General features: G+C 39.4%; 13 protein-coding genes, 1 long non-coding RNA gene, 1 other non-coding gene and 1 pseudogene across 27 annotated transcripts; 6 read left to right on the top strand and 10 right to left on the bottom strand.

Annotated features, from left to right (window-relative positions):
• Positions 1-30,785: 30,785 nt before the first annotated feature.
• LOC135627985 (transcription factor GTE4-like) lies at positions 30,786-45,781 on the bottom strand. 4 transcript variants are annotated; one of them, XM_065134474.1, is made up of 5 exons: positions 43,942-45,781; positions 43,805-43,850; positions 43,608-43,727; positions 43,408-43,484; positions 30,786-31,239 (listed from the first exon to the last, which is right to left on the bottom strand). In XM_065134474.1, the coding sequence occupies exons 1-4, from the start codon at positions 45,562-45,564 to the stop codon at positions 43,423-43,425; spliced, it is 1,851 nt and encodes a 616-aa protein (XP_064990546.1). In that variant the 5' UTR covers positions 45,565-45,781; the 3' UTR covers positions 30,786-31,239; positions 43,408-43,422. The 4 variants fall into 4 exon arrangements, with proteins under 4 accessions (XP_064990546.1, XP_064990547.1, XP_064990549.1 ...); XM_065134475.1 differs by having other exon boundaries at positions 30,786-31,208; positions 43,608-43,706; XM_065134477.1 differs by having other exon boundaries at positions 30,786-31,208; positions 43,608-43,691.
• A 4,770-nt stretch (positions 45,782-50,551) lies between these two features.
• Positions 50,552-54,688, top strand: LOC135627983 (magnesium-chelatase subunit ChlI, chloroplastic-like). Of its 2 annotated transcripts, none has more exons than XM_065134472.1 (4): positions 50,552-50,706; positions 50,825-50,946; positions 51,028-52,096; positions 54,416-54,688. In XM_065134472.1, exons 1-3 carry the CDS (start codon positions 50,658-50,660, stop codon positions 52,078-52,080), a joined length of 1,224 nt encoding a protein of 407 aa, XP_064990544.1. In that variant the 5' UTR covers positions 50,552-50,657; the 3' UTR covers positions 52,081-52,096; positions 54,416-54,688. The 2 variants fall into 2 exon arrangements, with proteins under 2 accessions (XP_064990544.1, XP_064990543.1); XM_065134471.1 differs by having other exon boundaries at positions 50,593-50,757.
• Positions 54,689-57,004: 2,316 nt separating this feature from the next.
• TRNAI-UAU (transfer RNA isoleucine (anticodon UAU)) lies at positions 57,005-57,078 on the bottom strand. Its single transcript has one exon. It is a non-coding gene; the product is annotated as a tRNA-Ile (tRNA).
• Positions 57,079-59,959: 2,881 nt separating this feature from the next.
• LOC135626402 (probable E3 ubiquitin-protein ligase ATL45) lies at positions 59,960-60,400 on the top strand. Its single transcript, XM_065131651.1, has one exon. The coding sequence runs from the start codon at positions 59,960-59,962 to the stop codon at positions 60,398-60,400; it is 441 nt and encodes a 146-aa protein (XP_064987723.1).
• Positions 60,401-62,556: 2,156 nt separating this feature from the next.
• Positions 62,557-98,203, top strand: LOC135627982 (probable pre-mRNA-splicing factor ATP-dependent RNA helicase DEAH9). 5 transcript variants are annotated; one of them, XM_065134466.1, is made up of 23 exons: positions 62,557-62,743; positions 62,865-63,009; positions 64,802-64,876; positions 65,955-66,044; positions 66,167-66,246; positions 66,479-66,548; positions 66,645-66,730; positions 67,117-67,186; positions 67,321-67,416; positions 72,892-72,997; positions 73,117-73,163; positions 73,281-73,364; positions 73,435-73,488; positions 78,390-78,490; positions 79,565-79,655; positions 82,715-82,879; positions 86,764-86,853; positions 86,925-86,996; positions 92,545-92,643; positions 92,769-92,855; positions 94,818-94,871; positions 96,646-96,725; positions 97,742-98,203. In XM_065134466.1, exons 1-23 carry the CDS (start codon positions 62,634-62,636, stop codon positions 97,887-97,889), a joined length of 2,100 nt encoding a protein of 699 aa, XP_064990538.1. In that variant the 5' UTR covers positions 62,557-62,633; the 3' UTR covers positions 97,890-98,203. The 5 variants fall into 5 exon arrangements, with proteins under 5 accessions (XP_064990538.1, XP_064990539.1, XP_064990540.1 ...); XM_065134470.1 differs by lacking the exon at positions 62,557-62,743 and adding an exon at positions 65,629-65,859 and having other exon boundaries at positions 62,869-63,009; positions 64,812-64,876; XM_065134467.1 differs by lacking the exon at positions 67,321-67,416.
• Positions 98,204-101,589: 3,386 nt separating this feature from the next.
• LOC135627981 (uncharacterized) lies at positions 101,590-104,195 on the bottom strand. Its single transcript, XM_065134465.1, has one exon. It carries the CDS (start codon positions 104,100-104,102, stop codon positions 101,790-101,792), a length of 2,313 nt encoding a protein of 770 aa, XP_064990537.1. The 5' UTR covers positions 104,103-104,195; the 3' UTR covers positions 101,590-101,789.
• A 996-nt stretch (positions 104,196-105,191) lies between these two features.
• LOC135627978 (sodium/calcium exchanger NCL1-like) lies at positions 105,192-131,425 on the bottom strand (annotated as a pseudogene).
• A 589-nt stretch (positions 131,426-132,014) lies between these two features.
• LOC135627979 (clavaminate synthase-like protein At3g21360) lies at positions 132,015-135,445 on the bottom strand. The gene is made up of 3 exons (XM_065134463.1): positions 134,972-135,445; positions 134,614-134,867; positions 132,015-132,622 (listed from the first exon to the last, which is right to left on the bottom strand). Exons 1-3 carry the CDS (start codon positions 135,335-135,337, stop codon positions 132,262-132,264), a joined length of 981 nt encoding a protein of 326 aa, XP_064990535.1. The 5' UTR covers positions 135,338-135,445; the 3' UTR covers positions 132,015-132,261.
• Positions 135,446-141,442: 5,997 nt separating this feature from the next.
• On the top strand, positions 141,443-144,364 carry LOC135627410 (pseudo histidine-containing phosphotransfer protein 2-like). Its single transcript, XM_065133504.1, has 6 exons — positions 141,443-142,329; positions 143,124-143,254; positions 143,329-143,397; positions 143,790-143,861; positions 143,946-144,018; positions 144,105-144,364. Exons 1-6 carry the CDS (start codon positions 142,183-142,185, stop codon positions 144,153-144,155), a joined length of 543 nt encoding a protein of 180 aa, XP_064989576.1. The 5' UTR covers positions 141,443-142,182; the 3' UTR covers positions 144,156-144,364.
• A 5,521-nt stretch (positions 144,365-149,885) lies between these two features.
• On the top strand, positions 149,886-157,563 carry LOC135627976 (ABC transporter G family member 42-like). Its single transcript, XM_065134461.1, has 23 exons — positions 149,886-150,381; positions 151,014-151,223; positions 151,298-151,382; positions 151,458-151,617; positions 151,707-151,783; positions 151,866-151,919; positions 152,362-152,452; positions 152,602-152,903; positions 152,988-153,269; positions 153,361-153,677; positions 153,753-153,913; positions 153,987-154,096; positions 154,180-154,330; positions 154,425-154,580; positions 154,672-154,841; positions 154,938-155,270; positions 155,350-155,640; positions 155,738-155,821; positions 155,918-156,051; positions 156,140-156,367; positions 156,453-156,624; positions 156,699-156,953; positions 157,024-157,563. The coding sequence occupies exons 1-23, from the start codon at positions 149,996-149,998 to the stop codon at positions 157,291-157,293; spliced, it is 4,479 nt and encodes a 1,492-aa protein (XP_064990533.1). The 5' UTR covers positions 149,886-149,995; the 3' UTR covers positions 157,294-157,563.
• Positions 157,564-165,933: 8,370 nt separating this feature from the next.
• LOC135626319 (nuclear cap-binding protein subunit 2-like) lies at positions 165,934-172,270 on the bottom strand. Its single transcript, XM_065131543.1, has 9 exons — positions 172,141-172,270; positions 171,964-172,041; positions 171,638-171,861; positions 169,814-169,952; positions 169,688-169,721; positions 167,675-167,779; positions 166,508-166,561; positions 166,224-166,327; positions 165,934-166,129 (listed from the first exon to the last, which is right to left on the bottom strand). The coding sequence occupies exons 2-9, from the start codon at positions 171,979-171,981 to the stop codon at positions 166,055-166,057; spliced, it is 753 nt and encodes a 250-aa protein (XP_064987615.1). The 5' UTR covers positions 171,982-172,041; positions 172,141-172,270; the 3' UTR covers positions 165,934-166,054.
• Positions 172,271-174,776: 2,506 nt separating this feature from the next.
• Positions 174,777-177,669, bottom strand: LOC135627975 (uncharacterized). 2 transcript variants are annotated; one of them, XR_010492744.1, is made up of 4 exons: positions 177,566-177,669; positions 177,377-177,472; positions 175,342-175,472; positions 174,777-175,253 (listed from the first exon to the last, which is right to left on the bottom strand). It is a non-coding gene; the product is annotated as an uncharacterized LOC135627975 (long non-coding RNA). The 2 variants fall into 2 exon arrangements; XR_010492743.1 differs by having other exon boundaries at positions 177,377-177,640.
• A 277-nt stretch (positions 177,670-177,946) lies between these two features.
• Positions 177,947-181,156, top strand: LOC135627974 (uncharacterized). Of its 3 annotated transcripts, none has more exons than XR_010492741.1 (4): positions 177,947-178,337; positions 178,413-178,834; positions 180,286-180,781; positions 180,887-181,156. XR_010492741.1 is itself a non-coding variant. In XM_065134460.1 (3 exons), exons 1-3 carry the CDS (start codon positions 178,173-178,175, stop codon positions 180,722-180,724), a joined length of 1,026 nt encoding a protein of 341 aa, XP_064990532.1. In that variant the 5' UTR covers positions 177,948-178,172; the 3' UTR covers positions 180,725-181,156. The 3 variants fall into 3 exon arrangements, 1 of the variants encoding a protein (XP_064990532.1); XR_010492742.1 differs by having other exon boundaries at positions 180,882-181,156; XM_065134460.1 differs by having other exon boundaries at positions 177,948-178,337; positions 180,286-181,156.
• Positions 181,157-182,648: 1,492 nt separating this feature from the next.
• Positions 182,649-192,389, bottom strand: LOC103971225 (mitogen-activated protein kinase 10). Of its 2 annotated transcripts, XM_065134459.1 has the most exons (11): positions 191,756-192,389; positions 191,296-191,346; positions 189,787-190,195; positions 188,390-188,517; positions 188,190-188,249; positions 187,474-187,623; positions 187,216-187,371; positions 186,844-187,055; positions 186,664-186,765; positions 183,465-183,628; positions 182,649-183,363 (listed from the first exon to the last, which is right to left on the bottom strand). In XM_065134459.1, exons 3-11 carry the CDS (start codon positions 190,181-190,183, stop codon positions 182,951-182,953), a joined length of 1,782 nt encoding a protein of 593 aa, XP_064990531.1. In that variant the 5' UTR covers positions 190,184-190,195; positions 191,296-191,346; positions 191,756-192,389; the 3' UTR covers positions 182,649-182,950. The 2 variants fall into 2 exon arrangements, with proteins under 2 accessions (XP_064990531.1, XP_009383467.2); XM_009385192.3 differs by lacking the exon at positions 191,296-191,346 and having other exon boundaries at positions 191,756-192,388.
• Positions 192,390-196,449: 4,060 nt separating this feature from the next.
• On the bottom strand, positions 196,450-197,641 carry LOC135627443 (uncharacterized). The gene is made up of 2 exons (XM_065133547.1): positions 196,730-197,641; positions 196,450-196,654 (listed from the first exon to the last, which is right to left on the bottom strand). Exons 1-2 carry the CDS (start codon positions 197,057-197,059, stop codon positions 196,607-196,609), a joined length of 378 nt encoding a protein of 125 aa, XP_064989619.1. The 5' UTR covers positions 197,060-197,641; the 3' UTR covers positions 196,450-196,606.
• Positions 197,642-197,681: 40 nt separating this feature from the next.
• Positions 197,682-199,313, bottom strand: LOC135627442 (mitogen-activated protein kinase kinase kinase 17-like). Its single transcript, XM_065133546.1, has one exon. It carries the CDS (start codon positions 199,146-199,148, stop codon positions 197,697-197,699), a length of 1,452 nt encoding a protein of 483 aa, XP_064989618.1. The 5' UTR covers positions 199,149-199,313; the 3' UTR covers positions 197,682-197,696.
• Between the last annotated feature and the right edge of the window lie 71,238 nt (positions 199,314-270,551).

The raw sequence follows: 270,551 nt of genomic DNA, 5'->3' as shown, positions 1-270,551 counted from the left end.
TTAAAATATAAATTTCTAAATTTTATGTTGATATTTTTTTAAACTATTTATATAATTTTATGATAATTTATATGAAAATATGAAATTTATATCCTGGGTTTATTTTTTTAATACTTTTTAAAAGAAATATATGTTTGAACATGGTTTAATTTGCATAAACTGATTTGAAAGTTTATTGGAACAAATTTAAATTGAATGATTCTAATCCAAGAAAAAGACCAAAAACAGATCCCTCACCTTTTCTTATGTATAATATTAAAAAGTCAAAAAAAAAACACTGCAAATATATATTAATCTTTGATGATTTTGAATTGTATCATCTTTTCTAACTATAATATCTATAGATAATAAATATATAATTAAAGTAGATTGCTTGACTTAAGGCGTAATTTAGTGTCTATTAATTAGATGGTTAAGTTCAAACATAATTGCCTTCGATCCACCGCCCACTTTTTTTTTGTATGCCGCATCCAACGGTGGAAAAGCTCCCTCGCCGCTTCGAATCCCGCCTACTCCCGTCGGTCCTCCGAAGAGTTCGACCACGTCGTCTCTCCTCCCTCGAGAACTCATATAAGGAGTCGTCGCGGCGTCTTGCCGCATCCCTACGCCCGCTTCGCCGACCGGAGAGGATGGCCTAGGTCGTGTGGCGGAGGATCCGGAGCTTGGAGAGAGTTCTTGGATTGCATGGTGTTCCCCGAGGGCCCGGAACCGACTCGGTCGATGGATCGGCTCGGCTCGGCGATCCCCACGAACGATACAAAGTGTGCGATTCCTCGTCTCCAGATCGATGCCCTAGATGATTATATGGTGAAAGAGGGAAACTTGTTTTGATCTTAGAAGTGCCTTATCAGAATCTAATCAATTTAATATTGTTGCAGATCCTAGTAGATTTCTTGTCTTTCTCTCTTTATTGATTTATTTTGTCCTATAATTCGTTGAACCTCTGTAAGGTAAGGCAAAGAACATCCAGAGCAAGAGTATGTAAATCTCGCCATGAGAGGTCTACTATTTTTAGGTTTCTTGATGATTGTGGCTTGTTCCCATTCATCTTCCTGCTTGTCAATCTTTCTGTTTCAGTTGCAATACCCATTGTCAAACCCGAAGAAGATTGTCGGTTCAACTTCAGCTACCAGTCTGTTACACTTCATCCCCATTGCTGAAATATAACCAATGGCTGAAGTCCAAATCAAGCTCTGTGTTTTTCCGTTCTGTTTCTTTCTTTCTTAGTCCTGATGATGGATATCGCTAGACAGCTAAAAGACTGACTTGCGTGCATGTATAGGCGCCTTAGCAGTGAGACCAACACTAATGGGCTAATTTGATAGTCCTAGTTGTATCATAATTGGTTGTTTATACAAATAAGTATTTGGTCAGAATATGTCCCCCTGATGAAGCAAGGTGGACCTTGTGGCTTTTTGAATAGCTAGACGTGGCTTAGTTTCAACCATATCTGTAGAACCTCACTGATGAGCTAGAGACAGCTCATGGTTGAAATATCAGCTGTGTGCCTGTGTTATCATTTTTTTTTTTTTTTTTTTTTTTTTTTGCAAAATTGCATTGCTTGATAAACTTTCAGTCAAATTCAAAATACAGTCTTTATCTCTCTGTAATCATAAAATCAATAGGTTCTTCATTTTTCTTTAGTTCTTTTTTTTTATTTTTGTAAAATTACATTGCTTGATAAACTTTCAATCAAATTCAAAATACAGTCTTTGTCTCTCTGTAATCATAAAATCAGTAGGTACTTCATTTTTCTTTAGTTCTTTTTTTTATTTTTGTAAAATTGTATTGCTTGATAAACTTTCAGTCAAATTCAAAATACAGTCTTTGTCTCTCTGTAATCATAAAATCAGCAGGTACTTCATTTTTCTTTAGTTCTTTTTTTTTTTTTTGCAAAATTGCATTGCTTGATAAACTTTCAGTAAATACAGTCTTTGTCTCACTTACAGTGTCGCTTATACGCTCTCTATGACAGATGTGGTACTGTGAATCTATATACTTTACCGTTTGAAGTGTGCTCTTTTTTTGTGATCGTATAGATGTCTTAAGTTGTTATTGGTGGGCCTTTTGAATCACAAATCAAGCATATTTATTCAGCATAAAGCATCCTTAATGAGGTCCATAATGATATCATGTGTGGTCCTGGCATTTGAATGACATTTAAATGATTGAAAATGAATTATTTGATGAAGTAATTTATTTTTATTGATCCTTGCTCCTTAAAAGGTGCTAAAGTTTTCCTTGAGTTGCTCAAATATTAGTTAATTTGAACATTGTCTTATTCCTTCTGCAGTTTATCACATGACCTAATGTGAAACTCCAGTTGCTTGGTGTCCATCAGCTTCAAGACAGCATTATGTCTTCGTATTCAAGGTGATATCTTCTTTTTTATTTTGTGTGAATATTCAACTGAGGAGAGAACGAACGTAGAACCTTTACATCCAAGATTCTTCTTTGAGCTACAATAGTTCTGTGAATGATGATTTTAAGCTGGTGTTTTCATAAGTAGGTCTCGGTATAAGCCTGTGATAGATGAAGATGATTCCCTTTTACAAGAGGACATGCTTTGAAGGCATATGCTCTTTCTTAAAGATTTTCCACATGTAAATAATCTTTATGATACTCTCAAAGATAATAGTCTTAGTTTCTAGTGATCATTTGGCAAATTAGAGATGCATGTGCTTTGTTGGCTTTTCTTAATGGAGATCATCAAGCTAAGTGCTCTCCATGTGATTTGATGCAAAATTTTAGTTAGTCTTATTCTTTTGGGTAATTTACCAGAAAGAATTTACCGATTGACACCTCTCTATTTGAATGAACAATTATGCTACTCATTTTGATAAATGATTTGGTTTTCATTGCAGAATACATAATCCAATTCTTTTTCTTAAATAGGCTCGGTCTAAGTCAACAAAACCACTCTTCCTCCTCCTCCTCCTCTACCTTTCCCTTCTCCTCTCTCCTCTTCCCCCTCTTTATCCCTCTCTCCCTCCGCAATACAATCTTCTTCTTATCCTCCTTGTATTGCTAGCTTTTTCTCATTATTTACAAGTCGAAGAACTCGAATAAGATGATCCATTACTTTTGATACATAGACCATATGATTCCAAATGATGGTATCAAGATAATATCACTTGCTCTCTTGCCTTTCATCTCTTTTGTCGATTTACTTGTCACATATTTTTTAGAGACAAACACATTTCTAAGATTGTGTTTTTGTCTATCAATACTTTGTAATAACAAAAATTAAGTGGTAAATCGTTGACACCATATCTCATCAATTTTTTGTTTCTTATAAATTCTCTTTATCATGTTAACAGTTTCAGAATGATTATATATAAATCCAATAACAAAGATCATCTTTTCTAAGGTATTCTGTCTCCAATCTTTTCAATATCCTCGTTACAATGTGTAATGAATGAAGTCTAATACAAGTGTAACCTTTTTACTCAGAGTAATTACCTAAAAAAATAAAAAAAAAAATTGATAAGTGTTTAAAAATATAAAATAATATAATTAAAATTTCAAATGGAAAAATTAAACAACCTATTATTTGAACCATATTTTGCTTTCCAATTTCATCAACCAAGTAATTCAAGTATTTTTTTTCTCTAGGCTTCATAAGAAGGGATACATTAATTAACTTAGCAAACATAGATCCACAATTAACCAAAAATATAGTTATACTTATTTGTCTTCTATCGGTTCATGCATATGATATAATAGAACAATCATATTTTACCATGTATCCTTATGATCCTTCATCAAATTATTTATATAATCTAACTCATTTGTCAAATATGGAAGTATGCAAGTTAGTAATTTTTACTTTTCTTGATATGTGCAAGCTAGTAATTTTTACTTTTCTTAAGATGTGTAAGCTAGCAATTCTTTTTCTCCCTTTGTCACCGTAAAAAGAAGAGAAGGATATAATTGTGCGATTCTTTTCCCTTTACATCAATATTTCATTCATCATATGAAAGATATCAAAGATAAGTTTGATTTGATGATGGGTTATATATGTTATAAACACAAAGGAGTTATATGAAATAAATAAATTTTAAATTGTGAATACCGAAAATCAAGAGAAAAATTATGATTCATTTGGATAAATCTCTTCTATAGTAAATAGCAAAAGGAGTCATAGGAGATCAAATAATAAATCTCAAATATCATAATTCATATGGATAAATATTCTCATTAATAAAAAAAATCATATGAGAATAAATAGTAAAAGTTCTCGATTCATACATTTGAATAAATATTATTTAATGAAGAGCGAGTTTGAACATGTTTTGATATATCTTAAATGATTAGCTCCTTATAATGTGCATCTACATGCTTTCATTTCTTGGATAAGGATTCTTTGGAAGTAGATATATCCAAGTTACTTTGAAGAGAAGAAATCAAATTATAAAATTTAAAATTATTTTCTTAGTTCAAGAGATTCAAAAATAGATTCATCAATAACTAAGGGTCTCTTATTGAAAAACTTGATAAGCTTGCACATCATTTAAAACTCGAGAAAAATGCATTCCTCTTTTAGTTTCAATTTATATGATTAATTTCATACAAGCATGCCCTGGCCTTTTATATCAAAGTCATGCATCATCGTTTAAAATCGAAAAATAAGTTTTATCATAAAAATCATCAAGATCAATAGTATAATCATTAATAAACCATCTTCAATCAAAAGATTTGTTATCAATAATTCTAATTCTAATCATCTTTCTTTTATTATTATTGTTTTAGCTAGTGAGCTTTGTGAAGTGTTTTAGATCTCCGGTCATATGCTTTAAGCATTTACTATCAAGATTTTATCTTTTGCTCCTTACTTTCGATTATAGACATATTTACAAGAAATATGGGTTTGCTTTAGGTACATATTTAACTTTTGGTCCCTCATGGTCAGATATATCTATCTTATCTTTTGGCATTAAGTCATTTATAGTTCATTTAGGAACCCAAACTAATTTAAGTAATCTATAATTTTTAAATAAATATTTATAAGTATAATGACCATATCTACCATAAAAATTATATTTAACTTTAGGGGAAACATATAATGTAGCTCCTTTAATAAAAGCAGTTGACTTTTGTTGAGTGTTACTTATAAAGCTGACTCCTTCCTTTCTACATACATGACCTCAATTAGCAAGAATCATATTTAATGATTTGTTATCAATTTTAAATTTTTTAATATTTGTTATAATAATAAAAAAATTATATGAATCTAATTCTCCACATTTAGTGCAAGGAGTTAACATGCAATTATCATATTCATTTTTTAATTAATCAAATTTACTAAAGAGAGAAACATATTTATTTTTTAGCAATTTATATTTCTTATGAAGTAATTTAAGTTCGTCATACAAATCATGAAATGTATCAAGTGATTCATTATAAAGTAAAGAAGTTTCAATTGAGTCACATACCTCATTGCTGAAAGCCGTAGTTTGCCACTTTGTTTTTAATAGTTTGCTCTTCATCTTCTAATGCACTTGATTCATCCCAAATTGCCTTGAATGTTTTTTCTTCTTTTGCGTTGGCAGCTTCTTCTTCAGTTGTGGGCACTCATTTTTAAAGTATCCCAGATTCTTATATTCATGACAAATAATTATGTCCTTTTTAAGTTTATTTTTAGATTCTTGCTTTGTAGAATTAGTTTTGTTCTTTTTCATGAACTTTTTAATTTTTCTTGTCAAAAGTTTTATGTCATCATCATCACTTGAGCTTTCGCTCGAGTAGTCTTCTTTGGTTCTAAGTACAATATCTTTCCTATTCTTTCGAGGTTGTTCTCATATTTGTCATGTATCTTACAAGTCATTTCAAATATCATTAATGATCCTATAGTTCTTCAAGAGGAAAATTGTTCAAGTCCTTAGCTTCTTAAACTATAATTACTTTGGATCCCAACTTTTTGAAAGGGGTCTTAGAATTTTGTTAACAAGTTCAAGATTAGTAAAACATTTATCAAGAACTTTTAAACTATTGATAACATCCGTAAAACGGGTGCACATATCACCAATAGTTTCACTTGGCTTCATTCAAAATAATTCAAAACTATATACCAAAAGATTAGTCTTATTTTCTTTAACTCTACTTGTGCCTTCATGAGTAACTTAAGTATGTGCCAAATATCATGTGTAGTTTTACAAATCGAAATACGATTAAACTTATTTTTGCCCAAAGCATAAAATAAAGCATTCATAGCTTTAGTATTTAACGAAAATATTTTCTTTTTAAAATCATTCTATTCATTCATTGATTTCGAAGGTTTTTAAAAGTCAAATTAAATGACATTCCATAAATTAAAATCCATAGAAAGCAAGAAAATTTTTATTCGTATTTTTCAATTATATAGTCCATCCCATTGAACATAGGAGGATGAATGATAGAGTGACCCTCTTGATTGTCGAAAAATATCATTTAATCTCTCTTGGGTGTTAAACTAATTGAGAGAACTTGAATTTAACATCAATTGTTTGGACTATAAAGGCACTAAGAGGGGGTTAAATTAATGCTTTCAAAAAATTATGATTTGAAAACTTTCGTTCGATCAAACCCGTATCGAAAATGCATTTGACTTGGAATATGAGTAAAAGTAGTGAGTAACTAAATTAGTTAGTAATTATAAGAAAAAGCATAAACAGAAATGCAAACCAGATTTATAGTGGTTCGGTCGTCCTAACCTTTGTCCACTCCTGATTCCTCTTCTCTCGAGATCACCGGCTTTCACTATCGGTCTTCTTTTCAACAGACGAAGATCAACTATCCTTGCTATAACCCTTTCTCCTTTTTATAGGCTCAATAGAAAACCTTTATAACCATTTTTTTATAAAGAGACTTCACTCTTCCCATAGAAAGACTTCTAAACCCTAGGAGGAAAAGACTCAATACTTTAATAGAGATTATACACTTTTTTTCTCGAGAATTTTTTCCCCTTTTTACTCGTTTTCTTATTATCCCGAGCAAGAATGAGTGAGATATTTATAGGCCTCAAATGGCTTCAAAAATAGAGACAAAAATTTAAATCCTCGGATTTTCGGGGTACCGACGGTACCACCGCTTGCCACCTTGTGCACTAGCGGTACCACCGCCTAGTCTGGGTGGTACCACCGATAACCTTGGCAGTACCGCCGCCAAGTTTTTCGAAAATATATATTTCATACTTTCTAGCTCACCGGCGGTTCCACCACTTAGCCTAGCGGTGCCACCGCTTGGCCCAACTTTAAGTCACTGAATTAGCCTTCCAATAGGCTCAATTCAACCCTGATTCAGGCTCAATGGGCCCCTAATCAAGTTGTCATAGTTACACCTAAAACTAACTCAATTAAGGCTTAGACTACTTTGATGAAGACATAAACGATTACAAACATGAAGCCTATGTTGTTTGGTACTTCGTTTGAACCTTCAGTGCATCATCCTCTCTTTCGATGTATTACTCGATCCATCGGTATGTTGACCTCCTGCAATATCTGATCTTCTTGGCTCAATGTCCGATCCTTTTGGCCAAATACTCTAACTCATTGCACGAAGTCTATCTTTCGGTACATCGACTAATCCTCCGACATGATCCATTCGAGTCCAACGTATGATTCTTCTGATTCAATCGATTTATTTTTTCATGATTGAAGTTAGTCCTACGTCATTCATTCAAATGATTATTAAATCATAGCTTTATTAATTAATTTTATCATGGGATATAACGCAATGATGTTATGATCCTTTGGGTCCTTTAAATAATTGTACTTGTAAGTGTTGAATCTCGGATTTTGATGATAAAATCAATTGATGGGTTAATTGATCTAATCCATATTATTGAGTTAAGTATGCAGGATTAACTACGATAACTAGAAAACATAAAGCAAGAATACCGGAGTCAAGTTCGATGGACGTTTAAGAGTCCAAAGAATCGTCGGAGATGCTGCTGGAACCAACCGAGAAGAAATCGGGAACTTGTCAGAATTTTCGGAAGTTCGTCGAAGAGATCATTGGAGGTTCGCGGAGATCACCGAGAAGGCTCGGCTACCCATTGAAGTAGTCACAAGATCAAGAGCCTGCTGGGAGTCCGTCAGAAGAAATCTGAGGGCATATCGGAAGTCCGCCGGAAGTTCGTCGGAAAGCTCGCCGGAACAAGACTCGACGTTCGCGGTTGAAAACTTACTTGGGATGTTTTTAATTACGTAGTTCACATGTAATTAGTATTATGATTAAAAGATAATCTTATACCCTGCTTAGGGGCGAATTGGGCCCAGAATTAGACTTGGTTTGGGCTAGACTTAAAGCCCAACCAGTAAACCGAAGTGTCTGGCGGTGGCACCGACAGACTGGGCGGTGGCACCGCCCAGCACCCAAGAGCCAAGCGGTGGCACCGCCAGTACACTGTCAGTGTCAGACACTGATAGGCGGTGGTACCGCCACTAACAGGCGATGTCACCGCCAGCATCGGGAACCAAAGAGAATTCAAATTTTAGGAGCTCAAATTTGAATCCTCTTGAGGCCTATAAATACCCCTCAATTCTCAACTGAGATTACAACTTTTTGAGAAGCAATAAATTGAGAAAAAGGTCTTAGAAAAGTCTTAGCAAGTCTTGTTTTCAATTTGTTAGAGTGTTCACCTCCTTTTTTCTTGCTGAAAATTTGTAAGAGTATGAACCGCTTGTAAAAGGTTGTAAGAGGGGTATTTGTCCTTCCCCTTCAAGAGATTTGCTAGTGGAAGGTGGGATCCTCATCGACGAGGGGCCTCGCAAGTGGATGTAGGTCATTTGACCAAGCCACTTTAAAATTGGCATGATCTCTGGTTTGTATTTTCTTATTGCTATTTACATTACTGCAAACCTTCTTACGTGCTTTATTTCCTCATTACTTTTGCTGCACACCTTTACGAACACGCGTTCAAGTTAAGCTTTTCAAGTTCGATTTTTATCATATGAAAGATTTGTCGAAATCAACATTTTAATCCGCTATACTAATTCACCCCCCCCCCCCTCTAAGTGTCGCTCCGATCCTAACAATTGGTATCAGAGCAAGGCTCACTCTCATATTTGGTTTGATACCCAAGAGAGATGGCTTACTCCAGCATACATGAGGGTCATTCTATCACACATCCACCCATGTTTAATGGGTCGGATTATATTTATTGGAAGACTCGTATGAGGATCTTCCTTATTTTCATGGATTTCGAGCTTTGGACTATTGTCGAAAACAAATTTCAAAAATCTTCTCTTCCGATGAGTGAATGGAATGAATTGGAGAAGAAGGTTTTTGCTTTAAACGCAAAGGCTATGAATGCCTTGTTTTGTGCACTAGACAAAAATGAATTTAATCATGTTTCAATTTGTGATTCGGCTTTTGATATTTGGAGAACTTTTGATATTTAATCATGAAGGCACTAGCCGAGTGAAAGAGTCCAAAATCAACATCCTTGTGCACTCTTACAAACTTTTCCGAATGAAACCGAGTCCATCGGAGACATGTACACCCGTTTCACGGATGTCATCAATGGACTCAAAGCTCTTGGTAAAGATTTTACTAACTTTGAACTAGTAACTAAAATCTTAAGATCCCTCCCTAAAAGTTGGGATCCAAAAGTTACGGTCATTCAAGAGGCCAAATACCTTAAAACATTCCTTCTTGAAGAACTTATTGGGTCTCTAATGACCTACGAAATGACATGTCAAGCTCATGACGAGCTTGGGAACCCCCTTCCAAAGAACAGGAAGGATATGACACTCACATCATAAGAAGATCACTTGAAAGGAACATCAAGTGATGAGGACAGTGACAATGACATTGCACTTTTGACTCAAAAATTTAAAAAAATTTTAAGAAAGAATAAATTTAAAAATAATACAAAAAATAAATTTGAACACAAGAAGGACCAAGTTATCTGCTATGAGTGCAAAAAACCAGGACACTACAAGAACGATTGTCCCCAAGCCAAAAATAGAACATCAAAGAAGAAGACGCTCAAGGCAACGTGGGATGATTCAAGCGCGTCCGAAGAAGAGGATTCCAACACCGAGCAAGTTGCTCATTACGCCCTAATGGCCATTGGAGAAGAGGTAACGGATTTAATTGATGCAGATTTACCATATCATGAATTATTAAATGCCTTCTATGAGTTATTTGATGAATGTAAGACAATTAGTAGAAAATACAAATTGCTAAAAAAGGAGCATGGTAGTCTCACTTGTAATTTTGATAAATTAAAGACTGAATATCATGATAGTTTAGCTCCATGTATAAAATGTCATGATCGAGAAACTCTCCAAAAGGAGAACTTGCTACTTAAGGACACCTTGAAGAAATTCGAGGTTGGTAGCAAGTCTTTGAACATGATCCTTACAAATAAGGGTCACGTTCCTAAAAAAAGTGGAATCGGATTTGTAAGATGTCCTCGCCAAAATCCAACCATCTTCATTAAACGCCTTGTCTTACATGTTCGGCACCAAAGCAATTGCAACTTTTGTTGCAAATATGGACATAAAACTTATAAATGTCCATTCAAGAAAATTAGTCCGAACAAACTAATTTGGGTTCCTAAAGGAATTATGATCAATTCTATGCAATATGATGAACAAGTCATATCAGTTTTTAAGGCACCCAAAAGAAAATGGGTACCTAAAAATAATCCCTTCTTGTAGAAACAAACACCATCACAAGCTAGGAGCAAGAGATTGTATCTCGATAGTGGATGCTCAAGACATATGATTGGAGATCCATCTCATTTCTCTATGCTCACTAGCAAAGAAGAAGGGTATGTCACCTTCGGAGACAACAACCAAGGCAAAATCATTGGCAAGGGAACAAATTAAAATTTTCTATTGATGATGTCTTACTAGTTGATGGATTGAAACATAATCTCTTGAGTGTTAGTCAATTATACGATAAAGGTTATATCGTTAGATTTGAATCAAATGTGTGTATTATTAAAAAACCAAACCATAACATAACTATGATTGCATTAAAACAAAATAATGTCTACACCATTAACCTTGATGAACTAAGTAATTAAATGTGCTTCTCCGCTTTAAATGATGATGCCTGGCTTTGGCATAGGAGACTAGGCCATGCAAGCATGAAACTAATATCTAAGATCTCATCTAGAGAATTAGTACGAGGAATTCCAAATATGAAGTTTATTAAGGACAAAGTATGCGATGCATGTCAACTAGGTAAACAAATAAAAACTAGTTTCAAACTAAAATTTCAAATTAGCACCACTAGACCATTACAATTGATTCATTTGGACTTATTTGGACCAATTGACACGATAAGTCTAGGAGGAAGCAAATATGCGTTTGTAATTGTGGATGACTATACTAGATACACTTGGACCTATTTCTTAGCTAACAAAAGTGATTATTTCAAGTGGTTCTCTAAATTTTGTAAACTCACTCAAAACGAAAAAGACTTCATGATTTCATCAATTCGGAGTGATCACGGTGGCAAATTTCAAAACTGTGACTTTTAAATTTTTTGTGAAGTTAATGGATACAATCACAACTTCTCCACTCCAAGAAATCCTCAACAAAATGGAGTAGTTGAAAGAAAAAATAGAAACCTACAAGAAATGGCAAGAACGATGTTAAATGAACATAGTCTACCCAAGTATTTTTGGGCCGAAGCCGTGAATACGGCTTGCTACATCATGATTAAAGTTCTAATAAGATCGTCCCTATCAAAAACTCCCTATGAATTATGGAATAACAAAAAACCAAATGTTTCCTATTTTAAAGTTTTCGATTGTAAATGCTTTATTTTGATTGAAAGGAATGCCTTAGGAAAATTTGATGCTAAATCCGATGAAAGAATCTTACTTGGTTACTCTTCCGTCTCTAAGGCTTTTCGGGTTTTTAACAAAAGAACCTTAGTAATAGAAGAGTCTATTCATGTAGTTTTTAATGAAATTTCTGATTTAAAGAAAAATGATGTTGATGATGATCTTGGTTTTGATAATTTGAATTTAAATGAACCCCCTCCTCAAAATAACAACTTGGATGCACCTTCTTCCGAAATTTCCTTACCCAAGGAATGGAAGTATATAGATGCTCATCCAAAGAAGCTAATTATAGAAGATACATCAAAAGAGATTCAAACTCGTTCCTCTTTCAAGAATTTTTGTACTAACACCGCCTTCCTTTCTCAAATCAAACCTAAATGCATTGACGAGGCCTTAAAAGATGATTTTTGGGTTATTGCAATGCAAGAGGAATTGAATCAATTTGAGAGGAATAAGGTATGGAAGCTTGTTCCTAGACCTAGTGACCATTTAGTCATTGGTACTAAATGGGTCTTTAGAAACAAGCAAGACGAAAATGGTATCGTGGTTAGAAACAAGGCTAGATTGGTGGCCAAAGGTTTCAACCAAGAAGAAGGTATCGACTACGAAGAAACCTTCGCTCCTGTGGTAAGATTAGAAGCCATTAGGATGCTCCTTACCTATGCTAGTAGTAATAATTTTAAACTGTTTCAAATGGATGTCAAAAGTGCCTTCTTGAATGGTTGTATTTCCGAAAAAGTATATGTCGAACAACCTCCTGGATTTGAAAATTCTCTTCTTCCTAATCATGTATTCAAATTGACTAAGGCTCTCTAAGGCTTGAAACAAGCTCCTAGAGCTTGGTATTAAAGGTTTAGTTCCTTTCTTATTTTAAATAATTTTACCAAAGGCAAGGTTGATACTACATTGTTTATCAAATATTTTGAAAATAATTTTCTTATTGTGTAAATTTATGTTGACGATATTATTTTTGGCTCTTCGGATGAATCACTATGTGAATCATTTGCTAAATGTATGAGTCATGAATTTGAAATGAGTTTAATGGGTGAATTAACTTTCTTTTTAAGATTACAAATCAAACAACTTAGTGATGGTATATTTCTTAACCAATCTAAATATACATTAGAATTGTTAAAACGATTTAACATGGATAATTCAAAAGCAATAAACACCCCTATGAGTACTTCGACTAAGTTAGATATGGATGAAAATAGTGAAAATTTCGATCAAAAAATATATAGGGGAATGATAGGTAGTCTACTCTACCTCACCGCGACTAGACCGAATATTATGTTTAGTGTAGGACTTTGCGCTAGGTTTCAATCTAATCCTAAATTATCTCATCTTAAGAGTGTTAAAAGAATATTTATGTATCTTAAAGGAACTCCAAATTTAGGATTGTGGTATCCAAAATCTAAAAAATTCGATTTAATAGCTTATGCAGATGCCGATTTTGGCAGATGCAGGATAGATAGAAAAAGTACATCCGGAACATGCCAATTTTTAGGACATGCACTTGTTTCTTGGACTTCCAAGAAACAAAATTCAGTTGCACTATCTACGGCGGAAGCCGAATACATTGCTGCAAGTGCATGCTGTGCACAAGTTGTTTGGATGAAAAATACATTAGAAGACTATGAAATTCACTTGAAAAACATTCCTACAAAATGTGATAATACAAATGCCATATGTCTTACTAAAAATCCAATTCAGCACTCTAGAACTAAGCACATCGACGTTAGGCATCATTTCATACGCGATCATGTCCTTGACAATAATGTTGTTCTAGAATTCATTGACACAAAGCATCAATTAGCAGATATATTTACAAAAGCTTTGAATGAAGACCAATTTGAATTCATTAGAAGGGAATTAGGTATGTTAAATTGTCCCTAAGAATAAACTTGTTTGAATGAATTTTCCGGAAAGTTTTTCATCCTCTCTCCGTTCCTCGGTGGATTTGATCCTTCTCTTTCGATTCTAAATGACATGTTAAATTACCTTATCCTATCTTGAGTCAAACACCGCTCCCATCTGATCAAGATTAATGATTTTATGATATTTTTTGAATCTCGAAATTGATTTTGATGGCTTGATTATGAGTTTCAAGTTAACGATTTGATTTGAATGAATTTTATCTAAATCATACTCTTATTGTTAGGATCGAGAGCACTAAGAGGGGGGGGGGGTGAATTAGTGCAGCGGAAATCTTTCGGCGATTAAAACCGAAAGCTGCGTTCGTTTGATAAAAACTATTTTGATGCAAAAGCCGATTCTAAGAATACTTATGATTAAGTGCAGTTTATGTCTAAACACAGTTTGCGTCTAAGTGCAGTTTGCGTCTAAATGCAGTTTGCGTCTAAATGCATATTGCGTCTAAGCGCAGTTTGCGTCTAAGATCAGATTGCGTCTAAGCGCAGTGCAGTTTGCGTCTAAACACAGTTTTACGTCTAAACACAGTTTTACGTCTAAACGTAGTTTTACGTCTAAACGCAGTTTGCGTCTAAACGCAGTTTTACGTCTAAACGTAGTTTTACATCTAAACGCAGTTTGCGTCTAAACGCAGTTTTACGTCTAAACGTAGTTTTACGTTTAAAAGTAGTTTACGTCTAAAACACAGTTTTAAAGGGATCTGAACTTAGAAACTTCGTTCGTAAAAGCGCAGAAGACAGTTTTGCAGAATCAAAACGTAAACGTAAACTGTAATGTATGAAAACACCGATTTACGTCTGAATGCAGATTCGGAAAGATCAGCACTTAGAAACTTGTTCGTAAAGGCGCAGAGAGCAGTAGCTATGTAGGAGGTTTGCAGTAATGATAAAGTGCTCAAAATAAACGCAAACCAGAGATTTAGAGTGGTTCGGTCAGTCTTGACCTACTCCACTTTTGGCTTCCTCCACCGACGAGGTCACCGACGTCAACTAGAAGCCTTCCTTCAATAGGCGAAGGCCAACTACCCTCTTACAGATTCACTCCTTTTGACGGGCTTAGGAGACAACCCTTACAGAAGTTTTCTCTCCTCTCTTTACAACTCAAACTTGAAGAATAGAAATAGGAGAACTAGCAGTTTTGAGCTCTAAGAAACACAGAAAGATAGCAAGATTTCGAGTGTGTGTTCTGTGCTTTCAGTGCTGAATGGGTGGGGTATTTATAGGCCCCAACCCAGTTCAAATTTGGAGCTCAAAACGATCAAATCCCGGAATTCCGGGATCAGGCAGTTGCACCTCCTGATTGGAGAGGTTGCACCACCTGGCAGAGCTCGAGGACTGAGCCCAGGCGGTGCCACCTCTTGACTGAGGCGGTTGCACCTCTCTGCCAGAGCTCGAAGACCGAGCTCAGGCGGTGCCACCTCTCTGTCAGGGAGGTTGCACCGCCCAGTCTAGCTCGAAGACTGAGCTCAGGCGGTGCCACCTCTTGACTGAGGCGGTTGCACCTCTCTGCCAGAGCTCGAAGACCGAGCTCAAGCGGTGCCACCTCTCTGTCAGGGAGGTTGCATCGCCCAGTCTAGCTCGAAGACTGAGCTCAGGCGGTGCCACCTCCTGGCTGGGGAGGTTGCACCGCCCAGTCTCGCTGGGAGGCTTAGCCCAGGCGGTGCCACCTCCTGGCCTAGGCGGTTGCACCTCCTGGTGCAATCAGGGTCCGAATGGTTAGCTCCATTCGGCCCAATTTCAGTCTTTCAGGGGCCCAATTGCCCCAAGATTAAGCTAATGGGATCACCTCCCATTTTCCAACTTAATCAATGTGCTAACTACGATTAGATCTAAGACAATTTTTGCAGCTTTGCTTCGGTGCGTCAATCGCTTCTTCCGGCGAGTTTCCGGCGAACTTCCGTCGATCATCCGATGAACCCTCGGTGATGCTTCTGCGGACTTCCGGCAAACTCCTGGACTTTGCGACGATCCACTTGGCGAGTTCTGACGAGCTTCGCTTGGCAAGCTTCTGGACTTCTCAGATCTGTTCTCGCAGAACCTCCGACGACCGTCCGAACTTCCGTCGAACTCTCGAACTCCCAACGTGATCATGATCTTGACTCCGGCGCAACTCCTGCTGCTTGTCTAACTTTCATCGTAGTTAATCCTGCACACTTAAAACAAAAACTTCGATCGAGACAATTAATCCTAAGCAATTAACCAAGTTGTCCGGCATGTCATTGGTCCCTCGACGCTTCGTCCGATTCTTCGGTGCATCGTCCTTTCCTTCAGCCTATTGCCCAATCGGCCAGTTGACTCTGCAACTCCGATATCCTTGGCACAATACCCGCTCTTCTTGGCCCGATGCCCGAGTCCACGGCCCGAAGCCTTCTGTCGATACGTCGACCGATCCACCGGCCCGACGTCCAATCTTCTGACATGTTCCTCCAGCACAACATGATTTTTCTGCTTTAATTGTCTCATCCTGATCGAAGCACCCTGCGTCACTCAAAACGCAGATTAAATCATAAACATATATCAAGTATTTTCATCATCAAAATACGAGATTCAACAATCTCCCCCTTTTTGATGATGACAACTACTTGATGACGGAGTTAAACTTAACTCCCGGAGTTTAAACAAACTCCCCCTATCAATATGTCATATTGATAAAACCTTGAATTCAAACTGAATTCAAGTCATTGCAATATTCATCATGAATACTTGCAACACGTTATCATGAACTTATGCATAAACTTATGCATGTCATGTCATCAAATACTTATGCATGTCATGTCATCAAATACTTCTCCCCCTTTGTCATCAACAAAAAGGAGAAGTACCACAATCAAGTGTTTGTGATATTGGTTCAACTCATTGCATGAAAAACATAATATCAAGTTTTATCATCATGCAGTTTTGAAGCCGGAAAATTTAACAAATGTTACATCATGCTTAGAACATTCAAGCTATCAAGTTTTAGATATGCAAGTTTTACAGCATACAAGATAGTACTTTTATAACATGCAAGCTAGCAATGTTACAACATTTTAGAACTTGCAAGCTAGCAATTTAGAGATGTTCAAGAAGGCAACTCTTGCTTCTTGAAATATGCAAGTTGCAAGCTAGCAAATTTTTACGATATGCAAGTTTTGCTTCTTGAGATAGGCAAGATAGCACTTTTGCAATTTTTGTTTGGCAAGCTTGTGATGTTCAAGATAACAAGCTCTTTCTTCTCTTTTGAGAAGTGTCATTTTTGCTTTTTTCTTGAATTGTGCTAGCAATCTATCTCCCCCTTTGTCATTGTCAAAAAGAAGGGAAAAACTCTTTACATCAATTTCTAAATCACGACAAAGGTAAGTAATCATTCTTATTTGTGCATCATTATAGTTTCAATGCACAAATTCATTAACATTACATTTCATTTTTTTTTTTTATGCACGATACCGAAAAATCAATCATCATCATGAGCATATCAAACATGATATTCAAGCATTCATTATATATCGTTTTGGCAACATGATCATAGATATTCAAACGATGGTATCTAAATGTCAGAATTCATTACATCCTATTATGCATGATCATTGACTCCTCATTTGTATTTCATGCATTATTTCATTTCATCTCATAAGGAATATCAAGAAGAGTTATTGGATGATGAGATAAATATTTTATGAATACACGGAATATCATAAGTGTTTCATGTATTCATATTATCACCTGAAGCATATTATCATTTTTAAGATTCATAACATGAATAACGTTATTACTATCAAAATCAATTTCGAGATTCACACAATATCATTAATCTCGATAAGATGGGAAAAGCATTTTCTTTTTAAGTGATTCTTTTAACACATCATAAAAAACTCATTCATAATTCAAGTGATTTACAAGATATCATAAATGAATTTATCACTTGTATTTCATCAAAATCGAGAACTCTAGAGATAGAAAATGATTGAAGCATTTAACATGATTGAAGCATGATTCATATTTAAAGTGTATCTTATGTCGTAAATACGAATCAAGCATTTGTCAAATCTGAAATCATCCTCAAAATTACATTCAATGAATTCATGTATGACAAGCATAGATTTATTGAAAAATCAATAAGATAGAGGATTACATTTCAAGTGTTCATCAATTGTAGCATTTCATCATATGGTAAGATATCAATGCGTAAAACTGTGAAGCAAGATTTTGTTTGATATCTTGATACAGGGCATGATGTACACATTTCGAATATTTTAGCAAGTATAGCATTGCATCACATGGTAAGATATCAGCTCGTATGATGCAAATTTTTGTTTGATATCTTGGTACAGGGCATATAGCAATGATAGCAATCATATATTTCTTGGTGATGCAAGTATAGCCTTATCATAGCATCAGTGATAGCAATCAGTGATAGCAACCATATCATCGTTAGTAAACATTTCAGCATCAACCATATCAACATTAGTGATAGTAAACATATCAATTCATATATTTCTCCCCCTTTTTTTTTTAAGTGTTTCATCTTAAGTGATCGATTTCATGTTAGCATCCCTTTTCATTTAAGTCAAATGAAAACATGCATCAACGTTTAGGATCATAAAACCATCAATCACAAAAATCATCATGTATAACTTTAAAATCTCATGCATAAAATCATCAAATCATAGTATCAAAACTTTAATATTTTCATTGCAACATTAAGCAAGGTTTCATTGAACATCATTTTGAATGATTCTTATAAATGCCTAAAACTTCTTTAGTTTTAATTTATATGATTGACTTTATAATAGCATGCTCAAATCTTTATTCTTATGTCAAAATCATACATCATATTTAACAAACAAAGACAATGAAAAATATCAAGCCTTCCAGACAAAAGCCATGTATCGTCACTGAAAAACAATATGAAAATCATCAAAATATACATTCTTGCTTCTCAAGCACATAAATAAGATTTAATCTCACTAGGTGTACAATCATTAGATTTCTATCTTGCATTAACATAAGACATGCAATTTTCATTTTCATTTTCAAAATTACAAGCATGATCATATTTTTGCATTATTAAATTGTTAAAAATATAATTTTCAAGAAAATTTAAAGAAAAAGAAAAATGCATCATGAAAAACATCATGTAATTTCAAAGTAAATTAAAGGCATTTTGATTACCTCAGCGTCGAAAGGCGTAAAGGCGTAGTTTGCCACCTCGCCTTTGTTAATTTTCTCCTCGTCTTCAGAGGAGCTCGATTCATCCCAATTTTTGTTCTTCTTCTTGCGTTCAAAGCGAGTAGTTCCGTTCTTTTTACTTTTTAATTTTTGTTTCATTTGTTGTTTAAGTTCACCATCACTTGAGCTTATGCTCGAGTGGTCTTCAAATGTTCTATGTCCCAAATCCTTCCTGTTCTTTGGAAGGTGGTTCTCAAGTTCTTCACGTGCATTGCACGTCATTTCATATGTGATCAATGAACCAATTAGCTCTTCAAGTGGAAATTGGTTCAAGTTTTTCGACTCTTGAATAGCAGTTACTTTTGAATCCCAACTTTTAGAAAGTGAGCGCAAAACTTTGTTAACGAGTTCAAAATCTGAAAAGCTTTTACCAAGTGATTTTAAACCATTGACGACATCCGTAAAACGGGTGTACATGTCAACAACGGTTTCGCTTGGTTTCATATGAAAAAGCTCGAAATCATGCAGTAAAATATTAACTTTCGAGTCTTTGACTCTACTAGTTCCCTCGTGTGCGATTTCAAGAGTGCGCCAAATATCGAAAGCCGTTTCGCATAAAGAAACCCGATTGAACTCATTTTTGTCCAAAGCGCAAAATAAGGCATTCATAGCCTTTGCGTTTAAAGAAAAATACTTCTTTTCTAAATCCGATCATTCGTTCATCGGTTTAGAGGGAAGTTGAAAACCGTTTTCAACGATATTCCATAAATCCAGATTTAGAGAAATCAAGAAAACTCTCATTCGAGTTTTCCAATAAGTGTAGTCCAATCCGTTAAAGAACGGTGGACGAAAGACCGAAAAGCCCTCTTGAAGAGCCATTTCTCTCGGGTGTAAATCCGAAATGAGAAATACCCCGCTCTGATACCAATTGTTAGGATCGAGAGCACTAAGAGGGGGGGGGGGTGAATTAGTGCAGCGGAAATCTTTCAGCGATTAAAAACGAAAGTTGCGTTCATTTGATAAAAACTATTTTGATGCAAAAGCCGATTCTAAGAATACTTATGATTAAGTGTAGTTTATGTCTAAACACAGTTTGCGTCTAAGTGCAGTTTGCGTCTAAATGCAGTTTGCGTCTAAATGCAGATTGCGTCTAAGCGCAGTTTGCGTCTAAGATCAGATAGCGTCTAAGCGCAGTGTAGTTTGCGTCTAAATGTAGTTTTACGTCTAAACACAGTTTTACGTCTAAACGTAGTTTTACGTCTAAACACAGTTTGCGTCTAAACGCAGTTTTACGTCTAAACGTAGTTTTACGTCTAAACGCAGTTTGCGTCTAAACGCAGTTTTACGTCTAAACGTAGTTTTACGTTTAAAAGTAGTTTACGTCTAAAACACAGTTTTAAAGGGATCTGAACTTAGAAACTTCGTTCGTAAAAGCGCAGAAGACAGTTTTGCAGAATCAAAACGTAAACGTAAACTGTAATGTATGAAAACACCGATTTACGTCTGAATGCAGATTCGGAAAGATCAGCACTTAGAAACTTGTTCGTAAAGGCGCAGAGAGCAGTAGCTATGTAGGAGGTTTGCAGTAATGATAAAGTGCTCAAAATAAACGCAAACCAGAGATTTAGAGTGGTTCGGTCAGTCTTAACCTACTCCACTTTTGGCTTCCTCCACCGACGAGGTCACCGACGTCAATTAGAAGCCTTCCTTCAATAGGCGAAGGCCAACTACCCTCTTACAGATTCACTCCTTTTGACGGGCTTAGGAGACAACCCTTACAGAAGTTTTCTCTCCTCTCTTTACAACTCAAACTTGAAGAATAGAAAGAGGAGAACTAGCAGTTTTGAGCTCTAAGAAACACAGAAAGATAGCAAGATTTCGAGTGTGTGTTCTGTGCTTTCAGTGCTGAATGGGTGGGGTATTTATAGGCCCCAACCCAGTTCAAATTTGGAGCTCAAAACGATCAAATCCCGGAATTCCGGTATCAGGCGGTTGCACCTCCTGACTGGAGAGGTTGCACCGCCTGGCAGAGCTCGAGGACTGAGCCCAGGCGGTGCCACCTCTTGACTGAGGCGGTTGCACCTCTCTGCCAGAGCTCGAAGACCGAGCTCAGGCGGTGCCACCTCTTGACTGAGGCGGTTGCACCTCTCTACCAGAGCTCGAAGACCGAGCTCAAGCGGTGCCACCTCTTTGTCAGGGAGGTTGCACCGCCCAGTCTAGCTCGAAGACTGAGCTCAGGCGGTGCCACCTCCTGGCTGGGGAGGTTGCACCGCCCAGTCTCGCTGGGAGGCTTAGCCCAGGCGGTGCCACCTCCTGGCCTAGGCGATTGCACCTCCTGGTGCAATCAGGGTCCGAATGGCATTCGGCCCAATTTCAGTCTTTCAGGGGCCCAATTGCCCCAAGATTAAGCTAATGGGATCACCTCCCATTTTCCAACTTAATCAATGTGCTAACTACGATTAGATCTAAGACAATTTTTGCAGCTTTGCTTCGGTGCGTCAATCGCTTCTTCCGGCGAGTTTCCGGCGAACTTCCGTCGATCATCCGATGAACCCTCGGTGATGCTTCTGCGGACTTCCGGCAAACTCCTGGACTTTGCGACGATCCACTTGGCGAGTTCCGACGAGCTTCGCTTGGCAAGCTTCTGGACTTCTCGGATCTGTTCTCGTAGAACCTCCGACGATCGTCCGAACTTCCGTCGAACTCTCAAACTCCCAACGTGATCATGATCTTGACTCCGGCGCAACTCCTGCTGCTTGTCTAACTTTCATCGTAGTTAATCCTGCACACTTAAAACAAAAACTTCGATCGAGACAATTAATCCTAAGCAATTAACCAAGTTGTCCGGCATATCATTGGTCCCTCGACGCTTCGTCCGATTCTTCGGCGCATCGTCCTTTCCTGCAGCCTATTGCCCAATCGGCCAGTTGACTCTGCAACTCCGATATCCTTGGCTCAATACCCGCTCTTCTTGGCCCGATGCCCGAGTCCACGGCCCGAAGCCTTCTATCGATACGTCGACCGATCCACCGGCCCGACGTCTAATCTTCTGACATGTTCCTCCAGCACAACATGATTTTTCTGCTTTAATTGTCTCATCCTGATCGAAGCACCCTGCGTCACTCAAAACGCAGATTAAATCATAAACATATATCAAGTATTTTCATCATCAAAATACGAGATTCAACACTTATCTTACAAACCTGGAATCACAAATAATATCTTTTGGTATTCATGAATTGATTCTCACAATATGAAAGGATTGGTATTCATGATTTGAATTTGATTGAAATATTGCATGCTTAAATTAATCATTCTTCTATGTTTTAAAAAAAATCTCTTTCACTACCTTATGTGATGACCGAAAATTATTTTGATTTATGATAAATCTATGTATACCATTTTGAATCTCTCGAAAGTAATGCTAAGATTTTGATGAATTTGACGATTTGAATTTGAATGAGTTTGTATTTGAATTATGATCTTGACTTATTGGAGTTACTACTTGAAATTTTTTTTTAATCACAATCTCTTCTTTGTACACCTACAATTTTTGTTATTTATAAAAAGAAGAGATTTGATAAAATGGATGAATGCTGAATTTTCCTTTAAGATGAACTCTGCGTAAATATTTTATCATACTTAATTTTGAATGATAAATTTTGTATGATCAATGCTGAATTCCTGATGTTATAATCACAAATTGTGTGCTTCAAGTCTCATTCCCTTTTTGTTGATGGCAACGGGGGAGAAGTGATGACTAAGTGATGACTTATACCATTTCGATAGCATGACTTAATGAAAATATCTTATGTGCATCGAAAACATGACTTATATAAATTACAAGAGCTTGTATAATACAAATATCTTATATGCCTTGCAAAATCCTTGAGTATATCGCATGTTTTTAGATTGGTTGATCATATGAAATCATGCCTTACATTTATATCATGAAATTCATGTTGAAAATCTTTATCTCCTATCGTAGTAAAAATTGTCTCTTATCATTCGACTTGAAAATGATTTTCATAAATAGAAATACGAAGTTTCGTATTTATTTATGCTTGAATTCAATGGGATGGAATTCAAGTATTTTTATCTTCTCATAATATGGCATATAGATAGGGGGAGTTATGTTTAACTCCGTCATCAATTGATTGTCATCATCAAAAAGGGGGAGATTGTTGAATCTCGGATTTTGATGATAAAATCAATTGATGGGTTAATTGATCTAATTCATATTATTGAGTTAAGTGTGCAGGATTAACTACGATAACCAGAAAACATAAAGCAAGAATACCGGAGTCAAGTTCGATGGACGTTTAAGAGTCCAAAGAATCGTCGGAGATGCTGCCAGAACCAACCGAGAAGAAATCGGGAACTTGTCGGAATTTTTGGAAGTTCACCGAAGAGATCGTCGGAGGTTCGCGGAGATCACCGAGAAGGCTCGACTACTTGTTGAAGTAGTCACAAGATCGGGAGCATGTTGGGAGTCCGTCGAAAGAAATCCGAGGGCATATCGGAAGTCCGCCGGAAGTTCGTCAGAAAGCTCGCCGGAATAAGACTCGACGTTCGCGGTTGAAAACTTGCTTGGGATATTTTTAATTACGTAGTTCACATGTAATTCGGATTAGGATTAAAAGATAATCCCATATCCTGGTTAGGGGCCAATTGGGCCCAAAATTAGACTTGGTTTAGGATGAGATTACAACTTTTTTAGAAGCAATAGATTGAGAAAAAGGTCTTAGAAAAGTCTTAGCAAGTCTTGTTTTCAATTTGAGTCACATACCTTATTGCTGAAAGCCGAAGTTTGCCACTTTGTTTTTAATAGTTTGCTCTTCATCTTCTAATGCACTTGATTCGTCCCAAGTTGCCTTGAATGTTTTTTCTTCTTTTGCATTGGCAGCTTCTTCGGTTGTGGGCACTCATTTTTAAAGTATCCCAGATTCTTATATTCATGGCAAATAATTATGTCCTTTTTAAGTTTATTTTTAGATTCTTGCTTTGTAGAATTAGTTTTGTTCTTTTTCATGAACTTTTTAATTTTTCTTGTCAAAAGTTTTATGTCATCGTCGTTACTTGAGCTTTCGCTCGAGTAGTCTTCTTTGGTTCTAAGTACAATATCTTTCCTATTCTTTGGAGGTTGTTCTCATATTTGTCATGTATCTTACAAGTCATTTAAAATATCATTAATGATCCTATAGTTCTTCAAGAGGAAAATTGTTTAAGTCCTTAGCTTCTTAAACTATAATTACTTTGGATCCCAACTTTTTGAAAGGGGTCTTAGAATTTTGTTAACAAGTTCAAGATTAGTAAAACATTTATCAAGAGCTTTTAAACTATTGATAACATCCGTAAAACGGGTGTACATATCACCAATAGTTTCACTTGGCTTCATTCGAAATAATTCAAAACTATATACGAAAAGATTAGCCTTAGATTCTTTAACTCTACTTGTGCCTTCATGAGTAACTTAAGTATGCGTCAAATATCATGTGTAGTTTTACAAATCGAAATACGATTAAACTTATTTTTGCCCAAAGCATAAAATAAAGCATTCATAGCTTTAGTATTTAACGAAAATATTTTCTTTTTAAAATCATTCTATTCATTCATTGATTTCGAAGGTTTTTAAAAGTCAAATTAAACGACATTCCATAAATTAAAATCTATACAAAGCAAGAAAATTTTTATTCGTATTTTTAAATGTATATAGTCCATCCCATTGAACATAGGAGGATGAATGATAGAGTGACCCTCTTGATTGTCGAAAAATATCATTTAATCTCTCTTGGGTGTTAAAATAATTGAGAGAACTTGAATTTAACATCAATTGTTTAGACTGTAAAGGCACTAAGAGAGGGGGTTAAATTAATGCTTTCAAAAAATTATGATTTGAAAACTTTCGTCCGATCAAACCCGTATCAAAAATGCATTTGACTTGGAAGATGAGTAAAAGTAGTGAGTAACTAAATTAGTTAGTAATTATAAGAAAAATCATAAACAGAAATGCAAACCAGATTTATAGTGGTTCGGTCGTCCTAACCTATGTCCACTCCTGATTCCTCTTCTCTCGAGATCACCGGCTTTCACTATCGATCTTCTTTTCAACGGACGAAGATAACTATCCTTGCTATAACCCTTTCTCCTTTTTATAGGCTCAATAGAAAACCTTTATAACCTTTTTTTTTATAAAGAGACTTCACTCTTCCCATAGAAAGACTTCTAAACCCTAGGAGGAAGAGACTCAATACTTTAATAGAGATTATACACTTTTTTTCTCGAGAATTTTTTCCCCTTTTTACTCGTTTTCTTATTATCCCGAGCAAGAATGAGTGAGATATTTATAGGCCTCAAATGGCTTCAAAAATGAAGACAAAAATTTAAATCCTCGGATTTTCGGGGTACCGACGGTACCACCGCTTGCCACCTTGTGCACTAGCGGTACCACCGCCTAGTCTGGGTGGTTCCATCGATAACCTTGGCAGTACCGCCGCCAAGTTTTTCGAAAATATATATTTCATACTTTCTAGCTCACCGGCGGTTCCACCACTTAGCCTAGCGGTGCCACCGCTTGGCCCAACTTTAAGTCACTGAATTAGCCTTCCAATAGGCTCAATTCAACCCTGATTCAGGCTCAATGGGCCCCTAATCAAGTTGTCATAGTTACACCTAAAACTAACTCAATTAAGGCTTAGACTACTTTGATGAAGACATAAACGATTACAAACATGAAGCCTATGTTGTTTGGTACTTCGTTTGAACCTTCAGTGCATCATCCTCTCTTTCGATGTATTACTCGATCCATCGGTATGTTGACCTCCTGCAATATCTGATCTTCTTGGCTCAATGTCCGATCCTTTTGGCCAAATACTCTAACTCATTGCACGAAGTCTATCTTTCGGTACATCGACTAATCCTCCGACATGATCCATTCGAGTCCAACGTATGATTCTTCTGATTCAATCGATTTATTTTTTCATGATTGAAGTTAGTCCTACGTCATTCATTCAAATGATTATTAAATCATAGTTTTATTAATTAATTTTATCATGGGATATAACGCAATGATGTTATGATCCTTTGGGTCCTTTAAATAATTGTACTTGTAAGGACGTCTTTTTGAGTTTGTAAGTGATGATTCATCTGAGCTCCTCTCATCCTCCTAACCAAAAGCAATCCACAGCCACCGAGAGCCACCGACTCGACAACAACCCCCCTCACTCGTACCCAACAAGCTCCTCTTATCCTCCTCCTCTTGCTATGTTAATTTTAGTATTAATATATCATATGAATTTTGTAAATGATTGAATTTTTCATTGGCTCATCGCTACTTTCTAGTGTTTTGGATTGTCCCTAAGATCTTGAATCATAGCTACAATACTTTAGATGAATTATAAGTAATAAACTCAAAAAGATTCGTGTAAAGTATAATTATTTAGTTTGGATCCTAATGTCACATATGTTTGCGAAAAGACACTGAAATATGCAATAATTCGATCAAAATAATATCAAGTTATAAATTTTAAAAAAAAATGCATCGAATGTAAAAAAAAAAATCCTGCAAAGTTCAAAGTTGAGTTAGAGGTATACATGAATAATAGAAAGACCAAAAGATTGTATTATACTATTATTACCTACCTAAGCATGATGATGAGATCAAGTTTAAGAATTTGATAGTGTGGAAAAGTTAAATGCCAGTGATAAGAGAGCATCAGATAATAGAAGAGGAATGAGAGTTGTTAAGAAGCCAAAATTTTCAACAACAAAAAAAAGGACCAATGAATTTGTATATGTTTCAATAATCAAATAAATTAATGTAAAATTACAAGTATAAATAATGCTTGTAATAAGAAAGCAAGAGTTAGAACAAATCAATAAACTGTTCACTTTTTTTATCAAACAAATTAATGCAAAATATCTGATGCCAGATATTTGACAAGCATACTTTCTTATGGCACACCTCTTGTGATATCCGATGTAAGACCTAACTTAAAAATTGTTACTGATGATATCAAATGCTCCCATGTAGCTGCTACCAGTGATATTGAAGAGCAGCTCTTCTATCTTCAGGCCAGAGCAAGAGATACGCTCTGATCTTCTCCTTCCGAGCGGAGGTGATAACCATCGTGCGTTCTCCATTTCAACCCATCAAGAAGAGTGTCAACAGTCAGCCGAAGAGCGGAGGTGATATATGACACTATGGTTGTCTCATGCTTATGCTGTCAGGAACGAGGGGACCAGTGACCAACGGGCAGTCCCAATCTTGCAAGGAGGCTGACTGTGAAGCTTAAATTGGTTACGGAATGCTCCCATTTCCTACTGTTTAAGATGCCTGATTCGTGGCACTGTTAGGAACAAATCAGTACTAAGAGGGGGGGGGGGGGGGGGGGTGAATTAGTGCAGCGGTAAATTACGTCGGTTTCATAAAACTCTTTCGTACGTTAGAAATCGAACTCGGAAAGATAGCTTGAATTCTCGTTCGTATATGAAGTGAATGTAGTAGACAAGTAAAGATTCAGTTTGCAGTAATGTAAATTGTTTAAATATAGAAATGCAAACCAGAGAAGAACACACCAATTTTATAATGGTTCGATCGTCGTGACCTATATCCACTCCTCCGATTCCTCTTCCGTCGAGGCCATCGATATTCACCATCGATCTTCCTTTAATAGGCAAAGATCAACCTCCTTTTTACACCCCTCTTCTCCTTTAAAAGACTGACTGTGAAGTTTAAAATGGTTAAGGAATGCTCCCATTTCCTACTATTTAAGATGACTGATTCATGGCACCACTTACAAATCATACGGGAGGTAAAGAATACTGATCTAGTCGTTCAAAAATTTAATCTCCTTCTACTAATTTGAAAGAATTGACTAGAATGAGAATGGTTTTGTATAACCCAGGAACAACTTTAAAAGACCCAGAGTTAACATCTTTTTGTGTATAATGTGGAGTGAATTTGTTGAGGTGAAGTGAGGGCAAAGTAGATTTTTCTTTTCAGTATCTAATAAAACCAGTTAATGAAGACATGCCTGCAGAACCTAAAAGATGGAACATATTCTACCTCTCTTACGGTGCATCGTCAGCTTTTATTTGTTTTCTTGCTAGTTAAAATATGCTCACTCTTCTTCGACTCCTTAAACCTTTTTGTTTTCAGTTTGGTTTCTATCAAATCCTGCTTGGTCTTATCCAGTCACTGATCCATATTGACCCATTTATGCCATTACCTATAGCGACGATCTTCATGTTAGATGCTACAACAGGTCATTAAATTTAAGGTTCAGAAGGTTGGAATGATACCATCTTTTTCTCTATGCTGCACCACTTGGAAACATCGAATGCTAATTCACTGCTTTAGTTTTCTATAGCTTGACATATAAATTGTTGATTGAGAAATGCTTGCAGATATCTTGGCTCGAGCAGGACTCTTACGAAGTTCTTGTCCTAAAGCAGTATCACTTTTCGTTTCTCGACTAACGGAAGCAAATCAGTGGTCTTCTTAACTGGCAAAAGATAAGTATCAAATGATTGTGGGTAAATGTGTCATGAAAAAGTGACCAAGCAGGAAAAAAGATAGCAGTGGGGAGGACGGTCCTCCGACAACTTTCGACTGTGTGGTGCTCTGCACATGATTTAGAAAGAGAGGGATTGCTATCAAACAGTAAAAGGTATGTTTTGCCATCGATACAATGGCCACCAGCTCAGAGGAGATTTTGTGCAGTAGGAACATATAGTTAATTTGCAGTTTGAAGCCACCACCACCTTTTCGCTTAACCCTACTCTGACACACGCATGCCACTAATTGCTCATCGTTAAACCAGCCCTTGCAGTCCAACAACCATTACAGAAGATTGTGGAGCTGAAGCTTGGGTGCCAGGGAGACATGGGCAACTGCATGGAGAGATGTGCTACGAAGCAGCTGGAAGAAGATATGAAGCCAGCTGGAGGAGGAGATGGACGAGCCATCGAGGAAGGAAGTTGCAAGGTCAAGATCTTGTTGACGAGGAAGGAGCTGGAATGGCTGGTGCTTCATCTGAAGGAGAAAGGGGAACAGAGGCTGGAAGATGTGTTGTCGGAGATGCACCGAGAGATGGAGAAAGAGAGAGGAAAAGCTAAAGTGTGGAAACCTACGCTGGAGAGCATAGAGGAGAGCCCAGTCGTACAGAACGTTCGTGTGGTTGTGTGAATCTTCTTCTGCTTCCAACAGGATCCTCCTCCTCCTCCTCCTCCTGTGTTAGGGTTATGGTGTGTCTCTCTCGTTGACCCCATGCAAATAATTTGGAGGGTAAGTACAAAATAGAAACTTGTATGGGGTGAAGAGACTAATCTTCTCATTTTAATGTCCCTAATTAAGTACCACCTGTAAATCCTGAATCCTCCTACTGTACTTTCTGAAATGTTGACTATATATCGTTATGAACCGTAATATTCCTCTGAACACTACCAAGATTAAAACAGTATGTATTGCCACTGTTCCTCATTAGCAAATCAGAAAGAGGCAGATAATGTTCCTAAATATTTTTCATGTGGTTCCGTGATGCATGATACCAAACTTAACAGCCATTAAACTTAATCTTTTTTGTTTCTTTAAAGTCATCACTGTGTTCTCTCCTACGTAGAGGTTCTTTGTTTGGCTACTTGTTAAAACATCTCTTTCGCATTTTGCTCTACTGTTTTAACTGGATCTCTTTCGGAACTGATTCAAGAAGCTACTTGAGATTGAAACATGATAGATAGTAGGATCTCTTACTGTTTACCCTCGACCTTTGGCATAATTCGATCTCAAAATCCTACTATCAATAATTAGGGTGATTCATTATATTAATTATTTGATTCTACACCCTTTTTTTTATTGAGCTTTTCAACCCCCCCCCCCTGTCGTATACGTCAATTTTTTGCGCCATTCACGTCTGTTCATCCACCAAATATTCTTCTCGCTCGTGTGTTCCCCATAACTATGACTTTTAAGTTAGATTATTATATGATTTTAAAAAAAAAAAAAAGTAGATGACGATCTCATGCCTACACTATTTATTATAAACCAACACGATTCAATGATTCATGTGTGGATATGGATCCACGGCGGGGGAACTTTTTGGGTGCTTTATTAGTGTGTGTGTGCCCCCCATGTCACTACGCTTTAGTTGGGAGTGGTCGTGTGTCGTTCCGATTGCACTTTTTCTTTTGGAATGAAGCTTAACGATGATGGGAGAATAAGAAACCCCCATGCGTTGAAGCGTCAGGTTCATGAAATCGACTCGGTCCCAATTGAATTGAAGGTCTACGTCCAGGATGAGGAGTCGTAATTCTAGATTCAGGCAAGAGATTATTAATAATCATGCTCACCGAATTAATGTCCCAATTATCATATCGAATCAAGCAAGTCGGGATGAATAATATCGATTGTAATTGGCATGAGGAACGAACGAAGTAGAAAGAGATTATTCATTAATCCACCGAAAAAATTTGCTTTGGATTTTTCATGTCACCTTTATTTATTCTGCAATCAAAATTTTGAATTGAATTGATATATAGGGTTGCATGATGAACGACTGTTAATTTTAATTTAAGTAATGTAAACAGTGTAATTTTAGGTCGGATCATAGCAACCAAACATTTATTGTTCCTCTACCAAATTTCAAATTCAAAAAAGAAAAGGGCAATTTCATCACTGATAAAAAAAAAAAAAAAAAAAAAACTCACCAAATCCGAAAAAGAAAAAACAAAAAAAAGATGGTCTTTTCCATGGATTCTTGCAAGATTATTATTCCCCGCCGGGCTCATCAAAACAAATGAGATGAACGGTAGTCATTGTATCACAAAAATGTACATCACGGCACAAAGGTTCCAACACGACAATTACGACGCCACCGTCCAACAAGATATAATGGTAAGTTTCATGGACTTCGACCAAGTGATCCAAATGTACATTTCTTATTACCAAAGCTTACAGAACAGTTAATACACTTCCCAGTGCACTGTGGCTTTCGCCACATTAGGTAGGTTTACCGGTTGATGGGGATGACTAGGGAATCATCTACATATACATTAGCAACAGTCACACTAAATTATTTGTACCAATGAATTGCTGCACCCCTACAACGAACATCTGCATGAACAAAAACAACCACTAACACCACCAAATACATAATTCTCTACTCCTACTGCCCTTCTAACCCCAACCTACAGCTAGAAACCTGCAATTGCTTCAAACATGTAACAAAGATTGTTTTAAGGTGGGAAGTTGGATGTCCCCTAGCTTGGCACACCGGTGTTTTTAGTGCATTACCATCCCGAAGATGATCCAGCCACCATCCAGTTTGATAAGTACATGGCATCTGTCATCACACAGGAAATATTGTAGTCAACCTGAAAATATGGAGAGTTCAAAAAAAAGGATTACCATGATAGCAGTTTAATTGAGTTGTCGCATGTACATGACATGGGAAATACGTAGGTTGAATCTAGGTGATCCAACGCAGCATGCACGTGTAAGACTGCTGGAAAAGGAAAAGCTATCCTCGAGGCGGATATATACAGATCATTTGCGCAAGTTCTCATTTGAAAGTTGATAACAAAGACATGCTACTTGAGATGGGCAAGGGATGCTATCACAACAAAAGGGTTGCTACTTGAGATGCTACTTGAGATGGAGGCATGATATCCACGGTTGCTATGGTTATTATGAAGTTTTATCCAAGGTGTAAAAACTTGGCCAGTGCAGATATCAGTCAGTGGCCGGACCATCATGATTCTGGAACAAATCCGACGTATCAGTACTATTATGGGGTGATACTGTCTGAACTAAAAAGAGAGAGAAAAGAGGGAAGGAGGAGGAGAGAAAGAAGGAAGAGAACAGGTGAAAGAGGAGGAAAAGAAGGGGAAAGATGAGGAGGAAGATGAGATGAAGGGAGAGGCATACAGGAATCCCTTAAGAGGAGACAGTGGCCATGGAGGCAACATGACAGGGTGGAGGAAGAGGTGAAAATGGCTTAGGAGGGAGGAAGATGAAGAGAGAGAGAGAGAGAGACGAACAGCTGCCAAAAGCTATCAAAAAGTAAGACAAAAAGGATAGCTATTGGACAGTAGATCTACCATCCAGTGCATACGATTCCGACTAGGAAAATTGGACACCAGGCTTGGTATGATATTCTTACAGGGTGGTGAACCTAGTGTGAACCAGTACTGGATGAAAACTGTGGTCTGCATATTGATTAATAAATTCCAGCCCAAGTCCCAATCGGCTTGATTAGTTAAAAGGTTGGATACCACAGCAACCCAAAATATCATCCACAAACTGGAAAAGAGAGAACCAAATAGCATGTAACCAAGCTCGTTGACCTTTTATTACCCAAGGTGCTGTAACTATTCATTTCATCATGCCTCGTCATGAAACAATCTGCTGCATGGCATGATGTAACAAAAGCACAATGCCATGTAAGCCATTCTACTCCTAAGCACGACCTTTAACTCCAAGCATTACTCACAATACATGGAACAGTACCAGTTATGTCAAGTAATGTTATTTCCACAAAAGCGATTATCAATCTCATGAAACATCAAGAGCATAGAAAAGTTGCACAAAATTGCGCATAGATTAGTTAGGCAGATCATGGAATTGAATTTTGAGTGCCAGACCCATACCAGCATGTGTCCGGCACTTAACAGCATACTGGCACGTGGTATGTCCATATGTACCATGGTATCAAAAAAGCCCAAAAATTCAGGAAAAATAAAAACCCTTAATTTAGTGTTCTTTCTCACCTATTATTAACAAATATAATCAATATTGGTAACAATAAGGTGATTCTAATATAAAAACATATAAAATACCCAATTGAAACATATATTGGATAAGGCTCAAATGCATTATCCAAAGAATACATGTACATAAAGAGTTCTAAGTAACATATAATTATAATAAATTAGATGCAAAAGTAAAATATATACTGTTCCTACAACCAAAATGATCAACATGAATCAACAATTGGTAAATCAGGACACTCGACATTGATCAAACTATACATCAATAGGGTGTGACTGCAAGCCTCATGAATAAAACTGCCCTCAGGTAAACAATGTGACACTAATGCAATAACATGACAGCAATCTCACCACATAATCATGAACAACCCGTGTTGTCACAGACTGATTGTGCAGGTCCACAACATGTAAAACCTTGTACACAGCCATCCGTTTGCCTTTTAAGTATGTTCAAACCTTGTGGCGATTTCCTCGAACGTAGATTGAGGACATAAATACAAACGCAAGAGCAGAACCATGTCGTTACTTAGTTTTTTTCATATTGATCGATCAAGACTCATCTCACATGGTGTCAAGGTCGAAGGGAGCTTCAAGTCAGACACATTATATCTTAGTGGTGCAATTGACAGGGAAACAAGGAAGGGAGACTCAACTCAACTTGTAGCAATGAAGTTGGAACTAGAGAACCTTAGCACACGACGAGAGGCCGCAAAGGCAAGCACTCTTGAAGAAAATGCTCAAGTGCTAAAGTTGTCATAGGAGAATGCACTAAGATGCTATCACAACGAAATTGTGCTGGGGCAGAGGCACATGATCTAGACATTTACATAACCTTCAACAAAGTCGATGAAACTTCAAGAGCTATTGGGAGACGAATTAGCCCAAAGCTAAGCATCATTCATGGGTGGCTCGATGCTGTGGGAATGGATGAACATCGATGGGCAAAGGTCCTACAACGGGAAGGTTGCAGATCGCGTTTCCAATAAAAGATAAAAGGATTGCTGGGATGTCACCAAGCGATGACTCAAAGCAGAGGCCCGTTCAGGGCAAGGTGATACCCTACGTAGGAAGTCCTATGAGGGATTTAATCATCCGAGGGATGGTTGGTTGGAGATGTTAGGAGCTTCATTTCAGTGGGCAACACGACGAGAAAAGGCTATGGATGCAACAAGTGAATTTCATGGTATCATAGAGATGATCTTTCGTGTGTGAACCAAATTGACATCAAATGAAGTTGCAGACATCTACAAATGAATGGCAGTACCATAGAGGTGGATCTTTCTAGTACATGCCATGAAGTCCAATGAGGGATTTGATCATACAAAGGTATGATCAAAGATTATAAATGAACTTCTCTAGAGCTTACATTCGCTCGAGGGAGCCCAACACAGTCAGTGGACAAGTTTGAACAAACAAACATTGCTACCAGTGATGCCACAAAGAATAAAGGCATGCAAGTTAGCGTGAACCCTATAACAAGAAAACAAAGGCCGCGTAAAGGAGTTATAGTATGTGTTTTTATTGACCGGAGAGGAGATACTTAACAAACACAAAGGTGTTAACACAAATAGTCAAAAAGGTGTGAGGAAACAATGATAAGTACAAAGGGACTTGGCTACCCAAGATCAAGCGAAGAGATGAATGGGAGTGACATGATGTTGTAGTGGTGGATTCTACCAATTGCGAAGAAAAGGGATGCGGATGCAAAATGATGGATAGTAGGGTCGTGGACACGAGAGAGCTTCTTGATACCACAGAAATGGGACTTTCGAACTATTATGGATACTTTTCTCTCATCAAAAAGAGCATTATGGTTGAGAAAGGGGACCAATGCAGTAAATAATGCAATGATAACCTCCAAGAACAAAAGACAAGGTAGGACAATTGCTAGAGGGCTTTGCTAGGCCTTTGTCAAAAAGCTTTTTATCAAGTTAGCTGAAACTAGGGGACTTCAGATTAATGTGATGGTTTTCAACTAAAGGAGGAGTAGGTGGCACGCGATGTTGTATCCTTTACTGCTCAATGGAGTAGGCGACAGATGAAGTCAATACACCCCCAAAGGACGACTAGGTTTATCAAAGACTTGTTCCAATCTTGGTGAAATTTTGCTCTTTTTAAGGAAACACTTATTGCATTTCAAAAGTAAGAGGCAAAACGGAAGCAAAGTCAAATAGCCAATTTATGTAATAAGTGTATCTCGAGGAGGCAAGCCAAGTCAAGTAGCCAACTTATGCAAGAATTGTATCACGAGGAGGCAAGCCAAGTCAGATAACCTTGGTATCCTCAACTTTTAAAAGAATAACCAGAACCAAGTACCTCGTTATCCACCCAATAAAATGACATCAAAATGCATAGTTAATGTGAATCTACCTAGAGGCAAGGGCTAAGCAAAAGAGTGAATCGATGAGTAAAAATTTACAAAGAAGGACTCAAAATTCTTTGAGGTGATGCTCAGTAAGCTTCAATAAGCATCAATCCAGTTCAATTGGTGCAAGATATTCATGGGACTGTCATGCAAAAAGAAAAAGATCATTTTCCTTCCTCAAAAGGATCTATAGGTACCAACAAAAATTATCATAAATCCACCAACCCCATACTATAGTCAGAGTCAATGGTGAGTTCAGGCAATGTTGGCAAATCAAAGTTCAACTACTAGTAGTAGTATCAAGAGACCAACGGGGAGCTTCACAACCAAAGGAGATTTAAAGATGTAACTAGGAGGTGCAACATTCGCAAAGACTTCAACAAGAACGTTGAAGCAATAAGCACAATAGAATACAACGTACTTTCTCCCATGAACTGTTCGCACAAGCTTGTAAAGTGTGAAATCGTGTCTATGCAGTCGACTATCTTTTCGATATATTCATGCCTTAAACAACACATAAGGGGTTTATATCAGGATTGGCAACCCAATTTTAATTGGATCGTATAGCCTTTTTGGCATGTAGGTGGAATTCACGAGAGATCATCACTCTTGAACAAAACCTCCCAAAACAAGGCCTCAAGCTTGCAGTAGCGTCTAAGGTGGTAGGGCTCCAGGCTAATGTCTAGGGTTATGTTATCACTCGATCCTGCAACCAATGTCGCATAATCACTTTTGCACGAGGACTTTGCGGACAAGGGACTAGCCTTGGACCCTTTGTTGCACAATCATCCCCTACAAGCAAAGTGTGACCATTTCAGTTGTCAAATAAAATGTTTTGCTGAGCTATGCTTATATGAACTCGAGCTACGCTTCAACAGTATAATGGCGGTAGTTTGCTCCATGCTTTCCCATTTTAACTAACCTGGTAGCTTTTTTTTTTAACATGTCCTTAGTAGACCTTGTGAGGTTTTGGAGAGGTTAACCTTTTTACGAACGGGTATCACAAGGGTGTCACAGAGCTTAGGCAAAATAAGCTATGTTCATGATAGTGTGGTAGGAAGAACTTGGGGCAAGTACAATCATGCCAAGGATTTATTGGATAAAGTGTATTAAATTAAGAAAATCTAAGGTACGAAATCACAATGTCACATTAACAAAAAATTTCAAAATTCAAAACAATAAAATTTTACATCAAGGTCATTCATCATAATCAATATTATCGTCATTTTCACACAAATCATCTTCATTGAATTCATCATCTTCCTCTTGTCCTTCCTCTTCATCAAAACATGTTTCATTCTCTATGTCTTTAACAATAGCAGAAGTCGAGTTTGATGCTTTTGCACTCATTTTTCTCTTTGTCATCTGTCTTGTATATGTTTATAATTCTCCAGCACCTGAAGCTCTTGCCACATCTCCCCATGTCAATCTATCATCTTCAAATACAAGCTCGTCTTCGGCATCTTGCAAGTTAGCACCTATTTCTCCCACCAACAACTCATTTGAATCATCAATATCTTACAATGATATTGGATCGATTCTATTTTGCAAATCATGACGAGCCTTCAAAGCTTGATTATACTTTATGTAAACAAGATCGTGTAATCGTTGATGTCCAACCGATTTCTTCTTTTTGAGTGAATCTGTCATATCATATAATTTAAAAATATATTAATACATCTATCTAAATTAATTAATTAATTAAAACAAAATTATTTAGTGATCCTTACATGCTCAAAGACACTCCAGTTTCGCTCACAACCCGAAGCACTACATGTCAAACTAAGTATTTTGATAGCAAATTGCTGTAAGTTCGGGGTGGAATTTCCAAATAAACTCCACCATTCAGTTGTAAAATTTATGTTATTATTACAAATGAACTTTATATAAAAATGTCGAATGTCTTTTTAGAATTCCAATGGTCGTTCGATCCAAGACAACTACGTCACAAATAATCTTATCTTGCACCTCAAAACTTAGAACTAATCTTGCAACACACTGATATAATCCATCCAAAACTTCTGCATCAAACCCAACAGATTTAATCTTATAAAAGAATTCAGGGTTCAAATAATATCTTGCAGCATGTAAGGGACGATGAAATTGACAATTCCATCTTTCGTCAATGATTGTAAAAATTTTCTCATATTTTTCTTTATTTTCATTAAAAGACATTTTAATCGTCTTCTTTGCTATATCCATAGCCTCATAAATATATCTCGTTGCGGGTTTATTTTCATTATCCACCAACCGAAGAACTCGAACAAGAGAGCCCATTACCTTTAATATATAGACTACATGATTCCAAAAGGATGGCATTAAGATGATATCAGTAGCCCTCTTGTCTTTTGCTTTTTTCGCTCATTTGCTTGTCACCCGTTTCTTAGAGGTAAACATGTTTCTCAGATTATGTTTTTAACAATGCACGCTCTGTAATGTCAAGAATGAAGTAGCAAATTGGGTGACACCATATCTCACTAATTCTTTATTCCCTGTGAATTCTCTCATCATATTCAAAGCCTCAATATGATTATAAAGAAATCCAACAACACAAATTGCCCTTTCTAAGGTTTTCTTGATGTCTAAGATCTTTCCAATATCCTCCAACATTAAATCAATACAATGTGTCGGACATTGAGTCCAACATAAGTTTTGTATTTTTGTTCCAAGCAATTTACATGAGATAAAGGATAACAAAAATGATAAGACTTAACAGTTTAACACATTTAATTGAAGATAAAATAATTAAAAAATTCAAAAGATGAATATTACCAGCTAATACATAGTTGCTTCCATTGTCGATTATGATTTAAACAACATTTTGTTCTCCAATTTCTTCCATGAACTTGTCAAGTAAATCATATATCTTGTCTCCAGATTTTACAAAAGAAGCATCTAGTGACTTCACAAACATAGTCCATAAAGAACAGTTAACCATAAAATTAATTATACTCCTGCGCCTCCTGTCAGTCAAAACATCTGACATAATAGAACAACCATGTGTTGCCCATAATTCTTTATGACCCTTTAGTAAGTCATTTGTATAATTCAATTCTTTTTGCAACAATGGAACTCGCATCTCATAATAACTTGGTGATTTAATCCCGCACCATATCTTCCAATAGCTTCAATCATTTCCTTAAAACTGTCTAAACGAGTTGTATTAAGAGGAAGATCAGCCTGATAGAAGAAGCGAATAATGTGTTGAATTGTCTCTTATTTCTTTTTCACAAGCATCACTTATATTTGTTTGTCTAAATTTTGAGTCTTCTGCTTGCCCTTGTTGCTTCTGTGATCCTTGAAACATATATAGATCTATCGATCCTTTTTTACCCTTCTTAGTACTCATAACTTCTTTTCCTTTTTTGTCCTATACTTTTTTCCCACTTGGGTTAATACTCATAGAATAATCTTTTTCTTCATCCCTGAGATGTTCAACATTGTCTTCTGGTAAATTCCCGTAAGATTCATTCTTTTGCATCTAGTTTTCATTCATATAACTCGGCAACTCTTCTTTTACCTCAAGTGGACACTTTTTGCAAGCTGCTGCATTCTTGAAATTTCCTACTATATGTTGTTTTGCACGAAAAATACCACCTCTAGTAGTCTTATCGCAGAACATGCAAGTCACTGCATTAGGATCTTTCGGATCCTTTAGATAATAATACTTCCATACAGGATCTTTTTTTTATGCCATTGGAGACTCTATTGAGTTGCTCTATACACTTGTCATTTATCCTGAAACCTAACAATAATTTCAAATAAATAAAAATTAACAGTATTAAAATCAAAATAATATATTATTAATCTAATAAATATAAATATTATTACTAGTATACAGTTAACCGTATACTGTATACCGTTAACAGTATACTATCGAAAGAGAAGAGAAGAGTGTAAGGGAAGACCGAGGTGCTGACTAAGAAAAGCGGGAGCGGGAGCGACGACAGTGGCAGCGACAGTTGTAGCCGCGAGCAACAGCAGCGACAGTGGTAGCGGCAGCAACAAGCAGTCGAAGCGGGAGCGGCGAGTGGAGACAGTGGCAACGGTAGCAAGGAGCAGCGACCAGCGGCAGCGGGAGCGGCAGCAACGAGCAGCAGGAGCGGGAGCGGCGAGCGGAGACGGTGGCAACGGTAGCGGCGAGCAGCGGCATCGCCGAGCAACGATAGTGGCAGCGGCAGCGGTAGCAGCGAGCAACAAGAGCGACGATAGTGGCAGCGACAGCAGCGAGCAGCGGGAGAGGGAGCGGGAGCGGCAGCAACGAGCAACGATAGCGTGAACGGCAAGCAGGGTTAGGGTTGGGGAAGTCACGTTGATATCGGTGATTTAGTTAGTTCGCTTGAACCAACTAAAGCACCGAAGACCAAACCAGACCTAAAACGCTGGTTCGGTCGCCTGGTTTAACCCAGGCGCTCGCCCGAAGCGCCCGGCGCCTGGGCTAGGGCGAGCGCCCAGGCGACGCCTCTTTGAAGCGCGCCGCCTGGAAATAAAGCGAGGCACTTGGGCCTCGCCTCGCCTCGCCCGAGCACCTATTGAAATCACTGATCAAACCACTGATGCCCTTTATCAAGTCAATACAATAAGGCTACACATGGCGCCCAAAATAAATATTTCTAAACTCCATCAGGTTGGTCTTCTCAAAATTTGCCTCATTTTCTATCACCACCTACACAACATACTCTAATGTAATCTCCTTACTTTCTATGTTCATTGAACCTCTATATGGTTAGCATCATGAATCATTTTAAAAGCAACAACAAATAACTACCCTTTTGTTGCAATAAACAAGTTAATGGTGCTTATTTTGTTGTGGGTCCGAACCAAGTGCGTACATTATTGCAACACCATAGAGGTCCCACTCCTTTGAATGATTTAATCGTCTCTAATCTCTTGTACCTTCTTATTTAGATAGGTATTGTATCTCTCTTTTAGGGCGGATTGGCCTCCTAGATTGAGGATATCATACTATGATAGTAAGGGACTCATACACGTGTTGAAACTCTAACAAAGCATGAATGTCAGTTAGTTATAAAGTTAAGGTCACCTTCAACATCATTGTCACGACTCCCATACTAATCATAGGCATGAGGCTTTGTAGTATGCATGTCATATACTCGATCTTTTTCTCAATCGTAATATTTTTCGAGCGTCAAGTCTCCTCTAAAGGTCTTTCTCATCTCTTGAGGCAACTTCTTGCATTTTGCTACATCGAAAAATCTACCAACCACATACTCCATCATTCGGATTATTCCTTCACACCGACTGATATGGTCCTAATGTAAATACCATCAATAATGGTGCTACTCCAACCCTAATGCCGAACCGAAACATTTCTACTCTAGGACCATTTTCCATAATAAAAGTTCTGAACATATAAGATCCACAAATTCATACTCATACAAAAATTAGTGCCAGATTTGTAATGAGCTACACTTTTTGTATATCTATGCTAGATCCATGCAAATCTAGGCTAATCTGGATGCATGTAGCCTAAATTAGTGTAGATCCTCATGGAACTATCCTTAATGATTCACATGGATATGGCTTAAATCTACAATAATCTAGGGTTAATTTTTCTATATCTATCGGTAAATTGGCAAAGATCTAGGCTTAAGATATAACAATAATTATAAACCCAAACCTAATTGCATAAAGTTGACCTAGAGATTAGATTCAAATTTACATTGATTTGAAAGGAAATCAGATCGGATCTAGGGATTGAACCTTCTTCTTAAAGTAAAAAGCTCTCACAAATGTTCTTCAATCATTTTAAAAGGAAGTTAAGAAAAATTTTAGAGATATTTGTGAGTTTTCAAGATAATAGAGTGAATGGAAGTGTAAAAGTGTAAAGAGAAAATTATAGGAAAGAGATGCCTAGTTTAAAAGGTGCAAAATCCATATTTGGGCTAATCCATTGGTAAATACCTCCCAAACCAATTTGAGTAAATATCATTCAGACTATACCACTAGGATGTACCACCATATTTGATTCATTAAAGCAGATAATCTTCAATCATAAAGAATGGCACATCCACTGAAAATATATTATGGTAAATCCATCAATTGTGTGCCACAAGTTGCAATGATGCAAGCACTCGACCCTGTGTTGGTTGATCACACCATCCAAATCCCTTACATGGATAGCCCATCAAATTTGCTTGTCGTGATTTTGCAAGCATGTGGTAACATCAACTAAAGTCCATATTCATAGCTACACCAATGACCAATTACTATGTTATCCAATGGCATTACCAAGCAAGCTATGCAAGTCCATCCAATGGTATTCCTTCTGCTGAAAACATAGCCAACTGCTCAATTTGGGAAATCACCTCAGCAGCACATCTGGCTTGCTCCTAAGGAGATTTTGATTTTTTTTTTTCCAATGTTCAACCAAGGCAATCCTGCCAACTGGAATTTCCAAATAGAACAACATTTTTTTGTCTGCATAGCTGCCTCAAAGGATTCATAGTTTCCCTCATGCTTTCCCACCTTGACAATGCCACTTCACAGTGGTATAAGTGATAAGCCCATGCATATCGACAATCCAGCTAGGAGAAATCTTCATATGTGCTGACAACTAGACTCAGTCCATCTCACCTGATTAAATTCATGATTGCACAGTTATGTGGGTTCCTAACAAGAGACATTCAAATCTATCGTAAAGGCCCCACCATATGTCACACTCTCTTTTTACATCCCGTGACTTCTTGACTCAACATGAATGAATCTTGCCCTGTACAGATTTTTTGGTAAATAAGATCAGTTTTACAACAAATATATGCTGAAAAGGGACGCATTCAGGTTCTGTAACAGAAAAGGAGAAAGTATATGGACCAAGATAAATAAATGATGAACTGGTGCAAAAGATGACTCCAAAGAGCAGATGGAATACTGCAGCTCGAATCACATTTAAAAAATGAACACAAAATGGGAGAAGAGGAAAAAATAGGTCAAGAAACAGAAACAAGCAGAAAATGAGAGAGAGATCGACCAACAGACAGAAAAGGGCACAGATTTTTTTTCCTGAAATAGCTTGCAAACTGATTTAGACTCCAACTGTATAATCAATATAGCTTTGCTGTGAGTGACAAATGTCAGTATCTGATAGGGACACAAGCATTTTTACATGTCTATCCTTCATAGATGCTAGAGCACTTGATCACAATTATCAACAAGCCTGCTAAGCAGGCATTCCATCTATTCCAACTTATGAACTAATAATGTAAAAGACACCCTATGGGATCCATGATTTAAATTAGTTTTATATCATTATCAACTACTGATGGTGCAAAGATTAAATGCTAACTAAAACAAGAGAATGCCACCGCAAACTAGAGATATTGATCCACAAATTAATTTTTATTTCAAACAGGACCAGCTAAGGTCTGCCTAAAAATTGCCACTTCCCTCCACCCAAATAGACTCCCGACCTACATGATAAGTGCCAACTAACTACTAAAGTGAAATTGAGCTGTTGATATTGCCTCATGCATCTAACTATTTTTTTAAGCAAATGTAACTACCTTATAATATACAAGATTTGAACTAATGGCTAGAAAAAACTAAGCACCAAAAATATCATTCCTTCTTTAATAAATTAAATAAGATTCAACTATCAAATGGATTGTGGACTGGAAGCCAGATACATGCATGATTTTGAAATGGAAATGGTGTGGAAAATGTTCAACAACAAACATTTCTATATTAGCTCTCATGTAAAAATTTGGATGCATATCACTTGCATACAGGAATGACACTTAGCAGACTCCATTATATTATTCCAGTATCCAACATGACAATCAAGGTTTTAAATGGTCACCAGGCTGAAATGTACACCTGTATGTACCAGTCCAATCAAGTACTAGAATTGAATCATAAAACCAGTCCCAATTCATATGCAGTCATTTTTAACTTGTATTTAATCATTCAATAATATCAGACAGTACAGGTCCATATAGCATCTAAGACATTCAGTATATACTAACCCGATAGGTTATTGAAACTGGTAGCGACTGTCACTAAATCCAATGACAGAATAAGCTTTTTTTTTATGATTCTCAGGCTTCTTATGCACTTAAACTTCAATATTGTATATTTTCTTAACATTAGAATACAAGTACTTTTTTGTATTTTAATTATTATTCTTGTACATGTCCTTGTATCCAATTTGTCTCCTCGGCGAATCAGACACTTGGATATATGTATATATGAAATTCTCATGAACATGTACACGCATATGGTTAAGAGCAACATATAAAGTAACGACTACAATCTGGTTGTTGTATCTTAGGCAAAACTACAAATAATGCACAGTAAGAGGCATTTGACAGAGAGATACAACAACCTAGTCATATGTAGTCAACAGAAAACAATTATGATAGTTGAATTCAGAAATAATCAATCCCTACCTTTCCTAAATCAGTTCATGTTCTAGGCGAACGTGCAGCATCAGAACCATATGCAGAGGAGCTTTCACTATCTGAATCTGCACAAAAGTAAGTGCTTCATCTAACTCACTCCAGTCAGAAATAGTTGCTACATATTAATATTCTCAGAATGTAATAAGCTGTGAATGTCATTGAAAACAAAAGACAATGGAGCCCAGTACCACTTGATGATGATCCTGAATCACTACTAGAGCTGCTTGAACTACTAGATCTACTTGCATTTTCTCCCTTTTTTGCACCTTCAACTGGTGATGAAGAAGCTGCAAATTTCTCATTAACCGCTACATTTTCAAATAAGCTAATAAGCATCTGATGACGTATTGCAACCAAAAGAAACCTGGAGACACCTGTAGTTTACCTGTCTTGCTCTTCTCAAGTACTTCAGCAACAACTGCCTCTTGAATCTAGGACAAGGCCGATTGAGCTAAGAGTAAATGTATAGTTCCGAATGAAGATACTGACAAAAAACAAAAGCTACGATATGCCAAGTAATACCATTCCCTGCGCCATTTCCTGTGTGTTAAGTTCGGCCTCCTGCCTAGCTAGAATTGCAAGTTCAGCCTTCCTCTTGTTCTTACTCAAACTCTTTTTGTAATTCGTGACAAATCTATCCAGCTCCCACAGTGTCTCCACGTCGACACTATCTATATCCACTTCAATCTCATCATCATGCTGGTTAAGCGATGAATTCCTCTTCTTAATAATCTGCACAATGCTCTCCAGCTTCTCTGGAGGCAGCTTCTGCAGGTTATTACTCAGTTTTTGCTTCTCTTCGAAAGTCATATCCCTCTTATTCATATCCTTGGCTTTTGGCTTCTTCAAAGCAGGTGCGCGGCCTACGTGAGTCGGCTGGTTCACTGGCTTTGTCTTTGGCTCAACCACCACAGGATGCACGGTGGAGTCTGATCTCTCCAGCATTCTCATGTCAAGAGGTGGGGGCTTCTTGGGGGCTGGTGGATGGGAAAAAAAGGCGAACTCGGCCTCAATGGCAGGCCAATGCTCCTCAAATACCTGCAGAAGTTGCTCAGCCATGACATGGACATCCTGCCCCTTGGGGTTGTAAGTCATGGCATTGCAAAAGGTTAGCCTTACATCCTCGGCGAAATCTTGTGGGGACTTGTACCAGTTCTTGGCAAGCCGGGACTTCACAGTGCCAATATCCATTGGGTGCTTGATGATGTTATAGTAGTCATGCAGGCCAAGGGCCTTTGCGTCGACCGGCTTATTGAACACCCAGCCATACTTGTGCTTCATCAGCTTCGAGAGCAGCACAACACAACTCTTGAAGGCCTGCACATAGAGTTTCTTCTCAGCTGGATGGGCGCCACTGTAATCTGACAACTCCGAGGACTGCTTCTTTCCCCCAATGGCCTTTGATTTCTTATTTCCATGCGGGTCAGGTGGTGGGAACTTCTCCTTCCCAAGAACAAAATCGGAATTTTGATAGTATTGGTTGGCCTTGGGAGTCCGCTTCTCCTTCTCTACACCCTCGCTTAGGTTGTTCTCCATGGCAGAGACCGAGACACTCAGCTGGCGAGAGAACGGGCCAGCAGCGGCGGTCGTAGGGGTGGCCAGCTCCGGCGCCCTCTTGGCAGCTACTGGCGTGTTAGGATCAGTGGCAGAGAGCTGCGAATGAGTGTACCCAGCAGCAGGGGCGACAGCCGCCGAGGCGAGCTGGAGCTCATGGGCCTCAAGCCGCCGGGAGAGAGCGCGCACCTGCTCAAGCTCTGTGGCGAGCTTCCTGCGGAGCTCCTGCATCTCCTGGCGCGATCTGGACGCCAGGCTAATGGTGACGCTGCGGCCATGACCATTGGCAGCGAAAGCAGGGTCGGCCGGGGGACGATTCAAGCTGGAGGAGGCATCGTCCGAGGCAGCCGGGGGCGCCGGCGCCGGCTGGGAGTGCTGGCGGCGGGCGGAGTCGAGGTCGTTGTTTTCGGCCGCGGAAGGTGCAGGGGGCTGGGGATTAGAGGAGGGCTTGGGGGTCTTGTTAGAGGACTTGCGAGTGTACACCTTGCTGCTCTCCGCCCACCGGTGCTTCTCGCGGGAACCGTCGCCACCGGCGCCGCCGCCTACCAGAGGCCCCGACGCCATGAAAGCCCTCTCAGATGGCGAAGCCATCAGAGGGCCTATTGAATTCCTCCATGGGGGGATCGATCACCGCTGCGATCGGGGGGGAGTCGTTAGGGTTTGGGGCGGCGGAACCCTAGATTACAAGAATTCTCCACCGGATCCGTCAATTTCCCCGGAGTCAAACGGATCGAAGGAAAGAAATTGAGAGGATTTTGGGGTCCTCGTCATCGTTCGGGAAATGGGAAGAGAGAAGAATCGCGAAGGGGGAAGTGCGAACAAAAGGAGTGGTGGTGGTGACGCTCGGGGAGGAGACGACGACAACGAAATGGACACGCGGCGCGTCCTGGTTCGTCCTTGGACAAAGGATGGCTTTTGATCTCCGCCTGTCCTTAAAGATACGTCACTCGCCTCTATTTCCTCGCCACTGGTGATCCATGGGGCCCGCAATGCCTCCCTCAATGTCTCCAATAAAAAAGCAGGTAAATTACGGGGTGAGAAATGCACGAAACAGCACACGTGCTCATACCTTTCAAGGTTTTATTTTGACCTATTTTCCTGAAAAAGTTTTTTTTTTTTTAGTTTTTCCTCTATAGGTATCCCTTTTAACTTATTTAATTTTTTTAATATCCTAAATACTAACGAACACAATCAATTATTTTCATTTCATCGTAATCGCTTTTGTCTTAAAATTCTTATACTTATAAAAATGAAATTAGCTACTCCCTATATTTTTAAGGTTATATTGAAATCTCTATACTCATAAAAATAAAATATTTATCACTAAGCACGTGTGGTATTTTTGCCAGCAGAATCGATGACATGAAGAGAAATAAGATTAAATATTTTATTTTAGTAAATATAAGATTTTTAATGTAACTTTTAAAAAGACAGAGACCAAAATATTAAAGAGTGATACGTAATAAGTGAGGATAAAATTTTTTTGCTAATCAGAATCAATAAGATTATAAATAATTATCATTAGATTTATTAGAGTATCAACTTTTGGCACAAAAAATAATGAGTTTTGGATCGTATCTCACCGGTAGAGATATCAAAGAGCAACATTGAGTTGAGCATCCAATCATTTATGATTTCTTCTCCTACAAAAGGCTATGTTTGCTTCTTATTTAGATCTGTATCTATTTCTTTCTGATAAGTTAGGGTGAGCAGCACCACCCAACGCAGTGCAGGCTCGCATCATCCATTGCCTGCCAAACAGTGGCTTCGTCGTCCACTGTTGCACGGAGATCACGAGATGAAACAAACATAGAAGAAGAAGAAGGAGGACTAAGCTTGTGCTTTCATGGGGGCGCTCCGTACGACGAAACACAGAATGAAGTATCATTCCATCATCTGTAGCCAGCATGCATGTCTGAGGAACTGCTACCCTCTTCTCATCCTCTCCCTCCGTGAATACACAGTAGTACACTCTTGATGGACGTCGATCACCGACTTCTGTAGAGCTTAGCATGCCCGAGGAACCGGTCCTCGTCGTGTCCCAGAAGAAGGAGATCTATGTATAGCAGCGTCTTCTTCCATGGTGGGAGCTCGATGCAGTGCTATAACACGATAACGAAGACAACAAAATATAATTTATGTTACAGTTTTATCTAACCACAATAATAATTAAACAATTGCCATAATTTTGGTAATTATCATTTAATTTTAACCTTTAATTATGATTTTTAAAAACGTCTTACGGACAATAATTAATAAAAAAAATCATTAAAAAAAAACTAAACATGGGATCTATTGTCATGGTTCCTAATTTCGAACCTACAGAGACATATAGATATGAGTCATAGGTAAAATTATATTTTGTTACGATAACTTAAGTATCAGATAGACGTTATCGAAAGGTGCACTGATCTTGTCGTAAAAGAAGGGACGTGAAAGCTCGATTGAAGATTTGTACCGAGGAGCGTCACCAACCATTTCGAGAAGGATTCTTACGTTACATGAAAGCTTGGAAAACGAATTAGGATGAACGGGTTGACCTTCCACTTCGGCGTAGGCCGCCGACAACAAAAGCTAATAATAATACAATAATATACTTCAAACTCGCCGAAGTACTTGCATCATCCATTCTTCCTCGTCTTTCGAGTTGGAAAGACGAGACCCTTATTGTCACAGAAACAGTGCAACAGCAGACCGAAGATGAAGTCCGGAACAGGATGAAGGAGAGTTGCTATGGAGCTGGCGGCGAGAGGATGTGGTGCAGACGGTCAGGGCCTCCGGGCACGTCTCTCTCTGGACCTGTCTTCATTCTTCGCCAGCCACTCCTCTCGTGTGCCCAAGGCGTGGAGCTCCCACCGTGGACGACGACGCTGTTATGCGCTCCTCCTACAAGAAGAACACCAGGAAGATGCTGCATTCTAGCTTCACTCCTGGCGTTGCAGCAGACCAAGAACATGACGACGAGCACCACGAGTTCCTTAGACATGCTAAGAAGCCCTATGGAAGTGATCTCTATGCCAATACGGATGTCCATCAGGAGACTATGTGTGCATGCTTATATAGAGAGGATACCACACTAAACAGGGCAACCCAGCGATGATTAATAATAGACTAAAAATCTCGTTTTTTTAGTTCAGTTTGATTCGTGGTCTGCCAATTCCACGTAGAAGTCGCTAAGTTTATGTTACCAGAAAGAACTTTTAGGTCTTCTTTTCTCGCCTACGGTTGTTGGAAAAGTGTGTTCCACAAAAACTCATTCTTACTATACGTATCCCTTTATATCCTAGTGCTGTAGTAGTTGCCAATCTAGTCACTGAGATTTTGTCTGCCTGGACCCCACAAGCCACCTACACTAAAAATCTTTAAATTTTTTTTACGTGATCCCATTTAATTAAATAAGATATATTATTTAATATAAGTATCAATAAATAAAAAATAAATTATATTTCTTAAGAGATGATCTTAATAGTAAATTTTCTTACGTGGATATACGATACATATGATTATAGATCTTCTCTCGGCTCCTCTTAATTATATGTAAAGTTGAATATCATAGATAGATCGATCAGCTGTAGATACAATATGTATCGAGCTATACCAACACATGATACATTAAGATATATCGATGTACCCCCGTGTCGATCCTTTGGTGGATCAATATGAACCGCTCATATCAAGTAAGTGGTACGGTATAATATTTTTATATCCAAGATTTATCTTTGTATATCATACGATCGACGATGTATTTATAGATTAAAAAAAATTTCTGATTAGCATCTAAAAGGTACGTATCGTAAATTAAAATATATTATTATTTAATTTTGTATTTTAAGATTTTTTTTTTTTTATCAAATAATAATATATTATGATTGTTATGTTGACACTTTTTTTGTCCTGAGAATTGAACCGCTCAGCGATATCATATCGTCGGTGATGATATCGCTCCGGCAGGGTGGGGTTTCTGCATTGTAATCTGCATTCTCTTCTAAGAAGAAAGACATCAACACAGTGATATTACATCTAAAATATCCCTTGCAAAAGGGACCATATAACACTAAACAATCTCATCTTATTTCGGCGTAGATGGCGAACACGTTATGCCCATCCACCACTAAAGAATACATGGAGGAGGTTAAGCACCAACGTAAGTTGCATGCGTAAACTAATGTTAGAACTATTGAGTGACCACTTTCACCGAGGATGGGGTTCTGCATGTTCGATAACACCCCCCGAACCCTGTGGTGTTCTCATCAGCCCTTTGCTAATGCCATGAGGACATATGAGACCTTTGCTTTAGGGTTGAATCTGCCCTTCGACGTTTATATACAGCCAAGCAATCATTAATATCGTGCGTGCGATCACATACACACACACTGCCACCTCGTTCTGTCTTCCTGATGATGCACTACTACTACTACTACTCCACTATCATGCCTTTATAGGAATGCTACCAATATTTGTTGGAATATCATAGGCTTTTTTCCCCTTAAACAAATAAATATAGCAGTCGATCATGCACATACAGCCATCTCTGTCTGGCAACTTGAACAAAAACTATGGTTTGATGAGAAATCCAGCATTCCAAATCCTATTACGATGATTAGATTTGGATGCTATCCGAGGTAGATCTTGAGCCAAGAACAGGCCATTGAAAGCCCCCATAATAATGGTGGACGAACTGCACTTCCATCCATGGTTTTCTTAGTACAACATTATGCCCATAATATCCTTCGTGTATATTATACGAGATGAATACCATCTAATGGAGCATCAGCGTGCTTCTCTACAGTTCAGCGGAAGGAACGATGGAGAAAGTATCAGATGCATCCCCTAAAGGATCATCGTGACTCGAGGCATCGGTCTCGTCCTCGGCAATGGCTCATTGCCTCCTTTTTCCTGATTGCTTCGGTTTCGACGAGGTAGGCATTGAGTTTGATGCACACTAGTATGGTGTGCACGAGCGGCCTTCCAAGTTTCCGACGATGATCTTTCCTTTTCTCGTTCGTGTATCTCCACCACGGCAACGAGTCCATATTCCACCAAAGATGATGATGAATGTCTAGCAAACTTGCGCCAACTCTCTCAAACAAATTGTGAGAACTCCCATCTTACCACGCTCTCATCCGAGTCTCTGTATCTTGTTGATTCGTTCGAGGATGAAGTGGTGAAGGGAAAGAATGGTCACTCTTCTTAACGGTGATTGATGGACTTATATTTTTCATATTTAAATCAGCTTATAATTATTTTCACCTTTCAACATTGGATATTATCTTATTATTGATATATATATATATATATATATATATAGAGTACTATTTTGTTTGATAATTTCAATTGGCTTAATTATTAGCGAATCATATGAAATCCATTCGGCCTTAGAATAATAATCATGGAAAGTGATTTTAACATCTTAGATATATTTATTGTATGGAGTGAATAATTAAAAGAAAAAGAAAAAGATCGGAGCGGTGCACAAATGGACCGAAGCCTAACACAGTATGTAATGGGCCGAAAGACTGGGCTCGATCTCAAAGGGCGGCCCAACTCCACATAGGCAACGACGAAATCTATTCCGCGCAATCCCTCCGCTTCCCTCTCTATCTTCTTATCCGACCATACGACTCCGCCCATCGTTACTCGCCTCCAAACAAGCATAGCGCCGCAGAGCTCGACTTCATCCTCCCATGGCGGGTCTCCTCTCATCCTCCTTCACCGCCCTCTCCGCTCCCACAGGTCGAACTCTATCCTATTGCCCCGCTCCTCTCCCTCCAACCTCATTTCCTGGTAAGCCCACTTCGCATTCCAACCTCGAGTCGTGAATCACGGCCTTCTTACTTGCTTTCCCTCGCAGCCCGGGTTGTCCACCGGAGAAACCTCAGCAGTGGTGCCAGAATTAGTATCAGGCACCGGCCGCGCCACCTCCTGGTCTCCGGTGCCGCTCCCGCCACCACCGAGCTCTCCTCCGCCGATGAGGTAGGTGCTTCTCGCTTCCCCCATGGTGTTAATCCCAAATGCTGGAAAGGTGTTTGCGTATTTGTTGTTGAGATTTGATAGGGAAAGAAGTTGATGAGCAGCGAGAGCCAGCGGCCGGTCTTCCCGTTCTCGGCCATCGTGGGGCAGGACGAGATGAAGCTGTGCCTTCTGCTGAATGTCATCGACCCCAAGATCGGCGGCGTCATGATCATGGGCGACCGGGGCACCGGCAAGTCTACCGTCGTCCGCTCCCTCGTCGACCTCCTTCCCGAGATCAAGGTGGTCGTGGGCGACCCTTTTAACTCCGACCCCGAGGACCCCGAGTCGATGAGCATGGACGTCCGCGACCGCGCCGCCCGTGGCGAGCCCCTTCCGGTGGCCGCCACCAGGATCACCATGGTCGATCTGCCGCTCGGCGCCACCGAGGACCGGGTCTGCGGCACAATCGACATTGAGAAGGCACTCACCGAGGGCGTCAAGGCCTTCGAGCCCGGCCTGCTTGCCAAGGCCAACAGGGGCATTCTCTACGTCGACGAGGTCAATCTCTTGGACGACCACCTGGTGGACGTGCTCCTGGACTCCGCTGCCTCCGGGTGGAACACCGTGGAGAGAGAGGGCATTTCCATTTCCCACCCCGCTCGGTTCATCCTTATCGGTTCCGGGAACCCCGAGGAAGGTGAGCTCCGGCCACAGCTCCTGGACAGGTTCGGAATGCACGCTCAGGTGGGGACGGTGAGGGATGCCGAGCTGCGGGTCAAGATTGTGGAGGAGAGAGCTGGGTTTGATCAAGACCCCAAGGGGTTCAGGGAAACTTACCGAGCAGAGCAGGAGAAGCTCCAGCAACAGATTGCATCGGCACGGAGCTCGCTTGCATCGGTTCAGATCGATCACGACCTTCGTGTGAAGATCTCTAAAGTTTGTGCAGAGCTGAATGTGGATGGGCTGAGAGGGGATATTGTCTCCAATAGGGCTGCCAAGGCCTTGGCTGCATTGAAAGGGAGGGACAAAGTGACTGCAGAAGACATAGCCACTGTCATTCCGAACTGTTTGAGACACCGGCTCAGGAAGGATCCTTTGGAGTCGATAGACTCTGGTTTGCTCGTCATTGAGAAGTTCTACGAGGTCTTTAGCTGAGCATTCACTCTAAGAGGTAAATTGCAAGGTCCCAGGAAATTATATGGCTGTTCTTTTGGATCATTCTGGCATAACCTTTTATAGACCTTATTTTGTCCTCAATGCTCTAATTTTTATATGCAATTATATGTTATTCAGAATGCCATGGCTTTGAAAGTACACATGAATTCAGTCTGTAGGATTTTCTTACTTTTCATTAGTGATTTTGAATGATCAACAAGAGACAACTATGCCATAGTGCAACTTTGGCATTTTAGTTTTGCTATTATCGGAAGAGACGCTAGGATGTAGTGATGTCTGTTGGTTATAGGTTTGTTTGTAACTTAAAAATGACTGCTAGATGTACTGTATGAGTATCAGTAGTGGTAAATTGATAATAGGAATATTTAAGGCTTCCTACATGTAGAGGGCAAGTATTTGAAGAGGTAGAATCCAAATAATTATCAACAACTTTGATTGGTGCCAGAAAAGGAAGAAAAAAAAAACAAATGAACATTGATTAATAATTTTCTCACCCAATTTCAGCGAAAGAGGGTGACTTTTGGCACCACGGTAAAATTGAACATGGTGTCATGTGTCAGCCATTTAGTTTGACCCCAGTTTACCCACTTGAAAGTGGTACAGAGCCCAGAAGTTATATACACAACTGTAACATATGAACAGGATGACTTTGGACAAATTGATAAGCATTTATTTGCAATGAGAAAAAGTATCTGCTTCACAACCCTATGTCAAAATGACAAGTATGAACATGCATTAGACATATATTAGAGATATCTAGATTATTCTTGCATTCTGATTCAGCTATAGCACAGTGACTCTTTAGGGCTGAAACACTGAAAGGGAGATGAGTTTGAGTAATGCGATAATTTGAGAAGATTATATCTCTAGTCTATTGTACAAATTGATACACATTTGTTTGTAATAAGAAAAAGTATCTAATTCACAATCCTATGTCAAAATGACAAGTATGAACAAGCATTAGACAACTATTTGAGATATCTAGATTTCTCTTACATTCTGATTCAGCTAGAGCACAGTGATTCTTTAGTGGTGAAACACTGAGAATCACTCGAGTATCGTGATAATTTGAGAGGCTTATATCTTGAGTCTCTTCTAATCTCAATACATTCATGTGAAAGATATTTTAGTGTCTAAGATTTTGTTTTGATCTTTTCCTTCTGGAGCTATCAATATAAATAGACTTTAAGTGATTGATGATGCAGAAATCCTCAAGGACTTGAACGTAATTGTGGGAATCGAGATAATTGATTGGCAGCGGGGCCTGTTCTAACTAGCTGGAAGCAACAATCTTTATCGTAGGTTTTAAGTGGATTCTTTTCTTCAAGAAAATTGTATCAAGGTGTCAAGGTCTAATAAATAGATACTATGACTAGGAGGACACTACAGACAGTTGCCATCGTGACATGCAATTTCCTCTTTTATTTGATGTTAACATAACTTGGTAGATTCATACTCCATATGCAAGTCCTTTTGACATGAGAGGGTGCAAGTTGGGGCTCAACTTCACTTAGATCAGTCCAGCTCATAGTAATGCATTGAGTGCTGGGTCTGACAAAAATATGGCTTAGATTAGTTCAACAACTATTTTTCTTTGTAGAACTCGCGGTGAAGATGGACTTGTAAAATGATTTGCAGCTTAGTTTCTAATTCCAAGGGAATGTTCTAGATTAGTCTGCTTCTACTATTTTGCAATCCCTGATAATAAAGTCAAATTCTAACAGTGTGAAGAAAAAGATCATGATTGCATGGTTATCAATTTTGCTCCATCATTGTAGACTAGAGATTTAGGTCACCATTCCTTATCAGACTGAGAAGTTTCAAGTCAACGGTAAGTGTTGTCAGAGAGTTGGGGAGATTTTATATTTTTTGCACTTTCATGGAGAAGGAAAAGTCAAAAGACATATTGATATGAAACCCAAGACTAGACATCAATGTTTATCACATTTGGAGAAAGATATTACCATATCATATACTTTTGTAGGCCTGGAGAAGTGTACTTCTAAGCTCTGTTGATCTGATTGCAACACATGATCTGTTAAAGAACTGTTTGGGAAGTTGGTGTTCAGAAAATTATAAAATGTTCATCATCGATCAATGTTTTCTCTTCCATTCTCACATGTACTAAATCTTGAGAATTATGTCATATCCTCAATGTACATATATGGTCTTAATATTGAGTGGTCTAGTCCTATCTGAATTCTTTCTAAATAAAAATTCCTAATTACCTAAAGAAAGTTCATAAGTAAATCCTTGCTATGATTCTTAAACTAATTCCTTCCTAAAGTTCAATTTAATATACTTTATGTTGCAGGTTATCTTGCAGAGCATCAAGATTCACAAAGATAAAAGGAAATGTGTAACCCTTAAAATGCTGGTATTACACATGTATATCCCTTGCAGTTTTGTATTTGTTCTTGTGTCAGTCACAATGTCTTCTATGCATCTATTCCCATCCATGTTGTTTTTATGAAGAGTTGTCAATTTACAACACTTAAATTGTATGTTTGACATGAGTTTTAGATATGGCTGAGGATATCATATATATATATATATATATATAATTGAACTTTTATGTTAGAGTGAATATATTGAGAGTCAAATATGTGGTTTTTCTTTTCTTAATGGTTTTTAAGACATTTCATGGTGAGATGGAGTGTTGGACACAAGCCTAGACACCCCATATATCCATCTTGACATCATCTTGACATTATCTTGACATTATAGATCAAGATGTGTCAGGACACCTGTGTGAGGTTGAGTTCATATATTCAGATCCTTGCCTGTATCAGTTTATCCCTTTGTCTCAAAAGAAGCTAATCATCATTTTTCACAAACTTACCATGATAAGATTAAGAGTATAAAAATGCTAGGATACCATGATAAGATAATAATTAGGCAGTCACTAGTCCCAAAACTTTAGCTATTAGGAAGGATCTTAATACATTTTTAGAACTCCCAACATACACAATGTGATTTTTCATATGTCGGATCGGACAACAACGAGAAAGCGACTTATGATATTGATGTGTGGCTTTGGACTTACGACCAAAACATGACATGATTTATCATAAGTTTTTCTAATCGATCATATCATGTTACTATGTATGTTTGCATGTCCACATATCAAAACAAAATTTAATTTGGTTAGACATAATAACAAAAATTGCAAAAAGAAAAACAAAAAATTATAACTAAATACGAGATGTTAAATGGGTCAGGAAATAACAATGTTGGATGGTAAAGAAAAGGAGTTTAAATCCTTAACTTTATTGAGACACTTTCATACTGTCAAATCAGAAACAAGGAACTATTTTAGGTACTTTTGTCATTCATATTTTCTGATACTGTAGAAGTACTATAGACTTAGTTCAGCAGGCCTTGTGACATTCTATATCTAAAGAGCAAATTTTTTTCCCCCTTATAATGGAACATCGTTTTCTGCTCTAATAGAAATTCTTATATTTAGCAGTAGACCTAATAGATTATGCTCGTGTACTATTATATCTAGCAGCTTATAGGTACATAACACCATTAATTTAAACTGCAACACTTTGAAAAAATGACAATTGAAGCACTAAACATTTATAAAATATTAAAAATATACACAAAATTACAACTAAAAACTGAAATTTATTGTCTTCAATTCAAAACGAATTAAAAAAGGTAAGGAGTAATTAAGAAGGTCTCAAATGACAATTATCCAATAATTGATAATCAAAATAAATTAATACACACACAAAATTATGCCGCAAAAGATAAAAAATTTATTATCCAAGAGACAGGTGATACCTTAAATTCTTGCATAGTTTGTAGAGTAGTAAGCATTCCTTGATTTATAATTAATGTTTATGTCATAAGACAAGTTTATTATCTGTACAACTTTTATCGAAGAAAAGAGTATGACAGAAATATTTTGAGTATCAGAGACATCATTTGATGAGTATAACTAGTTTTGAAGTTTCCTAATTTCTCAAGCTGAAGAAGAAATTATAATTTGGAATTGTATGAAAATATTTGTATTCATTTTAATAAGAAGTTTCTAAAGGACTTGGAACTATAGGACTATGACCCAATTGATTATAAGGTTTTATAAAATCAATAGAGCCTAGTTATTCCTATAACTATGAATTCACCACAATCTATATGTATATTATCGCTAGACGAGTTTCATTAAAATATAAGGGAAAAAATGTGTATTTCAAAATTATTATCAGTCTAACAAAAACTTATGATCTTTATGGGGAAAAACACGTGTATAACAAAATTATTATCAATCTAACCGTAATTATTATCGTAAAAAATAATATTTGAGTAGGAATGCATCTTTAAAAATAATATTTGAGTAGGAATGCATCTTTCTAAAAACACTATAACACATGTTCCTAATCATCATAATATATTTTACAAAAGATAAAGATCACATTAAACGATGTATTACATATATAAAATATTAAAATAGAACTAAATTTGATGAGGCAATGTAAAGTTGTAATAATCAGATCACACAGAAGATAGAATTAAAATTACAAAAATTTGGTGGTCAAATGATTACATATATTCCTAATCGCCATACTATGATTTTACAAAAGAAAAAGATCACATTAAACAATGTAAAATGTATATAAAATATGCTAATAAAACTAAATTTGATTAGGCATGTAACGTAAAGTTGCAATAATCAGAGAATACACAGGATATAATTAAAATTACATAAATTTGGTGCTCAATTGAATCATAGCTCTTATTTCAACTTTCTTTTTAAATCTTTAATAGAAACTGATAAGAAGTATTAACTAACCTGAGTATATTTTGACCATTTATATTTGCCTAAAATGTGCTAATACAATAAACCTTGTCACAAAATACATGCAACATAACAAAATTAACTTTAAAAACATTATGGTCCCGGCGGGGCTCGAACCCGCGACCTTCGGCTCATAAGACCAACGCTCTAACCAACTGAGCTACGGGACCATATGTTTATGTTTGTTAAGAAATCTTAATGAACAAATATTTACTTATGGTAATAATTTTAAAGCCAATTTAATATTTCACATTAATAAAATCCGGTATCCAATATTTTGATTCTCTAGAATACATAAAATTGTCAAACCTATATTGACTTGTGTGATAATTTCTTGAGTAGAAAATTTTAAAACATTAAACGTCTAACATGAAAACTAATTGATAAATATCCTCTTGCTTATTCAAATAATGCATGATGTAAAAATATCTAATGAATCCTGTTTTGATTCTTTCTAATAAGACCATCAGGGCATCGCATGTAGGAATGAGACAGACAATAACCTACTAAAAATGTTGCATAAATATTCATTTTTCAACTCATACATTGTGAAACTTTTTTACCATCATTCCATGAAGGATATAATTAATTGAAGAAGAAAATATATTTACATCGAGTACATATATAAATTTATTTATGGACTAATTTTATATCCATTAATGGACATAATATATCTTGTCTAATCATCGAGAACTAACATGGGATACCAATCAACTATTGACTAGCAATTCTCGTATTGGACGTTAACTAGATTGATAACATGCTTTATAAGAGGGAACATTCCGAGAGTATCTTTTCCTAAGCAAAAGGCAGGTGTATCTAGAATTTCAAGTAAGGAGATAAAGAAAAGGATGAGTTGCTTTTTTTTTTCTTTTGTAACTTTACATATACTTGTATTTAATTATTAAAAAACAACAATCTAGACATAAGGAATAACAAAAATATATTGATAAGTTTACTAATCAGGTTGATCTATCTTGCTTTTATCCAGCAACTAGTAAATGTTATAGTCAAGAAGATATTTAAAGAACCTTCAGATCTAAATGGAAGACTTTCAATTAAAACTGAAACATATCAGATGTAAAAAATCATTAGGTAAACTTTTTGATGTCCTACTAAAGGAATTAAGAGTTTGATAAGGAAATATAATTAATAAATTGTACTCTTGATAATTCAGATAAAGCATGCTGTAAAAATATCTAATAGATTCTATTTTAATTCTTAAATAATAAAACCCATGGTAGTGAGGTAGAAAATGTCATATTCAAATAAAGCATGCTGTAAAAATATCTAATATATTCTATTTTAATTTTCAACTAATAAAATGCATGGTAGTGTCAGCTAGGAGTGAGATGGACCATTTTCCTAATTATATAAAAATGACAAGATAGTGTCAGATAAATATCTTATTTTCTTTGTAACAAATAGATGAATAGTGAAAATTTTAATTATTATTTCCATGAAGGACATAATATCTATTCATATCATTTACATTAAGTTCGATATACAATTTTGTTTATGAAATAATGGTATAACCTATTTAGTTATCCGAAACTATCATGGAGCAACTATTCAACTACTGACTAGCAATTCTTGTCTCAGGAAGTTAACAAGATTAATAAGATGCTCCGTAGGAGGGGCATTTCATGAGTATCTTATCCTCCAAAAACAGGAAAAATGTATTTAAAATTACAATTAAGGAGCTCAAAAGATAAAGAGTTGCTAAATAACTTGTTTTTTTTTTTTTGGTTGCAGCTTTGCATATTAGACGTATTTGACTAATAAAACAACAACAAACAAGATATAAGGAAAACACCCATATGTTGGTTAGTTTACTTATTAGATTTGCCTATTCATATTATTTACATTAAGTTCGATATACAAATTTATCTATGAACTCATTTATATCCATTAATCAGACCAACCAAAGGACCAATTTAACTACTGATTAGCAATCCTTATCTTAAGGAGTTAACATGATTAATAGCATGCTTTGTAGGAGGGACACTACAGGAGTACCTTACCCTAAAAAAAGGACAAATGTATTTAAAATTCCAATTAAGGAGATCAAAAGATAAAGAGTTGCTAAAGATCTTGATTTTTATTGGCAACTTTACACATTTGTTGTATTTGATTATTAAAAACCAACAAACTATAGACATAAGGAAACCAACCATAGATTGATTAGTTTCCTTAAGCTATTAAACATCTTGATATATTTTTCTTTTCTTGCAACTTTAGAAATTATCTGTGCTTAATTATTAAATAAAACAACAAAGTAGATACAAGGAACACAACCATAGATTGATGAGTTTACTTATCAGCAACCAGTAAATGTTCGAGAATAATGTTCGAACGAAACAAAACCTATAGAATCGTAGCAGAGCCCATTAGATTCCAAACTAGGAAGTATCACAAAATGAAGAAACAGAAAGGAACCGGACCTTGACGCGGAGCTTTATTTTAGGGCTTCGATGACGGTGCTACTACTCCCGACCGCCTCATCGGTCTTCCACCCTCCCCTAAGTTGCTAGTTCCTCTCTTTCGATCGACGGGTGGACGATGACGCCGAGGGCTGGCGGCGATGGATAGGCAGCGGCGGACCGGGGATTAGGAGGAGGAGGAGAGTGAGGGAGAAAGGGAGGGAAGGGAAGAGGCAATTGGAATGGATGGACGAGGGAACGTGTGACGTGGGTTGGTCGTGTCTCTTTATATCTATCGAGGATTAGGTTATAGAACTCTACTCTATACGTATTACGTATTTATACATTAAATATACGTATCTATACTCTTTTTTTGTGTATACCTATTTATACTCTCTAAATCGTGTCTATTTATATTTATACGGATACATTATACATATTTATACTGTTTGTGACATCATTTTTTTATCTCAAAAGAAAATTTAGGATTCGAAATTCCATCTTTTATATATATATGTATATATATACATATATGTATACATATACATATATGTATACATATATATATATATACATATATATATACATAGTGCAACCCTCGACAAGCGCTTCGAACCAATCATCCAACATGGGCGTCGGAGCTGCTGTCCTTATCGCCGTGGCCGCTTGCGTCCTCCTCGTCATCGGGGCCCTGTACGTCCGTTGCGTCAGCCGCCGCTTCAACGCGACCGTCGCCCGCAACTCGCCGCCCAAGATCACCGGACTCGGGTCACCCTCCATAGCCGCCCTGCCCACGGTCGCCTACCAGAGGCCCCGCGAGGACCGCGGCGCGTCACGGACGCTGTGCAGCGTCTGCCTCGGCGCCATGAGCGAAGGCGAGTTGGTGCGGGTGCTGCCAGCCTGCGCTCACGTCTTCCATGTCGACTGCATCGACGCCTGGTTGCGCGCCCGCGCGACGTGCCCCGTGTGCCGCTCCGATCTCAAGCTCTCCCACCTGGTGGACACCGAAGAGTCGGAGATTCCTCCTCCTCCTCCTTCGCCTCCTCTTTCTTCCACCAGTGTAGTTTGAATTCAGCTCGAAGTTGTTGCAAGGTCACAGTAGCGTAATCGAGAGGTAAACTTGTCGTCTCCAAAGGGCATGTATAAAGAGTGAGATGGGCATATAATTTCCTCCCTTTAGCTTTCAACATTTCCTTATTGCTATCGTAGCACATATTTTGTTGATCGAGCGAACAACCTGTTATCTCGTAATTATATGGCGCATAAGATGAAGCAAGGAAATCTTCTCCTGTGAATTCAACTCGATGATCTCTTTGTTTTTCGTTTATTGACTCTGCATGGATCATCTTCCAAATTTCATATTTCAAATTAGAAATGACTAATTAACATTTGGTCACATCAACAACGTAATTAAGCGTGGTTTGGGCGGCCATACTAAATGGTTTAACTTGATTTGATTACATCGAATTTGTGTCATTTATAATTATATGTATATATATTTTTTGTTGGTCCATATGTTAATTTGTTTAATATATATTACTTCCGTTGTAAGACTTGACTTCGCTTCTCATTAAAAGTAAATAAATAAATAAATGGCATGACTTGTGTCCGATTCCCATTAAAAAAAACAATGTGAGAAAGAAGAGCACAGAGACGACGCCTGGATCTTTCGTTTATTATTACGACAAGGGACTATAGAGATAAATATCTAATTCTACATACATGTTCGATAAATTTGTTATTTCATAATCTTTTAATGAATTCCTGCAACAAAAAAAATCATTTTGGATTTTTTTCCACAAACAATACCCATTTTAATCTTTTTTCTTTATTTAATGTTATAAATTAACGCTCCTTTATTTGTCCACTTCCTCTCTGTTTAGTTTGGTTTTTTGTCCAAATCAATGCATTAAGAACCTTTTTTTAAGTATATGATCCGAACAAAACATAAAAGTTGAGGTTTTTCTCATGAAATCAGCCAAAAGTAGATTCTCAAATCGACTTCAGGTATGTGAATAGTCAGTTGGATTTGGATTTGGATTTGAAATTGAGGACTCATACAACACCTTTCTCTTTTTCTTTTTCTTTTTTTCTCTCCCCCTCTTAGTAGTCAGAAATGATCGGAGAAGACATGATTATGGTTACGACATCAATGCTTGCAAAGATAAGATAAAATAAATTATATAAATTAATAATAATTGAGAGGTTGTATTTAGTAAAATTATATTTTATTATTTTAAGTGGTTGTATGGACCAATAGCAATCTCCATTAACAAATATATTCATTGTCATTTATAAAAATAGTTTAAAAGAAAGAGCAAAATTAAAAAAAAAAATTCCAAAGCTTTCATTTTTTCAGTGTCTCCTATTTTCTAAAAGATGAGATTATTCCTTTGCCCAGTCATTATGTCGGAGCCACTTTCAGCTACGTCACCATCCTGAAGATCCACTTAACTTTATTCTTTATTAACGTTAATAAAATTTCATAATACTATAACATCCCTCTCATTGACCCGTTACCCGATAACATTGGATTTGGTAGTGCCATGATCGTCTTTACTCATCATATGACTGATCGTATTCACCTTCGTGCTGCTAATGTGAACTAGGTGACAGGGATGCTGAGAAACTTCTTATTCTTGGATTCCGTCGTCGCTCACTTGCTTCATTATCGTTCACTCGCTTTTAATTTTAGTACGTTTAACCACAAATGCTATAGATAAGTAGAAGTTAGTTGATGCTAGTTTTATTAGAGAAATTAATGACAAATCCAAAGAAGTATCGAATGAACAAGCGAGAGTATAGAGATTGATTGAGAATCTATGGGGGAAGGGGTCGACAAAAGGAGTGTCATAAGACAATAAAGAGTAAGGCTAATCAATCCTCGTGGGTCTTTTTTTTTGATGAGACAGTCGGTAACTAATAAGCCCGGAAGGTCACAAGTGAAACCATCGATAGACCTCCCCTCCATGCTTAATGACAATACGAAGATTATGGATAATTTTTTATTACAAATTCAGTTGAAATAAAACAAAAAAGATACTAAAAAAATAAATTTTTTGGGCCCTACGAGAAATTGATTAATTGAAGTTAAAATTGATATAGGTATAAAATTATGTAATTATAATTAGATTTATGATAGTTTAGATTGTAAATATTTGATTAGATTTGAAAATGAATAGAATAAAAATTCACCAAAATGACCAGTTTATTAGCCGGCAATCGGGCACGGTCGGTGTCGGCGCGCCCTAAAATTTTGAGTTTGTCCGCGGCTTCGCAGCGTTCTCGCCTACGGTGAACATATGGCTCAGTTCTGGCGACCGGGCTCGGAGCGACCCCGAGCGACGCTAGTTGACGATGAAGAGGGCGGCGTCCTTTTCGTCTCCGCGCCTCCTCCCTCCTCATCCTCCGGGTAATCTCCCTTCTTCCGTCTCTCCCCCTCACTTTTGGTTGATTCTTTGCCACGCCCGGTAGACGGATTCTTATGCTTTCCATGTAAACCCTAATGTTCTGGGTATTGTTGGATCGAATAGGTTCGGACACTCGAGCTTGGAGAGGCAGCGGCAGAGGCTGCCGGTGTTCAAGTACCGGGATGCCATCCTTTACCTGGTGGAGAATCACGCTACTACGATTATCGTTGGTGAGACCGGCAGCGGGAAGACCACCCAGATACCCCAGGTTGACTTTTGCATTCAATGTCATGGCCTTCTGAAGAACTGGAATTATTGGAAGTTTTTAGGATAATTTGTTGGAGCTGAATTATTTGGTCTTAGTCATTTTGACGCTTCTGCTGAACCTGTATGGACCCATTTCTTGGTTATGTGCCATGCTATTTAAAGAATTGGATGTATTAGCTCTTGGTGTCGGTGGCCAATGCCGAGGTGGAAGGTCAGAGTGACTCGGTTCACGATTCGAGTCTTGATACACATGAAAATCTTTCTCGAGTTGGTCGACAATGCTTGATGATGAGGATTCCAGATGTCCATTCTCCTGCAACAAGACCTATGTTGAGTGCTCCTCTCGACCATGTCTCTCCGATGCCAAGTTAGAAAATAGCGAGATGGATATATGTGCATTATAGAGAGAGTCTAGTCTGGTGCAATGCATTGACAAGCACCTTTTATATTCGGGGCGTGCAATATTTTTCATTTTGATTCTAGTTGGTGTGGCAGATTTGCTTTGTTGCATTTTGTCCTGGCCTCTTTAGCTGGCAGCTACATGTTAAATCCTAGCCGTGGGTGAATATTTCCCCTTCCAGGATAATTTTCCAATTTGGAAAAAGTTCTGCAAAATATTTATATTCACACATACATTAGTCCATGTGAGCTGGGAAACTTGCATTTTACCTGCAAGTCCCGGGGCCTTCTCACCCTGGTTAGTATATGGTCTATCTAATCTTTTCCTCATCAATGATCATGACTTGGCTTGATGAGAGTGTTGACCAATGACTTGAAGGTCTAAAAACATGTGATCCATAACGTTTGCGTAAGTTTATGGACCTGATGGTACCAGGTCCATCTAGTCCTGTATACTATTTCATCCTTCTTGTTCTCCCACTCATAGTCTAGGTGTCCTCGTCAACGCTTAGCCATGTGATTCCAAATGTTTGTGCTTAAGTTTATGATATTAGGTCCATCTAGTCCTATATACTATTGCTTTCATCCTTCTTGTTTGTCCACTCAAAAGTTTGGCGTCCTTGTCAACGCATAGTCTGGAATCATGCTTAGCAGACATTGTGATATTACTATACTTGCTCTGATGTGAGTTCCCATGAATATCTTGAAGGTCTCAAATCATGTGATCCCAAAATATGTCAGTCCAAGTTGATGATAGTAGGCTCATCTAACTTATATAAAATCATATTCATTCTCTTACAGTTTGAGTGGGACTATTTAAGGTGTCACGTCAACTCTTTTGACAAGATTTAGTTATTCCTCAACAGAAGCTTGAGAGAGCAGTTGAGCATGATATCTTCATCCTAACAAATTCTTGAATTATATTTCTTCTTCATTATCCTAACTAGTCTTATCCATCCATATTACAAGAGAAATTCTATTGCAAGATCATCTAGCTTTTAGCACTTGATGGAAGTAAACACTGTTACCATCTTCTAATTGAAGCCATTTCATTGTTGCCTTCTGTTGTGTGTGTATACATGGAACATCTGTAGTAATCTTGATCATGTGTAAATTTATTATTATTTTCATATTAATATTATCAATATGTTCATGTTAATATATCATTGATCATATAACCACTTCTGCTTACTTCCATGTCATTTGAACAGCTTAGGACTTTTGTATTTATTAGTAGTTTAGATACAACAACAACATTGTCCAAACTATTTGGGGTCGGCTATATGGATCTTTTTCTGCCATTGAAATCTATATATAATTTATCAATAGTTTAGATAACATCTCTAATATTTTTATAGTATACTGTTAGTTGAATGATCTGTTTTCTTTGCAAGTATCTTAAAGAGGCAGGTTGGGCTGAAGGTGGTCGTGTTGTAGCTTGCACACAACCTAGGCGATTGGCTGTTCAGGTGATTACTGTTGCATAGTTTTGATCTATTACTGTGTGTATTATGCTTCCAATTCTACCAACCAGTAATTATTTTCTTCTCTTTCAAATTGTCTAACTAGTTTAGTTATAGTTTTTGTGCCTAAAAAGAATTTTTTGCTGATAAATGTGCATTGGCTTGGTCTATGCTAACACTACCATTAGGGTTTGTGCAAATGGGCTTGCTCAATTGGTAATTTGAACAAAATATGTCCATTTGGCTCAGTTTGGTTCACAGTTTACTATATATCAATGTTGGGATGTTAAAAGACCACTGAGCATTATGAAATAATATGTTATAGATGAACAAATATATAAATAAAATATTCTTATTGTGTATACTATCGTCTGGTAATGTTTAATTTATGTAAAATAATGATATACTTTGTGCTAGTGATGTTGTGATGCAAACTAAAACTACGACTTCAGATAACACATTGTCTTTAAAATAAATCATTTCTGGAAGCTGAACAAAACATTGTTGGTCACGTGTAAGTACGGTTAGTTAAGGCAATATCTAGTCATGTTGGCTGTTCTACCAAGTGGTTTACAATTTGTGTAGGATTTTATATTTGCTGGCCATCTCGTAGCTTCATTTATTCACCGTTTTATCCCCTTTTGTTTCCTCTGTCCCCTCTATTGCTCTTGTTCTTTTGCAGTTTGCACTGCTGCTACATTTCTTCTCCCTTTCCTCCTTTGTTTATTTGTTCTTATCTAAGATTTGCTTGTTTTCAGCTGTGTCTGCTGGAAGCTGGCCACTTATGTGGCCATCATACTCTTATATCTACGCTACCCCAGCTGCTGAAGACAACTTCCACTTTTTAGAACATTTATTTACATTTGCAAAATAAGACATCTGGGCACTCAAGCAACAAAAGAAATCATCAGATTTAGTTCGACTCATTGATCTTCAGATTCTTTGCCAGTAGAAACATAATTAATGCTTCATTCTTGACATGTTAAAAGGTAGGTAAAAAATGTAATCACTTGGAATTTGCTTACCCTTTGGTGGTTCATTAACAATGTAATTATACTTTTTTTTTTGTATTGCACTCATATAGTCAGTCGCATCACGGGTAGCTGAGGAGATGGGTGTCAAAATTGGAGAAGAAGTTGGTTATACTATACGATTTGAAGATCAGACAAATCCGGTAATAACTTTCATGATTGTTGACATTTCTGTCTGAAGTGTCGGGATGTGAAGCATCTTTCTATCTTGAACATTGGATATCACCTAATAAGTTTTGGTTATGGATCTGCGTATTTGGTGTAGAGTGTAACTGTGATAAAATTTCTCACTGATGGGGTGCTGATCAGAGAAATGATGGATGATCCTCTTTTAACCAAGTATAGGTACTGCTCATGATTTATATGTGGTTGCTTTCTTACATCTTCATATATGTTTATGAAGATAAAATTATTCTTATCGAGTAATTCATGTGATTTCTACTCCAACATGAATTGTTTGCATTTATGTTTTACTTTCTCCCTCTTTTTCTTTTTTGATTTTCATTTGATAGCGATAGAGTGTCTTACAATAGTATCCTTGAATGACTCTTTTATCTGTTTGTCTTGCCTTGCCTAGTGTCATAATGGTGGACGAGGCTCATGAAAGATCCATGTCAACGGACATGTTATTAGGCCTCTTGAAGAAGGTGAACTTTTTAATGAACCTATCTAGCTTTTATCTCATTAAAAGTGCTACTCTCTCTTTTATATTTTTAAGCTAATGTTGTGTATTAATATTCCAGATCCAACGCCGGAGGCCTGAGTTGCGTATAATCATATCATCTGCAACAATTGAGGCAAAGTCCATGTCAACTTTTTTCAAAGCTAGGTCATGTCCTTAATTAGTTTAGTTTATCATTTTTGACTTATGCTTTATATAATCATCTTGCTTTATTCAGTCCCAATGAACCTTTTTCTGGACTCCTTTGAAAGTGAACTATAATTATTTTATTTTGCCAAATCCAAGCATTATTTGGTATTACCTTGTTCTCTCTCCTCTTTCCTTACCTCCATCCTGAAATTCTCTTCTGGGGCATCTCCTTGTCTTCTCCATGATTTTTTCCTTATAAATTTAATTTCAGCTACTACGCGTGGTTGATTATCTTTGGTACCATGTTTTACAAATAGTACATAATCAACCTTTATAATTATATTTATATATTTTAGAGCATCTTTATTTGCTACAACTTTTTGATTGTCATTTATTGCATTCAGAAAGAAGGATTTACGACATGCAGCTGAAGACTCTGTGCCAAGTCATCTGCCTGCCGTCCTTTCTGTTGAAGTATGCTCTGATAATGTTTATGTGTTTCAATATTTTGTCTCGATGTACTTATTGCTTACTGTTAGAACTGTTACAGAGTGATCTTTATATTGTAAATGAACTGTACCATTAGCTGACTAACTTTAGTGTGTTAGGGTAAAGGTTATACTGTGGAAATTCATTATGTTGAAGAGCCAGTGCCTGATTATTTGCAAGCTGCTGTTGGTACTGTTCTATCAATCAATGATAAGGTAGATTTCTGCTTGGCTAAAGTAATGGTGGTTTACTTGAAAAATCATTTTGCTGGTTCGTGATGTTCTTAATCTGTCATTTGCAAAATCTAAGTTAAAATTGCAGTGCACACCATTCCTGCAACTTAGTTAAAAGCATTTGCATTCCCTAAGTTGATATGGTACTTGCTGCATGCCACCCTGACACGGACTTAGCTGGTTTTGCCTAAGTCGTGCGGCACCCTTGCGCGTCCGTCCGCAAAGGTCAGCCTCCCCGAAGCCTCCCATTGTCCCTTAGGACCAACAAAAGAGAGAACGGGTTAAAGAGAACGCCTCAAACGGGATCCACAAGCAAACATGTCCGAAAAACACTTCATAGACAAAGCAAATTACAAACAGACTTTACAAGCTCTGAACAGTGGCACAACAAAGGGTAAAATGGTCCATTACAGACCGAAAAGCTCTCGAGCGTGTCCACATGACACAACCTTTATTTACAAGCCTAAAGAGGCCACCAACCCAACTAAAATGAGACTATTAAGCCTTCGGCCACCCCTCTACATTCTGTACAAGGCAAGAACATACCGAACGACACGGACATACATAAGCATTACATCAAACACCTTGTTTAGAAGTTTGTCCGTGACATTCTCCCCCACTTATCCCTTCGACGTCCTCGTCGAAGCCTTTGTGAACACTGCAACTCTTCGCCTTTGCTGAGTCTTCAATCTTTTGCTCCAGCTGCAATGCGCCTCCTGGCTCCCAGCTGCTCTCCGCTGCTGTTTCTGAGTAGTCGAACCTTTGATCCGCCATGCTGCTTCAACTCGCCAATGACTCTGACTCTGGTGTGGGGTTGGCTGAGTTGTGTTGATCCTCGTTGATTCCTGCGGATCCACCAAATGAAGGAAAAGACCATCCTTACTGCGCCAGTCTCTCAAAATTTCCACATGCTGCTTGAACTGGGTGGATGCTTGTTGGAGCTTTAACGAGCATCGTCTCGCAAACTTCTGAAGTTTTGGGTCCTTCCTCCACAAAATCTGCTCATTGACTCTTCTTTCAGTTAGTTGTCACATCAAAGTAGGTTCGCATCACTTCCGCTTTCGATTGGCATTTCGTTGGGAAATGAGGCGGACAATCTACTCTCAGTAGCACTGATCACCGTTGGTGAGGATTTGACAGCTATTGTCTTCCATTATCTTCGAAGGGTCTTTGAACTTGTGCAGAGCTCCTCTGCTGGATAGATAAGAGAATTGGGGTACTCGGTTTCGCCCATCCTCTTAAGAGTTGAGAAGGCAAAGGTTACTTGACTTCGCCCGCCTCCTCGAGGTTGTACTTCATGCATCGAGCTGGTTACTAGCCTTCGCCTGCTCTTTGCTCACACTTCTGAAGCACTTGAAGTGTTTGCACTCCTTGCGTTGAGTTAGCTACTGTGATTCACCTTCTCAATGCCATTGAACTTCTGGAATGCAGGAAGTTTTCACCCCAACTTGGAGTAATTCTCTGATAGATGAGGTCGCCTCTGGGATTGTACCGTCTTCTCCATCAACCCTGCCGCCTACTCCACTGAGTAGCAAAGGTACAGCACCGCGTACTGTAGCACTGATCACCGTTGGTGAGGATTTGACAGCTATTGTCTTCCATTATCTTCGAAGGGTCTTTGAACTTGTGCAGAGCTCCTCTGCTGGATAGATAAGAGAATTGGGGTACTCGGTTTCGCCCATCCTCTTAAGAGTTGAGAAGGCAAAGGTTACTTGACTTCGCCCGCCTCCTCGAGGTTGTACTTCATGCATCGAGCTGGTTACTAGCCTTCGCCTGCTCTTTGCTCACACTTCTGAAGCACTTGAAGTGTTTGCACTCCTTGCGTTGAGTTAGCTACTGTGATTCACCTTCTCAATGCCATTGAACTTCTGGAATGCAGGAAGTTTTCACCCCAACTTGGAGTAATTCTCTGATAGATGAGGTCGCCTCTGGGATTGTACCGTCTTCTCCATCAACCCTGCCGCCTACTCCACTGAGTAGCAAAGGTACAGCACCGCGTACTGCTTGCTTCGTTCCTTGGTCGTGCACTCTTGCATGACCCGAAGTCCTTCACTTACGGCTATCTTGATGAGAAACTTGTTGACACCGGTCTTACGAAGTTTCTTGGCCTCTGCCCTTCAGCCTTGTCTCGGTACTTGGAGATTGCCTCTGTATGCTCCACCTCCTCGGCCCCTTTCACGACCAAGCGCTCTCCCTCCGTGAGAGCAAGGGATCAATGACTTTAACGGAAGTCCCGCCTCTGCGGTACCATGGCGCTGCCATGCCCATGGCACTACTATCCGTCGCCTCGCATCTACATCCCTTTTCTTCACAATCAGTAGATATGCCTTCGTGACACTCCTCTGAGTCCACCTCCATTCTCACTGATTGCTTGATTTTGGGTAGCTAAGTCCCTCTGGACTTGTCGTCGCTTCCTCGCCCTTTTCGACCCCCCTGCTTCAACACCTCTGTGTTCTCCAAGCAGTCTGTTTTGTCGATGGAAAGACAGACTACAACTCCCATGCATGGCCTCTGCCATCACGTTGTAGAGTTTGCACCGATTCTGTTCTCCTTAGCTTCCTTGGTAGCAACGTTCGCTTACTCGGCCTTGTCCTCTGACTTGCCGGGCTCCCTTAAGCGAATATGAACTCTGGAGCAGTCCAACTCTCCAGCTGCTTCGATCATACCTCTGCATGATCAAGTCCCTCCCATGGAACTCACTGGTACTTGCATTCGAACTTTTCCCTTAGTGGAACACAGCCCCCATATGCTGATGACCAAGGTTTCCATCCGATGCAAAATTCGATGCACGCCCGGAAGACCCGCCTCTGCGGTACCATGGCCTTCAGTCCTTGAATCCATAGCCCTTCTTGCCGTCGTGTTGTTCACCGAAGTGGAGCTTCCAGTAGCTCCCGATCATACCTCCATATGATCTAGTCCCTCCCGGGACTCACTGTGTGTATCGCATTGCCACGAACTATTCCACCACGATCCGCTGCACCATGTCGCCTCCTGGTGACATCTCCATTGCATTCTGATCCTTGTAGAATAAACTCGAATTGTGAACCCTCCATGTGTGGCCTCTGCCAATACATCGCAGGGTCTCCTCCACCTTCGATTTTGTTCGCTCCTTTGGCAATCGACCTTCATCCACCCACTCCTGGGTCACACCTAGATGAAGCACCGCTCTAGGACAGTCCGTCGCCTATTAGCTCCCGAAGTCCCCCGACTTCACTGTAATTTGTGCACCATTGTCTGGATCTTGGGCTTCTGCCCCTACCAGCACAATCTCCGCTGCGCACCGCTTCCCTCATGGCAACTTGAATGACAACACTGTGGCATATTCTTCAAGAGTACCCGCCTCCGCGTCCTCTTGCCCCGTGCTAAGGCCTTCTGAACCCAACTTCACCTCCGCAAATTGAGTCGCCTTAGTTCCTCCATCAAATGCTCCTCCGAGATAAGGTGCATGTGCCCCGAAGCTCCCTTCGTCTTTGGCACCATGCAAGATGAGTCCGCTCCGTCAGAATGAAGGACCCATGGAACAACATGATTATACTCCTGCCTCTGTAAGAGTTCATGTCCTTGACCTCTGTCTAGGGAAAGCACTGTGCCTCTGCTCCATGTTCCAACTTCTATGCTGGCTCCCTTCAAGCGGCTTGAGTACTTCGCCAAGTTACACCCAAGTTGCTCCGCTCCTCGTGTTTGCATTGAGTCGATGGTGGCCCTTGCGTCCACCATTCCACGGGTCAGCCCTTCCTTGAGTCCGATCTCCATATCGACTCCAAGTGTGTCTCCATTTGAGTTGCTTTGGGTCGCTCCCCCACTTGATCTCGCAATGCATCCACCAATGCATTCTCTCAAGCGAGATCATGCGACGACTCCTCGCCGCTTGCTCGGTCCATTGAGCTTCGTGGAGTTGTTGTTTGTTGAGGTACTCCTCCTCGACTTGTGCAGTCCGTCGCACATGATTCTCCCTCTGGAGAGCCGGGACTTATCCCTCCTGGATAACTGTCCCATTGGAGCAACATCTCTCTTCGTTTCGGAGACCACCATCCCCTTGGACTACTCCGATCTGCTGAACAAACTGTGCATTGTTCTGCCTCCTGCAAATGCACTTGCTAGATTGCGCCTCCACGTCAATACAGCCACCACTGCACTCCTCAAGGCCTAGCAACATGCTGAACTCGTTGCACACTTCAGCCTCCTCCGGACGTATCCTTCGCATGCCGAAGAGAAAGTTTCAATGCTCCATGGCGCCGAGTCTCGACCGCCTTGGGATGGCCACGAACAATCCATCGTCCGCATACAAGCCCATGCATGAGTACCGAATTCTTCGAGTTAGCAATTCCCCTCACCTCTGTGAGCTTTGCACAACTCTTTCGGTCGCTGAGCAACTCATTCCACTTTGCATGGTCTCGTCCTTTTGCCAAGCGCCTCGCTTGCCTTGAGCACCATCAAGTAAAGTTGTCAACGTTGAGCCGAAGCTCAAACTCAGCCATCCCAACCTTTGTGCGCTCCACATTCTTCCAAGCTTGCCTGTTCTCGTGGTGCCTCTTGCGCGAAGGGTTGGCCATTCCTCTGAATGCCAATGTTAGATGCCCGCTCCTCTGAGCGACTCTTTTCCCTACATCTCCATGCCCGTTTTCCCTCAAACGGTCGCGCGTTGCTGACTGCCCTCAACGCAGCCCCGCTAGGTCCCCCACGTTTGCATGTCAAGTGTTTCTATGAGTGCTTGTCCCGCTCTGATACCATATGACACGGACTTAGCTGGTTTTGCCTAAGTCGTGCGGCACCCTTGCGCGTCCGTCCGCAAAGGTCAGCCTCCCCGAAGCCTCCCATTGTCCCCTAGGACCAACAAAAGAGAGAACGGGTTAAAGAGAACGCCTCAAACGGGATCCACAAGCAAACATGTCCGAAAAACACTTCATAGACAAAGCAAATTACAAACAGACTTTACAAGCTCTGAACAGTGGCACAACAAAGGGTAAAATGGTCCATTACAGACCGAAAAGCTCTCGAGCGTGTCCACATGACACAACCTTTATTTACAAGCCTAAAGAGGCCACCAACCCAACTAAAATGAGACTATTAAGCCTTCGGCCACCCCTCTACATTCTGTACAAGGCAAGAACATGCCGAACGACACGGACATACATAAACATTACATCAAACACCTTGTTTAGAAGTTTGTCCGTGACAACCCGTCGGTCACAGGCCCGTGCATTAGTCCAGTTTGTGCATAGGTTACTATAGGTACATCTTTTTCTTATGCTGTTGCTATTCTGGGAAAGGTGGCACATAATGACAGGGGTATTTGTTGCTGAATAATCTCTGCATGTTGATTAACAATATAAAATTCCATTGACATGCAAGTCTTGATAACTTAGAAGTTATTATTCGGAGCTGTTATGTCATTTATTATGGTTGGACTCCGGGCATTTGAATGTGGTGTTTGATTTTCATTTTAATATGGTGCAGGAGCCAGCTGGTGATATTCTGGTGTTCCTTACGGGTCAAGATGATATTGATGCTGCTGTAAAGTTATTGAGGGAGGATACTCAAGATGATCGAAGACGCACATCAGGTAGATTTGTGTCTTCTTTGAATCATATATTTACTTTCATTTTGTTTAAAAAAAAATGAAAAGGGTTCTGGCAAAAAGCATCTTGAAGGTAGTAAATGACAGTGTAGCCTTGCTACTAGGGTTGTTGGTTTTGCCATTATACTCTGGACTTTCACGTGTTGATCAGGTACATGTTGGATAACAATTACTTTGAGCTAGCTAGTCTATATCAATTAAGTAAATCCATCAGTATGGGAGTTGTTTGATCAGTTAGATGCATCCACATGAAAATTGTTGTCTTTAGGATCTGGTATTTGCTCCTACTCCCAAGGGAAAGAGGAAAGTTGTGATATCAACCAATATTGCAGAGACATCATTGACTTTAGAGGTATCAACTATTCTGTCTTTACTCAAAGCAATTTCAATGGCTTAATTTTGTCCCTTCCTGATTTATGCAGGGTGTTGTCTACGTTGTGGATAGTGGATTCTCAAAGCAGAGGTTTTACAATCCGGTATATTGTATAATTAGTCATGCATAATTTTGATGATGTTTTCCTTTGTTAAGACATGAAATATAATGTTACTAGTTCCATGAAGCATCATGGGAGAATATGAATCTATATGGGCAACAATAATTGACATAAAACAATAGTATAATGTACTTAGGCCACCCTCTTTAGTTGCCCACAATCTTTTATTTCTCTAAATTCTTTTAGTTTTTAGATTAAAGAATTATCTGTGTGTATGTCTTTTTGTAGGAATAATGGGATAGGTGGGAGAAATACAAGGAGGCAGGTCTATGTTTGGAGAGCTCATATTTGTATCCACTTCTAGCTACGTTTTTAATTTCGAATGATACTGCCTGTATCGGGCGGTACGTACTGGTCTGGCTGTAGATCAGTACGTGGACAACCCGCTACCGAGCGGTACTGTCGATTGGGGCTGTTTCTGCCCTGTTACCACGTGAAATCGATCAGTGACGGTCGATTTCAATCGTCGTTGCTCGCTACGAGACGGTATTAGCCGAGGGAGAAGGAAGAAGAGGGAGAACTTGGAGATCCGACGTTGCTCTTCCTCGACGATCTCGATCTGTCGCCGCCCTCCCTCGTTGGACGCCGCAGATGAGATGTCGTCTCCTCCTCGTCTGAGGCGATGAGGCCTTGGTGTCGTCGACGACTTCTACTCATCCGCGCGAGGAGAAGAAGCTTCGCGAGGTTTCTTCACCCCACGCGGGGAGAAGAAACGAGGCGATGTCGCCCTTTTTTAAAATTTTTTAAACTTTTTTTATTTTATATATATATATATATATATATATATATATATATATATATCGAGCGTTACGCCAAATCGTACCGCTCGATACTTCGGTACGATACGAAATTGCGAACCTTGACTTTTAATCAGAAATTATGGATTTATATAGGGAGATTAGGCATATATAAAATTATGTAGTTCCAAACATTCAATACATATATGGATATAAGTCAGATGTATACAACAACAACAAAGCTATAAGTCCTAACTATTTGGGGTTGGCTACATGGATCTTTTGTTGCCATTGAGATTTGTAAAAAGCTATATGTTTAATTAAGTTTAGAGTACTTAAATCTTTGTTTATAGTTTCTATTAGGGTCTTCTTAGATCTTCCTCTATCTCTTCTTGTACCATTAACATTAATCGTTTCACCTCTTCTAACTATTGTATCCATAGGTCTCCTAGGCACATATTCATACAATCTTAAACAATTCTCTCTCATCTTTTCCTCTGTCGAAGCGATATAGTTGTTCACGAATAAATATATTTTTCTTATCGTTCCTATTAACTCCACACGTTCATCTTAGTATTCTATGAAACAAATATATGGCTAATATAAATTTGGCCAAGTCTAAATTAACTATAGAGGTGAAAACTATATATATTGATATATAGCTAGCAAAAATTGTGACACTAGGTCAAAATTATCAGCCTTAGTTGTTATAATAGAAAACTTTAATTAAATTAACATCTGTCTATCTGTATATAAGAAAAAAAAGAAGAAAAAGTGTATGTATATAGAAAAATCATTAAATAACATTTGTCTTTATATAATTAAATTTAACACTTTGAGATACATATAGATTTCAGATTTTTGGGTACAAATAGAATAAATTCATATCTAAGGGCAAAAAGTTGGATATAGATATGGATATGTGACAAGTCAAACATTTAGGTAACCATATCTGACTCAATTTAAATACAAAATCAGATTTAGATAGATATTATCTTACCCCACTTCTAACCTTAGGTTCAAGCTAATATACAATTTGCTTTATTGGGAAGAACGTTTGGTTTTTTAGCTGTGGATTAGAAAAAAAGGTAGACAAAGGACAATTAATTATGGTAGAGCTAGGTTAAATGAAGTAGGTGTTTGTTATTTAAGAAAGGGAAGGATGGAAGGACAATTGAGATTATTTATGAGAACTCAAATAGCATTGGCTTATACGAGTCAATTAAGAAGGGGGGAGAAATACTTAAAAACTCAAAAGGAGGATGTGAGGGTCTTTAATTTTCTTCTGATGGTACGTGGTGATACTTATCTGACAACTTATTGTTCACTGGCTCATAATATTTGGCTTTGTAATCTTTATGTTGTGGTGATATAGTTGAAACTTGAAACAAAGATTTTTTACATCATTACTAGTACCCGTAATAGTATTTTACCAGATTAGTATTCACTGACTAGTATAGTCTGAGTCACAGTACTCCGTTCCAGGAAACACAGTTTTGGGTACTAGATTAGTATTAATCTTAGGTTGAACATGTATGTATTGTCCTATCACGTACTTAGCTGGTTTTATTTAAGTTGTGCAGCACCTTTGCTTATTTGTTTGCAAATGGTCGGCTTCCCTAAAACCTTTTATGGTCCCTTAAGGATATGCAAAATAGAAGACGTGTCAGATGAAGCGTTTAACTCGAGATCTCATTGGAGCAACTTTCCTCTTTGCATCCTTCCCCCTGAAAGTTTCGGAGACCACCATCCCCTTGGACTACTCCGCATTGTTGAACAAACTATGCATTGTTCCGTAATCGCTAACACACTTGCTAGAATGTGACTCTTTGCTAATATAGCCTCCGTTGTGCGCCTCAAGGCCTAGCAACATGCTAAATCTACTGCACACTTTAGCTTCTTATAGAGGTATCCTTCCCATGTTGAAGAGAAAGTTTTTATACTCCATACTGTCGAGTTTCAGTTGCCTTGGGATGGCTATAGACAATCCATCGTCTGCATACAAGCCCTTGCATGAGTACTGAATTCTTCGAGTTAGCAATTCCCCTCACCTCTGTGAGTTTTGCACAACTCTTTCAGTTATCGAGCAACTCATCCCTCCTTGCACGGTCTTTGCCAAGCGCCCCTACTTGCCTTGAACATCGTCAAATTTGGTTGCCAACGTTGAGTCGAGCCATAGCTCGAACTTAGCCATCCCAACCTTTGTGTGTTATACATTCTTCCCAGCTTGCTTATCCTCGTGGTGCCTCTTGCACGAAGGGTTAACCATTCTTTTGAATGTTAATCTCGAATTCTTGCTTCTTCGAGTGACTCCTTTCTTTACGTCTCTACGCTCGTGTCCCTTAAACGGTCACGCGTGCTGGTTGCCATCAATGCAGTCCCGTTAGGTCCCCTACGTTTGCTTGTCAAGTGTTTCTAAGTATATGCTTGTCCCGCTCTAATACCATATGTCACAGATTTAGCTAGTTTTACCTAAGTCGTGCGTTACTTTTGTGTGTCTGTCTGCAAAGGGTTAATCTCTTTAAAACCTCTTATGATCCCTTAAGGACTTGCAAAAGAGAAGACGAGTTAGAGGAAGTGTTTAGTTTGGGATCCCACAAGCAGACATTTCAGCAAACACTTGATATACAATACAAATTAGAAACATGGACTTTGCAAGCTCTGAACGGTTGCGTGACAAAGGGTCCAAGGTGGTCTGCCGTGGTCAAAAATCCCCACAAGTGCTCACATGACATTGTTGCGGAACAAGGCAGCGAACCAACCTTAGACAATACCCCAAAGGCCCATCTAGCCATGTGTCATCTGGGTAGCTCCAGGGTGTTGTATTGGCTGATACTCCACACTACTCTGTGGAGCTAAAAAACTCTCAAAATCGCTATTTGGATGACTTATTTTTGGGCAGTTTTGTCTCTGCGTGACGACTGCACACAATCTGTGCTTACAGGACTAAAACAACCATGAAAACCAATTAAAATGGGACTGTCAAGCCTACTGCAAGCCCTATATATGTTGTGCAAAGCATGAACAAAACCAAAAGATAGAGACATACAAACATTACATCGAACACATCGTGTACAGATTTGTCTGTGACAGGTCGGTCCTAGTGTGTCAACACATGGTATATTGGTATGTATCGATGATTCAAAGAGGATGAAGAAGAAGAGGAATAGATGGCTATAGAGGAAGATGGCTATGGAGGAAGAGGAGGAAGAGGAGGAAGAAGAAGGCTCAGGAAGGAAGAGGAGGAGGAAGAGAAAGAGGAGGAAGAGTAGAAGAGGAGGAAGCATACCTGCAGTCAACAACACGCAGTGGGTGACAGGGAGGTAGGTGGCAGCAATTATGCACTTCTTGCTTATGGAGAAGAGGGCTTGACTCGCATTTGTGAGGCCTAATTGAATGTTTAACTTTCAAGTTTTTTTTTAATGGGTTCGACCTGACTGCTCAAAACAAGGGTAGTCTGCGTATCGGTTCATGCCCAGACCGATATGTATCGCCCATTTCATACCGGTCTAAATGAAACATCATTCCATGCTTCATACTATTAGTTATTTAATACATTAAAACAACAGTATATCATTATAGTATAGGACTAGTATCATACTGTCAGTACCACCAGTATACTGCAATATTTGAATTTATATAACTTGGAGAGTGAGCCAACCAACAATTGTGGATATTTTGCTTTTTTGCTTATGCTATGTTTCTACTTCTATTTCCACCGCCATCATCTCATTAATTTTTTTGCTGATTACTGAAGATAAATTTTGAGCTATTGTGCAAAAAAATTAAATACTTGATTTTGTGGTCTTTGTTGATGGGACATTCCTATGGTTAGTCCATTGTTACATAAGTGATAGGTTTTGGTTTCACGCATCTTGTACGCTATTCAAAGTAATAGAATTTTTTTCCTTTTCTTTAAAAATACTTGATTTAGTGCTGTCTTTCCATTGTCTTTCAAAGGTTCATTTTATGACATAGGTTTCACTTATTTCGTCAATTCCAATTTAGCAGTAATTTCTTTAGAGAAGCAATATAACATATAGATGGCATATTTTATGTTTAATTATGAACTGTCATGTTGTGACAATTAGCTATTTTGTTGTGTATATTTTTGTTATAAGCTGTTGCTAACATGCTTGTTATTAGATTTCTGACATTGAGAGCTTGGTGGTGACACCAATATCTAAGGCTTCTGCAAGACAAAGGGCAGGGCGAGCTGGAAGAATACAACCAGGGAAGTGCTTTAGGTAATACCGAATGACCTCTTTTGGAGTTCCTATAATTTACTACTGAATTTCTGTCTGAGATGCAGTTAACATAATATAGTATAATGTGTTTGTTATCTTTTTTATTTTTAGTGTTTAATGTGTCATAGAGGTTAGTATGTCTGCAAGGTGAAAACTTGCACCTCTCTGTCTTTAAGGATGGGATGGTGTTGGGGATCTTTGCATAGAGCTTCTTTCATATGACTTGTTTATGTTACTCACCATGGTCTTTTATGTCTCCATTTATCCACCCTATAATTGCCAATAATCTGATATAAATAGTAGCCATTACATTGAGAGCCATTAATAAACTATCATGAAGTGATATAAAAAATTTTCTCCTATGGAATTGAGCTGCATCAGCATGGAAAATTGTTTGCTGCTTCAAGCTTAATTGTGCCATGTTACTTAGTATTGCACATGTAATTTCATTTGCAAATTTTTTTTCTGTATCGGACCTTTAGGAGCAAATGATTTTAAGTTCTATGCTTCTTGTGCATCTATTGATGGTGAATTTGCTTTGCTGTTGCAAAGAATGATCTTGTTCAAATTTGTCATATGTAAAAATAAATGGATGTTCTTTGCACATGATGCCGTAATGTAGTTGTAGTTGTGCCTACACTAAAGATAAAAATTTCTTATGAGTGCTTGTGCAACAGACATGATGATTAATCATCCCTCCCCCTTCCAGCAAGCCGAAAAGGAAAGAAAGTCGTACATCCTTTTGCGCTGGACTGCCGGTGGAGTGTGCATTCTTTTCACCTGTGGCTAGATTATCTTTTTCGTATCTTCTCTCCAGTTGTGCCTCTCTAGAAAGCAGTCTTAATTTCACAGCAGTGTAGTGGCTAGGGAAATACCTTTGGCATTCGAAGCCAAAAAAAGAGAAAAAGATGGGGTTAAATTTGTATGTGTAATACCTACCAAGCTATCTTCTGCTTTGATTGGTTGCTTTGTATTTTTGATACTAATCTCACACTATCGCCCTAAATATGTGGTGGCAGCCATCAAAACTCTAGCCTTTCACTGTTTGTTGACTTTGTTCTCATCATTTCACAGGTTATATACAGAAGAGTACTTTTTGAAGGAAATGCCCACAGAAGGAATTCCAGAAATGCAACGATCAAACCTTGTCTCGTGTGTGATACAAGTATGTAAGTCATTGGGATTTCTAATTCTTTTATTTCTTTTGGTTTTCCTTATTTATTTTGTATAATATTGCCTGTTAGCCCCTGTTATCTTTAGGGTTTTTGTATTAGTGCTACTTATTTTACTTGTCCATGCTTCTGTGGTATGATCGAGTACTCATGTCAACCATTTAGAGAAAGAATTTACACACCCTTGGACTATGTAACAGGAGTCTTTTTTAATGTTATTCTTTTATTGTCATTCTATATTTGTGTATGGTCTTTATTTTGTAAATACAAAGTTGCAGGAAAGAGCTGGTATCTCTTATAATAATAGAAAGGTTGCATAACTCATTAAAGACTGTATTATCGCCCATGGTTCTGTGATTTAGCCAATCTTTCATGGCTTGGGAGATTGGTTTGCTTATTCATAAAGAAACAAATAAAAACAGAAAAAAGGATGACTCTGAATTCTATTCGATGATGAATTAAATGAAAAAGAAAAGAGTTTGTTCGACTACCCCCCAGCAAGATCTACATTTTAAATTGCATACATGTGATCTATAATTAGGATGCAAATGATCATCAATTTACCATAAGACCTTCGTTTTAATGGAATTGTAACGCAAATATAAATAACAAATATAAAATACACATATGCCAAATTGTAATCTATGTCAGTAAAATTAATTTGAATCATATAAATTTAGAACTACATAAGTCTTAAAATATAAAAGACGTCTATCCGAAACCTTGAAATAAAAACGTAATTGTAGAGAAATTTTGTACTATTAAAGGTTTAATCATCATTATATGAACATTTTGGATTATTGCTAATATTTATGGTTAAATATAATCAGGAATATGTATTGTGGTTTGGGGTCCTGGGGATTGAAATGCAACATTGAAGGGTCTGAGCAATTAAATATTTAGATATAGTAGATTTTAGGGACTAAAATGGACAACCTAGTGTGAGTTTCTCGTCAATGTAGAATGAACTCTAGGAGGGTCGTTATGCACATTTTTACCTTGATAAGCAGAGAGACTTTTGAAATATCTCCCTCGGGATTCTAAAGTGTGATGTAGAATAAAATAGGAAAGTAGAGAGAAAGAGAGAGGAAGAGAAAGAAAGAGAAGTGTGGGATAAGAGAGGAGAGTAAGAGACGAGAAGATGCAATTCTTTTTATTCAAATATGAAATAATTTATCAATTGACAAGCTCAACTATTTATAGGGGTTTAGAAGCCTTAGGATAATTAATAAAAGCATTGATTCCTAGGAGTAATCTCTTAGGGAGTTAGTATGCCTTTTAGAAATCCAAAATATGACTTCTAGGATACCTAAATAGTAAATGAGCTCACTTAATACAAAAAGAGTCCCTTGATGGTGTTTAAGACTACATTGGATATGTTGCCAATATTTGGTAGTGGATCCTATCAGTTTCATTTTTGCAAATCGTACACGTTAGACATCAATCATTCCATACCACTTAAAGTGGTCTTCCATGCTATCTAACCAGTCAACAAACATATTTGGGTCAAACCTACCATCAAAGTTCGACACATCCACTTTGACTCTTCTAGCCATTTCCCTCATATTGTCAGCAAACCAAACTCGTTTGCCATTACTTGATTTTGTGAATTACTAGTAGGTTCTAGGAATTCATTATTAAGGTCAAAGGCTTGGTCATTAGGAATTGTTGGTGCATGATTACGAACAAGTGCCCTATAGGTAGACCTAGGATTTGTTTGAATTGGGGCTTAGGTAGTAGGTAAAATTATTTGATTTGAAGCTATGAATTGTGAAGAATGGACATGTTGCCTAACCGACTCATCAATCTCCTCATTCATGGGTCGTTTTTTAAGGTGTTGGAGAGTTCTTAGGACTTGGGTCATTTTGTCACATAACTGGTTCAACATCGTGTCATGATTTGCTAGCTTAGTCCTACGGGTGTCTAGCTCATTCTGTTGGTTTAGGGATTCATCAGGATTGGTTTGGTTTTCACCTCGTCGAGTCATGATCTAATGCTATCGACAAATTATCTTTTTGTAATGAGGTTGTTAATTGTTGCAATGCACAAGGTGGAAATGCAATGTTTCAATGATACTCATTTTTTTTTCTTACATTTTGTTTTGGTTTTTTCTAGACAACTTTCAAGGGTTCAAATTTTAGTGGTACTGTAGTTGTAGCTAAATGGGAGAGAGAGGGTGATAAATAGAAAAACAAAAGGAGAAAACGGGAGGAGAAGTGATGAAAATCATGATCTAATAAAATATATGATTTTTCTTTCTGATAGAAAAAATATTAGTAAAGTTCTCAAAATTTTACTCGCACTGAGAGCTATGTGGTCCACTAATTCCGTAGGGACAGTTACCCCAAAGTCTAACTCCATACGCAAGGGGTTGACGTTGGAGGTGTAAGGATCTGTAAGTGACGTCACTATTGGTTGAAGGTGCTAGTTGGGTTCCAATGAGGTACAGGGCACGTTTCTTGATGAGCTTTGAAACCAAATTGATGTAGAACAAAGTAGGAAAGTAGAGAGAAAGAGAGAGGAAGAGACAGAAAGAGAAGTGTGAGATAAGAGAGGAGATTAAGAGACTAGAAAAGATGTAATTCTTTTCATTCAAATATGAAGTAAGTTATCAATTGACAAGCTCCATTATTTATAGGGGTTATGAGCCTTAGTGTAATCAATGAAGGCAATGATTCCCGAGAGTAGTCTCCTAGGGAATTAGTATGTCTCTTGGAAATCCAAAATATGATTTCTAGGATATCTAAATAGTAAATGAGTGCACTTAATATAAAAGGAGTCTCTAGAAATACCAAAAAACTTCCTCAATTTTCAACACAAATATTAGAATTTCTAGGTGAACTAATTGATAACTTTTTGTTGATTTCTTTACCTAGAATAAACTTTTTTGAAATCCTTTGTATAGCTAGATGATTCTCCATTAAAATGATACCTAATAATTGATAATTATGATATTATTTGTCTTCATTGTTGTTTTTTTATATTGCACAGTGTTTCAGCCTATCTTCAAGATTCAAGGGCAATACCTAATATTAATAATTTCAATTTGCAGTTAAAGGCATTGGGTATAGATAATATATTGGGCTTTGATTGGCTAGCTTCTCCACCACCAGAGGCAATGGTGCGAGCTCTTGAAGTTCTATACTCTCTTGGAATTCTTGATGAAGATGCCAAACTCACGTCACCTATTGGTTATCAGGTGGCTGAGATTCCACTGGTATTGGCTTTAACTTCAATTGTTAATAACACAACTTTACAGATGCATTTTTTTTAGTTAATACTTTTTTCCTTAGTTATTTGTTGGATAAATGGGATTTTTAAGAAAGATTGTGTAACGTCATATCCATTTAGTGACAAACATGTCTTATGGTTTATTTGTAGTGGGCAATGGTTTGTAAGTGAAATAAAACTAGCACCACCAAGCTGGGACTTAGTGTGGTTTGTGATCAGTCTAGCAAGGAATTGAATCTTGGGTACCAATGTCGCACCGGCCCGTGTAGACCACTTTGGCATACTTAGGTATGAGTAGCAAAAAACGGAACTAGTTAAAGTGCCATTAGTGACAAACATGTCTTATGGTTTAGTTGTAGTGGGCAATTGATTGTAAATGAAATAAAACTAACACCACCAAGCTTTGTGGTCATGCTAGGAAGGAATTGAATCCTGGGTATCAACCTCACACCGGCACTGTGGAAACCAGTGTTGCATACTTGGGTATTAGTAGGAAAAAAAGGAACTAGTTAAAGTGCCATTAGACTTATATACAGAAATATGTTTTGATCATCCATAAGTGGTCGAACTGATATGGTTGGTATGCCCATCAACATGAATGGGTGCATGTTAGTTCTTGTTTTTGGTGCAAGTTTGTACTCAAGGTTCTCCTTTCAATTAATTTGTGAAAGCTTTGAGGAGTCAAAAGCTGTAGCCCTATGTCAACTAAATCGATTGGTAGTTAGATTATCAATTTGCTCTTTGAGCAATAATAGATAATAAAGGACCTTCAATCTCATTACATTGAGAGCATAAGTTTATGGAAGTTCTCCGCTGTAGGGAAATGAATGATTGCATGGCGTGGTGCAAGGTGGTTGGATGCAGAAGAGCATCATGATAATGAATTGGATCAGATCTGTCACCGTAACCAAAGCAAATCGTATTTGTCGGAGATGGTTACAATAGTTGGCAATGAGAAAATGACAAAAGCCATGATGCAGCCGAATCACATCCCACTTCCATTCTGTGACCGAATTAGACCATAAAGCATCTCATATCGATAACGTGGACCATGATACCTGTGAGCTATGTTTTCAGGTCAAAAGACTGACTCCCACTTGTACCTGACACCACTTTTGTGACAAAGGTGGTCCTGAACCAGGTTGGCTCTGTAACACCTTTTAACGAGGTAGACACTGGAATTGGACATTAGCAAGATGATAGTTTCTCCAATACTTTGAGGTCTTCTAGTTTTCTATCTGTATCTTTAAACCTTTGCCACAAATAATATTCCAAGTTACCAAACACCAGTCCCATTAATGCTATTTATGTGCTATTGAAGTTACAGTAAGAAGGTTTAGAATTGGACTTTTTTAGTTGACCAGTTAGGGAGGAGGAAGATAGACGTAATAGAGAGGTATAAATTAACCAGGTTAACCTGTCACTTAAAGAGAGGAGATTTTTTTCAACTTGTTAATGTTTTGTCAAAGTGATGATATGGTACTTATGGAAAAACAGCTGAAGCATAGTGGTGTTAGGTGGCAGATCTCTAACTTATGGAGTTGTTGTTTCTATTACACCTCGATTATCCCATGCTGATAGTGAGAGGATGTTTGTGACAGGATAGAGGGCTACATGGGTCTACTTACATTAGCTTAGGTCTAAGCATTTTGGGTTTTATGATTTTTTGGTTCATCAAGTCAGTGAGTTAGTTTCTTGTCATGCTAGATTGTGATAATTGTTATCAAATGGCATGATGAGGGAGCCTAAGTAGCAAAAGGCTACTTATGTATGAAGCTGGAAGCACTTTATGGCACAAAATCACCATGCGACTCGGTCCTACATATTGCCTAATAGAAATAATTTTGGACATTTTGGATACTGATGAGGATGTCAAGCCTCTCGAGTGGTGGAGATTGCTACACCCTTGACTAAGATGTTTATGAAGACAGAGACTAGATCGACCTACTACCAATAACTCAACCTTAAGCATTTTAGATCACATAATTCTAGATTGTGACAGTTTTGAGTAAGTTGGTTGACCTACATATTTCATAAAGCAGGATAGGAGAGTCAAAGTGATGAACCTATGATTACTAGCACATAGAACAGCAGTCATCCAGACAAAAATGCAAGATGAATTTTACATCGATATTTTTCAGCATAATCCCATTTACAAACCCTTTCAAAAATGACATCTATTGATGGACTGAGAGGATGAGAAAAGGAATCCCTTTGTCTTACCCCTCCTTTAGGTTTGAACCAATTTCTAGGTTCTTCTTTGAAAATATATTGCAGCATTAGTGGAGGAGATGCATATCTTGATTCAATTAATCCACTTTTGTTTGAATCCTCTTAATTTAGGATAGATCTCAACTGAATTTGTGAAATCCTTTGTAAGCAGAAGCCTGAACATCATCCTTCACCATGTAGTCATGATATTTTTCGGCAGTTCTTTTAATTTTTTTTTTCTATCATCTATTACAACATGAGGTTCTTTTTATTAGGAAAAGGTCCTAAGGCTTACAGGACAAAACAAGGACCGTATATCAAATCTTGGCTGCTAGACCTTTTTCTTCCTCCATCATTCTTTAATTGTCAAATATAGTACCATTAACTTATATCTTTTATTGTTCTTTGGAAAATGATTTATCATAGTGTTGAACTTTTTTTCCTTTGTTCTTTAAACACCTTGTTTTGTGCTGTTTTAGTATCTCATCGTTAAAATCCAACTTAGATGCTGAACTTGAGATACTGGCAAACAATGGTAAACAAATCTCTCGTCTTTTGACTCAGAAATGTGTAGCTTCTAAATTGCTGGATGACGATAATGATAGTTGTAGACAATGAAGTGCCCTAGCAACAAACGTCTTGATGCATTTATTGTTGTGGCACTTTTTACATTGTAGCATGCCATTTTACTCTTGTTGTAACTTAGAATAAGGATCGCCTTTTCGGGTGTCGAACTTGTTTCTGTGATCTAGTCGGACTGGTACATAATGGTCAATACTAATGTTTAGCACTAGTGTTTTGAAGGGGAATAAAAAGAGGGAGAAGAGAAAAGTGTGGTGGAGGAACAAGAGGAAGAAGAAAGAGGAAGAGGAAGGAAGAAGGGGAGGCAGCACAGGAACAAGAGGAGAAGGAAGGAGGGGAAGTAACGGAGGAGGAAGAAGACAGAGCTGTGGAGGAGGAGGAAGAAGAAGGAAGAAGACGGAGTGGTGGAGGAGGAGAAGGAAGAAGGGGAAGCAGTGGAGGAAGGAGCGATGAGGAGGAAGATTATGGAGCAGTGGAGGAAAAAGAGGAAGAGGAAGGAAGAAGACAGACCGATGGAGGAGGAGAAGGAAGATGAGGAGGAGAATAGGAGGCATGTGCCGGAGAGATAAACAACAACAGGTGGGCAACGTCTGATGGCAGCGGCATGGGGAGAAATGGGTCGCAAGCTCTAATCTAGGGGCAGTGTCGCATGTATCTTTAGGTCTTTTTATATATGATTTGGACTAGACCGCCCGAAATGGGAGTGGTCAGTGCACCGGTCCACGCCCGAAGCAGTACATACCACTCGTTTCATACCATTTCGGGTGGTATGGCGGTCTTTGACTTAGAAGGCACATCTCACATTTGAAGCAGCATATTGGAACTTTTTTTAGCACATGGCAAACTTGTACTAGTGGACTAAGGTTGAAAGAGGTATATCAGATTGTATATGTTGAAAACAATGGCTTCTTTATCTTCTGCTATGAACAAAATTTTCTTTTACGTGTTTATCCTGATCTGCAAGCTCTATTGGTCCATTATTTCATGCTTCTGTGGAATTTTATCTTCAAATTTTCCTTCAATATTTGTGCATTTTTATTTTATTCTAACATTATAGGTTTCAACGAAAAATTGCAGGACCCTATGATCTCTAAAATGATCTTGTCAGCATGTAACTTTGGTTGTTCTGAGGAGATAATCACTATAGCAGCAGTTCTATCTGTTCAGGTGATTTTCTGCAGCTTCAAGGTTAAATTATTGCCCTGTGAAAGGTGCTTGATGTTTATGGATGCCTGCAGTCTATTTGGGTTTCTATGTGGGGAGCACAGAAGGAATTTGATGAAGTGAAGTTACGTTTTGCTGCTGCAGAGGTACCCTAATCAACTTCTAGTATGTGGAGTTTCAGTAGCTAATAGTTTGGTCTTGATATTATTGTTACATCATTTTTGCTGTATTAACTATGAATATTACTTTTCTAGTGATCCTTACATGGTACCACTTGCAATGGAGTACTTCATGCAAATTGTTGTTGGGGACCTGTTGGGGGATTAATGATTCTTTTACCATTCATTATAAATAGTTTTAAACTTATTATCTATTGTGGAAGCAAGTGTTATGAACAAAAAAAACCATAATTGATTTCTTGTACATATTAAGAGGAATGGTTTGTCTAGGAATCAAGAGGATTAGTATAACTCATTTTTGGCTCTATTGAAAACCAAGCTACTCTAGAATCAACTAACTTATATTTGCACAAAAATAATCAGTTTTGTTATGTATAATATCAAGGCAAGGAATCTGTTACCTATTATGTAGGTATTGAGAATAATGCTGTGAAAAACAATAAAAAAGGGAGGAGGCAAGGATTCAGTAAAACAAACTTGATTAACATAAAAATCAATTTTAAATAATGGAAGCGTGAGTAGTGGATATTTAAACACCCTAGTATTAAGGCGAATGAAAGTTTTTTATGTTCCCCTTTTGGAATAGCTTTTATGTTGAACCATATGTTTCCGACTTCGTCAAAGGGGTAGGATAATCAAAGGAGAGAAGAGAGAAAAGATGAGTAATAACTAAATTTCTTGGACTCGCTCTATAAGTCCTTCGAACTCATTTTGGGAGGAAGATCGTGACCTCACACTATTTACATATATTGTGAGAAAACAAAATTGTTTCATTTATTAATATCTCAATTACAAACCCATTTTTCCTTTGTATAGACAGAAAAATCATAGACGAAAACTATAAAATTAAGATCATAGGTGAGAAGCTTACGTTGATGTAAATCATGATATTTTTTTCTTTGGATTTGATGAATTTTTAGATTTTCTTTATCAAATATTTTTTTTTGTTGATCAGATATTTGATTGTGAGAACGAACTTTAGTATTAAGGTTGCTCCTCTACAACATAGGAGACTAGTGTTCAAGTCATGAAACCACCTCTCTAAATATAGAGGTAAAAGTGTGTACATTGGTCCTCAGATCCTGTATTTGTAGGAACCTTATATGTTGTGTTTGTCTTTTTCTTCTATAATTGTATTTGATTGGTAGAATTTATTCTTTGTAGATTCTTCAATCATGATAATTTTCTTGTATGTACAATTTTTAGTTAAGCCTTATAATCTTAAATCCAAGTTTTAAAATACCAATCATATTAGTTGGTACAGATCAGTTGGTTAGTATTAGTCTGATTGTGAACTGGTTCATGAACCACTGAGTTTCATTTCGTTTAAGATTACCCCACATGGTCTTACTAGTTAAGAACCAGGAGTATCATCGTATCATCTTTTTAATTTTTTATAGCTATCGACAATTGTTAGTTTTTCTTCTTTCTTTTTCCCCACTCTCATCCTCTTTTTTCCGCTTTTTCTTTCTCTATTTCATGTAGCACTCTCTCTCTATCCGTGGCTCTGCCTCTTCACCTCCTTGTTGTCTCGCTGCCACGAGCTCCTCCTTGTTGTGTCATCATCTCCTCGCCATAAGCTCCATCGCGTCTTCATATGTCCCCTCCACCACCTCCATTGCTTCATCTCCCCTTCTTCCCTTGCACCGGTCTTCTTCCTCTTTCGTTTTCTTGGCGGTACTGACCTATACTGAGTGTTTTTATGTTGACACTTATGGAAACTATACCAATTCAATCATGTACCATGGATCTATCACATTTATTCGCTTGACAAAGTTGTGGGCATTGCAGGGATGTTGAAAGTTGCAACTATCCGTAACATTCTCTCACACTTAATCCGTTGACGCCCTCATTAACGTATGCTGGTACTGCAAAGGCCGTCCTCCAATTCCCAACTTGCTTCTTGCGAGCATTATACCACTTCACCAAGTACTGTGTTTGTTCTATTCCATTAGGTAGTTTACACTTGCGATCTGCCAAGATATCTTTAACTTATTAGTTGTAGGACATCTTTGTGGGTGGTAGACTAGTTGGATGTTTCTTGAAGGATCCTGTGGATTAGAATGATAAGCCTTCAAGTTGCTCATATGGAATAGATTGTGGACTATGAATCATGTTTCGCGCTGAACTCTATGTTTGTGCACTAGTCCTTTGTTCACTTGTTGCCATAAGAATTGGAAGATGCTGGTTGCATCTTGACCAACATCATATCATCAACTTTAATCTCTTAGGTCACCCTCCCTAGTCTACCCACTTTATCTTCTTTGCAGCCCTCTCCAACCTTCTCTAAGTAGGCCAGTGCTATCTTTGTCTTTCTATGCCATTCCTTCCTAAAATGATAGGTAAATGAAATTCTTGTTGTTCATGGGTGTTCTCTTTACATGTAGAGATCGGATGAACATCACAATTCTTAGTCCGCTATAATTTCATTTAGGTGCTTCAGGACTCGGATATTAGCCTTTTTACTTAGAGCTTAAGTTGGTTTATTTGATCACCATCTCTTCTCGTGTGGGCTCTATCCCCATAATTTGCTTTCTGTTTTTTTAGAGTTTCATGGAGCTTGCATGAAGTGTATTCCTCTTGACCGTTGACGTGGATGCCATGCTTTTCTTGAGCGGCTTCTCTAGGTTTGTCATGAGTCCTCACTCGTCCTTCCACAATGAATGACTAGAGCTGCTCTTGTTGAGAAACCTGGGGCAGCATCATATGCGTAGCGAAAGAACAAAAAACAAAAATCCTAGATTTCTCGCAGAAAATAATTTCTCGTTGTTGTTTGAAGATTGGTGCGTGAAAAAATGCAAAACCAAAAAACTACATGTATATGAAAGATATGTTACTTAAGGAGATTGCATATCCTTGAAAACCTACAGGTCTGTGGAAGAGGATGAAGGAGGTCAACTCTCCTCTTTAGCGGTGATCCATACGGCAAGCGCTGTGAAGACGCTCCTTAAATCATTATACAATTCTTCTTTCCACGCGTATCACACGATCAAGAAGGGGCCAACCCTTCTTGCTGTCCACACTCCCTAAACTGGGGCTGTTGGCTGAGAAGGAGAGGGAGAGAGAAGTATAAGAGGTGACAACCAAAAAGGGTCTAGCCCATGCCCCCTTTGGTTCCCTCCTACTTATAGAGTCTCCTGTTAACTTAACCCTAATGGATCCTGTCCTATTGGGTACTGAATCTCCATCCAACTACCCAAGCCTCTTAAATTAGTGGACCTCCATCCAATAATTTGTCATTGGCTCTTGTTGGATTCTATTTATAAGATCTAATAATTCAGGGGCTTACTGGATATCCAATAAGTTATGGGCTCCAACGGATATCTCGTATCCGAACCTCTACTCGTCGCAACACCTACCATATGTGTGTGACCCTCTAGGCCCAATATCGAGCTGGCCGTGAGTCATACCTGGTAGAACTCTTTTTGTCTCAGTAAATTATCATATCTATAATAATTCACTCGACTCATCGACTACGGACGCACTAAGCTACTGCGCTGTAGTCCCCAAACGATACAGGGGAATCCAATCCATTGGATCTGTCTGTCCTCAGTTACTGTGTATCTATAGTTCCTCATCCATCTAATATCCTAGAGACTGTATACTAGGCATGATGTTGTCAAGCTCATACGGTTTCTACTCAAGTATTGTTATAATCGAATTCTCCTGGAGAACTTTTTTTCTCTCAATCCAAATGACCATGACCAAGGATTTGTTTGAGCAAGAACACATAGGATATTCCTCTCATGACATTGAGAACAGATGATCTTCTATTGACATTTAATTGTCTCGAAAGGTTGACTGTCACTCTCGATAACCGACTGTGCTAGATCTAGAACTTTCAGGCGTATAAGTCTGGTATCAATGAGTGGAGTACTTATATAAGACATCCTTGGTGTCTCAAGTCTAAGGACCATATACATAATTGGGACGACAAAATCACTATCTGACAATGAGGTAACATCAACCATTCAACATTCCGTGAGCGGATCAATCAATGAACTCATTCTCCAATGAGCACTTGCACTGTATCCTTGTTGTCCCCACATGAGCAACTATGAAACTAGTCGCCTCCATTATATGGACGGGTATACAACAAACAAGTATGTTCAGTTATCTCGATGTCCCTCTCGAGTAACCTACGATCGGGATCATTTAGGGTCTGTGCTTATAGACGAATTAGTCTCATTATCGCGATCTCATCAAGATCCGATTCTCATTACACAGATCGATAGACATCACAATATATGCAATACACAAGATAAAATGAGAAAATACCAATAAATAATAAGAAGCAAAAAGAGTGATGTGCTATCGCTCATGTGATTGGCTTACAGGACACCTATAGCTAGCAGCTCCTATGCGGTCCGCTAGCCTCACCTCAGTGATGTGTCATACAGTTCTTTCATAAAGCTTGTATTTGATTTCTTGGCCATTGAGTGTGACGGATTCAACTCGAATTTCTTAAGCCATCCTGCACTTTAATATCAGCCTAGTTGCAAACTCCTTTCAGGACATGAGGATCACAACGACAGGCAAAATGTCGCCATTGCTCTGCTATAGGGACCATACAAGCATAGGGTAAGTGAAGAACTTTGTTGGGCACGAAAAAGGACGCTCATAAGTTTCAGTTGAGAGAGCAGACTGGGGCCTAATGAACATTTATCCAATTCACTTGAATTGTTTTAAACAAGTGGAGCCACTAAAAACCATTAGTCACTCCTAGACAATAAGGGATCCCCCATCTAGCTATGTGCCACTCAAGGGGTTCTAGGTGTTGAAATGGCTGGTGTTTCATACCACAGTCTAGGTCTTGGCTCATGACTATATCTTGGATGATATAAACTCTAAAGTGCAGAAAGGTGTATAATCTTCATAACATGCAGCATGAATTTAGAGATTCTACTCTGATCGTGCACCTGTTTGCTCACTTTTCTTGAGTTATACTGAACTAGGTAGATCCTACTGTGATCTTATTGATATTTTTAGGTCGGCTTAGTGATGCTTTGTATATCCTTCAAGGAATATTTACCTTAAAGGAAAATCTTTGCGCTTTGTATATCCCTCATGGAATATTTGCCTTAAAGGAAAATCTTTGCCTGTTGAACTTTTCCTGCTGTATCTATGTTTCTTTTTTTATTTGAAATAAACTCTTTATTTTGGTGTTGACTGTGAAATTAGACCATTAAATGTTTTGTCCTTAAGCTCCTTTAAGATTAAATTCTTCCATCACAGAAAATTGATTGATTCTTATAGAACTGTTTTGTCTTTTATCATAATATATCCTGTCCAAGATTAGTCTATTGATCAAATGCATGGAGATCATATTTCATATCTTAATGACCATGAAGGATTCCTTTTAACTCTGCAAAATCTTCTTCACAATACCCTGTTCAAGATAGTCTATTGGTTTTACTCAAGAAGATCATGTTATATATCTTAATGTCTATGAAGTATTACCTAACCCTCCAAAATGTTTACAATATCCTGTTGAAACTCTGTTGGTCATATGCAGGGAGATCATGTTACATATCTTAATGTCTATAAAGGGTTTCTTAACTCTGGAAAATCTTCACAATGGTGTTACAAAAATTATCTCAACTATCAAGCTATGGTGAGTCTCCTTGTTTTGCAGAATACTGGTGCTTGCTATACTCTTTAACACTATATTGTGGGTATACATGTCATTGTTTTGATTGCTATTATCTTTTTCATTTTTTCATGCAAATATTTGTGCAGAAGAAGGTTGTGGATGTCAGAGAACAACTCAGCCGGTTATTGAGGCGACTTGGTTTAGCCCTCAAGTCTTGTGAAAAAGACACACAGGCATTTATCCTATTGTTCACTTGTCCACTTTTCACTGTTTATATTCTTGTGTTAACTATTTGCTTTTGTATGGGACTGGCGTAGCATAAATTTCATTTCTTTCCTCTTTTCAAACATTTAGTTGTTCCTGCCAATATCCATGGCTTAAACTATAATTGACATGCCTGGTTCGTGTTGCATTTGTGTTTAACCACAACAATCTTGCTACTCCCTGTTGAAATAACAAAGAGAAACTAAGTCCCCAAAGATGTTGAAGCAGCAATTTTTTGGCTCACTAGGTTTTCTTCTCTGTATGGTGCTGGATAAAAGCATCAATTAGAGCATGATTTTCAAAATTTATCCATCTACAGCAATACATGGGAACATGCTTTGATATCATCATGACCGATGCCTGTAAAGTCCCATCCCATAGTTTCTATTGATCAGAAACATAGAATCTTGAGCTTTTTCCCTTAAAAGCCACACCACAGGCATAAAGCTTGACATTCTTTAATATGAGACCAGCTTGCTTTAATAAACTGCAAAACAGTCCATGTGCTGCAATAAATGGGCTTTACTATGCTACATCTGTACTCTGGCCTAGTTGGTACCGTCTAGCTATTTTTGAGATTTAGATGATAGACTCTGTGATATGTCATACTTGTTGAAGTTCTTCAACCTAGTTCATTTCTGGAAGATGGCTCCGGCACAAACAAAGATCCTTTCTCAGGGCCTGAAGCATGCAGAGATTTTAAGGATGTTTTTCTCAATGATTGAAATTGATAACCCTTCATTATGGGTTTATCCTCAGCATAGCTGAGTTCAAAGAGTCGATTAATCATGTTCAATTTTTCGAATCCGGATCTGAGGCAAGCTGATAAATTCTTTTGTGGCCTTGATTCAGTTTGGACTAACTGGCTATGACATATCCATGATCATCCAAAATTACTGCAAACCTATCTTGCATCATATGTGCCTTAGCTGAGGCATTCTGCACTTTTCTGCTTTTCGGGTGAAAGAGCAGAATAACTAGCATGGTACCATGGTTTAAAAGGAATGGGCTTTGGGGTTTGGAGTGTGAGTTTGTATCATACTAAACTTATTGATGTGTTGCCTGGATAAATGATGGTACCCCGAATTATGCATTTCAATATCAGATTAATTTGATCAATTGGATACAAGTTAAAATACATTGGACGGAAGTCTGCCATTTTTACTTGATCATGTTCTTAAGGTTTCGGTTTCACTCATGGTATTGAGGCATCTCTTAAAGAGGTTTTCTTTTTGGTGTAGATCACATTGGATTTTCAGAGTGCCCATTGTTCTTGAGTTTTGTACTATATTATACTTCTCGGCCTGTATAGTTAAACTGAAGTCTATGTGGTACTTCTGACATTATCATAAGCCTTATGAAGTTAATACATATGTAGAAGGCGTCAAGTTCACTACATGATTTTGCTTTATGGTTGGTTCATCAACCAACATCATCCTGACCGTGCGAGCTTTTCAAAACCCTATGGGGATGCTCCAGCTAGTAAATAAGAGTTTCTTGATTCCTAGCTAAGGTAATCAGGGGTACTTGGGGGCTGGGGCAGTCCTTGAGCAAAATCTACCTCAGCAGTTAAAATCTATGTCATGCATGGCAATTGCAGAATTGTGTCATTTCGTGCTGTCAAGCCGAAACGACCTTTAAGAAAGCAGTAAATTTGAACTGAAAGAATGTGAGATTAGGTTTTTTCACTTGATCAAACTTAAACCATCTGAAGCCTTGGTTGTTCCAGTTTTTTGGTAAGCAATATGCTCCATAGTTTTTTAGAATGCTCCAATTATATGCTTCATTGTAACTTAAGCTCCTCTTTTTAACTTCAAGGTTGTTCATCTTTTTATAATTCAAATGGATAGATTTAAATTTTAAATTAAGTTGTAAGGGTAATTAAGTTTTATTTGCATTTTGGTGATTAAATCGGCTTATGTTGTTTGCAGATTCTAAGGAAGGCCATAATTGCTGGATTTTTTGCAAATTCATGCCACTTGGAGGTCTGTTATCATATGACATTATTGTGTTATGGAATACCTATCCTTTAAGACATTTTTATACCATGATTCCAAAATTATATTCCAAGGGAGATGTTTTGATGGCTCACTTTAATTGGACAAAATTCACACAATATGTGGTTGTTGCCATACATTTAACATTATAAGCATCTTTATAAATATTGTGTGAAGTTTGCCTTAAGAAGAGCTATGTAGTAAAGTCTAAATTTAGGCTTAAGGATTCAAATCATTGTCATTATAACCTGTAAATAGCTACGACCAGCAATATATTTGGACAAAAAAACTAGGCCATAGAATGATGAATAATTAAAACCAATGTCAAAAGAACCAGTCGGACAATAAACCACAAATGGAGAGGTTCAGATTATTTTTGAAGGCCAAACACTATTAATTGACATAAGAGATGACCCATGGTAAATCACATTCATAATATTAGTTTTCTTACAGGACATTTGTGGGCTGGGTAAAGCCCAAACTAGAGGTAAAACGTCAACTATTGATTAAAAAAAATTATACTTAATAATTAATATATAAAAACAAAGGCAAGGGCACTGACATGTGCCTAGGCTCTTGGGTGAGACGACTAGTAACCCATTGGAAGGGGAAAGATAAGATGAAGATGAGAATAAAAAAGAGAAAGTATAAGTTGGTGATTATCCAGTAAATTCATAATTTACTTCTTTTTATGTATATGATAAATTTGTTGAAAATCCATTGAACTTTTCTTTAAAAATCTAGAAACATTTTTTCTGTATTTTCTTGAAATCAGTAATTTCTGCTGACTTAATGTACTTTCATGTGCCATTTAATACTAATGTACTTTCTTTTTTCAGTAAGAAATTAGTTCTTATATAACTCCCAACAGGATCTGAAGCAAAATAAATGTGTTGCATTGAGTCAAATAAAAGTCATGCTCAGTACCATTTGCCCCTATGGAACTTAAATTTTCAAAGTCACACTGAAAATTTTACTGTAAGGTATGCCATGCTAGATTAAAGTTTCTTGGTTTCTGTGAAAATTTTATGTTTGTGTCGTTTGTCAAACATCATGCTTTCCCTGTTGAGTTGTTGGACTATAAGTTCGTCATCTTTTTATCTCACGTATGGTTTTGTTTTGTTTAAAAGTGCCTTTAGTCCTTTGCCCCTCCTAAGTCTAGTTATGGAGCTATTTTGTGTCTCTCCAAATTATGAAAATGCCTAATCTACCCATTTGAGAAGTGATGTGGTGTCTCTAAAACACAAACAATTGTAAGTACCACTTTAGAGGATATACATGGAAAAATCTCGCAGACCCTTCTTCATGTAAGCTGCTAAAAGGTTTTTACAATAGCTTTTCGTGTCTTGTAGAGGGATTTTATGTATGCTTTCACCTTTGAGTAGGTAAGTCGAAATTACAATATTTTATGAGAGAGGTGTATGAGACTTTGCTTAAGATTAATTAATGTCTTTTCAGTGCATCTTTGTGCCACTTAGAATAAAATTCCTTGCTTCACACCTATTAAGGGTAGGCCACATTGAATCTTTCCTGGTAAGAAAAGTATCACTAGTTCATTCAATGGAAATTTGCTCGTTTTATAAAGATATTCCTCATTTCCTTGGTCTTCCTCTTTCTTTTTTAACATCAGTATTCATTATTAACTTTTGTTACCTCAGGACCACCAAAATAGTTGTTTTTCTATCGTAGAATATTTTTGTACAACATGATATTGGTATTTGAGGCCATAAGCATGACTAAATTACTTTTCTTTTCCCTGTAGGAATATAGTTACAATGGATTGTACAAGACAGTCAGGAGTTCTGAAGAAGTATACATTCATCCTTCTTCTGTACTCTTCAGGTTAGCGGAGCAAATTATTGTGGAATTGCTAATTTGTCCACATTTTTTTTCTCATGATAGTTAACTAAATGAGATGCTTACTTCTATTTAATCAATCAAATTGTTTTCAAGTATTGTTAATAATGAATATTCCAATTCCTATCCCCTCCTTTCAGAAAAAAAAAAGAAAAAAAGAAAAAAGAATGAATGAGTGAAAGAAAAAGAATAATCTGTTTCCATATTTTTGTATTATCACATTGTGGCATTTATGCTGAAATCTTCTTGGTCTGAGGAAAAATAAGTTGAGCAAAAAGATTGAAGTCATCTCTTTCAGCATGTTCTAGTGTCGTTAAACCATGTTATGACATAGTTTTGAAAGTTCCCTCGCATCAAGAGGTAAAACATGATGAATATAAAGGATATCAAGACATTAGCGTAAAACAATTGAGACATGCTACTTGAGCCATTTTCCACAAATTTGAAATTTCAATATGATATATTGTGTTCCATGTAACATCCTGTTGGCACACAATTCATGCCAACCGTCAGATAGTCCATACCCTTGTCACATTCAGCTACTTCCAGCGTGGTATTGTGCCAGCATAGAATATCAGCGTAGGGGCATGCACTCAAAAAACAAAAGCAAAAAGAAAAAAAAAAGAACAGAACAGAAAACCTTTGTTTAATACTCTCTGGATCGAAAAACATAGAACATTATGAAGATTAGCAAAGTCTGATGCCATGCTTGTTGTTACCAGTATATTATAAATATGTACACAATCATAGTTATAATGTGATTCGTCAGTTCTTGCACTAGTACAGGAGATAAATAAAACTTGTAGTTTTAGGATGGTACAAACAATTTTATGCTCAGTTTAGTCCACTCAGCTTTCGCGCCATCCTTTGCAAATCTAACAATGAATAAATCTTTTGTTCATTATTTATATTTTGTACTTTTTTTTTTTGCATGGGAAAAAGAAATGTGTTGGACTTTCACTAAACTTTCTTTGCTCCTGACATGTGTTTGCTGTCAACAGGGTTAACCCAAAGTGGGTGGTGTATCATTCCCTCGTGTCCACTAACAAGCATTATATGCGCAATGTAATTGCTATAGATCCATCCTGGCTTATCGAAGCTGCACCACATTTCTATCAGGTTCGGACACCTAATCTTGCCCCTTGCTGACAGTAATTACTGTAGAAACCTTTTTGTTCTCTGCAGTTGAGGATATCAAGTTGACACAGCGCTTAATTGTCCATTTATTTAGCAACTATCAGTTGGACGCTACTAGTAGTCTTTGTATTTATCCAGCGGATTGTTCATCCGTGTCTATTTGGTTTCAACTGTCATCTACCATTATTTTTCTGCGTTGTTGTTTTTCCTTTCTGTATTTATCTTTTCTTGCTAGCTACTATTTACGTTTCCTCCCAAACGGTGCCTCTTGTCTGGTTAACTGGGTCAGTAAATTGGTATATTTTGTGGGTTTTGCGTCGCTTCTATTTTCTGCGTTGAGCGGTATTTGCGCTTTTTTTTTCTATTCTTTTGTGGGTAAATTTTTTGCAAGTCTCGCTATTCCAACACTAGATTTGGGCGGCTTGTAACAGTAAGTGTGGTGAAAGCCTCACAAAGTGAAGCAGCTACTTTGGAAGTTTATCATAAGATCCGAGTTTGAATCCTGTTTTAGTTACTTACATTTTATCCACCAAAAAAAAACGAAAAATCTCTGCTCTACTCACCAAAAGCCTATCACCGGGCAACAAAGAGAGTGCAAGTCACCAAATCAACATGAAACCACATGCTATTTAGCTCAAAACATCAATTTTTGAGTCATGCATTCCGTGTTCTTTGTCGTAAGATGATCAACAACAACAACAACACTTCATCTTGATGACGAAGCATGCACATCATATATCTCGCACCTGACTTTAACACGAGACTACATTCCATTTGAAATAGACTGTTACATTCCAGAGAAAAAAGAAGACAACAGTCTGCAGCAAAATTTGAAGACTCCCAGTTGAATCAGCAGGTGCAGTATTGTCAGTCGACAAGCAACAATCAATCATGAAGTGAAAACTCATTAGCATTTGTTAGCTTTGTGGCTCGTTACAAAATTAGTGAAAACTCATTAGCTTTGTGGCTCGTTACAAAATTAGAATGGTGGCACCCTTTTTCCTCTTCCTCCTCCTGCAAGCAAAACTAGTTGTGGATGTACCTTCTTCACATCTCTTTGTTTCATGTGTTACCCATTTTCGTAAACAACAGGGCAAGATAACTAGTTTGCGTTAAAAAAAAAAAAAAGAAGTAAAAAACAAAGAACCACTCTTCAATTTTCTCCATTTGCTATTCTTCCCACTTCCCACTTCCCACTTCCCACTTCCCACCTCAGGAGGTCTCTAACAATTAATTCCTGCACAAGAAAAAAAAAAAAATTGCTAGAAGCTGCAAAAGAGACAAATCAGTAATTTTCCTGTCACCATACCATACCATACATACCATACATGGTTCTGATACATTCTCCATCATGGTTATATTTCTAGCCTGCTTGATAAATCCAATATCTAATTCCGACTTTATTATTCCAAGAAACGATGACCAGATAGATACCTACGATAGCATTATTGCACACGATACGCTTATGGGGTGCTACAAGTATCCTTCTTTGGTTAGCAATTTTTTATGCGATAGACAAAGAACTTTGTGTGTGGTATTTGGAAAAGGCTCCCTCTTATGGTGCCATTGTCATTACGATTAGGAAAAAAATTGCGATTTCTAGGATTTGATCTTGAGGTGACGAGTATTATTAGCCTACTTTAGTAGGATCGAGCTAGCTAAGATCCACGTGTTAGGCCATGATTGGTGTGAAATATTCACGGTATCATATCCCCCAAACATTTGCATTTCGAGATGCAAAACTTGCCATGTCAAATGCAATCTTTCGATCATCCTATTGTGGCCTACTTGTGAGAGCTTAGGTACATGTCACTTGCACTTGGCCAAAATTGGGTGTGGCTTAGTTACGAGAAAATATGCTTAGTAGGAAGACGAGGGTAGTGTAAGGGATTCTTCAATAAGAAATGACTATTGAGATATTGACAATGGATTCTTGTAAGTATTCTACGAGACTCTTTCATGTCATCCATCATATTCAACTAGAAAGTGTACCTGACATTGGATTGATTCTTCAATGCTCATAGTTGATCGATCTTGTAAGTATTCTACGAGATTCTTTCATGTCTTCCATCAATATCAACTAGAAAGTGTACCTAACATTGGATTGATTCTTCAATGCTCATAGTTGATCGATCTTATAAGTATTCTACGAGACTCTTTCATGTCATTCATCATATTCAACTACAAAGTGTACCAACCCATTACAAATCACACAAGCCCCGTTGCTCCTCTTGTACAACAACAAGTTGATGTTTCCTTGACATGCTCTGATACAATGTCCTTAGTATGTATGCCGGAAAAAAAAAAAGAAGACAACTTTGCACCATAGGAAATGCCCTATTTTGGTAGGGATCTAGCTGGACTAGAAACCATGTGTCAGGACACAAATAGTGTGTATTCACCATATCAAAAATCAAAAGGGCAAAAATAAAAGGATGACAATTCAAAGCAAGCATAAAAAATTCTCTTGTCCATCAAGGTCTCATTATCTATCATTTGTTAATACCTTCTCATGTTATGGATACTGCTGCAATAAATACCACCACATGTGACTATAGAATTAGAGAATCATTGTACCAAAGTACATGTTTCATCATTTAGGGTACTATATTAGTGTGTGCTTTGGGAATTATGATTACAACTACAGATATATAAGACAGACAAAAAAAAAGTTAAAAAGGACATGTTTTTAACTAAGAACCAAAATGTTTAAAGGCAAGAATTGAACACTAACCGTCAATGATTATAATTCTGATTATAATAAGTTGAGCCCAATTATCAAAAAAGCCTCCTTTCTTGATGACCAATGATTGATTATAATTCTTCTGATGGGAGGAACACAAACCACCTCACCCCAACAAACCATTAGATAAACAAACAAATAAATAAATAACAAGAAAAACACATACTTCAGTGAAATAATATCAAAAGGATGTCTACGAATAACGGGTCATGCTTAATATATGCTAAACTTTGCTTCTTTTTCGTATGACTTTAAGCAAAGAAAATTCTCTAGAAAATTGATGCAACATCTGTAGTGATGCGGCTAGATAATTAAGGCAAGCCTAGATCAGAGCAATTTAGGAATGATTAGATGAAAATTAAAGGGCGACAAAGAATAATCTTAGCCACCTCAACTAGAAGTTAGTTCTGTTGTAGAGCTAATGGAAGATTCAAAGTAAAGCAGATCATATGTTGTAAAAGTAAGAACTAACTAACTCCGTAGTTAAAATACATAAACTAGTGCAACCAAAGTATGGATGAAAAATATGAATAAGAAATTCTATGTAGTCATAGTTATCAGCATAGACGAAAAAAAAAAAAATCAACCAGAAACAAGGACGTAAATACTACAGGCATGAGTTCCACATATAAAGCTCGTAAGAACTTGAACATATGAAAGATCTCGAAAATTGACAACAGTTACAACCTTAAGTTATAATTCTATCGAAAGACGATTTGAATACTTGGCTAATGCTAATACGAAGGCCTGCCAGTTTATCAACAAAAATCTGAGGACACACATTGAACATGGTAACAAGATTCAAAAGCATCGGAAAGTTAAAAGATTGTAGGTTGTGTGCACAAATGAGAAATAGGTATTCTTAATGTTTTATCGAAGAGACAGAACCACGTTCAGATAGCAACAAGTTAGTAAAACTATACAATGCAATGCTGAGCATGAGAATAGCAATGCTACTTGCGAAACACATTAATAAAGAGCAATGATCTTCTCAATTCATGCATATGATTGTCAGATTAACTTAGAATCAGCTAACTAAAAGTTAAATGATGCAGAGCTATTGGATATGCTCCAAAGTACTAAAAGCACATAATTTGCCATATTAAGTAGACTAATGCCACAAAAAAGGATCGAAAAGTAATTGATGATTGACATGCATCTTCGAGCATCTAAGCATCCGATGTCACAGATTTCGCCAACCTTCCCTTTAGAAGTTCCATCTTTTCTTTGAGTTCCACCATCCTCCCAAACAGAATGACAACCGATGAATCATACTGTTCAAGCTTAAGCATCCATTCCTTTTCAAAACCATTAATCATCTCCATTGCAGTGCGTCGAATTTCCTCCTCTTTCTCAAAACGTTGCCTTTCCAACTCCTTGGCAGAAAGAACCAAACCACCAGAGCCAACGACAACATGATAAAGAGGCTCATCACCCCGTGGGTACTTTTTTCTGTACTCGGCAAAAGCTCCGCGTATTTCCCTCAATGCCTTCTTATAACCAATGACCAAGTTGGCCATGACATTGATCTCATGCTCGTAACGGCAAGCTTCCAGATGCCACTTCTGTTGCTCTTCTTCCCTTGTCTTCTCTAAGGACTGGATGACCCTGTCCTTTTGCTGGAGCATCTCATTCATGCACTGCAACTGCAGTTGCGCATTCATGCGTGCTTGCTCTTTTTCTGCATATACCATCCTAGCTTTTCCCACATCAAGTTCGACTTGCTCTAGGATGGCATCAAGTTCTGATGATGTACTCTCCCAAATTCCACCACTCCTGAACCTTTTTTGCTGATTGTTCTGTGAGAACCGCTGGGGGTCATCATCATTATCATCTTCATCATCGACCTCACTGATTTGTCGTTTGCCATTGTTGCCAACGAAGTAAGGTCTACCATGACTAGGGTCTAGATGAATGTTCTTATGTGCATCAGTACTCATTGTCAAGAATTCACCAGAAGAGAGAAGGGGATTCATAGGCTGACCGTAAGAGATATTGACATTGTCCATTACCTGGAGAAGGTCTGTGGATGTTAACCTATCGAATGAAGTCAACCCATCCAATGAAGCATATCTTGCTGAGAGGTCATCAATATACCCTTCTTCTCCCCTTCCTTCCCCGTCTTCTTTACATAAATTCTCAAACTCCATACTTCTCACACCGGCTGAATTGCATCGCCTCAAGCACTGCTCTGTACCTCCATTATCTTCCTCTCGCAGCCACTGCTCCTCTCCCTCCTTGAACTGTTCAAAGTCATTCGTCATATCCAGATCCCCACCCAAGCCCAAAGTTAACCCTGGTTCATGTTTTTCTCCAGCGACATCCACAACATCATCTGAACTTCTAATCCTTGCAGCATCGTCCTCTGTAACATCTTCAGCGTCATCTTCCTCCTCTGCGATCGCAGCATCCTCCAAGTTCTCAGCCTCAGGCACAGGTTCAGGGACTGGCTCAAGCTTACATTCAGCTTCCTGGAACAACCTCGGCTGTTGGTGTTTCATTAGACACTGCAAGTGCGAGGCATAATGGCAAACGGCAGACTTGGGCGCCTCCAGCAGCTCCTTCTCCACCAGCATCCACATCAACCCCGCCCAATCTACCTTGTGTGGCTGGCCTTCCTTCACCAATAGGTGCGCGGCCATGACTTCTGCGGGTAGTATGCAGGCATCATCCTGGAACGGGAAAAGCATGAAGCCTGACATAAAGCCCAAGACGGCGGCAGCTGACTCCTCCCTGGAGTACATCTCGGGGTTGGAATCAGCAGCGCCAGACTCCGAGAAGCCAGTCTTGTCCTTCTTGACCGGGAGCATAAGGGCGCGGGCAAGATCAGCGCGGCTGACGGTGATTCGGAGGTCCTGAACGAAGCTGCGGCGATTGGGGGGGTCGTAGTTGGCGATGAGGGGGATGAGGAGGTCAGTGCGGACGTCGCGGTCGAGCGGGAGGTGGGCGAAGTCCCAAAGGGCGAGGGCGCGGAAGAGGGGCTCGTGGACCGCGAGATCGACGTCGGCCCCGGCGTGATCGGAGGGGAAAGGGACAGGCCGGAAGCCGGCGGTCAGGAGGGCGAGCTTCTGCTTGGCAGCGGCGCGCTGCTTACTCGACAGGGCTTTCTTGCGCTTGGCCGGGGGTTTCCGAGGGAGAGGCGAGGGGCGGGGCGGCGCTGCCGGGAGATCGACCGCGGCGACGTCGGTAGGTGGGGCGGCGGCCGGAGACATAGTAAGTTGGGGCTCGTCTTCTTCCGTATCGGCGGCAGCCGGGTCTTCTGATACTTCCTCTCCCTTGTCAGACTTGGTCGCCGGTGATTGCGATTGGGGGTTTTCTTGCGGCGACGAGGGATGGGGGAGGAGGGTTTCCGGGGGATCGATGGGGGATTGGAGGCCGGACATGGGAGGAGGGGAGGCGGGGAAGGAATTAGGGCGGGGTTGGGTGGAATTCTTCTTGGTCTTCGTCTTCTTCTTCTTCTTCTTCTTCTTGGGCGGAGGCATGGAGAGGAGTGGGGAACGCCAAAGGGATCCAATAATTTATTGCGGGTTTGCTCGGTTCACTGAACTCGCGGCTCGTCTTCGTCTTTATTTTCCTTTTTATTTTTTATTTTTTATTTTTTTTATTTTTTGGAGTAGGAACCAAAGGGGGACGCTTTGAGCCTTAAGGCGTGTGAAGAAAGCGAGGACGGGTTGGAAATTGTTGTGCACTCAAAACGTGTCAATGAAACGGGGCGTCCGAATCGCGTTTCCTTTTCGGATGCTCGGATCACCGCTGTTCGAAAAGTAATTGTTGGGTGTTGGGTCATCTGAACCCGTCTCACTCCATAACTATTTTTCATTAGAAATTTACAATTTGTGTTTTTTATTTCGATAAAACGAGTGATTTTTTTGCTTAAAAGATCTATTCAAGATATATATATATATATATATATATATATATATATATATATATGAAATCATCGATCATAATGGAGCAAAAGCGATTACTGTAAGATGAAAACAACAGACAAAGATGTCATAATGAAAACGATATGCCAATAATGCTAATTTGAAAGAGGAATGACGACGATAAGAACACCACCGTCATGACAAAGCAAGAAAGAGACATTAGGGATGGTGAGGGAGCATTTAAAATATCAGAAAAAAAATGAGGATGTGTACATTCGAGAAAGTTAAAGAAATTTATTTAAAAAAAAATTCATCATTTTCTGGATAACACAGAACAAACATGTTGAGCTTTGCATCATATAATCAAAATAAACATTCTTAGAGATTTAAATTATCTTATATTTATAGAGAAGGCAACTGTTGTGTCAATTTGTTGACAAATTCTGCTAAGCTATCTATGCTCATGTTTTTTTTTATGAAAAGACAATTGGCCTAAAGGCCTGTCTTCTTCTTCTTGTGTGATGCATTCAATTTCTCAAGTAATATAGCTTATCTGTTTTCTGGCAAAGAGGGAGAAAGAAAGAAAACCAGCCTTTCCATGTCTTCCACTCTTACATACTTCACAATTCCAAGAGCAACACACAAGTGTAATTAGATTTAGAGAAGTAAAGAGCATGGAATACTTCAGCAGCACTCACCAAATTAAATAGCAGAAAAGTGTGATGCGTTCAGCTTATGAAGTAATATGATTTCATCTGTTTTCTGACAAAGAGGAAGAAAACAACACCCTTTCCATGTCTTCGACTCTTACAAACTTCACAATTCCAAAAGCAACACTCGAGTGTAATTAGCTTCAGAGAACTCAAGACCATGGGAAGAACAACTGGAACAGACTACTTACTGATTGAGGACTTGAACGGCACAAAATGGTGAGACAAAATATTGCATAAGCTTTAAAGGTCCAGAATTCATCAACAAAGTGACTGCTTGATTCGCATGGCCAACTTTTGCTCTACGACCACCCGAAGATGAAGTCGAGAACGTAGACGAGCGCCAGCGAGAGTGGGTAGAGCAAGTATGCGAAGAAGCAAGTCCACAGTGGGAAGGTCGTGCGGAAGCTGGTGAAGAGGCCCATCACCACACAGACGATGAAGATGATGAGAACTTCGGCTGAGAAGTCCCAAGCTAATTGTCTCACGTAAACAAGGGCCTAGAAAACAGCCAAGCAAAGCGTGTTGTTCATCGTCACCGCTCCGTATATCTGCACAAGCAAATTTTTAGGTAGGGAAGAACTCCTCCTCAGTATCACCAACGGTTCTGGTTTTCTTGGTTCCACTATTGAATGCAGAAACTGTGATGTGATGGCTAAATAAATTTCTGACAGAGTTATCCAATAAATGCAGAAATTATATCAGACGAAGAGAATTCTGACTTTATAGTAAGAGCAATTTGAATATAATGAGATTCACTAGCCTGAAGTTTCTAGCTTAGGATACTTACTGATGGTACAACCTGCAGCTGCACGAGAGACAATGTGTGAGATAGCATTACCAAATATGGGATAGGTGATGTATACATTTTTCTGTAGCACAATGTACATGATAACTACAAGAATTAGTTAAAACAATGGTGTTTGAGAAGGGCCAACATTGTGCTTGTCTATTTAAACATCAAAACTAAATTCAATGGATTTTTAATGTTGTTGTACGCCCAAGAAATCTGAAACAACTAAGGGACAGAATCAGGAAAAAAATTGGGTAATCCCCAGCCAAATGTGATATTAACTCAATTTGATCTTCCTATGCGGACAGAACATTGCAACTTACATTGGGAAAATGATAATGAATTAAGTCTAAATTATAAAAAAAAAACACTTAAACTATTACACAGGTTTTATATGCCAAATTTCTATTAAGTGGGAGAGAAATGTAATCACCGATAATTTTTTCCTTAACATAAATTAATTACTATAAATGATATATTACTTTATTATTAACTTCTATATTTGTGTATTATAGTTAAGGAAATGATTAGATTTGATTTCCTTAATCATATGGATAAGTTAGGAATTCTACTAATCAATTAAATTATTAATTGATTTATTTCCTAATGAGTGATTTGATATTTAAGAAGTAAATAGTTTACATTCCATTTTTGTGTGTGAACTATAAGAAATAAATATTATATTACTTTTTTTTGTGTGTGAAAGCAAATATAAAATAAATTAAAAATAAAAATTAAATTATTATTTACCTTTCGGGGAGATCTCATCTTCTCCTATATAAAAGGACTATTCATCTCTCATTCTCTACTAGGCCTAACAATAGGAGGATTGAGGAGATGACTTTTTAGGGAGATGATATCAAGGAAGGGATAATCGAAGAGAGGTAGGATCCTTTCTTTTTAATTAGTTTTGATTTATGTTTTGAAATCTTGACATTGAGATTGTTACAATTTTATAATGAATAATGATGTTTTAATTTCGAAATTTCATGATTTTTAAATAATAATAATTGATTTGTGATGTTAGACTGATTATTTGATTTGTATTGATCTTTTAAGCTTAAGTAAATTTTAATATTGATTTAATTATTAAAATTATTATTTAGTATAATAATTCTAATTTATTTAATTAGTTATATCTATATTTCAAGAATTATGTGTGATTTTTTGTAATGTAATTAGTTTTAAATTTTAGATCATGAATCTAAAGATTTAATTAATGTATTTGAATAATTCTTTAATAATTTTAAATATTAAAATCTAATTTGATAAGAGGAGTCTAATTGGGGTGTCAAGTTGATCGATCAGATCGAATCGACTCAGACCATGTGATCATGTACAACCTAGCTTATGTGACTAAGCACAACCTAGCCCATGTGGTCAGGCATGACCGAACCCATGTGGCTAGGTACGATCTAATCCATATGGCCATGTATGACCCAGCCCATGCGGTAAGGTACGACCCAACCATGTGGTTAGGCATGAACCAGCTCATGTGGCTAGATACAATCCAGTCCATGTGGCCATGTATAACCCAACTCATATGGTAAGGTACGACCCAACCATATGGCTAAGCATGGGCCAGCTTATGTGGCTAGGTACAACTCAATCTAAGTGGTCAGATACGACCCCAACTCATGTGTCTATGATCAATTTGTGAGCCAAGCATGGCTTAGTTCAATGGTAAGGCCCAGCCCAACTTATAAGTGAGGCTTAGCCTAGTCCATGAAGTTAAGTCTGCCCAGCTACGCGATTGATATTAGACATATCATCGCTCCTTTTATATAGCCCGTCGTACCTCAACTCAACCTAGTATTTGGAACAGGTATATGCAATGTATATGACCCGCCCAAGACTCAGGTGGGTTGGTTCGGTTTGGGTTAGTACTATACGACATAGTCCAATCTCCTTCTCTATTGGTTTGAGCTCATTAATTGACGAAATCAAACAGGTTTGATCAGTTAAAACTGATTTAGGGTGATTCCAAACTAACTTAACTAGTTCAAACCTATTTGACCTAATCGAGATCAATCAAATCTAAATTAGACCGGTTTAGGGTGATTCCAGACTGATACCATAAGGATTTAGTATTGGTTCCGTTAGATCATAATCGAATTGAGTTTGGTTTAAGTCAATTGAGCTATTCCAATTAGGGTTTTGATTGATTGAGGACTACTGAGATATTGATATTTAATGCTTTTATGATACGATGAATTTAAAGGTTTTATCTGAAGATGTCATTTGAAAATGATTATTGGTTTTCTATGTTTATGATATTGATATGATAAGTATCATGTAGTAGATGTGACTAGACTAGTAGTTCACATTGGGAGTGCAACCTGTGAAAGGAGCTACGGGCCCATCATAGTGCGGAGCCATAAATGAACATAGTCTAGTAGATTTACATCAAGTATAGTCTCTCATAATATTTAATCATATTGATTTCTTGATGTATGCATGAGTGATTGAATGAGTGTAAATGAATGATCATGGATGTTTATGTATCCCTGCCGAGGGCAGGTATGGCGATTCCCTTCGGGGATTAGCGGGCCGTCAGACGTGATGGTTAGACGGTTCCTCCATCCGCTGTTGGGAGGAACGTGTCCCCACTTGGGCGGGTGAGGGATACCACTCCATCCGTTGTTGGGAGTGCGATATGGATTATCTCCATCTGCTGTTGGGAGGAATCCATCCCGTGGAATATGCCTCTCCATCCGTTGTTGGGAGAGCGCACCATTGGGTGATGTACGCCTTTGTTATTATGTATGTGTTGCATATGACTGATGCATGATTTTGTTTATTATGCAAGAAATTATCATCATTTTTCTGATGCATAAGTTTTATGATGAATAGATATATTTTCATATTGAATTATTGATATTTGTTTATATTTCATGAATATTGAAGATTATTTTTATAATTTTTCTGAGGTTTCTACCAGCATGTGTGATTGCTGATGTATTTTTATTTTATATTTATTTTCAGAGTAATCTACTATTGTGTAATAGATCTGAAGCTTGGGTGGAAGAGACTTGTGACCCTGTGAAGAAGATGTCAATTTTCTAACTAATAGAATATCTACTACTGTAAAGACAATGATTTGAATTCAAAGACGAATGAAAAGAAAATGAGAGAGTTTATTATGTAAATTATGGATAATAAATTTCTGATTTATTATTCTTTTTATAAATTCGGGATGTGACAAATTTAATGGTATCGGAGCAATGATTTTGAGGACCTGTTGGAATATGGGATTCTAGGACTAGAATATTAGATGACCCAATTAGTGTTTGAGATTTTGATTTTGAGAATTAGATTAAATACAACAAATATTTAAGATATTATGATCATTTTTAGTCAAATATAATTTTTTTATAAAAATAGTTGATTAAAGATGTTACTTGAATTTCGTTAAATGATTTGAAATAGGATTATAGAAGGTCAAAATTTTAATTTTTCTCTAAATTAAAATAAGTGTCATATTAGTTTATCTTATAAACTCTCATAAGATTTTATATTTTGAATGTGATTTTTCCTTTATCCTCTTTGTCCCCTTTTTGAAAAGTAGATTAGGGATGTTAATTTAATTATATAATATTTTATTTTTGAGATAAATATGACTTAGTTATTCATTAAGATTATAGTAAGTTTCAGTTATTCTCTTAATTTAAAAGTTTTGATATTTTTAAGTGTAAAAATTTTATAGGAACTTTATAAATATAAATATAAAGTATTTATATTTATAATTTTTGTTACCATATATTATTCTTAAAATTGAGATTAAATTTGATATGTAGGATGGTTTGTAGAAGTTATTGTTGGCACTGATAAAATATATGACTTTAAAGTTAGAATATATTTGATTGTGCATTGATATTTAAACTTAATTGTATGAGTAATTAATTTAAATATAGTTTGATTTAATGTAAAATTATCAGATATTATTTGTTTAATGAAGTGATGAGTCTAATGAGAATTAGATATAATGCTATTTCTTTGACACATATAAAATGTAAATTATTCGAAATTATAAAAGAATATATGTTGAATAGTTGGATAAATTTTCATCATTTCAATTGCTTTTGTTGAGTTGTACCTCAACTTATATTTTATGTCAACAATTAATTAATTTTTAAAACTTAAAAATTTTATTGATTTATTAGATATAGAATTTGATATACTTGGGTAATCTAAAACCAAATTTATTCAATAAGTTTCATTAATCTGTCATATATTTTATGTTAAAAATATATATATTTTTGACTAAAAAGTTTTCGAGTGGTACATTTAATTAAAATATTTTTCAAGCTAATTTAGTTTTGTCCGATTTAGTATTTCAAAAGTTAACTATATTGATTAATGTTATTCTTAATCAAATTTGGGGGCCAAATTTCTATTAAGTGGGGGAGAAATGTAATCACCGATAATTTTTCCCTTAACATAAATTAATTACTATAAATGATATATTATTTTATTATTAACTTTTATATTTGTGTATTATAGTTAAGGAAATGATTAGATTTGGTTTTCTTAATCATATGGATAAGTTAGGAATTCTACTAATCAATTAAATTATTAATTAATTTATTTCCTAATGAGTGATTTGATATTTAGGAAGTAAATAGTTTATATTCCATTTTTGTGTGTGAACTATAAGAAATAAATATTATATTACTTTTTTTGTATATGAAAGTAAATGTAAAATAAATTAAAAATAAAAATTAAATTATTATTTACCTTTCGGGGAGATCTCATCTTCTCCTGTATAAAGGGACTATTCATCCCTCATTCTCTACTAGGCCTAACAATAGGAGGATTGAGGAGATGACTTTCTAGGGAGATGATATCAAGGAAGGGATAATCGAAGAGAGGTAGGATCTTTTCTTTTTAATTAGCTTTGATTTATGTTTTGAAATCTTGACATTGAGATTGTTACAATTTTATAATGAATAACGATGTTTTAATTTCGAAATTTCATGATTTTTAAAAAATAATAATTGATTTGTGATGTTAGATTGATTATTTGATTTGTATTGATCTTTTAAGCTTAAGTAAATTTTAATATTGATTTAATTATTAAAATTCTTATTTAGTATAATAGTTCTAATTTATTTAATTAGTTATATCTATATTTCAAGAATTATGTGTGAATTTTTGTAATGTAATTAGTTTTAAATTTTAGTTCATGAATTTAAAGATTTAATTAATGTATTTGAATAATTCTTTAATAATTTTAAATATTAAAATCTAATTTGATAAGAGGAGTCTAATTGGGGTGTCAAGTTGATCGATCAGATCGAATCGACTCAGACCATGTGATCATGTACAACCTAGCTTATGTGACTAAGCACAACCTAGCCCATGTGGTCAGGTATGACACAACCCATGTGGCTAGGTACGATCTAATCCATATGGCCATGTATGACCCAGCCCATGCGGTAAGGTACGACCCAACCATGTGGTTAGGCATGAACCAGCTCATGTGGCTAGATACAATCCAGTCCATGTGGCCATGTATAACCCAACTCATATGGTAAGGTACGACCCAACCATGTGGCTAAGCATTGGCCAACTTATGTGGCTAGGTACAACTCAGTCTAGGTGGTCAAATACGACCCCAACTCATGTGTCTATGATCAATTTATGAGCCAAGCATGACTTAGTTCAATGGTAAGGCCCAGCCCAACTTATAAGTGAGGCTTAGCTTAGTCCATGAAGTTAAGCCTGCCCAGCTACGCGATTGATATTAGACATATCATCGCTCCTTTTATATAGCCCGTCGTACCTCAACTCAACCTAGTATTTGGAACAGGTAAATGCAATGTGTATGACCCGCCCAAGACTCAGGTGGGTTGGTTCGGTTTGGGTTAGTACTATACTGTTAGGATCGAGAGCACTAAGAGGGGGGGGTGAATTAGTGCAGCGGTAAACTTTTTGCGATTAAAACCGAAAGCTGCGTTCGAATGATAAAAACGATTTCTGTGTAAAATCCGATTCTAAGCAAGATGATATTAAAGTTAATCTAGGCAGTTTGCAGCTATGATGAAAACCAGAATATAGGCGCAAACTGAAATCCGACGTTCGTACGAAGAAACTGATTTATGTCTAAATGTTGATTCGTAAATCACTTGATTAGGCAAGATGCAGTTTAAGCAAGAGTATGAAGGCAGTTTGTAGTTATGGTAAAGCTCAAAACATAAACGCAATCTGAAATATGATGATCGTACGAAAAAGGCAGATTTACGTCTAAACGCTGATTCGGAAAGTAAAAGGCTTGAAACCCGATCGTAAAAGCGCAGAAGGCAGTAAGCTTCAGAGGAGGTTTGCAGTAAAGATAATATGCTCAAAATAAATGCAAACCGAGATTTAGAGTGGTTCGGTCAATCTTGAACTACTCCACTTTTGGCTTCCTCCACCGACGAGGTCACCGACGTCAACTAGAGGCCTTCCTTCAATAGGCGAAGGCCAACCACCCTTTTACAGTTTCACTCCTTTTGACGGGCTTAGGAGACAACCCTTACAGAATTTTCTCTCCTCTCTTTACAACTCAGAACTTGGAAGAAAAGAGGGAGAAGAACTTTTGGCCTCTACAACAATTTTGAGCTCTAAGAATCACAGAAAAAGATCAAGATTTCGGTGTATGTCTGTGCTCTTTCAGTGCTGAATGGGTGGGGTATTTATAGGCCCCAACCCAGTTCAAATTTGGAGCTCAAAACTGTCAATTCCTGGAATTCCGGGATCAGGCGGTTGCACCTCCTGACTGGAGCGGTTGCACCGCCTGGCAGAGCTCGAAGACTGAGCCTCTAGGCGGTGCCACCTCCTGTCAGGGGCGGTTGCACCTCCTGCCAGAGCTCGAAGACTGAGCTCAAGCGGTGCCACCTCTTGTCAGGGGCGGTTGCATCGCCCAGTCTCGCTCGGAGACTGAGCCCAGGCGGTGCTACCTCCTGGCTGGGGCGGTTGCACCGCCCAGTCTCGCTCGTAGACTGCCTCCTGGGCGGTGCTACCTCCTACCCTGGCGGTGCTACCTCCTAGCACTATTTCAGGTCCGAATGGGTTGATTCATTCGGCCCAATTTGGGTCTTTCAAGGGCCCGATTGCCCCAAGATTAAGTTAATGGGATCACCTCCCATTTCTAACTTAATCATTGTGCTAACTACGATTATTTCCTAAGACATTTACTGCAACTTGCTCCGGTACGTCAATCGCTTCTTCCGGCGAGCTTCCGGCGAACTTCCGTCGATCATCCGATGAACCCTCGGTGATGCTCCTGCGGACTTCCGGCAAACTCCTGGACTTGCGACGATCCACTTGGCGAGTTCCGACGAGCTTCTTTGGCAAGCTCCTGGACTTCTCGGATTTGTTCCCGTAGAACCTCCGACGACCGTCCGAACTTCCGTAGAACTCTCGAACTCCCAACGTGATCATTGTCTTGACTCTGGCGCAACTCCTGCTGCATGTCTTTCTTCCATCGTAGTTAATCCTGCACACTCAAAACAAAAACTTCGATCGAGACAATTAATCCTAAGCAATTAACCAAGTTGTCCGGCATGTCATTGGTCCCTCGACGCTTCGTCCGATTCTTCGGCGCATCGTCCTTTCCTGCAGCCTATTGCCCAATCGGCCAGTTGGCTCCGCAACTCCGATATCCTTGGCACAATACCCGCTTTTCTTGGCCCGATGCCCGAGTCCACGGCCCGAAGCCTTCTGTCGATACGTCGACCGATCCACCGGCCCAACGTCCAATCTTCTGACATGTTCCTCCGGCACAACATTATTTTCCTGCTTTAATTGTCTCATCCTGATCGAGGCATCCTGCGTCACTCAAAACGTAGATTAAATCATAAACATATATCAAGTAGTTTCATCATCAAAATACGAGATTCAACAATCTCCCCATTTTTGATGATGACAACCACTTGATGACGGAGTTAAACTTAACTCCCGGAGTTTAAACAAACTCCCCCTATCAATATGCCATATTGATAGAATCTTGAATTCAAACTGAATTCAAGTCATTGCAATATTCATCATGAATACTTGCAACACGTCATTATGAACTTATGCATAAACTTATGCATAAACTTATGCATAACATGTCATGTCATCAACATACTTCTCCCCCTTTGTCATCAACAAAAAGGAGAAGTACCACAATCAAGTGTTTGTGATATTGGTTCAACTCATTGCATGAAAAAACATAATATCAAGTTTTATCATCATGCAGTTTTGAAGCCAGAAAATTTAGCAAATGTTACATCATGCTTAGATATGCAAGTTTTACAGCATACAAGATAGCACTTTTATAACATGCAAGCTAGCAATGTTGCAACATTTTAGAACTTGCAAGCTAGCAATTTAGAGATGTTCAAGAAGGCAACTCTTGCTTCTTGAAATATGCAAGTTGCAAGCTAGCAAATTTTTACGATATGCAAGTTTTGCTTCTTGAGATAGGCAAGATAACACTTTTGCAATTTTTGTTTGGCAAGCTTGTGATGTTCAAGATAACAAGCTCTTTCTTCTCTTTTGAGAAGTGTCATTTTTGCTTTCTTTGCAAAGTGCAAGCTAGCAAAATGCCAAACTAGCAAGAGATAATGTTTTACATGAGGCAAGAAAACAATTTAACAAGTGTTACATTTGCATCTTCTCTTTAGATGTGCAAGAAAATAAACAAGTTTTTGCATTTTCTTGACATTTCAAGCTAACAATTATCGGTGATGTTCAAGATAGCAATTTCTTCTCTTTTGTAATTTTTGCCTTTTTCTTGAATTGTGCTAGCAATCTATCTCCCCCTTTGTCATTGTCAAAAAGAAGGGAAAAACCCTTTACATCAATTTCTAAATCATGACAAAGGTAAGTAATCATTCTTATTTGTGCATCATTATAGTTTCAATGCACAAATTCATTAATATTACATTTCATTTTTTTATGCACGATACCGAAAAATCAATCATCATCATGAGCATATCAAACATAATATTCAAGCATTCATGATATATCATTTTGGCAACATGATCATAGATATTCAAACGATGGTATCTAAATGTCAAAATTCATTACATCCTATTATGCATGATCATTAACTCCTCATTTGTATTTCATGCATTATTTCATTTCATCTCATAAGGAATATCAAGAAGAGTTATTGGATGATGAGATAAATATTTTATGAATACACGGAATTGTATAAAAATCATATCATAAGTGTTTCATGTATTCATATTATCACATGAAGCATATTATCATTTTTAAGATTCATAACATGAATAACGTTATTACTATTTCATCAAAATCAATTTCGAGATTCACACAATATCATGAAATCATTAATCTCGATAAGATGGGAAAAGCTTTTTCTTTTTAAGTGATTCTTTTAACATATCATAAAAAACTCATTCATAATTCAAGTGATTTACAAGATATCATAAATGAATTTATCACTTGTATTTCATCAAAATCGAGAACTCTAGAGATAGAAAATGATTGAAGCATTTAACATGATTGAAGCATGATTCATATTTAAAGTGTATCTTATGTCGTAAATACGAATCAAGCATTTGTCAAATCTGAAATCATCCTCAAAATTACATTCAATAAATTCATATATGACAAGCATAGATTTATTGAAAAATCAATAAGATAGAGGATTACATTTCAAGTGTTCATCAATTGTAGCATTTCATCACATTGACACGGACTTAGCTGGTTTTGCCTAAGTCGTGCGGCACCCTTGCGTGTCCGTCCGCAAAGGTCAGCCTCCCCGAAGCCTCCCATTGTCCCTTAGGACCAACAAAAGAGAGAACGGGATAGAGAAAACGCCTCAATCGGGATCCACAAGCAAACATCTCCGAAAAACACTTCATAGACAATGCAAATTACAAACAGACTTTACAAGCTCTGAACAGTGGCACAACAAAGGGTAAAATGGTCCATTACAGACCGAAAAGCTCTCGCACGTGTCCACATGACACAACCTTTATTTACAAGCATAAAGAGGCCACCAACCCAACTAAAATGGGACTATTGAGCCTTCGGCCGCCCCTTTACATGCTGTACAAGGCATGAACATGCCAAAAGACACGGACACACATAAGCATTACATCGAACATCTTGTTTAGAAGTTTGTCCGTGACATTCTCCCCCACTTATCCCTTCGACGTCCTCGTCGAAGCCTTTGTGAACACTGCAACTCTTCGCCTTTGCTGAGTCTTCAATCTTCTGCTCCAGCTGCAATGCGCCTCCTGGCTCCCAGTTGCTCTCCACTGCTGTTTTTGATTAGTCGAACCTTTGATCCGCCATGCTGCTTCAACTCGCCAATGACTCTGACTTTGGTGTGGGGTTGGCTGAGTTGTGTTGATCCTCGTTGATTCCTGCGGATCCACCAAAATGAAGGAAGAGACCATCCTTACTGCGCCAGTCTCTCAAAAATTCCACATGCTGCTTGAACTGGGTGGATGCTTGTTGGAGCTTTAACGAGCATCGCCTCGCAAACTTCTGAAGTTTTGGGTCCTTCCTCCACAACATCTGCTCATTGACTCTTCTTTCAGTTAGTTGTCACATCAAAGTAGGTTCGCATCACTTCCGCTTTCGATTGGCATTTCGTTGGGAAATGAAGCGGACAATCTACTCTCAGTAGCACTGATCACCGTTGGTGAGGATTTGACAACTATTGTCTTCCATTCTCTTCGAAGGGTCTTTGAACTTGTGCAGAGCTCCTCTGCTGGATAGATAAGAGAATTGGAGTACTCGGTTTCGCCCATTCTCTTAAGAGTTGAGAAGGCAACGGTTACTTGACTTCGCCCGCCTCCTCGAGGTTGTACTTCATGCATCGAGCTGGTTACTGGCCTTCGCCTGCTCTTTGCTCACACTTCTGAAGCACTTGAAGTGTTTGCACTCCTTGCGTTGAGTTAGCTACTGTGATTCACCTTCTCAATGCCGTTGAACTTCTGGAATGCAGGAAGTTTTCACCCCAACTTGGAGTAATTCTCTGATAGATGAGGTCGCCTCTAGGATTGTACCGTCTTCTCCATCAACCCTGCCGCCTACTCCACTGAGTAGCAAAGGTACAGCACCGCGTACTGCTTGCTTCGTTCCTTGGTCGTGCACTCTTGCATGACCCGAAGTCCTTCACTTACGGCTATCTTGATGAGAAACTTGTTGACACCGGTCTTACGAAGTTCCTCGGCCTCTGCCCTTCAGCCTTGTCTCGGTACTTGGAGATTGCCTCTGCATGCTCCACCTCCTCGGGCCCTTTCACGACCAAACACTCTCCCTCCATGAGAGTAAGGGATCAATGACCTTCACGGAAGTCCCGCCTCTGCGGTACCATGGCGCTGCCATGCCCATGACACTACTATCCGTCGCCTCGCATCTCCATCCCTTTTCTTCACAATCAGTAGATATGCCTCCGTGACACTCCTCCGAGTCCACCTCCATTCTAACTGATTGCTTGATTTTGGGTAGCTAAGTCCCTCTGGACTCGTCGTCGCTTCCTCGCCCCTTTCGACCCCCTGCTTCAACACCTCTGTGTTCTCTAAGCAGTCTGTTTGATCGATGGAGAGACAGACTGCAACTCCCATGCATGGCCTCTACCATCACGTTGTAGGGTTTGCACCAATTCTGTTCTCCTTAGCTTCCTTGGTAGCAACGTTCGCTTACTCGGCCTTGTCCTCTGACTTGCCGGGCTCCCTTAAGCGAATATGAGCTCTGGACCAGTCCAAATCTCCAGCTACTTCGATCATACCTCTGCATGATCAAGTCCCTCCCATGGAACTCACTGGTACTTGCATTCGAACTTTTCCCTTAGTGGAACACAGCCCCCATATGCTGATGACCAAGGTTTTCATCCGATGCAAAATTCGATGCACGCCCGGAAGACCCGCCTTTGCGGTACCATGGCCTTCACTCCTTGAATCCATAGGCCTTCTTGCCGTCGTGTTATTCACCGAAGTGGAGCTCCCAGTAGCTCCCGATCATACCTCCATATGATCTAGTCCCTCCCGGGACTATGTCGTGTGTGTCGCATTGCCACGAACTGTTCCACCACGATCCGCTGCACCATGTCGCCTCCTGGTGACATCTCCATTGCATTCTGATCCTTATGGAATAAGCTCGAATTGTGAACCCTCCATGTGTGGCCTCTGCCAATACATCGCAGGGTCTCCTCCACCTTCGATTCTGTTCACTCCTTTGGCAATCGACCTTCATCCACCCACTCTTGGGTCACACCTAGATGAAGCACCGCTCTAGGACAGTCCGTAGCCTAGTAGCTCCCGAAGTCCACCGACTTCGCTGTAAATTGTGCACTATTGCCTGGATCCTGGGCCTCTGCCCCTACCAGCACAATCCCCGCTGCGCACCGCTTCCATCATAGCAACTCGAATGGCAACACTGTGGTATATTCTTCAAGAGTACCCGCCTCTGCGTCCTCTTGCCCCGTGCTAAGGCCTTTTGTACCCAACTTCGCCTCCGCAAATTGAGTCGCCTTAGTTCCTCCATCAAATGCTTCTCCGAGATAAGGTGCATGTGCCCCGAAGCTCCCTTCGTCTTTGGCACCATGCAAGATGAGTCTGCTCCGTCAGAATGAAGGACCCATGGAACAACATGATCCTACTCTTGCCTCTGCAAGAGTTCATGTCTTTGACCTCTGTCTAAGGAAAGCAATGTGCTTCTGCTCCATGTTCCAACTTCTCTGCTGGCTCCCTTCATGCGGCTTGGGTACTTCGCCAAGTTACACCCAAGTTGCTTCGCTCCTCGTTTTTGCATTGAGTCGATGGTGGCCCTCGTGCCCACCATTCCACGGGTCAGCCCTCCCTTGAGTCCGATCTCCACATCGACTCCAAGTGTGCCTTCATTTAAGTTGCTTTGGGTCGCTCCCCCACTTGATCTCACAATGCATCCACCAATGCATTCTCTCGAGCGAGATCATGCGACAACTCCTCGCCGCTTGCTCAATCCATCGAGCTTCGTGGAGTTGTTGTTTGTTGAGGTACTCCTCCTCAACATGTGAAGTCCATCTCACATGATTCTCCCTTTGGAGAGCCGAGACTTATCCTTCCTGGATAACTGTCCCGTTGGAGCAACATCTCTCTTCGTTTCTGAGACCACCATCCCGTTGGACTACTCCGATCTGCTGAACAAACTGTGCATTGTTCTGCCTCTTGTAAACGCACTTGCTAGATTGCGCCTCCACGTCAATACAGCCATCGCTGCACCCCTCCAGGCCTAGCAACATGCTGAACTCGTTGCACACTTCAGCCTCCTCCGGACGTATCCTTCGCATGCCGAAGAGAAAGATTCAATGCTCCATGGCGCCGAGTCTCGACCGCCTTGGGATGGCCACGAACATTCCATCGTCCGCATACAAGCCCATGCATGAGTACCGAATTTTTCGAGTTAGCAATTCCCCTCACCTCTGTGAGCTTTGCACAACTCTTTCGGTCGTTGAGCAACTCATTCCACTTTGCATGGTCTCGTCCTTTTGCCAAGCGCCTCGCTTGCCTTGAGCACCATCAAGTAAAGTTGTCAACGTTGAGCCGTAGCTCAAACTCAGCCATCCCAACCTTTGTGCGCTCCACATTCTTCCAAGCTTGCCTGTTCTCGTGGTGCCTCTTGCGCGAAGGGTTGGCCATTCCTCGGAATGCCAAACTCAGATGCCCGCTCCTCTGAGCGACTCCTTTTTCCTACATCTCCATGCCCGTTTTCCCTCAAACAGTCGCGCGAGTGCTGACTGCCCTCAACGCAGCCCCGCTAGGTCCCCCACGTTTGCATGTCAAGTGTTTCTATGAGTGCTTGTCCCGCTCTGATACCATATGACACGGACTTAGCTGGTTTTGCCTAAGTTGTGCGGCACCCTTGCGTGTCCGTCCGCAAAGGTCAGCCTCCCCGAAGCCTCCCATTGTCCCTTAGGACCAACAAAAGAGAGAACGGGCTAGAGAAAACGCCTCAATCGGGATCCACAAGCAAACATCTCCGAAAAACACTTCATAGACAATGCAAATTACAAACAGACTTTACAAGCTCTGAACAGTGGCACAACAAAGGGTAAAATGGTCCATTACATACCGAAAAGCTCTCGCACGTGTCCACATGACACAACCTTTATTTACAAGCCTAAAGAGGCCACCAACCCAACTAAAATGGGACTATTGAGCCTTCGACCGCCTCTTTACATACTGTACAAGGCATGAACATGCCAAAAGACACGGACACACATAAGCATTACATCGAACATCTTGTTTAGAAGTTTGTCCGTGACAACATGGTAAGATATCAATGCGTAAAATTACGATACAAGTTCTTGATATCTTAACGCATGATGCAAACATGGCATAATGCAAATTTGGTAATCATAGCATCAATTCATATAAGCATTGCAAATATGGCAATCATATCAATTCATATATCTCTTGATGATGCAAGCATGGGATAATCATAGCATAGTGTTTATAGCATCAATTCATATATTTCTCCCCTTTTTTAAGTGTTTCATCTTAAGTGATCGATTTCATGTTAGCATGCCTTTTCATGTATGTCAAATAAAAACATGCATCAATTTTTAAAGCCACTGTTATTATCATGAAAATCGATAATCCATAATTATCAAGAATCATCATACATAATTTCAAAAATATATACTCATAACTTCAAATTAAACATGATTTAATATACTCAAAATCAAGAAATAACAATGGACATCAACATGATACACATTATTACTTCTTAACCATGATTTCATATTTTCAATCAAAATCATTTTGTTTGTTTATCATAAAATATGCAATATTATCATTTTCGAAATTACTAGCATGATCATAATATATATATATATATTTAAAACATTAATTCTAAACTAAAAAAGAAAATACATCATGAAAGCATCAAGTAATTTCAAAATAAATTTGGGGGATTTCGATTACCTCATCATTGAAAGTGGTTAAGGCGTAGTTTGTCACCTCGCCTTTCTTGATTTTCTCCTTGGTTGCCTTCCTCTTCTTTGGCCTCTTCCTTCGTTCAAGTTCATTGTCTATTTTAGATTTTTGTTTAATAAACTTATTAAGATTTAGTGTTCGAAGCATCATTGTCCTCATCACTTGAGTCATCGCTCAAGTGGGTATTCATTTGTCCGGAGTTCCAAATCCTTCCTGTTCTTTGGAAGGTGACTTTGTTCATCATGTTCATCATGTTCATCATGTGCATTATGCACCATTTCATATGTCATCAACGAACCAATTAGTTCTTCAAGTGGTAAGTTGTTTAGGTTTTTAGCTTCTTGTATTGCAGTTACTTTTGGATCCCACTTCTTAGAAAGAGAACGCAAAGTCTTGTTTACGAGTTCAAAATCCGAAAAACATTTTCCAAGAGCTCTTAAACTATTGACGACATCCGTGAAACGGGTGTACATGTTGCCTATAGTCTCGCTTGGTTGCATTCGAAAAAGCTCAAAATCATGCAATAAAATGTTAACTTTCGAGTCTTTGACTCTACTAGTTCCCTCGTGCGTGATTTCAAGTGTTCGCTAAATGTCAAAAGCCGTTTCGCACGTAGAAATCCGATTGAACTCATTTTTGTCCAAAGCGCAAAATAAGGCATTCATAGCCTTTGCGTTTAAAGAAAAATACTTCTTCTCCAAATTCGACCATTCGTTCATCGGTTTAGAGGGAAGTTGAAAATCGTTTTCAACGATATTCCATAAATCCAAATTCATAGAAGTCAAGAAAACTCTCATTCGAGTTTTCCAATAAGTGTAGTCCAATTCGTTAAACAATGGTGGACGAACAACCGATAAGCCCTCTTGAAGAGCCATTTCTCTCGGGTGTAAATCCGAAATGAGAAATACCGGGCTCTGATACTAATTGTTAGGATAGAGAGCACTAAGAGGGGGGGTGAATTAGTGCAGCAGTAAACTTTCTGCGATTAAAACCGAAAGCTGCGTTCGAATGATAAAAACGATTTCTGTGTAAAATCCGATTCTAAGCAAGATGATATTAAAGTTAATCTAGGCAGTTTGCAGCTATGATGAAAACCAGAATATAGGCGCAAACTGAAATCCGACGTTCGTACGAAGAAACTGATTTACGTCTAAATGCTGATTCGTAAATCACTTGATTAGGTAAGATGCAGTTTAAGCAAGAGTATGAAGACAGTTTGTAGTTATGGTAAAGCTCAAAACATAAACGCAATCTGAAATATGATGATCGTACGAAAAAGGCAGATTTACGTCTAAACGCTGATTCGGAAAGTAAAAGGCTTGAAACCCGATCGTAAAAGCGCAGAAGGCAGTAAGCTTCAGAGGAGGTTTGCAGTAAAGATAATATGCTCAAAGTAAATGCAAACCGAGATTTAGAGTGGTTCGGTCAATCTTGACCTACTCCACTTTTGGCTTCCTCCACCGACGAGGTCACCGACGTCAACTAGAGGCCTTCCTTCAATAGGCGAAGGCCAACCACCCTTTTACAGTTTCACTCCTTTTGACGGGCTTAGGAGACAACCCTTACAGAATTTTCTCTCCTCTCTTTACAACTCAGAACTTGGAAGAAAAGAGGGAGAAGAACTTTTGGCCTCTACAACAATTTTGAGCTCTAAGAATCACAGAAAAAGATCAAGATTTCGGTGTATGTCTGTGCTCTTTCAGTGCTGAATGGGTGGGTATTTATAGGCCCTAACCCAGTTCAAATTTGGAGCTCAAAACTGTCAATTCCCGGAATTCCGGGATCAGGCAGTTGCACCTCCTGACTGGAGCGGTTGCACCGCCTGGCAGAGCTCGAAGACTGAGCCTCTGGGCGGTGCCACCTCCTGCCAGAGCTCGAAGACTGAGCTCAGGCGGTGCCACCTCTTGTCAGGGGCGGTTGCACCGCCCAGTCTCGCTCGGAGACTGAGCCCAAGCGGTGCTACCTCCTGGCTGGGGCGGTTGCACCGCCCAGTCTCGTTCGGAGACTGCCTCCTGGGCGGTGCTACCTCCTAGCACTATTTCAGGTTCGAATGGGTTGATTCATTCGACCCAATTTGGGTCTTTCAGGGGCCCGATTGCCCCAAGATTAAGTTAATGGGATCACCTCCCATTTCTAACTTAATCATTGTGCTAACTACGATTATTTCCTAAGACATTTATTGCAACTTGCTCCGGTATGTCAATCGCTTCTTTCGGCGAGCTTCCGGCGAACTTCCGTCGATCATCCGATGAACCCTCGGTGATGCTCCTGCGGACTTTCGGCAAACTCCTGGACTTGTGACGATCCACTTGGCGAGTTCCGACGAGCTTCTTTAGCAAGCTCCTGGACTTCTCGGATTTGTTCCCGTAGAACCTCCGACGACCGTCCAAACTTCCGTAGAACTCTCGAACTCCCAACGTGATCATTGTCTTAACTCCGGCGCAACTCCTGCTGCATGTCTTTCTTCCATCGTAGTTAATCCTACACACTCAAAACAAAAACTTCGATCGAGACAATTAATCCTAAGCAATTAACCAAGTTGTCCGGCATGTCATTGGTCCCTCGACGCTTCGTCCGATTCTTCGGCGCATCGTCCTTTCCTACGGCCTATTGCCCAATCGGCCAGTTGGCTCCGCAACTCCGATATCCTTGGCACAATACCCGCTCTTCTTGGCCCGATGCCCGAGTCCACGGCCCGAAGCCTTCTGTCGATACGTCGACCGATCCACCGGCCCGACGTCCAATCTTCTGACATGTTCCTCCGGCACAACATGATTTTCCTGCTTTAATTGTCTCATCCTGATCGAGGCATCCTGCGTCACTCAAAACGCAGATTAAATCATAAACATATATCAAGTAGTTTCAACATCAAAATACGAGATTCAACATATACGACATAGTCCAATCTCCTTCTCTATTGGTTTGAGCTCATTAATTGACGAAATCAAACAGGTTTGATCAGTTAAAGCTGATTTAAGGTGATTCCAAACTAACTTGACTGGTTCAAACCTATTTGACCTAATTGAGATCAATTAAATCTAAATTAGATCGATTTAGGGTGATTCCAGACTTGGTTCCATAAGGATTTGGTATTGGTTCCGTTAGATCATAATCGAATTGAGTTTGGTTTAAGTCAATTGAGCTATTCCAATTAGGGTTTTGATTGATTGAGGACTATTGAGATATTGATATTTAATGCTTTTATGATATGATGAATTTAAAGGTTTTATCTGAAGATGTCATTTGAAAATGATTATTAGTTTTCTATGTTTATGATATTGATATGATAAGTATCATATAGTAGATGTGACTAGATTAATAGTTCACATTGGGAGTGCAACCTGTGAAAGAAGCTACAGGCCCATCATAGTGCGGAGCCACCAATGAACATAGTCTAGTAGATTTACATCAAGTATAGTCTCTCATAATATTTAATCATATTGATTTCTTGATGTATGCATGAGTGATTGAATGAGTGTAAATGAATGATCATGGATGTTTATGTATCCCTGCCGAGGGTAGGTATGGCGATTCCCTTCGGGGATTAGCGGGCCGTCAGACGTGATGGTTAGACGGTTCCTCCATTTGCTGTTAGGAGGAACGTGTCCCCACTTGGGCGGGTGAGAGATACCACTTCATCCGCTGTTGGGAGTGCGATATGGATTATCTCCATCCGTTGTTGCGAGGAATCCATCCCGTGGAATATGCCTCTCCATCCGCTATTGGGAAAGCGCACCATTGGGTGATGTACGCCTTTGTTATTATGTATGTGTTGCATGTGGCTGATGCATGATTTTATTTATTATGCAAGAAATTATCATCATTTTTCTGATGCATAAGTTTTATGATGAATAGATATATTTTCATATTGAATTATTGATATTTGTTTATATTTCATGAATATTGAAGATTATTTTTATGATTTTTCTGAGGTTCCTACCAGCATGTGTGGTTGCTGATGTGTTTTTATTTTATATTTATTTTCAGAGTAATATACTATTGTGTAATAGATCTGAAGCTTGGGTGGAAGAGATTTGTGACCCTGTGAAGAAGATATCATTTTTCTAGCTAATAGAATATCTACTACTGTAAAGGCAATGATTTGAATTCAAAGACGAATGAAAAGAAAAGTAGGGAGTTTATTATGTAAATTATGGATAATAAATTTCTGATTTATTATTCTTTTTATAAATTCGGGATGTGACAATTATCTACGGCACACTAAAAGGTAACAATACATGTTAGAATATGTGTAGATTAAAATATTTGGTAGATTAACATATGTAGACAGAATACTGGGATGAACTTCTACATAGATGGTATAGACTTAGTAAGGCTCAATTAGGTACCTTAACCGGGAACCATAATAGTGTTCACAATTTTGCTTTCCAAAGAACTTTTTTGTGTATCAGATATTTAATTGCTACTGGTAACTAATGGAGTTCAACCTAGCCTTGATGTAGATTTGAAGCCTCTCCATGTTTAATTAAAATCACAATTGCTAAGGGAAGTTGAAGCACCATCTGAAGATAAAGCAACTGACAGATGATAGGTCTCAGATAGTTCAAAAGCAATAAGATATTTACTGGTTGAGATGAATTTTATGTTCTCTGAAAGTTCAAACAAAATGAAACTGTTCAAATATTGAAAATTTTAGATAAATTTAAATACCTGAACCTAAATGTTTTTATAGTAAAAAGGAGTTTGAATAATTAAATTGTTGTCAAGAATCAAATGTGGACTAGAAATGCTAGCACTAACAAAGTAGAAATGCGTAATGAACTAGAATGTTGTTGTAGTTGACTTTCTTTAGCATACTTGCCCCCATGCTATTCCAAGTGGCAAAAAAAAAGTCACTTCAACAATTTGTCATGGGTGAAGTATGTGTTTTTTACCAAAAACACAAGATGCTTGCTAACAAAGACAGAAGTGACTTTTGAGAGAAAAAGAAACAAAGATTAAAGCTAAAAAATAAAAATCCTTTTAGAATTGAAATATATCTTGAGACACTAACCTTAGAGAAAGTAAGTGAAGCAGTTCTTTGCTTCTTTCGGCTGGCAAAAATAATCGATGAGACAGCCTCACTGGAATTGGTTGCCAGAGGCATCACAATAAATGACATGAAAAAGGCAGGTATGCTTGTAGCAATTGAAAAATTGTCAACAGCATCTACAAGAGGATCAGCAAAAATAGCTGCAAGAGCTGTTCCGAGTAGTAAAAGTAGGATGGATTTGAAGCAAATCCAGATGGGATTATAAACGCCTTCCACAACTTCATCACTCTGATCAATAAGCATATTGTGTTGATCCTTTGTGTTCTGCATTAGATAAAATCCATTACAATCCATCCACTTTTCATAGATGTCAACCACAACATGTTTTGGCGGATGTGAAAGAAGCAACTTACCATGTGAAATTCATGCATGAACTTTTTTGAGTAAGCACCAGAATTTGCAACAGAAAATTTAGCTTCATCAATCCATTTTGATATTCCCGCAACAAACTCCTCTTCTTCGATATTTGAATTTTGAGATGTATCAAATTCATTCATTATTTTATTTACAGCATCCTCCCTATCCAAATCTACGTCTTCAATTTTTATTCCTATGATAAGTGCCCTTAACTCAGAATGTGATAGTGATCCATTTGAATCCAAATCTAGTTTATGGAACAACCTGTGACACCTCACGACCAATAGCTAGAATCAGTGGAACACCTCACGACCAATTAAATCAAAAATAAATACTAACTTTTTTACAACACTTATATTAGGTTCTCCATCATCATTGATGAGCCATCCAAGTGATTGCATCTGAGCATGTATTAGAATTCCTGATATTACATGTTTGTGCTTTGCATATGCCAATCTTCACCACTGAATCCATGGTTGAAATACCTGGTTCATAGTATGAATTAAATTATGTTAGTAGATTTTAGTACCTCTTGCAGTAGATGAAATCATAATAGCAACAATCGGTAATACGACCTAACTGCTTATTATGCTCAACATGAACTACTTGTTATGCTCGACATGAACCTGATAAATATATAAAAGATGTGACACACAATCAATCCAAATAAAAGATACAATGCTAACCTGATAAAGGATAAAATTTTACCATAGCAATTTCAGTATGAACAAATTTAAATTCATTCTCAAGCAAAATTTTGCTACACTTACATAATAATGTCATATGTGATTATTCAATTAGGCTGGTGACACTAATGAGCAGTGACACCTCTGTTTCACTGAGACATTAGCCACAATGGGAAAAACAATATAGTCCTCATCTAGCAACTTGAATGAGTTGAATTTCTAATCTCATTTTTCCATGATCAATTTGTAAAAGATCCAACTTAAATTTTATTTATAATTGAACTTTCAAACTAAACTTAATCTTCAAACACCAAAGAATCCCTTAGCATTGTGATTTAGAAGTAATTGCGAAGGAAAAAAACACATCGAAGCGCAGGTACATTTGACAAGGTATACTAGTTCAGTGTGACTTTCTGGACTTTATGGCTTGCTGTTTTACTAATTTGTGTGCTTTTCTAGGCTAGAACAAGCTTCGTTGATCCAAACAGGTGATAAGTGATGGATAGATATCTAGGTTTGATAAAAACATTACATTTTTCTCAATAGTTACCTGATAAAGACAATAAGAAACCAAGAGCACAGTTGCAACAATGAAAGAAAGTAAGACTGCTAGATGCTGTCCAGAGGGAAAACTGAAAACTCTAGGCATTTGCACAATTACAAATGGGATAATGGATACGGCCATAATCCTTGCAGCATTGCTTGTCTGAAGATCAGTTGAAACACCAGACCCTTAAAAACAAATTAGAAATGAAACAATCAGTACCTAAGCAGACCACGGCTGATATAAACATTATCTTGACAAGTCAATGCATGTAAAAACATTGAACTTGATCACTTGATCATTCAAGAACATGCAAGTTTAAATTATTAGATATTTATAGCAAGGAATGCAATACCGTACCATACGGGTGTTTTGAGGTTGGCTCGGTACGGTACGGTATCGTGTACCGAGCGATACGCCAGGGCGTACCGAGCGATACGCCAGGGCGTACCGAGCGGTACACCTAATTTAGGTGTAAAACCCTCCGAAAATACCTGAAAATAAAAAAAAAGTTAGGATAGGAGTTTTAAGTTAGAAATGAATATAGTAATAGAATAAGTTTAGCAAAATCAATGTAAATTAGGTAAGAATAGTATCACATATCTTTTTCGGACTTTGAAGAATATCTTATGCAAGGTTCGTATTTCAGTCCATTACGGATTGTCCTTATGTAAATATTAAAATATCTACAGAAAAATCATTTGAATTGTTAGACTATTTTGTTACAATATAAACTCTAAAATTCATATGAATTGAATAATTACATATGTAGATATACCTGATTACTGATTCTACTACCAAAACGAACGATAGGCCTCTATGGGTGATGGATCGGGGTCCTCGATCCTATACATCTGCATATCAATATGATATGTTTGTTGGACCTAATCATGAAATTGATTCCATGACATAGTGTATTGATACACTGTATGTCATTGATGCATCAATGTGGTGCTGATTGTAGGATGATTGTCATGAATCATATTCGTCACAAATCGTTGTTTTGTAAAGTTTAGGAGAACACAAATGTGAGAAAAAAAGAGTTTGAGATAGTTTAAGAGAATATGAGAATGTAATGAAGTGAAATAGGGGAGAAGAAGGGTTTAAATACTATGAGAAAGGGCTCCAACGGTCAATTTGACCGTTGGAGCACTATAGTACTGTTACAGTGATTTCGACCGTTACCGAACGATAACGGTTGAAATCGATCGTTATTGAGTTGTGTCGGACGGTAACAGTCGAAATTTCTACAATTACTGCCTGATATTACCCTATATCATCCGATACAGGGTGCTTTTAAACGTTCCGCCCGGTAGCGGGCGGTCCGCGTACCGGTATGCTGTCGGACCGGTACATACCGCCCATACCGGGCAGTACTATTCGAAATTGTATACCTTGTTTATAGTAACAACATTATGGGGTGATTACTAGAAGAAAAATGGGTCAAAACAAAATTATTAGAATAAAAGGGAAAAAACATGGAAGAAGCTTAAATACAACATGTAAAATTATGCTAATCCAAACTTGGCCACATTAGCGTATAATCCTTCGATTTCTAAACAACTCTTGACTTTGTTCTGCAACTATAGCACTAAAATTATTGATCTTAACATCACAATTATTTAAATCAGTGCATTTTATAAGCACTCGAGGGATCTGAGAAGTACTACCGGTCAAAATCTTTCCTAGAAACAGGAAAAACAACACCTCTGCCATAGAACGGAACCCACAAACTGCAGAAAAAAGCTGAGAAAGGAACTGACCAAACAGACTGAAGGCTTTGGTATCTTGTGAATCAATTGAAGTTGAATCCTCCGAGAGGTCACATTTGCCAACAATTACACAGGATCCCCAGAGTACTGTCAGCAACATCACAGTCGATCCAGCAAGTAAACCCATTCCAATCAATACTTGATTTTGAGCAGTTTCTCTACTTCCAGAAAGACCAGATACTACAAGAAATGTAAGAGTATAATTAGTTGGGAAGTTAACATTTTATACTTTTTGTAAAAGTGACTAATGTCAACAGACACATATGTTTTACATATTGCAGCATCTACAGAAATCTGAGATCTATATGCCACATGCATGCTCAGATCAGTAACAGCACAACCACCCTCCTTTTTATGGGATCTGCAACAAAGACAGCGAAGTCCACATTTCCTGGCATTTGTGGTGTGGTTCATTATGCAAATAGGTGCCTGTCCTATAATATTTATGGATCTATGGATGCTCTATTCTCTAAATTTAAATGCTGATTAATGTAAGTTGTTCAGGTACCTTGGCAAGTTTATTCTTCTGAGTGCCTCAACACAACTTCAGCTGAGCACAGTTTCAGTAGTTTCATAATAATCCTGAAGTTTTATAAGGAGAAATAGATGCAAAAATAAGGAAAACTTAACTATAGAGCAAAAAGGTTAAAATCTATATCAAACACAAGACATTAGATGTTCTGTTGCACTTGTTATAAATCCATTGACTGTGGAGTACAACTACAATCCTTAGGACTTTATTAAGAAAGAAAAAGAACATGAAAATTTTCTCCAGAAATGGAATTCAGATATCAAATATTTAATTTGCCCCCAACAAAAGCAAGATCATAGTGTATCATCTTGAAACTCAAAAAATATATTTAAGATTCAACAAATCTTGTGCTTTATAAGTTAAATTGTGAATGTTCATTATCAAAATTTTGTTATATCTAGAATTAAGCAAACCTTGGATTATCTTGGTTGTGTCTAAGTAGATAATAAAGGACTATTTCTCACCGGTATTTATACATTATGCCAACATGGTCTGGCTACAAAAGGAAGTTATACAGTGGCCTCTGCAAAGGAAAGTCGAACTCTTAGTCAACCCTGGGCAAAACCTTTTGGTAGCCCCAAATGGTTGCGCTGAAACCAGTAGCAGTCCATCCACTCTACGACCGACACAAATGCCAAAACCTTGCTTCTATTGGGACAACAGCAACCCAAGAAACAAACAAAAGAAAGAAAAAATCCAATACTCTTCCCATTTACCTCTCGCCTAGCCAGTAGCAAAAGAACAAAAAACATACCACGGATCCAAATGACAGAACAGAGAATAACGGACCCAATTAATCTTAATATTAACGAACAAAAGCAAAAAAATTCCACTAGATCGGGTCGTAAATGAGAAAATCCAAAAGGTAGACCGCGACGAAACGTTCGGATCGACAAGGCCGAAGAGATCAGAGCTAAAACGCATATGTTCATACGTCAAAAGAGGAACTTGTACCAAGAATCAGCATGGCGTCAGGGAGAGCCCCAAGAATCGGGAGAAAGAGTCCACCAATAATCCCAGGACCCATGATCTCGAAGGAGAAGCTCGCTCCCCGACGACAGATACGTCGCCGCCTTGTACATCAGGAATCCGTAGGCGACGACGAGGAACATGTTTCCGACCACCGTGGTGGTGCAGGGCAGCAACCCGTAGGTCTGCTCGCACTGCTCCGCGGCAAAAATCCGCGAGCTTCGCGGCCTCTGTAGGAGGGAAATGAGGAGGGTTTGGGATCCGGGGGCGGAGGGAGAGGAAACCCCATCGGAGACCGGAAGAGCGACGGGGACGAGATCGAACGGCCGTGGGCACCGCGGCCGGCGGAAAGGAGGAGTATGAGGAGGAGAGGGAGCAGGGGGGGAAGGAGGGACTACGACTCTTCGCGCCGTGGGAAGGACGAATTGTGGCCGGGAAGGTGAAGCGATCGGAGTGTCGAGGGAAGAGTGGTCTTTTATATAGTAATGTCAGCTTTGCACAAAAGCCCTTCTTCCCACTAGTCTTTTAGCATATAATCCCCCAAAACAAACCTTAATTACTGCGGTCCGCGCAGAACGCGGAACAAATCATGGGGACTACGTGATGGCAGGGTGGGGTATTACTAGATTCCAATGGTGTTCTTTAGGTTCAGGTTTTTGCTATCGTACAACATGTATGATTTATTTAAATTAGATAATATGATTCGTACGAATGAATGATGAATAATATTACATGGGTCGGTTCAGAATCTTTCATAAACATCATAAAATTAATTTCACCAAAATAGAAAGGGCGTGTTGTTTTTTTTCTTTTTTCTTTTACAATTACGATATTCGTGTCTTCAATAATTTACCATAATATTCTGGACTCACAATCTTGCGTTTCTATTTATCTCTTGACAAAAAGAAGTTTTAAGTACTCGACTTCGCTATATATGTATCGTTCCCCAACCTTTAGTAACCCATTCGCTACATCACATCATCATTGTAATACTTCTAGCAATTAGATACGAGCAGAGAAGTAGAAGAAACCCAAACTCATTTGCAAATTTAACATTCTATCAGGTCAAGTTAAACTATTTTTAGCTTCAATTTGATGGTCAAGCAGTACAATCTACTTGCAAACAGCAGCAACCACACAAAATTCCTTAAATATTAATCCCACTAACAAAAAGCTCGATAATTTGAAGTACTACCCAATTATCAATTTGGTTACTATGAATCATTCTCATCGCAGATAAGTTTATAATCACAGGTGATACTAGCAGCTACAGCAATTCTAGAACTTTGGGCAATGAGGAGAAGGTGGCAATTCCTCACTCTTTTGGGTTGTGGTGGGAGGATGGTGGTTGATCAGGAAAACAGAAATGACAAGAACTGAAGAGAAATATATATGCGAAGTGTCTTGGCCAGCCGAAGCGAGCAAACCTCTATTTACAAAGTGATGCAAGAATGCGGCGTGGAGGATCAAATGATCGTCGGGAGTGCAGGACAGCCAGATTATCCAACAAAAGGATGTCACCTTTCTTCCAACCTATAGCAACACTTTCTTCTTCAAGGATATTTAGACATTCATGTATTATATCGGCTGGCAAAGGTGTCCCATCTCCAAAAGTAACTGCCTTGACAGGATCATTGCGAGCATCCTCCCATCCAGTATAGGCAGCGACCATGCTGTTGAACCATATTTTCCGTCCTCTAGTTTGATCTAGTCTGATTGCTGGAATTGGGCCTGTGACTGTTTTCACTCCGTCTTCCAACCATTCCAACTTCACTCCTAGGTGAGCTGCCCTGTGATCGATATATGTAGATTTTCAAATTCACAAGCAAAATATTTAAGAATGTCCGGAATAAAGGTTTTCAATTAGATTGAAGTCTGAAAAATCTTATATCTGGCTACATGCTAATGACAGAGAAAAACGAGGCTTTGGTAGGAGGAATAACCATCGAAGAAGTTTCCAAGAGCAAATTGTGAGACCACTAAGATGATGAATTATAATGCTTTTGTAGGAGTTAAAGACCGACAAAGCTAACCAACATACCTGAGCTACAGAATCATTAGTTTCCCTGAGCCAAATATACTATAATTTCAGTTCCAGCATTGTAAATTGTTAAAATTATTCACCTCATGTTTGCTAATGACATCATCATTTTGCTTTAGGGGTAACAATAGGTCTTGACATAATCTGGCTAAGATGTTGGACGTGAACTCTAACATCACTGGTCTTAACTCTTAACCTCAATAGAAGCAACTTTGATATCCTTTTTCCAAAGAATTATAACCGTGGCACCGGGCAATACATTCATGATGTTCTTGGGATCAAGGAGGGCAATTGGCGTATGTACCAAGGTGCCTTGATAAGTCATGGAAGACTCTCTGGAAAGTATCAAGAATCCCTTATTGAGAAAATGGTAAATAGGTTTGATCTCCCAAGCAGAAAAGTCATTCTTATCAATTCCATATTAATGCTATTCTTGTTCACATCCTCCTCATAAACGCTTGGATCTCAGTGAAGAGCATAAACAGAATTGTCAAGCTATCTCGTAGGTTCTTATGGGATCACAACCCATCCCATAGCAATATGATGTTGGGATACATTTACCAAATTTGAGGATGGGAGAATTGGTCTTAGGGTTTAGTTAAGATTACCATTCAGGCCAAAAGGTTACTTGCTATTCTCAATAATGCTAGCAACCATTGGAGTAAAACTGATAGCTTATCGGCTGTGAGGCTTTAAAGCTCTTATAGCTAATTCATTTTGTCTCTTACGGGAAGCATTGGAATGAATGCCATTTTTGCAACCATCGGCCCCAGCCAATGTCCATTTGTCTCAAGGTTTTAGCTTTAACCAATGGCCACATTCCAGGCTCTAGACAAACTGAGGGTGGCAGTAGAGCATATGTTCCAGATGGTTTTGTGTTTCCTACTAGAGAGTCTTGTTTCGATTTGGATTGCAGTGGTTTTTTCATGTCTAACAAAAATAATCCAAGTTGTGGTTTTGTTATAAGCAATGTATGGGTGGGGGGATCATTGCAGTTGGATGTAACCATAGAAGACTGACTAATGCTATTCAAGCAGAATGCCAGGCTATCCCGGAGGGTATCCGGTGAGCTTAGAATCTCGATCTTTAGCATATCTGGGTGAGATTAGTTCCCAAACAAATGATCAACATGCCTTCTAACCCATGTCACATTCTGGGGTCCTAAAGTATTCAAAGAAAAGAGTTACTTCTTTGAGATGCCGCCATTAAAGTTTCCACGACATTTCTTGTTTTGCTGATGTTCATACCTCTGTCAAATTTTGGAATGACGAGACACCACCGATATTTTCTATGGACAGCTTTGATTTAATAGTTATATTTCTTCTTGAAAAACATAACTCTGTTTTTTATAAGTATCGTATTTCAACTCCCAGCATTTACCTTCTTTGTCCATTTTTATAAATTATAACATAACCCACCACTTAACCTTAATCAAACATAAGAACTGATTGATTGCCCTTTGATCTTTAAATTAAGATGTCACGTATCGATTGAAATAGTTTCGTCTTCGATTCTAGTTATTTTTTCTGAATTTGTTTGATATAATCTTCTTGACTGGTTCCATCTACTCTGATTTATTAGATGTCCTATGATATAGGAGGGTACCTTCCTTCATATATTGCATGACTACAATAATGATAGAAAAAGCATTGGCATTCTATTAATGCTAAAGCTAAATTAACCGAGGACAGTGTCAAGATGTTACTATCCATGTGCAAATAACCAAAGGATACCACAAACCTTTCCTCTGCCACGCTTCTATCTTTGGTCAAGAACGTCGATTGCCATCCACGGCCGATTGGCGACGAAGGATCGTCTCCCTCCCCCAAAACCCTCGTGTAGATCAAGCCATATTCCTCCAATCGCGCCACGAACTCCGGAAATTTTGCCTTCATCCTCTCGTAAACTAGATGGCTTAGCACGATCGGAGTTTCCCCGCCGCTTCCAGGCTCCACCTCGCAGAAAAAGAACAATTTCGTCGGGAACTCCGGCACCTGGCCAACCCCAAATCTCCGTCAGTTGAGAGAGAGAGAGAGAGAGAGAGAGAGAGAGAGAGAGAGAGAGAGAGAGAGAGAGAGAGAGAGAGAGAGAGAGGAACCTGCGCCATCTCGTGGTGGAAGGGGATCTTCTGGTCGGGTGGGGACTCGTTGGCGGTGAAGACGCGGCCGACGACGTTGGTGCGGGGAGCGGCGCCGCCGACGTAGGGGAGCTCGTCGTAGCCGAAGGCGGCCACGGCGCGGTCGAAGTCGGCGGCGTCCCGGACAGGGAAGCCGCGCAGGAGTATGGCGCCGCTCGACCGCAGGAGCGACTCGAGGCGGGGCCTCTGGGATGCCACGGCCGCGTTGAAGCTGCCTAGGTCGAGATCCACGGTCGGGCTCGGATAGAGGACCGCCGGAAAGAGGACGCCGCCGACGGCCTTCTGCTCCGGGATGCTCGTCTCCACGAACAGCTCGTCGTGGGCCATCAAACCCTTGCCGTCGCTGCGAGCCACTACTGTTGAGGTCGAGACCGAGGAGATATCAGCCAAATGCAAATGGTATGAGGTTCAGAAGCACGTCCACATTCATTGGGTTTGCGTGGGTCTATTGCAAGGAATATATTGTGGTCACAGATAATTATCTGTAGGAATTTGTAGTTTTCGAATAATTTCTTTCAAGTAGTTTTCTTTATCTTCGAAATTTCATTTCAGGAACAATGTATAATAATTATGTATTTAGATATCAGATAGACAAAATAGAAGTAAAAGATATAGAAGATATGTGAAACCTTCCATATACTTAATTAGTGTCATTAGTTGAATAATACTCATCGTTAATTTGGAGGATGTTTACTAACCGATGTGAAAATATAAGAAATCAGGATCTATTAGTACTTGAATTAGGAAATGATGTCACTGGAATAATGCACAAATAAAAAAAAGAAATCCTAAACAAAAAAGAGAGCATAAATGCAGAACCCAAGATTGATAAAAATGAGGGTTCTGATCCCTAGTTTTCCCTTAAATTAGCTACCTTCTCTCTGTATCAGTCAACATCAAACTCTTTTTCTGTTCTTAAGATGAACTAAGAGAATAATATCACATTACTGAATATTGAAAGATCGGATTGCATATATTATGTTTAACAAACAATCTCAAAGCTTAAGCTGTTGAAGTTTCAGTATTAGTCATTATTCAATTTCTAATAACTTCACCCTATATCTTCTCATTCTTGTGATAAATTAGCTTTGGTTTCATGCATCTTTGTTAGTAGTTGAACAAAACTTTTTTGTTGATTTTTGACTGGTAATTTGTGCAGCAGTTATTAGTATTAATTATATATATATACTTAAAAAAGTTTATTTTTTAAAAAAAAGTTAGTGTTATTTTTAAAATGATGATATTACCGTTACTTTCGCTTAATATCGCTTGCCTCCATCAAAGTTAATGATGTGTATGAAGTAAACAATATAAGAAGAGACGGTCAATGCATTATCACCTTCGCTTGTAGCCCCTTCTATTAAGGTGACGATGGAGACAAAGGTGACCAATATATAGGGCCGAAGAGGGGCGGGGAACAATGAGGGTATGTAATATTGGAGGAGGTAGTTGATCATGGTGGCTGCAATGATAAGGAGAGGGTCATGTGTTACGATAGCAAGAAAGAAGATACATAGGTGAATATGAAAGAGCCACATGCAAAAGCAACCAAGGGCTTGTGCATGGAGGTAGTTGATCATAGCAATAGGGCCGAGGTGACTATGGGTGGGGAGGTTGTGGGCGAAGACAATGAGAGTGGAAGCTCGTGGGTTGCCACTGATGAAGGGGGAGGGGGGGGGGGGGGGGAGTAGGACAAGAATGGTGAACAAAGAATGTGATTAGTGGTTGGAATAGAGAGGAGAAAGCAGAAAAATCATATTTTTAATGAAAGAAATGATGTTTTACAAAAATTTTTAGAAATTAATGTGTTTTGTGAGAATTTTTTTAAAATTATATATTTTTTCTAAGAATTTATCAATTAGATATTAATTCAATCCAAAAGTTTAGGTTTATTAATTCAATTTTTTTTCTCACATAAATATTTTTTTAGTAGGAATTATCTTTTTTTTTCATCTTTTTAATACTTATTTCTCGCATGAACACGAATTAGTTGACATTCGGATTATGTCTACAATCTTATCCAAATACAGGGCCAACTTTGAGTTAAGAATATAGATATTTAAGAAATTTAATGTATGATTAATTTTAATGATTATGAATTTAAAATAACTCTATAAAAAAAAGGGGGAAGAAAGATATGTTAAAATTTTATTAATCTCAATTGGGAGTTTCGATATCACTAATTAATTAATTACGAAGGCATATATGCTAATTGGTTTTTGCAGATATATTAACGTTAAACCTAACTTTAGAAGCACAGTTGTATGTTTACTTTCAATCCAAGATCAGATACATTGTCAGGAACAGGCTCCAAAAAAGAATAAGACTGGAGGACGGAGTTGCCTATGGCCCCGGAAGTACGAATCAATGAAATATGCCTTTTACGTGTATGGTCAGTCTGACGGAACACAGAAACCTGGATCAACCCGCAGTCCGAACGGGTAATTAGGGTTCTTCGTGCAAGAAGATGAGTTCGATTCCGCGGTCGTGATATGAAGGGCAATCAAAGCATATGTCGGTCCGATCCGACCGTTAGTTGTATAGCCATGATGCAGCAAGTCCCGATTTTTGTTGCTTGGATGCGGTAAAGTTTCTTTGACTTCCATCTCTTTCTTTTCTGCTTCTGTTGTACCCAACTGCTTCCTATATAATTTGATTGCCTGATTCGTCGTCTAAAGTGGGTTGTTCTAATGTTTGTCTTAAAGATTCTCGTAATGGACCGTCTTGAAGTGCTCGGAGTCACTGCTTGATTGGTAATCTGATATGGAATTGTTGTATTGACCTCCTTTTGATCAATCATCAATGTGGGGCTCATCGACATCTCATCCACTTTGGTTGCCTTTCTCCTTTGTACGTACATTGGCTGTCTCTTTGGAAGATTAAAGTTGTCATCCTGGCTGGTGGAACATTTTCTTTTCTGTTAATTAAGATAAGGTTCTTTTACCCAAACAAAATTAGGATGATGGATGGTTCTTTCTTTTGCAAATGGTAACCGGTGAAGATGGGATTCGAACTTTACTATCGGCATCTTCCTCAACCTTTGGTAAGTAGACTTGAGTACACAACCACTATACCGATGTTCTAGGTGTTCTTATGTTCATTTCATATTAATGGTGTTATTACTTTACCAAGAAGGCTTATGACTTAAACGTGGATCTAAGAGCAATAATCATTACTTAATTTGTACTGACTCCATACACAATAACCATCAGATTTGGGTTGGATATTGGATTTGAATATTTGTTCATCTATTTGAATATTTGAATATTTTTATGCAAGTGTTGATAATATTCATATAAGATAGTGAACATTATTATGCAATTATTTATATGTGTAGTTCCTTAAAATTTTCCAACCTTGCTATTTATATGTCATATCATTCATCATTTAAGGAAGAATTACCAGCTCACTAAATACACATGATTTATGTTTCCATCGAAGAAGTCGGTCATTACTCCATTCAGTGTTCATTCACAAGTTTTATAATCGTTATTTTCAAATGCCTATTTTTTTTTTTACTTTGGCAAATGCCTTTTTCTAAGCCAACTAACCTCCTATGACGTACTCAAATTACCTTGCCTGCATCCTTCCACAATTATAGCTAAATAGGATACAGTATCATCATCTACTTTTTTATTATATTTGTGGGTGTTTGACTGGGTACTTGACAAAGTGGGTGTAGAAAGCATTATTCATTCAGTGGCTCACTCTTTTTTTTTTTTTCTTTCCATTTGGTTGTTGGCTGTGGGAGGTGGGACTTGGGTGCTTGATGGGTGGGTAGGGTGTGAAACAAGATTCCGAGAGAGCCCAAGATGCATGAATTGCCACTATCCTCTGCTTTCAGTGATGCTCAAGACATACGTGGCCTTGAGAATAATCAGTAATATCTGATGATTCTTTTAGAAAGCTTGGTAAGATAGCAACTATAACGTTAACTTCTGGATGCTCAAGGCATACATGGCCTTGAGAAGAATCAGAAATATCTGATGATTCTTTTAGAAAGCTTGGTAAGATAGCAACTATAAAGCTAATTTCTGGATGTCACAATGATTAGTTTGTCATGTATGATGCATGAATATGTTGATAAGGATGATTTGTGGGACACAGTGCATCTGTACAAGTAGATTGTGACGTTTGTTGACCATCGAGTATAAAATAAATCAAATTTGCTTCGAAAAAGAGTATGCTATACTTGTGGATCGGAATTTACCTTCTGCTTGAAGAGACTTGAGATCAGAAACTGGATAAGTTCATATCGAGTCAGCTCTGTTTTACTTTTGCCCATGTGCAACCTATCTCAGATTTTTAAATGTTAATGTCATCTTTCTGTCAGTGAGAAGATACCTAGTGAGTTTATTTTAATATATTTGCTTTCTGATATAGGGTCTCGTGATGGTTGACTAGAATATTGACTAGTTAAAGAGTGAAGGCAAATTAAAGAAGTACAAAGCAAAATTATTCACTAAAACATTGTGGTTATGTTGTCATATTAGCCTCATGACTGATAAAAGATATATCTCGTTCTTTATCTTGGAAGACATTGATGTTATATTTCATGACTTTATCTAGTGTAGAGTTTAGAAAATTTCACCATATTATCTTTTTCATTATTTAGACATTGATATTCTATTGAATTTTGAAAAATGTGTTCAAGAAAATGTATCCCAACATTTTCCAAATTGTAAGCTTATTGTTCATCAAGCATTAGGATTTTTTTGATTGTTGAATCTTTGATTTCGATGGAGTTCTGCTGTTTAAAACAAATCTGACATGTTTCCCCAACATACCGTGGATGGAAGTACATTTTAGTGCGAAATTGGACTTAAAAATTGCTTATGGTAAGATTCGTCACTGCATGTTTTTCTTATTTATCAAGTGAAACAACTGATATGCATTAATATATAAAGCAGGGTGCTTCATTATATGTTAGTGGAAGTGTTTATAACCTTAAATGCAGCACGATACATGTTAACTATTTTTATTGTTTTTCTTAAATGTTTAAAGCGGAAGTTCCTGGAACCATCTTGATTTGATATCTTGAGGTTTTGGGTCATTTTTTCTCAATTGGATTCAATACAATCTATGTAGGCAAATTGAAACCTCCTACTAGATCCTACATTTAGAGTAAGATAGACATAAATTTGTTCCTTCTTGTCTGTAAGCTGATAAATGAATGCATTTATTTGTAATACCAAATATTTAAGACAGGCGGTGATGGCTAAGTAGATGTGAATATTAATCTTGAAAATTTGCTAGTTCAGTCATCTTCACAGGACAGAAATATTGTCCTTTTTGTTACTTTTATCTAACCAACAACTTATAAAAGAAAATGAATTCCATATTGCACTTTTAATGGTTGCTTGTTACTAAATTTTTATCAGCATGTTTGGAGTGCATTCCATGATATCTGTAGTTTTAATGTAGGAAGATTAGAATGTGTTATGTGTTGCATTTGTGTGGTGTTTGTGCCTAGAATGGAACTGGATTTCTGTGGAAAATTTTGCAGGCCCTAATTTTGCCACCTTGCAACAACTGAGATCAGGTTTATCCAATGCTTGCTGTCGGAATCATTTCCAATCATTATTGTTTGCGAAGTTGAGAATTTTCAATTTTTCCAACAGTATTCGTTGCAGATTTGGCATCTGAGTATGTCCGTCCAGGTTAAGATTCTGTTTTCAACATTGGACAACGATGGAAGGCAAGAATCATGATGATGAGACAAATTATGCTTTGCATCCTGCAACTTTTGCTCCTTTAGCAAAGTAGTGGATGGGACCAGGCACCCCAAAAACACCAAAACTGAAAACCATTTGAGAGAGCTGTGGGAAATGTTACTCCATCCGACTCATATTGGATATGGAATAAAGATAGCATATCAAAAATGTGTGTTCTCATTCTCATCTTTTCTTTTCCATGTGCTTCAGGAGATAAAAAGGCAAGAAAATGACTACTATTTGATAAACTTCTTTTGTATTTTTTGATTATTTTTATCGAACTTTCATGGAAATTAATACAGATAATACACATGAAGGTGGCTGCTACTTGTCAGCAGTGAGAAATATTAAGGAAGTTTATTACTTGTGTTGCCATCAATCATAGAAAGGATGTCTTCATGGGGTTGCTGGCCTTTATCTCTACAGCCTAGATTGAGCACAAGTTAGCTAACAGGAATTTGTGGCTAATTTTCAATGAACGTGTAATTCCCATGATTCCTACTTTTTAGCAGTCGTTGGCGATTTTTTGGGAGTATCAACCAAACGAGTACAACTTCATCTGGCTCTGTGTTTTCCTTATCGGATCTTATGAAGTAATTCTTATTGGCCTCTGTTTATATCATTGATACTGGTTATATCAGCCTCCAAATTCTGAAAGAGATGGAAGCTTATTTTTTATTAAAATGGCTGACATGAGAGGTAACTTCTTAACAAGGGATGTTGATCACAAGAACATACAGGTGATGATTTGTGGCATGTAGTAGAGCATCTGATGACATACATATTGGATATGCTTAACATATTACCATCCATTCTCGAAATAAATAAACAGATAAAGAGTGTAGATCTGGTTAATTCATCAGAAGCTCATGAATCACTTGGATGTCTGCTTATAATTTGATTTGAGAATTATATCCTATGCGGTTCCATATATCTTATTCATCCAAATCTACTGGCCTTCAAAGCCTTTCAAGTTTTATGCACATGCGAGTAATCTAAAGGTAAAGTCGAACCAGTTCAACATCACTGCCAAGAGGGTAGTAGACATTTTCTAGATGCAAAGAGCACTAATTGTTTTTAGTTGATTAGCTGCTGAAGAATGTCAATTGTTGATGTCACTGGGAAAGAACCATACCATGCTCCAAAAGCATCTTGTTAACCAGGAATGTTTTGCTGCTCTAAGACATCATCAAGTAAAGCTAAGGGTGTTCCATGTACGAATCAAAGTGCATATTGCCCATGGTGTTGTAGATACAGCAAATGAGCCTTTTGGTTCTGTGCTACATGAGTAGTATTTTTTCATGAGCTCCAGCCAAGTTAATTTTACTCAGATTCGGTTTTAGTCCATCTCTTGGATCTTCAACTGAACCTGCCCCACCAGAGTGATACAGACTTTGCTAGTGGGTTCTGTGACACACATCACAAGCCCTTTTCCTGCTCTATAAATACCAATCCAACATGGCTCTTCATATCTCATCAGCACCTCCTATCTCTGCATTCCACCACTTGCTCTGTTTCTTTTTTCACGACACTTATCCAGAGATGGAGTATGCTTCTAGCTTGCAGCGCCAGCTTGCCAGCATGAAGAAGAACCTCTTTGATCAGGTTGGGTTTCTTCTCTCCACCTTGCTATTCTCTTTGTACTATAGGTGCTCTCAATACAGGCAAAGCCTTCATTTCTTGCAGTGACTTCAAGAAATGGACTCAACTGCCACACCACCATGATCATTATGGTTTTCATTTGTCCAACTTTGTTGTGTTCTCTAGTGAAAACACTAAATGATCAGATAGAAACCAGGATATATGAATCACTGCTAGTCAAGACATTCTTGAACAGTAACAGATTTCTCTCTCTCTCTCTCTCTCTCTCTGGCTCTTTGTACATATACATACATACATATCTTTCTCTCAGTTTCATGTTTCATAGATGCACTGAGAACCTTGTAAGCTCATGAATCAGGATGTTACCTTAAACATTATTCAGAACATGAGTAAGCCACAGTAATGTGTCACTTATATTTCTTAAACATTATTCATCTAAGCTTCCAGATTGGTCTTAAAATGTCCCAATAATTTCACGACGTTTATGAATTTATATTTCTTTTTTTTTTTCATATATGTATAAATATATTGTTGTCTTCAAGAGAAGTATAATCATTCTTACAATAACATTAAAGTTTTGATATGTTAAATAAGAACACCTGCAAGTTTTGTTCTATATGAATTATTAGCTCACAAATGTAAGGCTTCGGAGACTACACATCAATATTCTGATGTCCATCAGGTATCCTCTTTACAATATCTTTGTACATGCAACTGTGTTTTCTCCTTATACACAAATATCTGTTATGTTTATTTACACAAGACCAGTTTATCAATTTTGCCAAGTCGTATTGCAGGGATACCTAGATGAACAATTTTATCAGCTAGAGGAGTTGCAGGATGAATCCAGCCCTAATTTTGTGGAAGAAGTTGTCACCTTGTTCTTCAGGGATTCATCCAGATTGGTGGCTAACATCGACCAGGCTCTGTAAGCACATTTCTTTGCAGAGTAGTCTGCACATGGAAAGTTCACATTTGTTAATATCATCAATTTCTATGCAGTCAGAAGTACCCTCAAGATTTTCGTAGGCTGGACAACATCATGCACCAGTTGAAGGGTAGTGCTTCCAGGTAATACTTGGTGCCCATTAGAAAACATCATATTTACAAGAACAGTCCAGTAGATGAGACCCTCAACAGTGCAAGGATTAAGAAGAGTGAATGCACGTAGTTTTATCCTTGCAAACACAAAGACTATCTGCTTGATTCAAAAACTAGCTCATGATTAAGTGGAAGTTGCAAAACATAAAGAGTGATGATGGATATACTGCTAAACCTTTCACCAGAACTCCAAAAATCTCACATTTGTAAACATGAAGTTGCGCTCAACCCTTCAAGAACTTTTCTTTGTCTTGTTCTCTCTCTCTCTCTCTCTCTCTCTCTCTTGCTTTCTTTTATTATTGGATCATTTGTTCCTGATGACATGCAAATATGACTGACATAAGCTGGCGGAACTTGTGTAGCATCGGTGCTGCAAAGATGAAGAATGAGTGCACCAGTTTCAGAGAATTCTGCAATAAAGAAAACCGTGAAGGGTGCTTTTCTTTTCCTCAACAATAGTTCACTCAATCATGATCTGTTCATGCTTTACTAGTAATAATGCATCGACACCCATTCAGATGCCTGAGATCATTTCAGAAGGTGAAGAAGGAGCATGCCGTCCTGAAGCAGAAGTTGGAAAACTACTTCCAGGTTGAATTCGAGCAAAAAAAACTGTACATTGTCCTGAACTCCATCTCCTCAAACTTGTTAAGCACCTCTCATTTTTGCTGTGCCAGTTGCTGAGACAAGATGGTCCTGTTGACAAAGCGACTCGCTCTGGCAACTGAGAAGAGAGGCTCTCGTTCGTGAAGCCATGCCGCCGGTGGGAGGCATGATGCGCGTCCACTGACCCATTATAAAGCCTAGATTGTGTGAGAATAAGCAATGTTGTTACAGTTGATGTTGGCTGTAGAATGCAAAATGGAATCGATTATATTGTATCCTCCTCATCTATATATTATATATAATTGCATGAGAACAAGCCATCTCTTCTTTATATGTTCTCTCAAGTCTCTATTACTGTGTATAAAGTCCTCGACTCTTTTTTTTTTTCTATTTAATTTCATCAAAAATAGTAAAAATAAATTTTAATTTCAGAAGTTTACTATCAAAAGTCAAAATCTTTTACTAAATAATATTTTTAAAAATTATGGGATAAGATTTCTATCTCTTAAAGTTTAATAAGTAGCTTTTATGTACTGCAATCGTACTAATATTTTAGATGTGTGGCCGGCTAAAGTTGGACGATTAAGTCAAAGCTGATTGACTCATCGTGTAAACCCATTCGTGGATTCGTGTGCGAGTCAACGTAGCTTCGTCAGCTGAAGTTGAGGATGGGTCACTCCAACGAAACCTTCTGCACTACGTTGGGATGACGATGATGATGATATGATAATAATTGATGTGATCTCAACTGAGATCGCATGACACGGCGCCAATTAATTTAGATTAATAGAGAAGTATTCGCACAGTTGTCCAAATCGTACATCTAAGAAAAAGAACAATTTTTATAGTATTTAAGGACCATTTAACTTTGAAAAATAATAAGGACAAATTCCTTTTTTTTAAAAGTACGTCGGACCGCCCTCCCCTCTCCTTCATTGCCCTCCTCCCCTTAACCCTCACCTCGCCTCCCCTCTTATTTTGTTGTTGTTGTCCTTGCCTTCCCTTCCCTCTTCCTCTCTCGTCATTCGCAAGGATCTATTGTCACTTGCTGATGACCTTAGCATTACTTAGTGATGTGTCTGTTGGGCTGATGGCCCATATTCAGCCCACAGCCCACACCCCCTCTTAATCTAACCCTAATTAAGATTAGGAGGGTGTGGTGGCTGCGTTTTAGAGGCAGATTAAAGCTATAAAAAGGCAGCAACGAGGCAGATCTTTGGAGCGACGAGATTCCAAAGAGAAGAAGGAGAACAAGGCAGAAAAGGAAGAGAAAGAAAGGGAAGAAGACAAGGACAACGCAGAGAGACTGTTCACAATCATCTAGCAGTGTTCTCATCTCAGGTTAGATCAAATCTACAGTAGACTCTTGCTGTGATTACTTGGGGAGGTTTTAGATATTGTGGGCAGTGACGTGATCCTTGTATCCCAGTTATTCTCTTGTGGTTGTTGCTAAGGTTTTGGGCAAGAGATTGAGATTTGTATATTCATTATTCTCATAGTGGATTATCTCTAGTTTGCCCTGTGGTTTTTACCCTTCACATTGAAGGGGTTTTCCACGTATATCTTGGTGTTCTGTTTGATTGTGTTTCCATTTTATTCCGCTGCGTATTTTGGTCTTCTAGTATTTGTTCCTATACAAAGGTTATTCCTGTTTATATCCCCATCAACTAGTATCAGAGCGGGGTTTTGGTGATTTAATTTTTGTATTTGAACATGGAGGCCAGTAATATTTCTCGTATGATTAGTTTGAATGGAAACAATTGGATGATATGGAAACCAAGAATGGAAGATCTCTTGTATTGCAAAGATTTGTATGGACCTTTGCAAGGGGATAGTGCAAGATGATGAGTGGAAGAGGTTAGATCGAAAAACAATTAGGTTTATGACAGTGGCTTGATGATAGTGTCTTTCACCATGTTTCTACTGAAATTTCTGCATATTCTCTTTGGAAAAAATTGGAAAGTCTCTATGAAAGAAAAACAGCTGGCAACAAAGCTTTTTTGATCAGAAAACTTGTGAACCTAAAATATAGAGAGGGTGCTTCTATTGCTGAGTATTTGAATGAAATGCAGAGTATTACTAACCAGTTATCCTCTATAAAAATGTCTCTTGATAATGAGTTGCAGGCATTGTTACTTCTCGGTTCATTACCAGAAAGTTAGGAGACACTGGTGGTTTCCCTCAGTAATTTTGCACCAGATGATATTGTCACTATGAGTCAAGTAACAAGCAGTTTGTTGAATGAGGAGTTGAGAAGAAAAAGTTCGGCAACATCTCAGAATGATTCACAAGCACTTATATCAGAGAACAGAGGAAGGTCAAAGTCCAGAAGCAGTTCACGTATGGGTAGGAGCAAGTCAAGATCAAGAAAAGATATTGTTTGCTATAACTGTGGTGAGAAAGGACATTACAAGAACCAATGTAAGCAACATAAGAAGAACAAGAAAAAGGGAAAAGAAGTGGAGTCTACAGAGTCAAAGGATAATACTACAGCTATAGTGCAGGGTGGTGATTATTTGATTTTGTCTCCTTCTGATGATATTTTTTCTTGTGTGTGTCAGGATCTTGAGTGGGTGATTGACACAGGTGCTTCTTATCATGCTACACCACGGAGGGAGTTTTTTGCTACATATAGGTCTGGAAACTTTGGTGTTGTCAAGATGGGCAACTATGGCACAGCAGACATCATTGGCATGGGTGATATCCATTTAAAGACCAACCTTGGCTGCAAGTTGGTACTTAAGGATGTGAGGCATGTGGTTGACTTGAGGCTGAATTTAATTTCAGTTGGAAGACTAGAAGATGAAGAGTATGAAAGCAGATTTCACAGAGGGCAATGGAAGCTCAGTAAGGGTTATCTTGTTATAGCTAGTGGAAAGAAATGTCATACTTTGTACAGGTTGCAGGCTAAAGCTTATGGTGAGCAGTTAAATGCTACAGAGAAAGACTTCAGTATGGAGTTGTGGCATAGGCGATTGGGACACATGAGCGAGAAGGGGCTGCAAGCTCTTTCCAAGAGAGAGGTATTACCAGATCTCAGAGGTATACATCTGAACCCTTGTATTGATTGTTTGGCTGGTAAACAACATAGAGTTTCATTTGCTAGTGCTGCTTTGTCTAGAAAAATGCATGCCTTAGACCGTGTTTATACAGATGTATGTGGTCCTTTGAGGACAAAAACTCCTGGTGGATCTGTTGATGTTCTTGGTATAAATGGTGCACTTTATTTTGTCACTTTTATAGATGATTTTTCCAGGAAAGTTTGGGCTTATGCTTTGAAGACCAAAGATCAGGTTATTAATGTCTTCAAAGAGTTTCATGCTAGGGTTGAAAGGGAGACAGAAAGGAAATTAAAATGCATAATATCAGATAATGGTGGTGAGTATACAGGATTGTTTAATGACTATTGCAGGTCACATGGGACCCAACATGAGATGACAGTTCCTGGTACACCTCAGCATAATGCAATTGCAGAGAGGATGAACTGCACCATCATGGAAAAGATCAGATGTATGCTTTCACAGGCCAAGCTACCCAAAAGGTTTTGGGATGAGGTTTTGAGGACTGCAGTTGATGTGATCAACTTATCACCATGTACAGCCCTAGATGGTGACGTTGCAGAGCATGTATGGTCAGAGAAAGATGTTTCCTACAAGCATTTGAGAGTATTTGGTTGTCGTGCATTTGCACATGTTCCAGATAATGAGAGGTCCAAGCTGGATGGTAAGTCTAAAGAATGTATTTTTCTTGGTTACTCACATGATCAGTTTGGTTACAGGCTTTGGGATCCAGAAAAGCAGAAGGTGTTCAGGAGCAGAGATGTGGTCTTCTTTGAGGATCAAACCTTTGAGGATTTGAAGAAGAAGGCACCAGCTAAGACTTCTGTAGAAGGATTAGCAGATTGTGACCCAGTTATTCCTCCAGTATATCAGGGTGATGGGGGAGATGTGCAGGAAAATAGTGTCGAGCCTGATGTTGATTTACCTGCAGGACATGTTGAGCAAAAAGAAAGACAGGAGATATGCCGACAATTGGTCGGTATGACTTCACATTGAGGAGTCATGGGACAGCCTCCCTTATGGGCTGAAGGGGGAGGTTGTTGGGCTGATGGCCCATATTCAGCCCATGTGGGCTTTATTAGCCCACAGCCCACACCCCCTCTTAACCTAACCCTAATTAAGATTAGGGAGGTGTGGTGGCTACGTTTTAGAGGCAGATTAAAGCTATAAAAAGGCAGCAACGAGGCAGATCTTTGGAGCGACGAGATTCCAAAGAGAAGAAGGAGAACAAGGCAGAAAAGGAAGAGAAAGAAAGGGAAGAAGACAAGGACAACGCAGAGAGACTGTTCACAATCATCTAGCAGTGTTCTCATCTCAGGTTAGATCAAATCTACAGTAGACTCTTGCTGTGATTACTTGGGGAGGTTTTAGATATTGTGGGCAGTGACGTGATCCTTGTATCCCAGTTATTCTCTTGTGGTTGTTGCTAGGGTTTTGGGCAAGAGATTGAGATTTGTATATTCATTATTCTCATAGTGGATTATCTCTAGTTTGCCCTGTGGTTTTTACCCTTCACATTGAAGGGGTTTTCCACGTATATCTTGGTGTTCTGTTTGATTGTGTTTCCATTTTATTCCGCTGCGTATTTTGGTCTTCTAGTATTTGTTCCTATACAAAGGTTATTCCTGTTTATATCCCCATCAGTGTCAATTCCATCGTTGATTACACATCTGTCTCTAACCTGATCTTCGTTATTGCCCCTCTATCAAGGTTGACGATTGATAGAATAAATTATGAAGAAGATAGAAAAATAGAAGATGTATTTATGTTTGATATGTGCTCCCTATTTATACACACTAAGAGAGAGAATTTCTCTCAATAGAGTAGCGAGATTTCCTCGTGCAGTTGGAAAAATCTTAGCTGTTATCAACGATGTGGACGATAGGATGAAGGAGAGTCTTAGAGTCATCTTTCCTCTTACCCTTATTTATCACAATCTCGCCTTGTCGCCTCCACCCCTCGTCTAATACTATCATAATGAGGAACGAGGGGTTCCAAAGATGTGTAAGAGTATGATCATCTTCGACTTCATCTCGTCGGAGCACATGTGATTGGACCTCATAAGGATAAGTAGAAGAGGGGGAGGTGTCAAAGAGGAGTGAAGGCCGGGAACAATGACAACGACTTGGAGGGTGGCTCGCACAAACTCAATCCATAACTTTGCTACAATTGGCTTACACAAGATCAAGCCCATCCTCAATCACTCTCTTGAGAGATAAGCCACCTCGATCACGCCAACATAACAATAAATAAGAGAAGAAGATGACAACAAAGGGCGAGAGTTGAGGGGTGGACGAGGGCACAACGATAATTCCGGACAAAGGATAGAAGCGACAACAAGACTAATATCATTTTTTACGAAAAAGAAAACACATGAGAGAACAAATGAAAAAGGGTGTAAACTGAAATTTTATGATTTTAATTTTGAGAATTTTCTCAATGTTTTCCGCTGCCTTCGCTCTCCCTGACATCATCAGCTTTGGGAGCGATACGTTAACGGAGCTCGATCGACCAGAACATGAGCCGACTCAATTGGGTCCGTTCGAGTCAGGTCACATAAAAAAAGAGCCGATTCGGGTTGGTGGGTTCGGACCGGCTCGTGAAGCAACTTTAAATTACATGGTGAACCGGGCGCATCGACTGTAGCCAAATTGCCGCTGATTGATTGCACCTAACGCGACGAATTAAGCGTTCGATGCTTCAGAGAAAGGAAAGACCGCTTCACCAACCGCGCCTTATCGGACTCTCGGCCTGATGTGTATATATAGAAAACGAGGCTCCCACACCCACCCCAACTCCTCCCAATCCCCTACTCCTGCCCTCCCCTCCCCACTACTTACATAACACGCCACGGAGCTCTACGATACGAGGGGAGAGGGAGACAAGGAGAGGCAGGTGAAGGGATGGAGAGGGTGTGGGACTCGGGGCGGCGGGCGAGCCGGAGCCTCAGCAGGGGCGTGAACGTGGGGAACTGGGGGATGGAGGACGTGTTCGCGCCGTCGAGCACGCGGGGGAGGTCATGGCGGAGCCGGAGCAGGGTCGACGACGACGAGGAGGCGCTGCGGTGGGCCGCGCTGGAGAGGCTCCCCACCTACAACCGCCTGCGCACCGGGATCCTCCGGTCGGTGGTGGAGGAGGGGGAGCAGGGGCGGCGGCGGTACCAGCACAAGGAGGTGGACGTGCGCAAGATGGGCGTCAGCGAGCGGCAGGAGTTCATCGAGCGCGTCTTCAAGGTGGCCGAGGAGGACAACGAGCGCTTCCTCAAGAAGCTGCGCAACCGTATCGACAAGTGAGTTCCTCCTCTTCCTCTTCCTCCTCCTCTTTCGTTAGTCCATCATTATGCGCTATTTTGGACCACGAAACATGCTTGGTAGAATGATCCAACAACGAGTCAAAACGTCTTATCATCAACAGAAAGCAATAAAAAAAAAAGGCAAAACCAATCAATCCATTAATATTACCTGTCAACTATCTTCCTTTATGACACAAGAATTGCATCATAAATGGATCACCCATCCGCGGTAAGGGGTAATGGTAGACAGATGTAAAGCTCGAGGTCCCATCCTATTGGCTATTGGTCGGGCCATCATAAGATCGTGGGGGAACACTACCTCTCGAGTACTTAATAGTAATTTGCTTTCAGAGATGTGTCCTTTTTGCCTAATTCTAATCTATTCAACATCAAAGTGCGTTGGGTATTCGGGAAGGACAAGAATAATTAATGTGCAGCAAGTTTCTTGGCGATGGGTTTACCTCCATTCGCACCGCCGGACAAAAGTTCCTGTCCCCAGAGCCTGACGCATTTGGATTTGATAGCAATGGGTGGCTGTCGTGATGGTGATCACATTTCCAACATGATTTGCTTGCTAACAATTTGAGACCAATACTGAGTCCTCCTCACCAACGGGAGTTGTGATGCAGGGTTGGCATCCAGTTACCGACTGTGGAGGTGAGGTTCGAGCATCTGAACGTGGAGGCCGAATGCCATGTCGGGAACAGAGCTCTGCCGACGCTGACCAACACCGCCAGGGACATCGCCGAGTCCGCCATCGGCCTCCTGGGAATCAACCTCACCAAGAGAACTACTCTCACCATCCTGAAAGATGTCTCAGGAGTCGTACAACCCTCGAGGTGATCACGCTCGCCAAGAAGTTGCAGAAATAGCAATCGAGTCGACTAAAATGGTCAACGATGGTTTCTTTCAGGATGACACTTCTGTTAGGCCCTCCATCATCCGGGAAGACCACCCTCTTGCTAGCTTTAGCTGGAAAACTCGATCCGAGTTTGAAGGTTGGTGACTGACCTCCTCCTCCATGGCTTAATCAGTTCGACCAACCCGTCGTAAACGAAATCTACGACTTGCAGACCAGAGGGGAGATATCATACAACGGATACAGATTGGACGAGTTCGTGCCCCAGAAATCTGCAGCTTACATCAGCCAGAACGATGTTCATGTGGGCGAGATGACCGTCAAAGAAACCTTCGACTTCTCTGCAAGGTGTCAAGGCGTAGGAGCGCGATATGGTACTGATTCATGCCATCCCGTCCCTTTCTCGTCTGCAAGTCCACATGGTAGCTCGTACTAGAGTTTGAGTGCTGAATCGTGTTGTTAGATCTCCTGACGGAGCTGGCGAAGAGGGAGAAGGATGCAGGAATTCTCCCAGAAGCTGAAGTGGATCTCTTCATGAAGGTAACTATTAATCTGATCAGAAGCAGGCCTTAATCCATGATGATTGGTTGATCTTAAGGTTCTCCGAAACAAAACACTGCAGGCCACAGCAATCGAGGGAGTCAAGAGCAGTCTTCTGACGGACTACACTCTCAAGGTACGTAGATTCTTACTTGACTCGTGAATGCTTCCGACGGGTCAAACTGCTTTGAGATACTTGCTGGTCTCGAGGCAGGAGAGCGGCAGTCGTTTGTGTCTGACGAAGTCAACGAGGTCGATACGGGGCCCTGGCGTTTGGGGGTGGGGTCCAGCGGGGGGGAGTCGGTCACCCACCCCACGCGGTGGGGGTTGGTGAACCGGCTCGATTACGTCGTCCTCCTCCTCCACCCTCTACTTTTGCTCCACTAAGATGCGTAGAAATGACGTGTTGATTTCGATCACAGTGACAGAAATCTCACCATATTTCAAGAATTCGGAAATAATAATCGAGTGATTATAATGCAAATGAAATCAAATTAGTCGACGAATAGTGGGTTATTCATTATAGAAGATGGACGAGGGAAGGTCTAACCATGGCGTTGACTCGTTAATTGCTGCAGATACTTGGGCTGGACATTTGTGGTGATACGATTGTGGGCGATGAGATGCAGAGAGGGATCTCCGGAGGTCAAAAGAAGCGCGTCACCACAGGTTCGTACCTTCTAAATCTTCGAACAATCTGCAAGGAAGGAACAGTGAATGAACAGAACCTGCACCTTCTTCCTGTTTCCTTCGACGAATGCTGGAATCCGATCCTTGCTTCGCTGCGTAATGAGACCTCCATCGGCATGGCAATACAGGTGAGATGATCGTTGGCCCGACCAAAGTGCTGTTCATGGACGAGATATCGACCGGCCTCGACAGCTCCACCACCTTCCAGATCGTGAAATGCCTGCAGCAGATCGTCCACCTGGGTGAGGCCACCATCCTCATGTCCCTCCTCCAGCCCGCGCCCGAGACCTTCGAGCTCTTCGACGACATCATCCTCCTCTCCGAGGGCCAGATCGTCTACCAGGGCCCCCGCGAGTTCGTCCTCGATTTCTTCGAGGCCTGCGGCTTCCGCTGCCCCGAGCGCAAAGGCACCGCCGACTTCTTGCAGGAGGTAAGGAAACAGAGCTCAGGCTTCAGTCCTCGCCGACGAGCAGCGTGCGCACTCGGCCCTCGATGATCTCGATCTTGGTCGCAGGTCACGTCGAGGAAAGACCAGGAGCAGTACTGGGCGGACAAACAAAGGCCGTACCGCTACATCTCCGTCTCCGAGTTCGCTCAGCGATTCAAGCGATTCCACGTCGGTCTTCGTCTGGAGAACGAGCTCTCCATCCCCTTCGACAAGTCGCAGAGCCACAAGGCCGCTTTGGTCTTCTCCAAGAAGTCCGTTTCCAACTCGGAGCTCCTCAAAGCCTCCTTTGCCAAGGAGTGGCTCCTCATCAAGCGTAACTCCTTCGTCTACATCTTCAAGACTGTTCAGGTAACGCCCCCAACCCCGTCACCTGAATTTGCTGGTAGCTCGCCTCGGAGTCCTACGATTGACATCATCTTCTTGTTCGATTCGCGCGAAGCTCGTCATCGTGGCGCTCATAGCGTCAACCGTATTTCTGAGGACTCGCATGCACACGAGGACCGAAGACGATGGTGTCACCTACATTGGAGCGCTCCTCTTCGGGTTGATCGTGAACGTCTTCAATGGTTTCGCGGAGCTGTCCATCGCCATCTCGCGTCTCCCGGTGTTCTACAAGCACAGGGACCTGCTCTTCTATCCGGCATGGGTATTCACCTTGCCGAACTTTCTCCTCCGAATACCGATATCGATCCTGGAAACCATCGTTTGGACTGCCATGACCTACTACACCATTGGCTACGCCCCGGAGGCCAGCAGGTAAACTTCTAGCTCTCCACAGACATACTGATCTCTTTTGCTGAGCCGTAGCACTCACCGTTCTCTATGTCACAGGTTCTTCAAGCAGCTGGTGCTAGTGTTCCTGATCCAGCAAATGGCGGCGGGGCTGTTCAGAACCGTCGCCGGTATTTGTAGGTCCATGATCATCTCCAACACCGGTGGGGCTCTGTCCGTGCTCATCATCTTTGTACTTGGAGGCTTCATTCTACCCAAAGGTACTCATGCACCGCCTGAGATGAGGACACGAAAGGGCGAATGATTACTGAACTTTTCGTTCTTCACCAACAGATGTGATTCCCAAATGGTGGATATGGGGCTTCTGGATTTCGCCACTTACCTACGGATATAATGCTTTAGCGGTGAACGAATTTTTGGCTCCCAGGTGGATGAACAGACGGGTAAGTTCTTCTCCCACGAACTGTGAGATCTTGTGCAGCTCCATTTTGTGTGAGCTTAAGATCTCTGATACGATTGGTGACAGGCAGCAGATGGTCGACCGCTAGGAAGGTCAATCCTCGAAAATGCCAATGTCTTCGCAGAGGCCAGATGGTACTGGATTGGAGCCTTGGCGCTTCTGGGATTCAGCATCCTCTTCAATTTGCTGTTCACCTTCTTCCTCATGTATCTGAATCGTATGTTGTCAACCTACCTCTCCGTATGTTTCGCTGATGATGCAGACTTCCTTCCTGTTCTTATCAGTTGAGCTCAGTATACTTTGACGCGCAGCTATTGGAAAACCGCAAGCTGTTATATCTGAAGAAACAGCAGCAGAAATGGAAGAAGACCGAGACGAAACAAGAGAGTCGCCGAGAATTAGGAGGACGAACTCCAAGAATGATCCTTTACCTCGCGCATTGTCAAAAAGGGACGGAAACAACACCAGTAAGTGCCGCAATTAGGATAGCACCAACCCTCGCCATGCTTCGGAACGATAAGGTCGCTGCTGTGCTCTAACTTGAGCTCATTCTAACAGGAGAAATGATGAAGCTGCGAATGAGCTCCGGTGGGACGAACGGGCTCAGCCGTGATACGTCCATCGATACGGCCGCTTCCGGCGTTGCTCCCAAGAGAGGAATGGTTCTTCCCTTCACGCCTCTGACCATGTCCTTTGATGAAGTCAATTACTACGTCGACATGCCTCCGGTGAGCTCTCTCATTCATTCTCCTTGTTGTGGATGAAGCAGAGCAATATGATCTTGGAATCGAGTAGCAACGATGCGTTGTTGTTCTGTTCACCAGGAAATGAAAGATCAAGGAGTCGCAGAAGATAGGCTGCAGCTCCTAAGGAATGTAACAGGGGCTTTTCGACCGGGCGTCCTCACAGCCCTCATGGGCGTGAGCGGGGCTGGGAAAACCACCCTTATGGATGTTTTGGCTGGGCGAAAGACTGGTGGCTACATCGAAGGAGACATCCGCATCTCCGGCTATCCCAAGAAACAAGAGACATTCGCAAGGATTTCCGGTTACTGTGAGCAAAACGATATCCACTCGCCTCAGGTCACCGTCCGGGAGTCCTTGATATACTCTGCTTTTCTCCGTCTCCACAAGGAAGTCAGCGATGAAGAAAAGCTGGTGAGTCCAAGACGACGATGCCCGACACGATCCAATCGTGACGTGTATGATGAACCAAAGCTAATTCCTGTAATCTCAGAAATTTGTTGATGAGGTGACGGAGCTGGTGGAGCTCGACAACCTGAGAGATGCCATAGTGGGGCTGCCAGGAGTCACAGGGCTGTCTACGGAACAGAGGAAGCGGCTGACGATAGCAGTGGAGCTTGTTGCCAATCCCTCTATCATCTTCATGGACGAACCGACATCAGGCCTCGATGCAAGAGCAGCAGCCATCGTCATGAGAACCGTGAGGAACACAGTCGACACCGGAAGAACTGTTGTTTGTACGATCCATCAACCAAGCATCGACATATTCGAGGCCTTCGACGAGGTCTGCCCATCTCGAGACGACCCTCCAACAGATTATAGAATGCATTCTTGCTTGCTTATGTTCCGATGATGCTATAACTTCTTCGATCTTGCAACAGCTGCTGCTCATGAAAAGAGGAGGCCAAGTAATCTACTCTGGACCTTTGGGAAGAAACTCCTACAAGATAATCGACTACTTCGAGGTGCAATTTCTCTTGCTTTGAACTCATTATTAGCTTCAGGTTAAATTCCTTGCAGCCGAGAATGAGAAATGAAAACTCCTGCTTTGCATGTTTCAGGCAATTCCTGGAGTTCCAAAGATCAAAGACAAATACAATCCTGCGACATGGATGCTGGAAGTCAGTTCGGTTGCTGCTGAAGTGCGCCTACAAATGGACTTCGCTAAGTACTACGAATCATCAGCTCGCTACCAGTAAGTAGTGAAATGCAACCTTGGGACAAGAAATCCATCCATTTACGTGCGGCTTTGATCACTGATTAGCATAGTTTTGCTTGGGTAGGCGCAACAAAGCATTGGTTAGTGAGCTCAGTAAACCGGCACCGGGAACAAATGATCTCTACTTCCCCACGCAGTACTCCCAGTCTCCTTGGGGGCAGTTCAAGGCCTGCCTCTGGAAGCAGTGGTGGACCTACTGGAGGAGCCCTGATTACAACCTCGTCAGATTTGTCTTCACCTTGCTCACCGCTCTACTGCTAGGCTCCATATTTTGGAGAATTGGCCAGAAGAGGTGCGTGGATGCAGGACATGTTGTTCCTCTCATTTCTCTGCTGCGATCATCTTGATGGAACTTGGGTTTGGCCTCCGTGGTGCAGGGGAAGTGCAACCAGTCTTCGGATCGTCATCGGGGCGATGTACGCAGCGGTCATGTTCGTCGGCGTCAATAACTGCGCGACGGTGCAACCACTGGTAGCGATCGAGAGGACGGTGTTCTATCGAGAAAGGGCCGCTGGAATGTACTCTGCTTTACCGTATGCCTTGGCTCAGGTAAGAGGACTGCGCGCGATCTACTGTATACGGGCGTTGATTGGTATGATCCAACGGAGTTTGATCCACCGCAGGTGTTCGTGGAAATTCCATACGTGATCACTCAGGCGGTGTACTACTCCCTCATCGTCTACGCCATGATGAACTTCCAATGGACAGCGGCAAAGTTCTTTTGGTTCTACTTCATCTCCCTCTTCTCCTTCCTATACTTCACTTACTACGGCATGATGACCGTCTCGCTGTCACCAAATCATCAAGTCGCTGCCATCTTTGCTTCCACCTTCTACTCCGTCTTTAACCTCTTCTCAGGCTTCTTCATCCCCAGACCAGTAAGTTTCTGTGTACTTTGTGGGGTGGAGTTGTATGATCGGTGGCTGAATGTAATGTAATTGATTGCAGAGGATTCCCGAATGGTGGGTGTGGTACTACTGGATTTGCCCATTGCAATGGACGGTCTATGGGCTGATAGTAACACAATATGGGGACTTGGAGAGCTACATCACAGTGCCTGGCCAGTCGGATCAGAAGATCAAGAACTATGTGAAGGACTATTATGGATACAATACTGACTTCATGCCTGTGGTAGCCATAGTGCTGGTTGGTTTCGCTGTCTTCTTTGCTTTCATGTTTGCTTTCTGCATCAAGAAGCTCAACTTCCAGCAGAGGTAGGGGGAGGCGGGGAGGAGAGGCAGCTCAAATATTGTAGCTTGGAGGTTAAGGTTTCCTTTGTACCATTCGTTATATAATACATTACCGTGAAAAGTAATTACTTAAGTTGTAAATTTAGTGATGATTGTCACAACAAATGAGATTTCTCCAACTACATAGCAGATGAGATTTTCCCGAGGAAATCTCGTTGTCAGTTGAGGAAAATCCTCTCCTTCAACATGTATAAATAGACACCATGGAAGAGTATGCTTTTTTGTCTTTATGACTTCATTCTTTGTTCTATCAGATTGTATGAATTTTTGGAGATTAGTTTCATGAAGCTTTATACGAAGTATATTTTGAGAGAGAGAGAGAGAGAGAGAGTGAGAGAGAGAGTTTTGTCCGAGAAGCAAACCTGTCAGCGAAATTACATTTGAATTCAAGTCACTTTAAGAAATTTTGATAAAAGAAAATCTCTTAATTACTTATGTCGCATAATATTATTGAGAGATTGCATATTCTCTCTCTTTTTTTTTTCTCACGTAAAGTTATTAAGAGATCACATATTTTCTCTCATCTCCCCTTTATCCCTAATGTATTGACTGTAGCGATTATACAAAGAATAGAAAAAGAGAAGAATCAAGTCTAGTTCTTTTTACATATCCACATCGTTATAGCTTTTGGATCTGATGATCGTTATAGCTTTTGGATCTGATGATGATGGTGCGCTTACAGATTAGATAAAAAATTTCTGAATGACATCGAAAAGTATGCATTATATATTTAATCCATTATTATTTTATTTCAGTTTATGGTATTAAAGTTTTTCACGTAACAATAGCATATTACGATTTTTATGCTTACAATTAGTATTAGAACCATGTTTTAAAATCAAATACTTTGGATCGTAAAAGTATTTCAGATCTTTTTATCCATCATTTATTTGTGAAAAGGTGCTATTCGATTTTGATTTATGATGCTTAAATGATCTATCCGTTTTATCGATCTATTTTTCTATTTAGTGTTTTGTCGTATGCTTGTAAGCAACATAAGGTTCCTCATGTTTAATCAATGGACCACCGTCAACAACTTGTTATCAACGACAGTATTGTTGAGGGCAATAACCTCCGATGGTTGCCAACCCAATCGCAGGCAATGACTATGTACGTACTGGAAGTGTCGTAAGGTGCGATAACTGAAGGTGGTCGCATGCATGGCTACTTGTGTGCAGCAGCCTTGTGGCAATTAACCTGCCTTGGTCATAGGCAGTTGCAGCAATGTCATTACGTATGTCACGGACTTAGCTGGAATTGCCCAAGTCGTAAGGCACCCTTGCGGCAAAATCGCGAACTTAGCTTGAGTTGCCTAAGTCGCGAAGCACCCTTGCGCCAACTTCCCGGACTTAGCTGAGATTGCCTAAGTCATGACGTACTCTTGCGATATGTGTTCGCAAAGGGTTAGCTAATTTGCAACCTCACTCAGGTCCCAAAGGACCTGTAAAAAAGAAAGTTGATTAGTTTAAAAATGAGCGACAGACAAGTCTCGACGTCTCACGAAAAGGGAAGCTTTACGAGCAATTCAGCGAGCACCTTGAGTGCAAAAGAGAAAAGAGAGGGAAGGAGAAAACAAAGACTTTAGAAGGTAGAACAAACAGTTGCAAGTCCACAAACAACTGCTCACCAAGTGCCGGGTGCGAAGGCAAGTTCCTATCAAGTTAACGTACGAACTTGTGAAGATTATTCAATGCCCAATAATATACCGAAGCCCCATCCAGCCCTGTGCCACCCAGGGGGTTCTAGGGTGCTGAGATGGCTGACATTTCACGTGCAGTTGCGGCGTATAGAAAACAAGCCATGGCATACGAAAACGGAGCCATCTTGGGGCAGTTCGGGCCGACACGGCGACTGGTCGCACTGCAGCGCTGCGAACTGTTGTTGCTTACATTTTTCAAGCAAAAACACACAAAACCAAGACAAAACATACTGCCATGTCTCTGTACAAGCATGCAAAAGCAACGAACGGTTTGTTGAACGAAGTTGTTGCGTGTGCGCGACGATCATTCGTGACATTCTCCCCCACTTAAATTGTTGACGCTTGTTGGTAATTGTTGATGATTGCTTCTTCATGTCGTATGGCGTTTTTAGGCTCCCAACTAGCTTCTGTTCGGGGAAGCTTTCGCCACTTCACGAAGTACTCAGTATGCTCGACTCCATTGGGTAGCTTTGTCTTACGATCCACTAGAATGGTTTCAACTCGCTTCTCGTAGGAGGCTCTGGTAGGGGATAGCCAAGTTGGAACACTTCGGGAAGTATCTTGTGGATCTGAGTGATAGGCTTTCAAGTTGTTAGCGTGAAAAACATTGTGAATTTTGAGCCACGCCGGTAGCTGCAACTTATAGAAGATGTTGCCCACCCTATTGATGATTGGGAAGGGTCCTTCATACTTGCGCACCAATCCTTTGTGTACTTTGTGCCTAAAGAATTGGAGTGATGCTGGTTGGAGCTTCACCAACACCAAATCGCCGACTTTTAACTCTTGTGGCCGCCTTCCCAAGTCGGCCCACTTCTTCCTCATTTTGGCTGCCTTCTCCAAGTAAGCCCATGCAATATCTGCATTTTGGTGCCATTCTTTTGTAAAGTGGTTGCTAACAGACTACTCCCAATATACCCAATAGCCAATATGTGAGGAGTCGACGACTGTTGTCCTGTAATGATCTCGAAGGGGCTCTTGTTGGACGTAGAGCTCCGCTGCAAGTTGTAGGAGAATTGGGCTATACCTAATAGCTTCACCCAATCTCATTGGTTGACACTCACGTAGTGCCGAATATATTGCTCAAGGAGAGAGTTTATCCTTTCAATTTGACCATCCATCTGGGGGTGAAGGCTTGTGGAGAAGTATAACTTAGAACCCAATAATTTGAATAGCTTGGTCTAGAATCATCCCAAGAAACGAGCGTCTCGATCACTAATGATATTGTGTGGGACTCCCCAATACTTCACCACATTTTTCTTCATAAGCTTGGCTACCTCCTTTGCTAAATAGTGTAGGGGTGCAGCAATGAAAATTGCATACTTTGAAAATCGATTAACCACCACGAGTATCGATCCGAGTTCCCATATTGCCGGAAAGCTTGATATGAAGTCCAAGGAAATGCTTTCCCACGACCTTTCTAGTACAAGCAACGGCTCCAAAAGTCCCACCGACTTCCGCTGCTCCACCTTGTTTTGTTGGCAAGTGAGGAACATTCAAACATATTCCTCCACATTGGTCCCCATCTTCAGCCAGTAGAAGACCCTCTCCACGAGAGCCAAGGTTCTATGAATACCTAGATATCCAGCCCAAAGGGAATCGTGACACTCTCTTTTAAGAGTTCACGCCTCAAATTATCCACTCGAGGAACATAAACTCTATTCCCTTTTGTGTAGACAAGTCCCTCCTGGACCCAAAATCCTCGTACATTGCCTTCTTTGATGAGTTGCATCAGGGTTACTGCCTGGGGATCACTGTACAGTCCATCCCTGATCCTGGAAAGGAAGTTAGAGTGCAACTGACTAGCTTGGTCTCTGCCCTCCAACTGTATGGCATTCACTCGCTCCACTTTTCGGCTCAATATATCGGTCACGATATTTGCTTTTCCGGGCTTATACTTCATTGTCATGTCAAACTCAACTAGGAAGTCCTGCGATCGTACATTTGCTTTGGGAAGAGTTTTTTTTTAGTTTGGAAGTAGCTCAAAGCGATGTTGTTTGTCTTCAACACAAATCGCGATCCGAGAAGGTAGTGCTACTAAACTCGTAGACAGTGGACCACCGCTATCATCTCCTCGTGCACCGAATACCGCCTCATTGAACTTGCGGCTCTCGTAGGCCACCAGGTGACCCTCTTGCATGAGTACTCCCCAATGGCAAAATCTGAAGCATCTGTATGGACTTCGAAGGGCTCCCTATAGTCCAACAATTTAAGCATCGGTTCTTCCAACATAGCAACCTTTAGATCTTGTAAGGCAGCTTCACATTTGTCGGACCATCTCCAAGACTGCTCCTTCTTCAGCAACTCCGTTAGTGGAGTTGCGCGCTTCGAATACCCAGCTATGAAGTGTCGATAGTAGTTGACGAAACCAAGGAAGGATCTTAGCTTCGACACCTTCTTCAGAGTTTGCCATTCCGCAGCAGCTCGACATACTCCTCGAGCGTTTAACTGTAGACGATATCATCCAAGTAGACGACCACAAACTTATCCAAATACTCTTTGAATAGTTGGTTCATAAGAGTGCAGAATGTGGGTGGAGCATTAGTTAAGCCGAAAGGCATCACCAAGAACTCAGACACTCCATACTTGGTCACACAGGTAGTATTCGCTTCGTCGCTTTCAGCAATGCACACCTGCCAGTATCTCGACCAGAGGTCGAGTTTGGAGAAATACTTTGCTTTACCCAATTGGTCGAACAAGTCCACGATGAGCGGGATGGGATACTTGTTCTTCACTATCACTTTGTTAAGAGCTCGATAATCGATGCATAATCGGAGGTTCCCATCTTGTTTCTTTTGAAAGAGATCTGGAGCTCCGAATGGTGCTTTGGAACTACGGATGAGACCACCGCTTAGCAGTTCATCTAACTGCTTTCTAAGCTCTGCCAACTCTAGAGGGGACATGCGGTAGGGTGGTCTTGTTGGAGGCTTTACTCATGGCTCCAGCTCGATATGATGATCCATGCCTCTACGTGGCGATAGAGTCTTCGACAACTTAGGTGGCATAACGTCTATGAACTCCTTCAGAATGTTTGTTACCATAGTAGGTTCATGAATGGCCTCCTTATCAAGTGGCTCTAGCTTCACAGTAGCCACGAATGTTAATTCATCTTTTCGTACCCCTTTCTTCAGTTGTAAAGCCAGTATCTGTTGGGGGTCCCTAATTCCTCTCCGAGAGAAGGGAACCACACAAGGGTTGTCACCTCCTACCATACATAGGGAGTTTAGGAATAACATTGGCACCAATTTTACCGCATGCATAAACTCCATTCCGATAATCACTTGAAAGTCATCTAGTGGCACCGTCATCATGTTGGTGCTCTTGCTCCATATTCCGTTCTTGATAGGAACTCCCTTTGCCAACCCGGAGATCCGCTTGGCCTCCAAGTTCACCACCTTCATCCGACTTGGGTTCTTCTCCAAGATCAGCCCAGGTCGCTTTGCTTCTTGGTCGATAATAAAGTTGTGGGTAGCGCCCATGTCCACCATTGCATGGGTTATTTGGCCATTGAGCTTAATGTCCACATACATCAACTCACTACTCTCTGCTTTCTATGGCTTTGGCTTCATGTTCTCCCCCACTTGACCCTGTAATGTATTCAATAAACGCATTGCTCCCATTCGAGGACCTTGTGACTCCTCACCGTCACTGCTGGATTTTAAACTACTTGAACTGAGGGTGACGGCTTTGCCCTTGTCTGATTTGGGGGGATGGATGGAAGCTGTTAAAACATTGAGTGCTTATTTCTGTGGGCACTCCCTCACCATGTGTGGCCCTCCGCAAAGAAGCATCTACCAGGTTTTAGGGCTTTGCCTTTTGAGCTTGGCCCTTTATGGGCGTTGTAACTCTGGAAGTGAGTTCTGCCACGATTTCGTGCAAATGTTGCACGAAGCCTTTGGTATCATTCGTCAATCGATCGACTAGGGCCTCAACCTTGTTGATTTGGGATATAGCTTCTTCTTGCGAGCTCTGTACCCCAAGAAGCCTTTGTTGGCCTTGGTAGAGCTCCAAACTCGCTTCAAGAACATCTAGACGGGTTTCCGCCGTCGTGAGTCTCTCATTATGGCTCTTTTTCCCGATTGGCACACTAGATTGTGTCTCCTCCGCCCGCAGAGAGTAGCCAACTTCTCACTCATCATGTTCGCTGTCACGATCCTCCAGAGCGGCTCCACCAACATGAGAGCGAGTTTGCACTTACAGCCCACATGTAGCTGCTTGGGGCAATGGTTTGGCTTGCCCTGCCTTACTCGATTCGCCACGATGCTTGGCCATGGCCAGAGTACGAAGTTTCTTCGCTGCTTGCTCGAATTGCTTGCTTGCTCTGATACCACAATGTCACAGACTTAGCTGGAATTGTCTAAGTCATGAGACACCCTTGCAGCAAAGTCGCGAACTTAGCTTGAGTTGCCTAAGTCGCGAAGCACCCTTACGCCAACTTCTTGGACTTAGCTGGGATTGCCTAAGTCATGACGCGCCCTTGCGATATGCATCCGCAAAGGGTCAACCAATTTGCAACCTCACTCAGGTCCCGAATGACATATAAAAGAGAAAGTTGATTAGTTCGAAAACGAGCGGCGGACAAGTCCCGACATCTTGTAAAAAGGAAAGCTTTACAAGCAATTCAGTGAGCACCTTGAGTGCAAGAGAGAAAAGAGAGGGAAGGAGAAAACAAGGACTTTAGAAGATAGAACGAACAGTTACAAGTCCACAAACAACTGCTCACCGGGTGCCGAGCGCGAAGGCAAGTTCCCATCAAGTTAATGTGCGAACTTGTGAAGATTGTTTAACGCCCGACAATATACCAAAGCCCCATCCAACCCTGTGCCACTCGGGGGGTTCCAAGGTGCTAAGATAGCTGACATTTCGCGTGCAGCTGCGACGTGCAAAAAACAAGCCGTGGCACGCGAAAACGGAGTCATTTTAGGGTAGTTCGGCCCGGCACGACGAGCGGTCGCACTACAGCACTGCGAACTATCATTGATTATATTTTCCAAGCAAAAACACACAAAACCAAGGCAAAACATGCTACCATGTCTCTATACAAGCATGCAAAAGCGACGAACAAAGTTGTTGCGGGTGCACGACGATCGTTTGTGACAGTGCAGTAGCTACGACAACTATCGTTGCATGCGACGACTACAGCAACATCACTATGACATTGGTTGGCCATGACTGATGTCAATTGAACGCCGAAGGCCAATGAGTGCCTGAGTGAAACAGTGGGCACAACCATGCACCGCGATAATAATGGGGTTGTTAGGCAACACATGTGCAAAGCCACATGTGGGCACGATGACACAGCATAGCATGGTGGCGGACAGCTACATGTGGACGCGACGACATGGTGCGACGATGGTGAGGTCGTTGGTCAACCGCTTGAGAATAACAGCACCATCACGATTCGTGCGCAAGCGAAGGTTCGGTGAACCACTGGTGAGACCCACTATCGATGGTTAATAGATGTATTTTTCTCTTTTTGACCAAAAGAATATTTTTATCCATCATAAATCAAACAATTTATATCTGTATATTTTAATTCATTTTTTTAATTATGCCCTTTAAAAATCAAATAATTTCATTACATATCCCATGCAAAAGTATGGTTTTACTTTTCAAAAATTAAAAAAAAATTACTTATGTTTTTAATTATAAAATTGATTAATTTAATTTATTTTAATTAAAAAAATTTTGATCGAATTTGATCCGTGTATTTTCATTGCTCAATTGAATTTAGATTCCATCAATCAAATTTTGACAAACCTAGTTAGGTGAATGATTGATCGAAATGTACGAACCCAATTCTAGACCTATTTAATTAAATAAATTGGAATTTAAAACATCGCAATTGACGCATCTAGAGATTCTTACTGCCTAAAAACGACAATGACATATCACACACGTGGAACTAGAGCATTGTAGAGGTGATCATACACGTTGACACTTGAAGCGATGATAACAGGTCACACGTGTGATTCATCCCTCCACTATAATAAAACTGAATCCGCACATTAAATCTAATCATGAAAGATTCCTTGATTACAACGCAATCCCCAAGTGTTTCGTTGACTACAACCCAATCAGCCACAATATGATCGAATTCAACTATAAAATATCGTCTCGACTATAATGCGACCCCCCACTGTAATACGATGAAATCCAATGACAAAATATCCGTCGACTACAAATACAACCGAATATAAACATGAAACATCCCCCAACACAGCTGAATCCAAGTATAAAACATTCCTAGCCACGACACTATCGAATCCACACCAACACCCTTAGATCAAGCAAGAAGAATCCTTTTGAGTACGAATTCACTAGCATTGACATATTCCGCATTCCTCGCCTCTGTTTTGCTTTAGATGCTCGATTAGGGGATTTTTTGTGATATTAAATTTTTTCTTGTAAATGAAGAAAAATACTCGTTTTTTTTTTTTTTTTTTGCCTCCAAAGTTACTGACGGAACCTTCGCCCAGACACCCAAAAATGGAAAACTGAACCCATGTTTAATACAAGAGTTACTTGTCTCATAACCTGAAACGTATGTAAACTTCGTAAGCAACACAAGTTCAATTGGAAATCTTGAACATTTTTTCTAGGAGAACAGCAGCAGTTTTTGTTGTATGCAAGAACCAAAAGTCACATCACACACATGTTACTCGGACATCGCACGACCAACATAAGTTCTATAACTACTTGAATCCTGTAGGATACAAAATGGTGTTCTTGCTCATGACCATAAAGCAAGCAGGCCAAAGGCAAAATAACCTAAGTTATTTTTCAAAAAAAATTAAATAAATCAGTTGGTAGATTCTTTTGCAAGTCTAATAAACTTTTGGTTCCATAATATGGTTAATCAACCAATGTCAATTAATTAATTAAAACTGCTGATTGCTAAACATATCAGAATGAGAACATAAGTGGCAAGTGTTTTACTAAAGCAAAGAGTTTTAACATTTTTCCAGGAAATAAATATAATCTCGATAATCAACAGTCCAAGTAAATATCTTCAGAATTTCTTCTTTACCTGTCAACGCCGTCTTTTCTGATCATCATCATCTTCGTCATCAGAGTCACCACTCTCTCGAAATCGAGGGTTCTTCTCCTGAGGATGTAAAATGAGTTTCCCTAATGGCAAAGAAAAACAATTCATGCCAACTAAGCAAAGAAAAAGATTTGCTTCATGAAGTAATGAATACCGGTCTTGAATCATGATCAGAGCTTCTCCTTGACTCATAACCTGATGTTCTTCTTGACATTTCAGATGCAGAATGCTCATCTTCCCTATTCCGTTTCCGATAATCTATTCACATTCAATGGATATCAAATATGTACTTCCATGTTTCAAAGCAACAGAAATACTTTACAATACTGAATGCACCATAAAACAAAACATGGAAAGCACCGACATTCAACATCTTTTTCATGACTGAACCGTAATGGAAAATAAATGTCACAAGATGATCAATCTGTAACCATATACCTCTACCATGCCGATGTGAACCACCATGACCATAGTCTCCACCATGCCTACCATCTGTAGTTGGATTATACAAGTTAGAATTGCGAAAGAAAGGTAACAAAAGGACTAATTATTCTAAGACATGTAAACATGAAACGTTTTGTGACATTTCACTAAACATAGCTAGCCAACCAAAGTGACACTCTTCTTTGACTCAGCAAACTGAACCTTAACAAACTCAGTGATAGATAAATTGACAAAAACAACAGCGGGAAATTGTAAGCACTCTACATGATTGGCTTACCCAACATGTGTACTCGTGTTATATCCTTTGTGGACAAGGTCTGTCAGAGTTTGATCATCTAAGACTCTTCCTGCTTAAGCTTCACTTAACTAGTGAAGACCCACAATGCTAATAGTTCAATTAGCAAATAATCTTTTCCACAAGTTCATCTCTTGCCTGAACTAGTGCTCCTAGAAACTTTATTTTCCACCAAATTGTTTATCTTTAATCTTCCTCCATCTCAGGCTTGGTCATCATAGTGAAGTCTAACTATATATATTTCATCTACCTAACTTTATCATATCCAGATGTCCATTGGAGTGCATATCCTGTTAGTGGTGACCATATGTCTTTCATGTCTTCGAGCGCCATAAAATATCTCATGCCATAAGTACAATCAACCGGCTTCCTCATGTTGGCTTCAACCGGGTGTTTGATTTTAACTCAACTAAAATCCAAATATTAAATATCATATAATACCATATAAAACATGAGATTGACTACAAGTGATGATGATTAAAATAGCCACTGAAGCCAAAAAAAGAAAACCTGTAGCCTCTAGCCAAAATAATTTTTTTCAGTAATTCAAACATGATGACCCTGATCTTTTAAATTCAAATAGTCTTGTTTAAATAACTAAAGAAGCCATAAGTCAATTGTTTTCAACAAAGTTCAGCACATGATGTATTCTCTGAAGAACATCAAGTACAGACAAGCCAAGGCTAGAACTAGAGGCTACAAATGTCAGCAAGTACAGACAAGGAACTAAATAAGAAAAGATTATACAGGTATATGGCACAAGAGAAGGACATCAGGTACAGAAAAGTGAGTCACAAATGCAGTGATTATAATAATAAAAGCCTACTGAAGTGCACAAACAGTTATCTGAAGTGTACAGATCTTACATGGCATAGGTGGTTGAAAAGCACTCAGTGCCCCTGCACCATAATCCACTAATTCTCTCTGTGATTCCAGCTCTCTCTGAACCAGCTTCCCATAGCCACCTCTACGTGATACTTGTTAAGAATATAAGGTGATAGACAAACTACAAAGTGATATTTGTGGTATAAAAATTGTAATCTACCTATTTGTAATGTAATAACATGTATTCCAATGGAATTTCAAAAGCATTTTCAAGAAGGATGCAAAAAAACACCTACTAGAAGACAAGTTTTGAACTAGCTTACTAAAAAACAACAAGATCCAACCATTGCAGTTAGACTGTTAAATATGAAAGTAAAATAAAAAGGTAATCAAACACAATAAGGTAGGTTCTTATAAGCAGGGAACCAATATAACCAACTCAAACATTAGTAAGAAAAACAACAGTTCACATGATGGATTTAGGGCTTAGGATGTTTGAAGGCAGTGAGTCACAAAGTTGTCTCCTAGACCTTGCATACTTGTTGGTACTGGGAGTTCCTGGGTAACTAAAATTTTCAGCATTTCTGTTCAAAGTGGGTTTATCAAGAATGATCATGTATATTTATACCACAAGTCAACTCATCCACATAAGGATAAGAGCTAGATTAAAATATTATCTATTGTTGCTATATTTTTTTACTTGCCTCAAACTTTTGATTAATTCATTAAAACAACAAGAGCTTGTCCTTACACAATATTTTTCTATTACTTCCTATTCTATCAGAAATTTCAAGTATTTTGATGCTTCAGCAAAGGAAAACCATCGATTGTTACATGTCCTTCATCTCCCACCGAAGAGTCACCTCTTAGAATTCTCTCATCTTGTAGCATTACAAACTATATTCAAAGAAAGGAACAACAAATCTAAAAACTAATGAATGTTTACCTTGAAAATCTTGTAGAACTTGCTGAATTACTAAAGTTTTAAGAAAGGTCAAATTGTATAATCAAACTGAAATGAAGAGAAATCTAACATAATTACTGTTTGCAATAAGAGGTCTTTTTTTTTGTAATAAATTATAATCATCCTCAAAGCCAGCTACTAGATGGTATCAGCTGGCGGATAGAACGAGGAGTACGACGGCGAGGAAGAAGAGGCTGCAGCACTCGTTGGATGGAGAAGGCATGACAAAGAAGAGAGTTAGACGTGGCGGAACACGAAGAAGCACCCCGTCGGCAAATCACGATAAGGGGAGGGTCCTCGCTTCGTCGGGCGGAACACTGTAGGGTGCCGTCCTTGCTCCGTCGAGCGAAACACAATAGGGGGCGGAGGGATCCTGGCCCAGGTTGGACTGCTGCTTCCCCTTCTCGCTCTCGCCGTCATCTTGGTCTTCTTCCTCACAGTCACTGAGGGCGACAACAACGGGGGAGCGGGAGAAGAGCTCAGCTTGGGCTGGATCCCCACCAAATCCGACTATCCCGGGAGCATTGCGAAGTGCCTCGCGGGGATAAGTTCGAGCTGGGGATGGAGGCGACCCATCGCATCGTCGCCTGCTCCGCCATCACCCCCTTTCCATCTCTCGATATGGAAAGAGGGTGATGGTTTCTTCTTCTTTTAAGAAGAAACCATCCTTGCCAGCTCCCCTGGATGGTTTCTTCTTTTTCTTTTAAGAAGAAACCATCCTCGCCCGCATGCAAGATGGTTTCTTCTTAAAAGAAGGGTGTACAGCTCGGTATGTCATATCATACCGTACCGAGCAAAGCCTGATACACCGAAATGATACAAAATTTAAAATCTTGGTTATAACAAAATGTTAGGGCTACAAAGAGAATTTTCCTATTCAGCATGTGAAGGTTTACAAGTAAATGGGCTCAGACAATTCTACAAATTAAATTTTAATTTAAAGTGCTTAGGGTCTCACTATATGGTTTTCATGCTTGACAATGAGCAATTAATAATCTAGATCATAACTGACAGAAGAATAAGACACTAAATTCACCATAAAACATATTATTGTAAAATGTAATTACATGTAATTCCACTCAAAGGATATCAGGATCGTAATCAGTACGATATTCATCTCTCACCTATGAAAAGAAACATAACATTGCATTAGGAAAATAATACTCTACTTATAGAAGAACAAGTATTTATAAGAAAAGGATAGATAGATAATAACCTGTCCACCACTTCGACCACGACCCCACTGCCTCCCTTCTTCAAATCCCCAATCAAAATCTACACGTATTGGGCGGTCATCAAGCATTGTGCCACTGATATATTTGACAGCATCCTCAGTATCCTCCCTAGAGTAGTACCTACGAAAGAACTCTTAATGTAATTAACTGTGGCTCTTAGATTGAATAAGAAGTCTAATGAGAAGAAATGATTTTGTTTCCTCAGAAAGGGAAATGACTATAAATTACTAAAAATCATAGAAGAAAACATGAACAAATTGATGGACATCATACTCTTCAGGAAGAATATTTAAGCCTGCACCTTTTTGTTTATATATCAGCATACTAGCTTAGATATACTTTCAGAAGCCCATAAGGGATATGCACTATAAAGGCAAAAGAAAGCCAAGAAATTCCTGCTTATAGTATAAACAAGAAAATATATGTGTGTGCGTGTGTGCGTGTGTGGTACTGTTAAGACAATCTAAAACAAATAATTTATATAAGAAGGATCTTGTCATTCCACAAAGAAACTACCTCAACCTATGTGTTTATGCTAGAAAACGTGATCTTTTTTCGTTCCCCTTTTCTTTTCAAACTTAACATGTAAAATGTTTGTCCAAAGCCAAAAGAATTGGATCACATAAGAATTCCTAAATTATATATAATTCATATCTCAATTTGTTTTAAACAAACATAAAAGACTTGTAGTTGTCTAATATTTATATTTGAGTTCATATCTGTTGGTTGTAACTATTTACATGTTCCTTGTTAATTATATATATATATATATATATATATATATATATATATATATATATATATATATATGTTGGTTGGGTCATACTTGTTAACATTACACCTAAAGAAAAATATTATTTGCTATTTTTTTCGTCTGTCAGCAGATGGAACAAAACAAAAAAATTTAGCAAGGTTTTTTCATCAACATGGCCAATTTGTTGAAGAACCTGAAGTAATTTCCATTACAGACCAACCTATGCTCAACCTGGCTTATTAATGGTAGAGTTGGAAATAGCAATAAACAAGGTGCTTTGGGCATAAGCAAGATCATATTCGCACATAATTCACAAGTAAGGGGGTATTCATGGACTCAAACACAAGGCTATCAAGGTCACAGACCTTGATGAAGCTCAAGAAATGAAAAGGAAGTGTAGCTGACTAGAAGTAGATTCAACTTAGAGTTCTATCTAGTTCATTTCAAGTTAAAGTAATGCTTGTTGGCAATTGTTAATTGTTCAGTTTTAGAAAGGGCAAAGATGGGCAATAAAAGGCTCAATTTAACATAGTCACTTTTAATATCCAACAGCAACAATCCAAATAACTTGAAAATGAATAAACGTTAACCATCTCAAAAACATAATAAATTAAACAAGGGAAAGGGTTTCCAATACTGCAAATCCAAACATAAAAAATCCGATGAAAACATGAAAATTGTAATAAATCCAATCAACAGTTGCCATAAATCTAATTCTACATTCATGGAAATGCACGCCAAGTATTCCCATATTGATCTCAGCGAGGAGTCTCCCTATTGTCGAGGCCATTGTCTGCTTACCCATATTACGACTACTAAGTCCATGGAACTAAAGGCAAGACAGGTAAGCCACTAGCTTATTTCTAAATTTCGATAAAATCAAGTCTAACTAGATCTTGATTTAGAAAAAAAAAACATCAAATACCAAATATAGCAACCAAAAGTTGGAATCTTGAGAAGAAAACCCCATGTAGCAAAAACCTAGTATAATGCTCAACTAAAAAGTCGGTCACCGCAAAGCTTCAAACAGAGACGGAGGAACACATATTACAAGACGAAGCAGAAGCCACAGGGGGTTTTGCTGTTTTTATCCAGCCCCATGATGATCTTCTTGATCTCTCCGGCGCGAGAGAAGAGCTCGTACATCTGCTCCTCAGTGGTGTAGAACGACATGTTGCCGACGTAGACCGTCGTCGAGGTCTGCAGCGCGCCCTCATACTCCTCCTGGTTGCCCGGAAACCTCCTGTCCCGGTACGCCGATAGCTTGGCGAGATCCTGTCGACAAGCAAACGGGGAGGAAATCAATCAAACAACTCTGAATCAAAAGGAAGAAAAGGCAGCGAGACAAATTATCGTCGAACTCGAAGTCCCAACGACCTTGAACAAAGAAGCCATTTGCTAGGGTTACAGGAGCATCAGATCAAGAGTAGGATTCCGGTCGCTCTACCGATCAAGCTTGAAGACGACAAATGCGCGCGAGTTAGAAAGAGAGAGAATCTAGGGTTTTAAAGAAGGGAAAACTTGGAAGCGAGCATAAAAGGTGCGAAGCTTAACTGTAGGAGCGTAAAGGACGAAGGGAGGAGCGAACACAGCACAGAGAGAGCCAGAGAGAGAGAGAGACCCCAACCCCAAATGCATACAACTAGTAGACTACTTTGATATTACAAAAAGAAATTTAATAAAATATTAAATTTTCAAAAACAAAAAATATAAGATCATCTTCAAGAGTTCCACAAATGTCCTACTAAGTTCATCGGGAGGACAAAAATCAATAAATATCATGATAAATAATAATTTAGAAAAAAATATAGTAAATATAAAGAGATATATGGGAGTTTTGGTTATTGGGAGAAAAATTGAAGATAATAGTATGATTTTAGATTTTATAACTTTGTATGATCTTATAATTATTAATATAAAAATTAATATTTAATTATTCATAAGATTGATCATAATTATAATCAAATAATTTTTTCACTAAAACGATATATAAAGTTATTTGTATGAATTATAAAATTATACTCGATGACTGATGAAATAATATTAGATATTTATTATAAAAATTAAAAAAATTATTAGAACTAGATGATCGAATTTTAAAAATAGTAATGTAAATACTTTTAAGAATAAGATCAAAACAGATGTTACTTGGAACTTAGAAAAGGATAATATTAATATTGTTTGGACTAACAACGGTTAATAAGATTAAAAGCTAACGAAAATTTTTTTTATATAAATTAAGGATAGAGGCGTAATCTTAAGAATGAGTTAGTGGTAGTCTGAAGAAGTTTAAAAATAATTATTACTAAAAATATCATGTTTTAAAGATTGATAAAATTTTAAAAATAGAAAAAACCTAAAAGATATAAATAATCTAAAAAAAGGCTAAAAATGATTAATATGATAAGATATAAAGCATATGATAAATTTTATAATAAATTAAATACTAAAGATGATGAAAAAGATATATATTGAATTACTAAGGGTAGAAAAAAAAGTGTAAGGATTTAGGTAATATTAAATGTATTAAAGATGAAGATCAAAGAATATTTATTAATGATAACGGGACTAAGAAAAGATAAAAATTATTATGAATTATTTAATAAATATTCCACATAGTATTTAAATTAAATGATAAATAATAGTAATAGATTTAATCATTATAAATTTATTTATAAAATTAAAGTTAATGAAATAAGAAACATATTAAAGAAGATGAAAATAACAAGAGTATAAGGCCAGTTGATATCTGAAAAAATTTATGGGATAAAAGAATAACTTGGTTAACTAAATTATTTAATAAAATTATGAGATTTGGAAAGATGTTTGATAAATGAAGAAAGAGTTTTTGGTGCCAATTTATAAAAATAAAGGTAAAATATAAATTTATTCAAATTATAGAAAAATTAAAATCATAAGGTGAGTTTTATGCTTGGAACAAATATGATAATGCTTGAAACAAATATCTCTGAATATCAATTTGATTTTATGCTTGGAAGATTATTTATATAAGTTATTGATTTATTAATATAATTAATGAAAAAATATATGGAGAAAAAGAAAGATTTACATATGATTTTTATTAACTTAGAGAAGGCCTACAATAGAATTACTAAACATTTATTATGGTGAGTTTTATAAAAGAATGATGTATCTACTAATTATATTGATATTATTAAAAATATATATATTAATGTAGCGACCCATGTTTGAATTATAAGAAGTATGTTTAGTGAGTTTTCTATTAGTATAAGATTACACTAAAGAATCACATTAAATTTTTATGTTTGGAATTAATTATAAACATGAGTTATGGAGGTAAATCTTAGAAACTAAAGATTTTAGATTAAATAAGACTAAAATTAAATACATAAAATATAATTCTAGTGAATTTAAAAATAAAAATAGAATATAATTAAATTGAATAAACAAGAAATCCTTTTAAATAAAAACTTTAGATATTTTTGATTAATTATTTAATAAAATAGAAAAAAATTGATAAATATATTACTTATTGAGTAAAAATAAGATATTTAAAATGTCGAGGGACATCGGGAGTCTTGAGTGATTATCAACTATCTTTAAGATTAAAAGTAAAATTTTATAAAGTAATTATAAGATCAATAATATTTTATGGATCTAAGTGTTAAGCAGTTAAGAAAAAAATATATAAAAAATTTATGTTATCAAGATGAGAATATTAAGATAAATGTGTGGAGTTACTATAAAAAATAAGAAAAAAATACTTTTATTTATGGATAATTATGTATCATTTTGATAGAGGATAAATGAGAGAAAAATTATTTAAAATGATATGAATATATGTTAATAAATAAGACCGTGATAATAAAAAAAAAAAATTAGCGGTATGAAAAAGGTAGAAAAAAACCTATAAAGTTTTAGTAGAAACTATAAATAAAGATTTACTTTACTAAACATATAATTTTTTTACAAATCTCATTGACCTCAAATAGTAATTGACAAAAAAATTATGTAATTGACCTCAAATAGTTGGAGACTTACAAATTTATTCTTATTGGATCATATAATTTGATCAATAAATTAAGGAATTAAATAATTTCCAACCTTATGATAAAGAAAAAGATGTTTAGAGCATAAGAAAGAAACATCAATTTCCACTCTAAGCCAAATCAACAAGACAGTGTTTACTGAGAACCTGTGAGTCTACATGATAACGGAAGCACAAGTGAATGAGATGATATGGGCTCACATATTATAGTAGATGTGGATCAATGGCTTATGTAGTTTAATCACTTCTTCATTTCAGTAGATGTGGATTGCATTTTATTTTCCTTTTTACAGTATGTTAAAGCATACAAGGAATTGTAAGCTATTCCCAGAGGAGATTGCCGTCTGCAAATATCATCAGCTGAGAATACATTCACAAGTTACAAAATGCAGCAGATGGTCTCCCTCATGATCTGAACAGTGTTTGTCATGGCCAGCTTCACTACCTTGAACTGGTTCTTCCTGGAAGAACATCGTCCATATAAGGAGCACAGATGCAGCAGGATCGTGTGATGGATTCACCATTGTAGCACATCTTGATTCTTCTGGCAAGAACACTTTCGTGAAGCAAAGGTTTCCATCTACTCTAGTCACCATCGTGCTATGATCTTGAAACAAGGATCTTGTGAACTCATGTTCTAAACATAACAAGTTCAGTCAATCTATACTGTGATGTTATGATCATCGAGCTTAAAAAGAATGAGTGAAATGACAATTAAGAGATACCTCAGTGTCGAAATCAGAGGAAGAGTATGCGAAAAACCCTTTTCACTCGAACTATGTCAAATTGAGCTTTCGGCACTGGTTTGCAACATTTGATGATCAATCAAAAGCTCTTTAGACCATTCAAAAGCATCCTGCTAGAGTTCAATAAGCAAATATTGAGATATTTGTATATGTTTTTTTCTGAAAGAATATAAGATAGGATGCAGGAGTAACTGAAAAAGGATTCTTTCAGAAGTCTCATGTACTTCACGAAAAAGGTTTCTGAACTGGCCTATCGGTGTGGATTTGGCACATGCAGTTTCATTACAATTTAGTTACAGGTAACTAAAATTTGCCAAAACAACAACACAACTTGGGTTCTTGAATGGCTGAAACATGTAGGTTGTAGTTAATCGCTTGGTGATGGAGGACAGAGTAGAATTAAGGATTCCAAGTTTGTTCGACCAAGGCAGGTAAGCTATTAGATGATTTCTAGGTACTAAGAGTTAATTTAACAAAGATTTGCCATAAGATGGTTCCAACACACTAAGAGTTACTTGATATTATGAACTACTGTACGCTACATTAAATTTAGTAATGCGTTTCAAGGTCCTCTTAGGACGCCAGAGAACGACAGCAAGGATTCCCGAGCATGTAAAGAATATCATAGCTGTTCTATGAAAAGAACTAATCATAATTTGATATATTGTATATACACTATGCTGATTCTCAATTCGGAATTCTGATCCACGTTAGAAACCCTGCTATATCAATATTACATTGTAAGAATGTCAGACAGTTCTGGTAATCATTCCCTATATGTAGCAAGAATAACTTTTAATTTGATTGACTAGTCACATAGTTATGCTGGTGCAATTTTCCAAACCAAAAGGCCATCTAACCTAGCAATAGAAAGCCAATTTAGATGATACTTCAAAACAAGTGAAGAAAACTTAAGATGGATGGCTTGAGATATACACACAAACATGTAGCTGCATAGGAGTTGTTTTACCATAACTCACAGATAAGAACTCCACAGAGGGTTGTGGGGTGCTATCCAGAGGTAAAGAACTAAGCAGCTCGGCCACTGATGATTGTTTCAATTTGTTACTTTCCTCAAATTTCCTTGATTCTTCCAAACTTCTAACCAGCTATCTGTCATACGCAACAATGCTCACATAATGTTTCACCCAAGCCATTGTTTTTTCTTTTTAGAGGAATACAATACTGTAAATCCAACCTCACTGTAACATTACCATTTCATTTGTAAGACACTAAGTGATACTATAATATTATCATTTCACTGATAATATACTAAATGGTTTGTGTACATCTTGTACCCTACTCGTTGTCAAGAATGAGCTGAGGCTTGTGGCTTATTATTTGCTTCTAAGAAATTAACCACAGATGCTGTAATAGATAAATCAAAAATTGAAATACCCTACATACCATGTTGTCAAAAGTGTATGGATTATCTGAAATTATATATAGAAGAACAACATATAAAGATTAATGGTTTTGCACATTGACATAACTGTGATCTTATTTTGCAGGATGGGGCCAAAAAGTCTTTTTTTTAGGTAAAAAAACCTCAGAAGTTCCAATAGTTGGAGCTAACTTTTTGGTGCTACACCTAAAAGATTAATTAAATATGATAAATAAATTTGACATTCTGAGTGTTAGCACTGGAGATGCACTATATGGACGACAAATCACTCTTTGTAAGTATCTCTCATTATCTGTTTCTTGGACTTCAAAGTGTTCCCATCATGCCTTGTTATATATACAATATTCCCACACAAAACATATCACTCAAGTTTTGAAACGTTCAAGCATCTTAATTAACGAACAGGAAGAGCAGAATACATCTTTTACTCCCAAGGATCATAGAGGTATCACAAGTTCCACAAATATGTTCTGCTGTGAAAGGTAAAGAAAGATCACTCATTAGCAGCGCTAGAATATGTAGATTATGCTCACTATCAGCATCAAGCATGTTAAAAACTTGGAAACCAAAGTACTTATTTGTATCCGGAAAGGATTTATCAACAATTACCTCAAAACATATAGGTTTCTTGATTAGATCTTCACAATCACCTCGAACACAAACGTCTTACATGTATTCAAGAACGTTTCATTTTTGGAGAAGTACCTAAACCAAATGCAAACGAGAAAATGATAATCTAGAAAAGAGGAAAAAGAGATCAGATCAACATCCTGTGAATGGAATTTGCGAACGCCAGACATTCGATAGAAGTCCTCAAAGAAAAGCTCAAAACCCTCACGGCTGGTTCTCCCCGATCCACGACAGACGCTACGACCACTTCCTTACAAGGACGGAGTGCTCAAGGACGAAATGTTATCGGGTTGAGACTACCTCGTACAGAGACCCGGATCCGATAAGAAGCGGATCTTGGAGTTCAAACCTGATTCAATTCTCGGTCTAATCGTCAGCAATTGATCCCATATTGGCCCAATTAGTGAACGGTCTCACACAAAAGCCACAGGTCACTTGATTGGGCCGGAGCCATTCAAATCGACAGATCACTTGATTGGGCCGGAGCCATTCAACTCGGCAACGATCGTTCTCAAACCTTCCAAAGCCCTCCCGGTCCAACCAAACCACCCAATTCCACGAACAGAAAAAGATCGAAGTGTCATCCATCGCTGCACCGATTCAACGAGCAGGAAGAAGGTCGAAGCAAGGGAGAAGAAAGAAAGCCACACTGGAAGGTTTAGGAGGAAGGAAGAGGCACAGCGCGCATGCTCATCACCCCGATCACCATAAAAGCAAGAGGAGAAGGCAGGAGGAGCATAAGAATTACAGCAGAAGAGGAGGCGAGGAGGAGGAGATGGGCGTGGACTACTACAAGATCCTGGGCGTGGACAAGAGCGCCAAGGACGACGACCTCAAGAAGGCCTACCGCAAGCTCGCCATGAAGTGGCACCCTGACAAGAACCCGAACAATAAGAAGGAGGCCGAGGCCAAGTTCAAGCAGATCTCCGAAGCCTACGAGGTACGATCTTGGTGATCCGTTGATCCCGCCTCCCAAGATCCAGCCTTGCTGATCCGTGGCTCGCTTGTCTGATAGGTGCTAAGCGATCCTCAGAAGCGCGCTGTCTACGACCAATACGGGGAGGAGGGGCTTAAGGGGCAGGTCCCGCCGCCGGGGTCCGGCGGGTTCGACGGCGGAGACGAGTCGGCCACGTTCAGGTTCAACCCCAGGAGCGCCGACGACATCTTCTCGGAGTTCTTCGGGTTCTCTAGTCCGTTCGGCGGCATGGGCGGCGGCGGCAGCAGGGGCGGATCGAGGTTCCCTAGCCGGATGGGGGGGATGTTTGGGGAGGAGATGTTCGGGTCAACCTTCCGCGGCGGGGAAGGCGCGTCGATGAATTTTCAGCAGCCGCGGAAGGCAGCGCCAATCGAGAATCGGCTGCCATGCAGCCTCGAGGACTTGTATAAAGGGACTACCAAGAAGATGAAGATTTCGCGCGAGATTGTCGATGCCAGTGGGTGAGATTCTTCTCTTATGTTTATCGAAGAGATCTTAAAGCTTGGTTCATCATGCTTTCTTGGTTGATCTAATCAGTGCGTGCTTTTTCGGAATATGCTCCAAACATTCTTGCTGTTGAAAGAAACTTGCTTCACTGTAGAAACATTATTGCTATGTGTTTTGGTGATCTGCACAAGATAATAACTTCATTTTTCATCACTGAAAGTTGGATCCATCGGTAAAGATGTGACGAGGTAGTTTGTCTTGGTGAAACAAAAGATGTCTTTGAAGAGCTACCGTTCCCCATTCTCATGATCAAAGTTATTTTGATGTGATTCCTCATTAGTTTTAATCACTAGGCCTATAGCTGCCAATCGGGTGTTATATTCATCTTACAGTCATCAAACTTACTAGTTTGAGATCATATATATCTATGAATGGACTTCACCACTTTTATCGATCATGTAGAGGAATGCTGTCATATATCCTTTCTCTCTTATTGTGATTGCATTATTCTGAATTTTCTCCTTTCACTTGTAATACTTGTTTGCTTTATATACATACATACATACATACATACATACATACATACATACATACATACATTAATTCCCTCTATTTTAAAAACTGTCAGCATCATCATAATGGATGATGTAGGTTGGTTCATGGATCTCATGTATGAAAGTCTCAGTTGTCTACTAGTAAGTAGTTTTTTTATTCTAGTCGTGCGTACTCTTAGTCATCATTGGTTGCTGATCGTGAACTGATAGGATAAGTAATGAGTAACACCTTATGTACCCCACATAATTCATTATTGAGTTGCTTCTTCCATCATCTTTTATCGTTTCGTTATTTAATTAGATAGAAAGCATTTTATTTTTCTGGGAATTCAAGATAAACATATTGTGCAGAATCGATAGGATATGTCTCTTAAGTTGTTCTCTTCCAAATGGTGTCTTGTAAATTACTGTCACATTGGATGTTTTAATAAGAAGTTTATGCAATAATGTAATGGTAGATGCAGTACGAAGAAAGTCATTAAATGGAAACATATTTCTAATTAAACTTGGCCCAGTGCTCTCTACATAAGATATGGAGCTGCTACTGCAATTTTTATTGTATTTTTGAGGCACAAGGTATTTGTATGGAAGAATCATAGTCATGCCTATATACTGTTTCCTTCTTGAAACGTAGAGCTGTTGCTGCAATCCTTAATCACAAACTGGTTTACTAGTTGGAGCGTTTTACCTCTTCCAATGTGCAGAACCTACTATTCAGTGGAAAGTTCATGCTTTACTATTAACTACTAGCCTTGCTACTATTTTGAATCTAGTCCAACATATGTCTACCTGTAGGCAGTGTAGATTGACATTCTGTTTATCCTACAGGAATAGGATTTATGTTAATGTGATGTTTATGTTAGATTCATTGGATCTACTAATATTTTGCTTACTCTGTAAATGTGTCACAGGAAAACAAAGACAGTGGAAGAAATTCTGACGATCAACATAAAGGCAGGTTGGAAAAAGGGAACCAAAATTACTTTCCCAGATAAAGGGAATGAATCTCCCAACATTATCCCTGCGGATATAGTTTTCATCATAGATGAAAAGCCACATGATGTGTTCACACGGGAAGGAAACGATCTGATTGCAACTCAGAAAATATCTTTGGTCGAAGCCCTGACCGGTTATACAGTTCATTTGACTACACTTGATGGTCGCAGCCTTACAATACCCATAAACTCCGTCATTCATCCTGGCTACGAGGAGGTGGTCGTTCGAGAGGGAATGCCAATACCAAAAGATCCATCTAGGAAAGGAAATCTTCGTATCAAGTTCGACATAAGGTTTCCGCCGAGGCTGACTTCGGAGCAGAAGGCCGGGATCAAACGGCTATTGGTTCTATAAGATGGAATGCAGGCGATGCTGCACATCTAGTGCCATAAGCGTTATGCTGTGGGTACGGTATGCTCAAATGTCTCTCTTCTTGTTTGTAACTTTGACATTATTCAATAAGCTTTTTTCTAATACACTTCAAGTATTGAGCTACTGTATCTTTGCTTAGTACAGAAGAATCAATTATAGCCGATCATGTTTTAAGTGTGAGAGTGACTCACTCACATTAAGAAGATATCAGCTGACTTCTGCTGGCAATTGGGGGAAAGTCATGTACCGAATATTAAAAACTTTGTAAAAGTTCAATTTTGTGTCTTGATTATCGGTTTCTGATGTGATATTAGACCCCATAAACATTCTTCAAAACATGTTGTATTTGCACTCTTTTGCTTTGTACAATGAATAGTTCATAAAACAATTCATCCTTGTCATCGGTTGAGCTTCCGGTGGAAGAGTTTCCGTGGTTAATTTTTAAGATCCCTATGGAATAGCTGATTACGAATTAGAATGATGATTGCACCCTTCTGCAGTTGGTATTGTCGATCTTACTTCATTAATTTATTACGCGTTTGCTCCTATATGATAGTAGTTGCTGGGATTACAAAATGTTTAAATTAGGTACTCATAAAAGAAAGAAGCATCATTTTTATTCTGTATCTCTTTGTGAACCTCTTCATAAATCAAAATCATCATAATCAACTTACCTTATCTTTCTTCCTTGAGGACAACTGCTAAAATCGTTCTTACATGAACAAGGATGAACCACAGGTTAATTATTCTCAACTCCAATGGCTGGATGAGAATCAGATTTTGTAGACAGAAAGTTCGAAGCTTTCTGATAGCCATTTAAAAAGTGACGCAACGCGATAGTCATTTGTCTTTCGTGTTTAGATTGATTGTTGGCATATGACAACTGACCATGAGAATGTAATTCTGAAGCTGCACATAGTTATGAAATATGTAGCTTTATTTACTTTAATACCATCGATTTTATCGACGGAAGCATGAAAATAAAAAATAATAATAATTTCAATATCTCATTTACATTTTCGATGGTGATGAACGATGGTACCGTTGGAGATCGCAAGTGGTTGTTATGGATGAGGAGGGAGAGGATGACGCAGATGCCGACGCTTTGCATCTGCATCGATGTAGCTGTAGAGCGCTGAAAGAGTCACTCAGCATCTGTATTTGTGTCGACGCAGATACAAAGCGACATCAACACAATTGCTTAGCGATATCAACATAGATGTAGAGAGACGAAATAACCTCTCGGCACCTACATTAGCGCTAATATAGATACAGAGTGACGCTCTACATCTGCATAGGCTAATGTAATTGCCGAGCGACATTGTTCTGCATTTGCATCAGATGACGATGCAGATCTCGAATAATTTTTTTATAACTTTACATTTGTATCGATGTCAACACAGTTGCCAAGGAACGTCGATGTAGATGCAAAACGTCAACATCCACATCGTTCTCTTCCTCCTCTCTTTGTCTCACCTCTCGTCATCGCTCTCTCTCATCCAAAACAATTACTCGCGACACCAAGAGCGTCATCATTCGTCACCATTGAAAACATAACTAGAATATTAAAATTATTTTTTTACTGATCGTTTTTGTATTTTCATCAATAGAACAGATAACATTAGGATAAATAAAGTTAAATGTTTAACTTTAATAACTACAAAAATTCAAATATAAATTTTTTAAATCTAAGAACTAAAATATTAAAAAGATTTAAGTAAATGAATAATCTATAATTATCCCAAGAAAAATTGAGAAAAAGGTATAAAACTACGTCAACCAACACAAGAGCAAAGTTATATGCTATAAAAGTCATAACGAGCTAGAATTTGCGATACCTCTTCGGATGTCATCTCATATTATAAATTATAAATAAACATTTAGTCTTGCTATGTCGTGACATCTATGGATGAATAGACATATATTGTAATTTATCAAAATATTATTGTTTTTGCAACATTTGCAGCCATCCCTGTTGACTAAAAACAAGCTTAAGACATTATACTCGCTCTACGGGAGATATCTCGCGGGAGGAAAACAAAGGAAAGAAGCAAATAGTACGAGAAAAAAAAAAAAAGAAGGCATCGGGGGTTTCATCTACGGTAATTTAGGAGGGCATCCACAATAAACTAACATAATATTGGAGAACCTTGCTTTCTCTTCCCTCATGAGTAATACAAGTTAACACCATTACCAACATATTGCGACCTATTTCATTCTTGCTACGCCAAACTGCATGACACCAGCGCCCATATTAGCAGCAGCAGCGATGCCGTTGTATGTAGGTTTTGGGGGTAGCATGTTCGCATCCACGATCATCCCGTCTTCCATTGAATCAGCCTTCGCACCTCGAGGCTGACAGAAAGCGTGGACACCCATGTCCATAACCAAGTCAGGCACAGATCGGTGAGGTTTCCGGTCCATCACGAGTCTCTCTGCCTCTACTGAGTTCCGCTCCGAGCATGTCGGATTGGCCATCGCTCTGTTGAAACAGAAGGTGGGAGGAATGACCGGCGGGGGTGGAAAGCCATGATTTCTAATCAGCCTCCTTGGATCATAGGAATCTTTTGGACCTCCATGTTCATATGGCAGCACAGAACCCACCACTCTCCCAGGTTTAGCTGCAATCGTAAAAGCAATATTGCCAACTTGGCTAAATAGGATGATTTACCAGGGGATGGAATAATGGACTTGAAAGGGAACTTGGGGATGAGATATGTACCAGTTGGAATCCTCTGAGGTAACTGTGAAGTCCTTGCAACATTTCTAGGTGCTCCACTGTCTCCAGGGTTGTTGGATGTGTCATCCATGACTTGACTCCCTCTTGATGAAGCCAAATTTGGTTGCTCCCTTGGAGGAACTGAAGTAGAATGGACCACAGTCGATCTACAAAAACAAGTGATTGAAATACGTAAGTCTCATCGATGGGAGATTAAGTACAGGTGGGAGAGACATCAGTGCCCAGTAAAGATGTGTTCCCCATTATCATCGTATGTGTTTTAGACTGCACAAAAAAGAGTCAAAATTTGGAATGGACAAGAACATTGATCACAAAACACATGTCAAATTCTGAAAATCAACCAATCTGGATAGAGATAGGCCTTTCTATTCTTAAAACATTCAATGACCAGATCAATCAACTCCACTGCACAACCAATCACAATCGATTGAGGCTGGTTATTCCCAACTGAATCTGTCAGTCCCAGACGATTTCGATTGATTCAAGCTGACATCAATAGGTTTCAAGTTATAGCCCTCACTTTATCGAAATCACCACTTTCTCCTTTTATTTCAGTCATATTCTTCTTCTACTTCTCAAACTACTTTTTGCCAAAAATTGTCAATCTGACAGTGGATTCAACAGATTAAATGATTGGATCCAGATGAACCACCGATTAAATATGACCAAATTATTGGATCTAGTAAGGTATGGCACAGGACAAGGCCACTCACAGTAGAACAAATTCAACAACCAATACCCTCCAATTCTCAATGAAAATTAGCTACAAGTGATGCCAAGTTAAATTCTTACTATAATAAAATAAAAGAAAACTCAAATTCTTGAAGATCTTAAACTATTGAGATCTTTTTGGCTGTCTTCAGATAGAGATATCTTCAGTGATGCCAGTCCAAAGTATTATCACAAATAGGGATGGCAAGGTGCAAGGGCAGAGCACGTTTTACTTAAAACGTCCTTTTTTCACCACTCAAAAATCCCACTTGTCCCCTCTCAGTGCTATGATTATATTTAAAACGTTCCTGTTTCACCACTCAAAAGTCCCACTTGTCCCCCTTCAGTGCTATGATTACATTTGATATATGTTTGATATATATTTGATTGTATTGGTCAATTGAGGAATCATTTATATGGAAATGTGAAAGGCATTTTTTTATGGGACAAGCAGGGTTCATTCAAGACAAGGATAAGTAATATCATCCCAACCCCCACTCGATCAAGGTTTTAAACTTTATGACTCAAACCCCCATGGTGAACTTATATAATTGACAGAATCAGCCTCAAATTCTTGAAGATCTTAAACTATTGAGATCTTTTTGGCTGTCTTCAGATAGAGATATCTTCAGTGATGCCAGTCCAAAGTATTATCACAAATAGGGATGACAAGGTGCAAGGGCAGAGCACGTTTTACTTAAAGCGTCCCTTTTTCGCCACTCAAAAATCCCACTTGTCCCCTCTCAGTGCTATGATTATATTTAAAACGTTCCTGTTTCACCACTCAAAAGTCCCACTTGTCCCCCTTCAGTGCTATGATTACATTTGATATATGTTTGATATATATTTGATTGTATTTGTCAATTGAGGAATCATTTATATGGAAATGTGAAAGGCATTTTTTTATGGGACAAGCAGGGTTCATTCAAGACAAGGATAAGTAATATCATCCCAACCCCCACTCGATCAAGGTTTTAAACTTTATGACTCAAACCCGCATGGTGAACTCATATAATTGACAGAATCAGCCTCTATATAATATTGACATGGGATGCATGGTGAACTTATTTTCTCCAATCAAACATTGTCCTTTAATGCATAAAGTCGACCACCTTACCATCATAGAGTTTAGCTATATTTTCTTATGTCCTGCAAAACCTTTGTGGTATCAGTCCGCAAAGAATTAGCAAAAAAGAAACCTTGTGTGGTCCACAAAGGACCTACATAAGAGAGATTGGTAACGTCAAATGCGGCAGACAATTCACGTCTCGTACAACTGAGATTAAAACAATTCTAGTGTCTCGTACAAACATGATTAAAACAATTCGACAAACACTTGAGGGACACCTTGAAGGACTTCAAACACTTCAAAAGACAGCCACAGGTCCACAATAGCCACTTAACTGGGTGTCAAAGATCAGCAAGACTATCCCTGAGTGACCCAAACTTAACTCTCCAAAGCCCCACCCGAACCTATGCCACCTAAGAAGGTTTAAATGAGTTGAGATGACTGACGTTTTGCACAGTGAAGTCAAAGCTCAAAAATCAGTTCGTGAGGCCAATTATCATAAATGATATAGTAATTGCATTATGGTGTCATTCTTTTACAAAATGATATGCCAACAGACTACTTCTTGTGTCCGCAAAGTTTAAAAAGGTTACTTTTAGGTTGATCCTTAAAAAGACAGTCGCAAGGATTATGCATAACTTAGGCAAATTTAGCTAAGTTAGTGACAAAATGACGTAGGTGTTGTGGGTGCACAATGCGCAGCTGACTGTGACATTACTGTTTCTAAGAAGGTATTCTTCAACTTTTCTTCTATACTTACCTCCATCAAAGAACAACAAATAACCTTTAAAGGCTCGTGAAGTTCAAGAAAAAAACATGTTTGCCATTAACTTCATAACATGGCATAATGACAAAGTCTTTTTTAACTCTAGAAGTACATGCCCAACATCCCATTTTAAGATTCATAAGAACCCTAGCAATCATATGTTCAAGTCTCTGAAAAGAAGGCAAGTCAGAAAAGATAAATTGTTTGAAAAATTAGACTATTGAAACAAAATTTTGATTTGGCTGCAAGGCCCTATGACCTTATCTTTATTGACTTAAACATGTTTTATGTTTCTTATTTTTTTCCTTAAAAACTATGTTAAAACATCTATTTGCTCCTTCAATAATATTTCAAGCTGCTATATCAAGTTACTCCTGAAGCCACCATAAGACTGGTGTAGCCACAAGCCAATTATATCAATCTATGAAACACCACTATCCTCTTATACTCTCCCCTAACTTAGCCACCTTCACAAAACATGTTATGATTCTGAGCCATTTTGCATTATGTCATCATTATGCATGAAATATGCAAAACACTCACAGAAATTCCATAAAGAACTTAACATGTTCACATTAAAAAAAAAAAGAGAAAATAAGATGCACACAAAACCTAAATGCTAAATGAACAATTACCGAGGGAGAGAAACATGCTTTCTCTCTAATGGAACTACTGGTCCACTTTTACCACGATTTTCCTCAAGGTACGCAAACTGCTTCCTGAATTGGTCAACAGCGCTGCAAAATAGACGTGATGCAGAAAGTTTTACAGGATGCATAAGAAAAAAATATAAATAAAGAAAACCAGGTTAATACCTGGGGTATAGGAAGTTTGGTCTTTCAGTTCCATTAATGTACTCTTTGAGAAGTTGTGGATGATATTCCAATATTTCTCGAAAGATAAGTTCCCTAATGTCCTCCTTTGACACCCTGTGGCGCTCAAATTCAAACTCCATTTTTGAAATTGGTTGACATGAAGGTTCTCTTTCCAATTTAGACAGACCCTTAAAATAAGGGTCAGCTAAGGCCTGATCAATAACACAGAATTTCTTCTTGTCAGATAAATATTATTCAGGATATCTAGTAGAAAAGAGATACTTCTGTGGTAATAAATTCACTCTAAAGCAAAGAACATCTAAAAAAAAATTAGGGTATGACAACATATGCACATAAATTAACCAAACATACCTCCGCAGCTGATGGCCTATCTTTTGGGTCAAACGCCAAAAGCCTTTCTAATAATTTTAGAGCTAGTGGGTCAGCATTTGGAAACTTCTGAGAAAAGGGCACTGGTTGTTTTTTCCTCATACTGCTTAAATATTTTCTTGCTTTCTCATTACGCACCTGGAATCAGCAAGAGAACCGATTAAATAAATAATTTCATTGGTACTTGGCACATAATAATATCATGTTTTCCATACAAATTCACGAGAAGGGTCAGCATACCCGAGAAATGGTGTCTAAGGAAGGTGTTCCTAGAAGATCAGTCATCAAATCCAGTTGGTGAACCACATTTTTACCAGGGAAAAGTGGCTTTCCAATCAAGAGTTCAGCAAAAATGCATCCAATGCTCCAAATGTCAATAGCAGGGGTATACTGCAAAATCATAAAAACTGTGATTTACTATTTCTAAATGACAAAACAGCATAAATGAAAATAAATGTTGTTCTTTAGCACAATCAAGTGCCCAAATACCAAGCTATGTCAGGTTATAGGAGAGGAGAAATTAATCCTTCTTGAATATCCAATTCTTCATTTCTAATATATTACATCTCCAAGTAAAATATCTAAAGGTGAATACTTCAACATTTTTTTTAATACATATGAATACACAAGCACATTCATGTATAATATATGCACATAACTTTATAATTACTTGTGTATGATAGTATGCATGCGCAAAAGTATGCATAGAGATACACATATTAAACATGTATCGCATATGGGAAACTTTCTTCTACAACTATTAGTCAATTCGTCTAACTAAAATAATGCTTCAAAAACCAACCTCATGTGGCACTACAACACGAAAGACCCAGTAGTTGGTTTAGTAAATGGTGACACTTCAACATGACTAAAACTACAATAAAACTTTTAGAGGTGTACTATTTTATTGGGATTGCATCATGTGACAAGCAATTTATCCTACAAATATACAATACCTTCGAATAAAATGATCCACATAGCTCTGGAGCTCTGTACCATCTGGTTGCAACATAATCCTACAAGATATGTCATTACCTTCTGAAGGTCAATATACTCAAGTTACAGAAAAAAGAAACTATAAGATCAGTTTACATAAAATTCTCAAGGAAAGAAAGCAAGTTTCAAGATAAAGAACTCCACTGTTTTCTTGGCATACCGTCCAGAATATAGTTGTTGGTGTGTCATTAAATGCAACTCTTGCTAAACCAAAATCACATACTTTAAGTTTGCAGTTTGCATTTGCCAGAATGTTCTTTGGTTTTAGATCTCGGTGATAAACATTAGCTGCAATTACAAAAGCCCAGTGTCAGAACAAAGGCAAATATCTGAAGTGCTTGAACACTGTATTTGGCATTTAGTACTCTAGCATTTTGAATATAAAAAGATAACCGACAGCATAAGATTAATACAAGTCAACCATAAAAAGAAATTTAAGAAACAAGATCCAAGAAACATTTAGGAATTTTGAAAACATTATTCAGAAAAGTTCATGTTGATAACAGATCAATTTAATATAATATAAGAAAGATATAAGACAGTCATTACAAGAAAAAAAAAAAGAGAACAACGTTACTACCATATGTCATGAAACAAGCAGATCAAAATCCCTGGAGAAATAAATTTCTTCAGGAAAAACACAAAACAAAGAGAATAGACACATCATAATGAAAAATGAACTCCTCTTGCTGCCAACTATAAAGAGGAAGCATCTTACAAAAGAAATCACCTACTCATACAAAAGATATCACCTCCTCCCAAAAGTTTGAAAATAACAATCAGATGAGAAGATCACAATCAGAAAAATGGTCAAGTATCTTATTTTTCTACTTTGATTGCCCTACCAAATGAAGTGTAAGACAAACAGGTGCCGCAAAACTACTTTCAATTGCAACCAGGTTGTGCCTGTTTGGAGAGATCATCATAAATTATTTATGCTGCCCATGGTACATCATAAATATTCAGCTAACTTTCACTCCCATAAAAGGAGAGAGGTAAATGTAGCTGGTGTGTAACTAACATAGTCAAGCTATAAGAAGGTAAGTAGAGCAAGAACATGCATATCACCCTTTTGTTAGCAAACAAAGTTTCCCAATGGAGCATCTATGAAACATTTCCTAAGAATCCTGAGAGTATATGGATACAGCAAGTAAATTTCACTTGCTAAAATATCTTCTATGGTGTCAAATACAATGAGGAAGTATCTTGAAGCATTAGACGTGTATACAGCATGGACAAAGGAAGTAATTCTAAGCATTCATATTCACAAACTATAACTGGCAAAAAACTAAAACTGAAAATGATCTCATGTGAGTTGTATGTATAGACATGATTGGCTAAATGGATCCCCACTCATAAACCTCTTTTGAAGAGCCTGATTTATGGCTTAATATGAAGTTTTCCCACACATGATCAAAAGTAACACTGAACAGTGTCAAACAAGCAATGCTTTCTGGATCATTATAGAGGTTTACAAATGAGAATATACCAAAAGAGCATATAAAACATCATAATGAATTACTTCATGAAATAGAACATTTGACATGAGATTTTTACCTGTATGGATATATTTTAATGCACGAAGCAGTTGATAAAGAAAGAACTGGTAATGCTCCCTGGTTAAGTCATCATTAGCCTTTATGACTTGGTGAAGATCTGACTCCATGAGCTCAAAGACAACATAAATATCTTTGAAGTCCTTTCTTGATGGAGGCAACATAATGTGTTTTATCTCCACGATGTCAGGATGTCTTAAAAGCCTAAGAAGCTTAATCTCACGAAGAATCCTAGCAGCATCAGAAATGTGTTCAAAAATATCATGTATCTTTTTTATGGCCACTTTTTCACCGGTATGTGTGTCAATGGCAGAACACACAAGTCCATAACTCCCTTTACCAATGACCTCCTGAACTTTGTACCTGCTGACATCCCCATATTCCGTGAAGAAGTCCATCTCCGATGTGTTCTGTAGAAATATCATTGCAATAAGATAGAGTCAGTGACCTAGTTAACAAGATTCCAGCACCAGAAAAAATTGACTTGTTGCAACCCTAAATGGAGCTATTGCTTTGATCATGCATAGCTAATAATCAGTTTGATTTTGCATACAATTTCTTTCTTGATAAGCTTGCTAAAGGCTAGACTACCCGAAATCCTTGTAGGAAATAAAATAATTTCCAAGAAAATGATCAAAAAGTAAAACCACGAAATCATATCAACAGCCACATGAACATCAAAATATTGAATGTGCGTACTATAAGCAATGTTCAAGCAATATGTGTCCATATTCTTCATAGTTTATGTACAGATCTCATAAGTTAGAACAGCTGTACCGTAAGTCCAAACCTAATATAACTCACCGCTTTATTAGACTCTAGATACCAGATCAACTTTGTATATCTAGATTTAGAAAAATCTCTTAAAAAATGTTCTCTGCTATTTTTAACAACGTGCAATTGAATACAACAAGAGCCTTTTTTTTCCCTAAAACTCATAAAGATAATGAAACACTTCAAAATGATACAGGTCTCTTTTTGTTCATCAACATTTCATACGTGCCACTCCTATGCATGGAAATGTTTGCTATTCTTATTTCTTTTCGCTAATTCGCTATTACCATTTCCAAATTATCAAGGTTACTGCATCATCTAGATAACAAATGGGATCGCTCATGATCAATGATATACAACCAATTCAGTTGCAGAAATAAGTAACAATATTAAACAAGGAAGAGACCTTTTAGAACAAATCTCAAAGATAATCACTATCAGAAGACAATAATTAATCTCCACGCCAGCTAAGTCAAAATCCAATGATTCTTCAAGTTGTTGCAAACAAAGACAGAGTGGAGGATACAGCAGAAGTTGCTAGGAAGGACACGGAATGTTTGGTAATGTCATTGATAACTATGATAACAGAGAGATTCTTGTTATTAAACTAGCAATTTAATGGAACAGAATCAGGTTCCTTGAAAAGTGGAATCCACTACGCCATCAAAGTGGACAAACTTTGTGCTCTTTCTCTATGTAATTATCTTCCAAAGGCATCAAAATAGGGTCAAGTTACCTACAGCAGCGAGGTTCACATCTCCATATTTAGATGCAACAGTAAACTCCCCTACAAATAAAAGCAAAAGATAGAGAGGAAAATTCAATAACAAAAGACGAGATTTTACCGCAATAAACTAATCAGACGTGACTGACTTGCAAAAGTGCTAAATCATGTCAAACCAGAATTTTAGATGACAAAGTTAATAAAAGCTTAAATCATAGTATGGCACAGAAGGGCCAAAACAAAATGGCAGTCCAAAGAACCAAGTCCACTATAGAAACAAATGTTATTCAGGTAATACAGTAAAATCATGAGATTCATCCCCATATCAATTATGCGCAAAGATATCATGTTAATCCTATCGGAAAGGAAGCAAGAGAAATGGGTTACGGGGAATGAAAACAAGGAGAAGAAGTTCTTGCTAAATTTTCTTATGCAATACATGCAAAAATTGAGCACATCAAGAAACCCTAACCTTCTTTCGCTGATCTTGCTGCATCTTTTAGGACTTGACTATACACTCTTGTACTCTTCCTCCTAAAATAGATCCTTATCTCCCCCTTCTCTTTCCTGTTGCGCAGAGTAAATAAGGACCCTCCGACTAGTTGAAGTTCGGAAAGAAATCGGCTGATTCAACTTCAGAAGACAACAGTCCGCGGCAATCTCAGCCGCATTTGCCCCACCGGCACCTGCTCCGGATCACGAGCCTGCAGTCCCTCCTCGCCCGTCTCCAATCCCCAACCAAATCCCTCATGCACCCCGCCTCCTCCTGGCCCTCCGCCGCCGCCCACCGAGCCCTCGATTCGAAGGAAAACCCTGCGGCCAGCACGGTCATACAGCGCCGAAGCACGGCTTCGCGACGCTGTTCGGCACCATCTCGGCCTCGATCCCGATGCCCCTCGAGAGCGCCGACGCAGATCTCTCCGCGAGACGAATGGTGGGAGGTCCACCAACAAGGGGGAGGAGAACACGAAGCGGAGGGGAGGTGAGCGAAGCGGCCTCGAGACTGGTGGGACAGCAGAGCGGCACGGACACGGCCGTAGAAAGAAGCCGACTCGGTGTTCTCGATCTCGTCCTCCCTCTTCCCTTCCCCCACACCCCTCCTCCCACCCGAATCTTAATACCTAGATGCCGACGCTATTCCCACGCCGCTCCTCTTATTACCAGAACGGCAGAGCCAGTGGGCACCACAACACGATCCAATCATCGGGCAAGCAGGGGAAGCAAGTATAAGGAACCAGTAGAATCGGGGTGTCGGTGGTACTCACTGTCACAGGGGGGTTTCGTGGATGGCATCGGTGGTGGGTGTGGGTGGGTATGCCATCGGATTTATGCTGCTTTTGCTCCTTTTGGGAAATCTTCTTCGGTCTATCCCAGCCGACAACAAATTGACCGGCTCGCTGTATTTATTCCTGATCTGGTAACAACAATTTATCCACGCGTCTGTGCTTGTCAGCTACCCGCATGCTGATTGGAAACGGAGCTGGGGCCCGCTCGTAGTGTGTGCAGCTTACGAGTTACGATGTCGCTGGTATGCTTAGGCCTCCAGTAATGTAGCATTGCATAATGGATGTGTTTCATGTCCTACTTTTGTGTGAATATTAAGACTGAAAGGGGATATGGTTACCATGATATATTCATATGGGGGCGCAGTTTACCCCAAAAACACGAATTAATATGTTTTTACCAGTGAGCCCCTCTCATTACAAAATTTACCAAGAACCGTAAGACAGCAAAAGGGTAAATATGTCATTTTAATAATTATCATATGATTGATGTTTATGTTATGTAAATATAGATATATGGTGGCATTGATTACCTTAGTTGATAAAGATTTTAATAATTTATAATTTTTTATTCGTCTTTTTTTACAATTTTTTTTTATCTAATTAAATTTGATTTAAAGGTCTCAAAAAGTATATAAAAGTTAAAAAAAAATAGAATAATTATTTTTATCATATTTATTGATTATATTAAAAAGTTAAAATGAGTTGGATAAATGTTATGGTATTATGCTCATAAAACTCAACATGATAACATATCAAAATATGATGTAAAAACTCATAAAATAATTCAAAAATTAGAAAGACAAATGAAGTTACTATATATATATATATATATATATATATATATATATATATATATATATATATATATATATATCATATTTGTTTGCTATGTTGAAAGATTGAAATGAGTTGATAAATTTCATGGTATTATACTTGTAAATAAATTGCGTGACACTCAATTAGAAAATCAATATCTTGATTCTGAAATCAAGTATAATATAATTCATTTACAAATTTAACACTATAAAATTTAAGTAATTCACCTTAAATTTTAACCATACAAGAAAAACATGGTACAACAATTTGCTACATTTAATTTTCTATTTTTATTGATTTTTATAAATTCTGTATAATCAAATTTAGTATTTTTTTTGTTTTATTTTATAATCGAGCGTAACACAATTTATTTATGTTAGGATTAAGAGCACTAAGAGGGGGGGGGGGGTTGAATTAGTGCAGCGGAAAACTTTCTACGATTAAAACGAAACTGCGTTCGAACGATAAAAATGATTTCTGTGTGAAAGCCGATTCTAAGCAAGATGATGTTAAAGTCAATCTATGAAGGCAGTTTACAACTATGATGAAAACCAGAATATAGGCGCAAGCTGAAATACGACGTTCGTACGAAGAAACTGATTTACGTCTAAATGCTGATTCATAAATCACTTGATTAGGCAAGATGTAGTTTAAGCAAGAGTATAAAGGCAGTTTGCAGTTATGGTAGAGCTCAAAACGTAAACGCAATCTGAAATATGATGATCGTACGAAAAAGCAGATTTACTTCTAAACGCTGATTTGGAAAGTGAAAGGCTTGAAACCCGATCGTATATACGCAAAAAGCAGTAAGCTTCAGAGGAGGTTTGCAGTAAAGATAATATGCTCAAAGTAAATGCAAACCGAGATTTAGAGTGGTTCGGTCAATCTTGACCTACTCCACTTTTGGCTTCCTCCACTGACGAGGTCACCGACGTCAACTAGAGGCCTTCCTTCAATAGGCGAAGGCCAACCACCCTTTTATAGTTTCACTCCTTTTGACGGGCTTAGGAGACAACCCTTACAGAAATTTTCTCTCATCTCTTTACAACTTAGAACTTGGAAGAACAGAGGGAGAAGAACTTTTGGCCTTTACAATAATTTTGAGCTCTAAGAATCACATAAAAGAATCAAGATTTCGGTGTTAAGTTGCTGCCTTTCAGTGCTGAATGGGTGGGGTATTTATAGGCCCCAACCCAGTTCAAATTTGGAGCTCAAAACTGTCAATTCCCGGAATTCCGGGATCAGGCGGTTGCACCTCCTGACTGGAGCGGTTGCACCGCTTGGCAGAGCTCGAAGACTGAGCCTCTAGGCGGTGCTACCTCTTGTCAGGGGCGGTTGCACCTCCTGACAGAGCTCGAAGACTGAGCTCAGGCAGTTGCACCTCCTGACTTAGGCGGTTGCACCGCCTGGCAGAGCTCGAAGACTGAGCTCAGGCGGTGCCACCTCCTGTCAGGGGAGGTTGCACCGCCCAGTCTCGCTCGGAGACTGAGCCCCAGGCGGTGCCACCGCCTGGCTGGGGCGGTTGCACCTCCCAGTCTCGCTCGAAGACTGAGCCCAGGCGGTGCAACCTCCTACCTTGGGCGGTTCAACCGCTTGGCAGAAATCAGGGTCCGAATGGGTTGATCCATTCGGCCCGATTTGGGTTTTTCAATGGCCCAATTGCCCTAAGATTAAGTTAATGGGATCACCTCCCATTTCCAACTTAATCAATGTGCTAACTACGATTTTTCCTAAGACATTTACTGCAGCTTGCTCCGGTGCGTCAATCGCTTCTTCCGGTGAGCTTCCGGCGAACTTCCGTCGATCATCCGATGAACCCTCGGTGATGCTCCTGCGGACTTCTGGCAAACTCCTGGACTTGCGACGATTCACTTGGCGAGTTTCGACGAGCTTCTTTGGCAAGCTTATGGACTTCTCGGATTTGTTCCTGCAGAACTTCTGATGACTGTCCGAACTTCCGTCGAACTCTCGAACTCCTAACATGATCAATGTCTTGACTCCGGCGTAACTCCTGCTGCATGTCTCACTTTCATCGTAGTTAATCCTGCACACTTATCTCAACATATAGATTATATAACAAATGACAATTGACTTCATCATCAAAGTCCGAGATTCAACAATTTATGAGCATAATATTATAAAAGTTATATGACTTAATCAAATGGAAGCATAATATAAATAATTACTCTACTAATTTTAATGTATTTGGTTGTTTTAGTGAATTTTAAATCCAAATTGATTATTTTAGATTTTTTTTACATCTTAAGTTCAAAGACCTTTGGGGTAATTGAATAAATATGAAAAGAGATACGCTCGCAAGTAAAAAATCTATTGTCAGGCTTTTATGAATAAAATTGCTCTATTCATATATGCCTCAAATATATAAATTATTCTTTGCATGAACTGGTTATAATTTTTATAAAAAATCTTTATTTTATGAATATTTGAACAAGTATTTCTTTCTCTTTGTTAGATGATTAAAACGTTAAAATTATATAAATTTTCTTACAATATAAACCAATATATATATATATATATATATAATATAATATTTTCTTCAGTAAATTAGCTCTGATGATATAAGAGAAGTTCGAGCTTCTATAATGGATATACTAAATATTAATAACAGTAAGACTACTCTTTTGACTTGAAAGATAAGAATTTAAGTTTGGGAAATAGTCTCTTTAAATATGAAGATAAAATTATATATGAATACTAATATCGACGATTACTTCGCAAGGTGGATATGCTTTTTTTATTACTATGTGTTAACACTAAGATTCACTGATTTTGATTTTTCTAAATACATATTGTTTCTTAATCATCAGCATATCTCTCTGTGAAAGAACTGTGACTCGAAGTCTTCTCTATGGAACTAACTATTGACTTCCATGCATAATTAAGTTCAACTCCTCACATCAACATTGGGCTATGAGCATTTGCTCATCCATTGACTCTAAGGGAAAGATCGCAGTTAGATCACAGCCAACCAAATGGAGTCCTTCCATTCCTCATAGCTCTGATCTGACTTGGACACAACCAAAGCCTCCAAAAGTATTTTGAGTAGATCACCTTCAATCACCTCTTGGTTTAAGTTAATTCAACCTGTTGAAAGCTCAAACAATGAGGAAAAAGAATTGGGATAGGAAGATGAAAGGGAGAGACATCAGTTCCTCCTGCAAGCAAAGGGCTTATATATATCAAGCCTACAGCTCGAGAATTCAAACTAGCAAGTCTCTGAGCGTAGTCACTGCCGGCGTTGGCTTCACCTGCATGCATGCAGTGGAAGCAAACATCAACGAGATGTAAAGAGTTGGAAGATTAAGCTTGCGTTTGCTGATCACCTTGAGAAGACTGTCATGGCTGGAGCTGCTGCGGACGGGACGGCCGAGCTCGTCGTAGAGAACGAGGCCGCTGAACTTGGGCAGCTCGCATCTCTCTCCCATCAGTATCCTCCTCTGCCAAAGGGGCAACGCCATGCTGCTGTCCCCTTCTCTGTCCTTCTCGAGAGCGTCCCAAGCGGACACAGCCGTCTCCGCGAGTTGCTTCGTGGCGCTGCTACCGGCGGACTCCACCGACTGGTTTCTCTTCTTTCTCGCGGTCGCGCATAGGCCGACGAAGGCTGCAACGGCGAAGAGGAAAAACAGCAGCGCTTGGGTTGGCAATGGCGGCATCTGGTGTACTTTGGGGTCGGTGAGGGTGTCCACGGAGCTGCTTCGACTCGGTGAGGGTGTCAGGATGCAAATCCTTTGGCAGAGGACAGAGGCAGTAGGCGTTCGTCGTTGCGCGGAGTTCCCGTGATATCTGCGGCGCGCTTAAGAGGAAGCCGTCGACACACGAGTCCACCGTTTTTGGTTAGTGGACGGTCGTAAGGTAGAACGTTTCCTCATCTGAATTGCATCACCACAGTTTAGTCCCATAAATTAGCCTATAATCATTCAAGAAATTTTGATTTTTCTTTAAATTTAGTTTAATTTTGATCTATATTTCTCAACACATTGTCAAGGAGAAGCTTGACATCGCCCTGCCAAAGTTTCCCGGGTGATTGAATCCTAGCCGACATGTTGACATCACCCTGCCAAAATTTCTAATCTGAACCGTACGATATTATAAATCATTTTCCCAATTCGGATCCGTCATTCGTCGAATCGCTGTAACATTTATTTCCATCTGAAGTCAGTAGTTACGTCCCGACTCAAGTCGCCACTGATCGCGGAGATGGTTGACAAGGGAAGCAACCAGATTTGCCCAAATCTAACTCTTCCTCGTTGCTTTATTCTCCGTGCGCGCAGCGGTTGGGACGGCTGCCCTTTAATCATTTAGGATTCCTCTCATCTCTCTCCGTGCATGACAGATAAGACAGCAACAACGACAAAAGGGGAAAGACGAAAGCCGATAGCCAATAAGATGGAAGCAAACGAGCCAATAGCAAATCTTAGATTGGATTCGCTGTTCATGGTTATCTGAAACATTGCCGCTCTCGGAAAACCTCGCCACTCTCTGACGGCTGACGAATGCAAGACTCGTATTACAAGAATTACTAGTATTACCGTTACCATCGATTGAGCAGTGTGAACTGTGAGGAGAATCCGTCGTTGAATCGGCTCGTCCTGTGCTGTTCCAGCTCATCAATTCGATCGGGTCGCCGTCGCGCCTGACCGTCGACCAATTCTCCTCCCATGTCCAATTTGGACCGCAGCTGCAAACCAACGGTTGGATCCTCGCCGACGGATCATCGAGGTGTTCGACCGTTTCCTCGTCTTGCTCCGGCAATGACTCCCAGGAGGCCTGATCGAGAGTGCTCTTCGGGGAGACCCAACTGCGATCGGCGTCTGGTTTTGACCTCGGGCAGTGCTTCGACGAGGAAGCCACGAATTCGTGGTGGAGGAGTTGCTCCGCCGTCCACCGCTCCCGGGGATCCCTCCTCAAGCACTTGTTCAGGAAGTCCTTCCCCTCACCGGAGAGCCAGCTCGGGAAGCGCGGCGTCTCCTGCGAGAATGCGATTCGGTGGATGGCAACGACCGGATCGGAGACGTCCGGCCAAGGCGGGCGCCCGGTGGCCATCTCGATGATCGTGCAGCCCAGTGCCCACAGGTCGGCCGCCGGCCCCTGCTCTTCCCCTCGGGCGACTTCCGGCGCCATGAACATCGGCGTGCCCCTTAATCGCTGGCAATCTCCTTCGACCTCCTCCTCGTCGCCACGAATCCGGCTTGCGCAGCCCAAGTCGGCGATCTTCGCGCGTCCGTCGGACCCAATCAAGACGTTCCGGCCTTTGACGTCGCAGTGGACGACGCCCCTCGAGTGAAGATAAGCCAGCCCTCTCAGGACGTCACAGGCGTGCGTTCGAATCGCGACCTCGTCGAGCCGTCCACCACGCCTCGCGATCTCATCGGACAGCGACCCCCCGGGGGCGTACTCCATGAAAAGATCGTAGTAGAGACCGCCGGAGGGCGTCGGCAAGCTGAGGTCAAACCCGAAGCAAGAGATCACGTAGGGAGAATCCAGCGAGCACAGGATCCTCTGCTCCCTCTGCAGGATGGCAGAGCGAGACAGTTCCGCGGACTTGACCGCGAAGACCTCACCGGAGGTAAGAGCGGTGGCGAGGGAGACGGTGGCAGAAGAGCCGCGACCGATGACCTGGCCTCGGTGCCACCCACCAATCCCCATTCCGGAGCGCGATAGAGAAAAGGTGGGGTGAAAGAGAAAGGTTTGCAGAGGCCGAGATAAAGAGCCCGCTCTCGGTGGCTTGTTTCGGGAAAGCATTGGTGGGAGTGGATATATTTATATATATGCCTGAGGAGTGGGATGGGATTTAGGACTTTGGCTGTTCGAAAGAGTCACTCTGGCCCTTGGCGTGAGATCTCCAGATGTCGAAAGCAGAGAGGAAGACCTGTCCTCCTCCTCCACCCTCTGTCTCTCTCAAGAGCCTCGAGGCCTTTGGCTGGCTTGGCCGAGCAATGAAGTATACCACCACTCTACCTCCTCTCTCAAGCAATATTATTAATTAAAAGGCTAACGCGTGCCGGATGAGGTCAGCCGTCCGTCGCCTGCTTTAAAGATGCTGAACGTGGACGGAGAATATTTACTGTCGTTGCATGGTGAGCAATTTTGCCAGCGTGACGAACAGAACTCAGGCCCCAGCCATGGCGATGACGTCACAGATGAGTTCCATGGCCGTCGGCTGATAGTCCTTCCGAAGTGGCTGGAGGGAGAGCTACGTGGTCGGCCGCGGTCCAGGGAATCGAGCATGGACCAGCATAAGAACACCATGGACAACAACCAGGACGACGCCTCACCTACTGAATTAAGCAAGAGCGGATCGGACGGGGGGGTGGGGATCGTGGACGCCGTCATACCAAATGCGCACGGTTGGGTTTGGTGGCGCCACTCCCATATGGGATTGTGGACGCCGTCATACCAAATGTGCACGACTGGGTTTGGTGGCGCCACTCCCACACGAGCACATCACGCATGGTTGTAGTTGAGCTAACGATCGAAACAGTACTATACACGCTGTCGACGCTTGGATTTGACGCATCTTTCTGTCTTCGCCATCCATCAACCGAGGCAATCGAACAAGCTCACAAAGATGTGTCCTTTTGGCTTTGATATTTGGGGGGCGGACGCCAAAAGGTGGTCACTGTACATCTGGATTGGGTAAGCTACAATGATGGGCGAGGTGGGTGGGCAGTGGATTTCCTTGCAGAAAGAGAGAGAGAGAGAGAGAGAGAGAGAGAGAGAGAGAGAGAGAGAGAGAGCGGTGGAATTCCTGGAAAACGTTGATGGTTGAGCTGCCACCTCCATTATAATTTTGATGAATGGGATAAGATGCATGGCGTTGAATGGATGTTTTCAGAGAGTTGTATTGTCAAAGAAGAAAGGCACCTGCTTTGCTTAGATGAGAATGATTCAGAAGAAGATATAATATAGAACATTCCATTGGGAAGAAGACTTCAGAGGAAGAAGAAGGAGGAGGGGCTAATTAGAATAGGGATTTAAAGGGAGAAAAGAACAGGCCATGGCTTGGAAGCCAATCATGCATCTCCGCCTCCCCCTTTTCCCTGCCGTCACAAGTCACAAGGAAAAGAGATGCCAACGCACGCCTTCCACCGCACGCCCACCTCGGCCGTGCGTCGGTGGCGTAGCGTAGGACGTAGCTTTCGTTTAGTTAGGCGTTGGACCACACGGGGAGGAGGAAGACGAGGAAGGGTCCATCTCCTTCGTGGTGACGGCGTCGGTACCATTCGAACGCACGAGGCACGTTCCCCCCAGCATGTGGTCTCGGGGAAGGCAGGCCACCATCGCAGTCGAAGCCGGGCTGGCGCCGTAAGAGCAGAAATCCCTCGGGCCATCCATGGCTTGCCCCCTGCAGGAATCGATCGATTCATGTGCTGATCCAGCCTAGCTGTTGAACCAGATGGGGGTGATTTGGATGAGTCAAGGCGAGAGCACCTGCAACAATAAAAAGACCAATAAAGATTGATGATTTCACATAATTGATTCATATATTATCTCCTCACCCAAACTTACTATGAAAATACTCGGGTACATTCTTTTGTTGCGATGAAAGGTATTGGGTGCATCTTTTGTCTAGCTAATTACATATGCCCCGTGTAGTTAGATCTTTTTATTCATCTAATCTTTATAGTTAAAAAAATTATATTAAAAATTTTATAATTATAAAAATAAAATATTTAGGTTTATTTATCTTAGTTTCATCTATAGAAATATAAAAATAATGAGTAAAAAAATAATTTTAACGTTTCAGTTGACAATGATGGTGCACGGTGTTGATGATGGTGAATGAGAGTGCCACTAGGGGTTGTGGATGGTTGTTGCATATGAGCTATATCTATGTTGACGTCGACGTAGTTGTCAAGCAGCATTGCTCTATATCTATGTCGACATCAATACATATGCTGAGCGATCTTTCCATCGCTCAGCAATTACGTCGATAACTAACAACCCTCACTTCTTGTCGCCGCTCTTCTCATCCACAACAACTACTTATGAGACTATAGAGATTTCAATATAAATTTTTTAAGTTTAGAGATCGGGATGTTAAGAATATCTAACTACATAGGATAATTCTATTGAATCTCTTACTTCCTCGATAACAAACTTATGACAATCTTGTTAGTTATATTATTTAATATTTTATCACTTTATATTACTTATTATATGAATATATTGTGAGTCCATGGATTTGTGCAATGAGAATCAGATCGTAACGAGATCATGATAATGAGACCAATTCATCTTTAAACACAAACCCTAAATAATTCCGGTCATAGGTTACTCAAGAGGGACATCGAGATAATCGGACAGACTGGTATACTATATACTTATACATATGATGGAGGTAGCTGATCTCATAGCTAGCCGTGTGAGGACACTAGGGATATAGTGTAGGTGCTCATTGGAGAATGAGTTCACTGATTGATCCACTCATGGAATGTTGGATGGTTGGTGATGCCTTATTATCAAATAGTAATTCCGTCGTCCTAGTGGTGTATCTGGTCTTTGTACTTGAGATACTAAGGATGTCCTATATGAGTATTCCACTCTTTAATACCGGACTTAGATGATTGGAAGGTCTAGATCTAGGGCAACCAGTCATTGGGAGTGGTAGTCAACTTTACAAGGATTATTGAGTATTGATAGAGGATTATTTGCTCTCTGTATCATAAGAGAAATATATCATATGTTCTTGCTCAAACAAATCCCGAGCTAGAGTCATTCGAATTAAGAGAGAAATAGTTCTTTGGGAGAATCCGATTAAAATGAGATTCGAGTAGAAACTATATTGGCCTGACAACACCATAGTATATGGTCTCTAGGGTATTAGATAGATGAGGGACTATATATATATATATATATAGTAATTGATGACAAATAGGTCCAAAGGATTGGATTCCCCTATATCGTTTGAGGATTGCGGCATAGTGACCTAGTACATCCACAGTCAATAACTTACGACCAGCTCAGTATTGGGCCTAGAGGGTCACACACATATGGTAGGTATTGCGATGAATAGATATTTGGATATGAGATATCCGCTGGAGCCTATATCTTATTGAATATCCAATAAGCTCCTGAATTATTAGATCCTATGAATGAGATTCAATAAGAGCTAATAAGAGATTATTAGGTAAAGGCTTACTAATATAAGAGGCTTGGGTAGTTGGATGGAGATCCAATACCCAATATAGTAGGATCCATTATGGTAAGTTTATACGAGACCTCTATAAATAGGAGGAAACCAAAGGGCTATGGGCTAGGGCTATTGACACGGGAGTGTCTAATTGACTATAATCTGATCATATGAACCTTGATTATGATATGATATTTTTTTTAGCCAACAATGATGCCTCATAATCTTCAACTCAACCCACTCAAATATGATAGCTCATCAGCATATTCCCTACACAAAATTAAAGCTATTTCAAGGTGCTTTTCTTCTGACAAAGGAATGCATTAAAAGAGTTGGTTAGCAGCTGTAAACATTTCTTCATGACCAAGGAATGCATTAAAGGAGTTGGTTAGCAGTTGTAAATACTTAATTTCGAAATTCCCTATGCATGAAGGGATGTTTCATGCACTATTATTTATTTTGGTGTTTAGGACTTAGAAAGAACTTTAGAAACTGATAATATCTTGGCAGAAGCTCTCTTGGAGAACTTCCTTAAACTCTGTATCTCTTGGATGCATCCTTGAGTGATGAGTCTTTTGATTTCTGTTCTATATCCTCGTTTATAATCCTTGGGGTGGTAAATTTCTGTATCCCTTTGTGATTTTAACTTGGTGAATTATTTTTTGAGCTTCTTTAAGTTTTATTGTGAGTTCGTGCCTTTTCTATTCAAAACACTCATTTCAGCAAATACAACTGCACTGCGACTTTTCTTCAAGAGTTCGTTCTTTGTCTACTGTGACATTTTCTATCTGAGAAACTATTGCATTGGTTTTCTTTCGAAATCCATTCTGCATTTTACCTTCCCCGGTATCAGTTTGGTATCAGAGCTAAAGGCTAGAGATCATGACAAGGCGGAATAGAAAAGATATAGTTGGTGAAAGTAGTGACCATGAAGATGATGCTGAGTCGTTGAGGCTGCAGCTACGAAGATTGCTGCATAGTCTACAAGAAAAGAATGAAATAATTGAAGAACTTCAAAGTAGACAAAATCAGCATAAAAATGATGTTCATGAATATACTTCTGATAAAGATACACCTCCTCTCCCAAGGGAGTCGAGAAGATGTCGGACAAGAAATAGAATCCAAGACGAGTGACAGAATAAATATAACCCAAGATTGGAGATTCCAGAGTTTGAAGGTAAAATAAATATTGATGGCTTTATCGATTGGCTTAATACAGTAGAAAGAATTTTCGATTTTCATGAACCACCAAAACAAAAGGTCAAACTTGTGGCACTCAAACTCAAACGGAATGCATCTTTTTAGTAGGAAAATCTGAAAAAATAAAGAGAACATGAGAGGAAGAGTAAAATTGTGACATGGGAAAAAATGAAAAGGGAGCTGAAGAGAAAATATTTACCTCACAATTATAGGCAAGAGATATTTCTCAAAATCCATGATTTCAAGCAAAAAGATCTTAGTGTGGAGGAATACACTGTAGAATTCGATAATCTGATGTTAAAAGGAGAGTTTGTGGAACCGGAAGAGCAAACCATTGCAAGATACTTAGGAGGTCTGAAATATGAGATTGCTAAAGTGGTTCAAGTGCAGCCATATTAGTCTTTAAATGATGTGAGCAAGCTGACATTCAAAGTTGAAAAGCAACAGAAGTTTGAAAAGAGTTATCGATATGGTTCAAAAGAAGGATATAAAAAAGGAGGAGGTTCAAAGCCTATTGTCCAAAGTAAGGTGATTTCGAAGGTGCAAGAAAAGGGTGAAGAATCTGCTGGCAGTAAAAAAACACCTAACTCTTCTACCCCAAGTGGCCGAAAATATTTCAAATGTCATGGTTTTGGGCATATTGCTTCAGATTGTCCAAATAGGAGGATTGTAACTTTAGTTGAAGATCATAGTGATGGAGGAGAAGATAAAGCTGACAACGAACCAAAATACGATGATGATGAGGAAGAGATTACTTATGCTGATCATGGTTTGTCTATTGTATTGTAACGTAGCTTACAAGTGTCCTATATAGCCGAGGATGAAAGTTGGGTGAGAAAAAATATGTTTCACACTAAATATACTTCTCTTGGCAAGGTGTGCTTGGTGATCATCGACAGCGGTAGCTTTGAGAATATGGTATCTTTGGAGATGGTGCAGAAGCTAAAGTTGGACACATTCCCTCATCCACATCCATACCAATTATGTTGGCTGCAAAAAAGAAATGATATTAAGGTAACCAAAAGATATTTAATTTTATTTTCTATTGACAAATATTATAAAGACGAAATATGGTGTGATATTGGTCCTATGGACACGTGTTATTTACGGTTGGGAAGACCTTGGCATTATGATAGGAGGGTGTTGTATGACGGCTACAAACATACTTATTCTTTTAAGATGAATGAAAAGAAGATTATCTTAGCTCCATTATAACATTCCAAAATCAGCGTACTAAAAAGGGAAGTTAGCGCTTTTATGTCCTATGGTGAGTGCAAAGGAGAATCGAAAAATGGTGGTCATGTTATGGCTCTAGTGGTAGTAGACGAGAATGAACAACATAAGGAGACACCGGTAATCATGAAATCAATCATAGAGGAATTTCAAGATGTTATACCGGAAGAGATTCCACATGACCTTCCACCTTGGAGAGATATCCAGCATCACATTGATCTCATTCCGGGGGCTATTCTACCTAATAAAGTAGCATACAAAATGAGTACCAAGGAGCATGAAGAAGTTCAAAGGCAAGTTGATAAATTGGTGAAAAAGGGGTTAACTCGGAAGAGCATGAGTCCTTGTACAGTTCCAGCTTTGTTGGTGCTTAAGAAGGATGGTTCTTGGAGAATGTGCGTGGACAGCCGTACTATCAACAAAATCACAATGGATTATCATTTTCCCATTCCAAGATTAGATGATTTACTTGATCAATTATGTTGTGCTTTTATTTTCTCTAAAATTGATTTGAGGAGTGGCTATCACTAAATAAGAATGAGGCTTGGAGATGAGTAGAAAATATCATTTAAAACTAGAGAAGGCTTATATGAATGGTTGGTTATGCCATTTGGGCTATCTAATGCTCTTAGCAATTTTTGAGATTTATGAATCACATACTTAAGTCATGTATTAGAATATTTATTGTAGTTTACTTTGATGATATATTGGTGTACAGTAAGAGCGAAGAAGAGCATATGAATCATCTAAAAGAGATCTTTCTTATTTTGAGGCAGCAAAAGCTTTATGCTAATCTAAATGTATGATTTCTTTACTTCTAGTATTGTGTTTTTGAGGTATGTTATCTTAAAAGATGGAATCGCGATGGATCAAAGTAAGGTAGAAGCTATTTTCAATTGACGAACACTTGCTTCATTATATGATGTGAGGAGTTTCCATGGCTTAACTTCTTTTTACAGAATATTCATCAAGAGTTTCAGCTCTAGCTCCAATCATTGAATGCTTGAAATGTGATAAATTCAAATGGACTAATAAGGCTAATGATGCTTTTGAGCTTTAAAAAAAAAAGGTGACTGAAGCTCCTATCTTAGTTCTACCAAATTTTGACAATGTGTTTGAGATTGAATTAGATGCATCTAATGTGGGAATTGGTGCTGTTTTGAGTCAAGACGGAAAGCCGATTGTATTTTTTAGTGAGAAGCTGAATGATACAAGAAGAAAATATTCTACCTATGATAAGGAGTTCTATGCTATATATCGAGCTTTATCTTATTGGAGTCAGTACCTTCTTACCAAGCCATTTGTGTTATATTCAGATCATGAAGTATTAAAGTTCATAAATCACCAACATAAGCTAAACAAGAGACATGTAACTTGGGTGGAGTTTTTGTAATCTTATAACTTTACAATTAAGCACAAATCTGGTGTTTAAAATGTGGTTGCTGACGCATTGAGCAAAAAGTACTTTTTATTATCGATAATGGAAGTCAAAGTTGTTGGATTTGAGACGTTTAAAGATCTCTATGAGAATGATGTGGATTTTGGCTCAATATGATAGAATTACAAATCAGGTTCCTTTCAACAATTTTCTATCCTTGATGGTTTTCTTTTTTGAACTAATACTTTATGTGTTCCATCTTATTCTTTGAGACAAGTAATTCTAGTTGAAGCTCATGGTGATGTTTTGGGTGGACATTTCGGTAGAGATAAGACTTTAGCTCTTATTCAATCAAACTTCTATTGGCCTAAGATGTTTAGAGATATGGAAAGACATGTAAAGCAATGCCGAGTGTGTCATTTGGCAAAAATAAGAAGCCAAAATTCTGGATTGTACACTCCATTGCCTGTGCCAAATGCTCCATGGGAGGAAGTGAGTCTTGATTTCGTTTTGGGACTGCCAAGAACTCAAAGGAACAAGGATTCTATCATAGTTGTTGTTGACAGATTTTTAAAAATGTCTCACTTTGTTCCTTGCAATAAATCAAATGATGCATCTTATATTATTGATTTATATTTTAAGAAGATTTTTAAATTGCATGGTATTCCAAGAACCATGGTGTCTGATTGAGATTCAAAATTTGTTAATCATTTTTGGAGAACTCTTTGGAGGAAGTTAGATACTTCTTTGAATTTTAGCAGCTCGCATCATCCACAAATCGATGGGCAAACTGAGGTAACGAACAGAAGCTTGGGAAATTTGTTTAGAAGCTATCTTGGTAAGAATATTAAGCAATGAGATCTCATTCTTTCATAAATTGAGTTTGCCTACAATCGTTCTATCCATCATAGTATTGGTAAGAGTCATTTTGAGGTTATTTATGGTGCTAATCTTACTAGTCCTTTGGACTTAATCCCTCATTCTATAACAAAGCAATTTAGTGGAAATGTTGATGAAAGACCTAAGCAAATAAAGAAGCTGCATGAGGGTATGAAAGCAACCATTGAGAAGCAAAATGAGAGGTACATGCATGCTGCCAACAAACACATAAAATATGTGGAGTTTAATGCAGGTGATTTAGTCTGGATTCATATAAGGAAGGAGAGATTTCCATCGGACAAATTTGAAAAATTAAAACCAAAGGTTGATGGTCAATTCAAAGCACTTAAGAGAATTGACAAAAATGCTTATGAGATTGAGCTACCTGAAGATTACGGAGTATCCCCAACATTTAATGTGACTGATTTAAGTCCTTTTTATAATCATATTGATGAATCAAACAAGGACTTGAGGACAAGTCTTTTTCAACCAAGGGAGATTGACACGGGAGTGTCTAATTTACTATAATTTGATTATATGTACCTTGATTATGATATGATATTTTTTTTAGCCAATAATGATACCTCATAATCTTCAACTCAGCTCACTCAAATAAGACAGCTCATCAGCATATTCCCTACACAAAGTTAAAGCTGTTTCAAGGTGCTTTTCTTTATAACAAAGGAGTTGGTCAGCAGTTGTAAACATTTCTTCATGACTAAGGAATGCATTAAAGGAGTTGGTTAGCAACCGTAAACACTTAATTTCGAAATTCCCTATGCATGAAGGGTTGTTTCATATACTAGTATTTATTTTGATATTTAGGACTTAAAAAGAACTTTAGAAACCGATAATATCTTGGTAGAAGCTCTCTTGGAGAACTCCCTTAAACTCTGTATCTCTTGGATGCGTCCTTGAGTGGTGAGTCTTTTGATTTCTGTTCTGTATCCTCGTTTATAATCCTTGGGGTGGTAAATTTCTTTATCCCTTTGTGATTTTAACTTGGTGGTGAACTATTTTTTGATCTTCTTTATGTTTTATCGTGAGTTCGTGCCTTTTCTATTCAAAACATTCATTCCAGCAAATACAACTGCACTGTGACTTTTCTTCAAGAGTTCGTTCTTTGTCTATTGTGACATTTTCTATTTGAGAAACTATTGCATTAGTTTTCTTTCGAAATCCATTCTGCATTTTACCCTCCCCGGTATCAATAAATAGGAGGAAACCAAAGGACTATGGGCTAGGTTCTTTTTAGTTGCCACCTTTTATTCTCCTCTCTCCCTCTCCTCCTCAACCTACAGACCCTATTTGGGACATGTAGACAGCAAGAAGGGGCAAACCCTTCTTGATTGTGTAGTGCACGCAGTGAGGAGGATTGTGTAGCGATTTGAGGAGCATCATTGCAGCCCTTATCATGTGGATCACAACTAGAGAGGAGGATAGTTAACCTTCTTCATCCTTTTCTATAGAACTATAGGTTTTCATGGATATACAATCTCCCTATGTAACACATATTTCTTATACGCGTAGTTTTTGGTTTCACGGGTTTTTACGCACCAACTTTTGCATGATAATAAAATGTTCTTTTCTGTAGAAAATTATAGCATTTTTATTTTTTGTTTTTTTGCTACACATGTGATATCACCCTAAATTTTTCAACAGTAGTATCAGAGCCAGGTTGCTTGTGCAAAAGATTGGATTTTAAATTACGTGTGTTGTATTAAATCACATAGAATTATTTTACACGATTGCTACAATTTTTTTGTCATAGTTTTCAAATCTATGTTGCACCCTTTCTTACTGTTAAGAGGTGTTTTAGAGAGGTCATTTAATGTCAAAATTATTGGGGCAGAAAAGGGAGAAATGACAGTAATTGTTGCTGCCTTACAATCTGGTCGAAGGTTGCTTGTAGCCTTGGCCGAGAGCACATTGCTACTCTCGGCCTGGCCAAAAGTAGGGAGGCCGAGAGCTATAAGGGGGCTCTCTACTTGGGAGTTGGCAATACCTGTAGCCAGATTTCCTGGCTGTAGGGGGCACCATTGGCAGGTAGGGTTTTCTAGCCGCCCAAGTGTCCCTAGTGGTCAGGAGTGGGGCAAGCAGACGACCAATTTTCCTGGCCACACAAGGCTACCCTACAACCAAGGTTTCCTGGTTGTAAGGGACTCCTTGGTGGCTAGGGTTTCCTAGCCACACAAGACAGTCCTATGGCCTAGGATTCATGGCCACAAGAGAGTCTTTAGTGATTGAGATTTCTTAGCCACTTAAGGAACTACCTGCCATATGAGGACACCCTTTGGTAGGGTTCCCAAAATACTATAGAATAATTAATTAATAATAATAATAATAATAATAATAATAATAATAATAATAATAATAATAATAATATCTAGTAGTCCTACATGATGATGTATACAAATGAGGTGTGATGTGGATGGATGATCATGGGCCGTGTGATATGTGTACATGTGATGTGATGTGATTATTATTATTATTATTGAGGCCTACGAGCCACCAATTAATTTCTCATTTATTGTTGGGTTTGCATACCTGTGATTAAGTTGTAATTACGTGAGAAAGTGCAAGGGAAGCGTAGAAGCAATAACGGGACCCACGAGGACGAGATGGACGATCACGACGTATGGAGATGCGATGAGATGTCGATGGAATCAATAAGGACGAGATATATGATCACATGACATGGAGATGCGTCGTTGCACACATAGACCTTAATACGAGTGATTGGGCCCACTAGCTCAGGCCTGATCATATTAGGTTATGGTTCATGATCATCTGGTATGATTGGTCATAATATGTGATTGCCTATACACCTACTATATATATATGTATATATTTGCATGCGATGTAGATATATATTAAATATGTATGTGTGTGACACATCATATTAGGATATCAAATTAAAATCCTCTCTCTCGATAATATTAAGTCGATAAACGTAAGGTAATTAGATTAGCCCACATGGCCTACCATCGTTATATTAAGTCGAGTCCCTTAAGGCTCACCTATATCATGATTCAAGATCTTACCTATGACATAAAGATGTCATTGGTGACCTGAGGATATGGTATACTTGGTCGAGTCCCTTGAGTGCATATTATTAAATCAGACTCATCTTGTAACGATAATGATGACTTAACCGAATATCATGGTTAGTCGAGTCCCTCGAGACCATGATGGTTCGGAGGTCGAATATGACGACAATCATAAGGAGTTGTGATCGACAAAAGTTGCCTATATTTTGGGCTTAGTGTGATTAGTCAAGTCACTTGAGGTTACGTTGAGACGCCGATTGGATCCCGATCCCTACTGAAGATCCATCGGAGATCTCCAATTCACACATCGGAGGGAGTTGTGTATTTCATGAAAAAATAGTGGGAGTAGTTTAAGATAGAAGACCATATCTTAGTTGTTTACTTTTTTACAAAGTTTGCATGTTATTCATTTTTGCTATATGTTTATTTTCAAAAAAATATCGCTTTCAAATCCCTTACATGACATACTTGATGTCAACCGCTTCACTAGTCTAAATTACATCGATTGGCTTCGCAACCTGAGAATTGTTTTTATGGTAGAGAAAATTGTATACGTCCTTGATACAATGATGCTTATACCAGAGGAAGTGGCAAGCGAGGATGATATTGCTCGCTATGTAAAGTATATAGATGATTCTACTCTTGCTTAATGTTACATGTTAGGCTTCATGACTCCCAAGTTATAGAGACAACATGAAAATATGGATGCCAAATCCATTCTACTATATGTCTACAAGCTGTTTGAGGAATATAGAAGGACTCAGTGATATGATATATCCAAGAGTCTCTTCCGCGCTAGGATGACTAAGGGGATATCGGTTTAGAACCATGTCCTAAAGATGATTGAGTGTATATAGAAACTCACAGGTTTAGGAATGGTCATAGAGGATAACCTGTGTGTGGATCTTATACTTCAATCCCTACCAGATTTCTTTTATCAGTTCATAATTAATTTTAATATGAACAAGCTTAAGGTGACTCTCCCTAAGTTCCTTAATATGTTGAGAGAGGCAAAGAGTGCTATCAAGAAAGAGAAGCTAGTTCTCTATACTAGTGAGACCATAAAGAAAATAAAAGCAAAAAAGTCCCTTAAGAAGGACAAAGGCAAGGGCAGATCGGGTAAAGTAAAGGTTGCTAAGAAGGACCCAGTAAGGGACAAAGACTAATGCTTCCACTATGGAAAAGATGAGCACCGAAAGAGGAACTACAAAGGGTACCTTGCAGGGAAGGCAAAATAGAAGCTTGAAGAAGCTTCAGGTACATTTATGATCAGTCTCCATTTGTTAGACTCTTATGATAACACATAAGTATTGGATACCGAGAGTGCTTATTACATCTGTAATTTGTTGCAGGTTCTGATTAGACCTAGGAGATTGGTGAGAGGTGAGATGGACCTCAAAATTGGCAACGAAGCACAAGTTGCTATAATAGTTGTTGACGAGGTCACCCTACATCTGCTTGGTGGAGCCATTATTGCATTGGATGCATGCTATTTTGTTCCTCCTATTATTAAAAATATTATTTCCATTTGGTGTTTGATAATTAGTAGATATAAATTAGTTTTTGAGAACAATGATTATTTAATATTATTAAATGATAAGATCATCACGAGAGGAACGTTGCACAATGGTTTATTTATACTAGATACTGCTCTACATATCATGAATGTAAGTATGTCCAAAAGAAAATGAGATGAGGTGAACAGTGCATACTTATGGCATTGTAGGCTAGGTCATATCCGTGAGGAAAGGATTCAAAAGTTAATAAAGGATGGATACTTAGATCCATTTGACTATGGGTTATATGCAACTTATGAGCTTTGCCTTCGTGAACAATTGATCAACTCTCTATTTAGTAGAACTAGAGAGAGAGCCACTGAGTTGCTAGAACTCATACATAGTGATGTATATGGTTCCATGTCAACTCATACCATAGGTGGTTACTCCTACTTCATTACATTTACTTATGATTTCTCAAGGTATGGACAGGTGTACTTGATTAAGTATAAGTTTGAGACATTCGAGAAATTTAAAGAGTATAAGAATGAAGTTGAGAACCCCACTATAAAGGGTATCAAGACTCTTTGATCAGATCGAGGAGGTAAGTACTTGAGTACAGAGTTTGCTCAATTCCTCAAGGACCATAAGATTCTATCCCAATGGATATTTCCTTATATACCTCAACTCAATGGTGTATTTGAAAGGAGGAATCATATATGTTAGGATCAAGAGCACTAAGAGGGGGTGGGGGGGGGTTGGGGGTGGGGGTCGAGTGAATTAGTGCAGCGGAAAACTTTCGACGATTTAAAACGACGTTCGTACGATAAAAATAATTTCGGTAAGAAAGCCGATTCGGAAATCACTTTAACTTGTGATCAAGCAAGATGCAATTAAAGCAAAGATATAAAGGTAGTTTGCAGTTATGATGAAAATTAGAATATAAGCGCAAACTGAAATATGATGTTCGTATGATAAAACTGATTTTCGTCTTAACGTCGATTCAGAAAATACTTAACTATGAAACACGTTCATAAATGAGTAGAAGGCAGTAAGATACTGAGGAGGTTTACAGTAAAGATAAGATGCTAAAAGTAAATGCAAACCGAGATTTAGAGTAGTTCGGTCAATCTTGACCTACACCCACTTTTGGCTTCCCCCACCGACGAGGTCACCGACGTCTACTAGAGGTCTTCCTTCAATAGATGAAGGCCAACCACCATTTTACAGTTTCACTCCTTTTGACGGGCTTAGGAGACAACCCTTACAGAATTTCTCTCCTCTCTTGAAAGCTCAAAACTTGGAAGAAAAGAGGGAGGAGAACTTCTAGCCTTTATAACACTTTTGAGCTCTTAAAAATCACAGAGTAAATTGGATTTTCGATGCCTTTGGTTGCCCTTTCATGCAGGAAAGGGTGGGATTTATATAGGCCCCAAACTAGTTTGAATTTGGAGCTCAAAAGTATCTTTTCCCGGATTTCTAGGGTTCTGGCGGTACTACCTCCTGACTGGGGCGGTACCACCGCCTGACAGAGCTCGGAGACTGAGCTCTGGCGGTGCCATCGCCTGACAGGGGCGGTACCACCGCTTGATAGAGCTCGGAGACCGAGCTCTGGCGGTGCCACCGCCTGACAGGGGCGGTTGCACCGCCCAGTCTCGCTCGGAGATTGAGCCCAAGCGATGCCACCGCCTGACCTGGGCGGTTGCACAGCCCAGCTTTCTTGGGAGACCATCTCCTGGGCGGTCCCACCGCCTAGCAGGAATTCTGGTCCGAATGGGTTGATTTATTCGGCCTAATTTGGGTCTATCAAGGGCCCAATTGCCCCCAGATTAAGTTAATGGATCACCTCCCATTCCTAACTTAATCTACATGCTAACTACGATATTTCTTAAGACATTTACTGCAACTTACTCCGGTGCATCAATCGCTTCTTCCGGCGAACTTCCGGTGAACATTCGACAAACCTTCGGTAATGCTCCGACGGACTTCCGGCAAACTCTTGGACTTGCGACAATCTACTTGGCGAGTTACGACGAGCTTCTTTGGCAAGCTCATGGACTTCTCGGATTTGTTCTCGCAGAACCTTCGACGATCATCTGGACTTCCGTCGAACTCTCGAACCCCCAACGTAATCATGGTCTTGACTCCGGTGCAACTCCTACTGCATGTCTTTCTTCCATCGTAGTTAATCCTGCACATGTAAAATAAAATGTCGATCGAGACAATTAATCCTAAGCAATTAACCAAGTTGTCCGGCATGTCATTGGTCCCTCGATGCTTTGTCCGATTATTCGGCGCATCGTCCTCTCTTGCGGCCTATTGCCCAATCGGCAAGTTGACTCCACAACTCCGATATCCTTGGCACAATTGTTGAATCTGAGCTTAGATGCAAACTGTGCTTAGATGCAAACTGCGCTTAGATGCAATCTGCATTTAGACGCAAACTGCATTTAGACGCAAACTGCATTTAGACGCAAACTGCGCTTAGACGCAAACTGCATTTAGACGCAAACTGCGTAAACTGCGCTTAGACGCAAACTGTGTTTAGACATAAACTGCACTTAATCATAAGTAATCTTAGAATCGGCTTTTGCATCGAAACAGTTCTTATCGAACAAACGCAGCTTTCGTTTTTAATCGCTGAAAGATTTCCGCTGCACTAATTCACCCCCCCCCCTCTTAGTGCTCTCGATCCTAACAATTGGTATCAGAGCGGGGTATTTCTCATTTCGGATTTACACCCGAGAGAAATGGCTCTTCAAGAGGGCTTTTCGATCTTTCGTCCACCGTTCTTTAACGGATTGGACTACACTTATTGGAAAACTCGAATGAGAGTTTTCTTGATTTCTCTAAATATGGATTTATGGAATATCGTTGAAAACGGTTTTCAACTTCCCTCTAAACCGATGAACGAATGGTCGGATTTAGAGAAGAAGTATTTTTCTTTAAACGCAAAGGCTATGAATGCCTTATTTTGCGCCTTGGACAAAAATGAGTTCAATCGGGTTTCTTTGTGCGAAACGACTTTCGATATTTGGCGCACTCTTGAAATCACGCACGAGGGAACTAGTAGAGTCAAAGACTCGAAAGTTAATATTTTACTGCATGATTTCGAGTTTTTTCATATGAAACCAAGCGAAACCGTTGTTGACATGTACACCCGTTTTACGGATGTCGTCAATGGTTTAAAATCACTTGGTAAAAGCTTTTCGGATTTTGAACTCGTTAACAAAGTTTTGCGCTCACTTTCTAAAACTTGGGATTCAAAAGTAACTGCTATTCAAGAATCAAAAAACTTGAACCAATTTCCACTTGAAGAACTAATTGGTTCATTGATCACATATGAAATGACGTGCAATGCACGTGAAGAACTTGAGAACCACCTTCCAAAGAACAGGAAGGATTTGGGACATAGAACATTTGAAGACCACTCGAGCATAAGCTCAAGTGATGGTGAACTTAAACTACAAATAAAACAAAAATTAAAAAGTAAAAAGAACGGAACTACTTTCCTTGAACGCAAGAAGAAGAACAAAAATTGGGATGAATCGAGCTCCTCCGAAGACGAGGAGAAAATCAACAAAGGCGAGGTGGCAAACTACGCCTTTACGCCTTTCGACGCTGAGGTAATCAAAATGCCTTTAATTTACTTTGAAATTACATGATGCTTAAAGCATTTTTCTTTTTTATTTAATTTTCTTAAAAATTACATGTTTAATAATTTTATACTGAAAATACAAACAATTAGGAATCATGCTTATCATTCTAGTAATTTTGAAAATAATCATGAAAATTACATGTTTATGATAAACAAAATGATTGTGATTAAAAATACCTTATGAAACCATGCTATATGTGGTTGAGAAGTAATAATGTGTATCATGTTAATTTCCATTGTTATTTCTCGATTTTGAGTATATGAAATCATGCTTAATTTGAAGTTATGATTAATGAGTATATATTTTTTATGTATGATGATTCTTGATTATCGATTTTCATGATAATAACAGTGGCTTTAAAAAATTGATGCATGTTTTCATAAATGAAAAGGCATGCTAACATGAAATCGATCACTTAAAATGAAACACTTAAAAAGGGGAAAAATATATTATCAATGAAATCATGAATCTATTTATGTTATAAATTTTGTGACCCATAAAAATGATTTTGATGATTTAAATTTGAAATGAGTTTTATCAAAATCATGATCTTGATTTATCAAATTGAATGCATTAAAAATGAATGATGATTTTTCTCTTGAATGATTGTGACTTGTATTCCTTGTATTAATGATATGATTTTTATGCAATTCTTTGTATTCATGAAATATTTATCTCATCACCCAATTATTTCTTTTTCAATATTCCTCAAGTGATGATATGAATGCATGAGATATTCATGAATTTATTTTGATGTATGCAAATGAGAAGTTTCGATCATGCATGGTAGGATGCAATGTGACAAATTAATACCATGATGATTTGAAATATTTATGATTTGGAATGATGCATATGCTTTTTATTATGATAATGTATGATGTGTATCATGAATGTTTAAAAGAAAAATTAAAATTTATAATGCTTTGGTGATTATGCATGTTCTAAAATGTTATAAAATTCACTAGCTTGCATGATGTAGAACTTAGCTATATTGAACATCACCAAGGAATGCTATCTTGCCTATCTCAAGAAGCAAAAAGTTAACTTGCACATCTAGCAAAACTTATATTTCAAGAAGCAAGAGTTGCTTTCTTGAACATCTCAAAATTGCTAGCTTGCGGGCCTTAAAATGTAGAAATTTTTTGCTAGCTTGTATATGGTAAACTTGCTATCATACTACCATGATGATGAGCATGCCTTATCTTCATGATTATATTTGAAAAACTATGGCAAAAATATGTCCGAATGATTAAACGTGTTAAAATTATTTTTCGGACTTTTTTGATCGAATGATCAAATCACTTGATTGCCATAATGATTTTACACAATTACTTGCCATGATTACATGTTGGAAATTATGTGCTTGAATACAAAAATTTCCATGATAATAAGCATGTTTTACCTTCATGATTGTAATTGAATATCTCTAGTAAAACCCTGTCCGAATGTATGAAAGTGTCAAATTTCATTTTCGGATTTTCTTGATCCTAACAATTAGATTTTCTTGATACATTATCCTCTTCCGAACTTAACAAGCATATGTCATATCAAGTTTAATTCACATCATTGATTTTTGACATATGGAATCATCTAGCAAATGCACTTATCATGTGAAAAATATTTTTCGAGAAACATATTTGATGATTCCCTCTTATAAAAGGAAGATATACAAGGATTTGACTCACTTACATACCTTAATCCTTACAAAAAATGAAGTGTGCTTTAACATCTTATCGATTTGAACTTCACATATGGCTTTCCTCCTTCATGTAAAAAGATAACAAATAAAAAGGAAGAAGCAATAAAAGCTATCTCTATGTCATGTTTTCCTCGAGATGTTTGCATAATTGGTATCCTATCACTCACTGTTGGAAAATGACATGAACCAACTTATGGCATCGCACTTATATTTAAAATTTGCTTATATCGTTCTCTTTGTCGTTGATAACAAAGGGGGAGAAATATATAAATTGATACTATGAGTGCCATATTTGAAGAATATGAATAGATGTTATGAATGCCATATTATGATGAGATATCAAAAGCAGCATTTATATGAATAGGTGCTATGAATGTCATATCATGTTAAGATATCAAGAACTTGAATCGCAATTTTACATGTTGATATCTTACCATTTGATAATAGCAAACTTGCATGATGATAACAATAGATATTATGTTTTTCATGCAATGAGTTGAACCAATATCACAAACACTTGATTGTGGTACTTCTCCTTTTTGTTGATGACAAAAGGGGAGAAGTATGTTGATGACATGACATGTTATGCATATGTTTATGATGACATGTTGCTTGGATTTTTAAATCCAAGAGTTTCTATCAATATGGCATATTGATAGGGGGAGTTTGTTTAAACTCTGGGAGTTAAGGTTAACTCCGTTTATGATGACATGTTGCTTAGATTTTTGAATCTAATAGTTTCTATCAATATGGTATATTGATAGGGGGAGTTTGTTTAAACTTCGGGAGTTAAGGTTAACTCCGTCATCAAGTGGTTGTCATCATCAAAAAGGGGGAGATTGTTGAATCTCGTATTTTGATGATGAAACTACTTGATATATGTTTATGATTTAATTTGCGTTTTGAGTGACGCAGGATGCCTCGATCAGGATGAGATAATTAAAGCAGGAAAATCATGTTGTGCCGGAGGAACATGTCAGAAGATTAGACGTCGGGCCGGTGGATCGGTCGACGTATCGACAGAAGGCTTCGGGCCGTGGACTCGGGCATCGGGCCAAGAAGAGCGGGTATTGTGCCAAGGATATCGGAGTTGCAGAGTCAATTGGCCGATTGGGCAATAGGCTACAGGATAGGACGATGCGCCGAAGAATCGGACGAAGCGTCGAGGGACCAATGACATGCTGGACAACTTGGTTAATTGCTTAGGATTAATTGTCTCGATCGAAGTTTTTGTTTTAAGTGTGCAGGATTAACTACGATGAAAGTAAGACATGCAGTAGGAGTTGCGCCGGAGTCATGACAATGATCACGTTGGGAGTTCGAGAGCTCGACGGAAGTTCGGACAATCGTCGGAGGTTCTGCGGGAACAAATCCGAGAAGTCTAGAAGCTTGCCAAAGGAGCTCGTCGGAACTTGCCAAGTGGATCGTCGCAGTCCAGGAGTTTGCCGGAAGTCCGCAGGAGCATCACCGAGGGTTCATCGGATGATCGACGGAAGTTCGCCGGAAACTCGCCGGAAGAAGCGAGTGACGCACCGAAGCAAGCTGCAGAATATGTCTTAGGAAATAATCGTAGTTAGCACTTTGATTAAGTTAGAAATGGGAGGTGATCCCATTAGCTTAATCTTGGGGCAATTGGGCCCCTGAAGAACTCAAATTGGGTCGAATGGTTCAACCCATTCGGACCCAGGTTGCTGTGGGAGGTGCAACCGCCCAGGCAGGGAGGTAGCACCGCCCAGGCTATGTCTCCCAGCGAGACTGGGCGGTGCAACCGCCCCAGCCAAGAGGTGCAACCGCCCAGGGCTCAGTCTCCGAGCGAGACTGGGCGGTGCAACCTCCTCTGTCATGAGGTAGCACCGCCAGAGCTCAAGTTTCGAGCTCTGCCAAGCGGTGCAACCTCTCCAGTCAGGCGGTGCAACCGCCTGAGCTCGATCTTCGAGCTCTGGCAGAGAGGTGCAACCGCCCCTGACAGAGGTAGCACCGCCCAGAGGCTCAATCTTCGAGCTCTGCCAGGCGGTGCAACCTCTCCAGTCAGGAGGTGCAACCGCCTGATCCCGGAATTCCAGGATTTCTTCGTTTTGAGCTCCAAATTTGAACTGGGTTGGGGCCTATAAATACCCCACCCATTCAGCACTGAAAAGATATAGACCTACACTGAATTCTACATCTTTTCTGTGATTTTAAGAGCTCAAATTTGTGTAAAGTCCAAACGTTCTCCTCTTTCTGTTCTTCAAGTCTTGAGTTGTAAAGAGATGAGAGAAAGGTTCTGTAAGGGTTGTCTCCTAAGCCCGTCAAAAGGAGTGAAACTGTAAAAGGGCGGTTGGCCTTCGCCTATTGAAGGAAGGCCTCTAGTTGACGTCGGTAACCTCGTCGGTGGAGGAAGCCAAAAGTGGAGTAGGTCAAGACTGACCGAACCACTCTAAATCTCTGGTTTGCATTTATTTTGAGCACTTTATCATTACTGCAAACCTCCTACATAGCTACTGCTCTCTGCGCTCTTTCGAACAAGTTTCTAAGTTCTGATCTTTCCGAATCTGCATTCAGATGTAAATCGGTGTTTTCGTACGATCTTTACATTGCAGTTTACATTTACGTTTTGATTCTATTTATAACTGCAAACTGTCTTCTGCGCTTTTACGAACGAGTTTCTTTGCAGTTTACGTTTACGTTTTGACTCCATTTATAATCTGCGCTTAGACGCAAACTGCGCTCAAACGCAAACTGCGCTTAGACGCAATCTGAGCTTAGACGCAAACTGCGCTTAGATGCAAACTGCGTTTAGACGCAATCTGCATTTAGACGCAAACTACATTTAGACGCAAACTGCATTTAGACGCAAACTGTGCTTAGACACAAACTGCATTTAGATGCAAACTGCGTAAACTGCGCTTGGACGCAAACTGTGTTTAGACGTAAACTGCACTTAATCATAAGTAATCTTAGAATCAGCTTTTGCATCGAAACAGTTCTTATCGAACAAACGCAGCTTTCGTTTTTAATCGCTGAAAGATTTCTACTGCACTAATTCACCCCCCCCCCCCCTCTTAGTGCTCTCGATCCTAACAACAATACCCGCTCTTCTTGGCCCGATACCCGAGTCCACGGCCCGAAGCCTTCCGTCGATACATCGACCGATCCACCGACCCGACGTCCAATCTTCTGGCATGTTTCTCCAGCACAACATGAATTTTCCTGCTTTAATTGTCTCATCCTGATCGAAGCATCCTGCGTCTCTCAAAATGTAGATTAAATCATAAACATATATCAAGTAGTTTCATCATCAAAATACGAGATTCAACAATATACTGTTAGACATGGTGCGGTCTATGATGAGTTTCACCGACCTACCCGTTTCATTATGGGAATACACCCTAGAGACCGTAGCTTTCCTTCTGAACATAATTCCAACTAAGTCAGTAGTATCTACACCATATGAGATATTGAAAGGGAAGAAGTCCGATCTTAAGGTTATTAAGATTTGGAGATGCTCTACCCATATTAAAAGATAACCCTGATAAGTTAGAATCCAGGACGGAACTATGCAAGTTCGTGGGATACCCCAAGGAAATTTATGGGTATTATTTCTATCACCCAAAGGACCAAAAGATCTTTATAGCTAAGAGAGCAGTGTTCCATTAGAAGGAACACATTCTTGGCGGAAATAGTGGGAGCATGATAGAGTTGAGTGAGGTTGAAAAACTTAGCTCAAGCGCCAATCCATTGCCCAAGTCTGTTCAGGTACCTAGCAAACAAGTTCTAATTTTACGTAGGTGTGGTAGAGTATCCCATCCTCCTGAGAGATACATGAGATATATTAAAGGAGAGAATGTTGAGGATATTGATCCTCAGACCTATGACTAACTATTATGAATATAAACTCCAAGAAGTGGCAAGAAGCCATAAATTCTGAAATTGATTCTATCTACTCCAACAAGGTTTGGAACCTCGTTGATGCACCCAAGGGTATTATACCCATTGGTTGCAAGTGAATCTTCAAGAAGAAGATCGGAGTAGATGGAAACGTGGAGACTTATAAAGCAAGGCTAGTAGCCAAGAGGTATTATGAAAGACAAGGTGTTGACTACGATGAAACCTTCTCACCCATAGCTATACTAAAATCCATCTGAATTATATTGGCTATTGCAGCACACTATGATTATGAGATCTGGTAAATGGACATGAAAATCACGTTCCTCAATGACAACCTCGAGGAGGAGGTGTATATGATACAACACGAGGGATTCGTATCCAAAGATAGTCCAGATAAGGTGTGTAGGTTGCTTAGGTCCATCTTTGGATTAAAACAAACTTTCTAAAGTTGGAACATAAGATTTGATGAGACGATCATGTTGAATCTCGTATTTTGATGATGAAACTACTTGATATATGTTTATGATTTAATTTGCGTTTTGAGTGACGCAAGATGCCTCGATCAGGATGAGACAATTAAAGCAGGAAAATCATGTTGTGCCGGAGGAACATGTCAGAAGATTGGACGTCGGGCCGGTGGATCGGTCGACGTATCGACAGAAGGCTTCGGGCCGTAGACTCGGGCATCGGGCCAAGAAGAGCGGGTATTGTGCCAAGGATATCGGAGTTGCGGAGTCAACAGGCCGATTGGGCAATAGGCTGCAGGAAAGGACGATGCGCCGAAGAATCGGACGAAGCGTCGAGGGACCAATGACATGCTGGACAACTTGGTTAATTGCTTAGGATTAATTGTCTCGATCGAAGTTTTTGTTTTAAGTGTGCAGGATTAACTACGATGAAAGTAAGACATGCAGCAGGAGTTGCGCCGGAGTCAAGACAATGATCACGTTGGGAGTTCGAGAGTTCTACGGAAGTTCGGACGGTCGTCGGAGGTTCTGCGGGAACAAATCCGAGAAGTCCAGGAGCTTGCCAAAGAAGCTCGTCGGAACTCGCCAAGTGGATCGTCACAAGTCCAGGAGTTTGCCGGAAGTCCGTAGGAGCATCACCGAGGGTTCATCGGATGATCGACGGAAGTTCGCCGGAAGCTCACCGAAAGAAGCGATTGACGTACCGGAGCAAGTTGCAGTAAATGTCTTAGGAAATAATCGTAGTTAGCATAATGATTAAGTTAGAAATGGGAGGTGATCCCATTAACTTAATCTTGGGGTAATCGGGCCCTTGAAAAATCCAAATTGGGCCGAATGAATCAACTCATTCGGACCTGAAATAGTGCTAGGAGGTAGCACCGCCAGGATAAGAGGTAGCACCGCCCAGGAGGCAGTCTCCAAGCGAGACTGGGCGGTGCAACCGCCCCAGCCAGGAGGTGCAACCGCCCGGGCTCAGTCTCCGAGCGAGACTGGGCGGTGCAACCTCTTATATCAAGAGGTAGCACCGCCAGAGCTCAAGTTTCGAGCTCTGCCAGGCGGTGCAACCTCTCCAGTCAGGCGGTGCAACCGCCTGAGCTCGGTCTTCGAGCTCTGGCAGAGAGGTGCAACCGCCCCTGACAGAGGTGGCACCGCCCAGAGGCTCAGTCTTCGAGCTCTGCTAGGCGGTGCAACCTCTCCAGTCAGGAGGTGCAACCGCCTGATCCCGAAATTCTGGGATTTGATCGTTTTGAGCTCCAAATTTGAACTGGGTTGGGGCCTATAAATACCCCACCCATTCAGCACTGAAAGCACAGAACACACACTCGAAATCTTGCTATATTTCTGTGTTTTTTAGAGCTCAAAGCTGCTAGTTCTCCTCTTTCTGTTCTTCAAGTCTTGAGTTGTAAAGAGAGGAGAGAAAGGTTCTGTAAGGGTTGTCTCCTGAGCCCGTCAAAAGGAGTGAAACTGTAAAAGGGCAGTTGGCCTTCGCCTATTGAAGGAAGGCCTCTAGTTGACGTCGGTGACCTCGTCGGTGGAGGAAGCCAAAAGTGGAGTAGGTCAAGACTGACCGAACCACTCTAAATCTCTGGTTTGCTTTTATTTTGAGCACTTTATCATTACTGCAAACCTCCTACATAGCTACTGCTCTCTGCGCTTTTACGAACAAGTTTCTAAGTTCTGATCTTTCCGAATCTGCATTCGGACGTAAATCGGTGTTTTTGTACGATCTTTACATTGCAGTTTACATTTATGTTTTGATTCTACTTATAACTGCAAACTGTCTTCTGCGCTTTTACGAACGAGTTTCTTTGTAGTTTACGTTTATGTTTTGATTCCATTTATAACTGCAAACTGCCTTCTGCGCTTTTGCGAACGAGTGTCTAAGTTCAGATCTTTCCGAATCTGAGCTTAGACGTAAACTACGCTTAGACGCAAACTGTGTTTAGATGCAAACTGCGCTTAGACGCAATCTGAGCTTAGACGCAAACTGCGCTTAGATGCAAACTGCGCTTAGACGCAATCTGCATTTAGACGCAAACTACGTAAACTACGCTTAGACGCAAACTGTGTTTAGACGTAAACTGCACTTAATCATAAGTAATCTTAGAATCGGCTTTTACATCAAAATAGTTTTTATCGAACGAACGCAACTTTCGTTTTTAATCGCTGAAAGATTTCCGCTGCACTAATTCCTCGCCCCCCCCCTCTTAGTGCTCTTGATCCTAACAATTGGTATCAGAGCGGGGTATTTCTCATTTCGGATTTACACCCGAGAGAAATGGCTCTTCAAGAGGGCTTTTCGGTCTTTCGTCCACCGTTCTTTAACGGATTGGACTACACTTATTGGAAAACTCGAATGAGAGTTTTCTTGATTTCTCTAAATCTGGATTTATGGAATATCGTTGAAAACGGTTTTCAACTTCCCTCTAAACCGATGAACGAATGGTCGGATTTAGAAAAGAAGTATTTTTCTTTAAACGCAAAGGCTATAAATGCCTTATTTTGCGCTTTGGACAAAAATGAGTTCAATCGTATTTTTACGTGCGAAACGGCTTTTGACATTTGGCGAACACTTGAAATCACGCACGAGGGAACTAGTAGAGTCAAAGACTCGAAAGTTAACATTTTATTGCATGATTTTGAGCTTTTTCGAATGCAACCAAACGAGACTATAGGCGACATGTACACCCATTTCACGGATGTCGTCAATAGTTTAAGAGCTCTTGGAAAATGTTTTTCGGATTTTGAACTCGTAAACAAGATTTTGCGCTCACTTTCTAAACCTTGGGTTTCAAAAGTAACTGCTATTCAAGAATCGAAAAACTTGAACCAATTTCCACTTGAAGAACTAATTGGTTCATTGATCACATATGAAATGACGTGCAATGCACGTGAAGAACTTGAGAACCACCTTCCAAAGAACAGGAAGGATTTGGGACATAGAACATTTGAAGACCACTCGAGCATAAGCTCAAGTGTGAACTTAAACTACAAATGAAACAAAAATTAAAAAGTAAAAAGAACGGAACTACTTGCTTTGAACGCAAGAAGAAGAACAAAAATTGGGATGAATCGAGCTCCTCCGAAGACGAGGAGAAAATCAACAAAGGTGAGGTGGCAAACTACGCCTTTACGCCTTTCGACGCTGAGGTAATCAAAATGCCTTTAATTTACTTTGAAATTATATGATGCTTTTCATAAAGTATTTTTCTTTTTTATTTAATTTTCTTGAAAATTGCATGTTTAATAATTTTATAATGAAAATACAAACAATTAGGAATCATGCTTATCATTCTAGTAAATTTGAAAATAATCATGAAAATTGCATGTTTATGATAAACAAAATGATTTTGATTAAAAATACCTTATGAAATCATGCTATATGTGGTTGAGAAGTAATAATGTGTATCATGTTGATTTCCATTGTTATTTCTCGATTTTGAGTATATGAAATCATGTTTAATTTGAAGTTATGATTAATGAGTATATATTTTTGAAATTATGTATGATGATTCTTGATTATCGATTTTCATGATAATAACAGTGGCTTTAAAAAATTGATGCATGTTTTCATAAATGAAAAGGCATGCTAACATGAAATCGACCACTTAAAATGAAACACTTAAAAAGGGGGAAAATACATTATCAATGAAATCATGAATCTATTTATGTTATAAATTTTGTGAGCCATAAAAATGATTTTGATGATTTAAATTTGAAATGAGTTTTATCAAAATCATGATCTTGATTTATCAAATTGAATGTATTGAAAATGAATGATGAATTTTCTCTTGAATGATTGTGACTTGTATTCCTTGTATTCATGATATGATTTTTATGCAATTCTTTGTACTCATGAAATATTTATCTCATCACCCAATTATTTCTTTTCAATATTCCTCAAGTGATGATATGAATGCATGAGATATTCATGAATTTATATTGATGTATGCAAATGAGAAGTTTCAATCATGCATGGTAGGATGCAATGTGACAAATTAATACCATGATAATTTGAAATATTTATGATTTGGAATTATGCATATGCTTTTTATTATGATAATGTATGATGTGTATCATGAATGTTTAAAAAAAAAAATTAAATAAATAAATGTTTATATCATGTTAGATGGTTTTACATATTATGCATGATAAGCTATAATGATGAGTGAAACAATGATTGAAATAATATGAATGATGATTTGGAATCATGCATATAATAATGAGTTTATATGTTTTGAAAATGTGCATGTTTTAATTTGAAAATATAATGATGCACAAATGAGATTGATACTAACCTTTGTCATGATTTAAAAATTGATGTAAAGGGTTTTTCCCTTCTTTTTGACAATGACAAAAGGGGAGATAGCTAGCTTGCACAATTCAAGAAGAAAGCAAAAATTGCACTTCTCAAAAGAGAAGAAATTGCTATCTTAAACATCACCAAGAAGTGCTATCTTACAAATCTCAAGACACACAAATGCAATCATGCAAAATTTGTAATTTTGCACATCATTAAAATTTATGATGCTTTGGTGATTATGCATGTTCTAAAATGTTATAAAATTCACTAGCTTGCATGATGTAGAACTTAGCTATATTGAACATCACCAAGGAATGCTATCTTGCCTATCTCAAGAAGCAAAAAGTTAACTTGCACATCTAGCAAAACTTATATTTCAAGAAGCAAGAGTTGCTTTCTTGAACATCTCAAAATTGCTAGCTTGCGGGCCTTAAAATGTAGAAATTTTTTGCTAGCTTGTATATGGTAAACTTGCTATCATACTACTATGATGATGAGCATGCCTTATCTTCATGATTATATTTGAAAAACTATGGCAAAAATATGTCCGAATGATTAATCGAGTTAAAATTATTTTTCGGACTTTTTTGATTGAATGATCAAATCACTTGATTGCAATAATGATTTTACACAATTACTTGCCATGATTACATGTTGGAAATTATGTGCTTGAATACAAAAATTTCCATGATAATAAGCATGTTTTACCTTCATGATTGTAATTGAATATCTCTAGTAAAACCCTGTCCGAATGTATGAAAGGTTCAAATTTCATTTTCGGATTTTCTTGATCCTAACAATTGGATTTTCTTGATACATTATCCTCTTCCGAACTTAACAAGCATATGTCATATCAAGTTTAATTCACATCATTGATTTTTGACATATGGAATCATCTAGCAAATGCACTTATCATGTGAAAAATATTTTTCGAGAAACATATTTGATGATTCCCTCTTATAAAAGGAAGATATACAAGGATTTGACTCACTTACATATCTTAATCCTTGCAAAAATGAAGTGTGCTTTAACATCTTATCGATTTGAACTTCACATATGGCTTTCCTCCTTCATGTAAAAAGATAACAAATAAAAAGGAAGAAGCAATAAAAGCTATCTCTATGTCATGTTTTCCTCGAGATATTTGCATAATTGGTATCCTATCACTCACTGTTGGAAAATGACATGAACCAACTTATGGCATCACACTTATATTTAAAATTTGCTTATATCGTTCTCCTTGTTGTTGATGACAAAGGGGGAGAAATATATAAATTGATACTATGAGTGCCATATTTGAAGAATATGAATAGATGTCATGAATGCCATATTATGATGAGATATCAAAAGCAGCATTCATATGAATAGGTGCTATGAATGTCATATCATGTTAAGATATCAAGAACTTGAATCGCAATTTTACATGTTGATATCTTACCATTTGATGATAGCAAACTTGCTTGATGATAACAATAGATATTATGTTTTTCATGCAATGAGTTGAACCAAATCATAAACACTTGATTGTGGTACTTCTCCTTTTTGTTGATGACAAAGGGGGAGAAGTATGTTGATGACATGACATGTTATGCATAAGTTTATGATGACATGTTGCTTGGATTTTTGAATCCAAGAGTTTCTATCAATATGGCATATTAATAGGGGGAGTTTGTTTAAACTCTGGGAGTTAAGGTTAACTCCGTTTATGATGACATGTTGCTTAGATTTTTGAATCTAAGAGTTTCCATCAATATGACATATTGATAGAGGGAGTTTGTTTAAACTCCAGGAGTTAAGTTTAGCTCCGTCATCAAGTGGTTGTCATCATCAAAAAGGGGGAGATTGTTGAATCTCGTATTTTGATGATGAAACTACTTGATATATGTTTATGATTTAATTTGCGTTTTGAGTGACGCAGGATGCCTCGATCAGGATGAGACAATTAAAGCAGAAAAATCATGTTGTGCCGGAGGAACATGTCAGAAGATTGGACGTCGGGCCGGTGGATCGGTCGACGTATCGACAGAAGGCTTCGGGCCGTGGACTCGGGCATCGGGCCAAGAAGAGCGGGTATTGTGCCAAGGATATCGGAGTTGCAGAGTCAACAGGCCGATTGGGCAATAGGCTGCAGGAAAGGACGATGCGCCGAAGAATCGGACGAAGCGTCGAGGGACCAATAACATGCCGGACAACTTGGTTAATTGCTTAGGATTAATTGTCTCGATCGAAGTTTTTGTTTTAAGTGTGCAGGATTAACTACGATGAAAGTAAGACATGCAGCAGGAGTTGCGCCGGAGTCAAGACAATGATCACGTTGGGAGTTCGAGAGTTCTATGGAAGTTCGGACGGTCGTCGGAGGTTCTGCGGGAACAAATCCGAGAAGTCCAGGAGCTTGCCAAAGAAGCTCGTCGGAACTCGCCAAGTGGATCGTCGCAGGTCCAGGAGTTTGCCGGAAGTCCGCAGGAGCATCACCGAGGGTTCATCGGATGATCGACGGAAGTTCGCCGGAAGCTCACCGGAAGAAGCGATTGACGTACCGGAGCGAGTTGCAGTAAATGTCTTAGGAAATAATCGTAGTTAGCACAATGATTAAGTTAGAAATGGGAGGTGATCCCATTAACTTAATCTTAGGGCAATCGGGCCCCTGAAAGACCCAAATTGGGCCGAATGAATCAACTCATTCGGACCTGAAATAGTGCTAGGAGGTAGCACCGCTAGGATAAGAGGTAGCACCGTCCAGGAAGCAGTCTCCAAGCGAGACTGGGCGGTGCAACTGCCCCAGCCAGGAGGTGCAACCGCCCGGGCTCAGTCTCCGAGCGAGACTGGGCGGTGCAACCTCTTCTGTCAAGAGGTAGCACCGCCAGAGCTCAAGTTTCGAGCTCTGCCAGGCGGTGCAACCTCTCCAGTCAGGTGGTGCAACCGCCTGAGCTCGGTCTTCGAGCTCTGGCAGAGAGGTGCAACCGCCCCTGACAGAGGTGGCACCGCCTAGAGGCTCAGTCTTCGAGCTCTGCCAGGCGGTGCAACCTCTCGAGTCAGGAGGTGCAACCGCCTGATCCCGGAATTCCGGGATTTGATCGTTTTGAGCTCCAAATTTGAACTGGGTTGGGGCCTATAAATACCCCACCCATTCAGCACTGAAAGCATAGAACACACACTCGAAATCTTGCTATATTTCTGTGTTTTTTAGAGCTCAAATCTGCTAGTTCTCCTCTTTCTGTTATTCAAGTCTTGAGTTGTAAAGAGAGGAGAGAAAGGTTCTGTAAGGGTTGTCTCCTGAGCCCGTCAAAAGGAGTGAAACTGTAAAAGGGCAGTTGGCCTTCGCCTATTGAAGGAAGGCCTCTAGTTGACGTCGGTGACCTCGTCGGTGGAGGAAGCCAAAAGTGGAGTAGGTCAAGACTGACCGAACCACTCTAAATCTCTGGTTTGCTTTTATTTTGAGCACTTTATCATTATTGCAAACCTCCTACATAGCTACTGCTCTCTGCGCTTTTACGAACAAGTTTCTAAGTTCTGATCTTTCCGAATCTGCGTTCAGACGTAAATCGGTGTTTTCGTACGATCTTTACATTGCAGTTTACATTTACGTTTTGATTCTACTTATAACTGCAAACTGTCTTCTGCGCTTTTACGAACGAGTTTCTTTGCAGTTTATGTTTACGTTTTGATTCCATTTATAACTGCAAACTGCCTTCTGCGCTTTTGCGAACGAGTGTCTAAGTTCAGATCTTTCCGAATCTGAGCTTAGACGTAAACTGCGCTTAGATGCAAACTGTGTTTAGATGCAAACTGCGCTTAGACGCAATCTGCACTTAGACGCAATCTGCTCTTAGACGCAAACTGCGCTTAGACACAAACTGCGCTTAGATGCAAACTACACTTAGACGCAATCTGCTTTTAGACGCAAACTGCGTAAACTGCGCTTAGACGCAAACTGTGTTTAGACGTAAACTGCACTTAATCATAAGTAATCTTAGAATCGGCTTTTACATCAAAATAGTTTTTATCGAACGAACGCAGCTTTCGTTTTTAATCGCTGAAAGATTTCCGCTGCACTAATTCACCCCCCCCCCTCTTAGTGCTCTCGATCCTAATAGATCAGATCTTATAACTTTATTAAGATTGAAGATGAGCCTTGTGTGTACAGGAAGGTAAGTGGGAGTGCTATTACTTTCTTGGTGCTATATGTGGATGACATCTTGATCATTGGGAATAATGTAGGAATGCTCTCAACGGTAAAGGCTTGGTTATCTAGACATTTCTCCATGAAGGATTTAGAGGAAACATTCTATATTTTAGGGATTCAAATCTATAGAGATAGATTCAAGATGATGCTTGGTTTGTCTCAATCCAAGTACATAGACACAATTGTCAAAAGGTTTAGCATAGAAAATTCTAAGAGAGGTCTCATACCGATGAGACATAGGATATTACTTTCTAGGAGTATGTCCCCAAAGACTCCTGAAGAAAGGGCGAATATGGATTGGATACCTTATTCCTCAGTGATAGAGTCTATCATGTATGTTAAGTTATGTATTAGGCTTGATACAACATATGCTTTGAGTGTCACGAGCAAGTATTAGACAGATCCAGGCTGGAGTACTAGAAAGTAGTAAAGTATATCCTTAAGTACTTGAGAAGGACTAAGGATCTTTTACTGATATATGAAGATAGTAGCCTCAGGATTGAGGGCTACATGGACTCGAGTTTTCGGTCCGAAGTCGATCACATCAAGTCTAATTTGGGGTATGTGTTCAACCTGAATGGAGGAGCAGTATGCTGGAAGAGTTCCAAGCAAGATAATATTACTGACTCGACCTTAGAGGCGAAGTACATTGCTGCAGTAGAGGCAACAAAGTAGGGAGTTTGGATGAAAAAGTTTATCGCAAAGCTGAGAGTCATGCTAGCAGCAAGGAGCTGATTCTCTTATATTGTGACAACAATTGGGTGATTACTCAAGCGAAGGAACCCAGGTCTCATCAGAAGTCTAAGCATATTTTGAGGAGGTTCCACTTGATCAGAGAAATCGTTGCCCGAGGAGATGTAGCAGTGGAAAGAGTTCTATCTGAAGATAACATTGTAGATCCACTAACAAATCCATTGTCTTAAATTGTCTTTGAGCGTCACAAGGGTCTGATATGGATCAGATATATAGGTGATTGACTTTATGTCAAGTGGGAGATTGTTAGTCATAGGTGCCCTACAAGCCAATCACGTGAGTGATGACACGTATAACATGACACACACTCTTTTTGCTTATTATATTATTTGATATTTTATCACTTTATATTGCTTGTTACACGAATATATTGTGATGTCTATGGATCTGTACAATGAGAATTGAATTATAATGAGATCACGATAATAAGATCGATTCACCTTTGAACATATACCCTAAATAATCCCGGGTTACTCAAGAGAGACATCGAAATAATCGGACAAATTGGTAAATTGTATACTTGTATATATGATAGAGGTGGTTGGTCTCATAGCTGCTCATGTGAGGACACTATGGATACAATGCAGGTGCTCATTGGAGAATGAGTTCATTGATTGATCCACTCACGGAATGCTAGATGGTTGATGATGCCTTATTATCAGATAGTGATTCCATCGTCCTAGTGGTTTCTTAGACTTGAGACACAAAGAATGTCCTGTATGAGTACTCCACTCTTTGATACTAAACTTATTAGCTTATAAGTTCTAGATTTAGTGCAGCTGGTTATCGGGAGTGATAGCTAATCTTATGAGGACTGTTGAGTGTCGATAGGAGATCATTTGCTCTCAGTGTCATGAGAGGAATATCCCATATATTCTTGCTCAAACAAATCTTTAACTAGGGTCATTTAGATTGATAGAGAAAGAGTTCTATGGGAGAATCCGATTAGAGCGAGACTCGAGTAGAAATTGTATGAGCCTAATAGTACCATACTCGGTATATAATCTTTGGGGTATTACACGGGTGAGAGACTAAAGATATATGGTAATTGAGGACAGATAGGTCCAAAGGATTGGATTCCCCTGTATCGTTTAAGGATTATGATATAGTGGCCTAGTACGTTCATAGTCGATGAATCATGTGAATGCTAGTCATGGGTGCCGTGGAAACTAATCATATGAGTGATGACATATATGACATGACACACAATTTTTTTTATTATTATTATGATAATTTCTCACTTCATATTGCTTGTTGCATGAATATATTATGAATTCCATTGATCTATGCAATAAGAATCAAATCGTGATGAGATCACGATAATGAGACTGATTCACCTTTAAACACAGACCCTAAATAATCCTGGTCATAGGTTACTTGAGAGGGACATCGAGATAACTGGATAGACTGGTGTACTATATGCCCATCCATATGATGGAGGCGGTTGGTCTCATAGCTACTTATGTGAGGATACTAAGGATACAGTGCAGGTGCTCATTGGAGAATGAGTTCAATGACTGATCTACTCATTGAATACTGGATGGTTGATGATACCTTACTGTCAGACAGTGATTTCGTAGTCTCAGTAGTATATCTGGTCCTTAGACTTGAGACACCAACGATATCCTATATCTATACTCCACTCCTTGATACCAGACTTATAGGTTTGGAAGTTTCAGATCTAGTACAATCGGTTATTAGGAGTGACAACCAACCTTACGAGGGCTATTGAGAATCGATAGAGAATTATTCGCTCTTGATATCATGAGAGGAATATCATGTGTATTCTTGTTTAGATAAATCCTTGGCCAAGGTCATTCGGATTGAGAGAGAAAGAGTTCTCTAGCAGAATTCGATTAGAGCGAGACTCGAGGAGAAACTGTATGGGCCTGATAATGCCATGCATGGTATATAGTTTCTGAGATATTAGATGAATAAGAGACTATATGTACATATTAACTAAGGACAGATAGGTCCAATGGATTGGATTCCCCTGTATCATCTGGGGACTGCGACGTAATAGCCTAATACGTCCATAGTCGATGAGTCGAGTGAATTATTATAGAGATAATAATTCACAAAGCTAGAAAGAGTTCTGACAAGTATGACTCACGACCAGCTTAATATTGGGCCTAGAGGGTCACACACATATGGTAGGCATTGCGATGAGTAAAGGTTCATATATGAGATATCCGCTAGAGCCCCTATCTTATTGGATATCCAATAAACCATTGAATTATTGGATCCCATGAATGAGATCCAATAAGAGCTAATAAGAGATTATTAAGTAAAGACTCACTAGTCTAAGAGGCTTTGGTAGTTGGATAGAGATCCAGTACTAAATATGGTAGGATTCATTAGGGTTAAGTTAACTAGGGGTCTCTATAAATAGGAGGAAACTAAAGACCCATAGATTGAGGCTTCCTAATTGTTACCTCCTATTCTCCTCTCACATTCTCCTCCTCACATAGCAGACATAGAGATTTGAGGAGTGTCGTCACAACCCTACTATGTAGATCACCGCTAGCGAGGAGGACACTTGACCTTCTTCATCCTCTCTTACAAATTTACAGGGATTTAGGGATATAATGTAGGGAAATATAGGGGTGACATCACATATGCAATAGAAGAATAGAAACAAAAATCCTCAAATTTCTCAAAAATGTGTTCGTCGTCGTGCAAACATTAGTGCACAAAATCCGTGAAACTAGAAACCACGCATGAGATAGTTGTATTACTTAGGGAGATTGTATATCCCTGAATCCCCGTAGATCTGTAGGAGAGGACGAAGGAGATCAAGCGTTCTCCTCTCTAATGGTGATTCACGAAGTAGGGCTACGACGGCGCTCCTCAAATTACTGCCTAAATCTCTACACTTGCTATCTGAGAAGGAGAAGGGGAGAGAAGAATATGAGGTTGCAACCCAGAAACCTCTAACTTATGGGTCTTTGGTTCCCTCTTATTTACAAAGGCCCCCTATCAAATTAATCCTAATGAATCATTCCTTATTGGGTATTAGATCTCCATCCAACTACCCAAGTCTTTTAGATTAGTGGATCTATATCCAAGAATCTCTCATTGGCTCTTATTGGATCTCATCCATGGGATCCAATAATTCAAGAGCTTATTGGATATCCAATAAGATAATGGCTCCAATGGATATCTCATATCTGAACCTCTACTCGTCACAATACCTACTATATGTGTGTGACCCTCTAGGCTCAATATCGAACTAGTCGTGAGTCATACCTACAAGAACTCCTTCTGGCTCAATGAATTATTATCTCCATAATAATTCACTTGATTCATCGACTACGGACGTACTAGGCCACTACGCCGTAGTCCCCAGACGATACATGAGAATTCAATTCTTTGGACATATCTATCATCAGTTATTGTATATCTATAGTCCCTTATCCATCTGATATCCCAGAGATCATATACCGGACATGGTTCTGTCAAGCCTATACAATTTCTACTCGAGTCTCGCTTTAATCGAATTCCCCAAAGAACTCTCTCTCTCAATCCAAATTACCCCACCTAGGGATTTGTCTAAGAAAGAACACATAGGATATTCCTCTGGTGACACCGAGAGTGGATGATTCTCTATCGACACTCAATAGTTCTCGTAAGGTTGACTGCCACTCCCGATGACCGACTGTGCTAGATCTGGAACTTCCAGGCCTATAAGTTTAGTAGCAAAGAATGAAGTACTCATAAAGGACATCCTTGGTGTCTCTATTAGGACCAAAATCGACATTAAGAGGGGGGGGGGGGGTGAATTAGTGCTTTTGTAAAATTACGTTGGTTTGAAAACTTCATTCGATGAAATTGTATCGGAAAGACGTTTAAACTTAAAATGTTTGCAAGAATAGTAATGAGTAGACAAGGCAATTGCAAAATAAGTAAACATGTAGAGAAATGGAGGCATACCAATTTTATAGTGGTTCAGTCATCGTGACCTATATTCACTCCCGATTCCTCTTCACTCGAGGCTACCGACTTCTACTACCGTTCTTCTTTCAATGGGCTAAGATCAACTACCCTTACAACTCTTTCTCATTTTCATAGGTTTAGGAGATAACCTTTATACCCCTCAAGGTAACCCTCACACACCCCTCTTAGAACAACCTTTAAGCTCAAGGAGGAGGGAACTTAACTTTTCAACACTTTTATATTAGAATCATAGCCCCTTTCTGCTTAATTTCTTGTTGCCCCAAGCAGGAAAGAGTGGGGTATTTATAGACCCCAAACGACTTCAAAAATAGAGCAAAAAAAAGTCTCATCTCAGGTTTCCTGGGTTCCTAGTGGTACCACCGCCTGTGCTGGTCGGTACTACCACCTACAGCGTTGACATTGGGTAATACCACCGCCTAGACTAACGGTACCACTGCTTGACACAGTTTGGGAGACTATGTCTGGGTGGTACCACTGCCCAGTCTAAGATTGTCATCACTCAAGCCAATTATGGATCACTGAATGGGCCTTCTATTTGGCCCAAAACAACCCCAATTCGGGTCTAGTTAGCCCCTAATTAAGTTGGTCTAATTATATTCTAAACCAACTCAATTAGAACTAAAACTACTTCGATCTAGACAATTATTATAAAGCATTAATCACATGTTGTCTGACATATCACTAGTTCATCCAGTGCTTCGTCTGACCCTTTGGCGCATCGTTCTCCTTCAGCATATTGCACAATCGACATATTGTCTTCCTGCAACATCCGATCTCCTTGGCACTGTAGGAAAATCTAGGGGCGAGATTACATGCGTAGCAGAAGAACATAAAATAAAAAATCTCAAATTTCCTAATAATGTGTTTGTTGTTATGCGAAGATTGGTGCATAAAATCCACGAAATTGAAAACCATGCATGAGTTAGTTTTGTTACATAGGGAGTTTGTATATCCCTGAATCCCTACAGATCTATAGGAGAGGATGAAGGAGGTCAAGCGTCCTCCTCTCTAGCGGTGATCCACATAGTAGGGCTACAACGACACTCCTCTAATCACTGTCCTAAAACTCCATACCTGTTATCTGAGGAGGAGAAGGCAAGAGGAGAATAAGAGGTGACAACAAAAAATGTCTAGCCTATGAGTGTTTGGTTTCTCCTATTTATGAAGGCCCATTGTCAACTTAATCCTAATTGATCCTGTCTTATTATGTATTGGATCTCTATCCAACTACCCAAGCCTCTTAGATTAGTAGATCTCTATCCAATAATCTCTCATTAGCTCTTATTAGATCTTATCTATATGATCCAATAATTCATGGGCTTATTAGATATTCAATAAGATAAGGGCTCCGACAGATATCTCATATTTGAACCTCTAGTCATCGCAATGCCTACCATATGTGTGTGATCCTCTAGGCCTAATATTGAGCTGGCCATGAGTAATACGTATCAGAACTTATTCTGGCTCAACGAATTATTATCTCTATAATAATTCACTCGACTCATTGACTGCAGACATACTAGGCCACTACGCTGTAGTCCCCAGATGATACAAGGGAATCCAATCATTTGGATATATCTATACTTAGTTATCATATTTTTATAGTCCCTTATCCATCTAATATCCCATAGACCGTATACTAGGCATGGTGCTGTCAGACCCATACGGTTTCTATTCGAGTCTCGCTCTAATCAGATTATCCTAGAGAACTCTTTCTCTCTTAATCTGAATGACCCTAATTAGGGATTTGTCTGAGCAAGAATACATGGGATATTCCTCTCATGACATCGAGAGCGGATGATCCTCTATCGACACTCAATAGTCCTTGTAAGGTTGGCTACCACTCCCGATAATTGGATGTGCTATATTTAAAACTTTTAAACCTATAAGTTCTGTATCAAAGAGTTGAGTACTCATATAAGGAATCCTCGGTGTCTCTAGTCTAAAGACTAGGTACACCATTGGAATAACGAAATTGCAGTCTGACAATGAGATATCATTAATCATCTAGCATTCCGTGAGTGGATCAATCAGTGAACTCATTCTCTAATGAGAACATGCACTATAGCCCTAGTGTCCCCACATGAGCAGCTATGAGACCAACTGCCTCTATCATATGGATGGGTATACAGCACACTAGTATGTTCGGTTATCTCAATGTCCCTCTCGAGTAACCTATGACCAAGATTATTTAGGGTCTGTGTTTAAATGTGAATCAGTCTCATTATCGTGATCTCATCACGATCCGATTTCCATTGCACAGATTTATGGACATCACAATATATATGCATATATGCAATAAGTAATATAAAGTGATAAAATGCTAAAATATAATAAGAAAAAAGAATGCATATCATGTCATATGTGTCATCACTCACGTGATTGGCTTGCAGGGCACCTATGACTAGCAATCTTCCACTTGACCTAAAGCCAATCACATTTGTATCTGATCCCTATCAGACCCCTGTGACGCTCAAAGATAATATGAGATAATGGCTTTGTCAGTAGATCTACGATGTTATTGATAAGACCCTAAAGGTCTTATCGTCGCTCTAATACCAAATGATAAGACCCTAAAGTCTTATCGTGGAAGAAAGGGGAGAAATGGGGATGATAATGATCGCTTCGAGGGGATCGGCCCTCCTTGATCACTTCGAGGGGATCGGCCTCCTAGGGTTTGTCCAAAGATAGAATAATATTTTTCATAGATAACTGAAAAGAAGTAGTTACATCCCTATTTATAGAGTTCCACCTAGAATTCATCAGGACTTAAACTCTAATAATAAATAAATATTAAATAAACCTCTACTTGACTCTAACTGAACCAAACCGACTCAATAAACAACTGGACTAAACAGACTCAATAAACATTATTCAAAAACTCAGAAAAAGGGTCCTAACAGTTCCTCCCTCTTCAAATCAGTCTTGTCCTCAAGGCTGAGCAGCATCAATCTCTAGGAGCTTCTCTTTCAGCACTTTAGCCATAGACTATCTGTAACGCATCACAACCCGTTGATCAAGTAAGTATGATCTCCACTTTTTGATAGTGTAAGCAACAAGTCGGTCTTTCAATGTAGCAATCGTTGCATGAAACTTCTGGCCCTGTATAATCAATTTTATCTTTGAACCTTTGTTATCACAAGTGAAAATCCGTCCATCAACGATCTTTACTTCGAATCTGTCATAGTCTTCAATGTGGTGGGCCAATCGGTTAACAGTCTCACTGTCCATAAAATTGTTAGTTCTACCAGTATCAATCAAAACTATAACAAGCTGATGTTCCAGAGTTTCGTCAATTTTCATAGTTTGCGGGTTAGAGTAGTCGGCTAATGCATGCATTGTATATATGGTAGGTCCAACATCTTCATTAGAATTTATACCTTCATGATCGGAGTCCACATTCTTAGCTTTCAGTTCCTCTCCAATTGGTTCAATCATCAAAAGTTGCCCTTGTTTACATCGATGCTCCATACTCCATTTTTATCATAATACAAACCCCTTGCTGATCTTTCCTTGCTAATTTTTTTCTCATGTAGATTTGCAAATGAGATCGCAGCTATCATAGTACAGGATTGACGAGCCTTAACTTCACATCGGATCTCTAGAATAAGCCTTTCAATAAATGTATCCAGAAGTTGTCGGTTCAACCAATCTCTAGCTTAATTTGATAATCTTTCAAACCTACTCTGATATTCTAACACTGTAGAAGTTTGATGAATTTTGGCGAGCTGGCAATCAACATTCTCATATTCGGATGGGCCAAAGCGAACAAGAAGCCCTCTTTTGAACTGCTCCCACGAAGGAACTCCGTGAAAAGTTTCATACCAATCGTACCACTGGAGTGCATCTCCCTCGAGCTGGATTAAGGCCACTTCTACCTTGGATTCTTCTGGGGTTCTGTGAAAACGAATAAAAATTTCTGCCTTAGAGATCCAATTGGTCGGATCTCCATCTTTCCATCTTGGAAATTCCATCTTCATGTGTGAGTAATTTGTATCACAATCTTGGGGCCCTTTTCCTGTATTTTCAGATCTGTGCAACATAGAACTTGAGCCTCCATTTTGTTAAAATTTGCTAAGGCTCTCCAGTAGGCTCTTTTTGAAATCATTTAGTGTTTCTTGCAGTCGGTTCTCAATTCTGATTTCCAATGCTTCCATTTGTACTTTCACCGAGTTATCAGTGGCCATTGCGTAAGACTGCAAATATGTAATCTCAACTCCTGTTTTTGGTGTCGGGTCAAGGGCATCAACACTATCGATGCGAAGTTGCCGAGGAGGTGGACGCCAAGGGCAGTGCTACGATCGCTGCGTTAGAGGAAGAGTAGCTACCCTGTGTTTGTGTCACTGCATGAGATGAGAGCACCGGCTGAAAGGCGATGGTTGCGACTATTGTGACCCTAGGAGGCAATCGCCGAGCAGCCATGTTGATGCTGCGGTGATGGCAACCGACAACTGCAGCAGCGGAAGCAGAACAAGAGGGAGGTGGCGTTGAAGCGGCCGAGGTTGAGGCTGCAGTGGTGGCAACCGGTGGCTGCGGCAACGATGCAGATCAAGGGGGGCTGCAGCAACGGTGCAGATCGAGGGGGTTGAGGTGAAGGCTGCGGTGGCTGGCAGCAGCAGTCGTTGCTGGCCGGAGCGCAGCGGCGGCGTGGAGAAGGAGGCAGCGAGGGTCGTGGCAGGCTGGGCGGCGAGCGGCGTCGTCGCTGGCTGGGCAGCAGTGGCGACGGTGGTGGCAACCGGCGTTCGCAGCAGCAAGGGGATCCACGACTGCGGCAGCAAGGGGACCCGCGACTGCGACGGTGGTAACTGCCCTGTTTCGGTCACCACCGATGCAGAGCAAGGGGAAGCAGCGGCTGGGAAGCGAGCGGGAGCAGCGGCTGGGAGGCGAGCGACGGTCGTCGCACGGGGGAACAGCGACTGGAAGGCGACGGCGACGGCGCTCGAGGCGACGGCGGCGGCTGGAAACAAGGGCAGCAGATGTGAGTTGCCGTGATTGCCCTGTTTCGGTTACAAAAGATGCAGAGCAAGGGGGATCGGCTGCTGGGAGGCGTGCGGTGGTCGTCGCACGGTGCCTGGCAGCGGTGGTGGCTCGGCAACGAAGGAGAGGGGTGGCGTTGAAGTGGCCGAGAAACAGCGCCGGCGGTAGAGGCAACCGGCGCCTGCGGCAGCAGAGGGATCGGCGGCTGCTCTGTTTCTATCGCACCACAGAAACAGCGACGCCGACAGATCGCACGGCCGAAGCTGCAACCAAGGGAAGGCAGCGATGGCGGTGCGGCTAGGGCAGCGTCGCCGACGGTAGAAGCGGCGATGGGTGGTCCGCTGGCTGGGAAACGGCGACCGCGGCCCTTCTCGCTCGAGCGAGATGCGGGCAGCGAGGAGGCGAGGTGAGAAGGTGGCTGGCCGTGGCACAGCGGCAGCGGTGGGCGCTGGCCGGGAAGCAGCGGCGACGGTGGTCGCCGAGCAGGAAGCAGGGGTGCGTGGCTGCGGTTGCTGCTGCTTCTTCTTTCTTTCTTTCTTTCCTCCATTATTATTATTATTATTTTATAGCTACGACAGGGAAAACGCTAAGGATCGCCGCTCTGATACCAAATGATAAGACCCTAAAGTCTTATCATAGGTTTTGATACCAAATGATAAGATCCTAAAGTTTTATCGTGGAAGAAATGGGAGAAATGAGGATGATAATGATCGCTTCGAGGGGATCGGCCTCCAAAGTCTTATCGTGGAAGAAATGGGAGAAACTCCAAAGTCTTATCGTGGAAGAAATGGAGAGGGGATCGGCCTCGTTGATCGCTTCGAGGGGATCGGCCCTCCTTGATCACTTTCGAGGGGATATAATATTTTTTATAGATTACCGAAAAGAAGCAGTTACATCCCTATTTATAGAGTTCCACCCAGAGTCCATTAGGACTTGAACTCTAATAATAAATAAATATTAAATAAACCTCTACTTGACTCGAACTGAACCAAACCGACTCAATAAACAACTGGACTAAATCGACTAAATAAACATTATTCAAAAGCTTAGAAAAAGGGTCCTAACAGTTCCTCCCTCTTCAAATCAGCCTTGTCCTCAAGGCCGATCCCCTCGAAGTGATCATCCCCTTTCTCTTCTTCTTTTTTTTTACGATAAGACTTTAGGGTCTTATTATTTGGTATCAGAGCCTACGATAAGACTTTAGGGTCTTATCAGTTATCTTCAGATGGAACTCTTTCCACTGCTATATCTCATGGGCCACTATCTCTTTAATAAGTTGGAACTTCTTTAGAACACTTCTGATGAGATCCGGTGACACAAGAATGCCTAATTTGCTACAATCTGCTCATAAGGACCTTGTTGATGCTATGATATTTCTTTTAGCCCACAATATTACCTCATAGTTTTTCAACTCAGCTCACTCAATTATGACAGCTCATGAGCATATTCCCTACACAAAGTTAAAACTGTTTCAAGGTACTTTTCTTCATGGCTACGAAACGTATTAAAGGAGTTAGTTACCAGCTGTAAGACACTTAATCTCATAATTCTCATTGCATGAAGGGTTATTTCATGCACTAGTACTTACTTTGGTATTCTAGGGTTAGAAAAGGGTTAAGAAACTGATGATATTTTGGCAGAAGCTTTCTTGGAGTGCTCCCTTAAACTCTGTATCTCTTGGATGCTTCCTTGAGTGATGAGTCTTTTATTTTCAGTTCTGTATCTTTGTTTATTAGCCTTAGGGTAATGATCTTTTTGTATCCTTTTGCGATTTTAAACTTGGTGGTGAGCTTTCTTTCGATTTTATTAAAGTTCTGTCGTGAGTTCTTTCCTTTCCTACTATCGGCTTTTTTCCGAAATCCATTTAGCACTCTCCCCCATATCAGTTTGGTATCAGAGCTATGTTAAGATCAAGAACGAGTACTAAGAGGAGGGAGGGGGAGGGGGGGGAGTGAATTAGTGTAGCGGATAAAAATGATCAATTTAAATGATTTCAAAAAACTTTGTACGAGGGAACTCTTAGTTCTATGAAAAACAATTTTGAGAATATGTTTTGACTTGAATAAACTTGTAAGTGAGTAGAGAAGAGGGGATTGGATAATTTATAATGAAGTAAAATAAAATGCATGACAAGTAAAGAAAATAAGTAGTAAAGAAAGAACACACTGAAATTTATAGTGGTTCGGTCGTTGTGACCTACATCCACTTCTGATTCCTCCTTCGTCGAGGTCACCGGCATCCACTAATGGTCTTCATTCAATAAACGAAGATTAACCACCTCTTTATAGTACTTTCTCCTTTTCACGGGTTTAGGAGATAACCCTTACAAGCCTCACACATCTTCTTGGATGATTACAAAGCTAAAGAGAGAGAGGGGGAGGACTCTTTGCACTTTTACAACACTTTTACACCCTAGCACTTGAAGATTTTTTCACACTATGATTGCACTTTGTTACCCTTTCATGTAGAAAAGGGTGGGGTACTTATAGGCCCCAATGACTTCAAAATTAGAGCTAAAAAATATCTCATCTTGGGTTTCCGGGATACTACCACCGCTAATACTGGACGGTACCACCGCCTAGTATGGCGGTACTATCGCTTGACAGAGTTGACACTGGGCAGTACCACCGTTTGACAGAGCCTTGGAGATTAGGCTCTGGCGGTACTACCACTGACAAGGCGGTACCACCGCTTGGCAGTAATAACTGCCGGTGGTACCACCGCTCAGTCTGGGCGATACCGTCGCCCATACCACTTGGGAGACCACTCCCTGGGCAGTTCCACTGCCCCAGTCTAGTGGTGCCACCGCCAGACAAGGTCCCGTAACCTGGTTGAGCCTTGAATCCGGCCTAAAGTAGTCTAATTATGAGCCTAATTGGCCCTTAATTGGGTTAATGAGATTACATCCTAAACCTAACCCTAATTATGTGCTAACTACGATTTTTAAGATATACACTAAACAAAACAAGCCTAGTAAGTCTAGGTTTCTTCGAGCGAGCTTCCAATGATCTTCTGGTAGACTTTCGATGATCTCTCGGCAATCTTCCAGCGGACTTCCGGCAAGCTCCTAGACTTCACGACGATCTTCTTGATGAGTTCCGACGAGCTTCTTCTCGGTCAATTCCGATAGCATTTCTGACAAACCTCCGGACTTCCGATGAACTCTTGAACTCCCAACGAAATCTCGATCTTGACTCTAGCACTTCGTTTTGCTTTATGCCTTGATCGCTATCGTAGTTAATCCTGTAAACTTTTCTCAATATATAGATTTGATCAAATAATTTACTAATTGATTTCATCATCAAAATTCGAGATTTAACAATCTCCTCCTTTTTTATGATGACAATCAATTGATGACAGAATTAACCTTAACTCCCCCTATCTATATGCTATACTTAAGAAAAAATACTCTTGAATTCAAGGCCTTTGAATTCAAGCAATAAACTGATAAGTTATATGTATTTAAACTTATCGACATGCACATCATGATACTAATCATGATTTACCATCTCAAAATGTAATACCATGTATTTATCATAATACAAATGATGTCAAGGCTTGACATCCATTTTTAAATCCAATATAGAATGATGATAGACAATCATTATTTTCAAGTATGATACAAATTTCAAATATGAAATTTAGCAAGATTCAATTTTCAAAGATGACAATTCATCAATCCGAGGCATGATATCAATTGTAAGTAGGAAATTAAGCGTGATAGTCACGATGATAGACATTTATCATTTTGATTCGAAATCAAACATAATTTTAAGAATGAAACATTTTCAAGTATTCATGCCACATTATGATACGTTTCAAGAATTCATGATACATTTCAAGTATCTACGATACATATGATGCATATGTAATACATTTTGATATTTTTCAAGTATTTATGATATATTTGACGATTCCAATCATATTTCAAGTAATCGCAAAACATTCAAGCATTTACAATAAGATACATTTAACACATTATTTCAAACATTCATAATGCCAATTTATCATCAATTTACCATATTTCTCCCCCTTTGTCATTAACAAAAAGGAGAACTTCAACAATGCAAGTGTGTTAAAAAAAAATCAAACAAGTTCCACACCAATTTATCCAAGCCAAAAAGGAAGGTAAGCAAAAACTTTACATGATAACTACTTTTAGGTTTTAAAATAGATAAGCTAACATTTTCACTTTAGATGTGCAAAAGATTTTTGGTTCTTCTTGAGATGTGCAAGTTTCTTTCTTTCATTATCATAAAAAATAAGAAGAAGAGGAAGAAGAGTAAGGGAGGAATTCATCAAGAACCAAATTCATGAAAGGATTTGAACCAAGTCAAATCCCAAACAAAAAATGAGTTTCATCAAATCAAACTTCTATTTTAACAAAGAGAAAGGATTCATTAAAAGGATCAAGATGTCCATACAAAATTAAATCCTTATTCATGCAAGTGATCATCACATACTAAAAGTCCATAAAAAATTTTCTTTCATGAGAAGAGCAAGGAAGGATTCATAGGAAAGGAGCATGAAATGAAGGATAAAAAATCCACGAATGAAATCTATGAGTGAAGGGACTAAGTGTATAAAAAATAATTAAGTGATGGAGTAAGGGTATTGTTAGGATTCTAGCTAGGAGAGTCCTAATTGAATTTTATTGAAAGGGGCATTCATGTAAAACCTACCTAGCTGACCCTTATTAAAGAGGTAAAGAGGTTGGCTAGGGTTAGGGTTAGTTAGGAGGTTGCTTCTTAAAGTATAAGTCTTATTAGGAGTTGGTTAGAAGTAGGAGTCTTGAGTAGGAGTCCTATTAGGAGTTGGGGTTTAGAAACCCTATAAATAGTCATATATTCATCATCTTTTCAAAAGCAATAGATGAATCTTCTTAGCAGCTTTTGAGCAGTAACTTGGAGGAAGGAACCCCTATAGAGTTCCAAGGAGGTCGATCCCCTAAAGAGATCAACCCCAAGCATAGAATCCGCTAGGGTTCTAACACTTGATTTTATAGTAGCATTCTTAATGTCTCACTGTCCTTCCATAGCCATCCATCAGTCCTCCATAGCTGCCCAAAGAAATTCCCATAATTGCTTAAAAGATCGTCGCCAAATTCTACCGTCATCTCCACTACCATAGATCATCCTTTGATCTCCTTGTGAATTACAATAGGTTCTGGTTTCCTACCTTACTACTACTGTAATTTAGTTATCCTTATTCAAAAATTTTAAAAAATCATTCCTATATTGCTGCATAAAATTTTTGTCGCAAAGTTTTTATCTCTATGACGAAAGATGCACTGCAGAATTCCAACCGTATAGCACAACTTATTTGACCTTGCTACTATGTTTTTTCTATCCAAATCTCTATGAAATTTTTATGACAGCTTTAACACTTCCCAACAGCAGATTTCCCTTTGGTTTCATCAAAAAATTCTCGATATAAATTACTAATCTTTTACATCTGTACTGCTAGATACACTACAGAATTCGAACTGCATAGCACAATTTGTTTGATCTTGCTACTACATTTTTTCTATCCAAATCTCTATAAAATTTGTACAACAGCTTTGACACTTCCTAATAGTAGATTTTCCTTTAGTTTTGTTAAAAAATTCTTAATATAAACTATTGATCTTTTATATCTAAACTGCTAGATGCACTGTAGAATTCCAACTGCATAGCATAGCTTGTTTGATTTTGTTACTGCATTTTTTCTATCCAAATCTCTACAAAATTTTTACGATAGCTTTGACACTTCCTAATAGAAGATTTTTCTTTAGTTTTATTAAAAAAAATTTAATATAAACTACTGACCTTTTACGTCCAAATTGCTATACTTTAGACGTAAAATTCTACTGTAGTACCTTTCTATGATCCTTAATTTTTCCGAACCATCCACCACCCCATGCCATTAACTCATCATCAGAAAAAAGACAAGAATATCTACAAGCATATGCTATGGCTTCTCAAGATCCAATTGATGCCAAATTTGAAGCATAGGAATCTCGGATTGAATCGCGGCTTGAATCGTGCTTGGAGGACAAATTATGCGCTTTGTTTGCAGAATTTAGAATTGGACAATCGCCGAGTCCAACCAAATTTTAGCAAGGAGAGAGTTCAGAGAGGCCTTCAGAGAAGGAGGGATAGCCCTTGGACATGCTTCAGCTATGCATGAGGGTGGACTTCCCATGATGGGAAGAAGGAGACCCAGCGGGGTGGATTTCGCGCGTCGAACGTTACTTTCGCTACTACCGAACATCGGATGATGCTACGGTGGAAATTGCTGTCATCCACTTTGAAGGAGATGCTATTCAATGGTACAATTGACTGGAATACAATTATGGGGCTCCGACGTGGAATCAATTTAAGAACGCACTGCTGAATCGTTTCGGACCTGCAGAGTATGAAAATATCGATGGACAACTCACAAAGATTCGACAAACCCCTATGATTCAAGAGTACCAAACCAGGTCTGAAAAGCTATCCTACCTTTCTCATGATTGAACTGACTTTCAATTGTTAAGAATATTCATCGAAGGACTCAAGACAGAGATAAAAGGGGAGGTTAAGGAGCGGCAGCCCCGTACCATGACAACTATAATTTCTTTTGCCCGAATACAAGAAGAACGACTTCAACCAAGATACTCGGAGGATAAGAATCTCTCCTAGGCCCATGGCATATAAACCTCCTTTTGCTCCCAGCCATCCTTCACTACCAAAAAAGTTGACAAGAGAAGAACTACGTGACCAATCAGCAAAGGGTCTTTGTTGGCATTGTGACGAGCCATGGAACCACGATCATTGCTGCAAAAGGGGCCACCTCCTACTGATTGAACCTCTTGAAGATATGGAGGAGGAGGTCCAAGAGTATGAGGAAGAGGTCGCAGATGAATAATAGCCACTGGTCGATATTGCGATGCATGCCCTTGCCGTTTACGCAAACTTGCAAACGATGAAAGTGAGAGGACTTCTGAAGCAACAACCTATCACTATTCTTATTGACACTGGGAGCACTAATAGTTTTATAAATAGCAAGGTTGCTGTCTGGATGGCCTTACCTATCGAGAACTGCAGTAAGTTTGATATTAAAGTTGCCGACGGACGAATTTTGAAGTATGATCATAGGTGCCCACGAGTGAAACTGTTACTGCAGAATCAAGAGATAATTGCATATTTCTTCCTCCTCCCTCTTGATGATTATAAGGTCATGTTTGACATTGAATGACTGATAACATTAGGTGATTTTTCCTAAAATTTTATGAAACTAATTATGAAATTCTACAGTAAGAGGAAACAGGTGATACTGCGTGGGAAACGTGGGGGCGACGTAACGATGATTTGCACACAATGAATGGAGAAGGTTTTGCACAAAGCATGCAGCAGATTTTTGGTATAACTTGAGCAGCAAACTAAGGGAGAGCCAACAGAATTTGAAGATCCAAACCTGCTTCCTTTGCTTGCTGAATTTTCAGATATATTTGACGAACCATGCAACCTACCTCCTACCCGTCGGCATGATCATTATATACCGATTCTTTTAGGAAAACCTCTAGAAAATACTCGACCATATTAGTATCCATATCTCCAGAAGGATGAAATAGAAAAGATTGTAAAAGAGATGCTCAAAACAGGAGTTATTCGGTCAAGTTGCAGCCCCTACTCTTCACCGGTGCTCCTCGTAAGAAAGAAGGACGGAACATGGCAAATGTGCGTTGATTACTGAGCTCTCAACGGTATAACCATCGAGGACAAATATCCTATTTCAGTAGTAGATGAATTACTTAATGAATTAAAGGGACCATGAGTCTTCACAAAGTTGGACCTTCGATTCGGGTATCATCAAATACGAGTGTGCGAAGAAGACATACCGAAAATCGAATTTCAAACACAACAGCCACTACAATTTTTTGGGAATACCCTTTGGTTTCACCAATGCTCCCTCCACCTTCCAAAGCCTTATGAATGATATTTTTTAGAATTATCTTCGTAAGTTTGTGCTAGTTTTCTTCGACGATATCCTTATTTACAGCCCTTATCTTGAAAGTCATTTTCAGCACTTATGACTTGTTTTAACGATTTTGTGAGAACATGTCCTTTTTGTCAAAAAATCAAAGTGTAGCTTTCTTCAATAGAAGGTGAAATATATTTGGCATATCATATCAGAGGAAGGTGTGGCGATGGACCCCTCCAAAATTGAAGCAATGCAGAAACTGGTCAACCCAGAGGAACATAAAACGCTACGCAACTTTCTTGGTTTAACAGGCTACTATTGCAAGTTCGTGAAAAACTATGGAAAGATCAGTACACCCCTTACTTCCTCGCTGAAGAAAGATGCTTTCTAATGGTCAGACAAAATCATCACCACCTTCGATGAACTTAAAGCCACAATGATGACAATGCCCTTACTAGCACTACCCGACTTCGGCAAGACTTTTGTTATTGAAGCCGATGCCTCCAGAGTGTGCTGTACTAATACAAGATGGCCACCCCCTCACTTATACTAGTAAGGTATTATCTCTTTCCCATCTCAAGATGACTATTTATGACAAGGAGATGCTCACGATTGTGCATGCAGTGACTAAATAGAGACCGTACTTGATCGGGTGACATTTTCAAATCAAGAACTACTATAAAAGCCTAAAATATTTCTTGGAGTAGAAGATATCTTTCCTCGAGTAACAAAAATGGGTAACAAAGCTTATTGGATATGATTATGAAATAACTTACAAAAAGGGGAAAGAGAATGTTGTTACAGATGCGCTTTCGCGGCTACCCGAGCAAGCTGAATTTTTGGTTGTTTTACTTTCGACCAGTGACTTCCTTAAGGATATTAAGAGGGAATGGTAGGAAGATCCAGAGACTAATAAGATCATAAAAAAAATTGGAGGAAGCACCAAGCTCCGTGGCTCATTACAGTTGGGACTCAAAAGAATTGCACTATAAGGGACGCATTGTGCTTGTGCCAAATTCTACTTGCATAAAGACCATCCTTCAAGTGATGCATTCCACACCTATGGCCAGACACTTCAGGTTCCTTAGAACCTATAAGAGAATTAAGCAAAATTTTTATTGGGTAGGGATGAAAAATATTATTGCTATATTTGTGGCACAATGTGAAGTATGTCAACGACATAAAGACGAGACTGTGGCAAGCTCTGGAAAGCTGCAGCCTCTACCTGTCTCGGACCCAATATGGACTGTTATATTAATAGACTTCATCGAAGGGCTTCCCTACATTGCTTCTAGTATTGCTCGAATCTTTATGGAGAATATTGTAAAATTACATTGGATGCCAAAATCTATTATAAGTGATCTTGATAAGGTCTTCACAAGTAGATTTTAGATAGAGTTATTTCAAATGCAGGGCACTAAATTGAAAATGAGTATGATGTTAGGACCGAGAGCACTAAGAGGGGGGGGGGGGGTGAATTAGTGCAGCGGAAATCTTTCAGCGATTAAAAACGAAAGCTGCGTTCGTTCGATAAAAACTATTTTGATGCAAAAGCCGATTCTAAGATTACTTATGATTAAGTGCAGTTTACGTCTAAACACAGTTTGCGTCTAAGCGCAGTTTATGCAGGTTGCGTCTAAATGCAAATTGCATCTAAGTGCAGTTTGCGTCTAAGCTCAAATTGCGTCTAAGCGCAGTTTGCGTCTAAGCGCAGTTTGCGTTTAAGCTCAGATTGCGTCTAAGCGCAGTTTGTGTCTAAGCGCAGTTTGCGTCTAAATGGAATCAAAACGTAAACGTAAACTGCAAAGAAACTCGTTCGTAAAAGCGCAGAAGACAGTTTGCAGTTATAAATAGAATCAAAACGTAAATGTAAACTGCAATGTAAAGATCGTACGAAAATACCGATTTACATTTGAATGCAGATTCGGAAAGATCAGAACTTAGAAACTTGTTCGTAAAAGCGTAGAGAGCAGTAGCTATGTAGGAGGTTTGCAGTAATGATAAAGTGCTCAAAATAAAAGCAAACCAGAGATTTAGAGTGGTTCGGTCAGTCTTGACCTACTCCACTTTTGGCTTCCTCCACCGACGAGGTCACCAATGTCAACTAGAGGCCTTCCTTCAATAGGCGAAGGCCAACTACTCTCTTACAGATTCACTCCTTTTGACGGGCTTAGGAGACAACCCTTACAGAAGTTTTCTCTCCTCTCTTTACAACTCAAACTTGAAGAATAGAAAGAGGAGAACTAACAGTTTTGAGCTCTAAGAAACACTGAAAGATAGCAAGATTTCGAGTGTGTGTTCTATGCTTTCAGTGCTGAATGGGTGGGGTATTTATAGGCCCCAACCCAGTTCAAATTTGGAGCTCAAAACGATCAAATCCCGGAATTCCGGGATCAGGCGGTTGCACCTCCTGATTGGAGCGGTTGCACCGCCTGGCAGAGCTCGAAGACTGAGCCTCTAGGCGGTGCCACCTCTGTCAGGGGCGGTTGCACCTCTCTGCCAGAGCTCGAAGACCGAGCTCAGGCGGTTGCACCGCCTGACTGGAGAGGTTGCACCGCTTGGCAGAGCTCGAAACTTGAGCTCTGGCGGTGCTACCTCTTGACAGAAGAGGTTGCACCGCCCAGTCTCGCTCGGAGACTGAGCCCGGGGCGGTGCCACCTCTTGGCTGGGGCGGTTGCACCTCCCAGTCTCGCTGGGAGACATAGCCTGGGCGGTGCTACCTCCCTGCCTGGGCGGTTGCACCTCCCACAGCAACCTGGGTCCGAATGGGTTGAACCATTCGACCCAATTTGAGTTCTTCAGGGGCCCAATTGCCCCAAGATTAAGCTAATGGGATCACCTCCCATTTCTAACTTAATCAAAGTGCTAACTACGATTATTTCCTAAGACATATTCTGCAGCTTGCTTCGGTGCGTCACTCGCTTCTTCCGGCGAGTTTCCGGCGAACTTCCGTCGATCATCCAATGAACCCTCGGTGATGCTCCTGCGGACTTCCGGCAAACTCCTGGACTGCGACGATCCACTTGGCAAGTTCCGATGAGCTCCTTTGGCAAGCTTCTGGACTTCTCGGATTTGTTCCCGCAGAACCTCCGACGACTGTCCGAACTTCCGTCGAGCTCTCGAACTCCCAACGTGATCATTGTCATGACTCCGGCGCAACTCCTGCTGCATGTCTTACTTTCATCGTAGTTAATCATGCACACTCAAAACAAAAACTTCGATCAAGACAATTAATCCTAAGCAATTAACCAAGTTGTCCGGCATGTCATTGGTCCCTCGACGCTTCGTCCGATTCTTCGGCGCATCGTCCTTTCCTGCAGCCTATTGCCCAATCGACCTGTTGACTCCGCAACTCCGATATCCTTGGCACAATACCCGCTCTTCTTGGCCCGATGCCCGAGTCCACGGCCCGAAGCCTTCTGTCGATACGTCGACCGATCCACCGGCCCGACGTCCAATCTTCTGACATGTTCCTCCGGCACAACATGATTTTCCTGCTTTAATTGTCTCATCCTGATCGAGGCATCCTGCGTCACTCAAAACGTAAATTAAATCATAAACATATATGTAGTAGTTTTATCATCAAAATACGAGATTCAACAATCTCCCCCTTTTTTATGATGACAACCACTTGATGACGAAGTTAACCTTAACTCCCGAAGTTTAAACAAACTCCCCCTATCAATATGCCATATTTGATAGAAACTCTTAGATTCAAAAATCTAAGCAACATGTCATCATAAACGGAGTTAACCTTAACTCCCAGAGTTTAAACAAACTCCCCCTATCAATATGCCATATTGATAGAAACTCTCGGATTCAAAAATCCAAGCAACATGTCATCATTAACTTATGCATAACATGTGATGTCATCAACATACTTCTCCCCCTTTGTCATCAACAAAAAGGAGAAGTACCACAATCAAGTGTTTGTGATGTAAGTTTTAACTCATTGCATGAAAAACATAATATCTATTGTTACCATCATGCAAGTTTGCTATCATCAAATGGTAAGATATCAACATGTAAAATTGTGATTCAATTTCTTGATATCTTAACATGATATGACATTCATAGCACCTATTCATATGAATGTTGCTTTTGATATCTCATCATAATATGTCATTCATAACATCTATTCATATTCCTCAAATATGGCACTCATAGTATCAATTTATATATTTCTCCCCCTTTGTCATCAACAACAAGGAGACCGATATAAGCAAATTTTAAATATAAGTGCGATGCCATAAGTTGGTTCATGTCATTTTCCAACAGTGAGTGATAGGATACCAATTATGCAAACATCTCGAGGAAAACATGACATGGAGATAGCTTTTATTGCTTCTTCCTTTTTATTTGTTATCTTTTTACATGAAGGAGGAAAGCTATATATGAAGTTCAAATTGATAAGATATTAAAGCACACTTCATTTTTGCAAGGATTAAGATATGTAAGTGAGTCAAATCCTTGTATGTAAAAATATCTTCCTTTTATAAGAGGGAATCATCAAATATGTTTCTCGAAAAATATTTTTCACATGATAAGTGCATTTGCTAGATGATTCCATATGTCAAAAATCAATGATGTGAATTAAACTTGATATGACATATGCTTATTAAATTCGGAAGAGGATAATGTATCAAGAAAATCCAATTGTTAGGATCAAGAAAATTCGAAAATGAAATTTGACACTTTCATACATTCGGACAGGGTTTTACTAGAGATATTCAATTACAATCATGAAGGTAAAACATGCTTATTATCATGGAAATTTTTGTATTCAAGCACATAATTTCCAACATGTAATCATGGCAAGTAATTGTGTAAAATCATTATGGCAATCAAGTGATTTGATCATTTAATCAAAAAAAAATCCGAAAAATAATTTTAACAGGTTTAATCATTCGGACAGGTTTTTGCCATAGTTTTTCAAATATAATCATGAAGATAAGGTATGCTCATCATCATGGTAGTATGATAGCAAGTTTACCATATTCAAGCTAGCAAAAAATTTCTACATTTTAAGGCCCGCAAGCTAGCAATTTTGAGATGTTCAAGAAAGCAACTCTTGCTTCTTGAAATATAAGTTTTGCTAGATGTGCAAGTTAACTTTTTGCTTCTTGAGATAGGCAAGATAGCATTCCTTGGTGATGTTCAATATAGCTAAGTTCTACATCATGCAAGCTAGTGAATTTTATAACATTTTAGAACATGCATAATCACCAAAGCATCATAAATTTTAATGATGTGCAAAATTACAAATTTTGCATGATTGCATTTGTGTGTCTTGAGATTTGCAAGATAGCACTTCTTGGTGATGTTCAAGATAGCAATTTCTTCTCTTTTGAGAAGTGCAATTTTTGCTTTCTTCTTGAATTGTGCAAGCTAGCTATCTCCCCTTTTGTCATTGTCAAAAAGAAGGGAAAAACCCTTTACATCAATTTTTAAATCATGACAAAGGTTAGTATCAATCTCATTTGTGCATCATTATATTTTCAAATTAAAACATGCACATTTTCAAAACATATAAACTCATTATTATATACATGATTCCAAATCATCATTCATATTATTTCAATCATTGTTTCACTCATCATTATAGCTTATCATGCATAATACGTAAAACCATCTAACATGATATAAACATTTATTTATTTATTTATTTTTAAACATTCATGATACACATCATACATTATCATAATAAAAAGCATATGCATCATTCCAAATCATAAATATTTCAAATCATCATGGTATTAATTTGTCACATTGCATCCTACCATGCATGATCGAAACTTCTCATTTGCATACATCAATATAAATTCATGAATATCTCATGCATTCATATCATCACTTGAGGAATATTGAAAAGAAATAATTGGGTGATGAGATAAATATTTCATGAGTATAAAGAATTGCATAAAAATCATATCATGAATACAAGGAATACAAGTCACAATCATTCAAGAGAAAAATCATCATTCATTTTTAATTCATTCAATTTGATAAATCAAGATCATGATTTTGATAAAACTCATTTCAAATTTAAATCATCAAAATAATTTTTATGGCTCACAAAATTTATAACATAAATAGATTCATGATTTCATTGATAATATATTTTTCCCTTTTTAAGTGTTTCATTTTAAGTGGTCGATTTCATGTTAGCATGCCTTTTCATTTATGAAAACATGCATCAATTTTTTTAAAGCCACTGTTATTATCATGAAAATCGATAATCAAGAATCATCATACATAATTTCAAAAATATATACTCATTAATCATAACTTCAAATTAAACATGATTTCATATACTCAAAATCGAGAAATAACAATGGAAATCAACATGATACACATTATTACTTCTCAACCACATATAGCATGATTTCATAAGGTATTTTTAATCAAAATCATTTTGTTTATCATAAACATGCAATTTTCATGATTATTTTCAAAATTACTAGAATGATAAGCATGATTCCTAATTGTTTGTATTTTCATTATAAAATTATTAAACATACAATTTTTAAGAAAATTAAAAAAGGAGAAATGCTTTATGAAAAGCATCATGTAATTTCAAAGTAAATTAAAGGCATTTTGATTACCTCAGCGTCGAAAGGCGTAAAGGCGTAGTTTGCCACCTCGCCTTTGTTGATTTTCTCCTCGTCTTCGGAGGAGCTCGATTCATCCCAGTTTTTGTTCTTCTTCTTGCGTTCAAAGCAAGTAGTTCCGTTCTTTTTACTTTTTAATTTTTGTTTCATTTGTAGTTTAAGTTCACCATCACTTGAGCTTATGCTCGAGTGGTCTTCAAATATTCTATGTCCCAAATCCTTCCTGTTCTTTGGAAGGTGGTTCTCAAGTTCTTCACGTGCATTGCACGTCATTTCATATGTGATCAATGAACCAATTAGTTCTTCAAGTGGAAATTGGTTCAAGTTTTTCGATTCTTGAATAGCAGTTACTTTTGAATCCCAAGTTTTAGAAAGTGAGCGTAAAACTTTGTTAACGAGTTCAAAATCCGAAAAGCTTTTACTAAGTGATTTTAAACCATTGACGACATCCGTAAAACGGGTGGACATGTCAACAACGGTTTCGCTTGGTTTCATATGAAAAAGCTCGAAATCATGCAGTAAAATATTAACTTTCGAGTCTTTGACTCTACTAGTTCCCTCGTGCGTGATTTCAAGAGTGCGCCAAATATCGAAAGCCGTTTCGCACAAAGAAACCCGATTGAACTCATTTTTGTCCAAAGCGCAAAATAAGGCATTCATAGCCTTTGCGTTTAAAGAAAAATACTTCTTCTCTAAATCCGACCATTCGTTCATCGGTTTAGAGGGAAGTTGAAAACCGTTTTCAACGATATTCCATAAATCCAGATTTAGAGAAATCAAGAAAACTCTCATTCGAGTTTTCCAATAAGTGTAGTCCAATCCGTTAAAGAACGGTGGACGAAAGACCGAAAAGCCCTCTTGAAGAGCCATTTCTCTCGGGTGTAAATCTGAAATGAGAAATACCCCGCTCTGATACCAATTGTTAGGATCGAGAGCACTAAGAGGGGGGGGGGGGGTGAATTAGTGCAGCGGAAATCTTTTAGTGATTAAAAACGAAAGCTGCGTTCGTTCGATAAAAACTATTTTGATGCAAAAGCCGATTCTAAGATTACTTATGATTAAGTGCAGTTTACGTCTAAACACAGTTTGCGTCTAAGCGCAGTTTACGCAGTTTGCGTCTAAATGCAGTTTGCGTCTAAATGCAGATTGCGTCTAAGCGCAGTTTGCATCTAAGCGCAGTTTACGTCTAAGCTCAGATTGCGTCTAAGCGCAGTTTGCGTCTAAACTCAGATTGCGTCTAAGAGCAGTTTGCGTCTAAGCACAGTTTGCGTCTAAATGGAATCAAAATGTAAACGTAAACTGCAAAGAAACTCGTTCGTAAAAGCGCAGAAGACAGTTTGCAGTTATAAATAGAATCAAAACGTAAATGTAAACTGCAATGTAAAGATCGTACGAAAATACCGATTTACATCTGAATGCAGATTCGGAAAGATCAGAACTTAGAAACTTATTCGTAAAAGCGTAGAGAGCAGTACCTATGTAGGAGGTTTGCAGTAATGATAAAGTGCTCAAAATAAAAGCAAACCAGAGATTTAGAGTGGTTCGGTCAGTCTTGACCTACTCCACTTTTGGCTTCCTCCACCGACGAGGTCACCGATGTCAACTAGAGGCCTTCCTTCAATAGGCGAAGGCCAACTACCCTCTTACAGATTCACTCCTTTTGACGGGCTTAGGAGACAACCCTTACAGAAGTTTTCTCTCCTCTCTTTACAACTCAAACTTGAAGAATAGAAAGAGGAGAACTAGCAGTTTTGAGCTCTAAGAAACACAGAAAGATAGCAAGATTTCGAGTGTGTGTTCTATGCTTTCAGTGCTGAATGGGTGGGGTATTTATAGGCCCCAACCCAGTTCAAATTTGGAGCTCAAAACGATCAATTCCCGGAATTCCGGGATCAGGCGGTTGCACCTCCTGACTGGAGCGGTTGCACCGCCTGGCAGAGCTCGAAGACTGAGCCTCTGGGCGGTGCCACCTCTGTCAGGGGCGGTTGCACCTCTCTGCTAGAGCTCGAAGACCGAGCTCAGGCGGTTGCACCGCCTGACTGGAGAGGTTGCACCGCCTGGCAGAGCTCGAAACTTGAGCTCTGGCGGTGCTACCTCTTGACAGAAGAGGTTGCACCGCCCGGTCTCGCTCGGAGACTGAGCCCGGGGCGGTGCCACCTCTTGGCTGGGGCGGTTGCACCTCCCAGTCTCGCTGGGAGACATAGCTTGGGCGGTGCTACCTCCCTGCCTGGGCGGTTGCACCTCCCACAGCAACCTGGGTCCGAATGGGTTGAACCATTCGACCCAATTTGAGTTCTTCAGGGGCCCAATTGCCCCAAGATTAAGCTAATGGGATCACCTCCCATTTCTAACTTAATCAAAGTGCTAACTACGATTATTTCCTAAGACATATTCTGCAGCTTGCTTCGGTGCGTCACTCGCTTCTTCCGGCGAGTTTCCGGCGAACTTCCGTCGATCATCCGATGAACCCTCGGTGATGCTCCTGCGGACTTCCGGCAAACTCCTGGACTGCGACGATCCACTTGGCAAGTTCCGACGAGCTCCTTTGGCAAGCTTCTGGACTTCTCGGATTTGTTCCCGCAGAACCTCCGACGACTGTCCGAACTTCCGTCGAGCTCTCGAACTCCCAACGTGATCATTGTCATGACTCCGGCGCAACTCCTGTTGCATGTCTTACTTTCATCGTAGTTAATCCTGCACACTCAAAACAAAAACTTCGATCGAGACAATTAATCCTAAGCAATTAACCAAGTTGTCCGGCATGTCATTGGTCCCTCGACGCTTCGTCCGATTCTTCGGCGCATCGTCCTTTCCTGCAGCCTATTGCCCAATCGGCCCGTTGACTCCGCAACTCCGATATCCTTGGCACAATACCCGCTCTTCTTGGCCCGATGCCCGAGTCCACGGCCCGAAGCCTTCTGTAGATACGTCGACCGATCCACCGGCCCGACGTCCAATCTTCTGACATGTTCCTCCGGCACAACATGATTTTCCCGCTTTAATTGTCTCATCCTGATCGAGGCATCCTGCGTCACTCAAAACGTAAATTAAATCATAAACATATATCAAGTAGTTTCATCATCAAAATACGAGATTCAACATATGACATATCACCCACAAATTGACGACTAGACTGAAGTGGTGAACAGGTGGTTGGAGACATACCTTAGATGTTTCACTGGTGACCTGCCAAAAGAATGGACAAAGTGGCTTCCCTGGGCCGAGTGGTGGTATAATACAACTTATCATTTATCCACAAAATGTATTCCCTATGAGGCTATATATGGCCGACCTCTCCTGTGATCCCAAAATATGTGTTGGGCACCTCTAAAGTAGAACAAGTAGATAGGGAACTATAAGATAGAGATAGAATACTGAAGTTACTAAAAGATAATCTCACTGCAGCCCAAGCAAGGATGAAACAATAATATGATCAACATAAAGGCGAAAGAGAATTTTCAGTAGGAGATTGAGTCTTCCTTAAGCTCCAGCCATACAAGCAAACATCAATCCAGACTAGAACATCTATGAAGCTTTCACCTTGGTTCTATGGACCCTACCAAATTTTGGAGCGCATCATAGCGTTAGCATACAAATTGGACTTACCCGCTAGCTCGCGAATCCATTCAGTCTTCCCTATGCCATGTTTAAAGCTCAAGCTGGGACAAAACGAGATAGCCTAAAGTCATATACCAAATATGACAAACCAAGGAGAACTCCAGACCCAGCCGAGTGCTATTATTGATCGACGGATCGTGACTAGACGACGATGACCCACTACTGAAGTGCTAATATAGTAGGCGAACCAACCAGCAGAAGATGCCACTTGGGAGAACTATGATGTCTTGAAGATTAAATTCCCAGAATTCATGGATCGTCAGCCTCGAGGACAAGGCTGATTTGAAGAGGGGGGTCTATTAGGACTCTAGCTAGGAGAGTCCTAATTGAATTTTATTGAAAGGGGCATTCAAGTAAAACCTATTAGGATTAAGAGGTCAGCACTAAGAGGGGGAGTGAATTAGTGTAGCGGTAAAATCACGTCTTCAAAAACTTTCGTACGATAAAATTTGTTTATGTTGAAAACGATTTCAAAAACTTAACTTGAAAGCATATAGAAGCGTAGTGACTAAGTAAAGTAGTTTGCAGTATGTAAATGACAACAATAGAAATGCAAACCAAATTTTTAGAGTGGTTTGGTCAATGTGACCTACATCCACTTTCGGCTTCCTCCTCTGATGAGGTCACTGGCATCCACTAGAGGCCTTCCTTCAATAAGCGAAGGCCAATCACCTTTTACACCCCTCTTCTCCTTTTCACGAGTTTAGGAGATAACCCTTACAAGCACTCACTCTCCTCTCTAAACAGAATTCTAACACTTAGACTAGAGGAGGATTCTCACAAGAGATTTCTACAGCATCACTTTTTAAACTTTCTGTGCTTGTATATGTTAACCAGGGATGAGAGGGGTATTTATAGGCTTCAAGTTGATTCAAACTTGGAGCCTAAAACTTTCTCATCCTGGGTTCCCCGGGTACAGGCGGTACCGCTACTTACGTTGGGCGATACCACCGCCCAGTGTCAGTCTGACACTAACACTGCCTTGGGCGGTACCACCGCCCAGGTCTAACGGTACCACCACCTGGGGGGCAGTGTTGGGTGGTATCACCGCTTAGACTAGTGGTACCACCACCTGGCACCCTACCAGGGGTGGTACAATCGCCCAGACTAGCGGTACCACTACCTGACACAATCTCGAAGACTATGCCACGACGGTGAGACTTCTTGGGGCACTATTTGGGCCTCTTATTGGGCCCAACACAGTCCTTACATGGGCCTAGCTAGCCCCTAATTGGGTTGGCCCAAAACCAAACCCAATTACATGCTAACTACGAAATCTAAGATATAATCTGAGCTAAATAAGTCCGTAAGTCTATTCTTCCAGCGAGCTTCCGGCGATCTTCCGGCGAACTTCTGATGATCTCTCGGCAATGTTCCGACGGACTCCCGACAAGCTCCTGGACTTTATGATAATCTTCTTGGTGAGTTTCGATGAGCTTCTCTGGCAAGCTCTGAGACTTCTCGGCTGGTTCCGACAGAACTTCTGATGAACTTCCGGACTTCCGACGAACTCTCGAACTCCTAATAAAATCACGTCCTTGACTCCGGGACTTTATTTTGCTACATGCTTTACTATCGTAGTTAATCCTGCACATATAAAACACACTTCAATCTAGACAATTAATACTAAGCATTAATCAAGTTGTCCGACATATCATTGGTCCCTCAACGCTTCATCTGATTCTTCGGCGCATTGTCCTCTCTTACGGCCTATTACCCAATCGACTAGTTGACCTCTGCAACTCCAATTTCCTTGGTGTAATTTTCACTCTTTTTGGCCCGATACTCGAACCCATGGCTCAAAGCCTTCTATCGATACGTCGACCGGTCCTCTAGATCGACGTCCAATCTTCTGACATGTTCCACTTTGGCTCAACATGATTCTTTCTGCCTTAATTGTCTCTCCCTAATCAAAGCTTCCTGCGTCATTCAAAACACAGATCAAATCATAAACACTATAAATTGGTTTCATCATCAAAATCCGAGATTCAACACTCTCTGATTAGGTGGAACCTCCTCAGAATGTGCTTAAACTTCTGATGAAACCTAGGTTCTTTCGTTTGAACAATTGCCCCGTTATTGTCACAATATAAGGAAATTGGCTCCTTGCTACTCAGCATGACTCCTAGATCTGTAATAAACTTCTTTATCTGGACTCTCTGCTTTGTTGCCTCTACTGCAGCAATGTTCTCTGCCTTTGTGGTGGAGTCAGCAATAATATCTTGTTTGGAACTCTTCCAATATATTACTCCTCTATTTAGGGTGAACACATACCCCGAATTAGACTTGCTATAATCGATATCGGACTGGAAACTCGAGTCTGTGTAGACTTTAACCCTAAGGCTACTATCTTCATATACTAGTAAAAGATCCATAGTCCTTCTCAAGTACTTAAGGATACACTTTATTGCTTTCTAGTGCTCCAAGTCGGGATCCGCCTGATACCCACTCGTGATACTCAGAGCATGCGCTATATTAGGCCTAGTACATAGCATGACTGATATGATAGACCTTATCGCTAAGGCATAGGATATCCTATCCATGTTTGTCCTTTCTTTAGGAGTCTTTAGGGACATACTCCTAGAAAGCGATATCCCATGTCTCATCAGTATGATACCTCTTTTGGAATTTTCCATGCCAAACCTTTTGATAATGGTGTCTATGTACCTGAATAAAGACAAGCCAAGCATCATCTTAGATCTATCTCTATAGATCTGAATCCCCAAGATATAGGATGCTTCCCCTAAGTCTTTCATAGAGAAATGTCTAGATAACTAAGCCTTTGCTATGGATAGCATTCCTATATCATTCCCAATGATCAGGATGTTATCCACATATAACACCAAGAAAGTGATAGTGCTCCCACTTACCTTTCTGTACACACAAGGCTCATATTCGTTCTTAACGAAGTCATAAGATCTTACTGCCTCATCAAATCTTATGTTCCAACTTTGGAAAACTTGCTTCAGTCCATAAATAGACCTAAGCAACCTACACACCTTATCTGGGCAATCCTTGGACACGAATCCCTCAGGCTGTATCATATACACCTCCTCCTCAAGGTTGTCGTTTAGGAACATGATTTTCATGTCTATTTTTCAGATCTCATAATCATAGTGTGCTACAATAGCCAACAGAATTCGAATAGATTTCAACATGGCTACGGGTGAGAAGGTTTCATCATAGTCAACACATTACTTTTGATGATACTCCTTAGCCACTAGCTTTGCTTTATAGGTCTCACTTTTCCATCTATTCGATCTTCTTCTTGAAGATCCACTTGCAACCAATGGGTATAATACCCTCGGGTGCATCAACTAGGTTATAAACCTTGTTGGAGTACATGGAATCCATCTCAGAATTCATGGCTTCGTGCCACTTTCCAGAGTCTATACTGGTAATAGCCTCCTCGTATGTTTGAGAATCAATATCCTCAACATCCTCTCCTCTAATATATCCCACATATCTCTCAGGAGGATATGATACTTTGTCGGACCTACGTAAAATTGGAACTTATGTGCTAGGTACCTGAACAAACTTGGGCTATGGATTGGTGCTTGAGCTATGTTCTTTAACCTTACTCAACCCTATCATGCTCCCACTATCTCCGCCAAGAATGTGTTCCTTCTCAAGGAACATCGCTCTCTTGGCTATAAAGATCTTTTAATTCTCAGGGTGATAGAAATAATACCCATAAGTTTTATTGGGGTAACCCATAAACTTGCACCGTTCCGTACTGGATTTCAACATATCGGGATTGTGTCTTTTAATGTGGATAAGACATCCCCAAATCTTAACAACAATAAGATCTAGATTCTTCCCTTTCCATATCTCATATGGTGTAAACACTACTGACTTAGTTGGAACTCTATTCAGAAGGAAAGTTGCGGTCTCCAAGGCGTATCCCCAAAATGAGACGGGTAGGTCGGCGAAGCTTATCATGGACCACAACATGTCTAATAGTGTATGATTCCTCATTTTGGATATACCATTGAGTTGAGGTGTATAAGGAGGTGTCCATTGGGATGGAGTCCCATAGTCCTTGAGGAACTAGGTGAACTCTGTACTTGAGTACTCACCTCCTCGATCTGATCAAAGTGTCTTGACTCTTTCCAATCTGGTTCTCCACATCATTCTTATATTTTTTGAATTTCTCAAAGGCCTCCGACTTATACTTCATCAAGTACACATCCATACCTTGAGAAATCATGAATAAAAGTAATAAAGTAGGAGTAACCACTTATGACATAAGTTGCAATGGGACCCACATATATCACTATATATGAGTTCTAACAGCTCAGTGGCTCTCTCTCTCTCTCTTATTCTACTAAATGGAGAGTTGGTCAATTTTCCATGAATGCAAGGCTCGCAAGTTACTCATAGTCGAATGAATCTAGATATTCATCCTTTAGCACCTTTTGAATCCTTACCTCATTGATGTGACCTAGTCTACAATGTCATAAATATACACTATTCATCTCATCTCGTTTCCTCTTGGACACACTTACATCCATGATATGTGGAGCAGTGTCTAGCATAAACAAACCATTATATAATGTTCCTCTCTTGATGATCTCATCATATAATAATATTGAACAACCATTATTTTCAAAAACTAAATTATATCTACTAACTATCAAACATGAAATGGAAATAATATTTTTGATAATAGAAGGAACAAAATAGCATGCATCCAATGCAATAATAGCTCCACTAGGTAGATATATGGTGACCTCGCCAACAACTACTATAACAACTTTTGCTTCATTGACCAGAGGTCCATTTCGCCTCTCACCAATCTCCTAGGTCTTGCTAGAACTTACAACGAATTACAAATATGATAAGCATTACCAATATCGAATACTCATGTGTTATCATAAGAGTCTAACAAATGGAGACTAATCATAAATATACTTGGAGCTTCTCCAAGCTTCTATTTTACCCTCTCTATAAGGTACTCTTTGCAGTTCCTCTTCTAATGCCCATCTTTACCATAGTGGAAGTACTGGCTACTAGTCATAGGTGCCCTACAAGCCAATCATGTAAATAATGGCACATGTGACATGATATGTATTCTTTTTGTTTATTATATTTTTGATATTTTATTACTTTATATTGCTTGTTGCATATATGCATATATATATTGTGATGTCCATGGATCTGTGCAATGGGAATCGGATCGTGATGAGATGATAACAATGAGACCGATTCACCTTTAAACACAGATCCTAAATAATCCTGATCAAAGGTTACTCGAGAGGGACATCTAGATAACCGAACAAAGTGGTGTACTGTATACCCATCCATATGATGGAGGTAGCTGGTTTCATAGCTGCTCGTATGGGGACACTAGGGTTACAGTGCAGGTTCTCATTAGAGAATGAGTTCACTGATTGCTCCACTCATAGAATGTTGGATGGTTGATGATGCCTTATTATCAGATAATGATTCCATCATCCTAGTGGTGTATCTAGTCCTTAGACCTGAGACACCAAGGATGTCCCGTATGAGTACTTAACTCCTTTATACTAGACTTATAGGCTTGTAAGTTTCAGATCTAGTACAATTGGTCATTGGGAATGACAATCAATCTTACAAGAACTATTGAGTGTTGATAGAAGATCACTCACTCTCAGTGTCATAAGAGGAATATCCCATGTATTATTGCTTAAACAAATCCCTAGTCAGGGTCATTCAAATTGAGAGAGAAAGAGTTCTCCAAATGAATCCAATTAGAGCAAAATTCGAGTAAAAATTGTATGGGTCTAATAGTACCATGCCCAATATACGGTCTCTGGGGTATTAGATGGATGATGAACTATAGATACACGGTAATTAAGGATAGATAAGTCTAATGGATTAGATTCTCCTATATCGTTTGGGGACTACGATGCAATGTCCTAATACGTCCGCAATCAATGAGTCGAGTGAATTATTTTGGAGATAATAATTTATTGAGCTAGAAAGAGTTCTGACATGTATGACTCTCGGCTAGCTCGATATTGGGCCTAGAGGGTCACACACATATGGTAGGTATTACGATGAGTAGAGGTTTAGATATGAGATATCCGCCGGAGCTCCTATCTTATTGGATATCCAATAAGCCCCTAAATTATTGGATCCTATGAATGAGATCCAATAAGAGCCAATGAGAGATTATTGGATAGAGATCCACTAATTTAATAGGCTTGAGTAGTTGGATGAAGATCCAATACCCAATAGGCAGGATCCATTAAGGTTAAGTAGACAAGGGACCTCTATAAATAGGAGCAAACCAAAAACCCATAAGCTAGAGGCTTCTTGATTTCCACCTCCTATTCTTCTCTCCTCTTCTCCTCCTCAGATAGTAGGTGTGGAGTTTTGGGGCAGTGATTTGAGGAGTGTCGTCACAGCCCTATGAGAGAGGAGGACGCTTGACCTCCTTCATCCTCTCCTACAGATCCATATGGATTAAGGGATATACGATCTCTTTAGATAAAACACAACTATCTCACACGTGGATTTAAGTTTTATGAGTTTTTACACACCAATATTCACATGACAACGAACACCTTTTAGGAAATTTGGGTCTTTTATTTTCTATTCTTCCGTTGCCCATGTGATATCTGTAGGGAAATCTAGGGGCAACATCACAAGCACAGTAGAAGAATATAAAAAACAAAATCTCAAATTCTCAAAAATGTGTTCGTTGTTATGTGAAGATTGGTGTGCAAAATCCACGAAACAAAAAACTATGTATATTAAATATTGTATTACCTAGGGAGATCGTATATCCCTGAATCCTTACTGATCTCTAGGAGAGGGTGAAGGAGGTCAAATGCTCTCCTCTCTAGCGGTGATCTACACAACAGCGTTGTGACAATACTCCTCTAGTTTTCAGGTCTGATATCTAAGGTGGAGAGGGGGAGAAGAATATGAGAGGCAACCCAAAAAGGCTCTAGCCTATTAACCACTTATTCTCTCCTATTTATAGAGGTCCCCTGTCAACTTAACCCTAATGGATTCTGCCCTATTGGGTATTGGATCTTCATCCAACTACCCAAGCCTTTTAGATTAGTGAATCTCTATCTAATAATCTCTCATTGGCTCTTATTGAATCTCATCTATAGGATCCAATAATTCAGGGGCTTATTGGATATCCAAAAAGATAGGGGCTCCGACGGATATCTTATATCCGAACCTCTACTCACCGCAACGCCTACCATATGTGTGTGACTCTCTAGGCCTAATATCGAGCTGGCTATGAGTCAAACTTATCAGAACTCCTTCTATCCCAGTAAATTATTATCTCTATAATAATTTACTCGACTCATCGACTATGGACGTACTGGGGCACTACGTCATAGTCCCCAAACAATATCGGGGAGTCTAATCCATTGGACCTGTCTACCCTCGGTTAGCATGTACCTACAATCCCTCATTCATCTAATATCTTAGAAACCGTATATAGGGTATGGTGTTGTCAGACCCATATGGTTTTTACTCGAGTCTCACTCTAATCGGATTCTCCTAGAGATCTCTTTCTCTCTTAATCCGAATGATCCTAGTCGTAGATTTGTCTGAACAAGAATACATGGGATATTCCTCTCATGACACCGAGAGTGGATGATCCTCTATCAACACTCAATAGTCCTCGTATGATTGGCTACCACTCTCGATGACCAATTGTGCTAGATCTGGAATCTCTAGACCTATAAGTCTGGTATCAAAGATTGGAGTACTCATATAGGACATCCTTAGTGTGTCAAGTCTAATGACCAGATACACAACTGAGACTATAGAATCATTGCCTAACAATAGGCATCATCAACCATCCAGCATTCCACAAGCGGATCAATCAGTGAACTCATTCTCCAACGAGCACATGTACTGTATTCATAGTGTCCCCACACGAGCAGCTATGAGACCAACTGCATCCATCATATGGATGAATATACAATAAACTAGTATGTCTGGTATCTCGATGTCCCTCTCGAGTAACTTATGACCGGGATTATTTAGGATTTGTGTTTAAAGCCGAATCGGTCTCATTATCGTGATCTCATCACGATCCAATTCCCATTGCACAAATCCATAGACATCACAATATACTCGAGCAATATGCAATATAAAATGATAAAATATTAAATAATAATAAATAAAAAGATTATGTGTCATGTCACACGTGTCATCACCCATGTGATTGGTTTGCAAGACACCTATGACTAGCAATCTCCCGCTTGACCTAAAGCCAAACATCTGTGTCTGATCTCCATCAGACCCCTGTGATGCTCAAAGACAATCTGAGACAACGGCTTTGTTAGTGGATCTATAATATTATCTTCGGATGGAACTCTTTCCACTCCTACATCTCCTCGGGTCACGATCTCTTTGATCAGGTGGAACCTACTCAGAACATTTCTGATAAGACCTAGGTTCCTTCGCTTGAGCAATCGCCCCGTTATTGTCACAATATAAGGGAATCAGCTCCTCGTTGCTTGGCACGACTCTCGAATCTGTGATGAACTTCTTCATCCAGACTTCCTCTTTTGCTACCTCTACTGCAACAATGTACTTCGCCTCTATAGTCAAGTCAGCAATAGTATCTTGCTTGGAACTCTTCCCCCATACTGCTTCTCCATTCAGGGTATACACATACCTCAAATTTGACTTGCTATCATCGATATCGGATTAGAAACTTGAGTTCATGTAGCCTTCAATCTTGAGGCTACTACCTTCATGTACTAGTAAAAGATCTTTAGTCCTTCTCAAGTACTTAAGGATACACTTTACTGCTTTCTAGTGCTCCAAACCTGGATCCGTGTTAGGACCCTTTTTCTGAGCTTTTGAATAATGTTTATTGAGTCTGTTTAGTCCAGTTGTTTATTGAGTCAGTTTGGTTCAGTTAGAGTCAAGTAGAGGTTTATTTAATATTTATTTATTATTAGAGTTCAAGTCCTGATGGACTTTGGGTGGAACTCTATAAATAGGGATGTAATTGCTTCTTTTTAGGAATCTATGAAAAATACTATTATTGTCTTTGGACAAACCCTAGGAGGTCGATCCCCTCGAAGAGATTAAGGAGGGCCGATCCCCCCCCTCGATCCCCTCGAAGAGATCAAGGAGGGCCGATCCCCTCGAAGCGATCATTATCATTCCCTTTTCTCCCATTTCTTTCACGATAAGACCGCAACCTTGCTTCCTTTCTTCCTCCCCACCATCACCGTTGTCGTTGTTTCCCCGGCCAGTGACCTTCGACCACCGCTCGACCTCCTCGCTGCCCCATCTCGTTCAAAAAAAAAAAAGGGAAAGAAAAAAGAGAAGAAGAAACACGAGAGGAAGAAGAAGCCGCAGCCACCCCTGCGTCCCCTGCTTCCGGCCAGCCCACCCGCCGCTGCTGCTCTCCGGCCAGCGCCCACCATTGCCCCGCTTCCCGGCCGGTGACCACCGCCGCCGCTGTTCCCTGGCCAGGAGACGACGTTACCAGCGTCCATCCCAGCCCTACTGCCGCCGCCCGCCTCCCCTTGCGTCGCAGCGCAGCCGCTCGACCTCTCCTCTTCGGCGATCGTTGGTGACGCTGCTCCCAGCCGCGCCACCATTGCTGCCTCTCCACCGCAGCCGCCGATTGTCGCCCTCCTCGCGGCGACCGAAACAGGGCAACTCACGTATTGCCCTTGTTCCCAGCCGCGTCACCACCACTTTTCCCAGACGCATCGCCGCCGCTCGATCATCCGGCCAGCGACCTCTTCTCCTTGCGTCCCCATCTCGCTCGAGCGAGAAGGACCGCCGGCACCGCAGCCGTAGCCGCCGGTTGCCGCAGCCCCTCCTTGCAGCGGTTGCAGAAACAGAGCTTCCTCTGTTGCCGCAGCCCCTCGTCGATCGCAGCCACGCCTCGAGCGCCGTCGCCTTCCAGCCGACCCACCACCACTGCCAGCCACCGTGCGGTGACCGCTGCTCGCCTCCCAGCCGCCGCTTCCCCTGGCTCGGGCGAGAACGACCGCCGCCACTGCCCCTTGCTCTGCATCTTTTGTAACCGAAACAGGGCAATCACGGGCAACTCACATCTGCTGCCCTTGTTTCCAGCCGCCGCCGTCGCCTCGAGCGCCGTCGCCGTCGCCTTCCAGCCGCTGCTCCCCCGTGCGACGACCGCCGCTCGCCGCCCAGCCGCTGCTCCCGCTCGCTTCCCAGCCGCTGCTTCCATTTGCTCTGCATCCGTGGTGACCGAAACAGGGCAATTACCACCGTCGCAGTCGCGGGTCCCCTTGCTGCCGCAGTCGCGGATCCCCTTGCTGCTGCGAACGCCGGTTGCCACCACCGTCGCCACTGCTGCCCAGCCAGCGACGACGCCGCTCGCCGCCCAGCCTGGCAGCCTCCGGTTGCCGCAGCCCTCGTTGCAACGATTGCAGAAACATAGCTTCCTCTATTGCTGCAGCCTGCCACGACCCTCGCTGCCTCCTTCTCCACCGCTGCCGTTGCGCTCCGGCCAGCAACGACTGCTACTGCCAGCCACCACAGCCTTCACCTCAACCCCCTCGATCTGCACCGTTGCTGCAGCCCCCTTGCTCTGCATCGTTGCCGCAGCCGCCGGTTGCCACCACTGCAGCCTCAACCCCGGCCGCTTCAACGCCACTTCCCTCTTGTTCTGCCTCCGCTGCTGTAGTTGTCGGTTGCCATCACCACAACCTCAACCCCGGCCGCTTCAACGCCACTTCCCTCTTGTTCTGCCTCCGCTACTGTAGTTGTCGGTTGCCATCACCGCAGCCTTAACACGGCTGCTCGGCGATTGCTTCCTTGGGTCACAACAGCCGCAACCGTCACCTTTCAGCCTTGGCGCTCTCATCTCACGCAGTGACACAAACATAGGGCAGCTACTCTTCCTCCAACGCAGCGACCGCAGCACTGCCCTTGGCGTCCACCTCCTCGGCAACTTCGCATCGACAGTATTGATGCCCTTGACCGACACCAAAAACAGAAGTTGAGATTACAGATTTGCAGTCTTACGCAATGGCCATTGATAACTCGGTGAAAGCACAAATGGAAGCATTGGAAATCAGAATTGAGAACCGACTGCAAGAAACACTTAATGATTTCAAAAAGAGCCTACTGGAGAGCCTTAGCAAATTTCAACAAAATGGAGGCTCAAGTTCTACATTGCACAGATCTGAAAATACAGGAAAAGGGCCCCAAGATTGTGACACAAATTACTCACACATGAAGATGGAATTTTCAAGATGGAAAGATGAAGATCCGACCAATTGGATCTCTAAGGCAGAAAATTTTTTCCGTTTTCACAGAACCCCAGAAGAATCCAAGGTAGAAGTGGCCATAATCTAGCTCGAGGGAGATGCACTCCAGTGGTACGATTGGTATGAAACTTTCCACGGAGTTCCTTCGTGGGAGCAGTTCAAAAGAGGGCTTCTTGTTCGCTTTGGCCCATCCGAATATGAGAATGTTGATTGCCAGCTCGTCAAAATTCATCAAACTTCTACAGTGTTAGAATATCAGAGTAGGTTTGAAAGATTATCAAATCAAGCTAGAGATTGGTCGAACCGACAACTTCTAGATACATTTATTGAAGGGCTTATTCCAGAGATCCGGTGTGAAGTTAAGGCTCGTCAACCCCGTACTATGATAGCTGCGATCTCATTTGCAAATCTACATGAGAAAAAAATTAGCAAGGAAAGAACAGCAAGGGGTTTGTATTATGATGAAAAATGGAGTATAGAGCATCGATGTAAACAAGGGCAACTTCTGATGATTGAACCAATTGGAGAGGAACCAAAAGCTAAGAATGTGGACTCCGATCATGAAGGTATAAATTCTAATAAAGATGTTGGACCTACCATATATACAATGCATGTATTAGCCGACTACTCTAACCCGCAAATTATGGAAGTTGGCGAAACTCTAGAACATCAGCTTGTTATAGTTTTGATTGATACTGGTAGCACTAACAATTCTATGGACAGTGAGACTGTTGAAAGATTGGCCCACCACATTGAAGACTACAGATTCGAAGTAAAGATCATTGATGGATGGATTTTCACTTGTGATAGCAAAGGTTCCAAGATAAAATTGATTATATAGGGCCAGAAGTTTCATGCAATGATTACTACACTGAAAGACCGACCTGTTGCTTACACTATCAAAAAGTGGAGACCATACTTACTTGATCAACGGGTTATGATGCGTTGCAGATAGTCTATGGCTAAAGTACTGAAAGAGAAGCTCCCCGAGATTGATGCTGCTCAGCCTTGAGGACAAGGCTGATTTGAAGAGGGAGGAACTGTTAGGACCCTTTTTCTGAGCTTTTGAATAATGTTTATTGAGTCTGTTTAGTCCAGTTGTTTATTGAGTCAGTTTGGTTCAGTTAGAGTCAAGTAGAGGTTTATTTAATATTTATTTATTATTAGAGTTCAAGTCCTGATGGACTTTGGGTGGAACTCTATAAATAGGGATGTAATTGCTTCTTTTCAGGAATCTATGAAAAATACTATTATTGTCTTTGGACAAACCCTAGGAGGTCGATCCCATCGAAGTGATCAAGGAGGGTCGATCCCCTCGAAGAGATCAAGGAGGGCCGATCCCCTCGAAGCGATCAAGGAGGGCCGATCCCCTCGAAGAGATCAAGGAGGGCCGATCCCCTCGAAGCGATCATTATCATTCCCTTTTCTCCCATTTCTTTCACGATAAGACCTTAGGGTCTTATCAATCCGCTTGATACATTCCCGTGACACTCAAAGAATGTGCTATATCAGG

The sequence above is a fragment of the Musa acuminata genome, chromosome BXJ2-11 (genome assembly GCF_036884655.1).
Source record: "Musa acuminata AAA Group cultivar baxijiao chromosome BXJ2-11, Cavendish_Baxijiao_AAA, whole genome shotgun sequence".
Taxonomy (NCBI): Eukaryota; Viridiplantae; Streptophyta; class Magnoliopsida; order Zingiberales; family Musaceae; genus Musa; species Musa acuminata.
Note: the sequence above shows the minus strand (reverse complement) of the source record. Positions and strands in the feature narration are given on the sequence as shown.

What these genes read in the sequence shown, in the direction of transcription:
- LOC135626319 (XM_065131543.1), bottom strand. An exon ending in TCGTACTGATTACGATCCTG is followed by an intron (nt 167,780 to 169,687) that starts ATATCCTTTGAG and finishes AACAAGTATCAC; the next exon opens with GTAGAGGTGGCTATGGGAAG. An exon ending in CTGATCATGATTCAAGACCG is followed by an intron (nt 166,130 to 166,223) that starts GTATTCATTACT and finishes TTACATCCTCAG; the next exon opens with GAGAAGAACCCTCGATTTCG.
- LOC135627983 (XM_065134471.1), top strand. Translation starts at nt 50,658, where the DNA reads ATGGCGGGTCTCCTCTCATCCTCCTTCACCGCCCTCTCCGCTCCCACA. An exon ending in CCCTCCAACCTCATTTCCTG is followed by an intron (nt 50,758 to 50,824) that starts GTAAGCCCACTT and finishes TTTCCCTCGCAG; the next exon opens with CCCGGGTTGTCCACCGGAGA. An exon ending in AGCTCTCCTCCGCCGATGAG is followed by an intron (nt 50,947 to 51,027) that starts GTAGGTGCTTCT and finishes GAGATTTGATAG; the next exon opens with GGAAAGAAGTTGATGAGCAG.
- LOC135627976 (XM_065134461.1), top strand. Translation starts at nt 149,996, where the DNA reads ATGGAGAGGGTGTGGGACTCGGGGCGGCGGGCGAGCCGGAGCCTCAGC. An exon ending in CTTCCTCATGTATCTGAATC is followed by an intron (nt 154,331 to 154,424) that starts GTATGTTGTCAA and finishes TTTGACGCGCAG; the next exon opens with CTATTGGAAAACCGCAAGCT. An exon ending in TCAGCGATGAAGAAAAGCTG is followed by an intron (nt 155,271 to 155,349) that starts GTGAGTCCAAGA and finishes CTGTAATCTCAG; the next exon opens with AAATTTGTTGATGAGGTGAC.
- LOC135626402 (XM_065131651.1), top strand. Translation starts at nt 59,960, where the DNA reads ATGGGCGTCGGAGCTGCTGTCCTTATCGCCGTGGCCGCTTGCGTCCTC.
- LOC135627410 (XM_065133504.1), top strand. Translation starts at nt 142,183, where the DNA reads ATGGCTCTTCATATCTCATCAGCACCTCCTATCTCTGCATTCCACCAC. An exon ending in GCTAACATCGACCAGGCTCT is followed by an intron (nt 143,255 to 143,328) that starts GTAAGCACATTT and finishes ATTTCTATGCAG; the next exon opens with TCAGAAGTACCCTCAAGATT. An exon ending in AATAAAGAAAACCGTGAAGG is followed by an intron (nt 143,862 to 143,945) that starts GTGCTTTTCTTT and finishes ACACCCATTCAG; the next exon opens with ATGCCTGAGATCATTTCAGA.
- LOC103971225 (XM_009385192.3), bottom strand. Translation starts at nt 191,779, where the DNA reads ATGCAGCAAGATCAGCGAAAGAAG. An exon ending in AGCAAGATCAGCGAAAGAAG is followed by an intron (nt 190,196 to 191,755) that starts GTTAGGGTTTCT and finishes ATATTTCTACAG; the next exon opens with AACACATCGGAGATGGACTT. An exon ending in GTGGATCATTTTATTCGAAG is followed by an intron (nt 187,624 to 188,189) that starts GTATTGTATATT and finishes ATGATTTTGCAG; the next exon opens with TATACCCCTGCTATTGACAT.
- LOC135627974 (XM_065134460.1), top strand. Translation starts at nt 178,173, where the DNA reads ATGGGCGTGGACTACTACAAGATCCTGGGCGTGGACAAGAGCGCCAAG. An exon ending in AGATCTCCGAAGCCTACGAG is followed by an intron (nt 178,338 to 178,412) that starts GTACGATCTTGG and finishes CTTGTCTGATAG; the next exon opens with GTGCTAAGCGATCCTCAGAA. An exon ending in GAGATTGTCGATGCCAGTGG is followed by an intron (nt 178,835 to 180,285) that starts GTGAGATTCTTC and finishes AATGTGTCACAG; the next exon opens with GAAAACAAAGACAGTGGAAG.
- LOC135627443 (XM_065133547.1), bottom strand. Translation starts at nt 197,059, where the DNA reads ATGCCGCCATTGCCAACCCAAGCGCTGCTGTTTTTCCTCTTCGCCGTT. An exon ending in GCCATGACAGTCTTCTCAAG is followed by an intron (nt 196,655 to 196,729) that starts GTGATCAGCAAA and finishes GCATGCATGCAG; the next exon opens with GTGAAGCCAACGCCGGCAGT.
- LOC135627979 (XM_065134463.1), bottom strand. Translation starts at nt 135,337, where the DNA reads ATGGCCCACGACGAGCTGTTCGTGGAGACGAGCATCCCGGAGCAGAAG. An exon ending in TCCACCACGAGATGGCGCAG is followed by an intron (nt 134,868 to 134,971) that starts GTTCCTCTCTCT and finishes GGGGTTGGCCAG; the next exon opens with GTGCCGGAGTTCCCGACGAA. An exon ending in AGAAGCGTGGCAGAGGAAAG is followed by an intron (nt 132,623 to 134,613) that starts GTTTGTGGTATC and finishes TATCGATCACAG; the next exon opens with GGCAGCTCACCTAGGAGTGA.
- LOC135627981 (XM_065134465.1), bottom strand. Translation starts at nt 104,102, where the DNA reads ATGCCTCCGCCCAAGAAGAAGAAGAAGAAGAAGAAGACGAAGACCAAG.
- LOC135627442 (XM_065133546.1), bottom strand. Translation starts at nt 199,148, where the DNA reads ATGCTTTCCCGAAACAAGCCACCGAGAGCGGGCTCTTTATCTCGGCCT.
- LOC135627982 (XM_065134466.1), top strand. Translation starts at nt 62,634, where the DNA reads ATGGCTCAGTTCTGGCGACCGGGCTCGGAGCGACCCCGAGCGACGCTA. An exon ending in CCTCTTTTAACCAAGTATAG is followed by an intron (nt 66,247 to 66,478) that starts GTACTGCTCATG and finishes TGCCTTGCCTAG; the next exon opens with TGTCATAATGGTGGACGAGG. An exon ending in TTGTCTCGTGTGTGATACAA is followed by an intron (nt 79,656 to 82,714) that starts GTATGTAAGTCA and finishes TTCAATTTGCAG; the next exon opens with TTAAAGGCATTGGGTATAGA.
- LOC135627985 (XM_065134474.1), bottom strand. Translation starts at nt 45,564, where the DNA reads ATGGCTTCGCCATCTGAGAGGGCTTTCATGGCGTCGGGGCCTCTGGTA. An exon ending in ACTTGAGAAGAGCAAGACAG is followed by an intron (nt 43,728 to 43,804) that starts GTAAACTACAGG and finishes TTGAAAATGTAG; the next exon opens with CGGTTAATGAGAAATTTGCA. An exon ending in TTCAGGATCATCATCAAGTG is followed by an intron (nt 43,485 to 43,607) that starts GTACTGGGCTCC and finishes ACTTTTGTGCAG; the next exon opens with ATTCAGATAGTGAAAGCTCC.